The sequence below is a fragment of the Falco rusticolus genome, chromosome 7 (assembly GCF_015220075.1).
Source record: "Falco rusticolus isolate bFalRus1 chromosome 7, bFalRus1.pri, whole genome shotgun sequence".
NCBI classification, from domain to species: Eukaryota; Metazoa; Chordata; class Aves; order Falconiformes; family Falconidae; genus Falco; species Falco rusticolus.
The window spans coordinates 7,007,456-7,223,506 of record NC_051193.1 but is presented as its reverse complement, the minus strand read 5'-3'; the positions used below and the strand labels follow the sequence as shown (position 1 = coordinate 7,223,506).

At 42.4% G+C, this 216,051-nt stretch overlaps 1 protein-coding gene across 1 annotated transcript; it reads right to left on the bottom strand.

Moving 5' to 3' along the window:
* Positions 1 to 14,944: 14,944 nt before the first annotated feature.
* On the bottom strand, positions 14,945 to 206,414 carry ADAMTS17 (ADAM metallopeptidase with thrombospondin type 1 motif 17). Its single transcript, XM_037396065.1, has 23 exons — positions 206,277 to 206,414; positions 205,252 to 205,613; positions 194,963 to 195,128; positions 178,651 to 178,823; positions 167,283 to 167,366; positions 166,525 to 166,682; positions 160,246 to 160,289; positions 130,955 to 131,060; positions 110,212 to 110,352; positions 108,978 to 109,128; positions 94,543 to 94,644; positions 92,692 to 92,837; positions 87,465 to 87,631; positions 84,694 to 84,821; positions 74,175 to 74,295; positions 66,079 to 66,159; positions 60,210 to 60,367; positions 56,133 to 56,292; positions 53,989 to 54,124; positions 40,914 to 41,118; positions 37,162 to 37,314; positions 21,232 to 21,409; positions 14,945 to 18,033 (listed from the first exon to the last, which is right to left on the bottom strand). The coding sequence occupies exons 1-23, from the start codon at positions 206,344 to 206,346 to the stop codon at positions 17,882 to 17,884; spliced, it is 3,342 nt and encodes a 1,113-aa protein (XP_037251962.1). The 5' UTR covers positions 206,347 to 206,414; the 3' UTR covers positions 14,945 to 17,881.
* Positions 206,415 to 216,051: the final 9,637 nt, after the last annotated feature.

Sequence of the window (216,051 nt, the reverse complement as noted above, 5' to 3'; positions counted from 1 at the left end):
TAGCGTGTGCAGCCCCAACAAAGTACTGCTCAACAGACAAGGACAAAACCATGAGATCACTAATGAATGTGCAAAAAGTAAATTATAACTGTTGGGAAGAAGCAGATAGATAGCCAGTAACTACAGCCTGTTCTCCCTTCTGCTTGAGAGATGCCACTGATCCAAAGGGAATGCAACTCTTCCAAGAGGTTCAAAACTGGAACCTAACGAGGCCAAGAAGGATGGGAGCTGGAGGCTGAGACAGGTTGGAAAAGCACAGCTTCAATGTATTTGTGAGGAAGCTTTTGTCCTTGGCACTATGCGGAGCACAGTGTATTACACAAAGTGAGTCCTTGCTCAAGCTGGTGCTGATACTGGGGAAAGGCAGGCTGCTGAAAGCATCACTTGTCTTTCCAATGACCTTATCATGTGAGCTCAGCCTGCCAAGAGCTGTCTCTCGCTCTGTGCTCCTTGTGGTCTGAGCCAACAAGCCTGAACACGCTGTGCTGATATCTAATATGGTTCGGCATTGCATGGCAGTCTCCGAATGTAGCGTGTGCATCCTTTCAGAACAGGATGATGCCACCTCTGTGCTTGGCTGCCTATCGCATGCCTCCATGCTGTCTCCAGCTCGTCTTACTTCCAAACATGTCCAATCTGACTTTGCAATTTTTTCGAATATAAGGTGCCCATGGGAAGGCCCTGAGCTTGTAGGAGGAATGGAAGAGCCTTCCAAAGCAAAATCTTTCACCTCGGTGGCTGAGAGGCCGTGCTGTGCTTAGCCCGGCTCCCCTTCATGCTTGCCAATAGGGTTCCCACGTCTTTACTGGAGCATGGCAACAATAATGAGCAGTAACACATGGGGGCAGCAGCCGCCTCTGCTTTCTCGTCAGTCTGGGAGTCTGTGGTTGCAGCAGCCTTGCAAGGGCCTTGCAGAACTGAGGTGCTCCAAGATTTGAGGGTCACTGTGCTGGGCACAAGCCCAGAGTGACAGCTACAGCTGCTGAAGCTATGGGAAAAGCATGTCGTGGGACAGAGGGGCTTTGTGGCCTTATGGGACAGGATGTCAGCGCTGCAACCTGTGGGTTTGTCATTGTATCTGGTCCTTCTCCAGCTCCTGCAGTCCCAGCCTAAGCAGTTCTGCACTCACGTTACAAAGCGCATTAAACCGGTGGACAGTTACCACATTGCTGCATGGCAAATATGGCTGGAGTCAGAATCCCAGGTCTCAGTTCAGATGCCACTGCATCCCACTGGACAACCCTTGCTGAGATAGTTGCACTGCAGGCAGGATGGAGCCCAGCACGTTTCTTTCAGTGAGGCGAAAGGAAAAAAAGATGCTCTTGCCTGACTGCACCATGAAGAAAGATGCTGGGTTCATGCTATACCATTTATTCTCTCAGAGACTGAATGTTCAGGTAATGAGGAAAAGCCTTGATCTTGCCGGTGAAGGTCATAAAAGCCAAGTTCTCAGAGTAGGAGCATTTCAGTTCAGGCTCTGGGATTTTCTGGCAGGGCTATTTCCAGGGTTTCTTTTTTCCTGTTCTGAGTGAGCAGAACTTCAGGAGTTACTTGTGCACCTGATATTTGCCTGATTGCTTGTATCAGTGCTTCCCATCATGTGAGTAATGTGGTGTCTGAGTGGTATTGGCCCATGCTGATGCTGGAAATGGCAAGAAATAAAAAGCCAGCAAAAGCCAGCCCTGTCGCCAGAAGTGATAATGGATTAATTATAATAAGGGATGGGAAACAAAACATCCCTGTGCTCCATAAGTAATTAAAAAAAATAAATCAGATAAATTCCCAGATAGGAAAAGCATTTTCTGTAACTGAGGCTACTACTTTAATTGGAAAGTGCTGTTAACACAACTGTCTGACTGAGGTGAGTGCAATAGCACAGCAGGGCTGTTGCAGATCTGCAAGTAAACAGCTGAATCGCATCTCTCAGCTTCAATCTGCAAATTTCTGAAGCCAAAAGAACAGCTTTAAATTTAAAACTTCTGTTGGAGCACATGCTTCAATTGGGCTGAGTGCCAGGACATGCAAAGACTTAGGGCACTTAGAGTCTTATGTAGATGAAAAGACAGTGGGGAGTCATTTGAGTTGGCTAGTAATGTACTAAGCTATAGCAGGATCTGCCTTCATTCCCTTTAAACCAACTTGCAGGGAGGAAAATCGGGAAAACTGAGACTTTATCATTGTAATTGTTACAGCAAAAGCTAAGGCTAAGCATGGCCCTCACACAGCTCCTCCTGTCTTGCACATAGCCCAATAGAGGGGTCCCAGCCCCAAGCCAGCTCTGCCCTTTCAGTAACTGGGCTGTGAAGTAGCCCCTGAAAATGCCCAGCCCCCAAACTGACCACCATTAAGGACATATGAGCTGCTCTGTTGGCTGTTGTTTTCTATTCGTTTCAAACCATAATCTCAGCCAACCTTTAACCACAGTAACAGGAGAGGTTTGCACTTACCCTTCTTCTTCCCAGGAGCTCAAAGTGCTTTATAAAGCCGCAGCCAAGCAATGCTACAGTGGTCCCTCTGCTATTGCACAGTGGTTCCCTGAGTTACAGGGAAGTGAACTGATTCACCCAAGGCTGCACAACACGTTGGCATGTCAGCGCAGCCTAGATCCCAGCTCTCTGGGAAGCTGGGGCCAGCATGCATTAAGCAATGAGAAAACGTGTCTGGCTGTCCATAAAGACTTAGAAAAGCTGCAACTGCAAACTGTGAACAGTAGCAAAGTGACACAAACACTAGCAGCATGATCACCAGGTACCAAACAGAGCACAACTAGTCAAATCAGTTTCTTGCAAGGAAAAGGAAGAAGAGCAGAACAATGTCTTTTACTATGTGGGCTGTGACCCTGCTGGTTAATGCTGCAGCTCCCTGCACAGGCAGGCCTTAGGTGGACAGGCTAATTAAAATTACCAGGAGTCTATACAATCCTTTGCTGCAACTCTTCACTGCCAGAAGCTGCTTCATAATATTTCCAGCCATTTCCCTAAGTATCCAGCAGATTGGACAAAATTAAAGAAACCTGGGTCTTGGGCTTCAAGGCCACTGAGAAGTCACTAATCAGGCTCCCAGCTGAGCCGAATGCAAGGAAACATTGTTAGCAATAAACACAGACAAATCTTCTCTAACTGGAGCCATGGAATGAGTATATGTTTCTAGGGAAACCTTCACCTTGTCTCTGGACCACTTTCACCACAAGGAGAGTAGCCCCAATGGACAGTGCGGGCTTTTACTGTAGTGCCAGGGACCTTCTCAGATGATAAGAGAAAAAAAAGACACAACAAAAGCTTCACAAGCAGAAAAACCCACCCATAGCCCTTGTTCTGGCATAGCGTTCTCGTCCAAAGCGGGGGGGAAGGGGCAGTGTTTCCACTTGTTCTGAGGCTAGTTCTAGGAGTGTCTTACTAAAAGCCAAGGGTCAAATGCTGATCTTTCTCTTAAAGAAACAGTTCCAGGGAATGGGTCAAAGTCAAAGCAGTTGCCAGCTGCAAGCACAGCTCACATCCCACATATGACAGAAAGGCCCCGTCCTGCAGTACGTGCCTGTGTGTACCCCACTCTGCGCAAGCGAGCAGCCCTCTGCAGAGAGCTGAGCTGTGTGCTGTCCTGCAGCCAGCCTCCGGCCCAGGCACAATGCTCCGGCAGCCAGCAGGCTGGGACAAAGGGCTCGGGGACAGAGCTGACCCTTTGTGGCTGCAGGAGCCCTCGCCCTTTGCACGCCCACACAGGTGGTGGGCAGGCAGCCTGGGGAGCTGCCAGGGTGGGGGCCAGGGTCACGTCTCACCAGGCAGAGACCAGCCGTGCAGGCAAGACTTTGTAGGTCCAAGGCCTGGATGCCAGAAGGGAATTTCACCACGGCCCCCTCCATGAGGAGTTGGTTCCGGGGTCGTGCCCATGAGGAGACAGTCAGCGTGGCATGTGGGTGCATGGGAGCATGTTGCCCATGATGCTTGGCTTTAAATCTGCAGGGATCCTGGGGAAGCTGTGCCAGGACCCTTTGATGCCTCTTGGAGTGCTAAACTCAGAGCAACTACAAGAAGGAAAAAAGAAAGGGGAAGAGGAACTATTAGGAGAATCGAAGTGACAAATGAGCAGATGAAAGGTACAAAGTGTCATCTTTCTTTTGTGCTCCCAGGTAGGACTTTACCAACATCAGAATGAATACCACACAGAACCAGGCAACAGTGGATCAGGTAACACACCCCCAACCCCAACCCCTTCCTTAAAATTCAAAACACACAAATGCTGCGGTCTTGGTAAAAGCAAATCACTGACCCCTCATCTCATCATCATTACGTGTAACCCAAAGCCTGTGGATAGCAGCTACAGTAAATTAACATGTGCAAAAGTACCTGGATTTGATCTGCTAATGGAGAAAAAAATTTACAGGCATGTTGTTAAGAAAGAATGAGGACTAATTCTCTCCGTTATTCATTTTGTTTGATTGTGCTTGCCCTAGGAAACATGAGAGCTAGCAGGGATCATATTAGCAAGGAAAACAGAAGAGCAACAAGTTGATAGTTTAGAGTTCATGCAAACATTATGTCAGTCACTGAACCAGAAAAAATAGCTGGCTCAGAGGCAGTAACTACTATTGATAAGACAGTCTCAGGGAGCAATCTCAGAAAGATGTGAAAGATAGATGGGAAATTGTGCTGCAGAGCCAGGCTAAGCAATCAGGAGAGAACAGTGCATCATCTGGGTTTTTTTTCTTTGGTTTCCTCCCCATTCTCCCCATTTAATACTAGAAGAAAGATATTGTTGCCTGTAAAAATCGTTATGCCTGAAGAGGTAACACTGGGGTGCGCTCCTGCACCAGTGCTGAACTGCTGGGTAGCTTTGCTTCAACTTGCTGGAGAAAAGCATAGTAAAACTATTAGCTATGGATCGCTATATGATCACATTACCTCAGCTTTAAGTATGTACACTTACAAAATCCTTGCTTGTGGGGAAAAAATATACTGCAATGGTTTCAACTTACCAGAAAGCTGCTCCCACCAGTTACTCTTTGTGGAAATGTCAAAGGAATGACATCAAGTCCCAGGTGGCCAGAGCACACAAGCTATGGCTAGCCAGGAGGAGAAGATGCTGTCAAATGTGGCATCTGGAGAGGTGAGGAAAGCCAGGGCAGCTTCTTGGTCCAGAAGATAAACCTTCATGCCTTTTTTAATCGATATGATGCATTTACAGATGTTTCCAGAAAGGGGCGGTAGAGACCTAACTCATACAATGAACAGAAAGAGACGTCCTGATCAGGAAGAAATATAAAGAGCAAGAATTATTTGCAATGTTTCTTTTCCTTGGCATACAGAGGTTCCTCCATGTGTCCATGCAAATAAAAACAACGGGACCAAAGTGGGACTGCTTGGTATAACACAATAATTTCAGTCCACTCTGAGATCACTCTCTTCACCTGCTTTTCGGAGGATGGCACTAACTGCACAAAGGTGGATGCTGTGTGGGTTGCAAGAGCTGGCACAAGGGTGTGCAATGCATCGGGGAGCACTATACAATGCACTGCTTAACACATGTCACCACAGCAGCGTGGCAACCTCTGAGTTGGCTTACTAGCAGGGGAAACAATAACAATTCGGAAAGGTTTACTATCAGGCTTATGAGTATCATGGCTCGCCTCTAACACAATTTGGCTTCCACCTAACCTTGAAAGAGAGGAGATGAGAAAAAGGTGTGCTTATAATATCAAGATTCCCAACAATTCATGTTGGTGTGAAGGTGTGAAGCAGAGAAGCCCAATGATGAACCACCTTTACAATCTTCTTAGGCTCTCTTGAACCACTCAGAGTTAATTCCAGAGCCGATTCAAGCTGCTGCCTGAAGGAAATGGCACAGTTATTTTTACCTTGAGCAAATCCCACGTTTTCCTGTGTTTAAGCCACTTACCCCATCCCTATGCTATTGTTTTATGCCATTTGCTTGCACTGTCCGTAATCCACAATGGAGGGGGTAATTTTGTGGGTGGGGATGTCTCGGAGCTCCAGTCATGGAACAATGCAACAGGCATAAACCATGCAACCAGTCTCTTCCTCGAAGAGTTTCTGGCCGAAGTACAAGATTTGAAAACATGAAAGCGAGCAGGGGTCAATGTGAGGTGAGAAACCAGCTATCTGCAGCAGAGGCAGCAACAGCTTTATCAGGAAACCAAGAACCCTTCTGGGTCTTGCTCTCAGCATAGCTCAACACACCAGCAAACCTGGCTGCAGACTGAAATCTTGGCTTCCCCTGAAGCCAATGGCAAATATCCCACTGGCTTCAATGGGAGCAGGACTTCATGCCAGATCTCGTGCTTCCCATTCCTTTGCCGTAGCCATGAGAGCAAGCTTCCCTTCCAAGGCTGTGTCTGCAGCTAAGGCCTTCAGGAGCAGAAGAATGGCTTTCCTTGCAACCTGAGAAGTATCAATGGGAAATGAAAGACTTCTTTTTAACAGAAATGGTGATTGCCCTAGAGAACAACTTGCTTAGAGCTAAGGGGCACTCTGGAGCCCCCTTTCTTTCTCTCTGATTTTTTTCCCTTAGGCTTTAACTGCCCAAAGGGTGCACGGCAGCTCAAGCACACAGCTTTTGGCTGTGATGAAATCACTGGTGGGAGAATGAGCTGGGTCATGCAGCTAGAAACACTCACCTCTCCCAGTCCTAACATCCCTCATTCCATACCTGCTCACATAGCTGTACCTATATGTAGTGTGACTTACAGCAACACAGCAAACAGGCAGGAGAAGATTAAGTTGGTCCATTTCTGCTTTTATCACAACAGAGTTGATGCCTATTAGAGGTGGTAAAGAAAGGGATGCTGGATGAGCTGTGCGCTGTCCACACAGGACTCTATGTATGCTCTGGCACAAGCATCTCTCTGCTGAGATGAGCATCTTGAGAACTCCAAGCTATTTGTGAGGTGGCAAGGTCACGGCTCTCATTTCCTGCAAATCTTTGCTTTCCTTGGCAAAAATCAAGAATTTTGTTAGGGAAATCTTGGTGGGTGTTTTGTGATCAGTCAAGCACAGCAGATTACGTTACTGGAGGGTGTATACAGGACCTCCCATCTTCTAGGCATAGTAAAATGAGTCTGTCTGCTCCAGAAATTCTGGAGTCACCAGCATGGTGCTGACCACCTGTATTATTTCTTAGGTCATGCAGCATGTCTACTGGATAGATTGATGTCTGTACAGCTGACTGTTTGCATATCAGTTGTGGAGGCAAAGGAAATTCTTCAAATCCCAGAGCACAAATGTTCACTGCTAGAGAAAAGCAGGTGGAGATGTGCCAAGTTACAGCTTCTCAGTTGCTACCCCTGTAAAGAATGCCCTGCAAGGAAAACTAGAAAATATTTCATGAAAGAGCAAAGATAACACAAGACTATCTAGCAAAGGGCAGAATTTAATATTAATGGCTTTCCTTTAGTCGCTCTATTTCCTGTTCCTAACTTAACCCTCTAAAATCAGCAATGGTCAGAGAAGGGCTATAAACTTTTGCACATCTAAAAGGTCTTCCACTGAAAGACCTCAGAGCACTTTGCAAATATTAGGGACTCCCGAGGGATGGCTGTGCCCTGAGGAGGCTTGCCCTGAGGAGGCTGCTCATGTAGGCAATGGGCAGATACTGCTTTGGCTGCAGAGGCCAAACACTGAAATTTGACTTCTGGCCTGCTCTGCAACAACATCTTCCTTCTTTGTCTCCCAGTTCATAACAGGAACCCAGGAAATGAGAGGAGCTGGATTACCCTTGAATTCACGCTCCAGATTCAATGTGAAAACCCCCTCCTCACGGACAGATGGGTAATAGACATACAGCAGTGATGTGACTGGTGTCGTTTCAGCCCATCAGCCACTTTGGGATCTTGTCCCTGCAGGCCCTTGGGGTTACATGGTGTACTGTGCATGGCTCAGCTGCTGGTGTATCTAAACATTTCAGTTAACAGCACCACACCAAAGCTTGCCTTGAAAGTAAGCTGGAGTATCCCCATCTCCCCACCCTTCCCTGCCAACTGGTGCTTGCCTGGAGGGGTCCAACTATTTGTCAAGGCAGACAAGAGATGCACAACAGGGCTCCTCTGAGGAGTCCCATGGTCCTTTGGTCAGAGAAGATCCTTCTGTGCCACCCACATCTTCCTTTAACCTGGCAAAGTACCTGAATTACTAAGCTGGCTTGCCAAGAGAGGTTTAAGCTGGAGACACCTCTAGAAAGATGGCTCTCATTAGGGGCTGAGGCCTGCAAAAGAGCACAGTGCTGGCTGGGGCACGGAGCTAGGGAGAGAAGCATTAGTCATCGCCTGCCTCATGTTCGGACCTTCAGACAGTCTCCTCTCTTGGAGGATGCACTGTTTTGCCTGTATGACTGTTGGCAGAAGCTAATGAGCCGAGCTGGTTGAGAATTTTCCATCAAAACAATATTTCTGTTTTGCCAGAAGACAGTTTAAAAATTAAGTGGAAAAATTACAGAAAAGAGTCTGGGTTTTGGCTGACATTGTTGGTCAAAAAAATCCCAAACTTGAGATTTTTTAGCCAAAAAGAGAAGTATTTGGGGTAAGGCAGAGGAGGAAAGGGGAGGTGCCTGGCAAGTCTTAGCGATACTCTGAAAAACATCTAAGAAAATCTGAGAAAAATGAGGATGTTTTTGTCAATTTTTTTCCACAGTGAAAGCTACTTCTGCTTTCAGAACCATTCTATGGGGAGGCTGGAAAACAAACAAGCAAATATACTTTTTCTTTCTTACACATATGGCTATAAATACTCATAGCTTCTAGTATAAGCATAGGCAGCAATTGCTACAGAGAGATACGTAAGAAAGACGAGATCTCTCCTAAGAGCTGCCCAAGAGCCTGCTACTCAAAACCTGTAATTCTCAGAAAGGGACACACAGACAGAGCTGATTCTGCTGTGAGTTTGTACAGCTGATAGAAAGCCTTGATAACCTCACAGTTGCCTTGTGTACAAATAAATTGAGCCATGAGGACAGCTAAGGAAAAGGCATTGCTTGCGAAGGAAGGTAGTGTGCACACAGCTATTGCAAAACCATCCATACTTAATAGTCAGCCAGCCACAGGCAATGTTGTTGCTAATAACGTTCCAGAGAGAATGGCACATAAATACCTGGGAACCCGCAGAAAGCTGTTTTCCATCTTGCTTACACAATAATGTGGTTTTTCTTTTTCCCCTTTAAAATTATTTCTTCAGCAAAACATAGCTGGGAAAAAAACCCAGCAGGAATCTTCCTTACCCTCTGGGAAATGTGACTTGACAGCATTTCTTGTGCACAGTGTCACAGAAGCCACAAGGAAGAGCGGCTGGCAGCTCTGGGGGCCTGCCGATGCCTGAAGAGAGCAGCAGTCCGGTAGTTCAGCAGGGCCCTCCTTCCTTGGCACAAACCTGGGCATAAAGCAGAGGTGATGGTGCTGAAGCCAGCGCAGCACAAGTGGCACAGAAGGTGAATCAGCTCTGTGAGAAAACTGAGATATGACATGTTGTTATTAGGTAGTGGGGAATAGGGGAGGTTCAATTTATAGTGATTTCCTAAGGAATTAGACCATGATTCTGGACAGGATTTATATTTCAAACAACACTTAATTTTTTTTTAAGGACTAATTCAATGTAGATGTGGATTTCATACCTTTTCCTTAATGACAGCAGCACCGGGGGAAGCACGCTCAGAAGTACTGACGTGTCCTGGCAGGGGCTCCGACTGCTGCAACTCGCTTTGCTGACAGCCTGAGCTTGACTCTCGTCCCACGACAGCCCGGGGTTACAGTCCCGGCAACTTCCACCACAAGCAGCTCTGGCTCAGAGCCGCTGAAGTGATAAAAGACTTCTTGTGCGAACATCTCAGGAGGAAAGTTTGGTGCCAAACAAAGCTGCAGTCTGGTTGGGTCTTTTTGCCATTAGAGACAAAATCAAGGGGAAAAATACAGAGCTGGGGAAATAAATGGAAGCTGCAAAATGTTCAAATAACATCTTTTCCAAGAAAATGAAAAAAAACCCAAGAATGGCTTGTCTGGCTTTGCTGGCCAGGCTGTGGTTGCACTGATCTTGGTGCAACCTGAAGATCCTGTTAGAGGATATCCCTTTTTCACCAATTCATCGACAGTCTGAATAGTTTCACTGCCTGTCTCCAGGATGGCTGCACAATGATGTTGTAGTATGCAGTGACCTTACAGAAAACTGTCAGTGATCTTTCAACAGCTGATGCTTTTTGGGGTAGTGAAGCCAGCCATACAGCCTGGCGTGCTACCAGCACTCTCCTCCTGCTGAACAAATGAGCATTTCCCTCTCTGCCAGCCCACATTTTGAGCAGTATCCAGGCTTGGGGCTGGAACTTGCAGCCCAATTTCTCTAAGGGGCATCTCTGAAGAGATGTGAATCTTACCCTTCACTATTTCCAATACCAAAAAATGTGTCTGAGGGTACAAAACCGGTGGGGAATATCCCTTTCCCTCCCCTGCCAGTGTGGTAACCACAGTACAGGCTCCCTCACTTGAGTCAGAAGCTGCCTATGCTCATCTCGATGCCTTTTCAGGTTGTTGCTGCCAATAATCCCAGCTAGCTGCTTTCGGAATCTGCCTTTTCCCCAGGACCACCTGTGGTCTGCAAGCTCTTGAGAGAAGGACCTCTTCTTTGGGCATAGCCTTCCAGCATCCACATGTCTGGGTGTAGATTCTAAGTGCTGCTGCACAAAGAACATTGAATCATTATAAAACTCCTCAGAACAAAAGTCATCCAGAAAGCAACAGCAAGGGGAGTCATAAGGCTACTACAGGAGTACGATGAGAAAAACAGTTTTCTTCAAAGGACTGAGGGAGCAGATTAAATACACTTGGGCAGATGAGGGAAGGTGTTTGGTATAGATTGCAAAGCTGGCAAAGTTTCTGGTGGGTGCAAAGCAAGTTTGTGGGGGATAGAGCATTTGCTGGCAGAGCAGAAGGGGAAAGGGACAATGATCATGCAGGGAGGGCGAGGCCATGAAGTGTGCCTGGGAAACAGAGGAGGAAGGACAAGGCAAACACCTCTGGAGCTACACCGAGACTGCAGTGAGACCCTGAGGCTTAGGAGAGGCTGGAGACGCTGAGGATACAAGGGCTTACCTGGAGACTGAGTTGTGCCAGGAGGTGGCCCCACACGCTGATGTCCTGTGGGCTCCCCCGTGGTGAGCGTGCAGAGTCACTCTCCCCCGAGGTCGAGGAGGATGCCAAGGCCTGTGACATGACCCAGACAAGTCACACTGGAGGCTCCAGCTCCACCCAGGCCACAGAGGGATGAAAGGATGAAACACCCAAACAGGAGCCTTTCACAGCCAAACAAGAGGAGCCAAGGGAAACCACACCTTTCAAGAAAGCCCAGCTGCTTCTCCCCAGCAGCCGAGGCAGATACCTACCCCAGGCCATGTGGGCCCAGCCAGCATCTCGGCTGTGGTAACACACAGGGAACACATATGCAAGCCCCAGACATCAGCTGCAGGACTCTGCTAATTGCTAAAGTCTGTCTGAGTGTCTGGCCACCATTTGGCAGACACGGCAGCTCTGACAAAATAATAAATGTGGTACAGTGCAGCCTCCAGGCGTTCTTCGTGGGGTCTGTCACATGAAAGTGGCATGAAAGGAGACGAGGCAATGCAAGACACATGGAGGTCAGCTTTGGAGACTCTCAGATTACCTTCTGGGTAGTTACTGCTAAGGGGAGTTTGTAGTCCCTCTCTGCTTATATACTCTCTTGTTTACATTCTCCTTTTATAAAAAGACAGTTCTTCCCATCCAAAGTGAAGACGCCTCAGTTCTGCTTGTCCAAGACAGTCATGCTGTTGGAAAGTCCCTCTTGAGGAAGACCAGCCCATTTCTAGAGTGTGAAGAGAAGCCAGAGACATGATAAAAGGACCAAAAAAAACCCGCACACAGAAAATATAACTGGTCTTTGTGCACTAGCAGCGTTTGAGGAACTCCTGTCTTCCTCCTGACCTGCCTCCAAATCACGACGAACAGAAGGATGCTGAAGTGCAAGTGGTATGGAGAAGTATTATCAAACATGTTCAGCACAGGCCCAAGTACTCAAAGAAGAAATGCTGTTCAGGAGCAGGTCCCACAGCCTTCCTGTTTCTGGGTGTGCTATGTTCATACTGCAGCAGGACAAGTGAGGCAAGTAACTTGCCAGCAAGTAGGTTACCAGGGCTTCTTTTTTCACACCGTTGGAAGTGTGAGTGAATTGAATGTGAGTGCATCTGGCACAGTTCTTCTCTGCCTGGAACTCCACAGCACATTGGTGTTTGTGCTGACACTCTTCAAGAAGAAGAAAACACCTTTCCCAATGGACCATGTACTGCTGGGGAAAGCACAAAGGAACATGCAGTTTTCACTCTATGAACAGAGCAAGGTCCTCCAGCAGTAGTCCACTTGGTGATGCACGGGGATGATGTCAGGGTAAGGTGATCCATATTGAGCTTCTGGGAAAGAAATTTCCTTCCAGAGAAAGCAGGGTCCCACCAGCTTGCTGCAAGGGACCAAGAGACAGCTAAGGCTGCCGTGTACACTAGGATTTACAAGAGAGTGAAGGAAGCAGGTGGAGTTGGTGGAGGCAGAGCTGAGCTCCAAGCAGCTGAGGAGAGATTATACTTTTCTTCTGGTACTTTAATGCCAGAGTACCAGAGCCATCTGACCCCACCTGCCTTTAAATGATCTTGGCAGAGGCATCTTAAATAAAAAGACAACTGAGATCACAGGGAAGGACAATGGCTTCAAACCGTCTGGTTTCTTGGTTAGAAGATGGGGATTAGGAATAAGAGAAAAACAGCAAACTGCTACATGCAAAATAGGCAAACTAAGTATATAAGCCTACTGGATTTATAGAAGAGATATTGGCATGTACCAAGAAAATTTCAAGCCAAATGTATGACAGCATTCCTTACACCCCTCCCACCCATTGCCATATCCCAGCTTAATGTAAAGCCTTTTGGCTTCCAAAGGCTTATAGCTATGTTTTATTGTTTAAACAGGTCAACAATTGCAATCATATGTTGACTCCAGGCAACACACAAACACAATGATGTGTTAATATACAGCAACACTTGGATGGAGTTTCTACAGTTTTGCTGCTGTTAACAGTCATATGTATGATGGCAGCTGGGCTGGTATCTCCTAAGGCTACCTCTGAAAACTAGAAAGCCTGTCAGTGTTGTGCCATTACCAAGAAGCCAGCGTGAGATCAGTCAGTGAGCTCTATTTTTAATATCAGTATAAACTCCATTTCTGGAAATCATTTTGGGATACATCAACAGTACTTGGGTTTGTTTTTAAGGCTGCTTTAGAAAGGTGCTGCTGCCATATCCAAGACATGTCCTTTTAACAAGAGTTGAGCTGGAATGGGATACGGATGATAGCATCTTTGTAAGACAGGATGGGAGAGGATCCTACTGGCACATCTGTGTGCAGCTGTCTGCAAAAAACATCTTCACCATGCTGAGGAGGGAGTTAAATAGTACAGAGGTTCTGGCTAGTGCCTACAACAAAGACATCCAAAACACTTGGCACTGAAGTAATTCTGTTTATTTCACACCAGGGAAGTGTGCAGCTAGGTTATGTAGATACCTTTCCAATGGATGGGATAGTTTTGCTCCAATATAAATTTCCATATGCTCAGCAGTTTCATTATCAGGTTGCGTCTGTGGAGCAGCTACCATTAAACATTCAGCAAGCTGCCACTTCATCTCCACTCCAACATACATTGAAAGCAACCTTTCTCAAAAGCACTTGCAAAATGTCCCTCCCCCATGCATAAGCTGTAGCTTCCCCGCAGCCTGCTCAGGCATACACAGCGATACCCCAAACGGAGCCTGGCTCTCTTTTTCCAGACAGGCGTTTTCTACTGTTGTGTCACTGACCACAGACCTTGCAAGGCATTAATCAGGTATTAACATTCCCTGTGCTTTATTTTGCAACCTGACTGGGTCAAGACCCATTGTTTCTTGATTTGTTAGCACACTGAGAACTCTGAGATGCCAGAATTTTACTGACAAATGACCTTTTACACCTACCACAGCTATTAAAAAGTTGGCTTAGACTAAACCGAATCGCAGTCTCAGTCCAGTATTAGACACGATGCATAATGTACTACTTACAGCTTCACTTCTTTCTCTTGATTTTCATGCTAGCTGTTTGGTTTCCTTTGTACTTCTTTCAAGTTCAGAACCCTTATTAAAGTTGTTAGGGAAAAAATAAATTTATTATTCAACATACTCAATTTTTTCAAAATGGAATGATCCTCTCTTCTTTTTTCTTTTTTTTTTTTTTTTTTTTTTTTGGTTTTCATTTATAACTGGTTCCATTCAGTTTGACTGTTTTTATCTTTTCTATTTATAACCAGCACCAAAAAGAAAATTACCATGGATACAGTACATATGCAAATTAGCTAATGGAAAAATATATACATTTCACTCTGTAATGAAAAACTTAAATGATATTATTGCCATGGAGAATATATCCCTGTATTATAATAAAATATCAAGCAATAATCGACTGCTAAGATTCTTTTCCACCAACAAAAAATAGCACCATACATGAGATAGTGAGAATCTACACTCAATAACACAATTGTGCAACTAGAAATGTACAGTACTTTAGTAACAGTACAGAGTATTGTTTACAATATGGAAATACCACCACTGTAATCAAAAGAGCATCGATCTCTTATGAACAACTAAAAAAAGTATTGTCATAGATACACTGAAACAAACAGCTTTCTTTTTACCAGTATGTAGTAACTGAGGGCAGAGCATAGCTGTAAATTCATAGTAAAGCTCCTATAAAATGATACAAAACAGAAGTGCAGGAGTATTGAACAGAATTAAACTTTTTTATTATTATTTTTCTGGCTATTATAAAATGGGAAGGTTGTCACCATATGAAGTAAGAGAATGCAATAAAATGAAGCTGTGTTGTGCCATCAGTTTTTAATTAATGTTGGCTTCTGATTATAAAAAAAAAAGGTTGACGCACGCTAATCTGTGGGCTGTGAGAGCAAGTGAGGTGGTTTTTTCAGTGCTCAGACATTCGAAAGAATTCTTTGTAAATTCATGTTTCCTTAGGAAGGACTCAGAACTTGGACCCAAATGTCCTTTGAAGTCCAGGACCTAGCATACTGGGACAGGCCACAGGTCTAACTAGCCTAGTATCCTGTTCTGGACAGTGGCCAGCAGTGAATCATTAGGGGAAAAAACATAAGAATTAAAATCCTTCCTCTGCCATGCACCTTTCTAGGACCCCACCTTTTGCCTAGAGAGGGTGACAAATCAGCACCGAATGGAAAAATGACCCCTGCTATTTAAAAGCACCTTTGATTCTCATTAATAATAAATGCATACACTGTTCTTCCAAGATAACAGAGAAGCCCCATGACAAATCCTTCAGCAGCCCAACATGAGTGCCAAAAATGATCAGCAAGGGGGTGTTTATTGGGCCAGGTCACTTCATGGGCAAATGTTGCCCGTTAAAAGAAAAACGGCAAACTCCAAGCCAAGTGAAGGATGTAAGGGGCCCCATCTCAGCTCAGCTGCTGTGAGGTGGCTGTGGTGGCAGGGAGGCAGAAAAGGCAGTCACTGCCCGGCTGTACAGGCAGGGCTGTTACTGCAGACAAGGGAGAAAACTCCCGCTGGAATTGCTAATATAAATCAGGTCCTCTGGGCTCTGTCTGATCTCTTGGAACTTTCTCATTAGCAGTTCATCTACCTATTAATTTGCCTAAGTGAACATCACCGTGGTATTGCCTAAATCTTCTGTCACCCCTGCCAGCAACGTTTTCCATTGATGACTTGCTAAGTAGTTACAAAACCTCTGCCTTAGGGCTAGAGGGTGGGAATAACAGAAGGATGTCTGATTCTGACTATAGGATGCCTAAAGAACATCCAGTATAATGAAAAGCAAGTTGGAATCATTTCCCTGATAGAGAAAATCATCTGGGGAAAGCAGATCTGTTTGAGGCAGGCACTTGAGAAAAAAACTTGTGTGCAAATGTGCTTTTGTGCATACAGGCCAGCCCTTGTGTGCACACACGCTCATTTGCACTAATAAGCACAGATGAGAATGTAAAGCCCAGGTCTGTTGATGAACATCAGCTCCCTGTGCTTAAAAAACTTAGCCCTTAATAAAATGCTAATGAGTTATTCCAGTGAGGTCCTGGATATTGAAGGGGTTGCAATAAGGAAGAAAAAGTTGCTTTAAAGATTACTAAGAGTCTTTATTCCTCCTTGCATTGAAATAAAGAGACAACAGCAACAAAGACAACTTGAGGACAGGTGTGAGCTGCAATCCAGACTGGCCCAGGGACTCGGGGTAGTAGCTGGGCTTAGTTCTGCACTCATCTCTAAAGAATAAAACAGTGACACGCAGTTCTAGAGCGAGTACAAAGCTGCAATTCATCTAAACGGCTGTGTTCATGTCATGAAGAGTGGGCTGTAACTTAACCACTGCACAACTGCCTTTGGACCCTGGCTAGGGAAATGATACATGTTGGAGCAAGATATGGCAGGGAGACATTGGTCTATATGACTAACGGAGGGGACAAACTCTGCCCTGGGTAGAACTCCTGTTTCAAGTCTCACATCTCAGAGAGGAGTTTGGTTTAAAGTGCAGAGACATGGAAGAGAGTATCGTATATGCAGCACCTGCTAAGTGCTCCCGTAGCACCAATCTGATAGCACCAAACCTGATAGCACCACAAAAATAATACAGGAAGCATTAAAATACAGTGAGTAAAATCCTGACGCTTACTGAAGGCAATGGGAGTCCTAGCCTTACGGCTTCAACAAGCTCAAGATTACACTTTGGATGTCTTGTATCCCTGACTACTTTTGACTTTAAAGGCTACATCGTAACCTCAGATGTAGAGACAAGCCCAGATAGGAAACACCTGTTCTGCTCTCCGTCCTTCACACAACGGTTGTTCCAAATCCAGTTTCTGTACCAACCCTATCCAGTTTCACGGTCTTCTTAGAAAAAAACATTCAGTCTCATTATCTGATTGACTTCTAAAAAATGGGTAGAGATAAGGCCAAACAATCCCTCAGTGAGCTCTACTGGATGAAATGATTTCTGGCTTCTCCCATCTCATGTAAATGGTTCTTGATTAAAAATAACCATCTATGGCTGTTAATAGGCTTCATTAAGCTCAGCGAAAAATTAGTTTAATAAAATATAGTTTCATAAAAGAAACTATATTATTCTGAGGAAAAGAGAGAGGGGATTGTTTTTTAAAATTAGAAAGAAGAGCAGTCCCTATGACTGAATGCTGGCTATAATTGTACTGAGTTTTCTGCAGGAATTTCAGAGATGTCCATCCTCTGCTATCAGTTTTCACAAGCTTTTACAGCAAATCCTCTCTTTAAATTAAGCCTTTCATTTATGTGTGTCCCTCCAAGCCCACTCCACAGTGGGATGACTGTTGGGAATTGAAAACATCAGATGAAAGCTAAGATTAAAAGATTAAGTAATGTCTCTACCTTTGCTGAATTATTTTGCCAGAGGCCTTCCTCCATGGAGGTACTTATAACCTTAGTCAATGTGATCACTTTGCAACTCTTGTCCTTTTCTTTAATGGTAGCAAGCCATCCAGTGGCTGGTGATTTAATATATTAAAGTAAAAAGCATTAATGAAAAATGTAAGAATGTCAAAATACGATAAAAAGATTGGCTCCTTGAGATGACTTTTTCTGTTTGTTTGTTTTTCTTTAAGGTGGATGAGTGGATTACTTTGGTATCCAGTCTGTAGAATTAGTTTCAAGTCTTATTAGGTATGCTTTGGAATCCACCACATTGTAGCAACTCATGAAGTTCCAGTACTCAGACCTATTAGTCCGTGATTTACATACAAATAGCTGTAACACTCTAAGAAGTAGCACAGGTTCATTAACTCTTCTGCTGCATCTTGTTTGCATAAAAGTCTCTGCAAGTCTGGCAACAGCGCTGATACCACCGCATGTCTTGGCACAGATTCTTCTCCCGGATCACCCTGCAGTACACTGTCCACTGGTCGCCTGTGCACTTGTACGTGAGAGCAGCTTTGGACAAGAAAAGAAAGGAGAAACTAGAAGATTAGCCGGAGAACAGCATTGCAGGTGTGATCAAAATCACTGCACATGAGGGAAGAAAGGGCTAATCCTCCTGTCAGTACTGGAGATCAGATGATGGATGGTCTTCCTACTAAAACACCAGGCTCTTGGAAGTGTTCACTGCAAGGCTGTAGCTGGACATGACTGGGGAGTGCAAGCCTCCTCACGTTGTACCTATTTTATCTCAGTGACAAATCGGCCTGGATGAACAAAACATCTAAAGCCTTGGCCTAGGTTTAAGCTTACGAACACTGCACAGCCATCAATGGGAAGCTGTGTGCTCCCAGGGAGAGTGCTTTGCTAAGGCATGCTTTCAGGAGCGGCCATCATCCTCTCAGTGGAAAACATTTTTACAGAGAGCAAAATCAAATCCACTTTGATGGATGTATAGGTAAAATAATAGGAAGTAAAAATAATACTTCTTAGTGTAATAAAACCAGTAAGACAGCTATTGGGAGGGGGGAACGGAAAGCAGAAACTCTCTCAGACTGACAAAAGGTTTGTGCAGGGGGGAAAGCTGCACGAAGACACTGTTGCTGAATCTGTTGGCAATGTCATTAAAGGACCACATGTGGTAACGAAATTGTGCACTTGATAAAAATGCACAGATACAGTGAGTGCTTTTTATGGTATGTGGTTTATAAATTGCATGTTGTATTCTTACAAATTCTGTGATAATTGGAAAATCTTCTAAATGAATATTGTGGTGCTCTGCAGTTGTGAGAAAATGGTCTAATTAAAGAACGTCAAAAGGTGTTGAGCCAACAGCATCTTGAGTCCCTTGTTCCTCGTCTCTGCTGGATGAAACAAGGAAAGGCTCTTATCCCACATTCAGCTGTGAGTCTCAGTGCCAAGCACCAGCAAACAATGGCAGCAAAACTGGTAGGAATGTTTATCACTAAAGCTTCATTCAGTTGGACAAGAAGCAAAAGTCTGACAGAACTTGATGAAATGAAGTTGCACTGTCCCATAAAAAAAAAGGAACATTAAGCCAATTTAAAAAAACCTTATTGTGAGAAAAAAATCTGAGTGGGAGTGACCATCCCAAGCAGGAGGGTAGAGCCGTTTCTGAGTCTGCCAGCAGTGGAGGGGCCTTCTGGGGGGCTTGGATCTGCAGCGCTCCCCACTAGCTATGGTTCCAACCAGGCACAGAAAATGTGATGTAACTGAATAAATTACACATCTTGCAAGAACATCTGAGAGAGACCTTAGGAATCTGAGATGGGAGACTTTCTATAACAGTGAGACACTGAGCTACAAACAAGGCTAGGACTCTAATATTCTAGAGGTCCAAAGTCCCTCATAGGTTGTGAAGTATGACAGGAAGCAGGCTGAGGAAGCAACACAGGTCAGGTGCCTGAGGGACAGAACGAGCCCCCTCTGAAGGACACTGGACACAGATGTAAAAGTCAGGTGAGGTGATCTCCACACTTAGATACTTCTGAAAATGTTACCCGGAATGAAAAACATTCCGGCGTGGGGACAAGGCAGTATGGGTTTTGTAGACTACTGGAATTTTTTTCTGTATAATTTTTTTTTGTGAGGTTTCCATTGCAAAAAGCGGAAAATTTTGTTTAAAGATAACCCAATGAGAATTGTTTATAAGCAGGAAGAGCAAAACACTCAATGATATATCTTTCTGCTAATATCAAACATCATTGTTTCTGCCTCTGGTGATTCCAAGCCTGGTTTAGAAACAAAAGCATCCCAAATTACTTGCAGATTACTTTCAGCAGGGACCTGAGCCTCCTCAGTTTTCTTCTAAACAAGTGAGCTTTTTATTGCTTTGTCCTAAAATGTGAATTAGGATGGATTTCTTGTCTCATCAGTGTATCAAGGGCTTACTTCTTAAATGAAATGTTTTCCTTTCACTATGCTCTTAGTGCTAAAATATCTGGGAAGTACTCTCATATGTTCTTAAACAAAAGAGGTTAAAGCTCCTCAGCATGACTGCATTTGCAAGACTAAAATTTCCCTTATTCTTTTAAACATCTGTTAAACTTTTGGGAAACAAATTTCAGTTCAGAAGCTTCAAGTCCAGCCCTAGTTTAAGTGTTATTTAATACGGGACAGTGCTATTAGACAATGGTTCTCTATTACTTAGCAGCTCTGCCTTTACATGTGTTTTGGAGGCTTCTTAGGCTACAAGACTAGCTCTGCTGAGAGGGTGGAGGCTGCTCTTTCTGGTAAGATCTTAGCAGCATTGTTTACAACCCAGCCTCTTGTACTGAAAAGTTATGGGAGGCACCGATGAGGCTGTGTCAGTGTAGCTGATGGCTTAGTTTAGCTTCATCTTACTGGTGATGATGTGTGAAATGTAAAGAAACCAGCTTGGGTTTTGGAGCTGTGGCTGAACACACAGGGCTGAAGTTTGGAAAAATGTATTTTTATCCTCTTATAACGCAAGCAAATATGATGTGGGAAATCATGGGTTCCCACGATTTTGTCTTAACAGGGGCATTCTTAGAGACATTTCTTAAATACAGTGTTAAGGTGTTTCAGAAAACAGATGGCTTATCCCCATATTCTCATCTCAGCCAGGTACACAGGGGATGTGGGGAGGGTGAGGAGGACAGTGACAGAAAATCAAAAGGTTCACAAAAAGAGGCTGGATGTTCTCTTGCCTTCCTGGGCAAATTATCTCACCAAACCACATTCTTGTGGCAACAAATGAAAAGAAAAAAAACAAGCAATGCTTTACTTGTCAAGGTCATGTACTTTTCTTGGGGCACGGATGAATAAATTATCATACTTTACACTCACCGCAGCAAAAGCAAGGTATGAAGGTGTTTGTGATGGAGAAAGATATGCCTGACAGCTCCCTCACTTCTGTGATCAGTCAATCAATCACCCACCATTTGTGTGCTCCTGTTGGTTTCTCAGGTCTGTCCACTGCTGAATGTTCCACCTTGGGCAAAGTCTGAGGCAGAGATCGATGGATAGAGAGCACCTATCCACACTAGACTTTTAGTCTAGATTTTGACTGGGGGGCCCTTTCCTAATTTCTGGCCCTGGGCAATCCTCTGAAGCTCCACTTTTATCACATTGGTACACTGGGACCCTGGGGGTACCCTGGGTGGACCCTGGACACCTGGGACCTTTGGTCCTTTGCAAGGTGGCATCTTCCCCCCAACACCCCTCACTCACCAAGTCTGGGCGAGGTAATTGTGTTGACATTTATCTTCTCGTTGCAGACCTCCTGGTGGCACTGCCTATAGGCCGCTGGCTTGGACAGGACAGGGCACTCATTGCCATGGCGCCCGGTGACTTTGTGCATACACTGGACCACACGCGACTGGAGGCCTTTCCCGCAGGTTGAGGAGCACTGGAGGAGAGAAGGCACTGAGACATAGTCCAAGCAGAGCAGCTTCCAAATCACATACACACAAACACCAGAAAAATGACTGCCAGAGCTGAAGTGTGCAGCAGACTGGCAGCTTACTATAGCGTTGGGGACTCAACAACAGGGTCACCGTGTTAGCCAGGGACCCTTCATACAGCTGTTGCATTTGTCCATGATGCGCTCGCAGCTCCAGGGGGTACTGTAAGCAGAGGAACTGCCCTGGCACAGGGAAGGAAGCTGTTGTGTTTCTGTCTGGACTTGCTCTGAGTCCATCTCCACTGACTGTCCCTGTGGATGCCCATGAGGTTCAAGCAGACAAAGATGCAATTCCCTCCACTAGCCACCAAGAGGCAAAGCTGGAAAACACATATTGCTTAATTAAGGAGGAGCAGCTTCCACCTCCCTCTCCATGAGGGACCCTGTGGTACTGGTTTACAAGCCCTCTCCCAGACTTGGATGGTCTAACAAGGCTTCCTCCACAGACAAGATGACCACTGCCAGGCACTGATAGAAGATAAACCCAAGGATTACAGCAGAGGCAGGCAGCTCCTACTGCATGCCCAGACCTCTAGAGAAGCTCTGTTCCAGCATACAAGAGAACACATCAGGTATTCAAGTATTCATTCTCATTTATCCCTGCTAACTGTCTGGCACTTGTCTGTCCTCTTGGGAGCAATTGCAAATTGTACTCCACGAGTTTTGGCTCCTATTAGCCAGGAGGCCCAGCCTGTTTATATGCTGTCTTTGTTGTCATACAGTTGGAGTCCCTAGCTCTCCCTCCCTCTTCCTCTGGCCCAGTCACTTGTGATTTACAATGTCCTACTTGCACGCTGTTCAACTTTAATAAAGCAAACACAGTGAGCACAGTGAGGTGCACCAGCTGGAGTTAATAAAATAACCTTGTATTTAAAATAAAGAAACAATGGGTTGCAGGACTTTGGTAAGATTCCTATTTCTGCTAAAGCCACACACAAGCAACTGGTGGGGGAGAGGAGGAGGTGAGGGAAAACTCAGGAGGTATAATTAGGGTGATGTAAAAAAAAGATCATGTTCTTGTCCTTTGCTGTTTCTGAACAAAGTTAGGGCACTGGAGCTCTCTCCCTGAAAAACACTATCACCTCAGAGCGGTAATTCTTAAAACCAACATGTCAAACACTGGAGAGGCTCAAAAGATGGGCACCACTGAGGCTGGACTGATGTCTGGGTACGAAGGACGTGTGTGCAGTGTGGATGCTTCTAAGACTAGGACCCAGGGGCAAAAGAACACATGGATGCGCGTAGGCCTCCACCTTTCCCATCTGTGGGGGACAGTACCACAAAGCTGTGGTCATTTTGCTCTAGAAGTATCACAAGAAACCCCTGCTGCTTCTCAAAGACTGATACAAGAAGTGTAGCTTTGTTCTGGGTGGAGCACAGAGGGCTTTTCCTTCCTGTGTGGATCAGTGAAAGGCCTAGGAAAAAACAGCCTCAGATTAATAGGGCCATGTAAAATAGAGCTGATGGCGTCCTGTCCAACACCTAGTGCAGAAATACATTTACATGATGTGAACAATTTAGTTCTGGGCAGGAGGAGTTGTAGAATCAGTGAAGCCTGTTTTCAGAAATAACATAGATGCTTTATCTGATTTTCTTCTTTAGTCATGAATGACTAAATAATTTTTATTAATGACTGTTCATTAAACAGGTTTCTAGTATTTGGTGTACTCAATGAATTTGTATTTGCTTTTTACTTAATTTCCCCCATATATCCCACCTGCTCTTTATTCCTGTTCTTTCTCCCAGTGCCTTTCTCTAGGACTGAATTTCTCCATTCGAAACAACCTCTGGCTCAGATCTGTTCTGGACTTTGCCGTTAAGTCATCCTCATGTGCAGCTTAACCCCTGTGTCTCCAGCTATGCAACCCCCTCCAGGACCTGATTATTGTATTCTGAAGGCAGCAGTTGTGCTATATTAAAAGTTAACATGTATTTTGGAAAATAATAAAATAATAATTAAAAAAGGGTTTCTTCCTTTACATCTTTCTTATTTCAATTTAGGGTCAGCACACTCATTTACGACAGATTTTTTTTGCACTTAGATTTTCAGATGTTGAATTTACATCAGAATTCAGTCACTGTCTATTAATACCTTAATAATGGTTATGGTATTTAGGACTATGCTGAATGAGCCCTTCCCTTGCACGCCCTATAGTAAGCTATTCCAAAAACCAACTGTTAAATTCCCTGATTTAAGACCCATTTATAACGTGAGCTTCTGCAGTGAGATCTAGACATTTCATTACTCTTGGGTGACCCTCTCCTCCCCAGCACTGTGTGCCCTCAGTGACTTCTACCAGTCTGGAAGCCAGTCAGGCATAGCTATTACATTTGGATTTAAAGTTGACAATTTTTATCCCGATAAATGCAACTATTAGGCCCTTCCACTTCACTAGTCACATGCAACCTCTAATCCTCAGGATTTCAATGGCACTTTTAGTCTTCAGAGTGCTTTACTAATCTTAATCCTCACAAAACTCTTTGCAAAGGGAATGAATTGTACATCCATTTTACAAATAGAATAGCTGCTACCACAAAGGCATAAAATAACCTGTCTAGGGCATGGGTTCCCTTCACATGACTGTAATATAGTGAGTCTCAGACCTCTGACTCTGGCTTTTAGGCACTCCCTGTGCTTATGAGTGCTCTTAACAGAGGTGGGGAGGGGGAAAGAAAGAAGGAAAAAAAGAAAGAAAAAAGCATTTTTCTCATAAGGTGAGTAAGGTTTTCAGATACCAACGTACAAACACTCACCTACCTTTGTGTTCCTGTCTCTGCATTTGTTAACCAGCAAGGAGGGCAAGCAATGAAACTTTTTCCACAGACACTGCCAACTCCAATCCTTAGACAAATAACAGCAGAGTTTTTGCCCGAAGCAGTTTTATTCCTTCTCCTGGGAGACTGGGATCATCACCTATGCTATGCAATTAGTTTTTCACAGCCAGGAAGACAGATTTTAACATCTTTCTTGAACTCTTTTGGGCTTGGCAGCTAAAGGAAGGTTGGACATCTGGCTTATTTTAAGGCGAAATTTTCAACTCTGTACTTGGATAGTCTCTTTCCTAGGAATTTCAATAGGAAATAGGAATAGATACAAAATACATACAAAGGGGGAATTGTTACTTATGCTGCACTATGAAAAGAGGACATCATTAAAAGAGGCATAAAAATCACACTCCAACCGAACAGCAAATTCCCATAAATACCTTCTCTCCTACTCTGGACAGCTAAATGCATTGCTACAGTCCCTCTGTTCCCAAATATTTATGAAGCAAGTAAGCATATTCACAGAAAAATATTCAGGGCTAGATTCACTCTGTGCCCCTCTTGATACAGGATCCTCAGACTTGGATACAGGTTATGAGGAATTTGACTAAGGAAAGGTGCTGTGGCCTTCTGGCAAACAGAGAAACTTCCAGGCAGCCAACAGCTGCCCAGAAAGAGCATATTGCTTGTGGCAGAGTGTGGCCTGTGCTGCAGGGGCAAAAGCACCGTTACAGCCCAGCACCTGATCCAGCTCCCGTAGAGAGTTCCACTGTGCAGAGTGCAGGGAGGCTCCAGTGCTGCACAGCATAACGGCACTGATTGTAGTCAGAATGCTGTTGATGGACACTGGACTTTTTTGGCAAATACTGAGTTCTTACAGTGCTATTAAGAAACATACTCTGAAAATTGGAAAAGCCTTTATAAGCATTGATGTAACTCTCAAGAAACACACGTTTTGATGCCATGATGGAATAAAGCGATCTGTGCATGTGGAGGACTGGACTTGGAACCTGGTTCGAAGATGCATGGATCTCTGCCTGCACGTGAGCTGCTACGTAAGTACTGAGAGAAAACCCACAAGCAACTTGCCTACTCTTGGGAAGCTGGGGACTCGGACAAGTCGTTGAATAGAGACGCCATGTCAAACAAAGAAGTGTTTTTTCCCTTCCACCAGGCATTGCCAGTGATATCACTATCAGAAAAATGCATATGTAAAACTGCTGTAGGTTAACCATAATTCACTAAACTGACAATATAGCCATTGTAAATTGGAAATCCACCCACATGCAAAGATCAAAGGACTGTTCAGCACTGTAAAAAAGAGAGGGTTAATGAACAGTTACAAAAAGTGAACCTAATGAGAGCCCTTGTAACTCCCAGTTCAAACACTGCTTGAGAAGGCAAAAGGAATACAAAAATGCCTCCATTCACATTCTTTGGCAGTAACATGCAAGCCAGTGGGGATATCCAGAAGGAAATAAACTCACAAATTGTCAAGGCAGCAGCTGTATTCATCAGCTTAAAGAAGATTTACTCACTGAAAAACTCCAACCTTAAGACCAAGCTATGATTTTTCAACTGGAATGCTATTTCCACCTTAGGATACTGATATGAAAGCTTGAAATCACCAAAGGTGCAGACAGATGTCTAATTGCTTTGAAAGAAAATGCCTCAGGAGAATATCGGGTATTAAAATAGAATGAATTTACAGTAAGTGCTGAGATCTGTCAGGGGCTTCATCAACTCCGGATCTACAAAAGATAGCCAGAGAAAGAGAGAGGAGTAAGAATGAATGAAGCCAGGACAGAGCTGCTGCTGGGCAGCTGGAGGAATGCATAAGAGAGACCAGTCCAAAGAATCCCTGTGTTGAGGTTTAAGGGGAACAGAAAAAGGTACAGATTTACCACTACAGAGGACAGGCGGTGATCTGTTCAGGACTGACCAGGATAATGCAACCTCAGCTGAGGGCTGCTGGCTAGGCAGGGGCACATTCACGCCACACGCCACCTTTAAAAATGTCCCTTTCCTAACCTCTAAGAGATGTTAGCCTTTTTTGTAAAAGACTTGCTTTTTCCAGCAGAAGGTCATAGCACCCCTTCAGCCAATCCTGAACACACTCCAATATCTAGAAGGCTGATCTGTTGGAGGGAAATATAGTTCAAGAAGACTGTCATAACTGAGCTGAAGGCAAGATGGTTTTACTCTTTACTCATCAGTTTGCAGTCGTCTGATGTTTAAAGATATTGGTTTGTCCCCAGTTTTCTGAAAGTTGCTGAAGCCAAGGATAACACTATGGCTAAAGCTCCAATATTCAGAGATAGAGTCATGCTTTACTGACTTCAGAGTTCAAGTATTTCAAGGCACTAGGATAGGGTAGAGTGTTTTTCCCCCCAGGGGTCTTGTTTCTTGCCTCTATGAAAGTCAGAAAGAAAGCAAGACAAGTTCCTATTAATAACATTCTAACACGGCATCCGAGATGAATGACAAATGTCCTGTAATTGCCCCGTTCCTGAGACCTTAATAGTATACATGTGTGTGCTCTCGAAGTCAGTGGTCCGCACACCTTAACATCAGGCTTTTTACAAGTATCGCTAACTTAAACTCTATAGTTCTAGCTGAAAAGCAGCATGCAATATGCTTTCATAGATACCAGGTCAACTTTCACCACAGCACCATGCTAAAGAAAGAAATTTTTGTCTTTTCACTGATAAGATCTAACTAGCCCAAAGCAAACTGTAAGCTATTTTTCAAGCTTCCTTGTTCTTTTCTTTCTTTCCTTCTTTCTTTCTCTTTCTTTCTTTCTTTTCTTTCTTTTTTCTTCTTTTTGAACCCCAGCTCTGTAAAAAGAACATATCTGGTCTTGCTTACAACAATCTTTCATTTGGAAACTTTTGTGAAATGACTGATTTGTTTAATTTAGCCAAGAAAAAATGCATACCCTTCTGACTCAGTATGGGAAGAAACAATAAATTACAGCAGAAAATGCTCATGGCTGATCTGACAGTATCTTCGAAGGAAAAGAGAGAAGCAATCTTTGCAAACTGCCTACAGCTGTGTTTTCAAACTGCATGACCCTAAGGAACAAGACCTGACCAGTACATCCAGCATGTCTCACTGCGTAACTAAGCTTGACTTGGCTATTCTGAAAAGTTCCATTGTATACAGAGAGGTCAGAGATTAAGAGCTGAATGCATGAATATTCTGGGTAGTGACAGTGCCTCTAAATACTTGTGCGGTGCAGCCCAGGTGAATGCTAATGAGGAAATGTAATTTAATTCATTATACCAACCAGGACGAATTTACTCCTCACAAGTTTTCAAACTGGATTTAAAGAACAGGATCAAGCCATTGATGTGAAACAATATGGTATTGCCTATAGGGTACCATATTCTAGCATGCCACCTATACTGCGTGTTTAATGTTTTGATCTGTGACAAGTATAAAGTGGAAACACTCCATTGCTTATTCCACCTGAAAAAACTGCAAGGAAATTATGCTGAAAAACACCTTATGTAAAAGGTATAATCAAGCTAATCTTAAGTTAACTAGATAGTAATGGACAACTATATAACCATGGCATCACATAACTCAACTTGGGCTGACCTGCTTCTGCAGCAGTGGGTGCTGCTAATGCTGAGCAATGTTTTTATGGGCTATATGAGCTATAGTCCCACACTGACTCCTGTCACAGATGTTAGCCTGAAAGAATATCTTGGGAACTGAAGCTCCACTGAACACATATTTTAGTTTTTCATCAGTTAATGATCAGTGTTACTTAAATGCAATTTATTAAAAAAAAATAAAATAATTAAGGACTCCACTAGGATTATTTCAGCAAAAGGCTGCTCATCTCTGCCATCTCAGTCCTGCCAGAACATTCTCTAGACAGGAAGCTACTCAGCTTTGAAATGTATCATGCTGAATTAACGCTGCATTTCATCTCTTTGCACAGTCAAACAAAAGATCACCAGCAGGCTGATACTAATTGCTCTTTAAAGATGTTCTGGAAGTCTGGCATCTTAAAGCCTCAGTAGTCATTATAAATCTCAAAATACTGTTGGAAAGACTGCAAAATTATAGCAATCCCTGCCAGTGATACATATTGTGTGTCGTAAGGATTCAAGGGACAAAAGCCTCTTCAGATGAGTAGTATAAACTTTAAATGGTGAATTACCTACTGTTCATATTTTTAAAAATGTGGTGCTAGACATTGTAACATCTTAGAGTAACTCAGCGAAAATGAATAGCAATATTTGAACAGGCTTGTCTTTCATGCTTTCTTCTTTTTCACATTAAAAACAAGAAAGAGTATAATAGTTACGATGGAATTCCATTTCCAATCCACTGATCTTGGTGGGAGGCTTTAATTCTCCATCAAAAAAAAAATTGCACTTAATGATCTAGGCTTTTAAATAAAAAATATAAAAAAGGAAAAGTTATTCTTCCAATTAATAGGATCACTGGAGGCTATATTGGAACATGAGACAATAACATTGTGACAGAACATGCTCCACTTCAAACAAAACACTGATTAATATGGGCTTTTTGTAGCACATTCTCCTTTACTAAGGAACCATCTAAATAATTTGTATTATGGATGTTCCCAGAAACTCCAGCAGAGATGAGCTGTGCAAATGTTGTGCAAGCAAGGAGCAGTCATTGCCTCAAAGGCACGAACAGGACTTGGTTTCTGTAGCTGTTTCTGTAGCTTACATGGGAATGCGATGGCCAGCCAGCCCTGTAGTCGGCATCTCTTCACTTTCCATGCCTAGGTTTCCAACTACAGCTGCACTGACTGGTGCCAGCAATTAGCACAAGTATAGATAGTAAACCTTGTTTCACGGCCATTATACAATATTTACACCTCTGACCATAGCTAAAGACATTTCATAGATGTGGAGACACAGAATCAAAGAGCAAAAGGGGTGGGATTCATCCTACTGAACCAGTTCTGTTTAGGTTCTTTGCAGTCAGCAGAGAGATTACCTCTTCAAAAGGCAAGTCAGCAAAGGAGATAAAACTCCTACCTGGAACTGCCTGTCTTACAGTGACTGTAAATGGAGGCTAACCAACTACCCTAAACAAGGTAACTGACAGATGGCTAGGGGACTCAGTGAATTGAATTCACTTAAGTGATGGACCCATGATCAGACAAAAGTCTGCAGTTAATATGAGCTAAACTCATATGAACTTTCCTTTTTTTCCTAAAATGCATATTTCCAGTGGAGGCATGAAACATTTCTAAGTTTGTCCACAACAGAGCAATCAGTTCTACTTGGTGGTACACGGCAGTAGAAGGGCCTTAGGCTGGGCTTTAAGCAGCCCAAGGTGACAGATTTGTGAAATGGCAGCAGGAACGTGGAGATATCTCCCCGCCTGAAGCTTTTACTTCAGTGACCCAAGCCCTTTTCTCAGAACCCTTATTTTGGATTAAAGACGGTTCATTTCTCTTCTACCTAAATTTATGGAATAAAATAATAAAGGGAACAGAGGAAAGTCTAGCATGCCTTGCACTGACGGTGAAGACAACAAAAAACCCCAAAACAATAGCCTTGAGTTTTGTCATATGTAAAGTGCAAGCCACGTGCCAGAATTCTTAATTTTATGCTGAAATCCTTAACTCGTTGAAGTCATTGGGAGCTGGCCATTGATTTTGGTGGGTCAGTGACATGACCCATGGTATTAGAAACAAAACTGATTTCACTGCAGCAGAAGAGAGAAGTGGTTTCTGCTTTGTAAAACAAACACTAGCTTTCTCTCACATAGAGATCTTCTTTATTTTGTGCATTTCCTCAATGGAGGTTAAACTAAAGATGATGGGTGGGTTTAGCTCATCAAAACTCAGAAGGGTACCATTCTACTTCAGAAATGCAGAGCAACGGCTTTCCATATTCCTTTCTAAAGGCCTGCATGACATTTTTACTAGGATACTAGAAACAACTTTCCCAAATTGAGGAGTGTCCCTGGTATAACCACTTTTGGGCCATTTGTTCTCATCTTCTGTAGTAAGAGGTATTTTGAGATTACGCGTTGGCAAGAAAGGTTGTGGTTTGCACATCAGTGATCACACACCAGAGGAACGAACCATGAGGAGCCACAGCCAGCAGTACAACTAAGAGCAGTCCATATGGGCAGGAGTTAGGTTTAAGACATTCTGATGCTCTGGGTCCTAGTCATGCCTAAGACCAGAGAAGCAGAGGATTTAAATACTAAAGCTTGTTGGGTCCTCTCCTGTCATATCCAGCTCTATCACCTTCTGGAGAACAACTGATTTGCACCAGTGAGGCCTGTAGACACCCTTCCAACATCAGTTTCTAGCTATGGTGCTGAATGCGCACAAGCAGCCATAAATCATTAAGTTGTTTGCTGAGCCAAAGTAAGTGGCAGGAAAGGTTGTGCCAGCGGTGATGTGAAACTGCAGTTTTAAGCGATCATCCCTCCTGTGAAGTTTTCTCTCAATTCAACAAGAGAAGTTATTTTCTCCAAGGTAGAAGAAGCTGAACTTATTTATGACCTTTATGAAGAATTAACAAGTTGTCCATAGTTTATCATAAACAGATGGTGGGTCAAGCCATGAATTTGTAATGAATGTTAGAACAAAGGACCGTTTGCTTCTATATTTATAACACAGCTGTCCTTGATTTACTCTTCTTATCATGTAATGTGAATTAATCATTAAAAATGAGGCGTATAGAGGATTTTGTTCATGTTCCCAAACATTTGGAACTCAGAAAACATGCCTTCCTGGCACTGCAAGACTGTAGAGTGTTTTTTGGACACCACCCCCCTCCTTTCCCCAAAAAAACAAAACAACAACCCAAAATCAAAACCAACTCCAACATGTTTTATGGCGTACTGCAAGGCTAGAGGTTTTATCTCTTAGATATTTGGAAGCCTGCCAAAACAATTAATTTATAATTATAAAATCCTTGTTACCACCCATTGTGATGAATGACTGCCGATCTTCAGTATGAAACACCTTGATGTCTGGCACAAAACCGGTATTTTTCTCATAGGAAATTAGATTTTTTTCCTCCCTATTGTTAATATTCTCCTATAGCTAGCATTTCATAGGCTGAGCAAAATACTGTAAAAAAATTGGCAACTATTGATGTCCAGGGAAGGCAGACAGCTATAGGTAATTTTTCAGATGTGCTTTATCACTACTGACACTATTTGGCAACAAGAATATTGTTTAACATAACGCTTTGCCAAGCTGATCCTTTCCAGTTTCTGGAGTGTATAATCTTTCTGAATCCAGTGAAAGTTGTGCCAGGTGGTTATACAAGATGTAAAGTGGTAGAAAAAGATTTCTCCCCTACCTTCTCTCCTAGTTGAACCCCAGCTTGACATCATATATTTCTGTTTTCACCTGAGAGCATGCATCTGTGATGGTTCCTACACAAGACCCAAAGATCTTGTACAAGCCATCAGCTCAGATGCTGATCTGCATGGCATTGGCATAAGCTTACATTAACTTAAGTGGCTGAATTAATCTGGATTTACACTAATGTAAGAGAGACTGATATCTGACCCACTGTGCTGAGTGAGATCCTTGGCTTGCGGCCAGTGGGTTGTAGGGAAGAATGAAAGACAGTTACCCTGGCTTTACATTGGGTTATCTGAGACTAATATAGGCCTTGGTATTTACAGAGCACCTACTGTAACTGCAAAGAAAAAATATGGCAAACCCCATATATTACAAGGCTTCTATGTATCTTTCTTCTTCTAAAAATCTTTTTATTGGTCTATGTAATATAATAGGTTAATGAGCTAAATTGTTGCCTGAGGGACAGAAGTTGCATGTTTAAACTTCTATCCACAAAGCTGAAAATGCAGCCTTGTGAAAGTCAGCACTAACGATGGAGCAGCGTATCTTGCTTGCCATTCTACCTCCTTTGATATAATACCAGTTAAAAGGAGAACAGTAAAAAAAAAAAACCTGGGAACCCTGAAGCATTCTGTGCTATTGGCTCGAAATACAGTACTTCAGTCACAGGACAGAAATAGAGTATGTTGAGGCATATAAAATAGTGAAACAATTAAGTGAAACTGGAAATGAAGAAAAATCCATAAAAATCTTGTGGAGGATTGCTCCTGCTATATGATCTTGCTGTTTCAGTTATACCCTAGAAGAGTCTAGGAGCCAACTGGAGAAAAGGAACTCAAAAAATACAGCCTTGGCCTGTACATTTGCACCCAAGTGCTTTCCGTGCTACATTACTACTAGAGCAGAAGGGGTGAGAGCTGAGGGCACACGGGGAGCCTTGGGTAGCTAAAAAGCAGTCCCTAGTGCTGTTCACCTTCAAGCACAACTGACCTCTGTCACCACCATAGCCAGCCAATAAATGAAGCCTGCATCTCCCTGCAGCAGGCCAGCAGTGCACCCCCACATCATCTGGGACATGTTTTCAACTGTGTGAGTCAAGGCAGACTTCAGCGTGAAGTCCAAGTCCTGCAGCTGCTCCCTTCAAGTGCAGCCTAAAGCAGGAGGGTGGCACGGACTCAGGCTGTGCGCCCTGCTAAGCTTCCTGGACAGCCACATATGGAAAGACACGTTCAGTTCACGAGTTGCCTGCGTTCTTCACAGGAATGTAATCCTTGACATAAAGTTTGTCAGCAAAATACAATTCATCATGAAAGAACGAACTGCTGTCTTGCTAAAGCATCAAGAGGCACATTTTCAGCAGCCTAGGTGTCTGAGGCGAGTGTTGGGAAACTGAGCAACCTGTGTTTGTTCTTTTGACTAGCACAGCTACAACAAAAATGTAAAAATGCTTCCACCGCTAGAACATTTAACAGCTCAGATTTCAAACAAGGAGGAACTATCTCAAAGTAGAAAGCGTGTATGAGATGTTTGTTTCTTTAACTGAATGCAAACTGGATGTGGAATTTCCTTTTGGAAGAAACAATTGAATGGCTTGGATTCCCATTTGTATATTGCATCATATATAAAAAAGGATGATATAATGAATTGCAATTCTGAAGAATCTAGGCAAGAATAAAAAAATTAAAAAAATATTTGAGGTTAACACCTTCAATGGGTCTCTTACTGTGCAATCTATCTTTCTACTACGTTCAAAGACTCTCAGGTCAGGAACAGTTTAGTTACCTAACTCATAATACCAATGCTCCATTTGTGTTAAATGCTAAAAATAATTATATCCCTTTGAGATAAGGGGTTTAAAAGAGAAGTTGCAGTAGTGCAGGGAAGTTGCAAGTTTAATAGCACTGGTAATAGATGTTACACATGGTTACTAGTAACAGAAGAATACTCTGTCTTTAGAATTACAGGACTAAGAAATACTTTAGAATTACAGGACTAAGAAAGACATTTAAAACAACTTTGCAGACCTGGCCCTATGTGTTTGCAAAGCGAACTACATTTATCATTTCCTCATGCAACACTTGAAATACGCTGCAAATACACTAGGAATATACAAATATCACAGCCAAGACTGCTTGCTGGATCTGCTCAATTAGCTCCAAATGCTTTCCACAGCTATAATATGCAGTAAGGATCATCTGCTAATAAACCTGACAGAAAATGGAATAAAATTCCTCTTCTTCAGAACGTGGACAGGCATTGGCTGCAGAGCTGTTACTAAGGCCAGTGGATGAGGTGCAGGTTAAAGATCAGCATGGCCATGCCTCCAGCCCTCACCTCTTCTACACAGAAGTGGATCCAGGGTTTGAGAACATAAACCCACAACCTTCCTGGCATAGATTTGGAGATTTTACTGCTGCCCACTCTTGTGCTTTCTGAATGCAACAGGATCCAAGATCTTCTATAGCATAACCATACTCACTGCTGTCAGATGTGAGGCGAGTTAAACATATAGGGCTGGGAGTTCCTTAGGGAACTGACCTGTCTTCTCATGCACAGAGTCCACGTATTCTATAAATACTACTACTAATATAAAAATAACAGTCTGTCATTACCACCCAAGCAGATTGTTCTATTTACAAGTTTTATCTGGACTTGACTTTTTCAGTGAGGGTTTGCCTTTTTCTTGCATGACTTCCTAGTATCTTCAAAAGATTTTAGTTTGCGAAATTAAGGATTGGAGGCCAAGTCATCATGCAAGCTGTTTGCACATAAAGCATCAAAGCCCCTTATTTTAGTCTGTGATAATTACTACTGTTAGTTAAATCTTGCTTCCCTGATGATTCTTAACAATCAGTAACAAACTCACAATGCATTAATTGCAGAAAGTTGTTGCTTGTTCTGAGATCAATTTGTATTAATAGAAAAAGTTTCCATCTTAGTCAGCACAAAACTCTCTCAAAGCAATTTTTACAGCACTGGGAACAAATGTTTTACAATGGAATTTTGCGCTGGAAGTGTGAATTTTAGAGTTCACTATAATCTAACTGCTGCAGACTCTGTTTCTCCTTAAAGGAGGAAGTGTTTTAAGCCAGACACCACCAAAGAGGAGTCACTGATAGCTGTAAAGGCTCTCCCTCAAAGTCTAAGCCCTGCATTAAAGCTTCTGCATCCTCATGATGAAAATCCTTTGCTCAGGATTTGTGATGAATTGAATTCCATACCAAACATTTCAGCTATCTGAGTTGCTGGGACAATAAATTTTCTTCAGAGAACTGTATCTACCCATATCCTTTTCTAGCAATCCAGTGGTGCCTTCTGTTTACCCCTCTACTCAGAGAATAAGAATCTAATTGTGTGACCTAAGTGTCCAGTCAGAATTAACCAATATGTCTAGAATTTTAAACGCTCATTAGAAACCAAATCAAAGTCCAAGAACATCCTGCTGGACTCACATGGGGTGAAATTCCTGGGAAGCAGAGAGCTGGCACAAGCTCTCTGCAGACAGAAGCAGGCCACATACGCAGCACATAAGCTTTTGTGCCCTTTTACACAGGGAGGATTCTGATCCTGAGTTAAGAATTGCAAATAACAAGTGATTTTGCACTTATTCTGTCCTGCTCACATGCAGACACTAAATCCATCAACAACACTATTTACTGTGACCAATGTATGATTGCAGCCTTTCTAGCAGTGAGCCAACATCTTTATCAGATTGGAACCATTCATACAATACTGAACTTTCAATCCATGTAATCAGAAAATACACAATTATTTCATATTCCTCTCTATAAAGAGAATCCTGGTCAATTTGCATGCCAAAATGTTTTGTCAGCCCACAAATAAATAAATAAATAAATAATATTATTTCACCTGTTAACACACAGGAACTGTTTGTTTTGGCCAGCTTGCATAGACTCCATGTGCCAGGTTATGAATAAAATAATGTTCATTACTCTAAACGTTCTGTGATACAAATTCCTGGCTCAGCGTAAATGCAAACCTTTTGTATTTCTTAATACATTCTTAATGTATTGGTTCTTAATGCATTCTCCAGCACTGACACCATTAAGTTCATGTATCTATGACAGAGTAGATCTGAAAATATTTGTAATTCCTAATCACAATGTGAAAAAAAAAGCAATTGCAGATAAGCCAATTTGCCCATCATGGGCCTCTATTTCAGTGGATTTTGCTTGCTGGAGTTTGGGTTTTTGGAAAGCAAAATGCAACTACTGTATCCCAGTGGTTTCTGCACATGCCGTACATTCCAGAACACGAAGTAGGCTTTCTGTTTAAAGAACAGTACAGTTGCAAAGATAAGATAAAACCAAGCTGGAATATAATATTCCTGGGAAATTTTAGTTCTTTATGCAAACATGAAGTCAGTAATGTAAAGGATGCTTTATGAACAACACTGGCAAAAGCTGAGTTTCTCACATTGCCAGGCTCCTTCCCAAGCAAAACTACCTATTACTTTAAGATCAGAGCGCAAATACAGATCAGAGTCTGCTCTGGTTTAGGCCACTGCATTCCGGAATTAATTCCACTGATGTCACTGGAGAAACTAAATTCAGGCAGGCCTAAGTGAAGGTAAAATCCAGCCCTGAGGAAGGGACTGATGGTTTTGGCTCTGCCTTTAAAATCATGGCTTGCTTTCATTTCAGGTGGCTGGAGTAAGTCTAGGACTGGACTATGCTGTGTAGGTCCCAGACCAGCATGAAATTCAGCTGCGCAGCTCTAGTCTTGCATCTGTGGTAATAAAACAGTATACTGTCTGGCTCTGCATGCAGGACCTGCATGAGGCAGAGGAAGGGAACTCAGCTGTGAGTGCTCTGTTACCCTCTGTTTCTGTGTGTCTGTTAAGGCCTCCCTGTGCTTCCCCCCAGTAGTATTCAGCTTAACAACAATTCTCCCAAAACTTCAGATTTATGACTTGTGGGATGTGAAGACTAAGGTCCAGCTCTCTTCTCAACTCCATTATGATGCTTTAAGGGAGACAAAACTCTCACCACAGCTCCCTTGCGAGATTTCCCTTTTTCTCAGCGACTAGGTTCGTAACTCAAAGTACAAATTTTTAACATATATTTACACTCAAGGAAACCAACCTTCTATTTTCTTTTTAGCTTGCCCAGGCTGGGCATGGGACACCTCTTTAGTTTCCTACACTCCTGGAAGATAATGTTAATAAGCTCTTTTCTGTAGAATTCTACCAGAACTGTTAAGAGTTTGCTTCTTGAAATATGGAAAGCAGTTTGAGCATCATTTATGAAGTAGCTTTTTGACAAGAGAGTCCACCTGTGGTGGGAATCTTGTGTAGGTTTTGCCTTTGGATGTTTAAACTGTCATTAATACTCATTTCTGTCCTGCTTGGAATACACTTCTCTAAAACTTGCTGGGTCATATCCACAAGCCTGTGTTGCAAAGTTTGATTTATAAATGGCATAAGAGGAAAAGTTTAAAACCCAGCAAAACCTCCAATTAAAATCAGTTAAACCCTTCCTTTCCAAATATTTAAACTTCAAATTAATGCAGACAGCACACAGAAGCATAGCACAGAACATCTTTGCACTTACAAAGAATACCATGTAGTGTTCACTGTTACCTTAGACCAATCGCCTGTTTTCCATTCATAACAGCCTGTGTGATCTTCACACTCTTCCTCATCTCTTGGCCTTGTGGCTGCATCACATTTTCCTTGAGAATTTGTGCATGTCACTGTTCTTTTCTGAATACCCTTGCCACAGTCTGCCGAACACTGCAAAACAACAGGTATTTGTCTTCTGTTACATGATGCCTAGAAATGATAACTTTTTTTTTTTTCTGGGCCCTATGCAAGTAGCTTCCAAAGAGCAGGATATCTGGTCACCCATGTGTTATCTTTGCCAAGGGTTGGCTGGAAATGATGTTTTACTGGGGAATTGGTCTTGATTTCATTGACTGCTAGGTGGGTAAAGGACACTGGCATGAACTGACAAAGAATTTCTGTTTCAAAGAACCAGTTCAGTAACAGAGTAACAGATCTGCTGATGCTGTCACAGCCATCTAAATGCATGCCACTACAAACCAGCATAACTAGTCTCTCTGCTCTTCATGCCACTGCAGTGGTTAAGAGTGAGAAATTTTCTTGAAAACCCACTGGGGACAGATGGGTGGAAAAATGATATATGTACCAAGTGAGATAAAAACTAACCTCCTCTAGCATGTCAAGTTCTCCCCTTCAGGGGATCAGCATGGAAAAACCAGTTGATTTGACACTGAATAAATAGTGAAGATATGAGATATTCTGTGAGGTCTTTTGAACGTATTCCAAGAAGCTTCTCCATCCAGGGGGTCTATGCTGGAAACAAGCATCAGCTTGATATAAATTACATCAAATGGACAAATCTCAGCATGCCTGTCTAACCATCTTAAAAATACAATCCAGGCAGTTCTGACCTGCTGGCCTTGTTAAGGACATGAATGACAAGCGTTTATGAGCTGGCAAGCAAACAGACATGCCTTTAAATACATCGGAGCACTACAAAGTGACTTCTTGAAAATCTGGGAAACCTTCCACTTAATTTACTATGTGCTGCTCATGGCGTGACCTCCTTACGGATGTAACATCTTTGTAACAAGCACAATTGTATAGTTCTGCTAGATACAGGGATGAATTCTTTCAGGCTTTGCAGAATTCCAGAAATTGCTTTGCTGGACTTCTCAGAGCACAAGACTTGCCAGAGATCCCAAGCTGGATCTCCCTAAATGGTACCTTAAAGCCATGAATTTGCCCCAAGTTGTATAGACTTTCCCAAATTATATATCATTTTCCTCAGCCCTCAGGGTGGACTCCTCAGGGTTGCACTCGTTCATCTCAAACTACAAAGCACAATATATAAAATCTTTCAAATGGTGCAATTTACTCAAAGTAAATCAAACTGAAGTGGGAGTATTTTTCACAGTAGGAGAAATCTCTAGGTGGGTTTTACAAGCAAGTCTGGGAAAAACACCAACTGTTTGTTCTTCCCACAAGCTTTTAAGTAATTCACAGATTAATACTGCATATACTTTCCTAGACAAAACAGCATTTGCAAAAGGTTTCCAACAGATCTTTGGTGGTCACATATAAATCACCCTCTTTAAGAGTTTTTTTCTTTCCCCAAGTCCTCTGTTTTCATGAAGAATTGCTTAACATATAGATTTTACAGAGATTCCACAACAGAGCAGTCTACAAATTAATGAGCGCAGTCCCTGAGTGTCCTGCTGAGATCATTAGGTCTTATTTTATTAACAAATCACTTAGTCAAATCCCACAAGGTTTTGTGAAGGACCAACACAACTTTGCAGTTAAGACACAGCTCCTTTATTTGAAAGAAATCTATATTTTTTTCTACTCTAGTTCCCTAACAGTAGAAACATTCACGTTTTTCTGACAGTATTTTTGTCATTACAAACGGGTTCAGCAGTGTTTTGTCCAAAACAACCTCAAGTTTTTGGCAACAAAAGGGGAACTTAATTTTTTCCACAACAAAGATTGCATTGGAATTTGCTTTAAAAACACACATTTTTGGTTGGGGACCAGACATCAATGTGGTCAACTGTTTTTTGTTGTATAACCAAAAAGTTCAAAAACATACATGAGAAAATGATTTATAAAATGATACCACTACTGTGATATTTACTCCACAACATCAGATTAAAATGTTAAGGATTAAAGTGATTACCACTGAAGAAAGTCCTAGTTATGAGAAGTGTTCAAACTGGCAAAGCATCAGAAGTGTCCTGGAGTCAACTGTGCTACATAATAGCAGAAATGTGCCAGAACAAGAACCAATTTAAAATCAGGAGTGGGCTATTACAGGCACGACAAAGGGTAAATAAATTTATCAAATAAAAAGTAAGCCAGTTACTGAAAATATGATCTAAAAATATGATGTATTTGCAAACGTATTATGTGGTCAGAAATATGGAGGATTTCCACTCTGGAAAAAGTCTTGTAACTTGACTTACTCTGTTTCATAAAAAGGAGAGAGAAGTGGCCTGGGACTGTCAACAAAAGACCCAAGTAAAAAATCCCCATATAAACCAGGTAGGAACTGTAAGAATAGTCTCAGCTATAAACATTTCAGCTGGTCCAGCTATAAGAAATAAAGAGGGCACCATCTGAAAAGGGTTACTCCTATACAACGTACAAAAGACTTATCAGATAACATATTAAAACTTTGATGTGTTTCTCCACATCTTTTGAAATGAAAGAACTCAGAAAGAAAACAAATCTCATGCATTAGTGAACAGGTACCGTGTCCTACTGAAAGGAAACAGTACTCTCACTTAACTATCATCTCACTTGCCAAACAAAGATTTCCTGTTCAAAAGGTGGACAATGGAGCCATGTTGTGTTTGTTAAGAGACGCTGTTTCTCAGTGCAAGATCCTTTGTATCCTGAGCTTCTGCAACTTTTTAAGCACACTTCTAACAATAATATTTTGCAAAAGCTCTTTCACAATGCTTTAAACAGGAGCTCACTGTTTCAAAATAGAGGTAAGTAACAAGGAAAGATCCGTCCCACAGAAATGACTGTTGGTGGACAGTCCCATAACACAGTCAGTCTGGAATGAGACTGGTAGAGCTGTAAGTACTGCGCCAAGAGTATTATCTCATTGTTCAGATGAGCCTAACAGATACAATTACCAAAATTAACATGGACATCCCCTTAGGACTGCTACTCACAAAGTACAAAGTTGCTCTGTATTAGCTGAGTTCTAGTCATGAACTGTAGGCATACTCCCGGTTCACTCTGTTGCTAAACAAACACAGGATGCCTAGACCACACATCATTTGTATCTGAAATGCATTTATAATATCTGAGAATAATTTATTAATTCTGAAACTGTGTGGAGATGCATCTTTTATACAAAGTATAACCAGCTTTTCCATGTTCCTGGAATTACACAAAAGAAGTTGGATAACACCCAAAGATTGTACATTCTCTGTAACATGCAGATGGTTGATAAATCTGGTATTTGTTTCAGACCACATTTAAATGGAGCCAGAAGCCCTGGTGGGTTACTATACTTTTGGCCTCAGGTCAGTGAAATGTTTGTTCCTGCTGGTCAGAGTTTTCAGATAGAAAGATACAGTTACTATAGCATGATATCTAAAACCTGCCTTAATAACTCATCTGGTATGGAATACAAACCTCAGCACCAAACTGACCATCTCAACAAATGACAATCCTACCCAGTGCCCCAACACTATGAGGCACCGAGTATGCTGACTGTGAGAACGTGCTTAATTTTAAGCACTTCGCTGGATTACGGCCAGTGTATCCAGAGCTGTGTGGAGTCTGGCTCCTTTCTTGATTCAAGTTCCTACCTTTGACCACTCCGATGCTTCCCAGATAGAAAGGCAGTCCCGTCCTTCACAGCTTTGTACTGTTGTTGGTTTGTTGCCAAGGCAGTAGAGGTCTCTCGTGTTAACGTAGGTGCCATTTTGCAGCTGATAAACACAAGTTACTTCCCGGTGCTGGACACCTTTCTCACAAGTAGCAGAGCAGGGACTCCAATGGCCAGTCACCCAGCTGGGAAGAAGCCAGAGAAGAAATGTTTAAAAACTGGTGGGATAAAACATTAAGCTTCACTTAAAAGCAGTGACAAATGGACAACTCTTCCTAGATTTGTGGGTCCTTTGATGATGCTATATTGCTGTCGTGCTGAGATCATCTGATCACCTTTGGGAGATGAAGTGTGTGAAGCAGAAAATTGCTGGTATACAAGTGAATATCCACTCCTCTCTCCATGTTAGACAGAAACACAAACTCTTCATAGTTCCCTTTAACCCCCAGTCTCTACAATGTGGCTGCATTTTTCACCTCAATTAAAGACAGACTTGTCTGCAGATTACCCTATCCCACAAATATTGTAGCCTTTGAGAGATACCTGGAAAAATGGCTCGTACATCTCATGCACATCGCTGTGCAGTGGAGCTGTGCAGCGAACCTATACTTACCGCGTACAAACAGGGATGATGCTACAGCCAGACACCTAGCCCAGCCTGGTTCCTCCACTCCCTCTCTAGCCTGCCATTATATGAGCTCAAAGCATATATATCCTCTACATCCCAGACTATTGGGAGACAAAGACAGCTCCTGCCTCACTTTTAGTTCACCCTTTCACGGCCGCTGATGAAATTTCACTTTTCACAGTTGGGCCTTCCAGGATGTTTAATCGGAATCTCATCTGTTTGAAGTTCATGGCATTAGGGGCCTCAAAAATGGAGAATAACTGGCCACGTTCATTCTTAAAAAGCTTGAATTGAATTTAATTGCTAAGGCTCAAGAAGCACTCAAAAACCCAAGACTTTCCTTAGAGAAAGGATCCTACAATGTTGTTTCAGAGGTGCCGTAGCTCACAAGGATGTGCCATAACGCAGCCTGGATGGGAGCATTTCTCTGAGCCTTTGGGATTCATTTACTTTGTAAGCACACTTCAGTTGCCATTTCCTTCCCCTTTGATCAAAGGGTGCTGGGAACAAATACATGGCCTTTGTTGTTGTTGTTGTTTGCTTTGTTATGTCTTTAAAGGCTCTTTGGCAAACACCCAGCACAAGGTTGTGAGGTGTCGGGGTTCCTCCAAAGTAAGGAACGCATGGCTGCTATGAGCAGTCCCAGCTGTGGGCACGCAAGGGAAACGAGGCACTCGCACCCTGCTGCCTTCCAGCCCAGCATACGGCCAACCGAAAGGCTCCCACTGACTCCAGCGAGTGCTGTAAGCACCACTGTGGTTAGAGCTGGGCTAGGAGGAAGTGAATAAAATGTCTGCGAAGAATCTGAATTAGGAAGTATGTACGGAGGGACAATTCTTTTCCTAAAGACAAACAGCACCGATATTTATGCTTCCTGCAATCTGTCAATGAGGAACATGTTCTCTGTAATTACAGGCATTCCTGTATGAAGTGAAAGACTGGAACGATAACTGTGCAGGCACTGTGCACCGGAAGGCTATCATGCCTTTCTCACCAGGTAATTAACCTTCTGGTCTGTTATTTAGGACTGTCATCAAAATTAGTATCCTTACACCATGAATCTTTTACTTGTCACCCAGTCCTGGGTTGTCTATTATGATAAGTGGCTCAAATAAGACTTCTCAAAAACAAGTCTGCTCAGAAATACTATGTGATTTTGCTGAAGGGTCCCATATTTCAGGTAGAGCACCATATGTGCCAACTTATTAACCAAATTTCCTTTGAAATTGCTGTGTAAACTTCTCCTAAACAAATAAAACAACCATTTTCCATCTTCCCATTCCTGAACAGGGAAAAATCATTCAGCACACTTTGTAGAAACATCTTCACTTGGTGCAATTGTCAGGCATTCATTTGCCAAATGCTATGACTGATGACCTGGTGTGACAGCACTGACGACTGCATTGACAGTGAAGGCAGAAGCCATTTGGTTTGAGCAGGATGGGATCGGGCAGGCTGGCCATCTGTCTTTTGTGGAACAGGGCCCCGCTCAAATGTTCCTGTGCATTAAAGCAGTTGACACATCTGTGAATTTCTGTTGGCTAAAACAGCTGGCAAGACACCAAACGTGTTTCTCTAGACAGTAGTTTTGGTGCATCTCTGTGGCTGAGTGCTTAGTATTTTACTTACAGAATGGGAAAATGCCAGCTGAGTAATCGACTACTAGGGCTGAAAAGCTGACAAAAATAGCCTTGAAGTGCAGAAATTAGTGTTCATGAAAATTAATAGCCAGGCTCCCTTGATATCAGCTGGGCTCTGCCTTGTCAGAGCAAATGTGGAGGGAGTTATCTATCTGGGTGAAGGAACCGCTCAGCAAGGGCATGCATGGAGGGGGCAAGAGTGACTTTGCTTTATGAGCTGAACGTGAGTCACCGGGCCGGGAACGGTTTCTGTACAGGCTCTGCTGAACTAATATTCACTTCAGCACTGTACTCCCACTGTGATCTACAGCTACTGGCAAAAGAAAAAGGGACTGAAAGCAAAGCAGAAAGATAAAAATACATTCTTGGCAGAGGCCGTCTGTGAGCTTGCATTTAGGATGGGCAGCACGCAGCGTGCCAACTATTTCCAAGGTGCCTTAAGAAGTAAGGTTATGACTTTCCTTTCAGGAAAAAAAATGCCTTTTTCATATATATTTTTTTGGTTGTTGGATGGGAGAAATCACCTCGTTTCTACCGTGTTTGGTGTTCTCTAGTTAGTGTTGCTCTAGCACAGATATGACACGGTGTAACTGGGAAACTGGCACAGAAAACCCAAATATTATCATCATGAGAAGAATGATTGCACAGGGCATGAGCCAAACCCCAGGGAATCAATATAAAGCTGTGCCTGTGGTGAAAATGCAGTCTCCAGCTTTTTTGTCAGAGTGGCATCTGTATGGCCAGCTTCAGCTACCGATCGACTACATCCACCCCTGGTCCAAGCCCAGTGGTTACAACAAGGTGGGGCAATGATGTGAAGGATCACTGAAACCTCACAGCTCACTCTGTCTGACTGGTGACAATGGCTGCTTACATGGAATCAAAATACTTAGAAATTAAAGGCTGTTTGAAAGTGGTGGTTTTAGTTTCATACCCAAGAGACAAGTGGCAGATTAAATATTTGAAGAAGAATAATAATATCAGTAAAGTAGGCTATTTTCAAAGGCATCAAGGGGATGATCACTTTGACCACAAAACTTCAACCTCTCAGTAAAATCTCTGCTTGGTTCAATGGCTTGTAAAATGATCTGGCAAACAAGTAAATGCGAGTCGTATGTGCAGCACTGGCAGCATGCTGATGTTCCTCCACAGTTCTCCCAAAGCTCCCTTCATAAGCAGCTGAAAATATATTTTAGTGCCTCTGACACAGAATCACTGCAACTGTATTTCAACCACATCATTCACAACCAAAGTGGAAAGATAAGGGATGTATGGATAAAGTGGTTAAATATGAAAATTCCTGCCAGATCATATTTGGAAAAGGCATGTGCAGCAAGTTATTAGCATAATTACTATCTGCAAGTAATATACATACAGGGAAGAAAAATGTGATGTACAAGTAGTATCACATTATGGTTACTATTAAATTATACTACAGACAGATTTTCCTCTCTATCTGTCATTACACCTTTTGGACACACCTGGATATGTTTAAGAATAAGAGTTACTTTTCATTTTTTTAAAAAACAGTAAGTATTTTTTCTTATGAAAATGTAAAAATAATTCCATTGTTCTAACTCAAAACACCAAGCTAGCTCTGTACTATTAACTAAGCCAATTAACTGTTATACACTAAGCCCTGTGTATATCATACAGAGCATTTGGCTTCCAGTTACATTTTAAGCCTGTAAACTGATCTTAGGGATTGCTTGACACCACAGTTCTTTTCAGTTTGGTCTTTCCCTCCTAGGTTACAACCTATGTTCTGTTGGACCATGCGAGTGCTCTAGCTGGAGTCTCTGGAGAGCTTGTCTTTTTCCAACAAGCACTGATTTACGTGACAAACACACTCCTTTTTCTCACAACCACTGGGATGGCTTTATCCTTGGCATTATTTTTTGTAATCCTACCTCTATAGAAGACTCAAGAGCCAGATGATCCCTGCTGGTGGTTAGATTTAGGAAGAAAGTGACGAGCTTTTTAGCGCAGATTTTTCTACCCAGTCAGTGGCTGTCTTTCTAGCTAAAAAATGCCCACAAGGGTGTGTTTTTCTATAGCCTCAAAAAGCTGGGATGGGCAGGACATGCAATCTGAGAGGGCTGTTTTAAATCTGTCTTCTGAGTCTCACTCAACCTCTGACCTCTCAGTATCTCTGCTGAGGAATTGGGAGTTCTTCTTCTAATCTGCTTTGGCAACACTCATCTGGCAGGCCCCTGGAGCAAACTTGAAATATCTTTTGGAGGTTCAGTTCATCATTTGATCTTTCTATGGTCTGGATTAGTCATTAACCTTGAATTATCCACTCTACCTACTTGCCTAAGACTCCCACATTTTCTAGGAAAAAAATTGTCTACAGCACTATGCACATAAACCCAGGGGAGATGAATGTCTGCAAATGAAGACTTGTAGCTAAGGATTTGGGAAAAAGTGCCATGAAGATAAAATGAGTCAAGGCTGAAGGATGGAATGGAGGAGCGCAATTAAAAGACCTGAGGCCACTTTCAGAGATCTGTAGCCTTTTATAACATAAAGCCATTACATGTTCTAGGGTAAATATTGCAGCCCATTAAATTTCACCTAGTTATATCTGTCTTGAGCCCCACAGAAGACCGGTGCCTGCAAGCTGGTACTGTTCTGCTAACTAAACATCCATGACATATTCACACATGCACTCACTATCTACAGGGATTGCATTACTTTTGTTCCCTCCCCAATGCTACAGTGAAATTAATTTTCCTGCTTTCACAGTAATAGCTTGGATGTGATCAAAGGCACATTTGCAATAACACAAATGTTTCTGTTTTTATTAAACCTGGTTCTTTAGAACTGGCTCTTAACTACAACTAGTTATGAGCCTGTACTACTGCTGAACAAAGTAACAGAGGAATTTACTACCAAACAAGACATAGCTGGTCTGAATAAGCACTTGTGACAGAAACTAATCTAAAGCACTGTAACGTGAGGCTTCTATTTCTAATAGATTTTATTGCATACCTTTTGGTTTAACGTACACTGTTGCACTAATGTACATGTAAGGGTAACTCCATGTCTAGTTAGCACATGTCTAGTTTTGTCTTTAACACCAGTTTGTGATGCAAAATCGTGTTGAAGTTGCTCAGTTTTCTGAGGCACCTGGGTGAAATTGTGGCTCTACTGATGTTAGGCAAAACTCAGACCAGCTTGCAGTGGGGCCAGGATTTCACACTGGATAATTTTAACAAGGACAATTGGAAAAGATTTCTGAGAATCAGTCACGTGGAATTGACAGTCAGATATTTTTTGCTTACAGCTATCAAACTAAGTTCATGTTTGAATATGCAGAAGCAAGAAAACACTGTTTACAAATGGACTCATGATTTCCATGGAACACGCACACTCTACTATTGTATCTTTCTCTCCCTACACACTTCGAAAACTCTTCACTGTATCTCTGTTATACTGGGGTCAAAATAATCAGGTGAATCTTGATTTTGGGAACAGGTTGTGCCACACCCGGTCACTAGAAGTTGGGGTTTTTTTTTTGGAAAAAAGTACAAGGAATCTAGTAGAATAATACAGCTGCTGATGTCGAAAGTAGGACTCCAAGACTAACATTCCTGTCTGATTGCCTTTATAAACAGTGCTCAGTAATTTTCCAGTACAGTAGTCATTCTGCTAACGGACTTGCCAACTTTCACTCACACAGGTTTCTTTTTTTCTTTAGTGATTATCATTTTGACAGCTTTATTTTTTTTAATTTCTCACCAATTATAAGATCAGCCACAAGACAATGTTTTATAATTTACAAGCACCTTGGGAAGTTGTTTTTTTTTTTAAATGGAAGACATTGTATTCTCCCTCCTCCCTCCTCGAAAATGAGCAGATGGCTCAATTTTGGAGGACTCAGTGTGGTGTTGGTGTCCTTCTTGCTGGCAGCTGCCTGAGTACACTAAGGCACAGAATATCAGCACTCTCAGAGCCCTTTTGCTGCGAGTTACCCCTACCCTGATCCACAGCTGGTTTACCTTTGATAGCGCAACTGGTGTCCAGCTCCATTCCCTGCCTTTCAAGGTAGGCAGTGCCTTTTCCTCAGCTCACACCACAGGTTGCAGTGTGAAGAGCATTACAGCAGGCAGCAGTAGGAGTGAATTTCACAATTAAATATTTTGCTAGATTATCCTGCTAATCCTTCTTTGTGGGTAAAGAGTGTGCTTGGCCTGAAGAGCCTCAAACCAAAGAAACACAGATCATTTAACATTTTAAAACAGGGCAATGTTCAACTATAAGGTTGTTGAGTCAAACATTATAATGGGAAAAACTGTGATGTAAGCCAGCCTGGGTGTTTACACCAAAGCTAAGAAACCTGTCTCATGACTCCATGTGAAAACTAATGCCAAATTAACTTCTGCTCTAACAAGTCATCTTCAATTATTTGATGTAAATGCATTCAGCAGTAGCTAACAAGCTCTGCTCATTCTACTCTCTCCCTGTTCCCAAGCCTCCTCTCCTTTTCCAGAATTGCTCTGCTGAGTTGAGTTGCTGGATTGGCTTGAAAATATCTTTTTGTCCTTCAGTAGTTAATTAATTACCGATTGCCTGTTGCTGCCTACAACCGGAATAAGTGTGATTTTGTCTCCTTCTAGTGGATGGTGACAACCAGAAGCGCCCACAACAGGACATCAGCTCACAGTCACAAAGGTGCCTCCTAGAAGTGTCTCGGGCTTTCTGGTCTGCAGCATTTGGCTTCTACTCCTGCAAGACCTGCCGGAGACCTGCTGCAGCTGCCCAGGGCCGGCAGCCCGGGCTGGTGTCCCCGAAGAGCAGCCACCAGAGCGCAGCATTGCCCCCTCGCTCAGCCGCCTGCAGCCACCGCGTCTTGCACAGTGTCCAGCACAGTCCTGGCAAATTCATTAAGCTCAAACTGATTCTAGAGATCCCAACTCCAGTTTTGGGAAGTACTTCAAAATGAGCTCTTACGTGGTGCCTCCTTGGATCAGAGGGTGCTAACATTGCTATTTATGCCAGATTTCCAGGCTAAAATGATTTGAAACCCTCCTTATGGCTGTTCCTTCTTTTCTTTTTTTTCATGTAACCAAATTCAAAACACACCAAAGGAGATGTTTCTTACTACAAGGAACAGATAAGGTTTTGAACTTGTTGCCATTGACCCTTGTGGATGATAAACATCTGTACAGGTTCCAAAAGAGTCTGACTGCATTAATGACAGAACATAATCATTTGGAACCATTAAATGTCTAGCTCAGTCCCTTCAGTTAACAGACACTCCCAATATGTCCCTCCAATTTAGTATAATTTCCATACAGCCCTGCAAGTAATTTGCTAACATTCCCAAGGAGATTTCCATCATACTGTTACCCCCTAAATTCTACTATTTGCAAGACTTCTACCTCACAAAATAAATTCAAAACTGTTCTGCTCCCTATCTACCTGTGATGATAACACAAATAAACATGGTGCAAACAGGCCAGAATCAGGGAGACAAACTGATTTCTGTATTCTTGGACTGTTAAGCAGAGCATGGTCACAGGTGGAGTCTAAAGGGAGAGGTGGACTCTTAGGCAGCAAAGGTCATACAGATAAGCAGCATGAGCTTAAATCAGACCAGGAATCAAAGCAAAGGGCACTATCCACCATCGCACACTGAGGCACCATGCTTTGAGCAGTCACTAGCCTTTCAGGCAGGTTGGAGAGGTGCTGAGCCAGCTGGGGCCTTGGCTGAGTCTTATAACTGGCTTCATTTTTTCCCCAGCGGGCACCACTGTGGTGAGTGAGCCCTTGGAGAGCACAGTGTTGGATTCCAGTCCATGATGGAAAAGTGAAAGGAGGATAGAAGGAAGAAAGAAAGAAATGATCCCTGTAGAATTCAGCATTCTCAGCAGCACGCCAGTTTTTAGAGCAGACGAGGACGTAGTGGTAAATGGATGCAACATGGGTTTCCTCCAGGCAAGACTTACTGGTTCTCTCTGATTAAAATAACTGATTTTTCAGACAAAGGAAATGTGGTAGATTTAATCTATTTGATTATCAGTAAAGAAATCCTTTTGCTGAGCTGGAATGCTTACATACGTTGGATAAACCGGTGATATGCTGGGAAACATGGATATCAATGTGCAATTTGTATGGTAGGTGAGAGCTGGCCACAGTGTAGTGCTATAAAGGAATATCAGGCATGAAAGGAATTTAGGTTAGTTACCAGTGGACTTCCTGAAAGATCTGTCTTGCATTCAATCTAATTTAGTATGTTCATTCATGACCTTGGCACAAAAAGAAGAAAACTGCTGAAAAATGGGCAAAAATGCTGACAATACAAAGTCTAGAAGCATTGTCAATGCAACAGAGGATTAGGATGTCATACAGAAAACTGAATAACCTTGACTACCGCAATAACAGAGAGGATGCAAATTAATAGCATACAGTGCAAGGTTGTGTGCTTAGGGACTAAACCCAAGCATTTCTGTGTTAAAGTAAGATTCATATGTTGAAACAAATAAGGGGGAATATATCTAGCATGACTGTAAGCCACAACTATTATGCAGCCATGAAAAAAGCAAAGCATGTATCAGGAGAGTTACTGCCGATGAAGACAGGAGAATGTGAATGTGTAAGAGTTAGAATGGACTGAGACTGGAATTCTCCATACAATTCCTGTCACCTATGCACTCAAATTACGAATATAAATATTGTAAATTAGAGCACTAGTAAAGAAGGTGACCAAGGGAATGAAGAATTGATGCATGGTCTCTGACCCAATAGGAAGTTAAAGAAAAGTAATGGATTAGCTCAGCAAAATGATGGAAGGACGCGATAACGCTGATTTGCTGTATCATATGGCACTTAGCCCAAGGCAAAGAACTAGGGAGGGAAAACACTGTGTAAGCAAAGGAACAGAGCAGAGGCAAGAACAAATGACTGAAGAATGACAATGAATAATTAAGGCTGGAAGTAAAAGATCTTGACCCACATGAACAGCAAGGTCACAGGAGAGCCTTCCAGTGAGGGAAGGAGACTGTGGAGCTAAATCAGTTTACGGAAAGGAGTCTACGATATGCTGCTAGTAGTAGCAGAAAACTAAGCCTTGGACTCAGGAGATACTTTCAAGTCTTAAACAGTGAAAATAAGGGCTCAGGTCTCCTGTGGCTTTCTGTAGACGAAGGCAGGGATTTCTGGTTTTTATGCTGTTGTTAAGCATCTGTGTAGGAACACCACATATTTAGCAGGTCCCTGAAAGAACTCAACCTCTATTAATATCTATTACAGCAAAGAGGAGGAAAATTAACAGTGTTTGCATACAGGCCATTACAAGTCTAACAGTTGGGAAATTTCATGTGGTTTTGGTTCTTTTCCTGCATTAGAGGGGAGCAGTTTCATATTCATAGACCCAACCATGCATGCTGAAGTGTGTGGCCACTGGCCGACCTATGTTTTCAGTAATAACAGCTGATGTGATCTGTGATTTCTGAGTCCTGTGCCAACATGAGTGCTGGGTTTGCCTATATATTTGGGTTGGTGCTCAGTGTGCTGGAAACAACCCATACGCACCGCATGCAAGAATCCAGATTCCATCTGGTTACAGCAGGGTTTTGTAAAAAATATCTAAAGAGCTAGGCAAAGGATTAGAATAAAGAGGTGCTAATAGGGTGCAGTTGGGACAGGAAAGGAAGCTGTAAAGAATTTAATGGAAAAAGAGGGTCAAGGAACATAAAAAATAAAATAGGAAGAAAAAGAGGCATTTTTTTAAAAGGTGAAAGAGTAACAATAATAAAGAATGAAAGATTCTTTTACTTTTGCCAGTTTCAACAAAATCCTTAAGAAAATTCTCTTCTCTGACGTTTAATTTTAAAACATGTCAGTGTATCCAATCCTTTTTTCAATCATGCTTTGTTTTTTTCAGATGCTGGGTTGCAGAGTTCTAATCTTCTCCTTGGCCTCATGAAACTACTGTCCCCTGCCCCACGTTATCTGCCTCTCCCAAGAGGTGGCTGAAGTTCAAAGGGGTATCTAATTTGCAAAGCACTTCGGAATCGTGCTGGAAAAAAGGCACTGTTATTAGTATCATACCCTTTTCTCCTCCAGATCACTTTATATATATATATACATGTGGGTTATAATTGTTTTCTTTAATTTTTATTACAATCTCAACAGCAATAGCCTCATCCTCTTCCTCCATTTATACAACATGATTTCACCCCATCCCAAAGAGTTTGCAATCCAGATTATACGTGGGTTGAAAAAGGAAGTAAAGGAACAGTGTGGGATAGTGAATTAAAGTCACACAGCACATCCAAAAGAGAAACAGACCGAGTACCCTATGACCCAGTTTTGTGCTGGCCATAAGACCCTTCTCTAGAGAGGCGATTCTCTTAAATTTTGAGTAGAAGTGTAAATGTAGCTCAAAACGCACAAAACAGAGCAGGTTTGCTACAGAAAGGAAAGCATTGTTTCTTCTTCTGACCTCAGGTAAAGGGTTTAGGTCTGAGTGGAAACGGGAAAGGACCTTATTGTAACAAGATGCTACAATAATTTTACTTGAAACCCTAAAACAAATTCAAGACTCATAAAAAAAAGCATTGACATGGTGAAAGAGAATGGTTTCTTTAAGATGTTCTTGGTCAGAGAATATGCTAAGCATGCATTTCTAATATCTGGGTGGGCAAACGCAAGTGGAAATTTAAATTCTACAGAGGCACAGAGAATGTGCTTCTGAAAATGTTTCCAGTTAAAAGCATGTTAAGTGTGAAAGTGTAGTCTACATGGAGGGAGTGAGGCAGTGTGGTCTATCAGATCATCAGCAAGGATTTTGTGGCCTTTCCGGGTACTAAGCACATTTGGTGTTTGCTGTCATTGCTCTGAAAAAAATGGACCAATGAGGGTGTCACTGTACCAGTGCTAATTGCTCCTGCAGAGAACTGTGTTGAATTGTGGCTATAAATTGCCTGGTAACTCCACACAAAAGAAAGGATACCCTGGAATAACATTAAGGGTTGGACCTGAATCCCCAAAGGAACACAGTCCGGATACAGGAACAGAGTATTCCTTTCCCAGGAGGTTTTGTGTGATTTAACCTAACCCACAGGCAACCCTGGGCAGGCAGCAATGTCATGGAGACAGCGTGCAACAAGGAGGAGACTTCAACAAGGGCTCTGGGTCACGGAGAAACCCACTGAGAAACAGCACTGTGGGTCTTATGGCTCTAATAGACCTGATGGCCAAGACTGCCCTTTGTTGCTCTCAGCTAGTAGAGGCAGAAGCTGTCCACTTCTTCCACAGCTTCGTATGCTGATTTTCCTCACCTCTACCACCTGGAACACCTCCGTGTACCTGCCTGGGCTCACTCCAGTCTCCTCCCAATGGCTTCACAAAAGGTCTAGGGATGAAATATTTCATGCCAGGGTAGAAACACAAGCAGATGTTCCCTGTTTCTGTCTTTCTGAAAGAATGATATGACGGAAATCCCAGCATCACTGAATTTAGGGAACTTCCTCATGGAAATGACAGTTGCTTCTTTGAAGTCATTGGGAGTCTGGCTCTCCTTACACACCTAGAAGCACGTGGGGTATCTCGTTACACCTTTCAGTACCCCTGAAAGTTGTATGGCCACAATATTGTACAGCAGCAATAACAGGCAGTGCAGACAGAAAATGAAACAGACTAGCCTTATTGATGGATTACCTGACACTGGATTTCACTGCTTCAGGGCACTTTAATCAGAGTGCAGGTCTAATTAGAGGGAACCGTGCTGTTTCTCATTTTCTCTATTGTTTCTGCCAGCACGATTAGCTTTGTAGGTATGTTTCCCTGGCTTGTCTGATTATAAAAGATGCAACACCTAGCAGGTTGTTTTGAATACACTTTTTTAGATATTGTTGAGCTTTGTCCTAAATGGGTTTTATGTTCTATATACTATGAAAACTGGATAGTTTTGATAAACTTTACTGCAGACCAAGAGTGAACTTTTTTTTTAGTAAATAAATGGAACAAATTCATTTGCCTTCCTGTGTTTTGCCATTTTGGCCAGAAATATCTTTTTTTATACAATGCAGATCAAAACTGATTCAGCAAAAAGTGCTTGCCAAATTAAAAAGAGTGCTATTTATTACTTTTAGAACTTATTACTATTAGATCTCTGATTATTGCTACTGATGCAGAAAAGCTCCCTTACTGAGGAAAGCATCTGAAATGTGTTTCGTCATCATTTCTTGACTTCAGCAAGGTACAGCAAGATTCCAAACCTATGCAGCTGTTGCTAGACATGGCACAAACTTCACATGAGGAAGAGACACTCTTCACCTACAGACTCCCAGTCTGAACTATGCTAATACAGATCAGGCATGCAACACAGCAGGTCAGCTACAGTGCTTAAAGGCTGGGAGCTGCCTGTGAGGTTTTTTTGTAGCACTGTTTCACAGATCAGATCCTACTCTGTGCTGATTAAAAACACCAAAACCACGTTTGGATATGCAGTCACTGCACTCTTGTCTAACTTTATAGTGCATGTTGCTCTGTCACCCAGGAGGCAGCCAAGGGGAAAAGAAAACCATCCCCAAACAATGCATGAGGGTGGCTTGCATGGAATCTGGCCTTAATGGCCATACATTAAATGGACTCGAAGGTAATGAAAATCTGACCTGCTCAACAAAAGGAAATTAATATTACAGCTGGTTACTATGGTTAACAATGTTTCCCAATACTTTTAGACATTTTCACCAGGTTCACCAGATGGAGGCTTTGGAAATGGGCAATTTGTTAAGGAAAAGGATATTGGGTTTTATTATTTTTTAACTCCTTACCGTGACTGGCAGGGGTGTGTGTTACATTTCCTGACCTGGGGCTCGGGGCGATTCACTCGTTGGCAGTCACTGTCATTCACCAGTGTCATGGTCTTGTTAATAATTCGAGTACAAGACACAATGGTTTTCCGTTCACCTACAAGTCAAATAAAAAACAACTCTGAGTAAGGAAACCAGTGGCTAAGAACAAAACCATATCAACTCAACCAAAACTTAAAAGCTAGGAGCAACCTACTATCTCTACAAGATGTAATGTACACAGACCTACCACCTCTGCACGCAATCTTATTTCCCACTTCTGTTTTACCTTTGTAGTGTTCTGGTTTTTTTTCAGAACAGCTACAAATCTTTCCCCAATAATTGTGAAATTGGCTGCTATGCAGGAACAACACATTAGGCTTTCTCTTTCTAGTATTTAATGTGGAAACAATCTTGGAAACAATTTGCTTTCATTTCTGGTTCCTCTTCCACATGTAGCTGTGCCCTGTAATCACCTAGGACAGATGTGCCAACTATGTAAGCTGAAACTACACAACCATCCACCCCTCAGTGACTGTAATGACAGGACAGCTGCCTCTTGCTGCTCTCCATTCAGGAAGAGTCAGTTTGAAAAGGAGCGACCAGGGTTCAAGAGTGATAGACTGAGCTTGTTCATATTTCACAAAGCGGTGAAATTAAGCCACCAAAATAAGTTATTTCTCATCTCCTTGTTCTCCAGATGTACTACTTTAAAACCCCTGCCAGCAGGAGACATCTTAGGAGTAGTCAGCATTTCTCACACAAACTGTCTGTGCATCAGGAGATTCAGGAATGGCAGCAGCGTGGCCCTCAGGTTTCAGCCTTCTGCTGTGTGACATCAGAAAAGCTGTGCCTCAGGGGGGCATGACAGAGCATGACAATGACCAGTTGTGACAAGGAAAATGCCATTCCCCCACCGTGTACTTTTTGCCTTACCACTAATTATTTTGGTTTCTTAAGATCCTCTTTTAACCCTGAGTCTGCATCAAATTGAGTTTATTCATGATCTGCAGCAGATAATAAAAAACAACTCAAATCCTGTTAATGAATTATGAAAGTCTGTATGGAAGGAAGAAGGCCCTTTTCAGCTTGGATAAGTAGTAAAAGCATCTAACAAGCAAAATATAAGAGGTGAATTGACATCCAAGCTACTACTGGTGGGTGCCATGTTGCCAGGTACTGATTTAATTATGTGGCAGGCTAGAAACACAAATCCAAAGAGCCACAAACAAATTTCCTACTCACTCATGTGATGGTGTAATGGCTCTAAGAAATTACTGTTTAAACATATGAGTAAAAGTGTCCACTTTAAATGGAGTTCTATTTACAGGAAAAAAACAAATCCATGATTTCAGTACAGTGAGGGCAGTAAGCTTGACAACATGAAGATGAGCACTCTTTCCTTCTGTCACATCATATGATAAATAATTGGGTGGTTTTTTTAATTGCTGGTGAAGAAAGACTGGCCAGAATGCATGGAAATGATCTGTTTTCTCAGGGAAATCCGACTTCTTCCAGCACTGAAAATTCAATGGACAGTGGCTGACAAACCATTCTCTGGTTTCACAGGCATCATTTTCCCCCAGGGTTTCAGCAAATCTGTCCCAGCACATCCTAGGGATCATCTGAAAAGTGTGATTTGCCATGTGTACTCCCAGAAAGTCTACCCCACATTAAGAGCGTCTGATGCAATCTTCAGGAATTGTCACAGCACCACCCCCCCTGTTTCATCCCTGGGGAACCAAGTGTCTTTCAGTGAACATGCCTGAACACCTGTGAAAACTCTGCTCCAAGAATGTGACGGAGGCTTGAGATATGGGGCTGCACACGGCGCCTTGAGTCATCTGTGGAGCACTAATCCAGGTGCAGTCCCAGCCTACGGGTAACGAGCCGACAAAGCAGTGTCCCTGCCAAAACGCTGGGTGAAAATTAACTGTGGGGATGTGGATGATAGCTGGGAGAGCTGGTGAGAATGAGCTCTCCTTTGAGTTCATTATGGCAACATCCATTCCCATGGCCAGTTTTCTTCATGCTTTGGCAACACTGCCTTCTGCAGGCACCTCTCTAATGCCTGGTGTCTGCAAACACCAAACAGCAAGTCCCACCAAGCTTCCAAATAGCCTTACCCCCTCCACACTGCACGCTGCATCCTTCCCATCCGCTGTGCGTCCAGATGTACAAAGAATCCTGTTGCTTTTCTGGCTCGCTTCTGTTTTCAGCAGTATAGTTTACAGGAATGGTGTATTCATAATGAATTCCATAATTCTGGTCATGAAATAACAGCACCTGGTTCGGCAGGAAAAGAAAGCCTGTTACAACACACTGTGTACTGGGAAAGCCACAGACTGCAGAGACAGTAATGCTGGAAATGCTGTCTCTGGCCAAAATTTCTGAAATATAAGCACCTCGTGAAAGGCAACAAAATCTTTATCTAGAAACCTGAAATTACAGTGGTATTGGTAAAACAAGGCATCTGCGGGAGCAACAACTGCTTATGATTTGTGACTATTCAAAACAGTCATGGAGATGTTTAAACCTGAAATATGGTGCATAACTTTGTTTAAACCTTAAATGTGATCAGCAGGCCACTAGCTATCTAAAGAGAAATATAAGACAACAGGAAGCATTACACCAGCAGTTTTCATGTAACAACTATTTTAATGAGCATCTAGAGTCAAAAAGTCACTCATCGTGTCTGTTCTACCCTTCTTTTCTAGAAAGCAAGCTGTCGGCAAGCCTTATGCAGAGACTCAGGCTTATGGCTGGGGACCACTGTAGAGAATGGGGAGCTCTGGGTTAACGCTGTGCTGTTTATGGATCACGGTCCTGGACAGCCTGCTCTACGCTACCCTGCCTGAGCAGGGGGGGTGGATGAGACAACCTCCAGAGGTCCCTTTCAACTTCAACCATTCTGTGATTCTGTAAGCTACAGAATTTACGGAAAGAGGAATAGGGAAAACTGCTTATTTTTTCACCACAGGCAGACGACAGTTCTGGTACTGTTTTGATTTACGTGTTGGGTTTCATTTAGCTCTCACTTCCACTGGCTTGGTCAGAAGTGAGTAGAAGATACCCCATGAAGTATGAGGTCCATGGAATCTGAGTTACCACACTATTAACAAATATCATAGAAGTACTACTGTAATGCTGATAGTATGGCTTTAGACTTACTTATACTTATTAACCCATAATCTCAGCGGCGTTAGGAGAACTCTGCTGGCTCTTGTCACCTACTGAAATAGGAGCAGCACCTTATCAAATGAGATATTTTAAGCAGGGCTATCATAAGTGAAGCAAGCAGCTGCCCAATTAAAAAAAGCAAATTTGCAAATGCTATTTTCACAAAAAAATAATTTTCCCATTCAAATTTGCAGAAATCACTCGTACTTAACCAGTAATCTCACTAAAGCTGTCACAAGCTCATTTAACCAAAAAAATAACATGTGCTGAAAGAAAAGGTCAGCTTGTAGCCACTGACATCCTGGAGGTCTGTGCAATGAACACCGTAGGGCTACACAAACTCAGCACCTATGAGTTGCTCTGCACAGGGCATAATCCTGGGCAGAAAAGTGTCTTCCAGAAGATGTGGGGAACAAAGATATGATTTTGCTTCAGCTACAGAGGGAGCCTTACTACTGGAACTGAATACCAAGCTTGAAACTAGCCAGCCATCATTACAGTTTCAAAGATGATTATCTTTTTCTAAACACAAGTCAAAATACCAGGCAGTCAGGGGCAGAGAACTCAAGTTCTGCTCTGGCTTTCTTTTAAGTGCACAAGATACGAACAGCATGTTCTACAAAATTGATCAATCAGTCTTGTCTAAAGGATCTTTACACTCTGGGAGTGTTTGGTTGTCCTCCGCTGCTGAGAGGAGGTCTAGCACAGGCCTAGTTACACAAACATTAATTTCTCCAAGAAATACACTTACAGCAATTCACTTGAAGAAATGCCTCAAGTATTAAAAACCAGCTTCTAAAAAGAAATTCTTATTATCTCAATATGGGTGCAAGACTAGTGAATCTAAAGGCCCATATGAAACCAATTTCATGCAATTTCGTAGCCATATATAATTGGGTTGTGTGTGTATATGTGTGTATAATTGGTTTCAAATGCAGGTCACAATGGATTGACTGAAGCTTCTGGCTCTTTGTCAGTCCAGTGTATTCCACCACTGTTTGAACAACAGTTTTCTATTTAGAGGTTACTGGTAACCATCCTACATTTCTTGCGTTGAAAGAATGAAACCCACTACCCTGTATGAAGGAAAAGATTAATATCTGATTTGAAGAAAAGACTTCATGTCTGCTTTGTTTACGACTGGCAGTGATTTTAAGCCACATATTTTTTTAATGGTCTGGTAACTTTTAGTTTCCTCCTTTTTAATTATTTCTGGGAGGGAAGGTGAAGAAGGAAACCTCCTCTTCATTGCTTTCATTGCTTTTCATTGAGAGGAGGAAATTTCCTCCTCTTGTATCTGCTGAAAATGCCAGTCTGTAGCTGGAGAGGATACTCACAGAGACCTTCACAATCACTAGTTTTTTACGTTACCTACTGCTTAATGAGAGGGAAATGACAATTTCTTTAAAAACAAAGCTCTGCTGATGCTGAAGTTCACAAAATGCTTCTACTAGTTTTTACTGCAGTGCATCTCAACCAAATAGTCCTCTGGAAGTTTCCAAGAGCTGGCAAAGGAACCCTGCACAGCATCTTCACAAACGGTACCTGTGCAACTCCTTTTTCTTACATGAGGTTAGGAAGACCTTGGCAGTACAAGACACTTTGTCAGAGTCCTGGTTTCAGGAGGAAGACTTGTGTTAAGGCCAAAGTCAAGCAGAAGCTGATTTTTCTGATGATGAAGGCTCCCGTATACACCTGTTTTGTGTGGGCAGACCTTGAATTACGTGGCTGAGTCAGGAAGGTGCTAGTGTGCCCAAACCTGCACTACAATTCCAATAATAACCTCTTTGAATTCAGCTTTACACCAGTCAGTACGTGAACCTGGTAAACTCACTCATCTGCCTGAGAAAGCAAAGACAAAACACCTCATGTTCCTATGCAGCATATTTTGACACAGAGAAAGTACTGACAAAGTGGAGTAGTATTACAAATTTTTGTGTCTGTGTGAAAAGTTGAAGCAACATTTGAGCTTTTCAAACTGGGCCATGAAATGTTGCACAATGAGCAAAAATTCAGGTGATAAAAAGGAAAGACTTCTGATTTTTAGCAGTACTCGCAGATAGCCTTCAGTGAACAAACATGGCAAAAAGTCGCAAGGAAAAGAAATATCACACAAATATAACTGGATTAAAAAAGTTACAGGAAACAATGCATACATTAAAATACTCTACATTTCTATGCAAACCTTGCTATAGAAACTGTAAAGCTTTCTGCAGACTTTCAACTAGTAACACATATATGAGACAGGCATTATTACAGCTGTCTCACAGATAGAAACATTAAGGTTACCACCAACATTAAGGGACTGGCCCATGAGTCACCCCATCACCCATTAGTGACAGGACTGAGACTACAATCCTGTTCCTCTCACCCTTGTGGACTTCTCATTCATGTTCTCATACAGCAGCCATACGACTGTATATAAAATGACATGCTTGGTTAACAAAAGGATTATGCTGAACATTAGGAAAACTTTCAAGAACACTTTAAAATACATAAAATAGAAAAAACAACATAAAGAAACCAAGGTACATTTCTGTGTGTGACTAAGTCACTACAGAGGATAAAATTGACATCTATCATCTGTACATGCCAAAACTTCATCTCTTCTGTCAGAGAAATGGTGTATTTAAATACAGAATACATTCTGGCATAAACTGAGAAGATATTTTGGCAGATATCCTTTCATGTGTGTGAGTGGGTATGTCCATGAAATAAAGAAGGTGTCTGAAAACCTACATCCTCTAGAATAGACCTATCACATTGTCTGTGACACATTACAGCGGACTGACTTACTGGGACACTGCATGTTCTCCCAGAATAAGAGCATCATTTATTTTTAAGTAGGGAGCTGGGTTTTTTCAGCCCTTGCCATGCTGCAAAAGAATGTAAAGAGAAGCACTACAGCATACCTTTAAAAAACTCTGGTGAGGAAGCAAACAATCAAAATTTAACTTTCAGCTAGGATATAAGCCCTTTATGTTGCATCACTTAAGAAACACAAACAAAGGATATAAAGTTACCATCAAGTGCAGTGGTATTTTAGTTGGTCCTTTGGCAGAGATTTTCTCCCACAGACCCCTTCGCACGTACCGGACAGTAGTGCCTGCGATCTGAAACTCACCAGGAAGCTCAATTTTCCAGTCGCTGTTAATGGATCTCTTACTGGAATCTTTTAAAGCTGGAATGAATCAAACACCATGGAATGTAATGTAAGCAAATTTGTAATTACAATATAAACTATTAAGCTTCTTTCTCAGCCCACCTGAAGTACAAGATGCAGTAGCCTTGTAATGGACATGAGTTTAAAAGAAAAAAAGTATACTTCTAGCTGACTCATCATAATGCTTCTAACTTGGACATATTCTGTATTTCAGTTGATGAAGGCATTTCTAGTTATATTAGAATTGCTATTAAGTAACAGTAATGTCATATAAACTGGTCTTGCAAAAGTTTTACTACCTAAAATTGTTACGTTATGCTTTCCAAATAAGCAATGTTCTCCGTTTCAAAACTCTGAGGCATCCTCTGTGCCATTCCACTGCCAGAAAATTTAAAGGGAAGAAAAAAAGAGTGTGCAGAAGGAGTTACAAAGGAACTAAAAAGAAGGAAATATAACTACCCACTGTCCTTGAAAAAATTCTACTAATTTAGGACTAAATTGTAGAAATCTTCCACAGTTTGACCTGTTTCAGGAGCATGTCCAAAACCTACACATACTTATGGCATATTGTTGAATTCAGTTACATATACAGCCCTGCTTTTGCAAAGGAAATCTTGCACAACTGAAATGTTTTTCAGCGAAAAGAAATTTAACTTGGATTTGAAACTAATATTAAAATACTACAGCATTGTACTAATAAGAAAGAACCACAAAGCAGAAGTGACTGACTAGGAAAGTGCAAAACTTACTAGCCCATTTTCTTTAACCAAGCTAGGCAGAGTGCAGATTGTAAGCAGAGAGCATAATTAGAGAACAACCAGTTAGAGCCATAATTCTTCCTGGAATAATCTCAATATTATTTGTCAAAGGTTACATGAGAAACATGTAGGCATGCATGTAAAATGAACATGCCTGGAATATCTGGTACATTGAAAATTAACATGTAGATAACTTTAAAGATTTTTTTCAAATCGAACTATTTAGATTTTAATCTTAGAAAAATGGATGGTACCATAAATTTGGACAAATATACCAAATTGGCAGACATGATGTAAGAATCTAATACCACCGAATAGCTGCTTGGGTATAACCTGAAGATACTTCTGGTAAAACCCTTATATACTTGCAGTGTTATACTCTTACAGCTATTAAAACTGGTACTTGGGGTGAAACTATGAGAGCACCAGTGGCTGTAAACCGAAGCCTGGTTTGCAAGGCAAGATCTGTGTGCTGTTATGTAGACTGCCCAGCCTGAGACAGCTTAAAGTCTGGCAGCAGCTGGGTTCAGAGATTCTCATTCAGACAGTATATAAGGAAACCATTTCTAATCTTCTAGCATTAACATAAAATTTATAGATCATTTATCTCTAAACTCTCCTGCCAAATGCAGCAAGACAACTCTGCATAATCTTTTTTTAGTTTCCAAGCAGAACCAGCTTTAGAAACCATATTTTCCTAAGCCCTCCTTGAGAAAAATATCAATCAAATGTCTGTGTTGATACCCATATGAAGATTTTTCATTCAATTTACTGACTGAGCATCATTTGCAGCATCTAACCTCTGGGGAAGTCTGAGGCCAGGGAAGGTCACAATGTCCTCTGCAGCTGTGTGTGCCTTTCTGAGGATCTGCATCCCAGGGAGTTACTGGAGAAAGGTGAAATAACTTTCTGTCCTGGACACAACCTTTCTGACAGCTCTTATGGTCCCATTAGAGGCTCCAAAATCAGGGTGAAGGGAAACTGCCAAGTATGGTTTCCCCAGGAGGAGTGGGAGGTATGTGGGGGAATGTTTTTTTCTGAGGGAAGTCCTTTTTGGCACACAGACTAAAAGCATGATGATGTCCTGGTATTTGCATTCTACAGCAATACAACTCTGTTGGCAGCTTACTTTTCTTCCTGCTTTGTTCCTCAATCTACAAAGTACCTTCTGCAAACTTCAGACACAATTCTGCAGCAGGACTGCTTTCCTCTGCCAAAGCCTGGTGGCCTCCAGGCAGATCAAAGCAGCCATCACACCGGCCTCAAGGAACTGTGAACATGAATAATCAAAGCTGTGGATGAGATAAAACTATCTCCATGCAGTATGGCTGACTAGTAAAGATATCAGGGCATGTGCTCAAAACAGTGTATAAGAGCTTGAATGACTGTAACTGTGCTTCGGTTCCAGCTCATCATCAAAGAAAGATAGCTTGCTGATGAAAAACAAAATGTTTCATCTTTGTGGACCTCTTTTCTGGTTAAGGTTTGATTTTGATTGCTTCAGGCACTGCTCCCTTAGTGGCTGAGGAGAAAGTGTTTGGAAACAGCCCCGTTTCCAAAAATGCTCCTTGAGGATTGCAGGAATTGCAGTGGCGACTCAGCAGAGTATTTTGGCCAAAGTGTTTTTGTCGCTGGTTGTCTTCATTGCATGCAAGTGCCCTATCAGTAGGGATCAACACTGCAGCTATAAAACCTCCATGTCTCTTAGACACAGAGTACTGCTCTTTCCCCAATGGCTTTTGTCACACGCAATTATTGCAGGCCTGGCTCTGCCTAGCCCCAGAGACGACAGTACTAAATTCAGTGGGGTGAACGGGGCCCTTTGCCCTTACCGAATGCCAGCAGTCCTCACTGATTTAAGCTAGCACCCACAGGATTTATTCTGCCTTGGACAGCTGGCTGCAGCCCTCCTGGGATCCTATGCCTCAAATCGGGTAGTGAAGCACAGCTCTTTCTCTTTTCCACACTGTGGGTGCATTCAGGCAGTAGCAAGAATCCACTGTTACATCTCAAAGCTTTTCCTGGCTCAAAGTTGTACAGTAGAAGAGTGAAAGGAAAAGGAACCCCAGCAACAACGCGTAACTTCTTTTCTTGCTGGCTGGAAGACAGGAACTGACCAATCTATTTCTAAACCTGGCATCTAGTCAGATCTTTATTTCCACCTTGGGTCCCTCCAGCTTGCTTCCCAGCCTGTGGATACAAACTGCCGAGGCATTTCCTGTTCAAGGTGGTTTTTAAACATTACAGCCAGGCAAGGCAGCCAGCGTGGGTTGCCTGTAGGTGGAGGGAAATTCTTCAGGCACTGCTCCCAGCACATGGAATAATGATTCCAAATTATGCTGGGCTCATTTCCAAAGTGCTGTACCCGGTTCTGAGTAGAAATAGGACCTGATTGGACTCAACTTTGTCAGTGTAATTGAAATAGAAAATCCTTCCATACTCAGACCTGGCTTTACAATGCATTATGGGGCCTATCAGAGTGATTGGATTTTGTTTTCTTGGTCATCTTTTTTGTCCTATTGGAACACTCCTGCTGCTATTCTTCAGCTTAGGTTAGCAAGACATTGGGTACTTTTTCTTTGTGTCCAGTGTTCCTTGAAAGAGAAAACTCTGGAAATCTTAGAGAGGTTCTCCTGGCTCCTGACCATGAACCAAATAGCTAAAAGCACTTAGAAGCTTTAAAATAGCCAGATTTTTATCTATCTTTATGTGATGCACACAGGGCCAAGTCCTGCTCCCAAATATACACAATAGTAATCTTCACCACCCAGTGGGGAAATATCTGCTTTAGTCAAGGTTATGTAGTCATAATGAAGGGCAGTTGTTAGCTCCATGTAAGACTCGCAGTGCTGCAGCTATCTGCCAAAGCCTAAACCCCGGACAAATACCCTGTGCAAATCCCACCAAGACAAACAAAAAGGCTGGCTTCCAGAAGGCAGAGTATTTGCAAAACCCAAGGAAACACTGGCTTTCATTGTTCCACCAGTGCTTTGCTATGTCAAACATCTTACGTGTAGGCGTAATCCTCTCCCAGCAAGTTGGCTGCAGCATTAGTGGAAATACTAGCAGTAGTGATACATGCTTCCTACCAAGAAGTGGCACAAGTGCCAATGCTTTTGACCTAAGGGCAGCTGAACAACATGATTTGCCCTCTTTTTTCCCCCTGAACTTGGAATGAAAGTCAGAAAACAAAAGCGTCTTTCCTAGTGATACTGCTAACTTTGGTAGCACCTCAAGACAGAAAACCAATGGCGCTACACCTGAAATCCTAAGACACAATCACGATGTAAATGTTTTCAGCAGCATCCTATAACTTAGTACTGGCTATTAATGTCTCCTTTTGGCTGTGGAGATGGAGGATTATAAGCAGAGGACATGGAAATCAGAAACCAAGGGTCCTAGTCCGAGCTTTGCTACTGACTCCCCGCATAGCCATGAGCAAAGTGCAACACATCAGTTTCCCCTTCTGCCAAACAGACAGCAACAAACTTCATAATCATCTCAGAGTCCCTACCACAGGCTTTATCTATTTCTGGAAGCAATTCCATCTTTCAGAGTGCTTTTCTATCCTAAAATCTTGCAGTGTCTCCACTCTGAGAATGTCACTTTGAGAGAACCAGAACACGCACAAGTGATAACAGTACCTAATACTTCCCAGGCTAAAGGACAGGGAAGGACAGGCTAAGGAAGATGCATCTGTTCCAACCACTGCAATGAGAATATCAGCATGGAGAAGGGCTGAAACACTGATATGGAAGGACAGAAATCATGTGTTAATAAGCTTATCAACAGCAAGAAGAGTTTGGGTTTGACAGTGCAGGGACTTACAAGCTGCAACAGTTCACTGAACAAAGGAGGAAGTCTGGGATTTTCTCTTATCCTTTTGTTTTCCCACACAGCATAAAGAATTTAATTCACCCATTTATGCATGGTCATGCAGCTCTGAGCGTGCAAAGGATTTTTCAGTGTGCTAGGTGCTCTTTTGGGCCTTGGACGATTTTCCTTCAACTCCCTGCTTCCTGTGTGAATTCAGGACAATGAGGCATTAGCATTTCTGTGACTTGGAGTAGATGGGAGATAAAGCCCTTCATCTATTGCACAGTCATGACACAAAAAGAAACACCCCTAATGTTGGAGAGAAGAGCTAGAATACCAGACTGACAGAGGTATATCTGTCTGATATGGTTGCACTTTGCCAAAGTCCTTCCAAACTTCTATCTAAGTGATTAGTAACTGAACAACGCATTTGTTGACAGACTTGGCCCTACAACCTCACATACAAATTTGACCCATCACCCGCATCTAAAACTTTGTTTCCAACAGGGAAAAGAGGAGACAAAGCCTGTTTCCCTCAAAAGGAATGCAGAAGTACAAATAAGAAGAGGATTATACAAATTGTTTGGCCTGAGAAAATAGAGGTAAGTAGACTAGAGGCTGCAGCTAGCCCATGTCGGAGTGCAGGATTAGGTCTTGAGTACAGCATCAAGTGAAAACCTGCCACTGCAGGAAATGGCACAGGGAACCTCACGGTCAGTTTATTGAGGGATATCAGCCGCCCTGTCCTGCCCCTGCTTCACTCTGAGCTGCGTGCCCTCCTATCTGCATCTCTGTCATTCCTCTCTCTAAATGCACTGTTCTCTGTCCCACTCCTTCTCAAAGTGTTGTGTGCTCCTGGCAGCTATATTCAACCCAGTGCCAAATTCTGTTCAGGAACCCTTCTGTCCATACAAAAGTATTCTCTGGTTCTTTCAGCTTGCACAGGGCCTGTAAATGTCCCATAGTATCACATCAAGCAAACATCATGAAACCAAGCCCACAAGAGCAGAGAGAGACTGCAACAAGAATGAAATCAACAGCCACTTCCAGGCAACAACAAACTTATCATCTTACAGGTCATTTAGATGAGGGCCATTTTAACAGAAAACAGAGGTGAGTTTTGAATGAAAACATTTTTTTCTTTTGTCTTTTTACCCAGAAAACTGTGAGCAGGTTTATCCTCAACCACCCTGATCCGCCGGGCACCTGCAGGGATCACAGCTGCTTCGATGTAACCTATGGCAACAAAAGAGCAGATGGATGAGAGCATGCCACAGCCGGCCAGAGGCATCAATCATTCAGTATCTCACCATGAAAAAATCAACTCCTGCACAGGTTGCGGAATGGGTAGGAAACACTTCAAATGAGATCCCTGCATTGGCAGCCAAGTTTTGCTGCTGTGACATGCATGGTTATGACTAACATTATTTCAGCCTGAGAAGAGGGAGAGAAATCCACGTGTGCTGCTTAATTGTGACTTAAGGCTTATGCTTGGACCTAAATAGATTTGCTCCCTTGAACTCACCCTGGCTCTCCTGTGGTCCTGACAGGGATGCATGCAGACTGTTCCTGAGCTGATGCAAAGCCTCACTGTCAGGAGCAACATTGCACATAACAGCACAGACATCTGTGATTTGAAATGAAGTTTCCAATAGATGTTCCTGCTTCCCCCTCCAAAAAAACCCCTGCCTAAGGCTGTGATCAGTATCAGAAAGGACTCACTTCCACAGAACATTTTGACAATGTTAAAACTGAACAGCAGGAATTAGTGGGACAACTGGGGGGAAAAGAAATTGTTTTCACTTAAACTTCAGCTTTATACAAAAAACCTGGAGAATATAATTGTAATGGTCTCCTTGCACTGGGCTGCTGAACAGAATTCTACAGTTCAGATTTAATGCAACAACAGAGCTGAAAGTCACCACTAAAAACTGCCAACAGACGCACATGCCAAATTAGACCATCTGAGCATCTGACATGGTGGGAAATTCTCTTGGTTTCTATCTTTCTGAAACTCTCTTGGCCTTTTCATGTTTCCTTCAACAACTAGCAATGTGACACAATTACACCACTTTTGACTAACAGAATAACAGTAAGAATAGTCAGGAGCTACAAGGAAACGTAGCCTATTTTCCCCCACCATGGAGCCATGTGAAGCTACAGACTTGTTCCATGGGGTGGAAGTGGTGCCTTTAAACTATAAAGCTGAGGAACATTAGGGCCATGTCAAAGGTCTGGGAGCTAGGCAGAGTTTTTCCACTGGTTTTGTTGGGCTCTGAATCAAGCCCCTGTAAATGACACTAATCTCATCACAACCATGACTTGATCCCTTCTAATTGGCCACCTAGTTTACTTTGCAGTGTATAACTTGGCACCTCTTGTGGGTTATTGCTCTCCCCTTTCTTTCAGATGTTAAGCTGCTTATCCTGTCTGTTCCCTCATCCCCTCTTTTGTTTTAAAGGGCTGTGTGAAACTGTTCTGTGTCAGCCATGCCTTCATGGAAATTGTGGGACGTCTAGAGCAACGGGTTGGAGAAGTGTTGGCATACGGAACAGTGACTCCTCTGGCATTCAGTTCGGGAGATATTTTAGGGACTAGTGCAGCTGTATGGCCATGCTTCTGCTATGCTGACACTGGGGGCCTCAAAGGAGGATGCTGACGGCCTCATGCATCTGAGGACTAAGTGATTCTCTTACTACTATGACACAGAGCAAGACAGACAGGGATTTTGGGTCTCAGACTGTGGATTCATTTCTACCTGTCCCTTTGTTGCGCTATGAATAAAGCTTGAGCTCTTGAGTTTTGAGAGGTGCATTGGATGGGTAGCTGATCTAGGCCAGACACACTCCCTTTTTCCCTGATCACTGTATCTGAATGACACTCTCCCTGTGACCCTTCTGCTCAGTTCTTTTTGCACTTTTTCCTCCTTACTTCTCCCTTACTCAGGACACTCAGAAACAGTCAGTCATTCCTTGCAGGAAAAACAGAAAAAGGGACAGCCAAGCTGCAAACCATGTCTGTGTACAGAAGCCAGAGCAGTGGCTTTCCCATCTGCTATTACAGAGTGGGTTTCACTGGGAAAAATCATTACTTCCAGGGTCAATTTTTTTAAGGCAATACTGAAATCCATTATGAAATCAAAGCAAACAGATGCTGGATTTTATTCTAGACGTTACCAGGAGCTGTTTTTTCATCAGCTGAGATACCAAATTACAGTCAAACCAGAGTGTATCAGGAATCAAACATCCTCACTGCACCCCATGCATCTGCATATAAGCCCAATTGACAATTACCACCAAACACGAGCACACAGCAAAGGTGTGATTAATGACAGTCCGTCATGGGGAAACAGGCCCTATGACACACCTCAACAGCCCTGTTAGGAAGCCAGTTTGGAACATGCCCAAGTTTCAGGTAATTAATGTACCTACTGAGGGATTATTTACTTATTTATTTTTAAAATCACATGCCAGATACAATGCCCAGAGCTAAATCATGCAGGAGTGGGATACAAAGTTCCACCGAATTTAGTGGAAAGCCAGTCCCTAACCTCAGTGAAGTTTGGATCTGTCCCCTGACCTAGCAGCAGCCAGGAGTGTGTCACACTGCTTTAGAGGTGAGCGAGCTGTGGTGCTGTGCTTGAGGTTCAGCTAGTGCCATAAATACGCTCGCATTTCATCACTGTGCCATGAGAGAAACACCACGTGGAAAAATTGACTTTTATGTTACTTTTTACAATAGTAAATAGTGGAGTGTAAGCTATTAATAGCATATTAGTTCTGGAGACTGTTTAGTTTGGGTTTATACCAGATTTTTCTCCTCATGTAATTTCTAATCCTGATTGATGGCTTTAGGGGGTTGTATTCACAGCTCCCGAATAAGAAGAAACATATTGTGCTAACTCACTGAGATCATGTGGCACAAACCTGACTGCTGACCTTCACTTTTCTGTTAGTGAACTGCGAATCATTTTGTAGTTGTATGAATCGGACCTGTCCTCTCAGAGATGAAGCAGAATTCTTGGGCATGTCCCACTGGGAGTGTCTTGACACTCTCATTCATTATTTCCAGCCATATTGTGTGAGTTAGTGGTCAAATCCTACTGCAAACACACTATGTATCATCCATGCAAATTTGCCACAGGTACAAACTCAGATTGCTACCACCAGTCCAGTCTGGTCCTTAGAGCTAATGTGAGGCTTCTGGTCACAGACTATTCCTGATCTTTGCGATAAGTGCACCAGAAAACACCTCCTCTGTTTTCCAGGCACATTTTATTAAGCAAACTGTAACTGCAGATTGCCAGAAAGATTATCAAGTGTCAGCTAGTAAGATCAAAAAAAGTCTCAGAACTGGCCCCGAGTCAATGACTCTCAAAGATCTGTTAGGTCTTAGGATAATTGTCTGCAACACAGGGGTTTGCAAGGTTGGGCTTAAAGTTCTGCTTTAAATGAGGAACTGGTTAAAGACTGATGAGATTTGGCAACTATCAGGCAGTATTTCTAGTAATTTCACCCATAAATCAGCCTTTTAAGATGAAGCTTTGAAAGTACAACAGGAGAACTTCATTATTTGATAATTTATAGTGCTGGATGTAGTATACTCCACCTTGGGAACAGTTACTTTGGCACGCACCAATCTTTCTGGATAATCTGCATTACATCAGTGTCTCAGGAATGTAAGACTGTGATTGAAGCAAATCCTAGATACAAATTATATGGTGTAACTCGTATTAGGAGAGACACCAGAACAAAGAGGTGGCTTTGTCATCAAGGAGATTAATATGTGAACAGTGGCTACTGTATCTTCATTTAAATGCTGGAGAGATTTGCAAGAGGAAAGCAGCTCACACAGGAAAATCCATTGTTAGCCATTGTTATTACTACCAGAAAGAACAGAAAGTTTAGCATGAACTTCAGAATGTCACTGATCTACTATAAAACTATCCTTCTGGTTCACATTGCAATGAAAGACGGACTCCGAGGTAAAGCAAAAATTATCCCATGGCTGAAAGTACTGATCTCTGGGCACTGTACCTTCATATCTTAACCCTGTATACACATGAAAATTAGGTATGAGAAAGTCAACAGTGCTCATCACATTACCAAACTTTCCAAAAGTGCTTTGAACCAAGATCTCAGGGTGGAAGCCAAGGAAATCAGAGTGCCCTGCCTATCTGCTGGTCATGGTCAGCACAGATTCTGTAACATTTTGGGGTACCAGCTGGACATCTCAGTTTCCAAGACCCTTCCCCATTTTGCACCTTTTGCTGAGTGCTAGTTGCTGCAGTCGAGTGGAAATACATCCAGTCAGTGGTAACTATGTGTCCATTTTCTAAATAGCTATGATGATTCTCACATGCTATTAGCTCGAGAGTAATTCCTCCATCGGCACCTGTCCACTTCCAGCCATGGGATAGTTCATTTGGAAGAAAATCATTTCACTGGAGAGCCATGGATAGATTTCATAGCCTCCTACTATTGCTGTGAAGCTGGTTGCCGGGATATCTATCTTGCATGTTCTTCTTAAACCCTTACAAGAGATCCCAGTTAGCCCTAGGGTTCTGTCTTCTCATAATGTAGATGTACACTCCGCTGTCAAAAAAAAGAGTTTCTAGTGTTGGCTAAAGACACTCCTAGCCAGCACTACAGCACTACTGTTCAAATATCCGTTCTTTCTTTTAAATATATGCTGGACAAGTAGTGTACACAATAAAAAGCCTGCTTTTTCACTGTCTTAAAAAGAAAAAATTGCTAGCAAAAATACACTTTACATTTCCCAAAATGATAGTTACAACAGCTGGCATATCTCACCTTATTACATTCTGCCATTAAAAGAAATCCAAATAACTGTGGTGCTTCTTTAGGATAACAAGCAAAGGGGCAGCATTAAAAATCTTAATATGGCTGAGAGAAATCAAGAGTGATGGATGCAGGTCTCACTCTCAACACAAGTTTCAGCATTACAGGCACAGCCTTGGAGTCTGGGCAGAAGTCAGTGATAAATCAGCTACCCAACAGATACGAGTCAAAGAGCTGTCCTTATTTCTAGGACCCCTGTATAGCGGCAGGGAGACAGAGATCGACTTCAGAACAAGTCTGTGTTTGTTTATGGAAAATTATTTTGTAGAAATAGGTACAGGGCGTGCTGCCAATCAAAAGTAAACCTCAGTCTAAAAAGTGCATTCAGTTGGCCTACTGAAGACAGCCAGCTGCACACAAGTGTGCGTGGTGTTTAGCATCACAAATAAAGGCTTTCGACCTCCACAAAAGAGAAATGGAATCTATTTCCAGTTGGATCACCCTGGATAACAGGTGGCAAGATCTGAACTGCTGGACCTCCTATAACACACTTTGACTGTTCCACCATCGTGCCCCTCCAGAGTGGCAGAACCTTACCTGTGACATTAAGGTTGGGAAAAAAAAAAAAAAAAAAAGAAATAGGCCTGGTTCTTTTTACTTGGTTAATGAAATTTTGGCTTTCTTTCATGTAGATAGGTTTTCTGAAAGGAAAGGATCTCTACTTGATATCTTTGACAAACCAAGCTAAATAGTAAAAGGACTTGAAGTTTATCCATGGCGTTTGATACCAATCTCCCCATCTAATCCAACCAAAAGAAGACAAAGAACCAACACCAAAGGATGTCACCAACACCCCCTGACACTGCAAACAGCATTCAAGTATCTTACATGAGAAACACTTGGGAACAGCCTTTGCTTTTGCCATCACACATGTGGAAACCTTCTTACAATGACTATTGGTTACTAAGAAACAGAAAGGATTTGGCATGGATTTAATTCAGTTAACACAGGGCTTGACAACATAATTTGTAATCACAGGACATATAGGGACCAATCCTGCAGTCAAGGGAGTCCCATGTGCAGAGCAGCTGAGGATCTGGCCCAAACGTTGCAGCTGCAAATCCCAAAACAGATACCACTCCAAAACAATCAATGTCTTGATGTTTGAAGTCTATTCTCTTCTGATATAATAAATCAGCATACTTGAGTCAGTGCGTTGGCCTTGACTTGGATCGCAGCAAGTTCGTGGGGATTTGCCACTGACCTGTGCAATCATTTACATATCCAAACCCTGGTTCTGTTACTGTAGTCATATTGTGTACTCTCCTTTGCCCAAACTTTTGTCACATTTTTATACATATTTACTTAAATGTCAATTTAAAGAAAAAAGGCCGGTTTTTTTCTTGAGTAACGTCATGTTCAATTGTGATACCTCAGAACCATTCCTGGAGAGATTCAGTAAGTTAACCTGAGGACCTGATTCTTCAAAACAGCAGTATATGAATAGAAATTGATGGGAGTAACTCACAATGCAAAAAATGTTTGCAGAATTGAGGCTGGGAATCATAAGTGAAAACAACAAGTCTGTTTTCAGTGTCTAACATAAAAGAAATCCAAAAGCAGGAAAACATTAACAGTGAACAATTAAAAGACTGTAAATATTCTTTCCATTTCAGTAGGCTAGAATGCTCGTTAAAAGAGCATAATTTAAAAAAATGAAAAGCAAAGATTATTTTCAAACCAGAAGAAGACTGTCTGGCATACCGTGGATGTCACTTTTTAGAACTATTCCCACATAAAATGTATTTCCCTTTCAAATTAATAAATCAAAACTTATGATAAATGTTTATGAGATTATAATTGTAAAAACAAATTCTAGATTATGTGAGGTGGGTAAAGGTGGAAACAATGCACTGACAAAGCAATATTTTGACAAGTTTGCACTTCTGAGATGATCAGCAAAGAATAAGGATCAATAAATGCTTGAACACTGACCATGATTCAGTCAGCCATCTCCTCTTATTAGGTTACAGGGTGCTGGGGGTGAAAGCCTCCTATAGTGTCCTGGCAGCCAGACAACCAGTTAAGGCTGAAACTGTTCTGTTCCTACAGCCTTGTAAAGTTACCACCCTCAAGTAGTCTAGTTGGAAACGGGTGCAACCTCCTGGCAGTGACCCAGAAATTTCTTATTTATCTGCACAAGATGTTTTGGAGTCTCGTTGGAAAAGATAAAAGATAGTTACTCTTCAGGAGCAGTTAAGAAGTTCCTGCACAGCTATAAACTCTGCTGCAAGAATGGAGAACAGTTTTTTTCAATGGAAGTGAGAAACTTTTCCCACCATTTGCATCTAATGCAAACGCCTTGACACAAGTAGGTAGAAAATATCTGGAACAAAAGAGTCAAAGGCAGTAATGCAGGAAATCATTCAACAGGTTGGCCTGGCAATACAACAGCATAAGTGTGCTCCAGAAAGATGTGGGGCAGGTGGGAAATCCTACCTGCGTCTCAGAGGAGTTGACAGATCACAGCTGGTTCCGCAGAGGAAGGTGAGGAGGAGAAGGGTGCAGAGGAAGAGGTCCACATACAAAATCAGAGCCTCAAACTTCAGTGCTGAGACTTTGATTAAGGGTCTAAGCCCTGGTGCTGCTTTAGTTAGACAGAATTGAAATGTGTGCTTAAAAGGAATCTTTGTATGCTTTGCTGAACTCTGTCCTGGAGTAGCATGTGTTAAATGAGTTTCTCCTTACAGAAATGGCAATTCTGTATTCACTGAATGTAAAATAATTTTTTTCTGGACAATTCCTTCCTCTTGGAGCAGCTTGCAAGTCCTGATTTGGCTTTCCCTCTCTTTGCCTGATTAGGATGTGTGATAAGTTTCTCAGAATTGCAATACAGAAACTCTGGAACAAAGACTAATTCAGACACCAAGCTGCATATACATTAACGTTTAACAAGAGAGGGGAAAGTCTTAATTCTGACCAGAAGCTCTTGTATCCTATACTGGATACTATGGCTGGCAGGAAATCAGTAAAAATATTCAGAGGGGAGTGCTCTTTCATTTAGCTGAGATATCCTGATTCTAACATGAATCATCTGCAACACGCATCATTCTGAGTTCTCAAAAAGCTCAAAGATGCTGTTGAAATCAGACTTCCCTCCTGCTGGAAAACATACTGTGATTTTGTCTCTTATTTAAAATCAACAGCATTAAAAATGAGAAACATGACTTCATTCTGAACTTCAGACAGGCAATGGCTGCTATCTGGGCAACTAAGAAGTAGAGAGAATATCATATTGGAATTGACTTGGGTTTTGTTTTGTGTTTCTTATTGTTTACTAGAGTAGATGGGTCCAATGCTATCCAAGAAGAGCTATTGCTACCACTCTAACTCTCCTCAAGCAGTTAAGAGAACCTCCACTCCACTCAAATGCTACTGAGGGTTACTCACCCATCCCCTTGGTGTGGTTGAAGTCGCCTTTCACCACTTTACAGGTTTTGCCATCACCACTGCAGATTCCACAGCGATCCTCTTTGGCAGCTGAGCCAATGATTCCATCGCAGCCAATTTTCTAATGACAACAACCAAAGGTCCCCATTATTTTGTTTGCAAACTTAAAGTATCTCTAGACATTGAGGTCAAGACTAAGATGGTCATCTGACTGAAAACCTGAACGGGAAGAGAACACTGTGAATCAAGGGAGCTCTCATTTGGAATGGCATTGACTTGGTTATTCAGCAACTCCCTTCTCTAACACTAAGAGCATGACCTTTGATTCAGAAGATTTAACTGAAGAGAGTTTCAGAAACAATAGTTATTCCAGATATCATCATAGATTTTGTACCACTTTTAACCTCCTTCAAACACAACAGATTGAAACGTTTCATGTTTGTATAGCAACTTCCATCTGAGGACCTCAAGGACACCCCAGAGAAATGGACTGCTACTGTGATACTTAGTCTAGAGAGGAGAAAAATGCCATTTTCTTGAATGAAAATTAACCCATGTAACCAGAATCCTGGTCATAGCCCTTCACCACACAAAAACTCAAGAGTGCTGTCACAGGTTCCAGTGTGCTTCTCACTGAATGAGCTCTGCTTCAGATCAGGACCTTAACAGGGAACGTAACATTCAGTTCTGATTACACTTGTGCAATATCTGAAAAAAGACCTCATTAATCAGGTGGCTTAAATACCTGCAGTACAAAAGTAGTTCAGCGGAAGCAGGTCAGGTTCATATCTGGCCAATCTGTATGATAAGATTGTTTACACAACATGAAATTTTCCATAGGCTTGCACAGTATTAAGCTTAGACATTCAATTGTGAAAAAAAATAAAAATCCAATGCACTCCCAAAATATCAGTTTCTACCGAAATAAGAGTTGTCATTATACAAGTTATTAGTGGAGACTCTACTATTAAAAATTAGTTAAAGATTTATCCTCTGTAGGAAAACAGTTTCTTGGCAAATGAGTTAGCAGGCCTGCCACTAATAAGACTTATTTGAATAAAGCTGTTAGGTCTCTCCTTTCCTTGCCTTCTTAAATAAAGCCAGAGGAAAGTTGGAGAGATATCTTAGGGAACAATCAAAACAACAAACACTTTGGAAAACAGGGTAAGCAGGGAAATATTAATAGAACTTGGGCTGTTTATCTGAGACTGTCTGCGGGTAAGCAATGCAATTTGGACCTGAACTCCAACATTCCCCTTGTTTCAGAAGACACTGGCCACGGCCTAAGTCCAGATGTATTAGAGGGATCAAAGATTGCCAGCATTCAGACGTGTTCTGATGCAGTGTTTGTCTGGGTAAATCATTACAGACAGACACATGCTGAGAAAAAAATTATCATCCTGAACACATACAAGGGAAATGCTGCTCATTAACTAGAACAGCATGTAAGTTGGTGGACAAGAACTACAAGAAAAAAAAACGTATAAATGGGAGTTAAAGGAAGGTAGGAAGAGGACTCTGGAGTTTCTGGCAGTTGCAATTCTCAAGTTTAAACTTGACACCCATGCCCAACAAATAATTTTTGGATATTGAATGTGATTCTGCCCCCAAAACAGAAGGATGTCCCAGCAGTTCTCCTTCCAGGAAAATAAATATGATTTATTAATGGGGTTGCTGAAAGGCAGCTGGAAATATATGCCTGCCTGCCACCCTGCTGAGATACTGGAAAGGCTGCATTTAATTTAAGACTCTAGTGCTATCTTTTATTGTACTGCATTGTTATTAGCACTATGTGAGCACACAAATGAATAAAGGGAATATAATGAGTGTTGAACCACACTTATTCCCAATGCTACATGAGGAGTCTGTTGGGCTATAACGGAGGCAGGCAAAGAATGGGGAGTTAGCAATCACATGCTTTGCATTTATGCTGTAGTTTCCCAGATAATGTAAACCAGTGCAAGCCAGCAAAGCCTCTGAAAGAATAAGTTCCCCCCTTTTTCTGACGCTAGGTTTCAAGACAAGCCATTTCCTCCCACATCTACAAGGTCATTGACGTGCTTTGACTTGAGACCCTCTTTGAAGGCATGGAAAGAGCACCCACTGAATCCACAAATATACCTTCCAAAAATGTTGTGGTTTTTTACCTTTCATCTTCACCCTAACTTCCTGGGAGTGGAGGAACTGGGAATGGCCCTTGCAGCCTTCCCTTTAATGGCACTATCCCTCCCATCCACAGGGCAGACTTTCCCTTCAATCCAGGGTTTGAGGATTAAAGCCCTCATCAGATTTGGGCCAGAAAATGGCTTTTTACAAAGGGAAGTCTTTAAGAGAATAGAACAGTTTTCTTTCTTGGCTTCATCATGAAAATTGCTGCATTCTTGTTACTTTATGGGAGAAAAATACCTTGGAAGCACTTTACTCTTGTCTGCATAAACATTAGAGCCCATTTCCCCCTCTCCAATCCTTTCAATAATTTCCAAACTAAAAGTGTATTTAATAACAGTACATAATGAAGCAGCTTTTCTTAAGATTTGACAACAGATTCCAAAAGGTGCAAAGTAATTTAGAAATACATTACAGTGATTACCTCAGTCACTCAGATCCTTTGGAAACTCCCCACATTGAAAATATTGCCACTTTCAAAACAAGTGCAAAGGGGAAGAGACAGGGCTGGAAGGGTAAGGGGGCAAAACAGCGAGCATCACCCTTCCTGGGAGGAAAGTATCCACCAGCAGTCCTTGGACTGTTAATTGAGAGATATGTCCACCTTTCTCCAAGGTAAGAAAGTCCCTGAGATTCCAGCACTGGGGGCCAGAAGCTGATGCCTGAGCCCCATCAGACCAGGGGGAAGACCTATCGAGCCTGTACATCATCAGCTTCTCACTGACATTTTTCTGTATGCTTCAGATCAGGACCTTAACAGGGAATGTAACATGGATCTGAAGGAAACGTATGTATTATACTGTCAATTTTAAAATAGATATAGCTGTCCTCAACCTGCATAAAGCTTTCAAAAAAGTGAGGGCTTAATTTACTCTATGCAAAGAGAAAATGCAAGTTTAACTGCTCAAAAGTCAGGTTTTCATAATGCAGAAACAATCCCTTAAAACCCAAATAGTTCAAGGGAGTTATTTGATCTTTATCATCTCTAACTTGTTTTGTGCTGCTTCCTGTACAGGCCAGCATACCAACGAAGGTACAGTCTTTTTTTTTTTAATTAAGAAGCAGAAAGAGGAAGCTTTACATTTTGAAGAAAAGAAGACCTCATAAACACCATCTTGTATGTTTTCTGACCCAAGAGTTATCCTGCAGGTGAGCAGACTGAGTCCACGGACCAGCCTGTCCAGTGATAGCTGGATAGTTTCAGTTCCATCAGTCTTGAATGGACTAGTGAGAAGGGAAGGAGTTTTGTTTTCTTACCAAGATGATCCTTTAAAGAGTGAGCAGAGCACTTGGAGTTTATCTGTGTTCAGAAGGAAGAACAAAAACTAAGAAGCCAGCCTGGTGTAACCACCATGTTTAGTAGTCTGTGGGAGCATTTGCCACTGTCAGCCCTGTTCTTCTACTCTTAGAGGTTCCCTGTACCATCCAACATGGAATATCCATAACTTTGGCAAAGAGACTGATGTTGCCACCATCCAGGAATTCCACCTCCTGCATGTACTAGCTGTTGAAAACCTGCAGTGCTATTAACATCAATTGGACAAAAAGGAACCAATTTTAACCAAAGACAGTCCCTTGCCCATATTAAAACATCAGATTGCTGGCAAAAAACTTTAAAAGTCTTTTGGGGCTTCAAGTCCCCAGCACAGCCAGTCACAACTATACCCACAGATTTCTTAATGATCTTCAACCCAGGCACTCTCCTACTCCGACATTGTGTTTTGGAACTACCCATTGACGTTTAAATTGGCAGGTAACAGCACATTTGCTGAGCCAAAGGCCTGAAATTCACTATGTCTGAGCTGTTATCTCAGTCCACCCTTCCTTCTCACCCTCCTCCTTCTTCTCTTTTTATAATTAAACATCTGAAAATACTGCTTGCTGGGTGGTATTTCCAGCTTCAGTCATTGCTGACTCCAGCATAGGAAAACTCCTCTTTTCTTCTGAATACACGTAATTTGGATTCTTCTGTGTTAACTGTTTTCTATATTGCTTGGATATTTTTAAATTATATTTTTATTTGTATTTTCAATGGCTGTGCAAGAACTCAATTGATACAGCCTGTGTGAGTATGTTTTGCTACATAAACACAATTATTTTTGTTATATACACCCACCCTGTGTAAGAAATGACATTGTAGGCTCACAAAACTATAATGCTTCCCATATGCCAAACTAACTAGCTGTCTCAATGGATCAAATACAAATATTGATGCAACATGTACCATTTTACAAATTAATCATGTACAGAGCATGCTGGTTATGACAGATTCATCTACCCTGCCAATTTTTTGCCCATAATATCTAATGTCCGTTGATACCTCCAGGGATGGGCCACATGAAAAAGGAATGTACATATGTGAGCAACTGACATTTAGATCCGAGGGTAGGAGAATTCTTGTTTCTTTGTTTTAAACAGGACTGCTCTTGTGGAGGATTATGGGTCTCTGTCAGGGTTTGTACAAGAAGGTGAGCCTGCATCCCTAATCAAGCAGTTCATCTGTAAGTTACTTCTTTTTCTGTTCCACAACAAAATCTGTGTGATGAATAGAAGTCCACACAGAAGTTAGTTCAGCAAACATCCTCCTGTCATTTCCCAAGCCTTCAGATTTTATCTGAATCAGAACAGCTCTGCTGAAATAGGAGATATGCACTGCCTATTTAAAATTAGCGTTATCTTATCTGCATTAGATATACAATTACACTTGCCCATGGACTTTGTGCTTAGATCCCTCAGCAGTTAATGGGGATACTAGATACAATTATTCTTGATAACCATTGTTTTACATATGGAGCGTAAACGTTATGCGTCAAAATTCCTGTGTTCTGGCAGCAGAACAGGCTATATGAGCAAACATGCAAATAATACAAAGCCTTTTCCTGTCCAGGGAACTCCTTTGCTTCTGTTCTTTAGTTGCTTTCTGTAGCTAACCCTTTCTGATCCTTCCAAACCAGCTTCATCTGAATTGAGACCTCCGACCTGATTCTACCTTGTCTCTGCCCTCATTTGTACAAGTGCCAAGAGGCTGCAGATAACAGAGTATTTTCTATCAAGTGCCCATTCTTTAAAAGAGGCATCTATCATATCAGTTCTGGATTTGAAAATAAAATATATTTATCAGTATATGATATATCTGTAGCCTCTCTTCCAGTCAATTCTTGGCTGCTCAAGCCACAAGCAAAATCTAAAGCCTCCAAGGTAGATAACACAATTAATTGTCTATTAAATGCTTTCTGTGGGTTAATGTAGAAGAAAAATAGTGGGGAAAAGCATTTTTTTTCATATCTCACTGTAAAGTACACTATAAAGTATTAAGATATCAACAAACTTGGGTTTTGTCACTATGCCTTACTCACCGAAAGCTTTAATACTCTTTCTAGGACTCAGATTGCATTGCTACAGACACAGAAATTGAAAAAAAAAAAAAAAAAAAAAAGGCGGCAATTATACAACAGGTTTCTGTAGTTCAAACAATCCTGGATTTTGTGCACATACACTAAATAATTTATCAAAGTACAGTGCTAAGCCAAGTATAGAGACAAGCTACCCAGTCTGGAACATCTTGTACCACAGTTTGTAATGCAAGAATATGAATAATACATGGAAAATACTCAAGTGAGGAGGCAAAGCCAGAACTGCATGCATCAATCAAATGCAAAAAGTGGGTATTGAGTATGCAGAAGACTGTTTGCCAGCAACAGGTCCAGTAGACAACTGCAATTTATCCTCCGCCACCTGTGGCCCTCTCCTGACACTGCCTATCCAATCTGCAAGAGCTATTTTTGAAAATGTGTCCATTTTCAAATTTGTGCTCCCCTTTCATACTGTATAACAACTGCTTTGGGGAGAAAGTCATTATATAATCTTTCTGTTGTGCCAGGACAGCCTAATATGTGGCTTGCCATCATTGAATGTACTGTGGATTCACCAGCACATTAAAGGTAGATGTGACATGACAAAACGTTCATGAGAAAGCTGTAGATGGAGCCAAAATGTTTTCACCTCTTAAATTGTTAAATCACAGCAAAGATTGCCCTTGATCTCTAGCCCGGTTCCGCTACACAGGAGGTCTCTCTTTTCAAAGAGATCTTAGATTACATACTGAAGTACAATCTGTAGTCCCCACTGGAAAGTTCTCATGCTATCATGAGTCTCAGACAAATCCTCCTTTGAGAAAAGCCAGCACAAAGTCATGTGCGTCATAACAGTCAGCTGAGCAGCTTGTCTTCTCCCCACACCACTGCTGTGTGACATCTGACACCTTTTGTAGCTCTACTTCTGCCAGCAGTTTTATATTAACATCAGCAGCATGGAGTGAAGAACTGTAATTTAGTAAATGCACTGCTTCCACTCACGAAACATACACCGAACAGTCTTGAGGAAGAACAAAACCATCAGGGAAACCTCTCTCTGAAAGCCACTTGTCACTTGAATAGAAATATGAGATGATAAAAGCAATCTGAACTGCAGGTTGCACCATCCTATCTCATCTTCCCCACGACTGCAATTCCCATGCTACAGAAAGCAAACTGTGGAAGCAGTAAAGAGACAGAGCCTGCAAAGCCTTGATGAGCTCTCAACTTCCTTCTCCTCAGATCCATCAGACAGCTCTCCTTCTCAAGCCTGCTAACAGATTTTCTGCCTCTGAAAAGTCCAGGATATAAAGAATTCCTCTTGCTAGAAGACTGTGCACATTTCAAGGAGAAAAAGTCAAAAATCTGAATACATGTTGAACAAGGCATCTATTTTGCCCACAAGTTGGTAAGGATAAGCACATTTGTCATTACAATGTTTCTTTTAAAGGTGTAACTTTGTAACACTTCAATTTTTGAGATCAACCCTGAAGCTTTTACAAACCTTTTATTTTGTCCTCCTTCTGGAAAACTTCTATCACTATCAAGAACAAAATTTCCAGCCTCAAAACCCACTCCAATAAACAAGGACAGGACAAAATCGAATTAAGACCTTATGATTTCAAAGGACTTCCTGAATGTCTTTCTCAAAGACCAGGAGAAAGATTATAATAAGTCTAGGCGACTTAGGAACCCCTATGCTAAATTTAGTGTTGACTTTGCTGTCTGGTGCTTCTATGTATAACCAAAGTATTAAGCAAGTTTACTCACTCCAGCTGCTTTAAGATGTAAGTGATAAATACAGGGATACTGTTGCTTATGATGATTTTGCTTCAGGTATAGTGAAGCTGACACCAAAAGGCTTCATTCACACTGTATTGGAGCTCAGCTCGTGGCTTTAAAATGAAATTGTAGTAAGTTCACAAAGTACAACTGAAGGAAAACTCTCCTCCCTTAGTGTCTACAAGCAGTTAGGGTATTTTGAGGCTTCAAATAATCTGTTCCTGTTTCCCTTCTCAAAACTCCGCTTTCCTTGCAAAACCAGGTTTTTTTCTTTGCCGTGTTCATCTACATTCATTCATCATGCAACAACGATGCATGAGTTTCATTTAGGAGCATCTCCTGCTGAAGGGAAAAGAGCTATTACATTTCCTGTGCTAGATGTTCACAGGCAACGGTTACTGCTAATTTGTCTGTTATACTGGCAATGTGTCATTCTTGCCTTTGAGAGCCTTTAACTAGAAGGATTACACAAGAAAATAAATAACAGTAACACCACCCTCTGATTTCAGCACTTCTTCTCTTCTCCAAGTCCCCTGCAATGCTTGTTGCCAGGCTTTGTCTATGCTGGGTAAAGAAATAAGGAGAAGAGTAATTAAATAAAGATGCCGACTAAATTGGTTTAATAGGCAGCTAGTTAGACAAGTATCTGTGGCAAATGGGGTACGCAGTCACATATGGCAATTCTCAGCACTGCACTGCATTGCATATAAGGCAGAAGAGTATTATAAATGAGTTCACAAAGCTTTCAAATCTGCTCGGCTTGAATTGATCATTTTGCATTTTCTCTCAGCCAGATGCAAATGGACTGAATGTTCTGCAGCTGTCATCACCTCTCTGCACAGTTAAAGGCAGTTGCCCCTGACTTAGACTGCAATTTGATTTTGATGATGTACCTCCAAAGCTCTGTGCTCATAAAGGTTTTCATTTGGAGGGGAGCTGGCTACTGCTCCTCACTCAAAGAAGAAAATGTACATTGCCATAACGTCTGATTTACCATTTGTGGCTGATCTGAATGTTTGGAACAGTAAAGCTGGCCAGCCCAGCATAATGGTCAATGGCACACAGCTGGAGGTACACAGCTGGCCTTACTATAAAAGTCTATTAATGGGTTTTTTAGGTTTTTTTCAGATATAGCTGAAAACAGGGAAAAACTAAGTAACTTGGGATGCACCAGAACCTGGCTCTATTCAAAGAACTTTCTATTAAAGAGTATGTAAAGAATCAAACTCGTGCTGGCTCCCCAGCAACTTGCTATTCAGATTCTTCATCTGAATAAATTAGAATGACTGAATTATGCCTCTTCAGCAGCATTTGGCAGGACACAGTGGGAAGTGTCTCCTGCAGCAGTGCAAAATTCAACCCAGAAAAAGGTTTTTCACTTATATTGTTGCATTGCTATTAGTAAAGCTGCATTATGTCCCCATAGCCTCTGTTATACCCAGGTGAATATCATGCTCATTTATCTCCCTGCCTGGAAGGCTCAAAGCAATAAAAATTGGTAGTTCCTAATCACTGCTCATAGAAATCAGAAATAATGACAAATTTGATGCGCCTTGTGCCCCCCAGGGCAAGCCAGTATATCTCCAGTGAAGTTATTGGAAGTAAACAGTGTTGCTAGAAAGCTGTTCTGGTGGATACAACAGGCTGGTTAATACTGAAAAGAGGAACTCCAAGCACAGGATACAAATTTAGATGAGCATAAAACTTAGAGGAAGAACTGCCAGGGAGAATCCAGCACTGGCAAGGCTGCAGTAGCCAACTCAACTGTCTTTCACATCACTAACATGTGCAGCAAACTTTGAACACATGCTACATGATTAGGAGAGAGAAATACCATAAGCACCGGTCCTGTCATAATGTCTGTGACAAATGACTTGAATCCAACTGCAACCCATTGCTAGGAGCACCCATTCCAAATGACCTCCTGTAATTTATGATCTTTAAATAAACATTTTCTTTTCTCCCTTGTCCCAGCCTTAAATGTCCAGTTAATATGGGTCTACACAACTCCACTAAATTCTTAAGGAATCTGAAACACCAGCTTTAGGAGACAGCCTCCCTAAGCATTCTATGTACTGCACTACAAGCTGTCTCACTGCCCAGCAAACCACAAAGAGCTGTATATCAAAGATCTCCCACACCTAATTTTGATTCCATATGTAATTTGCCTAGAGAGAAATAATCATCATTCCAATGGTTATAAGCCATCACATCTTCACTCCAGGTAAAGGGAATTACATCTGAAGACTCTCAAACAGAGTCATCTTCATTTCCATTCTTGACTTGTCTGACCAGAGACATCAGGAAACAAGCAAGTTCAGGGTCTGGCTGGTCCATTCGGTGACAACCAAGGGGAAACTGATTATCCCACTGTGGTACAGCAGAAGGAATCCTATGCTACATTCTCTCTGGTTTGTTCTTTATGTAACCCAAGCAAGACAATGCAGATGAGAGGCAAAAGAAAACTGGCTTGGGCTGTGCTCTGGGCTGCAGGATCTGCTCCTTTAAACATATATTCTCTGTTGCATGGAACTTTAAAACCTAGTTTGTGGGAGGAAAGGAACCTTTTTCTTAATGTAGGGGAAACAGGCCTTTCAAACAGTTATGATGGGGACCAGCAGCAACTCACCTTGGCGACTATATAGTAATACCATCAACAAAAAGCACACGGGGAAGCTACTGGTTTGTGCAGCTGCACCAGCCAAGGAGCAACTAGTATTAAAACATTTCCTCAGTATTTCTAGGCAGGAACCAGGTAGACCTGAAAAGCATCATGGTGCTGGCAATGTAATATTTGTAAAAGGCTAGTGACAATTTGGGATCCAGTTTGCAGCACCAGTGTTTTTTCAGTGATTCCTCTAATAGCCAAAATGGAGCAGTTAAGCAAGCCAGATTTCCACTCCCATCTCCTCCCCTCACAGAAGTAAGTCCCTTCCCACCCAAGCCATTTGATGACTACACACAAGCAAATGTCATCATTGAATGTTCCCAGCTGTTCAGTAATAATCTCATACCTTGGGCATTTATTATAATTCTTAGATCAAGACACAGGGCTGGGGAGCACTTGCAATGGGGTTGGGTCTTATAAAATAGGGTTGCCCTTTCACCTCACAGACAGCCTCCCAGCCACCCACACAGACGCCTGTTCTTCTAGGACATACACTGCTGCCCCAGACTATACATGACACCAGAAATAAAACAAAAGAAAGTTACACCACCTGGCACTTGCCATGTACACAGAGGTCCGTCTCATAAGGCCCGCATGGAGTACCATCAAGGACCCTGTCTGTCACCAGCACAGGGGAATCCTTCCCCAGTGGAGAGCAGAAGAGCTCACATGGTTTGTCTGGAAAAAGAAATACAAAAGCAACTGCCTTTAGGAACAGCACAAACAAGTGTTTGAGGAAATAGTGGTGCAGTCTCTACATGAGTGGATCTGGAAAGGTATCTGTTGATATTCTTATCTTTGAAGGAACACAAGCCTTTCAATTTAGGCCTGTCATTTCCCCACTGTAAAATACCGATATTCAAAGGGTTACATTGATGAGATTGGGCTTTTAAGACACAGAAAGCCATTTAGTCAGTACACTTCCATGTATCTGTCTCTGAACGGAAGATGTTTGTTACAGGGAACATTCAGCAGCCTGATATGAGTGACCAACTCACTGTGTGAGCATCTCAGGCAAAATTCAGGCTACAGCCAGTGGTTTTAGAAGAACAAGTTCTCCAGTCCATTTCTACTCTGGACGAACTGACTTCTTGCATCAGTTTGCCAGTAAGAACACTTATATACATAAATTTAAAGCATTCTTGTATACCTATTACATACTGTTATCAGTTTAAACTTGTATTTGTGGTCCTACAAACACTTCTGTGAGCAAACTATGCTGCTAGAATATCTAGAGAAAGAACTCCCAAATTAATTTGAAAGATATCAGTAGAGAAAGACTGCATTTTTCACCCATGCGAAAGGTAATTTTTATAGTATATATTTAGACCTTACTTTGGAAAAGCTACTATTATGTTTAGCTAGAGAAGGAGTTAAGAAAAAAAGCTTTTTCAAAGATTTGTATTATTAAGTGGCAGCATACAGCAGATGCCAGCATTTGCTGACTGCATTTGCAATACGTTTTAGTAACAGATATTTAGGCAATATAATGGTTTTCCTTTGGAGCTGACTCTGCTACTCACGGACTTCATCCAAGGGAGAACCTATAGACATCCAAATCGAAACATGTTTTGTTCTGCATAGTCAAGTACGTCCACTCATCAGAAGAGAGAAGGCTTGCCAATACACTAAGCTAAGTGGCATAGGCCTTTCCTAAGTTTCCAGCGCGATCAACTCCCACCTCACTAACACATCTAAGTAGAGTTCAAGCACAGTGGAGATTAGCTCAAGGTTGGTTTGGATCTGTGTCTATTTAAATGCTTCTGATTGTGGTGCTTTGATATGCTGAAAAAAGGTACTGGAGAACTGCAGGGGTGCTCTAACATGCTTCGATAAACAGTGACATTGAGATGTGAAGCTCAGCTGCCCTCTATCCATCTGTCTTGCTTGACAGAGGAACTACAGGCATATCCTGTGGATGTTCAAACTCCCTGCCTTGTGCCGGATGCAAAGCAAGTTCACAGAGGCTGGATTTTGATTTCACTTGCAGACTGAACAGAGGAGCTGGGAAAGCTGTTGAAAGAACAGCTTGTGCAGAAAACCACTAGTCTGACTGCCTCTGCACAGACTCTCTTTCCGCAGCTGTGAGATCTGCAACAGGGCAGGAGAGGTTTCTAATTTGCATTCATGGAAACTGGGGCAAGATGGCTCAGGTGAGCCAGGCTTTGCTGTGTAGCAGGAACAATGTTGGCTATTATCTTTTAGCAATAGCTTGCTCAGTCTTCAAGTAGCCAAAAAATATCCTATTCCCATTCTGTGGCTGAATGAAGTTCCCACTGCAGTATGCTACTAATTCTGGCAGCACTGATCAGAGAATATCACTGAATCATCTAGGGTTTTTTTTATTTTCTCTCCTATTTACAGGACTCTCAGCAACCCATAGCTCCTGATTGAAAATGGAGAAAGGAGTGAAACAGCTCACCCCTGGAAAAAACTAGGAGAGTTTTCTGTGATTGAAATTAGTCAGGAAAGTAGCTCTGCATTGTTTATTCACCCAGCAACACTATTTGGGGAGAGGGGCAGATGGGAACAACAAGCAAACCCAGCCTGTCTCCTGGGGCATCTGAAGGAATTGTACTCTTGGAGGTTCTGCTACAGGAACTGAAATGCTGACTGTACATGTACTGTAAATGCTGGAGTCAGACCTAGTTTGTCACTGCTAGCACAGGAAAGGGCTTATCCAGTGTCTGGTCTTCTGGTATCAGTTCCAAAACCACCCTACTCTGTTCAAGCATGTCTTTAGGATGACCAAATGAAACTAGCCTTGTCTGTTTTCCAGCAGAGTGCAGTGAAAGATATTTGTTCCTGCAGAAAGGACATTACTACGATCCTTTTTCATATCCCCCCCAACATCTGGTTGAATAGTAGATGAACAATAAGATCCAGCAAAGGAAGCATTAAAGGAATGTAAGTAGGATAGGCAATCATGCTGAAATGCCCAGAATTGACACATATTAAAAATGTCCCAGGGAATCCTTATTTTCAGTTCAAAATTAATTTGAACTTTCTAATGTTTAAACTCCCATTCCCAAATAGCTGCCTGTTCAGACTGGGAATCAAGTAAAGGCACTTCTCTCCCAGCATTACAAAAAGATGAGCGAAGAACTGAGATCTCTGCATCTTCTGTCAAGGTGGCTAAAAGAACAGCAGGGCAGCACAAAGAACAACTAGTTGTAATTAGTCTTCCAGCTGTAGCTAAGGGGAACATACTGTAGCCTTCTCACCAACAAATGGGAGTCTTGCAGATGAAATCAAGATGGGTTGAGATAAGCTGCAGTGAAAGAACAGCAAAGAATTACAGAGAAAGATGAAAAAATTTACCGTCGACGATGACAGCTGTCAGGAGGCTTTTCTTCTTGTTGGTGTATCTGTCATGGGCCTGGCACTGTTGGTCCCTGAAGCTTGGCACACCTTTAGGGCAGGGTAAGTTCTCACACACAGTGTGTTCCACGCTGGCTCCTCGGCAGTTCTTCCCACCTGGCCCCGGGCTATCACGGGAAAGACAAACCAAGGTTAGCAGGAACAGCACAGCTTCTCACAGACACGCCTTTGCCTGACTTTCCCTGTCCAAGGCAACTCTTGAAATACCAGGAAGATTCAGGTGTTCCTTCCTCTCAGATGTCCCCTGCTAGAGGGCAAATCCTGCTTTCAGTGGCTCTGACAGAAAATTATTCAAGCTAAATTCTGGATCTATAATTGGCTTATCATAACAGATGCTTAGATACTGAAGTACTTCAGAAGCATGTTCTTTTGTAGTATCCCATACACAGATCAATAAATAGGAGCTGCCTACTCGTTGCATGCCTCAGATAAGAGGTAATCCAAAAGGCTATTATGCTATTCACCTCTGGGCACTAAGCAGCCTTCTTAGAAGATACAGTGTTCAACTGTTTGCATTCTGGTCACAAACCAAGGGATGTGACTAATTTTGCACTGCTGACCTAAATTTTTTCTTTGACTTCAACAGCAGCTCATTCCTGTCCTAACCTATTTTCAGATGGAGCAGGCAAATGACTGAGAAAGGTGGGACGGGGGGGAAGCACATAGTTTCAGTAAAGGCGCTTGTAACTGCTGGTGACCTGTGACAGTTAGGCTTTGGAAGGTACACTGAGTATGATACCTAAAGTCTAAGTATTATTTAAATTTGCACAGTCAGGCAGTTCAGAAGACAATTTGTGGTTCCATTACAAATACCAATGTTAAGTATTTATATTCTTAATGGGGAACCTACAGGCACCAAGGTGACATGACTGTGCCCAGGATCACACTAAATACCCAAGGCAAAGGCAAGCAACCTGGAATGTTTCAACTTTCTCTTCTCACCATTTGCTTTGCCTCCTACCTTAAACACTCCTAACTACTGAGACACTGCAAATGTCTCTTTAGCACATGTCCTCTAAGGTCCTGCCTTCAGCAGTTTGAAACAAAACCACCATAGAAGTAGCTATAACCTGTACCTTACACAGGGTGTCCAGAAACAAATCTGTGCAGCAGATCATCTCCATCCATGAAAAACATGCCATTTTACATATTTGTTTTTTAAACATGCAGGAAAGGCCACTAATCCAACATCAGGATTAAACACCTGCAAAATCTATTTATTGTATTTATGATTCCCCAGAGAAGAAGGAAAACTCAAACTCTCAACAATAACCCTCATTTTCTTTGCAAAAAACCCAAGTAAGCAAAAGACCTAGCCATCCTAACAGATAATTTCTTTAGCTACTTGCTGATACTCTCCTGAATTTGTTACATACCTATCTCCCCAGCTGTAATCAGCAAAGATGGATAAAGTAATGTTCTTGCTTTTCTTTAACAGATGGCTATAAAAAGTAACTCCAGCCAAATTCCAGTTTTTAGCAGTATGGCATTCATTCCAAAAGCCTCTTTCCCCCTCCCTCCCAGAAGAGCAATGAACATCAGCTTATATCAGTCAGCTAATTAGAAAGCAAGGCCCTTGTATATCAGTTATTTGTGTCAGTGGTCCTAGCAAGAGTTGCAAGTTACATGCTGGCTATAGGACAGGGCGTTTTATTTCCTAGCTGTGCTGGACTCAATGAATTCAGCATTTGATGCAACAGAAACATTCAACTCTGCATGGAAGAACTTTATGCCAAATTTCAGTCTAGATCAAATTTTTACAGTAGCTCCATTAATCCCAGAAAGAGTGTTTTGGGTTTTTTTTTAATGGAAATGATTATCTCCGATGACACGGTAACACCACAGAGTCACCAGAATAACAGCTTAAACAAACGTCTGTTTGTGCTGCCAACACCTCTTTTCTGCCACGGACACATGCAAGGCAGCAGATGCGCTGAGACTGATGCAGAAATCTGCTGGGAGGATTGTGTCTGCTGCCTTAGGCTGTATGAGACAGACACTCCATCCAGATGACTGCGAGCACGACACAGCCTTCCTCCCACATGAACCCTGCGCTCACATAAAGACATCAGACACATGAACTTTGGTTTCAGCACCACTTCTTTGGCTACAGCAAAAGAGATGTAGCCATTGAATGTAAGTGACTGCATGTTTGTGTGTACATGCACAGGAGAAAAAAATCAAATAAAGCAAGCAGTCAGAATATCCAAAGAGTAACAGAGCGCTCTCCCAAGAGCGGGGTGTCAATCTGATGGCCATGGAACAGAAGACACAGTAGGACTGTTATTTACTGTGCTCATCAGCAGCTGTTTTGGCTTTAATCTTAAGATGTCCTTAACTTGTGAGGGACTTTCTATTACTTTGCCAATGCAGACTGGAAGCAAGCAGCTCTCACTATTGGTAATAATGGTCATTGGCAATATTAAAGTAATAGCCAAATCCATTAGAAGACAGAGACTTCCTGAGCACCCATCACTCCCAGTCAGTGGGAGCTGCAGGAACATAGTGCCATTTGGCCTGTACTCTTCTGCTTGGCCCATCAGCATCCTGACCTGTCTTCCCCTTCTAATTAAGGAGTAAAATGAACTGCATCCTCCTGATGCAGTTTCTTCCAAAATTAAAGAGTTGGATGCACTCATCAGCCACAAAGTAACAGAGCATCCTACAGACATGGGGGACGTTTCTACTCCCAGTAATCCAACAAAAAATAATATACCCAAGAAGACCTTCCCACCTCAGCTCCCCTCTGCCCAACAGCATCATACTTTATTTGGCAGTGTGGTGCCGCTTTCTCCTAGACTAACTCCAGTAAAACACTCGTAAAATATACAGTGTCTGTTCAAGGGGTTCAAGAACAAGCAGATAAACAGGCATGGACAGGCAGTTAGAGAAATGGACAAGACAGCTCTGCCTGTTGGTTATGTTCTGCTCTGTTACTGTTTGGATAGGGAATGCAGAATTACTGACAGTAATCTTTAACTGACTTCTGTAATAGTATTTAAGTATTACAGGCCTCTTGGCAGGTTTAAACATGATACTGATGGTTTTCATCATGCAAGACGAAGAAAAATGACAGTCACTGCCTCTGGTCTCCCACAAATAGTTACCTAGGACTTATTCATATACCTTTCTTTCCCTGCTTCACTCCATTTTAGTGGCCTCATCCTTGTGTCCCTTCCACCTTTCCAAAGCTGAGGTCAAGAAATTTGGCATCACCTCTATCAGATTCTCTTCAAGAACCTGAAGGGAAAGACCCCTGTAATCTCGGTCCCAAGCCCTGTATAATATGGGCTCCAGCACTGTCCGGCATTTCCAACAAACAGTGTAATTCAAGCCCACCCTGACATATGTCTGAAACAGTGACTGTGTGAGACGTCCTGGTAGACAACTTCATGCCCATCTTCCACTGTATTTATGCTAAGAGAATCCATCCACTAATGGAACTGAAGCAATCAAAGCCCATTTATACTACTGTGACCCTTTTACAGGACAAGAGGGGACTGGAGAAGGGGTAGAGATCTCATTCTGATGTTCTGTTTAAGCCAGTGGTTTTCTCCTCAATCACACCGTACAACAACAATCCAAAGACTAGGTAAGAACACAAGGCAGTACAACTCAAAAGTCCTCATGTGCAAACTGGCTCACGCCACACTGCCTTGCAACCATTTGGAGGCAATGCATGCAAATACTCAGAGAAATTGCAGAGACGAAAAACCAAATCGAACAGTGAAGTAACTGATTTAAAAATACTGATAGTCCCACAGGCTCAAAAGTCAGCTGGCAGGAGTAGAGATTCCAGTTTAAAAAAAAAATCCCAAGACCAAATATATATAAAATAAAAGATAAATCCCCTAGCCAGTATTTTTGGACAGTGAATAAACCAGCTGCAGAAGTGGGCTGATGCCAGGAATTTGAAGCAAAAGAAGATCACGTGTGTATCCCCAGCCAAAAATGTATATAAGCAAGAGAATTTTAAAATCAGTGTGCAATCTTGGAGGGAGCATTTCCTGTAATTTAAAGAACAATGATGAATGGATTTAGGTTTGGTCAGCACTGTGGTTAAAAAGACTTTTTGTAGCTGACAGCAAAGAAACCAGCTCAGTCCCTTGTTCAGGAAAATGAGCTGGTAAAAATCAAGCCTGGACATTACAGAAATGCAATTGCAGTTCAGCGTTATTTAAGGAGAGGAATAAACAAAAATATCCCTTTCACATGAGTACAACTCAGCAGCAGCCAGTGTGTGCCTATCCATCATCTAGGCATGTCTTCAAAGTTACTGTATTGCTAGCCAGAATTTCAGTCCCTATTTAAAAAGAAAAGTTTCCTGTGCTTTGTCTGTGGAAAAAACCTTAAAATATGAATAGAGATGCACAACTTGGAGGGGTGCTCTCAAGACTGTAAGCATCCTCACTCATCTCAGAAGTTGTAATGCGCACAAACAGGGGTAGTCAGTTAAATGGCTACCATGGTAATCTGTTCAGGCCTCCCATAAGAAGAAAAAATTTCCAGATGTGCCTCAATTGACCTGAGGGATGAAGTATGGCACATGGGAGACAACAACACTTACATTTCTTCCTAAATTAGAAAAAAATCCAAGTCCAAGCAGAGAGCATAGGTCTATTTGTAGTCACTGCAGGAGCTAAACAGTACCCACTGCACTTTGTGTGTGCGAAAACCTTCCTTTTCATACGCAGCACATCCTGATGTACAGAATATCTCAAGGTGCTTTACCAACACAGTTACGTGACACTATGACCACTGTCAACACTCTTATCACTTCCCAAGACCAGAGCCAGCACTCCCTGCAAAACTGATCTCCAAGACATACTGGCTCAGTTTGGTCTGTAGATCCAGATCAGCCCCCCCTCATTCACTGCAGTGCTGGACAGGAAAAAACGGCATCTTTTTTTCTGCCAAACTGCACATTTTTAATTCAGTTGTATCTATGTTTGGATCATTGCAATGGGCTGCTTCCAATGGTAACCCTTCAAACCACTTCCACAGAACCTACTTCACTCCGAGTCATTCCAGGATATTGGCCTGCTCCTTGCCACTCATGAACAAGGAATCTTGTGGGCTCTGCTGCCCATTTCTTTCCTGTACTCTTGCAGTAAGGCTTGTCTAAGTGCTACATACAAAAAGAAATCAGGATGATGTAAAGACTTACGGGGGATTGTCACATTTCCGCTGTCTGAATCGCACTCCTGTGCCACATGTCCGGCTGCACATGCTCCACTGACTCCACATGCTCCAGTCTCCATCAACATGTTCAGGGATGGGAGTTTTACTGACACACTCTCCAGCACGGCACCACTGAAATGCAATTGCGTTAGCCCAGGCTGGAAAGAAGTCCTGATATTGCAAACATTCCTGCATGTGTGGACTTAAAAGGATGTCTGAGATTACAATAAGCCCATGTTTGAGTTTCTAGAGACTCAAGGCTTCAGTGAGATGGAGGTGGGAGGAGGGGAAAGAGAGGACATGAAACACAAATTTAAGTGTCACCCTCAATGAACCCCTGAAGGGATTTCTGTCATTAAAAGAAGCAATTACAGAATTGAGCCTCTTGCTTTATAAAGCAGACAACAATCTAAGTGCTAAGACTTAAAGCCACACTCTTCACAGAAACCGAGTCCAAGAAAGTACACCCCAAAGCAATGTCTTAATCAGCAGTATTCCCACTATGTACAAAATAATTGAGGTATTTTGCACCTAACTTGGCCAAAGCCCCAAACAACCTTTGATTCTAATAGGTTGTGCTGGCTCCTGACCAGGCAGCAAACTTGGCCTATTCTCCTGCTCTGTCCAGGATATGATAAATAAGCACTGCTAAGCAGTCTCATGAAAGTATCACCAGGACTCCTGTAGTTAGACAAACATATATCTCAAAATCTTTTGTCTCCATTTCCTTGTCGTGCTTTCCAGGACTCAGCTTTTCTTGTCATTGTTTACCTTTATTTGCAAGCAAAGAAAAGATCTCTGATCTTTCATTTTAGCAATAAACTTTTTATTTTTTCTTAATTAATCTTACCTCCCCAACCATACAACATACAAAAAATACTAAAATCCAAAATCAGTAAGTGAGGGGCTGGCTGTTACCAAAGCAGTCAAGTTCCTTTGTAGCCTAATATGTTATCAGCTGCACTGGGCTAATCAACCACATATGTTAATGAACCACATACCATTTACCACAGCCCATCTCAGAGGGTAAACGTTCACTTAAGTCAACTTCTGTTAGCACAGCAGGTCACAGCTGGGAGGCAGCAGCTGAGCCTCAGTAACTCTCACCCTTATGGTATTGAAGCCAGTTACTGGAATGGTGATTTTCACTGGAGGGAGATCCACTAATTTGAGAGTTTATTTTGTATTTCTTGTAACAGTTTTTTACATCAACCTGGATTCTGGAAACTCCATATATGCCTTAGTCATCTCAGTATATACATACAGTACAGGAAATTATACTTCAAAAATAACTGAATATAACTTAATTTGAGCTCAATGCATTTTGAGCTACTTGGAGAAACCATGAAGTTTTTAAGTAGCCTCTTTTTCTTTCCCCATCTTCCTCCACTCCCCAAATGTCAGCCTAAATGCTCTCCACACTTTCAAACTCCAATATAGCCAAGAACACTACTACCTTATCTTACACTGAAAAACATCTCACTCATGAAACACCACTGGCAGCAATGAACAGAAGTGACAGGAGTGAGCTACTACCCAACATGACTGCCAGGGTACTCAGCCTGTGCACTTAGCAGTGAAGCATGGGGGTTTCCTGCAGTGTTTGTAGAATGCCTAGACCACAAGAACTTTTCTACTGAGGTCTCCAAAGGCTACTGAAATACACGTAACATAAAATCAGAAAGACTTAACCCAATCCAGCTGTTAATTTGAGTGGTTTCTGTAACAGAATCAGTAGAAAATATGGGTTTATGGTAAATACTGAACATCTTGGAAGCATTATTTGACAGACAATGCTGGAAAAAACAAAGTGATTGCTACTGAGCATTTTGATTACCTTGTCTGCGCCGCATTCAGTGCCATCCAGAGGGGGGTCCAACTTTGTTTTACAGGATGTATCTCCTTCCACCAGGCACCAGAGCCCAGCACACATCAAATGCTGTAACCATAAAGCAAAGAGGTGCAGTTACTATTTTTGGAGATGCCAGCTGTCATTACAGGATACACTTCAAAGCTCAGGCAGTCTTCCTCAAGTGAATCCAAAGCCATCTAGTTGGTTTGGGAGCAATTATTTTTTAAGGATAGATTGGCATTAAGTGGCAGGGCTGGAAACATGAAACACATAGATGGATAAAACCCACCCAAAACAAGAAGTGCATTATTTAAACAGATTTCTTTTCACAATAATAAATCCGGTCCCTTAAAAAAGAATCATGTATGGGAGGCCAAGATGAGTGCTTCGGAACCATGCCACATGCTTAGATGTCCAAGCTGCTTAATTACTTGTATTTTTTAGAAAGATACTCAAGTAACACACAGTCAGCCCTGCTGCACCTGGTGGTAGCTGTCATCAGCTAGCAATGCCCGTTAGGAGAAGATGACCTTAAGGCAGAATGAGAAAGAGGAAAGGATTTCACGGTGTGCCATGCAGCGTAGGAGGAGCTTGGTGACCGGGAGGGGCAAAGTTAGTAAAAGTTTGGTGGTGGGAAGTAGCTGCTAGAAAGAGAGAGTCCAATGTGCTAAAGAAGGTGAAAAGTGAGGTTGGAAGGCAAGAGCAGGAAGAGGTACAGCACAACTCACTACCAGACTTGAAACATGTTCTGGCTATCGTTACTCAACATTGCTGCTCTGCTCAGCCAGTGTGTGTTGCAGGGATATTAATGCTGACCACACTTGCATGATCTGTCAGATTAATAAGTTTTCAGAATTTGAGCAAAAGGACCAGGAAAAGGGGCCTTTACATTGTTAACATTTTCCACAGCATTCACCGTGCTTTGCATTCCATGGAAGTGGATGATTTCAATACAAAGCTACAGAACCGAGTACCAAAAAAAGAAAAAGAAGAGTTACATTTCTTTCCACTATTGTTCACATTTCAATGTAATGGTAAAAAGATGAGAAGCCTGACTCTAGTGCCAGCTGGTCTTGTCAAGATTTATTGCACCTCATTAAATAGTTGAGTCAACATGCTTCAACCTTATGGTTCTTTCACGATGTAGTGTAAGAGACTGTGGGTGCATGTGTGTTTTGTGTACATGCATGTTGGTATGTCTATATAAAATAGATCTGTACAGCAGAGGGTGCAGATGAAATAAATCCCAATACCAAGAGTGATGATGTAGAACATACTGAAACAGAATAGTTATCGCAGCAGTATCTGCATCCTGTTTTATTTCCACATTTCTTTCTGGAAAGAGGATTTTGCACTATTTAAACCAAAAGAACATTCACAAAAACTAGAAGCAGACAGCAAAATCCAGCAACATCTGTATTAACCACAACACAGAAAATCATTGTCAAAAAACCAAACAACAGTAAATACACCAGGGAAGCCTAAATCAATTAATTTCCAAGACATTTCCCCCGAACTAATAGAGCATATGGGAAAATATCAGACTTCAGTAATTTTGACTAAATTACTGTGACTAATTAGTGGTTTACCCACAGCTCTGAAAGCACTTAAGCACCAATTAGCCATAAGGACATCACACAGTATTTTACAGATAGGTATACTGAGGCAGAAGAATTGACAAGCCAGAGATTTCAGAGCTTACTGAGAAATCAGTTGTTCCACACCGCAACTCCCAGATTCTCAAAACCCTGCCTTCCTCAGAGAGGATTAAAATAAAAAAGTGCATCAATTAACTGTCCACAAGTGTTACAGAAAGAACACCAGTCTAGGCAATAAACAGTTTAACCTGAAAAAGCTTTTCCCCAAAATGCCAAACTTGCTTGCCTTCCTAGTTGTAAAGCTACAGCATCCTTGCATCTGGTTTAACTCAGCAGGATCTAAAGGTGATGGGTTATTCTTTATACTAAACCTGTACACATATGAATGAATGATTTAATAGGCTTCCAAAACAGTTAAGATATGTTAAAAGCATAGAGTTATGTTAAGTTAGGTCAGAGACGTAAGTAGAAGCTATCATAGGAGGTTCTAGTCACAGTGGCAGGACGTGCTACATGTAGCTGCAGGACACAATTAAATGCATTGCATGAACATGTTAGACTGGCTAAACTGTAACAGCTTCTTTGCCATTAAAAGTAATTGTATTGGTGACCTATAAATGTTGTTACTGTTAAGCCGAGTTCAGAAATTCATTGACAATCTGGTCTCTCTCTTCTCCCCTGATGATTGTGGACAGTGATCTTGTGAAAGAACCACCAGCAATGTCTCCTTTCAAATTGTGGTTGGGGAATACTGACACGTAAAATGAAGGGAAGCTCCAGAGAGGAAGGGTGCAGATAGCAAAGCATTTCTACTTTTCCAGGCTTCAGCCCCTCTCTTACATATAACCACAAAGCTTCAGAGCAGAATGTGATGAGAAACCCTCCAGCCTGATCTCTTGAATGACCCAGATGGAAATTTTGCCCTGTGGTTCCGGAAGGAAACCCGCTGCTTCTGCTTTCTGTCAGAAAGCCATCCTGGCTGAAGATGTAACGGAATTCACTACAGCCCTAAAGAAGTTGTTCTAGACACATAGGAGCAGCATTGCTGAATATCTGTGCATTATGCAAGGCCAGTATTTTTTAAGCTTCAGCTTCAAGCCCCTGGATCATAAGCTGCATGTAAATTAGTCAGGGTTAAATTGTCCTCTTTGATGTAAAACTGGGAGGAGGAAGAGGGGGTTGGAAACAGGAAGTCATAAAAATGAAGCAGCTTTTTGTACAATTTTCGTTGCCAACCAGAATTCCTCCATAGCCCACAAGAACATGGAAGGTGATGAAGCCAGCTAACAGGCCCAGGTATGACGCATGGCCTGGGGAAGCAATGGACACAGATAACCTCAAACAGGTGTGTCTGCACCAGCAGAACTACAGAACTGAGCCCAGCCCATGGGTACAGTGGGTGCAAATATTCACATACATGTGTGTATGTGTGTATATATATGTATATGTTTGCATATATGTATGTATACACACACACACGTGCACACACATATATTTATAGGAAGATAAATAAAGAAAAAAACTCCTTTAGCAACACCAACCTTTCTGAAATTTCCCATCTTTGCAGTATGGAAAACATAGGATTTTTATAGTATCCCTGTGTTTGATTCAGAATACTAAATGCAAAGCATATTTCAGGAAACAGTTACAGAAAAATCTGGTAACTGCGCTTCAGAACTCTGTGTTCTAGTGCCATACCACTACAAAGCTGAAACACTCGTTAGTGCAGTCCCCTGTATTTAATACAGCATTCAGATACCCCAGCAAAGATTAAACCATCATCTTTGGTATTGTATGTTCCCAAGATGTTTTATCATGTTAATAGCTCATTCCAAAAGAGATCATATATCCTCCTCAGCTACAATAGAAACCCAAACAAAAAACCCCATTAAACAGTCCTATAGCTAACCAGTCACAGTGAGTGACTTTTTAATAGTTAAACAGCCAGCTTTGTGGGGAAATAACAAAGTGAGAAATGGCAGGACTTGAAAGGAAGTTGCTTGTATGTGAGTGGCAGTTCAGAGCTTACTCTGATACAGAAGAAGCCATCAAAAGAGCTGTGTTACTGCTAATTGTAAACTCAGCAACCAGCTTTTAGACAGCAGGTCTCTGCCTGCAAAATCTTCCCTTCAGCCTTCAAAAAGTAACAGGATTCTCCGATGATAGATATTTTTCACTAGGAAAATATTGATTTGTTGAAACTGTCTGTGGGGAAAGGTCATCTTTGGATCAGCTCGCAGTCTGAGATATTTCCAAGGGCAAAGCAAAATTACAAAAATTGAGATGTTTTGAAAAGTAATACTTCAATTAAAAAATAATTTTCCTTTTTTTTTTTTAATTGAAATGCTTGTTCAACTGAACCCTTAAAGAATTTATACAGAGAGAAAATAAAGTCAAAAATCAAAATAAAAATGGAATTTTTATAAAGGTGCACATTTTAGATTCCAAATAACTCCTGGAAGATAGGAAAAGCTGTCTGCACAGTTGTTAGAAACCTGTCCTGAGAGAGGTCGCAGCCCGGAAACTCCCAGGCTAGGAGATATCTGCTCAGCAGGTGAACGATGCTTCCAATTACAGGCATTATAATGGCATCTATCTGAGAAAGAGGCCTTACTGTGCCAGGTGTTTTCTCTTCCTCAAAGAACTTGCAATCTAAACAGACTCCTGGGAGCTTGGAGATAAAGGAAGCTTTATTGCTCTGTTATAGGTGGGAAGATGAGAAACAGAAAGGGATTAAGTGTATTGCTGAAAGCCTGCTGGGACACAAGTGAAAACGCTGCTCCGAGCTCTGCAGTCCTCTGCTCAGTGTCACAGCCCAGGCTCACACTGCCTGCCCTAGTTAAACTTCAGGGTAAACCCAGAAACAACTCCTGGGATACTCCCAGGGACACGTCTGGCTATGGGCCTTCCCACCTTTCACAGCTTTTCATACTTTTTCACAAGACATACTGTTTCTGAAGACAGTGTTTACCTTACTTGTAACTCCATCCCCCACGTGTGCCAGCACAGACTCACAGCGTGTGAAGCACTATGAGCACTCACACGCAGCTCTAGGGAAGTCATCTATTTTAGTTTCTTTAACTCAGTGCTGCAGCTGGAAATGAGGAGAAGCCAGAATTAATTCAGCCAGCTCTTTGCCCACAGGCAGTAAGTCTAGAGACTGCTAGTTTCTGGGTTAGCTATTGCATCACCACCGTTACTGAAATCAGCATGACTCTGCCCAGTGACCTCATATGGTCTCAGTGAGAAGGGCTCGCAATACCCCCCTGACTCAGAGCCTCATATTATTACCTACAAGGGGGAGCTTCCAAATCTCCAAAGCATAAAGGAAATCCAATTAATAAAGATGTCCTTCCCACTAGTGAACTACTCTACAGAAGCTAGTTCATTCCCTACACATTCACTCCCTCACCTTGGATTCATTCGAAAAAAGAAACACCACTTATTTTTCTTGAGAATGAACTTCTTCCTGCTGCCTATTGCCCACTGCAAAGAGTAACCTCTTATTTCTAGCAGCAGAATTAAATCACCATGAAACCAATTTTTCTGTCAAAATGAGGCGATTATGAAGGACTTAGAAAGAGTAAATATCCTTAAGGAAGAGGAGCAAGAGACCACATAACACACAGGCATGCTTATAAATATGCTGGCTTTCAATGAAGTATCAGATCTCTCTTATTTTGCCAAGGTTATGGCTTGGCATATAGCTAACTGTGAGAGAAAACACGCGTATAAACAGAATCCTAATTAACACCTATTAAGTACAATAAACACACAATTTACACTCATTTTCCTGTTCAAAATACTATGTATGTGTTCTTGAAGGCTCACAGCATGCTTCCGAGGAGGAATCCTTTACACAACAAGGTGAGAAAAAGAATGTCCCCAATTTCTACACTGCCGCTGTCTTTAATTCTGGGTGCATAAACAACTGACAATCTACAATGCATCACAAAGGAGGCAAACACTGTTGTTTGCCACTGCTATTGACGGAGCTTCTTGCTGCTGAAAACTAAATGAAAAGTGCCCAAAATCATAATCCTGTAAAACTGGAAGGCACTGCTGAGAAGGAGGCATATGCTGCCCCAGACAAGATAACTGTGAAGCTGGATATCAATGGCCAGATGCTGACCTTTCTCTAGAGCTGATACTCCAAAGAACAAGTGGCAGGTCCAATAGTAGAGGTATCTGTCTATCTGTCCAATGACAGACCAAAAAGTCTTCCAAAAAGTCAAGGGAAGGCTTGAGAAAGAATCACCAGGACTACCCTAGAATATTTGGGCAATGGTTCATATTCACTAATGTCGCATTTTAACAGAACTGGGCAACAGTCCTACAAATTCATATTGTGCAATTTTATTCATTTATGACAGAGAAGAATAGATCTCTTTACTGTTTGACAGAAAGTATCGCAGCCTGTATTATAAAAAAGTAACCATATATCTTCTTAGATGCAACTAGAAAAGGTTTCTTAAAAAATGTTTCCGTACTTTCACTACTTGGTGATCAACTTGTTTCTTCAGAACATACAGAAACACGTATGTATTATGTTTTTTAGATGAACAGGACCAATAACCTCCCTGCCTGGAGCCAACAAACAAATCTAGAGTTTATTCCCCTTTATATTAGTTTTTTCATCAATGTAATGGCATTAACTCAATGAACGACCTCTTCATCAATACTTGTGTGATTAGAAAGTCACCAGCATCAGATACAAGTGTATAAAACCAAAAAGATTGTTTTAACTTTGTGGAAATGGCCCCTGACACTTAAATAACTCTTAGGGAAATGGTCCTTGAGAGTTAGCTGCTTTCCAGTGCTACTCTTTTCCTAGTAGAACAGTACAAAAAATTCAGTATAGTCATTTCCGAGATTTGTTAATGTTCTGTATCAGAGAAAACAAAACAAACTGAACCCAGCAAACATAAAGTGTGTCACACTGGGTTTGGTTCTCTGAGCTAGGTGGCTTGACATGCATTACTCCAGCTACCAGCACATGGATCCCATATGAAACATACCCTTATATATATGGAGTGATATCAAGAGCTTTTCTAATCCACAATTAAAACATAAGAATTTTTCCTCTTCACGTTTCAGGGAGAAAGACAAAATATGTCAGCTTCCAAAACAGTAACTTACCATGACACACTGCTTGCCACAGATGGATTTGGATGTCTAAGGTCTGAATAAAATTAACTGGTTACAATCTTCAGTCAAACAGCCTTTCTAACAGCAGATGAAAGCCAAAGGATTAGAAAAATCCAGAGCTCTCATGTTTTGACAATGTCAGCAAAAGCAAAACCAGGCTATTCAAGAGCTGCCCAAAACGCACTTACAGACAGGAAGATGAGCCCTGACCTCTCTAGAGCAGATGCTGCAGGGATCTTTTGCCAAGTGTGCCATCATGTCTCCTAGTAAAACTGCTCCTAGGGCTCTATGAAAGGCTCTGTGGGATAGATGGTAGGCGACAGAGAAATGTAAAAATTCTTCTTCTGAGAGGGGTTTGGCTTACTGCAAGCTCTTCACCCTTTCCTGTGAGAAAGTTAAACTGGAATGAATTACTTTTATACTGGAAACGTGCAATGGAGTATCTGGAGATTATTCCAATCCGGGGAAGATATAAGAAACCAGTATTTTGAGAAGTGAAGAGTTGTTTGGGATGCCTGACTTGGAAATACTTCAAGGAGGGCAACCTTTCAAAGCTGGTAGAAGCTCAGGGCTTCTGGAAAACTATGCAGCTTTCCTGAGACTCAAAACCAGATGCTAAAAACCAGACACATTCAAACCTATTACTTCATTTGAAAATGTAGGGCATGATTGAACCTCCTGAACAAGCATCAGGATGAAATAAAAGCTGAGAAAAGCAGCAATGACATGGACACTGCACAGAAATGCAAATGTGAAGGGCCAGTAATGAAGCTGGGCACACGGAGTTCAAAAAACAAGAATGGATCCAGCCAGACAAGCAGTGGAAGACTCCAATACTGCCAGAGAAGACACAAGCGAGTAGAAAACAAAAGAAACACTTCTAATTTAATTGTACATTGGGAAGCAAACAATGAAACGGAAAAACATCGTCTCTAGTTCTAGCAGTTTCTGCTAGAGTGCTCTCAATACAAACTAAATGCCTTCTCCACTATCTTAAATATTTCTTTGCAAAGCACTAGTTCTATTTCATTTTTTCACATATCTGGAATTAAAGTAATAGTCAAAAGAAAGAGATTGGCAAGACAGCATTAATGAGACCACAAACTAACTTTATGACAAAGCAGCCTATGCTAAATACTAATCTTTTCAGTTTCTTCAAACCTGGAAGAAGAAAGAGACATGTGGTACAAGGCACTGGAACAGAGTTACGCCTTTGAATTGAACGTTAGAAATTTTGTACTTGGACTTATTACCAATTTGTACCTCAGAACGCTTAAAAGAGCTGTAGCTAATCAACTATGTCACAACCACGGCAGTTACATTAGCATCGTACTGTACGTGCCATGTGTTATATGGTTCTGCTCGGTGGTTCATACTAAACGTATCCCACCAAGAGAAGGTCTATGACTTCACAGTATCATGGTGTAATCTAGCTCAGGAGAAGATATCTGTCCACGATGTAGGTAGGGCAAGAGCTTCAGGCTAGTTTCATAATCAACCTGATCACTCCTATCTGATGTGTCTGCAACTCAGAGCCTAAAATTCTGACCTTGCACTTCCATCTCATATTGTCTTCACTGAGAGTAATGCTCACTCAGTAACTCCCAGTGAACAACTCAAGCCTTAACACCTGATTGTAGGATATGAAAAGTATTGATTTTTTTTTTTAAACACAGGCAGTGTTGTTCATTAAAAATATATATATATATATATATAAATAAGGGGAAATAAAAGCCTGAAATCACGGATAATGTTTCTTGGCCATGGGAAGAAAGAAGAAAGGGACAGTAAAATAAATAGAGATATGTACACACACTGTTCAGATGTGGTTGTGAAGATTATGGGAGTTTTCTCTTGAAGTGTTTTGCAGATGGGAAGTTCCCAGAAGGCCAACGGGAGAGGTCTGAATGCCCTTCAAACTTGTTATACACTATTTTCAGGCTGATACTCAATTGTATTTTGGCTAATTTCGTTAGTACAGACTTCAGCTGTAGATGCCACATCACAAGGCTACACTAATTCTTTCTCCCTCCCCTTGTGTCTTAATAAGAAACGTAGAATTGCCAAGCTCAAGTGCTTGATTCTTAATAGGCACTCTGTATTATTTTTAAGAGTTTATTATTTTTATATTCTTAAATTTCCACACTGTATTTTTATAATTTTATTTTGGTTCCCCTCTCTCTCTTTTTATTTTTCTTTAAACCACTGCACCAGAATGTGTTTTGACCATCTTCCAAACTGAAACACGTACAAAAATTTCTGAAGCATTCCAATAATTGTAAACTGGGCTGTGCTGCCCAGGCAGGAACTCTGCTTCTCTCTCATTCTTTCTCTCCCTTAAACAAAAAGTATTTCCACTGAAAATAAAGAGAAAAAGGTCTTTTTGCAACATACAGAAGCAGTGAAATAGGACACTTCAGTTTCATATGAAACAGGCAACATGAAATTAGTCTGAATCTTAACAACCTACATTAGGAAAACTATAAAATATAGCATGGCAATTAAGTAAATTGTTACCTTTACTTCTAAAAAAGAAAATCTTCTCATTTTATTTTAGAATTGCCAGGCTTCTACCCTGCAAGCCTCAAGAAAACCAGACCCATCCTCTTCCAGATTATTATTATCATTATGATGATGATTATTATTATAATATTTACATAAAAGCTAAAGTATATAAGGGAAAATTATGTAGACAAAGTCCCTGGTTGTATGGAAAATGACAATGCAACCTATTATTTCCAGGATAAACCACCTCACAATCTAATTAACATGTTCTTGTAAATATTCTATACATAACTAAATAATAGGGCTTACTATTATTGTCTGGATCTTGCAAATGACACTGCAAAGAAAAAACAGATCCATTGATTCCCATGCACAGAGTCCAAGAGTCCACTCTATCAGTGTCTTTGCAAGATCAAGACCACAGAGAGACCCACAGCTGCTTAATTATATTCACCACCATACCATCAAATATGAAAACCGAAGGGATGCACAAAATCCATTTGATTATTACAATTGTTGCTCTCCCTTTGCTTTTCGTTCCTCTCCTTTTCCATTTCAGCCCAGAAATAGAGCCAGTTTCCCTTGGCTTACAATCAGCTTTGCCCTCTTGTTCTGTGCTTCTACTCTGTAGCTTGTCGATCCCAGGAGATACCGATATTTGTTAAAAAACAACCTGAACTTAAGAAGAAAACAGTAGAGCCAATTCTAGCTGTTTTAATTTTTCTAAAACCAGTGTCATGTCAAAATACACATTGTTAGTTAGATCTGAGTTGACAGTGACCCTATTTCAGAAAAAATCTCTTTGTAGCAAGATGCTAATCTCTTTCCACGTGCCATTTTAGCCTAAGCACAGCTTTGACTCAATATAATTCTGAAAGATAATGGTTATGTAAAAACCCACAAAAATGTGTTAATAATAAATAAGCCAAAAGGCATGGAAAACAAAAAGCCAAACACTGGATACAAGCAACAGAATTCACATTTTTTCCATAAAGATAATTTCAGTGCAAAAGCCTCTGTTCATAGGCATGCCAGTCTGTAAAATAAACCCAGGGTTGTGATTAAACAAACCACTTCTTTTCACGTGAAGTTATGAACAATGCAATTTTACGTATTTCTGGTGGAGAAACACAATATCTGCTCTGTGAGATACTCAGCGTAAAATGTGCTATTCCTCTTACTGACTTTACTGCTAAATAAAGGGGACAGCAAAGAGTTAAAGTCTGCTCTCTGCAGAAGCCTTTGTTGCTTGAGTAGAGTGAAGCTTTTTGCGTCCTCTTGCATAGGGGTCAAACGAATCCACAATACTTGATTCATAGTGCAGCGTGGATCTGAAGAACAGAGGTCAGACAAGTTGAATTTCCTGCAATTTGCACAACCTAGCCTGTTAACCCTGGGCTCATACCAATATTTAGCAACCCAAATCCCAAAAGATCTCTGTGTTGGGGATACACTGATAATGCACTGTACCGTGTCAAAGATGCATTGCTGTTTAGTTTTTTCTGCAATTCGTATCATGATTTTGCTGAGCTTGAGGATGACACAGTCATCAATTCAATTTCTGTTATTTCTCCCTTAAAATAAAGATCACTGTGCACACTCTTAGGTGGGCCAGAAGCTCTTCTAGCACTGCAAGGGACATGACTGTATAGCCTTCCACCTAAAACCAGCACGTCTGGTATAGCAGAAGCACATTTGTATGTCCTACTAGATAAGCATTCTTACTGATCAGACATTTGCAATGGGAAAGATTAACAGAAAGCACCATGTGAAAGCACTTTTCATCCCTTTGCATATGACCAGAGAAAACTACTTAACTTAGATGTGAAGGGTGAACTACTGAAGGTTCTCGAGATATTAATTATCACAAGGACATCACCTCACTTGAGAACTGCCCAGCTTCTATTTTCTTATTCCGTTCCTCAGACCAAAACTAATTCTTCCACAGAGCCATGAAAACATTTACTTTCCTGGTGATGAGCAAGGATTCACCCATCTAATACTCAGGTTAAAGTTAGTCCAAAACCAGCCACCTGGATGTATCTCAAATCAATAAAAGTATAAGCAGAGCATGCACCAGAATGGATTTGCATTCCCTCAAGGGGCTGGCTGGTAATCTTGCCAGTTATTATTCATACAGTATCATAATAGAAACAGTGCTTTTCAAATAAATGGAAATTGATTGTTCCCTGCCTAACAAGCCTCCAGCCTAAAAGCACGATTCCACAGCTCCTTGAACGGGTGACATGCACTAGTGAATCTTACCTAACGTTGATGTTACAGAACCAGATCCTAAATTATACACCTTGGAGGTCATAGATTATAACAACAGACTATTATTAAGCTGGTTATCATATACTCATGCTGTTAACTAGTTCATTTTTTAAATTTTAGTATAGGAAAATGTAAACACAGTGTCCAAGCAAATTAAAAACTAACATCAAGATGTACAGTATATGTAAAACTGAGCCTACCTCACAGGTTTTCATTTTTATTCTACAAATCTGGGGAAGAGATGCAGGATACCTGGTTTGGCAAAGCTGTAATTCTGGGAGTTGCTACCTTGTACTAGGACAACTGAGTTATCATTAAAAAAAAACACGAAAAAAATTTGGAGATGCAATCTGAAATATCTAGATAAAGTTGAATATTCATGGACTAGATATCTAGTTGGAGCAGTGTCTGAGGTCCGGACACTGCCAAGCATTTAGGTACCTGATTTCTCTGTGAAGGCAAAGATTACATTCCTCTAAAAATTTGGGCTTTGATTCCTTTAAGGGAAAGAGCTTACTGCACAGAAAGTTTCTGCAGTTTCTCAAAAATTTTGAAATTTTGGATTCATCTAATCTCTGAAATTTGCTCTACAACTGAATTGCATGGCATTTTTAAATATAGTTCATCTAGTTTGCCTGATATAATTATGGAGCTCAACTATCTCCAGTGAAATGTTATAATGTAACTCTTTTATTCAATAAGAAAATAGACAGTAGACGCATGTAATCATAAAAAGATCGAGCAGGCTCATTTCCTGAAGTTTATTTCCTTTTTGTAACAAATATTTACTGTCAAATGTTTATTACTTTTACATTTGAATTTTTTTAATACTTTATTGAATTAAAAATACCACATTACTATTGGCTAAAAGAGGAGACAGCTGTATTTGCCAATAATTTCTACAGCTAATGCCAATGACTAGTGCCAATTTTTTTTTGTTCATATTTTTGTAGACAGCTTTGAGACTTACAATACAAGCATTCTGCAGCAGAGGCATGAGAAACACAAAGGTGAAAAAAACACAAACTTCGAAGGTTTAAAATTTAAAGCTGATCATTTCCTTTAAAGAATTTAATTTCATTGCCTTCAAATGCCACTTCACAGTAGCATAACAGGATGTAAATATTTACTTAAATTAATGGTGTGCGACATAATTGACCCAAAGCTTCACAGTGTGAACGCTAACTTTTGACACATATCTGTAACAGAAAAATAGTTCTAAGTAAGTAATTGCAAATTGCTTTTAATCTGCTGAAGTTCTACAAGGCTTTTCATTAGAAAGTACTAAAGTCCTCACAAAATACACTCTTCTTTGGGAGATGCTGAAGCAGTGATGGAGGAAAAGAGCACAGTTTTCACTGTGTTCTAAAGATGTCAAATAATAAGACTGGTGAAAAATCTTGGGAGACAAAAACACCTGCTCTCTGTATCTTACAGAGAAGAACAGTGCCTGTTGGCTTACTATTCTGGCAAGCAACTTGTCCCTGAAGCGATTCCAGACTGGACATGCAATTTCTGCATGAGAAATGCTGACCACCTACCACTAGGCTGACATTCTCATTAGGCACCGGACTATCCAGAATGTTTTTTATCACAACAAGGGAAATAGCAAATATCTATTCCAACAGCAGTCAAGCTGGGTGACACCCACACAAGTGGAAGAACTTGAATCATCCTGGGTAGATCTGGGGTTTTCTTTACAGACCTATATTCTAATACTTTGCTTCCAGTACAGTAGTCCTGGTGGTCTGCATTTTCTTGATGGAGCTGGAAAATACAGCCTACCCAGATTCTTTTCTTTTTGTTTTACATTAGCTAGTTTCCAAATCCAAAATAAATAAAACAGCAAATGTGAAACTAAGAGCATGTTCCCAGGACTTGCATGTGTTCAACAGTTTTATTAATTTGGCACTTAGAAACCTCAGTTATCATTGATTATTATTTTCTTTGTTAACACCGATTTAAGATTCCAAGATTGTTCAGAATGGGAACAAGTGACAATAAAAACACAAAGAGCTAGTTAATGACAGCAAGAAACCTGGCTGCTCCATGCCTGTCTATATAGGACAGAATGCTGCCAGCTGGTGCTGGTGACAGGACACAGTGCTTCATGACTTTCTTCTGGATATCTCCAAGGCCACACTAGAAGTAAGCATTTCTCCAGTCCCTATCTAAAGCGGGATGCAGGAAAGCTCTGGTCAGGATGAAGACATCTAATTATGAGCAAGACCTTAGGAAAAGTGTAGCTGTCTAAATTCCAGAGGACAGGTCAGCCAGCCTCATCTCAAATATGACCTACTTCTAGAGACACCAAAAATCAATGTTTTCACTTTGCCAACCAACCATGTGGCATAGGCCATTTTGCAGCCAAATCCTGACTATACATCATGTTGCTTAGCAAACACACAGTAAGTGGCCTAACTCTGCACAAATCTCTAAATTGGCTTCATCAAACAAGAAGTCATTAATATTTCCTTGGCAGAGTCAGCTCCTAAGAACACTGTAGCAGTCTGAAGGTGATGTCTACTGAAAGATCCAGACAGTCATCTAAGCTGACTGTGGAAGTAGGCAAGCACTCTTGTGAGAAGACTTTCACCTCAGCTGAACTTCCAGCAAAACAATCTCTACTGAGTACTTCAGCAAAACAGTGTCAAAAGGCAACAAAGTACCAACAAAAGTTTTTCTGGGCCTGTTCTAGGAGATTAACAAGACTCAGTGCAGGGGAAGGAGGACGACTGCATAAGAATGTGCTGTTGACACGAAGGTCAATGGGAGTTTGACTACTGATTTTATATCAGCTGTCCCATTAGGTACAGAGTCCTTTTCTTCCCCAGTGCCTGACAGCTTTATTTTCACTTCCCACCTTGGTTCCAGGTCCACCCCACAACCTCTTACCTCCATATTCTTACAGAATGTAGCATTGGTCCCAAAAAGTATCTGGCACTGTTCATCGGCACTGTAGTGCATTCCAGGTAGCTTGTGAGGGAGCCGCACCGCGTATTGGCTTCGCGGGTCTGTTACCAGCAAACAGGTGCTGACCTTGGACCTGGGGAGTATAAGAATTAAATATGCCTTTAAGGGAAAGCGCCTTTGACCTGGAGTGTTACATCACTGCTGTAGAGAAGCTGTTGTCCTCTCTTTAACAGGGAATCTGATGACCTCATGTGAAACAGCCTTCTACCATGTCTCACCTGAATCCCCTTAGCTGAATTTTAAGCCCTTGACTTCTTTTCTTATCCATCACAGACATAAAGGAAAGATATTTCCCTTTACCTTCACAACACTCTTTTATGAATCGGAATATCAATTTGTCATCTCTCCTCTATCAGGGACCAGAGTGAGTTCAGAGGCAACTTCTTTTTCAACTTCATGCCTTTAATGTAACAGTAGATATCCTGTTTTCTTTCAGTATTTTCCTTTCTCTCCCACCTCTAATCCCCAGAGTGGGCAATTTTCCATGCTGAATCCACTTCTAGCAACAAAAGCACTGGCCACTGTGTCAGACACTTTGTCACAGAGCTGCACTGTAGGTTTAAGACCACAATTACTGAGTTCAGACAATTCAGTGCTTGCTGTAGTACATGAAAGTTAACAAGCAGCAGGACAGAAATCCTTCCTGAACTGCTGAATGTGATGAACTGAAATACGGATGCAGTGGGAAAGAAGTTTATAGTAAAGTGTTTAAGACCAATACTAACTGAGGAGTTAGAAAACACACCAGAATCACCTCCAGGTAAAGTAAAGTTGCCACAAAATAAAAGCTATTTATTAACAAGAATGACAGTAAAAGCCACAGCACAAAGCTGGCAGCATCCTTCAGCACAGATTTTTTCAGGCCATCTGCACATAGATTTCTGTCATTGCAAACATGAAGGGTATTTTTTGTAAAATGAAGGTGATCTGGGATTGTTTTTAAGAAGCTATCAGTACATTGACAGCTGCACATAATTCTTCTGCCTCTCTGCAAACCTGTTCCAAAGTGGCTCCTGTAATGGAGACAGATTCAAAGTTTCACACGCTAATGACACATGCACACACTTTTTTAAGGAAAATTATTTAGACTTTCACTTTCATACAACACATTGGATTCTTGCCTGATAGGATTTTTGATAATCAGTACAATCCTTACTTTAGGAAGTTTTCAAGGTCATCGCGGCTGCATGAAGACCAGGAAAGGTCACTTGGGTTCCTGCCCTTCACCCATTCTCCAGACATAATATGAGACCTCCCTGCACAGGGTTGATGATCATCATCATGGCTCATTCCCATGCTGTTTGATTAAAACAAAACAAGACAAAAAAAGCTATCAAGTTATGATGTGGGTTTCTCATTTCCCATTGGACTTAGTAATGACACCCTTAGCAATTAAAAAGACAAAACCAGGCTGTACATATAACACAGAATCATTCACTTACTGTTCCGGGCAGTTTATTTTCAGGAACAAAATATAGGTTCCTTTCATTTATCCCACTGACTTAATTTCACAAATGTTTTAGCATTTGTGTTTGAAACATTTAAATGTGCTTCTTATGGAAGCTTTCCTACCAGGAAATATAACTGTTAAAGGGTTCATGAGAAGTGAACCTGGAGAAGTGATGTAGCACAGCCGAAGGATATCTGCTAGAATATGAAAGCTAATATTTATTGAAAATTTTGTACTGCTTTCCCAAATATGGTTATTTATATAAGGATATGGTCCTTATAATCATACTGAGAGAACAGTCACCAAATTGATAACAGAGATGGGCCGATTTTGTTGTGTCAGTGTGAATTTGGAACAACTCTACTGCTAGGAAAAACATTTCTCAAAATTTGTTGTATTGTACAATCTCTCTCTCATCTTAACTTTGAAGCTGATCCTACTCTCAGCAGTGGGTTGGATCAGGTGACCTCCGGTGGCCCTTCCAACCTAGACTAGTCTATGGCTCTGTAACAGCAATGCTGAGATAGGAGCCTGAGGCAGAATCAAGCCCTCATTTCTGCAAGCACTGTCCAAACAAGCACTGAGACTGTCCCATGCCACTCTCAGCAAGAACAGAATGTGACCTGCTCAGCAAAAAAACCCATCTAAACAAACAGCAGGTTGTGTAGTATAAACATACATGGAGGAATTCAAACACATTCAGTGAGGATTTCAAAAAACGTTCAGAAATAGAAAAGTATTACTTTAACCTCCATTCAACTTCCCACTCAGGACCTTCCTATCATTAGTGGAGTCTGCCATCGGGCTGCTACAGTAAATCACTATTCAGGATAAAACTCTGTTGCCACTATATGAAGGCAAGACTCCTCTGCTGGAGGTAAACCCTTGTGAACACCCTTCATGGTGGCAAAGAAGGGATAAATCATGTGACCAGGTTCACCTGCTACATCAGTGAAAAGTCAGAAGACCTTGACTGGCAGTCATACACATGGCCCCACCATACCATGCTGCCTGGCAGCAAAAGTGAGTTAAGGGTTTTCCATCCTACGTTGAAATTATCATTAAAACCATATTTAAAAATCATATGGAATAATAACATTTTGAAACATTAACATTCTTTCAATTCCAACATGAAAACGGAAAATGGCTTTCAGACAAAAGGTGCCTGGTATGGCCAGTGTCGCTTTCTAGCAAAATATCAGTCACCAGTTTTGGAGCTGAAAGCACAGATTAATAGGAATTAACTAGGTCTCCAGCTGGCTGGACTAAGCAAGCCAGGAGCAGTCCCTTTAAATATGGTGTTGGACTCTTTAATCCATGCTGTTTCTCTACAAATAAGAGGCTCCTGTTTGCTTTCTGACTATGCTCTTGGCTTTGCTTCTCTCCTGTTTCGGGACTCAACTGTTCAAAACCTAAACACGACATACATTTCTAGTTGCAATGAACCAAAACCAGCTTCAGCAGTTTGATAATTACGGCTTAGATTAAACCACCATCTATGCTATTTTTAGCTTAAAGTGAAGATTATATGGTGGAGTCTATTATTTTAGGTTTATCTCCAGGGACATTATTATTTCTAGCAAAACTACATTTAACGTAATTTTTAGACTCAGAAGTTCATAGTTATTCTTGTTTTTAAACCTTTGCGGGTTTTGAACACAGCAGAAACATTAACATCAAGCACATTTTGTTTGATGCACGCAGGAATAATTTAACAGTCTATTAGTAACTCTAACTTCAAAACAGTAAAGAGTGAAATTCCTGCTCCACTGAAGTGAATGGGAGTTTTGCCACTGACTTCAATGGAGCCTGGATTTCACTCCAAATATTTTACCCATGTTGTTTCTACACACAGAGAAAACTTCACATGCTAGGAAGAAAGTTCCAGCAGTATTCCTCCAATGCAAATAAGCCCATCTAAAGTTCTCATTCCTAAAAGTTAGGAAAGGAAGAGCTATGTACCATGAAGCAAGGTATGTAAGCTTGCTGGAAATCTTCCAGAGGAAAGTTTGCCCAGAAATGCCAGTTTAGAAGGCTTGTGGGCATGCAACAATCATGTTAACTTTTCTAATGGAAACAAGGCAGGTTTCCAAGGTTTCTTTCAGCTTGCCTGCCCTGTGACTGCCACAATGCTAAGAATCAAAGTTGGGTCCTTTGGGTTTCTGCTCTGTCAGGGCTTCTATGAGATGGGACTTGGCAGCCCTCCCATTCTGGCAGCTTCCTGAACAGCCTCCTGGTCGGCACTTCAGCTGTTCCACTTAAGAAGGGTGAAAACAAACCATCTTCCTGAGTTTCCAAGTGTTTTAGGCTCCCTGATTTTATCTCTTCCAGAAAAGGCTAGTGTTTGGTCCAGAGCTGTTCATTAAGAAATGCTTTAGCTTTCTGATTAATGTCATTTATTCTTTGTTAAATTTGTTGAAAGTGGGTTTTTTTGTTGGCAAACAAGGGCAATGTTACTAATTAGTACATTCCTGCCTTTACCTTTATTTTAAACCTGACCTAATGAAAGATATCTGCCTAGGAGAAATGCTGAGGCTAACATTCATTACTTAGCTTTGACTTTGCAGGGGTGTTTGAGGCATGTAGAATGTATTCTTTATAAAGACAGTCAGAACTCACATCTCAGAGTTATTTACAGGCTTCTTCCAAAATCCATTCAATTCTTACATGTGTGAAAACTGACACCTTTTGGAATCATTCCTGATTTCTTAGCAGAAATTCTTTTAAAAAGTTAAGCATAAAGGAATTGAGCCTGAGCTATTGGTATAAAGCAAAGGAGCTCTGCTAAGTCAAAAGAACTATACCGGTTTATATTAGCTTGGGATCTGGCCTCAAGGTACATAGGCAACCTCTACTGGCCTCTCTGTGATGAGTTTCTGGTAGAATGAAACCAGTAACACCTTTGGAGCCTGTTTTAATTGGCAGTGCAGAACTTTCCCCAGCATCTACTTTACCTTACAATGACTCACTTGAGGAAAGGATTAAATAACCTGCAGGACTAAGGCATACCCTAGCATGCTAACACAGTCTTTTCTGAAGTTCAAGGGTCTCCAGCTACATCAAAGGGATCAGTTTTTCCTAAACACATAGTAAATGTAATGCCATGCTGATTCTTTTCACTAATGAATAGTCCCCGTCCTTTTAACAGAAATAAATCGGATAGAGCATTATGTGTTTGTACTAAACAGCAGTGCAAGTGCTGATTCAGTATTTTTCATTTTCTTTGTGATCATCTAATCTTACCTGCTATTCAGGAGTTCACATGGAATTAGAAGCAGATAATCAGTCCCTTGAAATATTTTGCCTTAGGAAGGAGTTCTATTCTTACAAGAACAGATCTTGAAAAAAGAGCCCGTAAGAATGGCTTTTAGATTAGAAGTAGGAATGTCAAAATGGCACTATGTTACTGTAGGTAGTTAGGGCTTGGCAGCCGGAAGATGTCGCGCTGTACAGAAATATAGAGCCCCTCTCCAGATAGCCAATAGCGTTTAGCTTATGATGTAAGCAGACGGAAGTGACGTTGTAAACCCAAGCTATATAATGCCACGCCACTTATCAATAAACACCATTTGCCATCCGTCACGTTGGTGTCTGTGAGCTGATGGCCCGAGCGGCCTGGGGTTGGTCGCCGTGCCGTTCCTGAACCAGGTTGCCACGCCTCCGAAGGCAACACGTTACCCTGCAAATCCACTGCCCCCTGTGCTCTCCGAATCATAACTGTCCATTTTATTAGGAGCAACAAACACATGCTCCGTGTTACCCTTTACACTGCAAAGCCAGCAGAGCCATTACAGATGAGTAAGGCTCGATTTCCCTTTACGCTGTTACTACCACAGTCACTAGCTCCATTCTAAACAGGGTAAATTTCAGCCTTCAGTTCATCACATTCTCCTCCTGAAGACAGTGAGATTCCACAAAGGCAAGTAAGAACAGCTTAAGATTGTCAGCTCTTAAACTCCTTTCATTCTATGTTTATTCAGAGTAAGCACAATGGGACACTGGTTTCACACTCCAGCTTCTTTTCTAAAATAAATAATGCATTGGTTATCAGTCAAAGACACTAAGGCATCACCAAAAGAGTCCTGCAGCATATTCATTGTTGCTTATCATACATGAGTCCAGAAACAAGCTGCCTGACCAGTTTGATTTCTGACTGTTAACATAATCACAGCAAGACAAATTTTATGAGGATTCACAGGGAGGCAGCAACAACAGATCTCTTTGATGCTGTTTTTTGTAGAATGGAACTTTAAAGTAGCATTGATATGAATAAAAAGTAGTATGCAGTCTCTCAAAGCCCTGGCCTCTCTGAAGTCTGTGCTCCTTTCCAGGACACTATTCTCCGTCAGAGTCTATGCAGCAATCAGAACTGGGTAAGGATGCCAGAATTACACTCTGGGCCTGAGCTGGCCAGTTTCTTGTGTAACCCTTTTTAGCATTTTTTGCTAAATTATGCAATTAAGAGCAATTTGTTTTCCCAAGCAATGCTAAATAAATGCACTTGCTTTGTTTGTTTCAGTCATTAGTGGAGCTTCTCCCCTAGACAGTTAATGCAACTAAACTACTCTGTTTATCCTTGGTGCGTTTTCCAGTGTTTCCTGTTATTCTTTAAAAGCCCGAGCCAACGTGCACCAAAGCCTGTGGAAAGGCTCCTACTGCCTTCAGTGCACTGTGCATTGCACCTCCAAGTTCTCAAGGTCATGTACACAAATCTTCATAGAACCACTGATGATTCTCAACAGGTTTCCTATTAAAAGCCCCAAATCCAAGTTAAAGGATAGTGCCAAGGGCTGAGGGAAACTGATTTAGGAGATGCTTTAAATTTTTTCAATAGCTGCAACTTTGTGGCTGGTAATAGACCACTTGAGAAATCCTCAGAATTATTATCACCTACTCCCGCTCTGATGAGGAGAAATTATGAAGTAGGGGCAAGAGGCAAGTTTGATGGAAAATACCATCAGCAGTAAAAGAAGAGCTTTTCTTCAGAAAAAGGCAGAAAGAGGGTAGCAAGTGTAAGAAAGAATTATGAAGAAGGAAAGCCTGAAAAAAACACACCCAGAAGTGGAAACACCATGAGCTGCTACAATCCCTCCGTTTCAAATAAACCCTTCAGCCGGCTGTTATTAGGAGTTTCTCCGTAACATCCCTGTGAAAGCCAAACCATTCCATTTGTCTGCAAATAATTCAGGGTGAGTCAGATGCTGGTTTACTTTAGAAACAAGTGACAGTGAGGACTAGCAATGCTACCCAAGGCAACCTGGCTGTCACCCCAGCTGCCTATTAAACTTCTGCATGACACACAATTGATTGCTCTCCACACAACTGGCACTAACCTCAAAGACACCATTTCTCCAAAGGACAGTGAGGCTGTCCAGCTACCAAGAAGGAAATGATGACAGTGGTCTGTCTCTCACTTCTACAGAGAAGGACATCAAAGGGAGACCCTTTCTCTTCCTGAAGAACCAACCCACAAATGGCTGCAACTGTGGAAGCCCAGCAAGACTTTAAAAAGGATGAGCTCCTTTAGGGCCACTTGCCTGCAGAACAACGTGGACTCAAAGAACTGAGCAAAGGGCACTACAGTAATGTCACAAAAACAGAGGGGGACAGGAGAAGGTAGCAGTATCTCTTGCTCCAAGTGTAAAGCTCAGCGGGGCCACTAAGGTTTTTACATTCCTGACTGATCTTTGTTTGCTGGAAAACATGTTTTTTCTACCTGTGTTTGTAACAGATGCCTTAGCTTGCAGCTGTTCTCTAAAAGGCTTTGTTTCTGCAAGGCAACAGTGAATTGCTAAGAGCTATACACAGTACCAGGAATTGCATTTTCACAGTAGCATATGAAAACAGTCATTCCTTGTGACCTAGCTTGCCATGACTCACCCAGAGGTAATCTAGTATGAACTGCAAAGCCAGGATTTAGCACAAGATCTCTTTCTAAACCCCACTGGAGAAATATAAATGCAAAGAGATGGCGGACTGGGCAACATCCTTGCATAGAGTGAGAGGGAAGGAAGAAGGGGAGCTGTAATTTATCTGCTCTGGCACTTCAGTGTGGGCAGGATGACAGTACCCCATGGAAAGCCTGCTATTTAGACATGCTGTGGGCACAAACGTCATCTGTTTATCCATATGAAGGACATAACTGAAGGACAAAATTTCTCCCCCTTCCCACTTCCTATTGGGTCTCAATGAATGGTTGAGAAGGGAGTCCTGTCTCTATAGTTCATCCAATCTCAATCACAGAGGAAGATGCTGGTGTGGAAGGAGGTTATACAGGGTGCATGGCTGACAGCTGAGAACATTAAACATGGCCATTAAACTCAAATCACTATAGGTCACTAAGCAGAGAACATACATCAACAGTTCTCAGCAGCTACTGTCTTGGGCTGGATTTGAACCAGCAACTTAGAAGCGGGAGACAGTATATCACACAATCAAGCCTGTGAGCCGTCCAGTCCCAAATCGAGTTCAATGTTAGGAATTTTTATTAACATTTGAAATTGAAGCTGCATCACTGGAAAGATGCCTACTTCTGAACTGGTTCAACATGTTTAACATTTCAATATAAAATGCTGATATCTTGCAAGTTACGAGGTTTCCAACTAGTTGAGAATAAAGGCATAACGGAGGCAGAAGTTAAATGGGGTTGCTCATTAGAGCTGGAAATTTAATAGGAGCTGCAGTGCAAAATGAGGACAGTAAGTTTAAGAGTGATTTAGGAAGGTGATGCATTTGCAAAGCAACCGAAGAGAGGCAGAGACAGCCAGAAGGGTCGGAAGGCAGTCCAAGTGAGGCTTGGATGGAGGGCAAACTAACAAATGCTGAGGAAACACTGAGGTGAGCTGAGCTGGGGAGGAGGCAACGAAACAGCTTGCGTAACATTCTTACAAAAACAAGGGTCACTAAGACTGTTCGCTTAATGGAAAACAGGCTTTTTCACCTTGCGCTTTTCAAACATGTAAATGCAGTTGCTTAAATATAACTTGACTCTTTCAGAAGCTGTCAGGAGGTACTTTGGGAAGCTGTGATGAAGACAGGGAGAAGACCCTATTTAAAGCATTTGAAGAAAAAAAAGATGGTCATTGTGTACATAACATTATCCAGAACAGGGGTGTTCAGGATGGGTGCTGAAGTATTGTTGTTTTTTTTATCAGGAGAGATGACATTTAAAGGGAGCCATGACTACTGGACTCTTGTTTTCATAACCAAGTTTATGTCACTCTCCAATAATGAAGTAACCAGATATTTTATATGGTTATCTACTCATCAAACAGCCACGAAGTCAACAACAGCGAGTGAGAACACATGAACGCCTATGGTGAATAACAGTGTGGAAAGCTGTGGTTTATTCAGCTGCATGACAGATCCAGCTCTTTATGATATGGTTTTCATTTAAAAAGAATTAGTTCTTTTGCCATGGAATCTGGAAGGAAGCAAGTATGAGTTTGTGCCGCAAGGGACAGATAGCACACGTGAGAGACTGGCATGGCGAGAATAGGCAGTGTGGCCTTTTACTCACTCAAACATTTCGTCTAAAAGCTTGCTGCTCGCGTGATCCTAGATACCTGTAACAGAGCTGGCTAAACCCCACTGACATCACAGAATCATAGACTCTTTTAGGTTGGAAAAGACCTTTAAGATCATTGAGTCCAACTGTTTAACCCAGCACTGCCAAGTCCACCATTAAACCATGTCCTTAAACACCGCATCTACACATCTTTTAAATACCTCCAGGGACAGTGACTCAACTGCCTCCCTGAGCAGCCTGTTCCAATGCTTGACAACGCTTTCGGTGAAGAATTTTTTCCTAATATCCAATTTAAATCTCCCCTGGCGCAACTTGAAGTCATTTCCTCTTTTTTCTGTTACTTGGGAGAAGAGACCAACACTAACCTCACTACAACCTCCTTTCAGGTACTGTGACAGTCCTTTTATATGACTTGATCAAAGCTGGGCCAAGGCCATGAAGAGCAGGGTGAATCATCTTACGATCTTCTCCCCAGCAATAATATCCCATGCTCACACTATTGACTACTTTTTCCAGCAGACATTTCCTCATGTGATTCTCTTTCCCAAATCCTTGCCTCTTTTGCAGAGTGGCTGATTCACAGCAGAGCAGGCATTGCTTGACATACTGCAAGATATTTAGTAAGATGAAAGAAGCCAGGTGCGATGCAACCAAACATGATGGTCTGTCTCCACTGTATCTAATTTGTAGGATGTGGTCCCAGGATAGCAACCTTTTCTGGAAACAGCTTCAGTGTTTCTGGTAAGAATCAGCAGGTCCTGAGACTGCAAGGGGAGTGGTGTACCTTGTGGCAGAAAAAGGAGTGCTCCACCAAATACAAAGTCCTAGAAAAATCTAAACATGATCAATATATGTACAAATAAACTTTGCAGAAACTCTGCAATGAAGAGGTAGCATTACCTCAGGAAAACACCCTTCCTCCTTCTGACCTTAATGCTCACACCTTTCCAAGTCCCATGTAGTATCTAATGCAAATATTTAAACATGAGAGCTGTCAACCTCTAGCTCCAGCAATACACATTCAGATTCAGAAAGGACTGGGATTACACAGCATAGTGTAAACTATTCAGTACCAACTCAGCACCGGCGGGGTCCTGTCCTGTTTAGAATCCTAACTAAGTTACAACGCTCAGTTATCAGGGATGAGTGTGTAATGGCTGCAACAGCCCACCCCCCCACTGCACAAGGACTCAAAAGTGGCCACAGCAGTCCACTCATTGTGCTGATGCAGCAGGGGCTCACCTGAGCCTACACGGGCAATGGAGATTTGGGAAAGGCTCATGCAATGAATCCAGTTACATGACTACTGCCCAACATCACATGGGAATGACTGTCCAGGACTAAAAATGCTCTTTCTCTGCCCTCACACCCTCCCAAAGGATCAGGAGCTCAGCACAGTTATGCTTATGGTAACAATTTCACTATCTTTCGTGATCAGAGCACACAATGGCTTCCATTCCAGCCTTTGTTTTTTTGGCTCTGTGGGCCTCAACATCACACAAATGTAGATTCCTGGCCCCTTCGCATCCCTAGAGCACTACCCTATCTCCACATCATCCAACCAGATGCTCAGCACTTCTAAACCCTTTCACATGCTTTGATACATGCCAGCAACAACGCAGAGACAACAGGTTTCTGACACAGCAGTATTGGTAAGAGTGAAGGCTTGCTTTAACAGTCCAATCCCTGTGGAAAAGGTGAACACAGATATATCAAAAACCACTCATTGTAAAACATGCATCAGTGACCCTTTACAGGGAATCACTTCTCTCAAGCTATCAATGAAGAGACACTGGCTGCCTGTCATGGTCACAGCTGAGCTATGACCCTAAAGCAAGAATAAAGTTACCTGAGGGCCAAAGGGTAACGTCTCCACAAAAATGTATGCACTAAGCTGTCTCCTTGCCCTCCAGAAGATTTCATCCACTTCTTGGACATAAAAAATGCTCTCTCTTGCTTCAGTCTGGTTTCAGAAAACAGAGAATTGTTGCAGAAGGTGCACACTGACTATGAATGAAACAGTGGTGGGCAGAGAAAAGACTGCTCATTTCTTTTTTCTGGTGAGTAGAGGCTGCTGTGCTCCATCTGTAGCTCCTTGTATGCAGAAAGCACCCTGGTGCATCACAGAAGTAACACGCTGAAGGGTAACAAGCTGTTTGCTTTCAGCACTGCCTGAAGTGGATGGGAACAAGACCTCAGGAAATGTGACATGCATTTCCTCAGAAGATGAAAAGGGAATATAAATTGTAGGGTAGAAAAAAGACAAAACCCTGGGATAGCTGGGTGGGATTTCCCACCCACTAGGGAAGAGAGACAAAAGCTCAGTAAGAACGGCTGACAGGTCTGTCACTCAAAGCGTTAGCAACCTAAGGAGAAGCTCTTGCATGCAATCACTTGAGTGCACTTTTCCAAAACTCCTGTGAAACCAGTGAAAGCCTCCAGTCAACTACATTAATGACGGAGCATCAAACCTGAATGAAGAGATGCAAGACAAGACATCCTTAAAAGAAATGCAAGGAGAAGCGAGAAATGACGGAGCACATTTGCCAAATATGTGCAACCCAAGTAACCACAACTGTCCCACACTCTACCCCATCAGGAAGCCACCCACTTTCAAGCACTGGGGGAAGCAGGGCAGCCTGGGGAATGCACTGTAGGAGTCAGGAATGCTGGCTGCCTTCCCCAGGCTGGAAGATGAATTTTCCATTCCTGGAGGTGATAATGAGGAGATGACCAACATCAAAAGACAAAAAAGGTGTGAAGTAACTGTAATATATATAAATTCTTCCAGCATCAAGCCTTCTGACGTCCCCAGACAAGCCAGTGGATATACGCTTTATGGTTTCCAGAGGACCAGAAGTCCTTTTCACAGAAATATTTTTCAGCCTCTTTGATTCTTCTTTCATGGTCTATGTTGCCAACCACTGTGGGTTGCAGACACAGTGCAAGAAGAAATCCATCCTATGTGACCCTCTTACAATGATTGACGGGTGACTGTAGTGGACAGTAACAAACCTGCGTGGTCTCTTTTGCTTGGAAAAATAAAAAAACCCACAATCTGTCTAGAAAAAAGTTGCACAGGAGATGCATGATCCAGTTCTATTAGTTGCAGATATAATCTAGCAATGGATCAATCTGCAGTAGTTCAGCTGAAGACATGCTTCAGCTGAAGATGTTTGCTATAAGGACATGGCATTTTCAGTGGTATCCTTGTCACAGCCACTTCCATCACTCATGAGTGCTCTTCATCCTTAAGGAAACTTTGTTTCCCATAATGCTCCTCCTATATACCAGCTCCCTAAACTCTTGGGATTTTTTATAATGTTGCAGCTGGGAAAATAATTCATAATACCAGAACCATCTGGCCTTGGCTGTTCATAAATGATTTTAAAAGCTGAGCACACTATCTCACTTAGTCTCACTCATTTGATCAGCAGGGAGAGACTTGATACCAAACAGGAACGTTGCAAATTATGGCTTGGTATCAAAACAATTTGGAAATTATATGTTCAGACCAATACTGAAGTGAAATTCTTTGGGTAGTGGGTGTGCCTGGCTGCCTACAAACCTCAAGGCTAATGAAGCCAAGTTTGCTTTCATATTGTCTAAGAATGCCACATGAAGAAAGTAAAAAGCAACTTGAAAAGAGACTCTTTCTTTGAATAACTTTGGCTTGAAATGTTAATGTGAAGACAAATTACAGAGAAATTACAAAGAAAAGCAATCTGCAATTTTATCAAAATTTGTCCATTGATGACCATGGTGCCTCGTGATGAGTACTAGGGAAGAGTTATGCCCTCTTGGACTAAAACTATCCCATGTTACATTGCAAAAAGCTTTACTTGAGATAAAGGAGGCACTAGACAGGAAAGAATTCACCCATTGAAAGGTGCTAGCGGTTGTGTTTTCCAGAGGAAGAAAGGAAGCTGTGCTTTTGTTTTGAAGGAAAAATACTTTTCCTTAATATAAAGACTACCTAAACTAAGAAGCAAACTGTTTCTAGGGAGCATTTCTTTATCCTGTCTAGTTTTACGGTGTATAATTAAAAGTTATATTGAAAACACTAGATTAGAAACCTGCCACTTCATTAGCTATCTCCAGAGTGATGCCAGCAAACAGCAGGGTGGTAGGAAGGGAGCCCAGCTGGTGGCAGGTGGAAGAGACAGGCAGGCTTTGGACTCACTGGCACGTGACAGCAGCTGCCAGAGGGCAGACATCAGTAATTTCTGAAAGGTCAAACTGTCCTATATGAGGATAAGATCTGGTATACAAAATGAGTGTCTCAGTGCACTTATTTTTAAGGCTTAACACCCTAAGCTAATTAGAGCCCAGTAGAAAGGAAACTTTTCAAGCAAGTGAGAATATAGCATTATGATCAGACTCCTTTTGCTTTGATTTGTTTTACCTAAAGATGAACAAAAGCAGAAAACTAAGAATACTGTAGGATATTCTTCTCTTTTTTGGAAACTGGGGTTCAAGTAAAGACACAGATGACAAAACTCCCTGCTGGTTGGATCCCACCATGGAAAGAGGCCCAGCATCTGATGTAGGGAGGATTTTGCAAATGGGAAGGGATCTATAAGAACAAAGACCACCTGTTTATTTAGTTTGTCTAGTAAACTTTTTGCTGAATTTTATTCCCCACACACCTGCTGGCCAAAAGGCAGCCAACAACCTTGTTCCACTACAGTGCAGCCTTCCACTGACATAACAGTAAAGGGAACCACATTTCTAGAGGCAACAACTTTTCCACTGGCATTGCTGCTGCTGAGTTACTACCAAAAGCTTTTCCAAGTGACAGTCTGGGATTTATCACCTTCCCCAGCTCTGCAGTCATTTTCACCTGGAACCTGCTGAACTCAGCAGGCCAGGCAGACAGCATGGGTTACAGACTATTGGAACCCAACTGCTAATGGAAAAGTAAATATTTCGGCTAGATCACTGCCCTTGTATTAAAGCAAATGATTATTTGGTAAATGGCACTTGCAAACCTAATGTTTCCTGTGTTGGTGTGTACTGTAGAGGTTGCACAATGGGGACTTTTACTGTCCCTGTGTTTTGGGTCACTGGGTGCACAAGGCTATTGCCAGCAAAGCCAATGAAGTATGAAACCAGAACCCTTGTAGCAAGAAGCATACGCAAGATTTGCCAAATCATTATGGTTCAGCTATTTAACATGGCCTTGGCTTACTCAGCAGAATAAGTCTTCAAAAAGAAAGACATGGCTGGCAAAGCCACAAAGCTATTGATTAAACGAAAATTGTGTTGTCTGGGAGTTTCTAAATGATTGTCATTTGCCTGCTTGGTGCAGTTTTATTATGTTAACTAAAGCTGTACAAGATGGTCAAAAACAAAGAAATTAGAGAGACTGCAAGAGAATGTTGCTTCACTAGGGATTACACAGACATCCTTCACAAAGCATAGAGTAAAACCATAGAAACCCTTGCCCAGAACCACACTAATGCTTGCCACAATAGTCCAGAAAGCAATGGGAGGTAGACATTCCCACGCCCAGTTCCAATGTAGTCACACTCCAATACTGTAAATAAACTATCCAACTTGAAAGATACAAGGCTGAGAAAGAGGGAAAGTACCCCACCGCCACGCTACGATTAGCAGGTTCAGTAACTGTAACAGTAACCTGTAAATATCTTGCAGTTTTACATAAAACTAAAAGACCCATCTGAAAAAACAGGCCTATTATCCAAAGTCTGGCACATGATACTACTCGAACCTCTCCATTTTTCCTTCCCAATCTTCTTTACCTCTGTGTGATTTTCCCCTATGTGATATCCTACTGTCATTGCAAAACCAACTTGCCCAGACAAGATTAATACAACAGCAATGTTTTACTTCTGGGATTCGAATTAACTTACTCAGGTATCATGTACTGTATTATGTTGGGCAAACAAACCTTTTGTTCAGTGGTGCTCCATCACTACCTCTTCCTCAGGCCAAACCATCCATGCTTGCAGTCTACACTGATTTTTCTTATTTACATATGTTTAGATGTATATCTGCCTTTGATCTCTGCTTCCTTTTGACTAACTTAGGACAGTTTTCAGAAAGCTATTATCAAGCTAATAATATCAAGCTACTTAGGTACTTTTTCTTTTTTGGTCTAAAACAGATCCTTCAGTGTATTACCAAAAGTGGAAGAAGCATGTCCTGAAACTTTAGGCTATACCTAGTTCTCTCTCAAAACCAGAATATGATATTAAATAACTGCTTTGACTAGATCATACTGATTTTAATGTATATATGACATTGTTGCATTATGTCCTTTTGGAGTTGTACAGAGAAGGGCAACTTAACTGTGAAAATGTGCTTGCAATTATCGGTGGAAGAAGAATGAAACCTGGGAGGAGGGGAACAAGAAAAGGGAGCCTGGGAACAGAGAGAGACATTCCACAACAGATTTACAACACAAATGGCAGAAAATAAAATTAGCAACTCCAGGGTGGGTACGGACTGTTGCCAGCATTTTTGGCCAGCCTCAGGGTATGTCTACATGGCAGCCAGTCATTCCCAGTAACCCTGAGACTGCAATACACTGGAACAGTGACATGCTCCTGTGAGATTTAAAATGGACAGTGCTGGCACTAGTAGAATACAGCTGCGGCAGTAACTGCCTGTATCAAACTACCCAGCTACTCAGCAAGTCTTGCTGCAGCAACACAGTGACTAGTAGCTGAGCTTGCTAGAGTAAAGCTTGCATGGAATTGCCTCTGGCTCCAGTCCTCCTCGAGATCCAACTGACCTTGATTCTCAACCCCTCCAAATGCAGACATGGGAGTTCCAACACATTGTCTTTTGCAGCATGGTCAAAAAAGCCACACAGCATTTTGACAAAAGCATGGAGGGAACTGTGCCATAGCTCTCCACCACAAGATAGAATCTACATCCAAACTGCCAGCAGTGCCACTGGAGAGGTTTATCCAGTTACAAGACAGATCCTGTCAGTCACAGGCTGCACCCTGAGCCATCACATAGCTGGACACTACCCTACAGGCCCACAAGATGGGCACCTCTTTGCAAGGTCTCTCTCTAGTAAAACATCCATGCACAGGAGTGAATAAGATGTGTGTGAGCATGTGTTAAGTTAGGATCTTTAACTACATGATGAAATACTACCTTGTTTATAGAAGTTTAGCCTCATTTGAGGGACAGAGGGATTAGAGTTAAAATTGAAATTGAAGCTGTCCAGATAACCCTGAAACTTTGGTGCTTCTACATGTTTGATTCTGCAGCTTTAGTAAAGTTGGTTTTAATGCTTTTGGGAGGTAAGAAGTAATCTGGGAATTGCTTCCAGGCCATTAATTGGTGTACTTTTGCAATAGCAATGAAGAAAATGTTTCACAGAAATCAGATCCTGCCTGGTAAAGGTGGGACTAACTCTTGCCTCTGCTACACTTCAAACAGCAGTTGCAAGGTCTGCCTTCTTTTCTTGACCGATCTCGCTGTCAGCACCTTAACACTCACCTACTGGTTGCTTTGCTTACACTTCCGAAAACCAGCTCTTCACAAATGCTGTAAAGAAATCCTTGTATTTGCCATCACTAAAATGCAGATGGTCAAAAGAGCAACACTGAACAGAAGAAGCAGCACAGGTGGGAGCTTTTTTGAAAAATAGGGTTAATGTTTAAAGTCAGCCAGCATAGAAACTACACTCAGCTGCCTACATTAGTAGAGCCATGCATTCAAGGCTAGACTATGGTGAGCTGCTCTAAAAAAGAGAGGGTTGTTACTTTTTTTTTTTAAAAAAAACAGCTTCTTAGCTCCCACATCCTGCACCTAAATGTTATAATCCCAGGGTAAAACGAGAGAATTTGTAGCAAAGGTCCCTCCATTTTTATATCATTTCCAGAACCACTCCTCTTGCAGACCACTATGATTCCACTGGAATCACAAAACAGACTGCTTAAGAAAAAAAAGCAGTTTTACATTAGCACAGTGGGCACTCTGCAGCACTACCTGAATGCTCAGATCTGGGTCCCATTTACTACTGTGGTCCTCCGCTTCCATGTGAAACTTTTCATTTTTAAAATGCATTCTGACCAAATCTTTATACATTGCAGGGTGCAGGAGAAAGGGGACTGTTAATTTCCTGTTTGGTTCTTAGGAATTAAGCTTATATGCCTGCACCACACTGACCTACCTGGCATTGCCAGTGTAAGTTGTCACTTACTTCAGGGCATTATTCTGTACCTTTTGGATCTGCTCAAGACACTTTCCCCTCCAGCCTGCAATATTTTCATTTTGCCTTACAACTGTTTGCATGACAGACTCTCTCTGCTGGGTGCTGCACTAGACAGATCAGGGAGGTAAGTTTATTCACACATCTATTAGCATAAATATTAGGCCACAAAGGCAACATCTAGAGAGTGCTTTTCCTTTACCTGCAATACCACTATTGCTTGAGACACACCACAAAGGCCATATTTAATTATGCAGCAAATATTTATGTACTCTAAAGTAATTTTAAGAAGCTACATTTATCAATACTTAACATCTAAAGCAAATAATCATACTGGACAGAAACCTGCCAGTTTTAAACTCTTCTCTTGTCTGATTCCAAATCTAGAGCTGTTTGGTTTGTGCACTATAGGCTTTTTACCTTTGGACTCATTTTTGTCCTCATCTGTTTCAGCTTCAAGTTTGAGGCCTTGCGGTTTCAGACTGTTGGCAAGGGACTGCATTTTGCTTATTGTCGGTTGATTTTGATTCACTTTCTTAAGGGCATCTGACACAGCGTGGCTTCTAGCCATACCACCTCCGGCTATTCTCTCACCAACTAGGCAGTGCCAGGTTCCGCTAGCTCATGAATGGGAATCTTCCCTCCTCACCCAAGTCTGCCCCCCATTCCACAACAGGAAAGCCAAGGCTGTTGAAAGAAACAGGAATGGCAACAAAGCTGGCATTGTTGTCCTGAAAAACTACTGGCAACAGCCCACTCACTTCATTGAGGGGATAACGGATATAAGGATGAATCCCAGCTTTTGTTTAAAAAAATTATTTGCCTTTTTCTTTGGAGAATTACTTGAAAATTGTAACAATGTCACTGCTGTAGGCAAAAAGAGAACCAAGGGAGGGGGAAGTAGCACTATTTTTCTAGTAAGTTACAGTTGTTCAGGGTAGTCTTTGGGGTATGAATCTCAGCTCAAGTTCTCACTGGTGCAGTTCATGGAGGAGGAGGGAATCACCATTCAGGATCCCATTGACAACAGCAGGGCATTTTCAAGCTCTTACTGATGGAGTTGCCCTGCCAGTTGAGGAAACATGAGAGTAAGAAAGTGTTCAGCATATTAAGCTGTTTATAATATGAAGACCTTGGACTTATACTTTTTAAGACTTCGGGGACCGCTGTGATCTCTGTGTCTTTCCTTTTGTGTAGATCAGAACACAGTACTCCACCCAGCAATCCTTGGATGAAAACCAAATAACTGTGGTTACATTAAAGTGTGTTATTTTGAAAGACATCTACTATTGATCATGCTAAACGAAGGAACAAGACTTGCTGAGGGTCCTGTCGTGTGGTAAGAAGTTTATGATTTGCAGCCCCATCACACATTTAGTTGTCTCTACCCTGCCTGTTACTTTTTTGTAACAGCAAAATTCTTCTCTTGGACTCTCTGAAGGAAAAATTGTGTCTAAATACAAATGGATGCTCCCTTTGTGTCCATGGACCAAAATTATTGCTCCAGATTTGAAGATATAAATACAACAAACACTAAAAAGTTATATCACTCACCCCATCCTCAAGCAACAACGACTCTATAGGTGAACGCTGAAGATGAACTCTAACCTCACCCTATAAGGTGCGGTTAAGCCTCACCCTAACAGACCTATTTAATGATGTCTCCATGTTTTCACAGTGCAGCTGTTTGTAATAATGTTTTTTTGCAGTGAGTCCAAATGACATTAGTGGCAGATTAGGAATCTGACACATAAATTAGTAATCCATTCACTTTTTCCAAAGTCTACATCAGAAAGTATCTGTGAATGCCAAATTGGGCTTGTGATCTCCACTGACATTTGTTAGTCTTAGGGCAAAAGTAACAAATCTCAGCTTTTCTACACTCATAAAGGAAATCAGCCTTCAATAAAGCTCACAATTATGGCTCTCCAAAATTTATATTTTTGCCAATATGGATGTGAGATCTGATTGGATTTTTTTTTTTCCATTAAGAAACTTGCACTTAGTTTTCCTCGGTTCTCACTTTTGAACCTGAAGCTCATGTGAGCTTCTTTGTCTGTCTCTGCAATGCGTTTCCTTTTTCACTTAAAAACTATAGTTTGTAGGTAAAGTCTGCAAACAATCCTGTTTGCAGAAGACATGCTGAAACAGGACTGCTCAGAGCATCCTGTTGCAGTTCAAAAACAGGAGAATAAGGAGAGGCCTGATACCTATTAAGGTCAATGAAAAGACTCCTGTTGACTTCAAGGCCAGAAGGGCACCAGCAAATTGACCAGATTTTGAAATAAGTAACAAGACCACTGGTGGATGACAGTATAGGGGGATGTTTTTGATGCTCAGGTTGGGTGGTGACAGAGAGTTGGCATTTCCCCCCCTTTGTTTGTATTTGGCGTGCTAGGGTTTGATTATGCATGCTTATGGCTGGGCTTAAACAAGGGAAGAGGGGGCAGAAGGGCTGGAGGGCTTGCTCCAGTGTGTGATAGAGAATTGCAACTCATTGTCAAACAAGCTAACCTGGAACATGTCCCCAAAACACCTGTGGCAGCAGAATCGTGCCAACAGCTTCTCTAACTTAACCCAGCTGGCTGCTTCAGTTGGAGCCTTCCTGGTTCATCTGTCTTCTGAAAGCTACCTTCCCCGGACCCAGACACTTTAGGTCCCTAGGCTGGCTCTTACAGACCCTCCACACCTCTCCAGTACCCAAGTACTCTTCCCAGTCCCTTTTGCCTGAGCCTGTTCTAGTCTCTCTGCTCTCAGTAAAATGGCTCATGAGGCAGCTTCGTTAGAAAATGCAGTCTCCTTTGCCTTTTGTCCTCCTTCAACTGTAATTATCATTTAAGCTCTCCATCTCTCCCCACAACAGGATCTAAGACTCTCCTGAAGCAGAAGATTCCCTGCACAATAGCACACCCACTGTCCAAGTCCTCCAAGGTAATGAACCCAAGCCATGCTTTATTAACTCCTTTAGACATCTCATACCCAACTCTCAAAATAGGTTACCAAGATAGAGGCAAGGAAAGAAAACCAGAAAAGAAAGGACATTATGGTCTTACCACCAAAACTGCACTCCGAAAAGAAAATGGAGTTTGCTATTTTCGGCACAGATGGAGAGCTGTATCCCAAAGCATTACATCCCCTATTTATGTTGCAGATTTTTTGCAAGGCATTATTACAAGGAAGCTTGACAGCTCTGCTGAGAAACTTGGCAAACACAAAGGCAGACAAGTCTCACTCTTTTACACAGCTGGATTTTCTGTAGCTCAAGTATTTTTCCCTCTTGCTCTTGGCCCATCCAAAGATGAGTGCTGAATTCCCCTTAACATTACCCTCAGGTTAATTTGTTATTAAGTTTAGGCTCAGTTTAACATCTTGGCATGCAATTTAAATAAAACCAAAACCAAATGTCCTTCATTTCTGTTGAAACCACCCTCGGTTTGGCTCAGCTGCCTTTGGTGTCACTGGAGGGTGAACAGGAGATATATTTTCATCTTGTCATTTTTGGTAGCAATCTAAATATCCTCCATGCAACTTTGAAATATATTGCCATAAAATAATTATTTGTCATGGAATGAGATTGGCCAGAATCTGAACACAACATACTGGCTCTGACTTAACTGTCAAATACTTGTTACTGTAGGAAAGGAAGACACAGCAGACACATAAAGTGTAGGATTCCAGAGGGTGCAGACAAAACTTATGCACAACTTCTTACTAAAGGAACAATGGTGGGATTTCCCACCTTCCATCCAAGAGTCCAAAGGAAGGAGTACTGAAAATCCCATAGGTACAGCCCTTGCCCCTGTATATATTTGTCCCTGCTCTAGTTCTATACCTTACACAGTCTAACTGTGACGCAGTGCAACCAGAGTGATGTCAATGGAAAGGGAAAAAGCTCATAAACATTATGAGTAAGTGGATATTACGCTTAGCCTGGAAAGCAGTGGACCTGGATGCTGACCTTTGCATTAACTCATTAACTGCACTAAGGTGATGCAGGTGATTCCTCCAGTCAATTTTGTTTTCCTCAGTCCGCGGGATATTTACAGGGGGCTTTAAAAAAGTTTTCAAAGTCACCTGCAGAAAGTACTCTGTAATCTTATTCTGCAAATTTCTGTCTGACTAGGAATTATATTGTTCTTTGCTTTTTTCCCCGTAGTGTTCAAAGTGTGTTAGTTAGCTTGACTGAGCAGATCAATCAAGGTATATAATTTCTTTCTGTTCATCAAATACTGCTTAAGTGCATTTCCAAAACACTGATGCTTACAATTTCAGCCACAGTAGATTACTTCACATGCAGAGATGAAACCATTACCAAAGTATTTAACTATTAAAATCCTTGACATAGACATGTGAACTTCAGCGAGAATTTAGCAAGTGTAAAGATTTTGAAGCTGATGTCGTTTACGTGGACCTATTCTACAATATAAACAAAAGCAGAATTTGTCTCTTAACTACTTTCATCAATCGTTGAAGAGAATGAGGACTCTTTGTGCTACTCAAAATCAAAACATAGAGTGGAAAATAGGGGAAGATCAAATAGAAAGATTTATGTGTGCTGAAATAAGTGTTTACATAAGTCTCCTAAAAATTAAGTTTTTATCTATCTGCTAGATTTATGAAATCGTAACAAACATGCCACACTAGTAATTTCACTTGTATGGCTTTAAAGAAAAGTATGCTACAGTGGCATAAGTAAAGAAAGAAACAGAAGGACAAGTTCTTACTTGTGCCCAAGTTCATGTGCAATTGTAAATGCCAGATTGAGACCGTTGTCTTCAGCAAGAACGCACTTTCTCTTGGCACTGCAGACCCCTCCCAGGTAAGCAATTCCTGCAACAGAAACACAGAATGTTCCCATCAGAATCAGTGAAACAGCCCATTCATTCAAAATGTACCACAGTAACTCAACCAGAATGATAAAAAAATGCACCCCGTGTGAAAAATGTTAGAGCAGATAGCACACAAAATCACGTGAGTATTTTGTTCATTATCCTATTGAAAAATCAGTCTAGAATTTTGTCAGACAGGGAACAAGTTAAGCACACTCACCGTCACTGCTTTCATTAGAAAATATATTTCACTGACTCAAAAATTCATCTAAGCTTGTCTATTAATGCCCTTTACAACAATGTTGGAAGATGCAGTGAGGTAGCCTTAACAAGCATTTAAAAGCAGTTCTCCCAATTTTCAGTATAAAATTTTCTCTCCTTGGGGAGAAGGAATAAAACAGTAAAAGCAGAGACCTTCTTAAGGGATCTTATGTTTTCCCTTATTTTCATACTTAAAGAAAGCAAGAGTGGCAGAGTCAGAAAAGCTGGCAAAGGCAAACTCCTGATGGTGAGTCACAAAGCCGATGTAGGTAGCAGAACTCTTCTACGACTTAGTGGAATTTAGGATTTGATCCCATGGAAGATTACACAGTACTCTCTAGGCCTGTTTGTGTGGGCACCACAAATGATTGTAGGCTGAAGTAAAAAAGGAATTCAGAAGTTATGGCATGAAACTTCCGCTATGGAAAAACAATAGCCTTCATACGCCCTTCCTGTGTTCAGACTGTCCCCTGCAGAAAGTACCGCTGTACTTGGAAACATTGTGATGGCGTCACAGACCATGCACAGAACAATTCGCTGATGAGATTTTGTTTCATCTGCCATCTAGAAACCACAGTTAAGCCATTGGGAGTTATGCACAAAGGTTAAAGACAGAGCCTAAGGATGTCTCTATTTACACAAGTCCTTCACTGTCAAAAAGCACCTCTCAAAAGCCACACAAACAGTTCAAATGTGCATACAAAACAAGATTTCCAGATAGCATGCAGTAACCTAAATGCCAAGTTCATCCTGCCACTTCACACATCCTTCTGCCATGCTGGAAGAAGAGGAGGTATAAAGACCTTCCAGAAATGCCTTTCAACTTTTTCACAGCAGATATATTTGTTTATATTTAGCAGGAAACAAGAAATCTATTTCCTTGTTGCAATACTGGACTTGTAGAGGGGTAGCTAAGATCTAGCTATCTTTAATGAGCAGACCACAGTCATGCAATGGAGATACGATCTCCTGGGGCGGGTTTTTTTTCTGTCCCATCTGTCAAAGTTGACAAAGCTGTGTTTATAAGAGTGCAAATGTAAAACTTCAAATCTGGAAAAAGTCCAGTTCTGTTCTTATGGGTTTTGATAACAATTTGGATACGGATATTGTTGCCAGGAGATTCTGGATGGAATGAAGGGATGGGCAATAGCCTTCTAATTCAGCACTAGCAGTAGAATGAAGGCAGTGCAGAAATCAGACACTAACACTTGCTTACTTTGAAAGCGCTGACTGTGGAAGACCAGATTCACACCACATGCAAAGTACAAAATCAAGATTTAATCTTTTTAAATCAATGACCATAGGAGGCTGGATTTCAGCACTCTTCTTAAACTGACTTGTTTTTTACTTGCAGAATAGTCCTAAGGATGTCAAGGAACTGCTCAGGAAGCACTATGTTACTTCGAGAAAGATTTTTGAGATTGCAACCTCAGTCCACACACCTGATAGCCTAATACATGGGTCATGGGACATGGGACAAGAAGAAATGGCCTCAAGTTGCACCAGGGGAGGTTTAGATTGAGTATTAGGAAAAATCTCTTCAACAAAGGGGTCAAGAATTGGAACAGGCTGCCCAGGGAAGTGGCTGAGTCACCATCCCCGGAGGTATTTAAAAGATGCATAGATGTGGTACTTAGGGCCGTGGTTTAGTGGTGGACTTGGCAGCGCTAGGTTAAAAGGTTGGACTTGATGGTCTTACAGGTCTTTTCCAAGACTCTATTTCCAAGTGGTTCTATGATTCCACAGAACAGAATCTCAGCTATAGGCATCTGCAGTGTGTCTTGGGCTATGAATATGCCTTCTGTTTCTTTTAAAGACCACAAAACATTTCTGGTTGATTTCTGAAAGGGAAGTTGATATTTCTCCCGATTTATATCTGCTACTGTGCACCCTTATGGTGACTTGCAAATAATACCCTCACCAATAATAGTCTTTTGCTTCCAACCCTACTTGGCATCAGCAATTTCTGGGAATACTGTTGGCAGGAGGAAAAAACTGTTTAGGAAAATGTTAGTTTATTGTAAAACCAATAGCAGAAGGTCTGAGATTAAGAGGAAATTCCAGATTTTGGTTAAAGGGAAGCAAAAATTTAATATTTGAGTCACAGAAGCTGAAGATGAAAAGGAACAATTAAGGGACTTAGCCAACCCCCTGCTTCTTTAGATTTCTGCCTTTTTGACTTCTTAAATCCTCTCCCAGCATGCACACATGAAACAGGGTACTTGGGAGGAAGGATGTTTCATGCCAAATTGCTAATGCAGTCCATAGCTGCCTCTCAGCTGGAAGATACTGTGTTGTCACAGGAGACAAAGTTGTGATGCCCCATCCATCAACTGCTGGTAATCCTGATCGCCAGCTGTGAGAGAGGAAAACTAGTGAGGGTTGTCGCATTTACCTTCACTCCCTAGCATGCCCAGCCCAGGTTCTTCCCATAGTGGTGTCCTCTAAGTCACTCCTGGAGATCTTTCTGCCTTTTGGGGATGAGGAAAACATAGCTCTGTAACAAACTGACCCAACTCAGCTGAAATACACTTCTACAGGATACAGAGGGATATTCTGGTTACCTTTCAGCAGTTTTAGGTACAGCTAACTGCAATGACCAGAGCAGGATTCTTACTGAAAGTGTTTAATTCCTCTTACTAAACCTGATTATTCCTTCTTTATCTTCCATTTAATCAGTGCCAAGATGTATGTCAGTGTATCTGACACATGAGGTTTTAACTAAGAAGTAACAAAACAGTCGCTTGGTGGTCAATCAGGCAAACCAGTTTGGCTTGAAATGATTCATGCCAATATCCTTCCGATAAATTCATAAAATGAGTCCAAGTCAATGTTTGCTGTCAGCTGGAGATGGAAAGGAGCAATATTTCCATGTTTGGGTGATGTAGTGTAGCAAAATAGTCTAGTTCTGTCAATATATTAAGAGTGGTTAAATATCAATGTCAAATACATTACCTCAAAAGGTAATTGTTCTGAAGTCTTTGTTTAGTGGTTCTAAGCCCCACTGAAACTGACTGGCTCTGTCACTGTGCTCTGCTAAAAGCCTCATTATTCAAAGGTGAGAAACCAACGATTAAGGACTTGTATATCCACCCGTGGCTGAAAAAGAAGTGACTGTGGCTCAGTTACAGACTCTTAGTCACCATATTTTTATTAGTTATTTTCAATGCTTAATGTGAATCCTGTGTGGCCATTTTATATTTACAATGAACAATTTAAAAATGTAGACATCTAAAATTAGTATATTATTACAGTTATTGATTATCTGTTGCAGTGGAGCGCAGGGATCTGGCAACATAGGAACAGAAGTGGACAGGCAGGGAAACACAATCCTAGAAGAGCAGACAGCAGAAAACTTTGCAGTACATGAAATTAACTCAGTAAGAAGTTCAGCTCATGAACTGCTGAGTGCCTGTAAGTAAAAGTCATTCTAGAACAGCACGCCAGTTATAACAAATTGTTATAACATTTTAAGCCTGAAAAAGCTTTCTTCAGAAATGTTTTTGAAATATATATTTTCTATCAAACTATTTCCTAAGACTATAATTTTCTTTTGGACTAATACACCTTACTATTAATTCTTTCCTTAGAACATAAATAGCAAATACACTATTGCACTGCAAACATAACAGAGTTCTTTAGTAAATATATCTAAACCATTAAGATAAATGCAACTTTTCTGTAACCCAATACAATGATCCATATATTTGATATGCAGAGAAAAAATACGCCTTTAACCAACACTGATAGTAGAACAATGCCTTGGTAGCTGCATTAATATGATTTATTTTCATCATTGGGATGAATGGAAACTGCTGTTTGCCTCTTAAAATTCCAGATTTTTATCTGACCCTTTCAAGTCTGCAGAACTAGGACAGAAATTTCATTAATTCAGACATGATTGCGAAAATTCTGGCAGGTTGTGGTTCTACCAGGCGGGAATAACATAAGAGGAACTTCTCTTATTTGGTAATTTTGCTTCTGGCCCTGTCTGGGAGACAGGTGTGTGAAAATGAAAAATAGGGAAGAAAGCTGAACTGTTGGTTGGTTGGGTTTTTTTGTTTGAGGGGGGTGGTGAGTGGTTTTTTTCTAAAAAAACCAACTCACACTTCTCCTGTGTTCATGCAAATATACACAGACAGTGGCCTTCTTCAGGGAAAAAAAGACCGTATCTTTGCAGATGCAATACTGACAGCAATCAGCACAAATGAATTTTTAATATCAAAAAAATTCAAGCAGGAGTATCAGCAGTAGAGGGAAAGGAAAGCTAATTACTATTTTTACTATTACCAAGTGTGAGGGTTTTTTCCTTTCTCTCATGAGAAATTGCATAATTATGGTCCATAACTTCTGTGCTTGGGTTTGAATGTGCAGAGCTATCTGCACTTCCACAGCAAACCTTAGGACTCAGGCAACTGTGTAAACTCAGATTTATCCAAAATGTTGTCATACATAAACAGTTTGCAGCTGTTGGCCTTTCTGCCAGCTAATGAGCCCTCTACTAGCAGTATCTCTAAGGGGAATGATTACATTTATCCTACCAGCTCAGCTAGGCATTAGGATATTACATACTTGCCACAGTGATAGCCAAAGCTGGAAGAAGACAAGTTCTGGTGCCTGGGTTCACATTTCAGTCTATTAGAAACACCCAGGACCTCCTTCTGACAACTGCAGAATATTCACTCAGCAAGTGGTTTGCCCAGGTACTCCAGCTTTCAACTCTCTACTGTCTTGTTTTCATTGCACTCCTAATACTTTAATCTCTTCTTTTGCCAGCCACCTCTGGATAAAGAACTTCTACTTGATTAAAACTTGGCTAGCTTTCCTCTTCTCACTGTATTTGCTTTGGGAAGGGAGCCAAACTCAAAGTCCTGAAGTCTCCTTGGCACAAATGGAGACTCACTGCATACCCACATGCACAGAGCAAACCTCCCATTCCCCACCATTACTAGTTTGGTGTTGAGCTGATGTTCTTCTCATCCTCCCATGATTTTCAATTTGTGCAGCTCACACGTTGCCATCAATTACACTCCTGCAGCCTCTCTTAACATCCTACATAAGTAAACTCAGGAAACCCTAGAAGTGATTCATGCTCTGCCTTTCCATTCAACGGCAATGATATGTTTGACAGAGATGCCCTGCCTGTATTTACACATAAATCAGTCACCAAGGGAATCTTTCAGTGCTTATGATACTTAAAAAGGAAAAATACTTTTCCTTTCTATAAAGCCTACATATAAAAAGTTCCAAAATTTGAAAACATTAAAGAAGTACCCACTAAACTGCCTCCAAGATAGCTCATAACACAATCCCTGTTCTACAGCTGAATAAATAGAGGTCCCAAGAAGTCAGCAGTATCCAGGTGAAAAACAACAGTATCCACGGAAGAACCCTCTCCAACATGTACAACTCAGAGAGGCTAAGGTTGTTATCATCACTGTCCTACTCAGCCTCCAGTTCCAAGTTTGGTTTACTGGAATCATCCAGAAGAAGCTAACAGGGTGAGCTGTTCCTTCATTTTATGAGAATGTGCTATTTCAAAGCCAGACATGCAATTTTAGTGGCACAGATTAATTTGGCTTAATGCTGGATAGTCATCTAGATGCCAATTTCTGTTAATCTTGCAGTAACAACCTGGTTTCCATTAGAGTCTGATATTCCCGTACAGAAACTGTTTTTCTGAGCAATAATTCTCATTGTCACTGTATTTAATGAAAAACACGCTGGAAACAATACATTTATGAATCACAAGTACAGGGATTATATAGTACAACCTTCCAATGCACAACACACAGTTACAGTCAGATACGAAAACAAGTTAGCAATCATGCCAAGTGCTGTACCCAGTGTAAGTCATAATATTATGAAGTATTTATATATAGGGAACTCTGATGCCATGGAGCCTCTGATGGAACAGGCTCCCAGGCACTGCAAGAAGTCAGCCATAGCCTACTTCAAATAGGCCTCCCCATAAGTATTCCTTTACCCTTAAAGGGAATGTGAGACATGAAATAAACTCAATTTCTATGTGCCTGAGAAATAAATCTACACTGATAATGAGAACACCATTTTTCCTCTGTTTGTGCTTAATCAAAGGACAGAGGATATAACCCACTGTCTGTCTCATTCTCTTAGTGCCATATAAGAGACAAAAATGAGTTCAGGAAAGATATCAGTTCACAATTTACTTGACCTTGTTGAGTGGCAGAACATCAGCTCCCTGCCGAGGGCTTAAATTCCCTCAAGGTGGGCGCTGGTTGAACTGCATTGAGAAAACAAGGCAACATAGGACTGGTTCAAATACAACCCTCTACACAGGACTGGATAGGCACTCAGATAACACGGGAATAGTCAAAGTTCTCAAAAGAAGTTTGTAATTCTGCAGAATTTAAGCTAAAATACCACACAGGTAGGTGTATTGTGCATATACGACCCCTACTTTTAGCCGGTGGAGGAAAGTAGTGGAAGTAGTTTCCAGCACTGATTTTTTTTGAGCATTGGTAAGCCCATGCCATTTCTGCAGGCAGATGATGATCAGGATTCCTGGGAGTCCCAAAAAACCTCTAGCTAAGGGCACATGAGATTCACTCCTCTGACTCTACAGCACACATTTCATTTTATACAAGGTTTTCAAATTGGTATTGAAGTCCCAATATATCTTCCTCCCTGCCTCACTGAGAAACTGGGAAGTACTACACCAGCTTTACAGAAAAGCTAATTAAGACAAAACATTCAAATAACTGGTAAGATCACACACGAAGTCACCACTACTTCTGAGAGTACACAACAGACCCTGACATCCTGTACATAGCCAGCTTGTTACAAATGTGCCCATCATTGCAGAATCTTCTTCTCTGGAGAATCTACCTTATCCTAAAATTCAACATGACCTCTATAAAACCTGTTTCTTGCCTCCAATCCAGCATGACCTGCAGAGATGCAGCATGCTTTCCCAGAACTCAGTGTACTCTGTGGCTGGACACCTCCCCTGTGGGACTGATTGTTGTCCTGTAGTGCCCAATAAAATCTCTTCTTCCTTGTAACTCTGAAAACACTGCCACTTCCAGTATACACAACTGCTGTCAGAATCCCAAAAGCCCAGCAATAAAAATAAATAGCTGAAACACAAAGCATAGTTACTTTCTGAATCTCATTTTTCATTTCATTACACACACCCTGAAAGACTAACAAATACAATCTCTCCCTAATATTCACAATACTAGCTGTGATGTTTCTAGAGCTGATAGTGTAATAGTCCTCAGAACATGAGGTCCTAATAGCACAAGTGAATGAAATACACAGTATCTTTTCTAGGGGATACTTTTCTGACCACTGGGAACACTTATACTTGGTACTGAAATATTACTATGACACCCGAGGCTCTAGTAACTTGTCCTGTGTAATGTTTCACAAGACCAGGACTCTTAATTGTGAGAACCAGATTCAACCATATGCCTTAATCTTTGTGAACTGACTGGGATTCATGCAGATACACCAAAGTCTTAGACACCTCTGAAACTCGGCAGAACTTCTCAGTTGACTCTTTCAGCCCCCAGTGAACTCTGTGCAGGAATGCACTGCCCCCCTTTGCAAACAGATTAACTGACATCTAACCAGGGTTTGTCTATGCAAATTGCCCTACTCTATACCTTTCTGATAAAAAGTCCTTTGGGAGGCTAGACATTTTCATGTCTGTAAACCTACAAAGAAGGCAAGACTCTGCAAATCATTAGAGCTTTAAGAAGCACTTTTGCTATCTTCTTTTTCTCTTTGTTCAATTACCCTGCAGGACAGAAATTAACAGAACATGTGGAATCCCTTCCCTTCCCCAGTATGGCCAGTTCTCAGCTTTGGCTTTCAGTCTTTCTGTGGGGCTTTTATGTTTCCCTGGAACCCTCCTGTGTTTTTCTAAGTTTAATGGATGAATCATTCATCTGCTCCTTTACCAACCTGCCTACACACAGACATTCCCCAAGATGTCAAAGAACCTTATTCTAATGCTACTTGCATTGGATTTACACTGTGCTAACTCACTGATTTAAGCAGAGCCTCTCCCAACATACAAGCAGCTGCCCAGCCAGTTGAAAAGCCCTAGAGATTGAGTCCTCTCATGACTTTAGGGATAATTGTCCTCACCCAAGCTAGTAAAAGGTCACTTCAGATACCAAATGCATCGAGATGAAAAAAGCTTACAGATGTTCTGACACATTTTTGGTCTACAGAAGGCTTTAACCAAGGTCTATAAAAATATGCCAGACAGGCTATTAACACTGCATTATGCCAGCAAAGAGCAGATAACCTTTGGAACCCTCAGAGGTTTGGCATGGGCATCTTTGAAAACCACATTCCTTTCCAATGTTATTCAACAAGGATTTGTGATCACATGTATAAATATTCCCCCCATTGACCATACCTGTGAAGAGGTATGGCGTTCACAGTAATTCAAAGATAGCTGGAAACAAGTATGCTGGTTAGCCTCATAGAGCAGATACCCATCAAGAGTGACACTGGTACTGCTGATCTTGCCTTGGAGCAAGGCAATGCATTAAAAGGCCATCTGAAGTTCTTTCTAGCCCTAATTTTCTAAGTTTTTACAATAAAGCACTGGGATCTAAGAGTCATCAAAGGAGGAGATAAAAAGAAATACCCTGTTTATTTGACATCCGCTCTTTGTTCAGCATGACATCCTCTGTGCCATTAACATGGCCCCTCCCCTTCAGCAAACCACTGCTTCCCTAGATGACAGCAGATTAACAAAACCTCTCCATCTAATGTGACAGGAGGAGTGGCTTAATTAACTGGAGCAGAGGAGTTGGAGTATCATCTACATGTTTACTCTACTTTGATATGCTAACAGCCACATTCCTGAGAGCTTCTCCAGCCCACTCCCCAGCAACAGGAGGCTGGGCTGCTGCTGAATGCAGATTTCAAACGGGCAAAACCACAGTTCCTTTCTGCATTACAGTTTCTCTAGTTAAATATGAAGTTTTGGATATTTAGTCCAAATTAAACCACCATTCCCAAACATAGATTCCCAAACCCTGGCAGCTAATTCACCATCTATTTATAGACATCATTACACAGTGCTGAAAGTCTCCATGTGCACACATGGAAATACATGGGCTTAATGACTCAACGATGTATTAGAACAGCTGTACTCCTGTTAAGCGGAAAGGCAGGGGAAGAGCTAGCTAGGTGGATCTGAGAGAGGACTCCAGTTCGGTCGAAAGACTGATGGACTGGATGAGTCAACACAATGCCAGGAAGTATACAGAAGCCTGGCATAATTCAAAATTTAGCGAACAAGGAAGAAAGACAGCTGGGAAGAGATTAGGGAATGAGGAAAGACGGGAATAGAAATGTAGCAAATGGAGATGAGTTTTCCAGAAGTCTTGAAGAAACATGACTTTGATCTCAAAAGCAGCAGGGAGTCACTTCTGTGGGAGGCAGTGGTCAAGGAGGGCAGGCGATAAGATCAGAAGGGAAGCTGAGCTCTCTGAGAACTTCTGTGTGTACTTATTGCTGGAGAAAAATGGATCTACAGCCTTGTGTCATATGTCTCTGCCATCATGGGTTCACGTGAAGAAAGGTAGGAGCTTTCAGGCAGGGAGGCCCACCCCTTAGTGTTGGGAAAACACACACTTAGCATAAGGAAAGGACCGTTGCTGGAACTGGTACAGAAACAAGCAATGGAAATCAGTGGGATATAAGCTATTGAAAGAAAAGAGACAGGCATAGGGGACAAGGTTGGTCAAGGGTATCTCATACCAAAAAGGAATCAGAACCAGCAGAAGTCAGGAGAGATCTGATGCTTTTGAAAGACGACAGAAACATGTGACTATGAAATCAAAGAAAACATCACCAGTAACTGTGAAACAAACTGTAAATCAGGATTTGGATTCTGGCTCTTGAAAGTCACCTCTGCCTGGGGCTCAAAGGCGTTTGGATTTTAATCTCTTGGACTAGTTTTTTTATGTGGATGTAGACGGCACTGCAGAGATGAACCTGCTGGTCTTTTCTACAAACTGTTGTAGAATTAAGTAGGATTTCCCTTCTCACATGAATAGAAATATTGGCATGATAATATGCAAAAGACAGGCAACATACCAAGGGAACAGCACCGGATTCAGGATTTGTGGAGCTGTGTGAATAACTGTCTTTCACTTCAATGGCTACAGCTGAGACACACAAGATAGAAATGAATCCACATCTCTCACCAGCTGAGTGGCTTGACAAGAGGATGCTCCACCTGTTCCTTCTCTAAACAGCCTTCATGAATCTCACCCTTCACTTTCTCAGATGTTATTAAAAATCAAAATTATTTCAACATTTCAGTATTTTCACTTTGACCTCTTCAATTTGGTGGAATAGGCCTGAACTCAAGAATTCCTTCAGTGTCCCCTAAGCTGCATCTTTCAGCAAACAGATAACTGACCATAAGAAAAAAAAACAAACCCCAAACAACTCTGCCATCAGAAAGGAAAGTGCTTGAGGGCTACCATGTCACATGCTCACCTCTCTGCCACATGCCTCTATTAGTCTGCTAACACCTATGCTGTTCTCAGGATGTGTTCCCATCTGAAGGTTATAGTCTTCCAAGAAATGGAAAAATATCGCTGGCATTGCCTGCAATAACTGCAGCTTTACAAACTGTGTAGGGTTCCAAAACCAGCTTTGAGGCTATTTTCATCTTGCTTTTTCAGATGAGTTCTGTGACTTGCAGTTTTGAATCTGTCAGTTTGTCCCTGCAACTCATCTGAGCCATGTGCTTCAACAGAGGGCCTGAGTTCAGAGGGAATAAAGGGGAATGAAGAAAAAGATCAAATCAGAACTTTTAATGAGATTGCTAAACAAAGAGGAACATGGAATTCAGCAGCAGGGATCCTGGAGCCTTCAAATTCCTCAGTATCTCCCTTCCAGAATGAAGAGACAAGGTCAGACTTGGCAATAAATCAGAAAAAATATTTGGAGTCTCTGTACCAAACAGCATATGCTTTAAGAGCTAACAGTCAGGGTCCAGCATTCAGTTCCAGTTTTTTTTTTCGTAATTGCAAACACTAAGAAACTCATGAAGCTATTCAAATAAATTAAAAGATTCTTTTAACAGTTTCAAGAGCTTTACTGAGGCATACCTATCTCAGCCTGCCGTGATGTTGGTTGGGGGTGTGTTCATGAGCAAGGATCAGTCCTGCAACCATTAAAGAGCATTCAGCAATGTATAACGAACAATGTTGCAGTGTCTGGAGAGTTTCAGCACAGTCTGCTGAACGGGACAGTTTTGGAGACGGCTGAACACCTGTGCTGCTGATGAATGGCATTCTTCCACAGCTCTCAATTAAACTCTTTCCATGTTCTTGAAGAATGACTAAGCAATTGTTACTCTCAAAAACTGAATGAATCTATACTTCTGAAACATGTTAATATTTAAAGTGTATTTTATTTTTAGGCACTGTATGCGTGTCAAGCTGTTCTCTTGGCAAAATAAGAGCAGCTTAGGCGACTAGCAGAGCAGGCCAACAGAACGGGATGATTCACAGTAATCAAACTTTGAACAGATGCTTTTCCAAATTGCTTCTGTGATACTTCTCGATTACAGCTCCTACATCCTGACTTACAGGGCTGTCTAAGCTCCTGGCTTCACTTTGTCAAGCTGCCAGCCAACACACGCACTGATAAACTTATTTAGCAATTCTTAGTTCAGCCCTTCTGTTTTAATTCTTTGCTGAGTGCTGATTTAACCTCACAGCCTGCCTGACTTGACAAAACCGACAAACCTGGGGTTTGTGCCTGATAACGTTAACAGGGTTGAGCTACTCTGTTGGAGTCAGAACTTGGGTTGCAGAGCTTGTGTCACCCAGGAGAATGAAACCTGTCCCCAGTACCTCAGCACTGGCTACTACATCTGCTGCCAGGAGCAGGGAGTGAAAATGGTCCTTCCACATCGGTGGGCAGGAAGAGGAGGCCAAGGCGGCCCCATAGGCTTGCTTCTCTCCTCAGCCAGTACCACAGTCAGCACTTTTATTCTGGCAGAGCATGGTAGTATGGTGGAAGTTCATTACAATGAAGAAAAAGACAAAAAACTAAACTTACTGCAAAATTAATGAGCTGATTTCCTACGCGTTGCACTGCCACTTGGGGTTTCTGATGTAAATGTGAGTGAGGCAATCTTTCCCTCAGTGGTAGCATCAAAGGGAGAAGGCTTTCTCCTCTACTCAGTTTCCTAGTTTTCAGAAAATTTCCAAAAGCCTGATATTTCTCTGCGATCCATATTCTCAAATTTGACTCAAATTTACCAATGGGTTAAAAAGCTGTTAGGGAAAGACTGTCATTGGGGCAGACAGACATAAGCACAAAGCACACACATTGCATATACACACTCACCAAATCAGGTTAAAATGACTGCTAACCTAACAGGCCCTCCTCTGGGTTCCCAAACAGAGCTGTCTGTTTCAACTTCCACCCCACAGGAGGGGAAGAAACTGCATGGTACTTTGTGCAGCCAGAAACACGTCACAGCACCCGTCTGACAGAAGAGAAGTAATGGCTCATTTCAGAGGTAACGTACCTGGAGGTATTTTTAATATGTTATGAATCTACTTTCTTTACTACCTCTTTCTCTAAATTACTCAAAAATAAATTGCCACCTTTAAAGTAACACAAGCTAAAGAGAAATTTTCACTAAGAAAGAGACCAGCATGAGCTTTCCTCACACTTAATAAAAAGAAATCTCTCGTGTTCAAACTCGAGCTCCTGTGAAAGAAAACACAAATTTGGATTAATACCACTGAGCTCCTTGCGATGATTGACAGCAGCCAGAAGAGTCCATGGTGCCTCACAGACACAAGTCAAGGCACAGTCCCAGTCCTGAGGCCTTTATAGTCTGAATTCAGAAATGACAGCACGTGAGGCTCGGAGGGGGACTGCACCTGCAGGCAGCACTAATGAAACTTACTGTCATAGTATCCTGCAGAAGCCAGCGGGACTTTTCATGCACATGTGTCCACGTTATTGCTCTAGGTCTTTGTGATAAAAGTATCAGGACCAACAACAGGAAAACTGACTCTTCTAGTCTCACGTGCTTCTGAGTAAAACACCCCTGGGAAGTACAGAAGCACCTATATATTTGTATCCTGACTGGATGACATTTCCATTTCTGAAACAAATCTCTGTGTCCCTGACTGAAAACTACATGTTGAGTCTGCACCACGGTTTGTAGGGGTTTTCTCAGCTGTCACGCCCCGCTCAGTAAGTGGCTCATGGAGAGAATTTGCAACGGTAGCAGCTGTACTTTCCAGTTACTTAGATCGGGTATTTTTGCACAAGCCTGCTTTGGTGCCCAGTGGTGGTGGCCTCCTGTCAGCTGCCATGTAATGAGATGCATTTCCCAACAAAGCCACCTGATTAATGATAGCATAAACAGCTTCACAGCATTCACAGCAAAGAAGCTGAATATGTATTACATCCGATCTAATTGCACTAGCTATTGTAATCACCACAGGCTTGACCAAAATCTTACTGAAACCAACAGAGGTATTACCACTGGCTTTGGAGAAGGTGGATTAAGCCACTTCCTGGCTTCTTTTACTTAGTTCCCGTACCCAGAAGACTGGCCTTTGTCTTTTTTACTTCCGTGTAAAGCCAAAAAGATTTATTTACTTCAGTGTTTAGACCATGTTGCGGCTCAGGAACACTGGTGCATGAGTGGGTATTCTGTATCTCTGTAAACATGCCAGTTCATTGAACAAATATGACTACAGTTTTCCTATGTTTGAAAATGCAACAAGAGACACAGATAAAGATAAAAATAGATAAGAGGGATTGTTCAGAGATACTCAGTCAAAAGTTACCACTTTTAAATCTTGTCATTCAGATGAGAAAATCCCAAGGATCTAACTACCACAGCAAACACACCTCTGCATTGCAACAAAAACTGCAGCAGTCAGGAGTTGGGGCAATTAAATACTTTCAGAATCCAGGACCCTTTCTCTCAGCCGAGAGCATCGCACCCTTCCCCACTCCTCTGTTTCAGAGAGACATCACAGAGAATGCAAACATGCAAGAGGGTTGTGCCAAGAATCTCTTATCCTCACTTTGCCCCACAGAGGGAGAAGGGAAATGGGAAGATCCAAGTGAGACATAAACACATAGAAAGAAATCTGGGGCAAATCAGAGAACATTATGGAAGAAGGAAATGAGCCACAGGGAGGAAGAGACATGAAACTGAAACATAATTAAGCTATCAGACTCTCATGAGGCAACTGACATCTCTGAAAGAAAACTACAAAGCTTAGGACTTCAATAGGCCTAAGCAATATATTTGCATGCAGGATCTGAGGCTCAGGTTCAGGAAGGCATCTCTACTTCAGATGCTGCTTAAGTATGTATCCAGATACAGGTCAGGCAGGAACCACAGGGAAAACCATCTGGAAGGACAGAGCAACTCCAGCGAGCAGTGCTGCTTTTCTGAAGTCCAAGTCAACAGAAACTTGTAAGAGGTCGTCAAAGGGATTCGAAGGAGCACCAGTACTTCCCCAGAACTGATCAGGAGTCAAGACATAGGGTGACAGAGGTGTAGACAGGAATTTCATCCATACTTGGACCCAGACAAGACCAAGGTGGAGGTACTACTTTCTCTCTGACCAACAGACATAGCTAGAAAACCAGACAAACCTAGTACCTAGAAGACAGGAAACATGAATCTATAGATTTCTTAAACAGAGATATAAAATATAAATTCTAAATGGAAATCTAACTTCAATCTTTTACTTCTTATTTCAACAAAGTATGAGTAGACTGATGGACTCATTTTAGAGCACCAGTTTAAGTTTTCAATAAATAAAAACATCCAGACATGGTTCCCTCACTTAATAGCCAGTTTTCGTATAAATAACTGCAGTGTTTACCCTGTTTTCTACTACAGCACAAATATTGTTGTACTTGCTAGAGCTTGATGGATGACAATATTAAACCAACAAGGAGATCCTCAGCAGAACATTAACGTGTACCCAGCAGTCTAATTATGGTCAGGCAGAGCCTTAATGCAAACAGATCAAGCAAAATGACTACACAAAAATGTATGACACAACTACACAAAACCAACAAATATCTTCAACCTGCTGACTGCTCACGATTACTAAAGTAGAAATACAAGGCTAATTCCAAGCTAAGCAAACACAGAAATCCTTAACATTCTACAAATCATGCTGAAAGAGTACAGAAGGAAAAAGATACTTGACGAGTTGAGTTTAGGATGGTTTGTTTGTGTTTTTTTAATTTTAATAAGTTCAACATATTTCTATCAGCTGATCTAAAAGGTAAAAAGACTTGTCAAACTAATTCAGACAAACACATTGCAGATTATAGGATTCTGAACCTGAAATTTAAAAATGTATATAGCAGAACCCCTGCGTCCAAACAAAATTCCAAGGTTTCAAAGGATAGTCTATATATAGAGAGATATAATATATGTTACCTATATATACACACAACTCAGCGAGAATTAAGCTAAAATTTCACCATCCTCTACAGTCACCTTCCTATCTAAATTGGCAAGAACATGATAAGAAGACCCCACTATTTTCTACATCTGGTCAAATTCAGGTATGTAACATTCAAAGTACTCTGCCATGCATTCAGACACAGTATTTTTTTTTTTCCCAGAATGGGCATTATCAAAAGAGAAATACATTCAAATAAATGGATATAGAAATGCAAACACATGCACACATAGATATATTCACATATTTTTGCACTGATCTAACGAGGAAGCAAAAATAAAGAAATAGCAGCACTTTCTCTCTAGTCTATCCCAACTCAGAGAATCATTACACCCCTTCAAAACAAATAATTGCTCAGACGAAAGAGAACACTAAAAGTTAAGCCTTTCAGAGCCACTGATCACAAACGCCACATTGTATTCACTCAGGGTTAATGAAGATTGGTGTAATTTCCCATCTAGAAACCCATGCAATCTGCAAGAAAGTTGAAAAGCCAAGAGATGCTACAAAATCTAAATCTTTCACTGTATACCAGTGCTGTTGATTATTAATGTGTTCTCCATACCTAGGATGTGCAAAAAATGCAAAATCTAATTTTTGACCTCATCAGCATATTCATTTCTCAAACGACACAAAACTCAAGGCAATCTTTGTTCCCTGCAGTATCTGACAAAAAATTGTGAATTGGCAGAAAAATAATCGACCTTCCACCAATACTTTTTCCTCCTTACACTTTAGGAAGCTGAAACCAATTATTTCTTATGCTCCATGACCACAAATGTCAGGCATTAACTACTGCAATGAAACTCCATCATAAGCTTTCAGAAAAGGCTAGGAATGTGAGGCCCATTGCATCTCCCCCTTCTCCTTATCTGTTCTGGAGGAAGAGTCTTCAAAAATTCCAACAAGTCACTGAGCCATGATCTTTCTTCCTGTCCTAGAAACCATGCTGGCTTTCTTTTATCTCTTTTTATCTGTTAGGCCTATTTGCTCACCTCTAGCCATTTAAAATTTCCCAAGAAATGAGGTTAAAAGTATTATTCTGGATTTTCTGGACACTGAACAGAGAAATGTGAATTTGCTGATTCAGCAGACCAGTCCTTAGCTGAGCCTTATCTCCATGCCAGATGTTCTAAGGTGAGGCCAAAAGATGACTAAAATTATCCCGAAGACATCAATTCTGAGCAAATTATGAAGTTACCATCTTACCTTTGGACACAGTCTCCTGTGGAGTAAAAGAATCAGCTGGGATGGCTGACATGATTACTGCCTGTTTCCTGCATCGTGCCTCTCTGGAGTTTGCTCTCGGAGCAGCTAAGCCAGGTGCTGTTCCAAAAGGGAAGGGGAGCTGAAGGTGGGCATGATAAGGCAGGTAGAGGCAGCGGCCCCACTGACAAAGCTGCAGTCCCACTGCACCCAAGCGAGGTGAGCAGAGAGGTTCTTAGCAGAGCTTTCTTGAAATGCTGTCCTCAAAGCTAGATACCTGAACCATAGCCTAAGCTGGCCCAGGCAGCCAAATTCCCAGGAGGGCTGGGGCAGCACTGAGGGCCCTGACATTTGCCATTCCTGCAATGCAAATGCATCCTGTATCCCCCTGGACTGCCACAGTTCACAATCCTACATGTTAATGCAAAGTTATATAGTAAATCATCTTAGTCTTCTGTAACTGCTTCATCCTCTTTCTCAACTTCCTAGATGCTTCTTTAAATGTCTTCTCCAATTCTAAAGCAACAGCTACTGAAGGAAGTTTAGCTCCTTGATCACTCACTTTTTATGATCTACCATTTAATAAGCTGCAAGACTCTGTGTTGACATACAGAATCCTTATCCAATGGTCAAATATAAAGGATTAAAATGACAGCCTGCTGAAATATGTTGGATTTTTATTTACATGGCATGATTTCCAAGGTGTAGGGTATCCAGATAAATTTGCATTTAAAGTTTAAATTCACTTCCACTATGGGCAACAGAGCATTTATAACACTTCTAATGGCCCAGTTAAGACCTCCAAGTAGGCTGAATTTACTCACTTTTTCATTTACAACGACAGCGCAAAACAGTCTCAGCTGATCAGCTCCGAGTCAGGAAACAATTAAATACAATTATTTTGATGCCCTGTAACCATTACTCAAGTATGGGACAGAACCTCTAAAAATAAGACTGTATTTTTAGAACCTGAAATACAGCTGTGACCACAGATCATGAAGCAGTCATTTTCTTTAGCCTTTCAATTTTGCTGAACTGTGAATTCAGCACGAATCTAACTATGAAGTAGAATGTCGCTGTAGAACACCGATTTTGTCAGCAAAGGGGAGGTGCTTCTCTCTGTGATGGCAAACCATGGTCTGCGCATTCTTGGGTCAGCACAAAATTTCATTACCTTTCCCACAGCACCTGCCATTAACATGTAAGCCATGAAGTCAGCTTGTACTGGATCATAGCTGGAGCACACTTCCTACTGTATTTTCAGCCTGCTGGTAAACACATGCTGGCGTAGCAAAATCCTTCCCCTGCAAAATAGGCTAGGTATCATACTAGGTCATGTTACCACATGGTTAACCACAGCTGAAAAAAAACACCCACAAATGAAAATCAGTGCAGGTCAAGCTTCCTTCTTGGGGACCAGGGCAGGGGAAGTTTTATACACACTTCCCAGTGCTGTTTTCTTGGTTATCACTAGTAAAATCTCATCTCTATGTTATTTAAAATTTGTTCTCAAATTGCATTTAGTCTTGGCAGCTGCAAGACCAAAGAAATGTAAAAGTACAGTAGGCAACTGTCCTTCATTTCCTTCCTTTACTCTTACATATCCTGTGTGCAATTGGAATGCTTCTATTTGATTATCCAGTGGAGCAAATGCTACAATGAATGCAATCATGCCTTATTACTCTACACGTCTGTAGCCTATTGCACAGCTATGTACAGATGTTTTTACACAGCTTGGTTTTTTAGCTACAGGGTCTATAAAACAATAGAAACTATCTGAAATGTTTTCAAGCCAGCAAAGGATAAAGGCACCATAAAGCAGTCAACTGGATAAAAGCCATCTATGTCTGACAGGAGGGGAAGAAAAATCTCAGTGTTTTCTCAATTATAAACGTGTCAGCTTTCTTAAACAATATGTGGCTGCAGTCTGCAGCAAAGTGACTAGGCTGCAATGTGTAAACAGGTAAAAATAAAGACCCAAGCCATGGAAGGAAGAAACACAAACCTTTGGCCTGTTGAAGGTTTGAATCATTGTTTTACTGACCTGAAGAACTGGCTGCTGCCCAAAGAAGATGAGCTTCCACTGGGAAGTCCTAAGAAGAGGTAGCATTACCTCCAGCTGAGGGGCCTGGACTGAGATTCAAGAGCTGTGGCTTTGCCCCCAGCCAGCTCTGTCCTTTGGCATGTCCCTTCACATCTTTAGGCTTCATTTCCTCACTCAGTACAATGGGGATAACAACAGTTCTGATCTCTTTGGTAAAAAGCTTTTAACATTACTGACGAAAAGCCCTATTTACAAATTAATTTCCTTCTCCTCTTAAGAAATTATTTTTTACAAATAAAAAAAAAAATGTAAAAACCCCTCAATGTACTGTTTAATAGCACAGGTCTATCAGGGAGACACCATGAATTAACGGGTAAGGCACTGGACTGGAAGTCAGGATATGCAGAATTTGTTCCCTGCTCTTTGATAAGAAACAATGAGCAAATGCTTTTGACTCCCATGCTTTCCCTGTCCACCTGGTCTGAAGCATGTCATAGCAGAAAATCCTGCTTTCTGCTGCAGAGAGTCTTGGACTGGCATTTCTAGCACAGATGACAATAGCAAGCGATGGGTTATTTACAGCGTACTGACAGCAGGTTTGACACTGTAGAAACCAAACATTATTCTTTTTCTACAGCCTTATGTTATAAAAGAGAAATGAGGAAGCAGGATGCGCTACGAAAGCAGAAGAGATGATTTTATTTGTTTTATGTTCATTCTTGCAAGAATCCCCCAGAGAAACAAATCCTCAGCAAGGGAAGTGATGGAGCTGGTGTGTGAAGCTTGTGAAGCAGCGCAGAAAACATGTAAAATCTGCAAGTCTCCATTTACATGGATGAGGCAAGAGACAACAGCAGAAATACCCCAAAATGATCTGTCAGAAGAAATGGTCTGTCCACAGACCTAATACAATGGGATTGTTCTGTGCATGCCTGCCTCAAAGGCTTCTCAGCTTCACACACACAGTAGCAAGGAGCAGTTCCAGAGCTTTTCTTGACAGTTGTTTGGCAGGGTGTGCTTAGCTGGACATCAATTAGGCTTCTGCTTTCAGCTTGTCTGTTTGCAAACACAATGACCACATTCAGAGATAAACACCAGAGATTTCTTTAAATCATGATTAGATGGTATTTAGCCATAAGCAAAGCCTTGGTTCTTAGGCAGTGTCCCACAAATCATCTCTAATTTAGAAAACAATCAAGGCAGAAAACTGCCTAGGAGATAAACCTGTAATTCAGATGTTCTAGCATAGTATATTCAGGCGAAACAAAACTGTAAGACCTGTCTGTTGCATGAGAGAAAAAGAACCATTAACAAATCACATTTCTGATTGGTTTTTACTCCACGCTAGCAGGCAAATTTACTGATTTGCATCCGACAGACACTATCATGTAAATTCATTAGAAACTGTTCATTAATCAGTAATAACAAGTCCCTTTCCCAACAATGATTGCACGTCAAAGCCCGAGACATAGGAAGGGGGTGAGGGGTAAAAAAATGGGGAAGAGAACATCTTGTGCAGGTATCTGCCCTTTAAGCTAGGAGACTGAAATTCCCAGGTGCTTTGTGTACATGTCTATATAATTTCACAGAGACATAAATGGCCCTGGAGTGGAATGCAGTACATGTTTGCACTCGTACCAGTCAAACTGCACAATAATTTAGCACATAAAGTGAGTTATGACATGGAACTGAAATGAAAGGAAAAAGTCAGAGTATCAGAATAACTATCAACAAAGTCATGGCAAATATATTCCCTCATGACATACTCCTTTTAATAAAGGCAACAGAAAGGAGCTTAGTTACACACCGACCTGACATTAGACTAGGATTTGGTTCGGAGTCCTAAATGCCCGATGGGAAAGTACCATAACACAATTCTTGTAGCCAGTGAGTTTTCTGAAGATATCTTTCATTCAAATAGTAATCAGCACCCACCTTGTACAACAACAAGATGTGATGGCCTGAAGGATATCTACTCAGAAATATATTGCCTGGTAAAGGAACACCATGGTTCATTTCCACAGTATTTTAGACAGTTGTTCTCTTGTATTTACCAAAACACATTACCATGAACCATGGGAGAAGGTAAAGTTTGCAAGCCAAGCTTAAATGTCCTGCACCAACTTTGGGGTAAGCCATAATAAGGAAGACAAAAGCTCTATCGTAAAGTCTGACTGGAGGGTTTGAGTGAGCAAGAGGAAAAGCAAGATTTAAGATCAGCAAAGATACGCTAACAAACAAAAGCAGGGTGGTAAGTTGGTGAGAAGATTTTGGGCACGCTGTCTTACAGCTGACAGACTATGTACATATTTCAGCAAGCTAGCTTAAATATCTATGAGCATTAACTACCAACAGCAGTTTGATGGTGGAGGAAATGCAGGCCCAGGTACAGAGCAGGAAGTGTGCCATCCCTCCCTGCTGACAGTGTTTAGCTCCAGATTACTGAGAATAAGTTGGCTTCATACAACAAACATACAACAGCTAGCAAATAGACACCACCATTGTGAAGCCTATTGTTTTACCTCATGGAATGGGTGCTTACTAAGAAGACAGACAGATAAATAATTGGAAAATAAAAGTGCTTGAAACACATTTCAGGGCTACAAAAGGAGAATGATGTATGGAGGAGAACTAATAAAGAACTGCTGGAGGTTTGCAAAGAACAAAGTGTAGTAAACGTAGCGAAATTCCATGACCTCAGTGGGCAAGCCATGCGGTTAGCATGACAGAAGACAGACCATCCAGGCCTCTCTGGGGAGAGCAGCCTCTTGGTGTCCAGGCCCAGCTGAACAAAGAGAAGATGAAGGAACAAAATTGAGCAAGAGCTTTTAAGAGCTCTGAACTACCACCAAAGAGAAATAGACCCTTGGCAAAAAGGCAAGGGAAAGGGGTTAATCATGAGAGCAAATGAGGGTCTGTGATACTTCAGAGCTGGGGACTGGAAACACACGGAAGAGGGAACAAAGACAAACATACAGAAAATCTGTCGCTAACCCTCCCTCCACTAAACGCTTTCATTTTCATTCTTGCCCAAGACACAAAACAGCTGAGAAGATGAAGAAAAAAGTGGAGATAACTAGAAATTCAGTTGACAGCACTCACAAACTAATAAATTTCAAGAACAGAAGCGACTGATCAATCACCTCTTTTCTACAAAAAGACCTTGCAATGGGACTATATAAACTCCAAACTAAGGACAGTATCTTGTGTTTGGCTACTGCATCTTTTCCAGACAGACAGTAATTTCTCAGCTACGGAGACCAAGAATCCACCACTGCCCTTAGTATATGGAATGAATAAAGACAAACCTAAACATGACTACTGAGCTGCAAAACAAACCCAAAGGCAAATGAAATGCAAATACTTTACTTACTGTAACAATTGAAACAGAAAATAAGCCTCTACACTGCAGACATTTTAAGTTTTCATCTAAATCAATGAGAAAGTTGATGTATTTAATAATAAATAAGTAGTCTGTTAAAACTGGCGTGCCTAGCTTTTTTTTTTTTTTACAGACTGGACAGAGGGAATAGATTGTGTATATATGGCCTTTGCATTTTGTTTTACTTGCCTTTCCAAAAGCAGACTGGTCAGCTTCACTGATTTCTACTGGGTTTCATTTTCTGGCTCTCACAAACTATTGTTTCTCTGCAAGACTTTTAAATATGTCAGCGATTTTGAATGCTCAAATAGACATCTTAATAGATATGTCAACTGATTTTTAGAAGGTACAAAGGACCATCTTCAGGATATCAGGCTTTCCAAAGGTGTTTCGAGCACCCCAAACCAAGTTGTCTCTCTAGAAAAAGCCTCAGCCAGTTTTTTGACAGAGGTTCAAAGGAGGGTTGCATGTCTCAGACAACATGTAAGAACATGACTAGGATCCTGACTCTAAGGAAATCACTAACACAACTCTCACTGACTCCAGTGTAAGAAGGATTTTCCTCTAGTTTTTAGCTGTGAGCCTGCAAACAGCTGTGCACATGTGAAGCAGCCGGTCTGAAGCCATGTCCCTGAAACAAGAAAGAAGGAAAAGCCCACACAGGACACCGAAGTGAGGAAGAGCAAGGGTTACAGCAGCAGCAATTCCTGATTACTTGAGTGGCTGTGCTCATCCCAGTGCTTCTATTAAAATTTATGCAATCTTATATTACACTCACTTGGCACACAAATTTTTAGTGGGAATTTGGAAAAGGAGAGATTGCTAGCTGGTGAAAAGAAATTGGAAGGCCGTTGTGGGTAGGGTGGGGCCTGAGAGATGGTAGTGATGAATATGCCCAATAGCACAGTTCTGCACTGTCTGGGTTGTGCAGCCAAGCATTTATTCCCTAGCAACCAAAAGGCAAGGGAAAAAGTCTTCCACTGCACTGTACCACAGCTCCTGATGGTTTCATAAAGCCAGCAGCCTCACTCTCCATTGCCTACACAGCCACAAGTGACATAAGCATTTGCAGTGCTGAGAGCTCCCCTTCTTTCACAAACACCAAATCAACTTGATAGTGTTTCTTTAAGGGACGTTTTAACCTACAGTATGTTCATTTTTATGCCTTAAAGTGTGTTCAGTTTTGGTCCAAAGGACAGTCCCAGCAAGGCTTTTGCTAACGCCAGGCACTGCTTCTCTAATGAATTGTTTTAAGCAGCAGGTATTTCTATTTATTCTGGCATCAAATAAAAACCCGCCCTGGAATATACAGAAACATTCAACACGAACCACTATGGAAAATGTTTTTAATGTGAGAATTCCTTTTCTTTTCCACTCACAGCAAACCAGCTAGTCTTTTCCCTTTCCTTGGGGATTAATTCTCTGTTGTGACACTGCTATGAGACTGGAACCATTATTGCAATGGAAGAAGATTTAAATGAACAGTACAGGGAGGACTGACCTGTTACTTGCTGTGGACAGAAGGCCACCTGATTGTGCAAGCAAATGGCCAAGGAAAAGGTAAAAATGTGCAATCCTTTATTCAGGTGTTTTACATGGAATAAAAAACTGCTGAAAACTACTTGGCAACACAGACCAAATGTCTTGTTTGCAAAACCTGTGCATATTTTGAAACACTTTACTGTAATAAATTCATAAGAAGAAAGCAGCGTACCTTCAAAGGGAGGGAAACTGGCTAACAGCACCATAATAAGAAGCTCTCTTAGGATAGCACTTTTCACCCATAGCTCTCTACACACTTTTGAAAGAAAGAAAGGACTAAGATATGAATGCACTGGTACAGCAGAAGGCTGGCATCTGTGCAGTCACCCAGCAGTGCAGTGGCAAAACCAAAACCCAGTTTCCCCAGCCACATATCAGTGTTTGGAAGACTCAAGAAAAAGATTACAGATTATGGAAGGATTTATAATCTTCAGGACTCTCAGTAAGTTATCTTTAAGGCCTTTAATTAAAGCCAGCCAGGAGATGGGAATGTTTTTCACAAAACATTGATTCACTTGTGGAAACAGTCTGGAAAAGTATGTTTCTCAATCATCTCCGCTCTGATATTCAGTTTTCTCCAGGCAGCTATTCCTTCAACTAAACCTGCCCATCTGCAGTATATACACTTCACTCTGCTTTCTTTTCCCCGACATCAAGCCACAGAAAAGCACATGTGACTGCAGCAGAGGTAAAGACATTTTTAACCAGGGCAATTTAAGGATATTTAAGACACATTCTCATTTTCCATTTCCCAATTCCACACTGCCCCCACTTTTATTATTAGCTGAATACAGGGAAGCTTCAGCTTGGATCTGGGGTAACATGTACACTGAGAAATCAAGGCCAAGCTTTGCCTTGAAATATGCAGGATCATTCCTAACTAACCGTAAAGCTGCTTATTTGGCACTAGCAGTGGAAATATTGAACGAAAGGGGCATTCTCAATCTGCTTATGTCACAGAAAGGTTGGATTCTGACAACGTGCAAGGCTCCAAGCTGCAGCCTGATATTAATAGCTAGACATTAAACTCTCAATTTGGCTGGCTTAGAGGCAGTTCAATTGGAACAAAGATTTTTCTGCAGGAAACGGCAGATCTAGTTAGAGTCACATCACGAGAGATGAGTCTGAAGCAGCAGCAGACTGCAAACTTTTTGACGGGTGTGTGACAAGGCTGTGTGGCACAAAGCAAACCTTCCCTGCTCAAATTACAGTTTTATCAGAGGTCCTGCACCTGGGGCAGTTGAAACACAATTGTTGCAAATGCACACAGGCATGTTGTTTTCCTTCTGTCCGCCTCCTTTTGAATTCATTCATTCTTAGGGCTAACTTACACAAGCAAGTCAGGCAATGAGCATTAGCAATCTATTTCTTAAACAAATGTGGTTCTGTTTCTTGACACAGCCAGTGGGGTATCACCCCACAAAGACATACCTACATATTTTCACCATTTTTTAGCTTGTTTCAGCCATTATGTAACCTTCCACACTATCTTGGCAGCTGGGCCAAGAAAATTTGAACGAAGTCCCCAGAGCAACTGGTTTCAGTGAGGGGCCCCTGCCAGAATACAAATACAAACCTCCTGCTGCTGTTTTCTCTCTGTGTCTGCATGGCAGGCAAAGATTCCAGACAGGTTTTTCAATATGAATCTTTTTGAGCACAAATGATCACCTCTTATAAGCCATTTAAACTTCATAATCCCACTTCCGAACAACAGCTGGGCCTCAGTACTTCCACTAGTGAAAGTTTTACTTCCATATTTCTCACAATTTAAAGAAAATCAAGGCACTGTTACTAAAAAACCCATTACTTACAGCGCTCTGAGTCCTATTATTCCAATACGCATAATCTAATAGATTCTTTATAGTCTCTTAAACGTGACTAAGCAACATTTGATTCTGGACTGGTATTGCATCATATACTCAAGGACATCACGCTGCGTTATACGAGAACTTCTTAAGCCATGCAATCTCCTGTAGCTTTGCACTCAAAATCCTCATTTCATAGAGGTAGACAGAAGCATTCAGAATGTGACTTGCCAAATGTCACACAATGAGTCAATGCCAGAGCTGGGAATAGAAATCAGGAGTCTAGAGTCCAGATTCTCTGCCTTATAAGAGCAGTAGCCTCAGCCTCCTAGTTTAGGAGAGTGCCTGCTCAACAGAAAGATGTTTCTTCCTTTACAGGATGGCAGTGCACCACATTGCAATGGCCAGCTTCATCCATAAGCAGGTATAAAAACACATGCCTCTGCTGAGGCCATGTTCTTCATATACAATAGCAAAGCATAAGACAAGAAATGAGAGCAAGTTGCTGTTCTAGAGAACTTGGGGGAGTGCTATAACCTCAGCACCACCGTCAAGACCAAATGCGATGTCACTCTTTGGAACAGCTTCTTCCTTTTGTGAACGATCTTACTGATTTGGAGTGGGCTCTCTGGGAGCTGGAGTGAGGAACAGGAATCTGGCAACAACAGAGAGGGCCGAATCATCAACATAATTCAAAAGCCAGCATGGTATACCAGTGGGCATCAGCCTACTTTGAATGTTGCACTCATATTAAACCCAAGTAAATACCGTGCTACATTGCTACTTATATAACCCATGTATATATACAGGGCACAGAATGGTGGCTGTTAAAAAACCTACTTCTTTACAACTGACACTTATTTTTCCCTATTCTGACGAAGAAGGAAGGCTGGAAAATCTTTCACACAGCTAAAATTTAGTACTACCAACACCAACCATTTTCTCAAACCAGTTGTACGCCACGGCAGTACATTCCTTAATTTATTCTTCCTCTGCTGTGACACATACGCAAATGACACAACAAGGCCAAATTCCCTTCTGGTCTAACATCTGTAATATGAATGGATTACATATGGGCTAATTTTTATCACTAAAGAAAAATCACATAGTTATATCAGCAATACAATACCTTTGGCAGAGAAAGGGGAATGAAGCTAATACAGTGCTATATTCATCCACTAAAGGAGAGACGATGATCACTATATAAATCACAAGTATATGATATATTCCGGGTGTCAGACACATTGTCCCTAATTATCAGATACTATCCTGTGGGCTTAGAACACACATAAGGACTCAGAAACATGAAATATCTGTTTTATGGATAGGTATCCATCAAAAGCCAGTGTTTGGACTTCATATTGCACCATTGCATTACTCCTTAACAAGCTGATGACCAGAGGAATCAGTTATCTTCTTCAGGCTCTACCTCCAGCCACTAAGCATAAGAAGTATTTCTCAAGACGGGGACAGATGAGATATCAGAGTGCAGTATAACTTGGGCAGACTTCATTCACATTGCAACCCTACCAGAATCGTTCCTCGGTTTATGGTTTTGAAGAAAACTTTCAAAATATGCTGCCAGTATACACAACACAAAGACAAGGGCCTAAATTGTAGATGATCTGAAACGACTGCAGTAACTCACCAATTTGGGTACAGGCAACAATGCTTGAAAACTGATGTTATCAAAATATTTGCTTATTTCAACAGTATTTAAGAAAAGATCATATCATATGATGGAGGATTTCATCTGTACTCAAGGATAAGGCACACTGCCTCCGAATTCAGACAACAGGAACAGTGGGGCATAGAAAATGTGTAAGCGAAGATGCTAGTGCTTTGCTGCCACATAATGAAACTGTCAGTGGAGAAGGAAGGAAAAGTAGGATTGAAGAAAGCATAGTGGCCAGACTGGTTTTGTCCCAGGAACACACACCTTCTAAATGTCTTGGAAAAACTATGCTGGAAAGAGTAACAAATTATTTTAGTCTTTATTGCTCTGATCTTCCACTTTCTCCAGTGCAGCCACTGCCAGCAGCAAGTCACAGTACAAGCACAAGAAAGTACTTGGGTATTGTAAGAACAGAAAAGAAGTCATTAAAATATTTCCTTAGTCATGCTGTCTATCGTAATATAATTCCCTGAATAGATATATTCAGCAATACTATCTTTAAAAATGAAAAGAGATCTGACCTTAGTCAGCATGTGTCTTCCATCAGCTTCTCTTTTTGTTCAGTTTTGGTTTTGGATTTTTGTTTGTTTTACTTCTTTATTGTATCTTACCACAGCCATCTCCAGATGCAGATACACAGTATAAAAACCTTCATGTGTGGAAGCATGTTTTCCATTGGACACAGAATAAATGCATTGTGAGGGATTTCAAGTGGAAAGAAAACTTGGATGTAGAGGCCAGTTCTTGCTCATGCTTGAAAAGAAAATGTGTGTATTTTTCAGCTGTGTATGTCCTCCTTTCACCTGGTCAGTCTTCACAACACAGAGAGGGAAGAGCCTGCATTCTGACATGAGACTTCTGTAGATAGTTTCAGAGCTCCTGCTGAAGGCACTTTTCCCTATGCTTTTCATCACCTGCTATTGCCAGCACAGCAACCCCTAGGTCTGCAAGCGTCTCTCTGATACTGCAGTGAACACTGGAGTGTAAGATCAGCAGAAAATCAAGATCCATTCCAAGTTTACATAGAATGTAGGGTAAGGGGCCACTTGAAATTGAGGCAAGTCTAAAAAAATCATGCAATCATCATAGAGCTTGCCTCCAAATGTTGAGCTATGCCTCCAAACACTGCTGCTGCTGCGGTGATTAAAAAAAAATAATACCAGGAGAACAGATACAGTGAAAGTTACTGCTACCTCAGTTAAATAAATAAATAAACAAACAAAGTATTTAATGTGTGGGATGTAAGGACCCTGTGTATCCAGGGTTTGGATAAGATTAAAGGTGGTTAGGAAGTAGGAGGAGTAGGAGGTAGAAAAGAAGATTTAACTTGGCTTTCCTACAATGAGGTATTCTTCTCTGGTGTCTGAGTGCCAGTTTGATCTAGGAGCGTTACACAGATTCTTACAATGGGAAATACATTCATTACTTAGCAAATTCTTTTTTTTAGGTGAGAGAGCACTGAAAATAGCATTACACAGACCCACCAAAAGAGTTTCTTAACCTCCATTTGTCTAATTCTACATCCGATCCAAAGCACTAGAAATACTTAAGATTACTTCCTGAACTCAGAGACCTCCAGTGCCTAGAAGGGGTTAATATTTAATGGCTTATTTGTAGTTCATACCCTCCTCAACTAAACCATATTTGCATTACAGAGTTATACAGAATAGTAAAAGCAACATTACAGCAAACCAGAGTATGAAAGATTGCCCAGAAAGCTCCTCTTAGCATAGAGCTGGCTATCAAAATACTCTCTCCTACTTCTTTGACTTACCCACAGTGTCACAAGGCTCGTCTTTGTGTACGCAGAAATCTGTCCTAGAAAGAAAAACAGAAGAGAAGTGAAACGTATCCTGTGCCTCGAGACTTTAGGCTGGGAAAAAGCAGTGATGAATGACTCACCTATCATGGGTGTTGAGGTTTGGTTGGTTTTTTTTTAAAAAAACTGCTGTGCAGTCTACATGATGACAACACAGATAGCAGCATTGATTACTACTGCAAGATTACAAGCAATTATGTGAATCAGCTCTATATACTACGGTCCAATTTAATAGACCTAAGATTTAGCACATAAAATAGTACTGCCTCACTCTATGGTGTCAGACTTCAGCAACTGGATTAAAACTGAACCTCTTATTTTCACAAGAGACTAACAAAAAGGAGCAGACACCCTGTGATGCATCAGCACCATCAAAAGTGGTAGGAGGAGATATATGGGGACACTGCCTGGAGACACAGAACTGATCATGTACACCCAGAAAGTCTCAGTTCTTCAGTTTTTTTTCTAGAATAGAAAAGGACAAAAAAGAAGCAGGACTAAACAGAGATAGATGTTGACAAGGAAGAAGAGAGAATTTCAGGACCTGCCAGGTTAACAGCTAGGTGAATTTGCTTCATCTAAACTTATTACAGTCAGATTTGCCATTTTATAATTTGAATCTAACACAGAGAGGTTAAAGAGACTTAATTGGGTCTCTGTTACTCCCCCACATCTCATTCAGCCTCCCAAAATCTCATCAAGACTGGAGAAGATACTACATATGCCACTGGCACCCACAAATCAACTAGGGATTCATGGAGCTGTACTAAACAGAAACCATCTAAGGGATGACATTTCATGCAAGAAGATTTTGTAAATGAGATTCCTCATGACAGAAAAACAAGCGTGGGAGGAAAAATAATGGTTTGAATACATTTCAGTAAGCACTTAGACCTAAACTTTTAGGAGATATCTTCACCAGACCTCTATCCAATGCAATCCGCTATGAAGAGGAGCTGGAGAAAAGCATCACACGTGCTAAAACATTTCAGAAGTTCCTTAACACAAGGGAAGCTGAGCAACCATAATCTCTATCATTATGGTTTTCCTCACCCTGTGGGGAGGCTAGTGAGAGAATCTTAAGAGTACATTTGGAGTGTATCATTTGAAATGCCTGAGTCCCCAGTAGGATTTTGAGTTTAAGAGTTTGGCAGGGGGAAGATTAAAAATACTTAGAGAAAGATAAACAGAAAAAGAAAATATTAGAGAAAGATTTAAAATACTTTTTTCTTGAAGAAAAATACAAAGCTAGGGTTTATAGGAAATGGGATTTAAGGCCCAGGACTGTGGCTGATGAACCCAAATCCTTCACACCAAACTCCTTTGAAAGACACAAATGAAGCTGTCAAGGGCTTGGAAGGAGAGAAACAAGAGCTATTACCAGCTCTTGTTAAACAGACGTTGAAAACTAACCATGCTTCAGTGCAGAAAAAACGTAACAACCATCAAAGTGTTAAAAAATCAGACAGGAACAAAACAAAGTCGGAAGCTACGACCACACACACCAGCCCCAGCTTTCATTTTTCACTGCAGCCTTACTGTGTCTCGACACCTTGGCATTCCAGCCTTTCCAAAGAAGACTAATGGCAGTCTCCTGATGGAGCTGGCACAAGCGTGCTTGCTTGAGTTCCCAGAGCCAACTTGATGGAGGTTTATTTAAGGACTTATTATGTTATATAAACTGGTAAATCACACAGATGCTTTTCTTGTGACAACAGATAGCTGAACTATTAGTAGATGGCAGGAGGCCACTGTTAGAAAAGCATCTTTCTTCAGGGGCTGGCCAGCTCTGCAAACAAAGCAAAGCAATTTTGCTCCTTGCACTGTTCTACACTGAAAGGTGTCTGGCACTTTCAGGCAGCTCCCTGGAGAAATTACCACCACGGCATGAAATAAATGGTCTTGTAAATGATCCAACACAACTTTCAGACTCTCCTACAGAGGTAGAACAATCCTTGTCTGTAAAGAGTGCTGTGACGCTGTCTGGTCAGGGAAGGACTTGAAACAGGTCAGCAAGAACTGAACATAGCTGCCCAATTCACCGCATGTGGGTCTGCAAGCATGAAACCTCCTCAGCCCATCTTTTAAATTGTCATAAACAAAGAAATACCATCCTTCTACTCAGAGATCTTGTACCAAAATGCTAGGCTTTAAGTCATCTGTACCTACTGTAAACATTCTACCTCAAAAATCTGTGGCCAAACAGAAAAGCACATCAAAACCTTTAGTCACAAATGAGCTTGGTGGGACTCAGTCTTCTTCCTAAGGCAAACAGCCACCCCATCACAAACCCTGTACACTGAAACTTCTGCAGTCCTTTCCTGGCAATCAGAGGAGAGCCAAAGACTGAAAAGCCATTTAGAAAGATCTGTCTCAGCTGTGCATCAGTCACACCAGTGAGGTAAGATGGCCCCATCATGGCTCTGAAACTGATCTGCTTTTAAAAAGGTTTCAATCACAAGTCTCTCTGGTGCATTTTTGAGCTTGACTGCATCTATGTTTTGAAGTTGACATGAATGATTCTATAATGATATTCCAAGGATATAAAAAAAGGTATCTTCATATTCATTGCATGTGCAGAGGTCTCTTATCACAGAGACACAGTTTTGTTAGCAGAATCTTTTATAGAGCTATGTTGGAATAAAGCTTACTCCAGGAGGAGCAGTTCAAATCCAAGATCTGACCTTATCACATGAAGTCTTGGATAATATATTGAAATCACACCCTGTAGCTGTGAAGTAATTTTACTCTTCAAATCTAGCCCTTGCCTGAATCAAGCAGGACATGTGTTCTCATCTTCTAGGGAACTGTGAAATTCACAATCGTTATCACTTGCGGTACTGTGTAGAGTGTCTCCATTAGCAGACTTAAACAATTCTTCTAAAAAAAATGACAACAAGTCAGTTGTTTTGTTCAATAAAAATAGCCAGAAAAGAAGAGCTCAGAACTCCTCCTACAGTCACTCTTCCATCTGGCTCACACGAACTGGAAAAAAATACCTAACTGTGCTAAGCTACATTCTGCAATTCAAGTCCTTCCTGTAAGAAAGGAGGACAGTAGTTGAACTGTGCAACATGAATAAGAAGTATGCTGTTTAATGGCCACTTCCCAGCATCCTTCAAATGACATCTTCTGACCAGTTTAACCCTGCAGAGTCATAAAGCTAAAGGACAGAGGAAACTGGTACATTCAAAAACCTGCCAAAAAAAACTTTCCATATCCATACATACATTTAGTAGCACTATGCGCCCAGTTTCCTTGAGGCACATTGCATTGCTTCATTTGCCCATTTAATGGGGATGCTGAAGAAATATGGGCGGGAGGAGCCAGCTGCAAATGGAATTACTACACCAGTAAGTCGGGGAAAAAAAGAAGTCTTTGCTTAATGACAGCTCTGAATTCTGTTCCTATCAGTGTTGTGTCATTCTTCGCTCTGCTAACACATCACCTGGTATGGTAAATGACCCAAACACCTACAGCCAGGAGATGGGGAGAACATCAGTATGCCTGAAGATTTCCTCCGACATGCAAAAGACAGAAGAACAAGACGGGGAATGTGTTTCAAATGAGACATGCTTCTAAGATCACTAAGATACAGATTCTGCAGACAGAAGTTATTCTGGTCAGCTGCCCGTGAAAATATGAAGTACGTTATCCATACATGCCAGAGATCTGAATTTCTGCAAGTTCAAAACCAGAATGTGAACAACAGAAGTCTGATGATTATAGAGACCACAAAACTATACTCAGACCTTCAGGCCTACATCAGATTATTCCTACCGTCTCATTTATTTACAGAGCTGGACAATGGTACATCTGATTTCACAGATATAGTATGCCTCTTACCTGGAACTCAATCAGGTAGATAATACTAAAATCCCCCCACAGGAGGGATATTTGCCACCTAGGTAATCTACTTTTGCATACAAATGAGTATTATGAGGAATATCAGTTAGAGGTGAAGTTTCAAAAGGCAAGTGTGCCCTGGTGTTTCAAATGAACACAGCCAGATTGGAACCAGAGGGATTTCTTCAGAGGCTGACCCCAAAGAATCTGTTTCTAGTCCTAAAACATCTGCAGCTGCTGAAAATTCAGCTTCTGCTTTTTCTGGCGCTATTGCTTGTGCTGGACATGCTGTTGCTCCCATATCCTCTACCACTGGTCCATCTGTACAGTCTGGGGAGGGTCCAGGGACACACACACACACACTTCCAAAGCCAAGAGTAGAAAACCTCATTTCCCTGACGCAGGAATCAGGCTGCTGGGCCAGAAGTCTTCCAAGCAAAGCAGCATCCTCTATGCAGCAGAAGCAGGATGGGTTAAGGCTGCAAGACACAGCAAGAAGGAAGGAAAAAAGACTACAACTGCACACTGCTGGCCTTTCAGACAGGAAAAATACTGCTCTTATGTACAGCAGTGTGCTCTCTGGACTGAACTTTCTCACAAAATCTGAATCTGGTTTCTAACCCAACCAAACCTGTACTTCTCCAGCTATTCCGACTGCAAAACCCTGCGAATCTATTGAACAATCCTTCCTCCAAATTCTTTCTCCAGTTCTTCTTCAGATGTCCTAGTTCAACACATTTAGCCTGACATTACACATTCAATTTTATAAGCTGTAGAGAGACTGCACAGATGAAATGCTCTGCTCATTCCTTCTGCCCCATGCTTAGAGCACATCAGAAGAGATTCTGTATGCCTCACTTGTCATGCAGGACAACTGGATGCCCAGATGAGTTTAACAAATATGTTAGTTATTTATTTAGGCCCTCATCCAATGAAGCACATGCTTAACTATAACCAGGATGTGCGGCCCGTTGACTTCAAAGGAACTATTCACCCTGTCTAAAATGTTAAGTATCTGCTCAAGTGCTTGGTTGGACTACACTGAATACAGAGGAGAGAGAAGGATTTAGGAGAACTGCATGCATGTCTGTGAAGGTGCATTCTTAGGAACTTTGTTGGCCCCACGCCCTGCTCACCAGCTATTTTACTGAACACTCACCAAAATCCCATGGATAGTTTGCAATGTGACTGTTAATAGATTATTAGAATCAGAATGGCAGCTTATGCAAAAACATGTATTTCTACTTACATTGTTGGCAGAGAAAAAAGGGTGAAAGAGGTGAGTAATACTGAACAGCAGTACAGACATTTCCTCCCTCAAACTGGGGAAGAAGTGGGTAGGAAGCAGTGTTTTTCTAGCACATACAGCATCTATCTTGCACTATATTTTTGTGCTCACTTTAATTATTCAGAGATCATTTCTATAACGATATATTCTTCATTTACATCTTAAAGTATGCAAACAACTTAAAAGACCATAGATTTGCTACTCAAAATTTATGGTAACTGAATTTAATTTATGGTAACGGAACGTGGGACTGGCATTGTATTGTTGAGCTCAGGTAGTGAAGTTAGAGGATAAAAGAATATAGGTTACTAGGGACAACACCCTTTTTGCTTACTTTATTTGGGCCATACCCTGATGTGATTGATACACCAATAGGTACAGAGCTGCAGGCTGCAAGGAATTTTCCTTAGGTATTCATACACAGATTGTTTCATGCCTGAAATAAATGCAGCAGTTTTCAAACATACAAACAACTTCACAATTACACCCCTCATCTATCTCAGTTGTGATAGAGGAAGAGTGTTGAAGTTGTTATTTCCTAGGGGAAAGAGAGAGAGAATTAATTCAGTTTATGGTATTCATCTCTCACTTTATTTAGGAGGCAACTTCCTTATCACCTCCACACTACCAACACACTCCAGGCTCCTCTCAGACTGTTCAGTTGACTCATACCTAATTACGCACAGAGCACTTGTTCTCAGCTGTGTTCTCAATTCCACAGCTTCTTTCTTCCAGGAAGAAGGGCTTATGATCCAAAATCTCATCTCTTTTTTCCACTTATACCAGCTGGTGTGAGAAAATATCACCTGTGCTATGGCCATGTCTTGACTGTATCCCAACTACAATGTGCTATAGTTACCACGACTACAACAATGCTCTGGTTCAAGAGGAGAGAGGTTTTTGCACAACCTTGTTAAGTATACACAGAAACAAGACAAATCACTTGCATCTGAGGCATCTGAACCATCTGAACAGCATGTAGGTAGCAAATGTATCATCATCATCACTTTTTCTTAGATTACTGCCAGACCAGAAAACCCCATCATTGTCTATGGGCCATTATTGGTTGAAGTAAACTGATAAACCAGACCTTACTATACCTGGTTACAAAAACAGCAGCATCCACAGGTGGGGTGTCATCCCTTGCGCCAGGAACCTGGTTGTTACCAAGGTATTTTGCCCCACCATACTCTTCATTTTGCCATTGACAAAAGCTCTCCAGAGACCTCTCCCCATGATGCCCAATAGACAACTTCGCCTTTTTTTGGGGAAAAAAAAAAAAAAAGATAGATATAAAAGAAGAAAAATCAGTCCCAGCCTTTAAACAAAGCATTAGACCTCTGATGAAAATCAGAGGCTCAAAGATACAGATGTGATAAAACAAGAAGTGTGAAACCAGCTTCATCTGAGCAGGTGAACTAGGGACCCTGAATTCCACACTGATTTCTGCCATTTGATCTACAGAACAAACTTCATCAGCTGGCAGCAGTCACAAGCTTCTGAAACAGCACTACATTCTAAAAGTCTCATAAGTCTGGAAGTTACATATTTCATACCAGAGCCATGTAATTTTTAATCTTTGTAACTGTTAACTCCTGAGACTGGCTCACAACTATGAGCAGACAAAGATTTACTAGGAAGGATAAAAGTACTGTAGCTCCTTTCAGTCCCACAGCCCTCTGTACTTCCCACCTTTAATACTGCCTGGTGAAGTGTGGCAGGTACTACTTAAAATCTGTGATCATATGGCCAGACATACCCCATTTCCCCATCCTACTATAGCACAGGGATCCTGCTCTGCCTGTGAGACTACCACAGTAGAATTATAGCAGCAGTGTAAAAATGAGTTAGAACTCACAGGACGGTTGCGAAGCAGGACTAGTTTGGTCACTCGTATGCTGACTTTAATTCCAAGACTTTGATGTTGGAACATGTTGTACACCTGTCAAAATGCAAAGAAAACATCCACAATGTATCAGTAAAAATATCAAGACCTAGTAACAGTTGAAGGAGATAACTGATTAGACATTTGTCCTTCAAAAAACTAACCCAAACCAAACCCAAATGGGTTGTGCCACTACACTCAATAAAATAAAGCATTTTTAAGAGTTACTCTCTAGAGCTACCACTCTAACAGTTCCACATACTACAGTGTAGCTAAACACTTGCAAAACCAGTGTAGGTTTGCCTCTACCCTACTGCACTGGGCTTCATCATCTGACCAATTTGTCACAGATGAATCTGAGCAGAATTCAGTATTCCGAGACAACACACTTAAAAAAAAAAAACCAAACAAAACAAAAAATACACAAACTAATTACAGAAAGAAAAATACCTTTAGCTGGAATAAACAAGAGAAATAACAAAGGAGCAACAAAGGGAAAGAAAGAAATATTCCAAAGAAACTCTAAACATAAACCGAAGTCTCAAGAACATGGACATACGTTATGAAGGATCCAACTAATATGGATCTTCAGCTTTTAAATATCAGAGATATCTGAATGCAAGATGAAATAATGGTGTGTTTTAGACTTCAGGAAATAGAATGGAAAAGCAATTTCCCTCTGTTATTTTCATATCTTATATAAGAGAATAGTAATAAGGGAGCACATAATGACACAAGCCTCAGGAAATACAAAAATAGCACCGGAAACTACCTTACTACTTTCTCCAGATTTTGCATTCCAGCTCAGATACTTCACCTCACTTTTATAGGTTAGAACATAAGATCTTAATTGATGCCACAATTTTATTCCACCCATTTCTCAGTGTACACACACTTTAACTAGACTACAGCAAAAAAAATTAAGAGAGGGGTTTATTTTAAAAAGATGTAAAACATTGAATAACCACCTTTGGATGAATATTGTCTTCCCTACTCAGTCAAAAAAATAGAATCAAGACCACTGAAGAGACACTCTTGACTAACGGGAGGCAGGATTTGGCCCCAGGTAAGCTATATTCCTTACTCACAGCTCGTTTGGCTAGAAATATCACACAGGCTCAGCTAACTTCTTACAACAAACCCAAGACATGAACACATTTTGATTATTATGTTTTCAACGCTTGGTATTTTTCCTATTTGTGCAAATACTCAGGAATGTGCTCAGTGTAAGAGTGTTCTTAAGCTCTTTAGTGTTTGGGGTTGTATTTAAGCACACACGTAAATGTTTCCTATAATTTAGGCACAGACTGCAAGACAGACGCTACTCAGTATTTGACCCACTGAACTTCAGTATGAGCACAATAAGCCATTTATCTTCCCTGCGGCTGGTATACAAATGCATACAAGTGCTGGTACTATTTGCTTAGCTCGGGGGTATGTTGTTAGAGTAGCTAAGGCCTCTTACTACAGTCCTGGAAGGATAAACTTGACATTTGCAGAGAAGGGCTCTGACAGTTGACCTATGTGAAAATGGAGACTGGACTGAGAGGGTCAATGGGGCATCATGCTGATCAAGTCAATATCTCATGTACCACTACAGAGGCTAACAAACATTTGTCTGTGATGGATGCCTTTGATTTGCCTATCTCACTGCTAGCTCTGACCATCCCATGAAGTTTCTACACATAAAATGAGAGTACAGCAAACAGGTTCTTATCATTAAGCCTAATGGATGATGGTGCTTGCCTTTCCGTCGCAGCTGATGAGCTGTCTGCCTCCAGACCCAGCACAGAGAGATCCAGACACCACTGACTTCAAAAGGCAGTATTCACTGGCAAAACTTGCATGGCAAGAATGAGCTGCTGGGGAATTTAGCATGTCATTTTGAAGGCTGTTAGCCTTTCTTCCTTTTCTTTTATGCTCTCTTGTCTTAAGGATAACTGACTACATTTGAATTTGCATTCATCAGTGATCTCAGAAGAGTTCAACCTAGCTAGCAGCAGCAGCAACTGGATACTAAACCAGAAAGACAATAGGCATGGAAGAGGCTTTACTTTGCTTGTTTATTCAAGCTTTGTTTGCTTATTTTCTTAAATGGAGCCCAAAGAAGCCCCAGACTGATGGTAGTTTTTGTTGCCTAGTAGGAACAATAACCTTTCCCTCTGCTAAATAAGCCTGACTGGTACAAGTGGCTGTTCTACTTCAGCACAACTAAAGCATCAAATACAACCCACCTAGAGAAGAGACAGGCCTCTTCTCATCAAAGATCTGCTCCAGCTAGCTGTGCTTCCATCCCCCACCCCGACTGCCTCAGAGGCTGAATGACACTTTTCAGTCCATGAGATGTGACCGGATTAAAAGGGAGATGCTTGCTTCAACGCAGTCCGACTGGTTCCTTCGCACTGCAATCAGTACTTTAATGTGTGTACAGGTAAAACATACTGTAACCTGCCTGACACCACAGCGCTGTCCTACCAGACTCTGATAATGACAGGTTACTGATTATTGCTGCTATGGCACAAATCCAGGTGTATTAGCAAGAAGTGTTTCTCTTGATGTTTTAGGATAGACACCGTGCTGAATTTTGAAAATGTGGTGCAAGAAAAAACAGCAGTGCATATTCTGGTTATGCTTATGAGTTGTTTCAACTACAAGAGTGGATCTCTAGGTAGACAATTTGTTAATGGCAAAAGGCAAGAAAGTATGATAGCTAACAATACCCACATGTTTGGGTAATTTCCTAAAGAAGTTTCAAATATTTTTCTCAGAGATGGATAGACAGTTGCCAGAGGAACAGTAATTTTTTTTGTTTGTTTCATATAACTCTGCACTGTTTCTCAGGATTTAAAGTGTGATCAGAAGTTCAGCTGAAGAAGACATTAGCACTGTGATTTAAGATGGCCCAGCACTGGAACTGCAGACACTGTCAAAATATCACAGGCACCATTTCTAATCTTCCTTCACGAATCATGCTGAAGAGTGGAGACACATGTTCAGCTTCATCTGCCTTCACTGATTTTTCTGTTTCTTTTCCTGTTAGCAAAAAGCCCTCTGTAAAGTTTTATACAGAAACATCTACATAGATGTTAGCTGGGAACTGTTCACAACCCACCCACAAATAAACTTGTCTTTCAAAATAAGCTAACATCTGCAGGCAATTTAGCAAGAAAACAGACCTACAAGTGTGCCTGCAAATTGGTCCGCACAAGCAAATATCACCACCCAAACAGTTCTTATTCATTAACTGACTGAGTACAGGATGTATACTCTCATCACTATACTGAGAAGACCTTCTCAGTTAAAAGAGTGCAAGACAGCTCTGCACAAGTGACTTGCCCTTGCATTTAGCCCAGGCATAGGGCTGTGAAATGGAGACACAGAGTCTGAGCTTGAGAGGCAACCAGCCACACCGCACTGGAGCTCCTCTGACTAGATGCCTGGCAGACCCCACCCAGCTGCTCTCTCACAACCCTTCCTCAACAGGACAGGGGGACAAAAGAAGGGGAAAAAGCTCGTGGGACAAGATAAAAAAAAAAAGAGGGAGATCACTTACCAAGTACCATCACGGGCAAAACACGCTTGACTTAGGGAAAATCTGAGGAAAATCTGATTTATTGCCAATTAAAATAATAGGCATAGAGAGAAACAATGACAAATTAAAACAACGCCTTCCCTTCACCTCATTTCACCACTTTTTCCTAGGCTCAACTTCAGTCCTCTACTCCTGACTCCTCTAGCTCCTTCCCCCTTAGCCTGAGCCATGCAGGGTGATGGGGAATGGGGGCTGTGGTGAGTCCGTAACAGCTCCTCTCTGCTGCTCCTTCCTCCTCACACTTTCCCCCTGCTGCAGCACTGGTCCTCTCCATGGGCCGCAGCTCCTGTCAGGGAGAACCTGCTCCAGTGCAGGCTCCTCTCCACAGGCCGCAATGTTCTTCAGGGAACAGCCACCTGCCCCACCACGGTCTCTCCACGAGCATCTCTTCCTGCTCTGACCTGGGTGCTGGCATTGATTTTTCCTCCCACAATTTTCCTCACTGCCTGTGCAGCCTTTTGCCCTTTCTTGAATATGTTTTCACAGAGGCGCCCACAGCCTTCCTGACAGGCTGCGCTGTGTGCTGTGGTGGCGCCACCACAGAACCGGCTGGAACCGGCTGTGTCCGACAGGGCAGCTGCGCAGGTCTCCTCAGAGAGGCCCCCGCAGCCCCCCACTGCCACTGCGCTCTCCTGTTAAATGAAACCCCAAACTGCCTCAAATCACAGTCTTTAAGGCTAGAAGGAACCCCAGTGAGAAGACAACCAGACCTTAAATGACTTGATGGAAAAATGTGAGACCGAGTTACAGGTTATCCACAGCCATTTTGGCAGCACACAGCCAGTGTTAAACCAGCCTGTGCATGGCAGGCTGTGCCCAAAGGAAGCATTATCACGGAATCCAGGTATCTTTATAATAAAAGAATTCAAATCCACAGGTCTTTCCTGCTAGGAATCCGATTCCATTAGAGCAGCAACCACTTCTGCCCTTCTCACCCAGCCTACAAGCAAACCACCACCCTCAGGCTTGGCGTGTCAAAGCTGTCAGATACCATGTCCGACTGGCTATCGCTGCCACGTGAGCTAACAGTGCTGCATGAGGTGCCCGAAATAAATGGTACCGGGGAGGAGGAACGGGACTTCCTAGCGCAGATGTTCTCAAGATTTCCCGCAGCACGGACAGCATGTGTTAATAGAAAGACTGACTCACAGACACCTCCCCTCCCACTCGCAATACCATGGGCCACCCTCCCTCAAGTCTGCAATCACATCACACCCTTGAGGGTGCTGTGACCACTTCCAACAGGGGAAAAGCAAAAATCTTTGGGGTATTTCAGAACCTTTTTAATAAAATAAGGCAGCTGGACACAAGCATCAGCTGCATGAAACCCACTAACACACTGTCGTGGAACAAAATGCAAAGGTTACTGTTTTAGGACATCCGCAGCGTCAGAAAGCAGCTTAGCTGGAAGAGCAATGGAGGTTCTTGGTCTCTAGGCTGAAGGGGAGGAAAAAGGCTGAGGGATGTGAAAAGTTGTCAGAAGTTGTCAATGTGGCTGACGGTCATGATAATTGGTTGCCCTTTTGCAGGTCAACTACACTGTATTGACTTCCATTCTGTGAGAAGTCATCAAAAGTAGAGAGTGTGAGCTCTGGAAGCAGAAATAGGTATGGTAAAGTCATACACAACAGACAGAAAAATGAAAGGGGAAGCACAGAGGAACAAGAAAAAGAATAAAGCCTATCTCTGACATCTCCCTCCTTCACCTGCATTTCCCTGACAGAGCTTTACTGCACGCACAGAATGCCCTAGAGAAAACAGAAAAGCTTGGAGCCTGAACCATCCTTCTCCTCCTCCTCTGTTTGCATTCCTCCTGCCTTTCTTTCTCCTTATAGCTTTGACATGGAAGGGACAGAATAAATGCAGCTTTAGCATGAGCTGTCCAGGCCTGCCCCAGCATGCATAAAGCACAACCTAGACATGGAATCAGGCTAAGAGAGGAACTAAACTACATCAGTTTAATTTTTTTCAATTCTCAAGAGTTTCCTCTGCAGGTGGACAGTGGGAGGGAGACGTGTGCATTTCAGATGTTTTGGAGTTCAGAACAGCAGCCCTGAGGGTAAATTGACTTTTTTCTTTCCTAACACTGCACTCAAGCAAGAGCTTCCCCATTGGCTTGGCTGCTGGATGACATTTGGGCAGCAGAAGCATTAGTCAGGTTACTGAGGTTGTCTTTCACTTGTTTTGAAAAGTGCTATAGGATTTCTAACACCTATCTAAAGCCAAGCTTTCAAATTACCACATTAAACATTATGAAAAAGAACATATTCATGGCTTTTTACAAGATACAGTTGACATAACTCTTTCTTCTGGGGCTGCTAGAACAAAAAAAGAAATCTGTAGACAGTGATCAAATACTTATATCCTTTTCCCTTACATCCCTGTTCCCACCATGAAAATTCCGAATTAGGGTAAGGGAGCCGATTATCAGTGGCAGCTCCGGAGCCTTTCTGTGCCAGCCCCCAAGAGCACAGAGACATAAATCCATCAATGCATGCATGATAAAATGATTTAATCTACTACTTTAACATCTAAAAAACTCTCAAAGGGGAAATCCAAAATGCAAAACAATCTGCAGGGTGTAAAGTAAGGCTTCAGAGAGTAAACCAGTAATTTTCCTAAAGAACAGCATAAAAATTTTCCCTCTTGATGACATCCAAAAGATCACTAACATCAAGTTACTGCTTGCTCCTGCAAAGAGCTTCTGCACTAATCGCGTGGCTTAGCAACAGCTGCAGAAGAACTAACACATAGTACAGTAACTTACCCCTGCATGCATTCTCTCATAAAAAGGCAACATCAAAATCAAGCCACAATACCAAGACTCCCAAAACCGCACATAGGGGAGGAAAAAAACCCAAGTCTTTTTTAAGGTTTTCAAACCCACAGAAAGCAGCTTTTAAATTCCTCTGTTGTGGTCTTTGAAATTCAGTTATCTCTGTCGTAAATGCTCAGAGCGTCAGTCTGAGTGGGACTTGGTTTGCAAATAAGCTCTGCACAACTGCAAGGAGCCAACATTCGCAACATGCTGTTTAGGTACTAACTGAAACCAATCACTCCTCATCATTAAAAACACTATGTACATGGACAGAACTTCCCAAAGGGTCTCACACTTCATTTATCATATGCTTCAGAATCATTTGAATCCATTTTCTCCAGGAAGCTGAAAGCATAAGTCATGAAGACAAGCTACAGTAGAGGCCAGTGCAGTTTGCCTGTCTAAAAGGACAGAGATTCTCCTTTTTGTCTTACTGGCCATTTCTCTTGACGAAAACAAAACACAAGAGGAAACAAAAGTATAAAACTCCTTCAAGAGCGCAGTGTATGCCTTATGCTTCAGAACCTGCTCCTGAACCAAGCCCAAAATGGCAGCTCTTGTAAGCAGATACACAAAAACACAGGGGATAGGAAAAGAGAAAGCCAGTGCTTCGATCTTCTAGCTGCTGGCTGAGAAACCTGAAGTTCAGTTTAGATGAAGCCATGAAGTGTCGCAAGAGCAACACAGGACTTCATAAGAAACAGAACATTCATCCAAACAGCCCCCACATGGGTGAAACGCAATGAGAAATTATAGTTGCCAGATGCAGACTAAGAATGAGTGAGCAAAATAAGCATGTTTTCCCACAAAGGCACTTTGTTTTGGAATTTAGAGGAAGTTCTAAAGACTGGCAGCTACCGAAGAAGGGCATGGATGCAAGATGCACTCAAGCCAAAAGATGCAAAGAAGAGACAAGAACTGAAATGCAAATGCTGCAACACCCTATAAAAGCTCAGTAAGAAGGGAGTTTAACTTAGAAAAACAAATCAGCACCTATATTTAAGTAGCTGGGTTTGCATTTCTATAATTCCGCTGGTATCTCTCCCTGTCCATGTCCTTACATCCAGCATGCCTACAAACTCACTGCCTCACTAAGGCTGCAGAAGTACATGGTGACAACTTCTTTATCGGCTTATTTTTTTAACATTATCACAAAACCATCAGGAATATCATACTGAATCAAGTCCCTTGTCAGAAAACAAGAAAAGATTTTATTTTAGAGGTGGTGACTTAAAATTAAGTCAACTCAAAGCCCTGAAGCCATGCTTGTTCCTACTCATACATTACAGAGTACCTTAGAGGGAAATTATTTCATGATCTTGGAAAAATCTGTCTTACAACTTCAAATATTACTTTAGTAAACAGAAGAGTTTGCACGTCTATTTGACATTCAGAAAAAACAAGTACTTTTAACGTGAATCTATTCTCTGATCAGGATGGTCAGAACTACAGAATACCGAATTAAGAACACAGCATTTGCTATATGAAGAACTACCTATTATTCCTGAGTTTCAAAAGGGGTTTGCCGTGTTTCTTAGCTGTTATTCTAGAGCAGGGTGGTGGGTTTTTTTCCCCCTAAGATTCTCATTTACCAAAGGAGCAATAAAACAGTATTTTGTAATGCTGACTTTTTTCCCTTCAAAAATTCTTGTAACATAAATAGATATTAAATACTTTAAGGCAGATCACTTTATTTAAAATGTCTATAAATATAAAATGCATTAATAAGACCTCTTAATGCTTGTTTTGTGGTTTGACAGTAAACGTAATGGCTTACAGAGAGGAGTTAAGTTAATATACCCCTGACTAGTAATATTCTATTTGCTTAAATGCAAGCATCCAAGCCAAAATTAACATTCTGGTTTCTTTTAAAGGCAGCCTGCCATGCTGCAGTATAGCTGAATAAGCATTGGCTAATATCACAGGGCAAATCCTGTCCCCCAATTAACAGTCACAGAAGGCTGACAGAAGTTGTATCGAGGCAGGCAGGAAAGAAAGACTCCAAGCAGCCAGGAGGCCTTCATTTGCTTGGCTACATAGAGCACAACATATCCTGCACCAGAGAAGGATGTAAAGGACTTAGGGCTGTGCTATTCCTCACACCATGGTTTTACAGATGAGAAACTACCATGCAAAGATTCACCATGGCTGGTTCAGGCACTACCAAAGAGTGGCTGAGTGAAGAGTTCAGCTAAGGCCTACCTAAACCCCATGACCATCCTATCTCTCTTCCTGAAATACTTTTTCTGAATCATTCTTCAGCCTCTTTTGCTGGGATGAAAATCAGCTTTCATTATGGCAAATGGAATGTTAAAATACCCTTTAATTTCCTTGAATCTCACCTGTTTTATAGCCTCAGAATAAAAGATTTATGAAATGATGCCATCTATATGTTTGCCTATTATTATTCCTTGGTATCTTCTGATCTTGCCAGCCACTCACAACCAGTTTCCTCAGGAAGGTAGAGGCCTGAAAGATATTATGTTCCTGCAAGTGTGGAAATGTAGGTGGCCAGACAAAGGAGAGAGACTCTGTCAGTGCTCCTCTGAAGGTTGAAAAGCTGAAACATAAATTCAAATCCTATCAGACATCAGAAAAACCACATGGGTGAGCCCCTAGGAGCAATGACTTAACAGTGGGAAACATTTCAGCTGGACTTTGCACCTTAGGAGATGTCAGATAAATGTGTTCCTCAGCCAAAGTCCTCTTTCCATGTGCACTCTCTAGTGTCTAATAAAGGGGTGAGCTCACACTACAGCATCAGAACCTAGCTTAAAAGTCCATCAGCCAAATCCATTGGAAACTAAGCTTCAATATTTGTTCAGTAAATGGGTTTAGAGAACCCAACCCATCTATCGGCACCTCTCCACACACATATATTCACACCTGGCAAGATATTGCTGGCAAGATATTGCTGAGATATCCTTGCAGTACTCCTCAGCCTGGACAGAGAACAGTATTCATAGCCATCATTTGTTTAGGATTTGGTCTATCAGCGTACTCAATCCTAATAATCTTCACAGGCTGATAAAGCTACACAACACAGAGAAGCACTAATGACTACACTGAAATAATTAACCTTTTGCCATGAGGATCATCAAGGCACATGTTTTAAAAGCTCTCACAGCCATAATGCCCTGTCCCAGCCCTAGCAGAACTATGGGGTACAATGGCACAATTTTTATTATCTCACTGATAAGTCAGTGCGGAACAGATTTTAGGAGGACCCCTGGGCTGCCACTGCAAACAAAAAGCATCCATCACCCCTCTCAAGGTCCAAAGTATCTGACATAAGGAAGAAACTCAGCCTTGACACATACATTACATCTGAATATGCATTTCTGTTAATTCAAAAAGTGACTTGAGAAGCAAATTTGTTCAGAGCTCAACTTATGTTCTGGCTGCTCACTGCAAAACTGGTACGTGAATTTAAAGTTGGATCATGGCTATGAGAAGAATAAGGCTCTTGTGCCCCCAGTAAACACATCCTTAAATGCAAGAAAGCCAGTAAGTAGACCCTGAAGTTATGGTGACATAAATGGATTTTGTTGCAAGAAGACATTTCCTACAAACCAATCCAAATAGATGTAGAGACACAATGAAGCCTTATTAAGTGACTACTGTCACAGCATGCTAGAAGGCAAAATAAAAGGTAGAGGAAGGGACATAGAAAAGACTAATTAAACAAACTCCCTGCTTAATCAGCAAAGCATTGCACTACAGTAGAGCTCCCTCATACCAGTGCTTGATAAAGGAATACCAGGCCTTTTAAAAAGCTGTTGCCCCATAGCCGGATTACACATTGAGAATCCATCTCTTGGCTCTTCACTGGGAAGCATGACCAGTTAATTACTGTTTAGAACTGCTATTTTTTTCCAAGCCAATTTGCTGCTCACGAACAACAGAGCAGTAGTCAGGAAAACAAACTGTTCCTGGATGTTATAGTAGTATGGGCAGAGGAACACAATCTTCCTCTAAGGCTTCCTTGTGCTTCTGGAAGGAATCGTGCCATCTCTGAGCAGAGTTTTCAGTGTCTGCATCCAATTCAGCCATTATCTCTTAATTGTCACTGCCAACAAGTGAGCAAGCATTCATTGTGAGAGGCTTTGTGTTCCCTTATCAACTGAGACAGAAGGCTTAAATACTAGGACAGCTAACAAATTAACACCCACACTTCATATGATCTTGCAATTTCAAATGGCTCTCCTCACTCCTGGCAGATTCTCTGCAGAACTCTAGAATGCTTCTAAAGCCCAATTCCATCAACTGTTCAGAGGTATGATCAGCGCCACTTCATGTAGCACAAGAGGTCCCGGGGTAAAGAGAAGGGGATTAGCAGGCAGTTTGATGGTATTTGCCATGTTTTCTATAGCAAGGGAGGAAGCCATGTTCATTATGTAAAAACCAGAGATAAAAGGTGTTTCTAACTGACTTAAAGCCAGGTTTTCTGCTGGAAATCAATATGACTGCTGTCTTCAATAACACTTTGACTGCCCACTATGACAATGACCCACAGAGAAATACCTCTTATGAAACAGGTGTGCCATGGAAATCTTTAGAAACCCAAGAAAAATCATGTCAGAGAAGACCATCTATCTACTCTGGGATACTCTTTTCCAAGATAAACCATAGCAGTACAAAAAATGTGGTAGAAAACACCACTCCTGAAAAATTATGGAATATTTCTTAACTGAAAACTTGTCATTTCAATTTCAATTTTTTTTTATTTATTGTGATGTTCTTAGGCAAATACAGGGAATTGCACAGATGGAGGAGAAGAGGCACGTAACACAAGTAAACCAAAACCTTTCCTCATACCTCAAGGTCAAAACAGTTACCCATTTCTGCTGTCAAGGAAGTCAGCTTTAACCTACCCTGGATATGATCTGTTTGCTCCTGCTTCTTCTTTTGAGAGTAAAGTGCCTACTTACCATGTTCATAACTGTGAGGATGAACCTTTGGGCAGCCTCTGCACCGTGGTATTGGACCATATCAGCATCTGCCACCACCAGGGTTTCTACTGTGTACTCGTTGGTAAGCCGAATGGCATTTCTTCTCTCCCTCCAGTCACTGGTTGATTTCATTTTCTTTTGTCTCTTCTTTTCTAAAAATCAAAATGCTTATTAAGGCTGATAGATCATAATAAAGCATTCATACTCTTTTCAACACACTCTTGTGCACTTTCAAATTGCAATGACCTTTAATTAAAGTGTTCTTTGCTGATAAAAAGCAGCAACCAAGAGGGGTTCCTTCACAAGTATATCTGTACCTCAGTGTGCAGATCTGTATGAGACCACCAGATTACATGCAAATAAGAAAGGATGGGAAAAGAAAAGTCCAGAAAAGAAAAAGATTAACTGTAATTCAAACCAAGAAGTCACGCTTTTGCAAAAATTTCAGAAACTGGAAATCTTGCTTGTGAAAGGGGTAACATTCCACTATAATGGAACAAGTGCTAATTAAGGAAAAAATCTGTTGAAGAGAACTTTAGCATACAAGATCGTGCATTGGGATGCAGTGTACACTCTAGACTCTCCAAGTTCTCATTAGCCAGGGAAGTTGTAAGATATTCCTGGACTCAATATTTCCGTCAGTTGCATTTTTGCTTGCTACCAGCACTACTAGAGCAATGTAACAGAACACAAGACAGAGTCTCAAAATTTTTAAATTAAGTCAGATTGTTTTGGAACATGCATCATTAGCCAACTGCAGAAGTCTCTGGATGAAACCCAGAAGTGCAGAAGGTCAGGCTAGATAAGACCTTCTCAAGCTTTCTTTGCTCATTTATTGCTATTGGCATGAGCACCAGCACCAGCAGCTGCAGTCACTGACCACCTATGTACAGAGCTCACATGCCTCTTTATTGTGGTACATGTACCAAAAGCAGGGGACTCCTTAGACCAACTGATCACTCATGAAATTAAGTTACAAGAACCCATGAAAATGACCCATTCTAAGCACTAGAAAGTGAAGCGGTGGTCAGCTACCATTAACACAAAAATTAAAACACAGAACATAAAAATTAAAACCTTCTTTCCTCCAAACTAAGGAACTAATGTATTAGGAATTTGTCTTCTTCTGAACTGAAAGGTAAAACGTGTTTCACAGCTCAAAGGCAGATGTGCATAGCAGCTGAGGCGTGAACAAGAGAGATTAAGTTCAGATCTGAAATTGAATCTACTCACTTCATTGCAGTCACAAAAAACGTATTCATGTTTTCAATTGTAAAATGAAAGAAAAGCAAATGAAGTCATTAAAGTCAAATTTATTTTGCAATAAGAAACAAACTGCCAAGACTCACTGAAATTACATCTGCTTAGTGCTTACCCTGCAATATGCTATGGATATTAACATTGGTATTAATGCTGATTTCTTCCAATGAAAAAGGGAGCAGAACACACAAGTCCTGAAACAGCATAAACGTAACATTCAATACAAAAGTGACACAGGATAGACCGTAACAGATGATCAGACAAATACCTCGTGTCAAACTACACATTTTCCAGAGCAGAGAATCACTTCTTAATTTTCTGTAGATCTAACTTGAGACCCTCTCTTAGCACAGCACCATTCTGCAGCAGGCAGATCTGAGTCAGTGTTCACCGAGTCTGTTCTTCCACAGCCTGTTTACCAGCTCCCTTACATAATTCAGCTTGAATTTCCCCTCTTTCCCAGCCTGGTAAATGCACTCACACCCAGATCATCAGTTTCCTTTGATTGACCCTCTTGTATTGAGGGTAATAAATTCCATCAGCTGTAAGACCCTCAAAGTCCACCTGAAATGTATTCCCTGCCTTCTGCTCATTCATACATTTTCTGTCTTGTCAATATGCACATTTACACATGTCCATCCCATACCCCTATTCTGAGTGGTCTAGCAGTCATCCAGTAGAGCTCTACACATGCTTTTCTGCCCAAGGCATCAACTGTCAACACTTGGTATGTATTTTAAATTGAGAAAACAACCATGAAACTTGATTTGAATCTTTTTTTAAAAGGGTTTGGAAATACCCCCCGGGTCTAAAAAGATAGACAGGAGCCCATAGACAAGCAAAAAATGAAAACTTGGGGTGCTCATAAATAATGGAAGCTACGTGCCAGTAGCAAAGATGAAAACAGCCAAGTTTCAAGGCTTGTTTTCACATGGACTGCAGGACAGCTACAGAAGAGTATGCAATCATGACAAAGCTGCCACAGAAACACAGAGACCCCCTGCTCTAAGTACTTTAGAAAGGCAATAAAACAAAATGGAGTGGCTATACCACAGAGATGGAAAGATGAATGCACCTTCAATTTGCCAACTATGAAATGAAGATGACTTCACCAAATATCTGTGAAAAAGCTCCCATGTTTGTTTGTTTGTTCATTTCATTCCATTCATCTACCCATCCCTCCTTCTGCATAGCCATGCATCTATAGCTGCAGTACTTACAAGGTTATCATTTAAATACCAGAGATGAAAGCAGAGAAAAAGGAAAAGGCGGCAAATTATTCCAGCAAGAGCACTGACCTTTTGGGTCTTGCTGCTTGCAAACAGAACCTTCCCGGAAATAACAGCACTTCCCCAGCAAATTCTTATTTTGATAATTCCCTAATACATAGGAAGTTTTCAGCTGGGGTAAATCTACCTCTAAAGAAGTTGCTCTTTAGGGGGGGCTAAGCCTAGACTCAAATAAGCCCAGGCCTGGCATTGAATGAGCTGTCTAGAAAGGCTTAAGTGGAAGAAAATAAATTCAGAGTACTCGGTTTTCACTTCAAAAATCTCCTTTTTGGTGGAAAAGCCGCCACTTGTGTCAGAGGAGGAACCCACTAAGCTACACTGTAGCTTGCACTCCAGGGAGAAGAGGTCATGCCATGGTCATTTGCCATGGGATTGCCTGGCGTGCTCCCTCCTCCAGAGGCAGATGAAGGAATTGGCGGGGCTTCGCCAATTCCATTCAGCACCTCTTTGCAGAAAGCAGCTGTACAGAACTCTGAAAGGTGTGATTTCTGGAGAGCAGCAGTGTAAAGGGACTCCTGGCAAATTGCTGGGTAGTCTTTGGTTCACAAAAAGCCTCTGGCCTCTGTTCCTCCATGAGTTCTACTTGAAACTGTGGATTGGCTGCTTTCCACTGGGTGGTAGGGATTAGAGGTTGTGTGTGGAAAACTACCACCCCACAGGCTTGCCTAGAAACACAGCCAAAATGACCTGACGTAGAGAATCTGGGCTCTTACTCTTATCCTCTCCCTCACATTGTCCAAGCACTTAAAACAGGTAACACGTAATGGACTCAAGGGATCCTACAAAGAGCTCAGGTGGCCACCGATGATACACTACAGAAGGCGTAAGGCAAAGCAGTACAAGCTACTTGAACAGAAGAACGAGTGTGTGTGCCCCCTTTTTTTACTCCTTTTCTTCCCCTTTTTAAGTTTGTAGCTCCTTTACAGGATAACTTTTCTTTATCCTTTCTGTCCTTTTTGTCCTTGCAAAGGACTAAGTTCATTGGTCTCTATTTGCATCTTTCTGCCTACCAGACACGCAAGCAATTTTCCAGCATGATCAAGCACATGGAGAAAACAACTATCATTTGCACGGATGAACCATCACAAACAGAACAAAGAAATACACACATCCCATATCACAGACACTTGATGAAGAGGAGGAGGAAAAGATCCAAAGCCAATAGTAAAAATCCTCACTAAATGCATCTGCAACTCATACCTGAGGTGAGTCAACTTTATGGAGGTACCAAAAAGCCCGATGTCTAGAGCCTCACTTTCAGAAACAAGCCAGCATGGAGAAGTCTCACTCCTGCCCCGCATGATTTATGGACTACGGGCAGAGAATCCCTCCACAAGTACACGAAACCCCAAACTAAAATAAACATCAGCCATTAAAACAAGGATTAAATGCTTGGAGGATTCTTTATTTGAACAAACTGATGTTACAAATTTTGTGGTGCAGATGTTAAGTGTTAGCGTGAAAGCATAAGAGGCCATAAAACACGGGCAGGAGCCTGCCAGAGGAGTTTACATTGTGGGGAGCACACATAACCAAGCTGCACACTAATTTAGGAGTCAGGTGTTCCCCGCTTAAGAGGTCAGAGAATTTCATGTGAAATATGAGCTGAAACAGTCAATCTACAACACAGCACATATATGCTATGGGTGACTAGGCACAAGGGACATTATTCTTTTGCCAGTCACTTTGACAGTGTGTTACATAGTCTATCTGGGCAAAAGTACCACAAAATTCAGGACTGTTAGGTAATAGGAGAAGAGCGATACACTCCCAGATCCTCAGTGTAAAACGGATGTAACATTTCACAAGCTCATTAGCTGTTTTTTATCTACAGGGTCTTACCTTTCCTTGGCTGCAAAACAACATGATCATATCACATTCTGCAGTCCAGTAGTCTTTGAAATCTTCCTCAGAATGGCAAAAACCCATAGTCCCTACTGTGATCAGAAGCATAACAGAGCTCTTCTGAAGCCTCAGTAGAAAACTCCTTATGTTCAGTGCTTTTTATGGCAACCCAGCAGATGTACAATTCCAAAGCAACCGCCCCAAATGACCTTTTCCTATTACACACCAAAAGCCCTGTCTAGCACTGTCTGGGTTTTGGCACATTCTTGCTGTAACTGCAGAGTCCTTTCCTGCTCCTCCTACCTCTCTTCCAACACTATTTCCCAGACTCATCTGAAAAGCAACTTCTCCTATAGCCTTCAACCTTTTTTTTCTCCCTAATCTTTCCCTTTGTAATTTTAGCTACCTCATTCTAGTTAAATCTACTGAAAGTTTCTGGATGCAGTTCAACAAAAGCCACAAATGAAAGTAAAATAGCAGAGTCCTTTCTGCAAGGCCAGATTTCTCCCTAGTTTTTTTCCTATTGTTGCCTTAAAAATCCTCTCCAGTTCTTCCCTAGGAAGCCTGCTGCTAACTCCCCTCCACCCACGACCCCTTTAACATCCCTATATACCCTCACATGGAGACGTGGAGAGCTAGCTCTGTTTTCCTTTATGCTGTTACTTCAGCAGCACAAAAAGGAGGAGAGAGTATGCAAGTGGAGCAAACAACTAACATTAGCTCTCCCTATGGCCCAGGAGCTTCTAGAGAATCTTTCACTGATACTCACATTAGGCAGGTTTTATTAGTTTCACTTAGAAGTAAAAATCATCACTTTCACAAATCAAAATAGAGAGAAAGCAAAAGGAGATCCTGCACACAAACCAAGCCTAGAAATTAAAGAAAGGAAGTACTTGGGGTATATGCTTGCTAGTTAACCTAAAACCACGTCAGTCCAAGGAAGGGCAAGTTTGCTGAATTATCAGAGGGACAGGATGCCACAAAGTTTCTCTGGTACTGGTAGCAGGATACAAACACCTCTCAAAAGTCTATCAATCCCATGTTTAAAAGATCATGACACTGCATCTATGTCTCTTGAGCATCACTATTTAATCTAGACACTGCACTAATTTCAAATACATTTTTAAATCTAGCATAATGACTTGATTTCATTTTGAATCAAGAAGGCAAGGTGTATGGTGGAGCCAGGAAGGAAGGGAAACAGAAAGTGGAAGTCAGCAGCAGCATTTACATCCCAGAACCAGAGCAAAAGCAAAACCTAAACAGAGTACAGGCAGACTTCCTTTTAAGATCAAGGGGTGGTAGGCTGAAACACAGGGAAGTTTATTATTTAAAAACACACCTAGAAAAATACTCTACAGTTAAATCAATCTACTCCTCATGTTTAGATCTGACAGCAGGGCTGCTTCCAAACCATTTATTGAACAGTTTGTTCAAAAGACTGACTGCACAGCATCAGCACAGTGGATGCCCTTGTACAAGTCAGCAACCTTGTCTGCTTGGCCTCGGGATCAAGTTGCTCCTGTTTAGAAGCAAGACAAACTTGAACAGGCTTAGAGATCTGAGACTTCCAGGATGACAACACGTTTGCTGCAGAAGTCATCCCACTGAAGAATATGTGCTAACATGCCTGAGCTAAAAGAGCAACCATAGATCTTGGGACAGCTCAGAGCTGTGAGATCACCACAGGCACATAAAGGGGGCCAGTTCAAAATTCATGGACACCACCAGAAACATCCCTTCACTGCCTCCTTTGGGCTTTACACCCAAAGTTCTGTGTATTGGTTACCTTGCAGCTGCAGTTTCCATCCATACAACAACAGAGGTTCTTTTCAAAACACTGATCTCCTAAAGGAGGAAAAAAAAAAAATACAACAACAAAAAAAACACACAACCCCACACTTCACCTCCAGGGCCCTTGCTCCACACAGTTGCTTCCTTGACACCTTTCCTATGGCATCTCAGAATAGACACAAGCAAGGATTGAAGAAGGAAACAAAGAAAAGCAGACACTATTGGAGTTGCTGCCACAGCCAGCACCCCCCAATCTATTTCCAGCCATGAGAACATAGAGCCCCCCTTCACCTCTGTCAGGACACAGCATAATATTGTACCTGTTCACTGGTCTTTTATACCTCCATTAAAAGCTTGGAATTTCAGATTTACCACAGCTAGCTGATGCCAGTGGGTAGTCTGAAGTTCAGGAATTAAAATGCTTGCTCATTCAAATCCCAGCTGATTACAGACCTAAAGCTGTCCTCTCATTCTTAATGCCTTGTTCTACAAAAGGGTTATGAGCCTCCTCTTTCTGACTAGCATGGCAGACTAGTTTTTTCAACTGGTAGGAAAAAAATCATTTCATAGCAGAATGGTCCAAAATTCCCTAATCCATCTCCCAAAGGTGTTGGGGGTTTTTGTTTTGGTTTGGTTTTGTGTTTGTTTTTTTGGTTTTTTTTGTTTTTTTTTTTAACATGGTCACTTTCATAACAAATCACAAGTTCATGACTATTTGTCTGGCACAGCAGCAAACAAGAATTTGAGACAGAAGTCATGAACTCTGGGCTGGATCTTAAAACACCACAGAAATTTTATTGCAAGGATTTTTATCCAAGTTAGTCTGTAGCTTGGACACATCAGTTAAAACCTTATTCTGCAAAACATACTCAGTCATCAACATAACACATCAAGACTTTGTCTTTAATGGCAGGCTTGTAAGACAGCACAAGATAAGCATTATGATCTCTGTCCACTCACTGGTTCAATTTGTCAGCAGGATTTCAAAGATTGCCACCTCCTGAACTATGTGTGCTCATCTCCTTTTAAAAGGACACCTTTACTGTAGGCTTTCCATCCAGCTAGAAACAAGGACCCACTCATGCAAGACAGTCAGGTAAGACAATTTAATGGTACAGAAAGCAGGCACAGTAAACATGACTTAATGGTAAGACTATTAAAGTGGGAATGGCAATACCTGCTCTGTCACTCCCTCTTAGCTTCTGTACCTCGGTTTCTCATCCTGTATTTGATTTTCCCTGTTACTAGCTGTAAATTCTCTGAAGCTGAATTGATTTCCTTTGTTTGTGACAGATGCACAAAGGTCCCAACTTGCTTGGGGCCATGGGGGAAGATCCTGTAACACAAATATAATTAGGTCCTAGTGATAAGGCATCATGTACGTAAGACTTTGAACTCTGGCTCCTCAGTTTTGATCACAAACTCAGCAGATCTAAGATCAATCACAAATCAGGGCTTTGGAGAGTACAAAATGCCTGGCTGAAGTTATACCGTGAAAAATGGCATCACTGGCCTCCAGGTTTATTTGATTTTAATAAGTCTGCCGTGAACGTGCTTAATTTCCAAAGAATGTTTTTACAACTGCCAGCCTTACCAACCTGTCCTGAGCTTTGGCACCTCAACTCCAGTCACTTCTGAGGTTGGAAGAGCTCAGGGACTCTCCAAACCAGGGGCTCCCCACCTATGGTCTGGCCTCATCATTACACCTATACCTTGAGAGAGGTGGCACAGACCTCCTCGAAAGCTGAGGAATTTACTTCTGGCGATTTGCAAAAACCAGTAAAGAATACAGGTTCATCTTCCTTAACAGTGTTGGCTCAGCAAGTCAAAGTGAAGTAAAAAGTAGTGTAACAGTTACTTTCAATGCCTAATGTATACAAATATGTCAAACTACTCAGGGAACAGATGAGCTGAGAAAGAAACTGTCAGTTTATACAACAACTTTCAGATCTAAAGGCTCTCGATACCATCCCCAGCTCAGAGTTAGTAGCCCTAATCTGTAAATAAAGAAACTGCTTGAGAGTTAGAGGTTATAGTCTAAATGACCTCTAATTTTCTGTGCCCTCAGTCTTGGGTTCACAGTTTGGGACATCTATCACTTAGGAAACTTAGAGCTTTTGAACAGAGGCAAAACCTGCCCCAAAATTTTCCCATCTTGGCCACACAAACATGTAGGTGGCCCAACACTTGGTAACTTCTACAGGTAAGATCCCAAGGGATCTACATTAGGAACTGAGACCAGAGTCCCAATTCCCAACTCTTGGCTCCAACCCTCATCTATGATTTATGATAATACAGAGAACACAAAGACAGTTACAAGGTAAGCAATGTACCTTAGTTTCCTTGGAGCCACCTGTCTGCCTTTCTAGTCAGAACAACCACCAGAATTCCTGTGAACATCCTGAGACAAGGACAGTGTACACTAGGCAGCCTAGCTCATTACCACCTGCCAGTTTAGACTTCAATATGTTCCAGTGGAAACTAGCATTAAGTTTTACAAGGAACCAAGTGAAGAAGCAGTACAGCTCTACTGCGTGCAGCTGCTCTGAAAGGGGAAGAAATCTATACACTATGCGTATCTGCCATGTCCTCTTCATGTCTCTTTTGCACCTTGACAGTAGAGGAAGAAGAAACTGGAGTCCTTCCTGCTCCACATTATCCATGCTGACCTCATGCTGATGGCTCCATCCAGAACAGACTGGCAATAAAACTCCACTTGCCACATGTGATGGAAAAGGACACTTCTGAATGGTAGACTGCTCCAATAGGCTGCTGTTTATCAGACATAAGGAAACAATCACACACTTACAGGGGAAATCCAGACTCCCCGTTTGGAAGACCAGGGACCTGGAAAAACCAAGGGATTTATCCACACAAGTGAGACACACTCCCATGGGTGAAGTGCTGAATTTCTGATACGGGGAATACTTCAATGCTTGCAAACACTTAATCACATTACATCTTCTGCATAGCCCATTGCTGAAATCCTTGCTTTAATTCTTCAACAGATGCTTCCTAATATGGACTAATACAGGTTGCAGTACATCTCTCTATTTTTAGTGCACATTTTTTGGCCTTAACAACTGCTATTTCAGGCCAAGTCAAACCTGCAGAGAAAACACAGCTAAGAGACAATGATTAAAGATGGGGAAATGCAACATAGCAGTAACATGTGTTTAGGATTTATACCTGTTAAGGGAAGTGTTCCCTACATTTGATACCTGCATACTAGCACTTGTTTAAATTATTACCAGCTTAGATCAATTGTTAAAACAGAGAAGCAATGCATTTTTTGTGGATTAAAATGTTGATCTTCCTGTTTTTTCACCATATGCTTCACTCCATGCAGCACATTAGCATTAAACGAAAACTGGTTCATTTAAACTGACAAAAGGGTTTAGAGCAAACCCACATTTAAGAGTAATTTATGAGGTCTATATCATAAACATGAAATAACAACCTTCCCTCCAAAGACAAGCTGCTCTCTCTCATGCTCCTGGACTGTATTTTATATCAAATCCCTTCTATGTAAGGGGACTTTAATACATCACTGGAGACCTTTGGAAAAGTTATAACAGAACTTACTTTTCCCAAAGAAATAGAAAGTTTTATGACATGGTTAGAGGAGATTCCTATGCTTTCGTATCATTGTTTGATTCTGGTTTTAACACTGATAGTTTCATCAAGAAAACCTGATTTTTTTTTCCCATCTATAGACTTTGATGGCATAGGAACCATAAAAAATATGTGACCAGATCTCAGCAAATTATGTTCCATGATAGTTAACATAACTATATCCATTTACTGCAGCTGAGTGTGTGGATATTGTCAGGTGGAAACAGCTTTGTTGTATATATTACAGGGTCACAGAGAGACAGGGAAATGAAAGAAGCCCCATCTCAGGTATTTTTTTACTCCCATTCTTAGCTACAGGGAGTTATAAAGGAGAAGGTAGAGTTCCCCCATAGTCCCCTCTGGTCTGCCTATTTCGTCTCTGCCATAAGCTCTTCCTCTGTGGTCAGAGATTGGTGGGAACCACAGATAACTGCCGAAACACAGATTAGCCCTGTAGCTACCTCCTGTCCCCACAAACAAATTAGAGAGTCTATTCATGGAGGTCTAGGCCAAATCTGAGAGCACTGCAAAAATTATGTATGATACATTAAAAGAGATCTCTCTCTCACCCCATCTGGCTTATCTGTACAGAAATTCTGACTGATATGTATTAAAACCTACAAACAAAACTCCCTATGACTCCATTCTCTCTCCAGAAAGTCCAGAAAGAAAGTCTAGGACCTTTGACAACAAAGTCAAACTTGTTTTTTAAAATCAGAACAGTGTATATGATAGCAGGTTTGTACCCCAGATGTAGCCCAGTGTCTAGAGATGAAAACCAAAGAAGTGTTTCACATCACTGGTGTGAAGCTATTTCCCGTGTTCCTAATGACGGCATGCTTCAGAGAAAATGAAACCCAACCTTTCCTCCCTTCACCCTCACAGCATATGCACCTGGAAACCTTTTAATAGGTTTTCTGTTTGCCTCACAGGGGCTCATGTTCATGCCTGAGCAGAAACGTGCATTGTGACTTGAACTCTTTCTCCTGCTGGATGACAGGTGATAAAAATAATACGTATACACATATCATATGACTAACAATAGCACCTGGCCTAAGGTGATGGGATCCATCCTTTGCTGCTGGAGCACTTCAGAATTTAAACAAAGGAATTAAAACATCAGCCTTGAATCCACAGATCCGGGATTTTTTTTTTAACCCATTAGTAGGCACTTTCAAATTCAAATCTCAAAGATCCAGTCATGCAAGACCCTAAGTAATTTCCCATTCCTGACTACGGCCAGATTAATCCTCTTATACAGATTATTCCAGGAGAAATTTGGCTCCCACAAAGTTCTCCTGCAGCTCTAAAAATAATTTTGCATGCTGTAGGACAAATTATACCACTTAAAGGAGTTGTTTTAGAGGTTTTAACAACTTCTTATCAAACCAGACTGCTAGCATTACACCTAGCTTCAAGGAACCATTCAGCTCAGTTGCCCTCTCCCATGGCTGGGGTTTGCGAGTAAAATACCACACTTCTGGGTGGAACACAAGAGGAATGCCCTTGGAAAGCTATGCTCTCTGTCCCCTTGGTAGCACTGACACATGCCACTTTCTGATTAAGTTCATTTTGCTTTCCTAAAATGCTTTCCTCCTCCCCCTACAAATACACACACAAGTCATTACATCACTGTGTATCTTTTTTTACAATCAATTAAGTTCATATGTCACAGGTCCATTGATGCCTATATAAATTTACCATTGAACAATTTAGCCCCGTTTAAATTCTTATGACATGATCATTAACTAACATTAAAAATTCAGCATCTGATGCTTCGTGCTTTATTTGAATCCCAAGTAAACCCAGATCATGCCAGGTACCACTAAATTATGAAATTTTAAGGAGAAGGCATCTTTAGAGGTGATTCTTGTCAGTTCAGAACATACAAGAACAGCAAAGGACTGGAAAATGCTCAAGCATGGCAATGCTGTGGCTTTGAAAAATACTCTTTTTATATTGTATTTACACAGACATGTATTTCTCTGTCTATGTTGTTCCACAATACAGGATGTGTATCTAAAATGTCTAGCATGTGAATATTTCCCCCGTATTTACAACCTCCATTCTTTCCTGCCAAGTTTTAGCCGGGGTGAGCCAAATTACAAGCAAGTGAAAAACAGCCTCTAGTACAAATCTGATCAGTCCCTCAGTCCGCTGACACTGGTGAGTACCATAGTAAAGAGACCTTTTCCCAGGAGAAACTCTGGAAGCGTGCCCCTAGATCATCATTTCCACACAATTTCATTAGGAATGGACCTTTTGTGTGTCAGAGAGGATTAATTATTTTGTTTCTAAACTCTTTGTGCACAAAAGTTAATCCAAACCAGACAGGAGTCAATTAGGTCGTTAACGTGCTAAGCCTATTAACAGCCATGACTTACATTTCTTTCCCGCAACAATGAAAAACATTCAGGAGTCTGCCTTTAAGTGGCAAAACCCATGAGCCATTTCATTATTTTACGACACGGCTACTTGAAGCAGTGACTGTTTGCACGAGCAAGTAGCACTCTCCGCTGTGCAGCAGTCCGGTGCTTTGCTCCCTTTTCAGCATAGCCAGCCTGCGGTCAACACAAAAAATCAGCACCCGAGGGATACAAAAATCTGTTCCCCGCTGTTTCACAAATTCCTGTGTGATCCCAGGGCAGGGCAGGGAATCACAGAGTCCCCGAATTTCCTCATCTACGTGCTGGGGGTATCCTGGTCGCATGCAACAGCCCATGCTCTCCCCACATCCAGCCCATGCTTAGCCCCTCAATTAGCATCAGGCAGGCAAAAAAACCCCAGTCACAGAACAAGATCCATAGCCTTAAATAAATTTTTTATCAGACTGTCAATCCCCTCTGCCTCAGAACTCAGACACACGCTCAGCCCATGTGGCCTGGCCACCACCTTTGCACAAGCTGAGCTATGGTAGTAGTGTGTGCATATATGTGTATGTGTGAACATGTGTGCTCTTAGCTCAACAAATACAAAGAACTTCAATGACTTTGCTTGCAGTAGGAAACTCTAGCTCCTCAGACTGTCTGTGGATCAGAAATCTAACAGATACGTAATTAATCTTGCTGACACATAGAGTTAAGTTCAATCACATCACATCAGACCAAGGGTCCACCTAGCCCATGCCATGAGGTCCCCCAAGCTCAGGACCTGCCTGTCAGTCACCTCTGGGGCAACCTGAGGAAGACAGAGCTTGCAGGGAGGATCCCAGCAACCATGGGGACTATCCATATTCCCTTTTGGACAAAGAGAGGAGCAGCATATAGTGGGACCCCAGAAAACTGCAAGAAGTCGTAGCTGCTACTAGAAACTTTTTTTCAGTATTGCCTTTTACTGTCATATTTTCACAGTTCTGATGCCATGGTACTCACCCATCTCCTCTTCCCGTTTGTGATCCCATATAATTACTCAGTATCTCCCCAATTTCATTTCCCTTAGCCCTTCCTCTCAGGGAGGGAATTTCAGTTCTGCCAAGGACAGGCAGCACCCTGCCCCTAGACAGAAGGTCAAAAGGTTCAGCGGCAAAAGGATGAGGCAGATTTCCTGGACTGATTTGGGTTCAATCCAGCTTGTAACTAATGGCTGTCTTACTTTACAGCGTAAGAATTTTGTAATGCATTTTCTATGAACCCAGTGCTGCAGCACCTACAGTACTTGGCTAGGAAATCAGAGCGGTGCTGAATTCTGATGTTTCCTCTAAAAGGAGATGTAGGGGATCTGTAACGCTAACCAGAACCAAGATTCCATACTCAGAGAATCAAAAGAAGATTGGCTTACACTGAACCCATGAGAATGATAAACCTGCTGAACTACTAAGAGCTCAACTCACACAAGAGAAAATAAAGGTCTGGCTACAAGATTTACCAACGAGCAGTGCCAGCTAGGAGGCAACCTTATGAACAAGCACACGTCATCTCTGCTGGTACACAGGCTTGGTTAAATAAAAAAAAAAAAAAAAAAGAGAGAGAAACAAAACCTGAGAGATGCAGGCAAACTTTAAGTTCATGGCTGCCTATTCCAGTCAGTCCATTCAGACATCTGCTCCCAGTGCTGTTCCCAACAAGGAAGCCTTTTGTGCCTCCTGCTGCGGCCCTGTCCCTTTATATCCAACAACAGCACTTGCTCCTGACCACTCAACTGTTCCCATACCAAAGAGGCTTACTCATGTACCCATTAAACCTGCCAGTCCTGCTTGCCATTTTGTCCCTTTGGCACCCCAGAAGAAGACAGCACAGATGCCTTGACCCACTGCCTCCGCTTGGTATGCAGTCCATCTAGTAGAAGGCAGAAGCTCCTGGAATATTGGTGGGGTAATGGGGCAGAAGAGGAATAAAAGGAACAGAATATACAGGCACACTGAAACCTAAAGAAGAGGTTTTGCAGAGTTCATAAAAAATACCCTCTATGCAACCCGCCCAGAGAGACTTCCAGAAAGGATAAAATTCAATTGCTCCAAAGAAGCCAAAAACTAGACCAGTTTATACTAGCTGACAATCTGTGTGTTTGGCTTTAAAAATCAGAGAAGACAGGATATGTTCAGTGAACAGTTAGCCATTTTCCCTTGAAAAATAGTAGGAAATAATATCAGCAGCTGTTTTTTTATTCACACCAAACAACAAAAAAATCCACCCAAATGAAAAGGGTGTGAGACAGCTGCATCTTTTCAGGGTTTCAGCTGCTAAGCATTAGAACACCAGCAAGGTTTGCAACAGCTCACAGGCACACACACTTAAGTGCAAAAATGTAGTAAAGCTACTGACCTTCTGTGATGCCTTGACTGGAGAAAGGTGAAAGACAAGAGAAAAATATTGGCAGGAGGACCATCACCAAAGAACTGGATCTCCTTACTATTAGTCTCCCATTCCAATGGAAACTCTTGGGCTTAAATCAGATCCACAACCATCACTTTTTTTTTTTAATTTAAAAAACAACTTTAACATTGTCACACTGAGTCGCAACTGAAGACTGGTAATTTGGAACATGCCACCAGCACCTCATACCACCTGTGGAGACCCATAGGATTTAAGCCCAGGATCCCAACACTGGCAAGGTGTGTCAGCATGACACTGGAAACTGAATCCAGAGCATTAGAGAATGTCTACTATTAACTGCCAGACACACAATTAAAAACTAAATCACTGCCATTTCACGGGAAGCTGGTTCACCTCCCAACTCTTGTTATACTACAGAAACCCCACTGAAACAATATACTACATATTGCTGAACTATTTAAGCAGAAAAGCACTAGGAATTGCTAGTGAGGTTGTTGTTTGGTCTAGAATAGCTTCACACACACAGGCACGTCTGCATTTCAGCTGCTACTGTACCCACAGCCAGCGTAACAGGATGGCAGACAAAAACTGCTCAAGCACTCCACCACCTAACTCACACAAGATCCCTTCTGTCACAGTTGTAGCTCCTTCAGTATCCAGTCTAGCCTAGATGTCTGTATGAGCTGCTATCACATTTTGGACTCCCAGACCTTAAGTCTGGGTTCACAGATCTCCAAGGAAAGCCAAAGACCCTAAAAGTTTCTTTGCAATCTTTATGAGCTCATTCCCTCTAACACAAGGCAAGAGGAAATAAAAGTTTAATTAATCTCACAAAGCCTTAAGCAAACAACTTAAAAGTTGCAACTCAAAAAAACAAAAAGCCCTATAGCATGATAGCTAGAGCTTAAGCCTGACAAGTCAAATAGCAGAAAGAAAAAGCAAAATCCAGTTCCTAGTTAAAAAAATTACCTTGCTGAGCTACGTCTGGCAGTTTCAAATGCACATAATCCCATACAAAAGCAATAAAAAAAAATAATACAAAGTCTGCCCATTTGACCACGTACCCTGATATACTCTTATTATGGATTGTGTGCTCTGCTAGACAGAAGTAAAAATGACGACATGTGAGAAGATGAAAAACAAAATAAGTTGTTTTACAAGAGAAACTGTGCATTTCTTCCCCACTCCAGGTACCTTTTCATCCTGTTATGAGCTGGGTCCTTGGAGCTGGACTCCACAGATGACACTTCTGATTAAATTATACAAAAGTATCTGAAGGGACACTTTCAGTGTTCTAAAATGCAAGGATCACCATTCTATCCATGCCTACTTGGCACAACTCTAGCTGAAAAGTGAGGTGAAAGAGCACCAGTCACCACTGACTTCAGTTTCAAAATCTGGGCCTTGGCTAAAAACATTGTGAATACCTTCCTGACCAGTGGCCATATCACATGGTTAAGGCAGAAGTTTACTCTGACCCATTTAAAAGTTTATCCTCTCACAAATTGAATGTTACAGCACATGTCTTAACAATTTTTACATTTGTGATGTGGACTCCTGCTTCAGGTAGCAAAAGGATTGATTAAAGTAAGCCATTTTTCACTATCTCCAGCTGCCGAATATTTGCATTACAAAATACAGACATATCTGGCAGAACAACGGTTAAAAATATAATTGCATACTCATGGCTGTTCTCTTGAGCCACTTCAAGCTCACCTGCTACAACCTTGCAGTGCTCATCAGGAATGTGCGACTTCATGGGGTAGCTTGATTTTGTGGATCGTCTACGCCTGATGAAGTGTTCTTTTCCACTAAATGAGGTCTCTGATGTATTCACTGGTTGTATTAGCATGTGCTCTGATCCAATTTGGATATAGCCAGCCTGTTCACAAAAGAGAAGAAAATAACCCCATCAGTTTGGTATCCTAACCTTGTCTATCAACCCAGTCTGAACCTAGATCATTTCACTGCAATCATTATTTACAGGGTGAGGAAATGAAAAGTGATCATGATAGCGTTCAGCCCGCATAATACTGACTAAAGAACTTCATCTGCTTCTCATACTTATCACTGAGCACTATTAAGAAACATTGTGCGCTGTACATGTACAAAGAAAAGGTAGGGGTTCTTGTCAACACCTTTCCTTTCCTTTCTTTCTCTCCCTCCAGCTAGAGCACCACTCTAGCTGGAAGCATAGATACATGTGTCTTATGAGACACTCAGCTCACTTGAGGACAAATAAATCCTATTAACAGAAATTCTTTCATAATCACCTTCCTAATTGCCAGCTAGAATTGCATTGTTATTAAAAGGCATTTACTATCTCAGCAGAGCAAAAAGGTGAGATTGCCTGCAAACAGGAGATTGCCTATGTGTATCACCCTTGCAGACAACACTGAGTGAACTGGAGTTGCAGAGCCACCCATGGTTTTTTGTACAGGGACTGAATACCTCTTCTTGACTACAATAGAGGCCACACAGTAAGCACTGTTCTCCCTGAAAGCCATGGGTTGAGTTTCAGAGGTCGAGCTGGGAACGGGCTATTGTACCTTCCCCGTCACGAGCTTTTCCACCATCCCTGGAATAAGTAATATAAGGAAGGCAAAGACCCTGTCTAAATAACAGTAGACTCCATAGGCTGCAGGTCAGAGCACTAAACCCCTGCCTTTCTTGCACCAAGTCCAGACCTTACACCAGGGCTGGCAAGAACATCTTTGGAAGGCAGCTTCTGCCCCGGGAGAGCCCTCCTCTGCTTGCAACCCAGAGTTTTTATTTCCGTTATGCTTTTTCCACTCCATCTCTGGCATAAGAAGAAGAGAGTGAAAGTAAAGGTATCACCTTAAAACTTAACAAAGCCTCCAGGTTTAATCAACACTGAGATTATAATCATGGGAGAAAGTGAATATGTACCATGAGGGTTTCTTACTTTTCATTATATTAATCCAATGATTATTTCTATTGCAATTAGAAGTCTCGAAATGCAGCTTTTTGCCATATACCCCCCTGTCCTGAGGGAACCCTCTAGGTCTGATCCAACTTCTCCTGCTAGAAACAAAAGGCCTCATCTCATCTGGCCTGCCAGGAGGCATCAGATTGTGCCTATGGTACACTTCATAGGTAAAGTAGCAGACAAAGGGGTCCTCCTGCTAGGTTGCATGTCTGTAACACCCATCCTATATACATATATAAAGGGAGACCAGACATTTTTTTGCTTCCCCCCCTCCTATTCTGTGCCAGCCAGGCAACCATCCAAACAAATGCTCTGCACGTACATGCAAATACTATATATTCAACAGCTGACTGTACTAATATGATTTATAATATACATTACATACATACTGTATATTGTACGTTTCCACACCTCCCTGCCAAACTCAGTCCTCACGTACACCCAGGAAATCCCTCTGGCCTAGTACTTCCAGCAAGAAGAATTTCTGCTAACAGAAATGAGAGCTCTCCTTTTGACAGCCGTACTAACTAAAGAACATTCAGGGGAAACCAGGATCTCTAAGAAAGGGTCACTAATTTCAAAAGTGCACTTGGGGGGAAAAAAAGAAAAAAAGAAAAAAAAAGAAAAAAAATAATCAGTGTTTCTATTTGCCATGGCTGCAAAGCACAGTGGTAACAATTAGTCCCCTGTCTCTAAACAGACAAGAGACGCCTCTTTTGAGGTTTTTCAAAAGAGACCATGCCCTTGGGGCTAGGTCACTGATTAAGTATAAAATGCCTTGACACCTCACAGAAGGGCTCCCATTTATGAAGAAAAATTGACATTATTTCTTGGCCCTACAGAATGCATACCAATTTACAAGACCCACTCTGCCCAGGAGTTTCCAAAAGGGCTGCCTCGTCATTTAAATTACAAGTTGGGCTTTGTCAGAATTGTTTCAGAGACAGCAAAAGCTCTAGTGACTTATTCTTCCAGCCTCCTTTACGATGTTCTCCACTACTTCCCCTCCTTGTTCCAATCTTCCAGCTGGGAGGTAGCCCCAGCCCCCTTTTTTAATATAGGTTTTAATTATTTAGAAGAAGGGTTGTAAATCTGGTGCCATGGTACTAAAAGCCACACCAGAGCTCCTGAAAGACTGCCAACCATTTTTGTTGGTGCCAAAAATATGTAAGAAGAAGTCAGTTTCATCACCACCCGACATTATCCCAACTTTCTGGCATCAAGTGTGAAAATAATTTAAACCATTGGAAAGGACTTATGTTTCACATTTGCTTTGGAATTGTGAAACCTACAGAGGGAAAGAGGCGTGCGTCTTCACCCTGGAATAGGTTAAGACGCCATCTCAAGTTTAATCTGACAAGGCAAGCAGAGTTTCAAGCAGGAAGGATTTGCAGGATTGGGCCTGTAAAGTATTCCTAGGGAGTTAAAATTTTCCCCAAACTTGCCAGTTGGGTTCTAAAGAGTCCTCAAACCTGTGTTCCCGCATGAGATCTTTTGGACCTGGTAACTTGAATACTCTGGTCCTTATTTTGCTTTTTCCACAAGAAATGCATTCCTCATGTTGCCTCCCTCAAATCCTCCAACTACCAGATACTATACTGTTCTAATCTCAGCATGAGATATCAGACATCAGTACTAGACAAACACTCTGTGCTTTTCTTCTCTAGTCCCTATAATGTTCAGGGCCTGCAGAAAGCTGGATTTTGAAGATAAAGAAGTAAAACAGAAGACCACGTAACTGTCAGAGCTGTTTTCCCCACATCTCTGGAAATCATTCCAATTAAATAAAATGCTTTGGATCTGCCAATTCATGTTTGCCTGGGGAGATGCATATCAAAAGCTGGGATACTCCCTCTCATCCTTCTTCCACTGGGAGAGCCTGTACAAACAGGACCTGCCATTGTGCCAGACCCCAGTATTGCTTAGTGTCCAGGAAAGCAGCCGCTGCCCAGCCTCACCATCCCAGAACACCCGAGACACAGGAATCACCAGGAGCCCAAAAATTCAGAAGGGCGTAGAAGTTGATCGTCATCTACATTGCTAATCCAGCCTGGATTTTATAGTTAGTATGACTGAACCGTATAGCTGACAGAATCACACAGCTCAGCTAACAGGAAAGGCAGGCAACCCAACTGACAAGTTGATTAAACCAAACAATAATCCACACTTCCCACTACAGCCCCACTCACCACTGTGCTTAACAGTGGCTATATCTTTCATATTAAGGATATGAAATATCCTTAATTTAGAAGTCAGCTCAACATTGCTCCCTAGCAAAAAAAGGCCCTGTTATCCAAACCACCAAAATATTCTCACATGCTCTTACTCTTAGTTTTATACATACATTTGTCACTCAAGCAATCTGCTCACCCTCTAATCTACTCTTGCACTACCAGTAGTTCACTCTTCTTCTACACACTATATTCCTTCCCACTAGGGCTTTTCTCAGGCTAAATGATAGCAGGGAAAGGAGGAAAGTCCTCATACTATATCACTGAAATTACAATGGTAGTAATGAGACTGTTAATGCTGGCACTTAAACAGCGTTTGTAATCATATCGTCCTGCTTCACTGTTCTGCCTCTGTCCCCTGGCAGTACTGGTGGAGCTACAGCAGCTCGAGGGCTAACTCAGGACAGAAATCCAAATCTTCAATGTTCTCTGCTCGTGGTGCTGGACCTTCCCACGCGTTAATACTCTCCAATAGTTACACTGTTTTTCCAGCCCTTTTTATTTTCACAACATCTTTGAATGAGACCTGTGAAATGCTGAATCTTTAACAGATTTTTCTTTTGCTCCTATGTGTTCATTAGTTACATACATATGAACACGCACAAAAGAGAACAGTTTTAAACATCTGACAAATTCCAACCGCTTCTCAGTTTCTCAATTGTTATGCTGTAAATCTTAGTTTAACTATTTCCTTAAAGTTAAAAGTTAATATTTAAAGTGAAGAACAACAAACACCACAAACACAATTTAGTAAACTTCACATGGCTTTTAGTCCTGTCCTTATTAACCATGCTTCGGCTTTCAGTTAGTTATTTCTTACCAGTGCAATTCAATCAATTTTAAAACAAAAGCTTTAAATTAGGTCTTGCTCCAGCGTCATTTCAGGTTTACACTCAGTTATGAGAACAGATCATAACCAGGAATGTCTGACTGCACCTCTGTTCCAGCCTGCTCTAGCCTCCGAGTCTGCTAAACAAGTAAACCACAACGTGCTCTCCCTTTTGTCCACTGTGGAAGGGGAAAGAAAAACCCAGCACAGAGAAACCCAGCATGGTTATTCTAAGAGGTTTTACTTTTCAGCCCGTGGACCAGCTATGGACACACGCCAGACAGCTCCTCTCCCAGACAAGAGAATTCAGCAGAGCTGAAGGTTTCCTCAGGGGAAATCGTATCATCTTACAATCTTAGCATGCCTGCACTGCACTGGTTCCCGTAACAGCAGAGGCTCTTCAGTCACCTGAAGGGCAGCACCATGCCACTGTACACAGAAAACACTCACTACCACTGGACAGGGATTGAGCTCACCGAGCTTTAGACCAAGCATCTAGACCGAGCTCTAAACCAAGCATCATCTCCCTCTACAGCCAATGAAGAAAAGCAAACACCTCCTAGGTGAAAATTCACCAATCTAAAGTACCTAAGAAACAGGACAAACCACCAGTGGAAGCGCTCATCTTTATCACTCACTCTCCACTTGATAAGCAGCCAGGCTTAAAACCAACAGGCCGTGGCATCTTCTATATTCTTCTTCCTTTTCCCCCCAAGAGCAGAGCAGATTTGCAGTTTCACTAGGAGTCCTGTGAGTTATTGCTTGTTCCCTGGGGGCTGCAGTCCAACCTACTCACTTCTCTTTGCCCTGACTGGCCTTCTATATTGGATCCAAACCCACAGCGAGACATCCAGTTTCTGTGTAGGCACTTACTCCCGCTGGGAAATCAGTGGGCATTCAGAGTCCCTAGAAGGAGCAATGCATCCAAACAGTGCTTTCATCTGGTCCTACAACATCGCTGGTGAACAGCAACGTGGGCAATAGCAGGGGCACAATTTCCCAGGTATTGCAGTTAACTGGGAAATACATTTCTGGCATTTAACCCTGTTTAGTACTCAAATGCACAGTCATGACTTCATAATAATCAGCATTTTCCCTTATCACCTCCAGCAGACTTAGAGCATCTCTGCCCAGCCTTCCAGAGAAAAGGAAACACCTGGCTGACATGAACTCCAGATCGATGCTCTACCATCTCTCCTTGCCTGTATTTGCCAAAGCTTGTCTACATCTATGCTCTCACAAAGTTTGTGGATGGTACCAAGTGAAGGTGACACACCAGACTGAAGAGCCACCATTCAGAAATATTTTAACAAGCTGGAAGATTTGCCTACCAGGAGTTGCATGAGACTTAACAAACATGAGGCAAACATACATGAAGTCTGGAAGAAAAGAAGCCTTCTTCTTCTCTACGTAGATTGTATGAGACAATACTGCAAAATATTTAAGGTTTCCCAAATTCCAGTGTGCGTTTCTCAAGGTGTAGCTTCAGCTACTCTATCCTATAAAGAGAAAAATCACTGTTCTTATTCCATGAGCCCTTGTAATGTGCATCATCCACTTCCACCAATCTGGTCTGCATAAGGAAGCCTTGCTGAGTTCAAAGATGACAAAAATGTAGTGTGAAAGAGTTATATGAACAAGCTGAACAGGAGGGAGCCACAACCTCTTTTCTTATCTGAACTGAGAGTGACAATCCACTTTCAAGTAGAGACAGGCCAAAGAGCAGTCCTGAACCCAGAATCAGATTCTAGATTTCAAAATGGAAGAGAAGTTACTTAGAATTAAACCTCTGCCTCTAAATGCATCCCAGTGATTTTCAGCTTTCCAATGTGGTTTCAGACAGGAGTTTTCAAGCTCATTTTTAAGTCAAAACCTAACGTTCATTTTAACGTGAACCTGTGACCTTCTTAAAACTGTAACTGTTTCAGAAATTCAGGTACAAGAAATATGAAAAGCCTTCATCAGTTGTAAGGTACTGACGTGGCAGTCCAACCAACTGCAAAGCAGTCCAGCACTTCAGCATGTAAAAAAAAATTAAAAAAAAAAAATGGTAAAACATTAGTACATCAAATTAAGTCTTTGGGAACCCCACATTTTGCACATAGCTTGAGGCAGCATTCTGCAACGTACAGCTGGGGAAGAAGTCTTCCCAAAGGGCACAGGACCCTGCCTAGCTCTCTTATCTTGTCTGCAGGACTGATAAGCCCTGCTAGGACTCAGAAAAAGCATCATTGTAATCACCACAAATACATGGTGCTTTCCAGGCTTCAATTGAAAAAGCTCTACAGAAGGTAACACTGCTCTGCTAGAGAGGGTGAGGACAGCACACTGAGAGCAACAGTCAAAACCTGACTGTGAAATCACACCTGAATGCAATGGATGAGTAGTTCTGAGATATATCAAGCAAACACAAGTTTCCTTGCTGGAGACCTAACACATGTCATCTAGGAATTGATCTCAAACTTTGAAGCAGAGGCCTTAGTGCACTACACAACTAAAGGTAACACACGCTGTGGCCTTACAAAGCTGGAACTTTCCAAAAAAAGAGGCAAATTCCTATATTGCCTACTGTCTTCTAGTGCTGGTCAAATGAGTTGCAGAACTTTGCTCCTGCCTGTGTCTCCCCAGCACCAGGAAAGGACAGTTCAGTCCTGCAGCGTGGTCAGAATCCAAGTGTTTACACAACTGCATTCCCTAGACAGGATACAGTCCTGCCAAGCTGAAAACGGTAGCGCTTTTCAGGAACATATTACCTCTTGTCTACACTGCAATTCCCAGGCTGTCAAGAGGAACAGGAGGGTTGGAGTACCCTCACATGCAGTACTTTAACTGTGCAGATAAGACCTTAGGTACACCAGACGTAAATGTGCTATGGGCTGATGTAGCTACGAGAGCACAACCACCCTTCTCGATGCAATTGCAAGCTGTAGCAGGAAACTACAGCAGACCACATGCTGGTTAACAGCAGCATCTGCGAGCAGAGTTTAAAAAACAAAACACAACCTTTAGACGCTGCACTGGGAACCTGATATCATTACCAGGAAGCAATTGCTCAGTCTGGTTGTAGCTCAGTTTTCATGCCACTGTGTCAGAGATTTTGTTTTATTAGAACTCCATTTGCCCTGATCATTTTATATCACTTTTTGTGTGATTTATGGCATGGTTGAGGAATATGATTGCAACAAAGTTTGTGCCAGCTGGAGATCTGTATACAGTATTACTACCTACTCTACTTTTTAGCAAGCAGCTTTTCTGAATGAGATGTCTTGATCATCCAGCTCAAGTCCAACAAGTGCTCCCACACTGGATATTTCAGGAAATCTCCCACTGCAGCACTAGCACTGCTCAAGAGACAAATGCCAGGATAAACAGACTGCAAGGTTTCCGCTACCAAGGTCTTTCTTCTAGCCCGACACGCAGGCCCTGTCCATATCCCCACCTGTGAGGCTGTGCTGCTGATGAGGACAAAGCCTTATTCTTTCTGCTGCAAACGGGGCTTAAGGAAGCAATGGGAAAATTCAACACCCACTGTAGTGATAGTCTTAGTATTTTAAATTGCCAGACTCGGAGGCAAAAAATTTGGCCTCTAGTCACCTGACCTCAGTTCTGCTCATGGCAGATTCAAGACTTCCTAGGTAATTTGAGGCAAATTCTTAATTCCTCTGAGCCCAGAAAACTTCTTACTGCTAAATTGCATAGCTTTCACTACAGGTATGCTGATTTAGTGTGGCCACTGCAAAAGGCTGCGTAAACACTGAAGGCAGCCTAAAATCTGTTACGTTTCACGTTTAAGAACAGAGTTAAGAAGTCAAAAGGTCCATTTAGCTAGACTAAGAAGGTCTATCTACATGGTGATGTAGATCAATTTAATGAAACCATTTCAAAAGTTACCGAGTTTCATCTTAAGTTTAGGTTCATCTTAAAGACACTTAAGTTTTCTGTTCTTTAGTTTTCAGACCACAAGGGTATTATAAACCTTAACTCATTTGTATGCACCTGTTTTTAGCCCTTTTTCCACTCCTGGTGACTATTTGAATGAAGAGTAAATGAATGGATTCCTCTAATAGGAGAGGAGTATTCCAACATGCAGAAACATATCTCCCAACACATCTGCCCACACCACTCTCAGCACTCCCAGGACTAGATCCACAGGCAAAGGCAGAGCTTTACCAACACTGCCACTTAACACGCGGCAGCATGGGCTTTGGTCCTCAAAAGGTGCCACAAACGAGCAGCTTTGACATTGACCACTTTTTGATCCCAAGTGCATCTAGCTCCATTATGTCAATGTAGTTGTTGCTTAGAATTCATATGATACAAACAGATACTGCTACATTGCAGCTCGTATTTGCAGAGTAATGAACAAAGACTAACTAGTCTTGCTTCTTTTCCAACTTTTCTACTGGGAATATCGCCAATCTTTTTCATTCCCCCTCCTCCATTCCCTGATCTCAGGCAGTTAATATTGTGCCTGTAACTACATTCCTCTTTTTAAAAAGGTTTCTTCTCTGCCTTTTTGTTCTTTTCAGATGTGCTGGAGTAGGTAGCTTTGGAAGCCCAGCACTTCATGAACGGGATTAACAAAACGTGCCTGGTGACAAAAGCACAGAGCCGGTAGTGATTTAAAGGTCGAACTAGAGATAACAGTTTTAAACTCTGAGAAAGCCCTCAGTGGTATACAGCTCAATTTACAGCGCCACTCAAGCACTCAGCACCTCAGAGCCTTTTTTTTTTTTTTTTTTTTTTTTTTTTTTTTTTTTTTTTTTTTTAAACACGAGGCACAGCGCCCTCATATGGCCCGGGAATGATGAAGGGCCAAGCCCCAAGTGCAAAGCACATGACAGGCTTCTTACTACATAGTTTAAGACTAAATGTCCATCAACAGGTCCGTACCGAGAATTTAAGCACGCATCCCAGGGCCCTGTACTGGGAAGCTATGCTCAACGCCCCAGTAACTTTCTTAAGAACTTTCAAACTATAGGCAAGATTTACAATGCAGCCATCACCTTAAGCATCTCAGTCTTCACCACTGAGAAATAGCAAGGCTGTCCCACACCTCGCCGCTTCTTACCCAGACACCTAGCAGAGAACACAGGCCCTGCGGAGCCACCTGCAAACGCTACAGCCTCAGGCAGAGAAACCTGCACACCTGAGGTGGGAAAAGCATCCCCAAGCGGGACAGTTCCTCCACCCATGCGGGTGCCAGACATCCCTGCACCACAGACACCTTCACACGCCAACACTGATCGCTTGAGCTGGGTGGAAAGGGCCGGTGGAGGAGCCCGCTGTGCTGAGGCCAGGGACAGCGGCTGGATGGGCGAGCTGGGCAGGCAGACGACCAAACTCCCCACAGCCGGACCCACCAGCCAGCACAGAGGAAGGAAGTAGTGACAAGACAGGGGTCTGTCAGCTGGGACGCCCCTCTGCAGCACCTGCCAGCCCGGCTGCCCACCCAGAGCTGAAATGCTGTGCCTCAGGCCCTCGGCCCCTCCAGCCTGGCTGAGGCCCGGGCAGCTCCCACAGCGGGCAGCCGGGGCTGACAGAAAACCCACCGCGGCCCAGCGGCACTGCTCGCCGGGGCCGGGGGGCGAGGGGCCGGGCAGGACCACGGAGGAGCAGGCGCGGGCGGGAGCTGCACCGCGGCCAGGTGAGGCGCCGCTCTACGGCCGCTTCCCGGCCCCGCGGGGCAGGGCGGCTGGGGCAGCTCCCAGCGCCGGGGCTGGCAGGAAGGTCCTCCCGGGGACAGCAGGCACGCTCGCCAGGGCACGGGGAGGCGAGGGGACGGCCGTGACAACGGGCGGCGGGGCGCCCAGGGGAGGGGAGGGGCGGGCACGGCCCGACGGCCGCTTCCCGCCTTGGCGGGGCAGGGGCCGGGCAGCGGCCGGGGCTGGCAGAAAAAGCCTCGGGGGCTGCGGAAGGGCTGGCCGCGGCCCGGGGCGGGGAGGCTGGGGGTCGGCTGCCCGCGCTGAGGGGAGGCGGGGCGGGGGGGCAGTACCAGCCCGGCGCAGGTGCTGAGGGAGGCGAAGGAGTCGCTGCGGTTCAGCACGTGTCCCGTGTAGAAGCAGAGCCGCTCCGCCGGGGGCCGCCGGGGGCCGGGCGCCCGCCGCGCCTCCCCGCGCCGCTGCTCCACCACGAAGCCCCGGGCGAGGAAGCGCAGGTCGCGACGGAGGTGCAGGTAGAGCTCGGCGCCGGCGGTGGGCAGGCGGAGCAGCAGGGCCTCCGCCGCCGTCCGCTGCCGCGGCAGCGCCCGCCGGCGCCGGGGGCCGCCGCGATCCCCTCGCACGGCGGGCGGCAGCAGGTGGATCTTCTCCAGCGCCACTCGCTCCGGGATCACCACTTCCAGCTCCGCTCCGCCAGCTGCAGGCGAGAAGGAGAGAGGCTCAGGCGCTCGCACCCGCGGCCCGACGGGGCGGCCGGGGGCTTTGTGCCCCGCCGGCACCCCCCTCCCCGCGGGGACGCCCCGTCCCGCCGGGGCGCGGACAGCCCGGCGCTCGCGTTTCAGCGCAGAAACTGAACAGGATACGGAGACAATGGAGCCGGCGGAGGAAAGGGGTTTATTTCTCTCCCTCCATATATATACACGTACACATAGAGGCAAAAATGTGCAGGGAAGAGAGGAATCACGCGAACGCTAGAGCTACTTGTATCATTAAAAAAAAATATATAGCTCAGACACAAGCATCGCATTTCACCAACCCCAATAAAATTCTGCAGGGAGAAGGGGAAAAGCAGAGCAAGCCGAAGCCGCAGCCAAGGACAGTCAGCAGCTTTCCACATGAAACGTTACAGCAGCAGCAGCGAGAGGACAGGAAAAGAAAATACAAAAGCCTGAAGCAATTCATCCTGCAGACTGGGACTGCGGCCACGCAGGGGATCCGGTGCATGCCCTGCGGTCTGCGCCTGCACGCTGCCGCCCGCGGCCGGCGCCCACCGCCCGCCCCGCCGGACCCGCGGCCAGGGCTGTCAGCGCCGCCGGGGAAGGGGACGCCGGCGCGGGGAGCCCGGGGAGGGAAGCGCTACCTGTGCCGGCGTCCAGTCCCCAAAGCAGCAGGCAGGGAAACACGAGAGGCAGGAGCCAACCGTCAAACATTTTATGGCAGCGGCGGGGGCCCAGCGCGAAGCGGAGGCGGCGGCGGCGGCGGGAGCCCGGGCCGGACTGAGCCCTCCCCGCCCTCGGAAAAAGTAATCAGCGCCGCCGACAGACCCGGCGTGGTGGGCGCCCGGCCACGCCCCTCCCCGCGGCCCCGCGCTCCCATTGGCGCGGGCACCCCGCGGGCCGCGCCCCGCGCTCCCCTATTGGCTGCCAGCTGGACGCGCTGGGCGGAGGGCCGGGCTGCGCGGGGAGGGCTACACGTGGGAGGGGGCGGCCGGCAGGGGGCGCCCTCTCCTGCCCCGCGCGCCGCCGCCGCCCGTTCTCCCCGCCCGGCAGCACGGGTGGACGACCCCGGAGCCGGGAGCGATGGCCCAGCGAGGGGCACGGAAGCTCTGACAAAAAGCAGCCGCCTGGCCATCCCCTCCGCCATGCTTGCTGCGTATCCTTTGCTTCACCGCTTCAACAATTTGGACGCAGCTACAGCAAAAGCCACCCAGTCCTTCATCTCCCGCGGCCTTTCCCACCACCATCTGAAGTACTGATCCCAGGACCGGGAAGACCAGGAAAAAAATGAAGTGGGCAATGTATGAGTGCACCAAGATTCAGGCAGTGAGCTTATGTACTCCTGGAAGCGCTCATCACATGGATGGAAACAAGTGCATAAAGCTCAGGAGATATAAAAATTGATTTTTACAGCAGTGGACAAGAGGGGGGGCAAGCACTAATCTGAAGCAGGGAGGACGGGCTGTTCAAGCCAGTTAAGGGGGCTGTTTGGGAGAGGAAGAGGAGGAAGAAGCTCCCCGCCAGCTCCCTTTCCCACTCCATGTACGGAGGACACTCTCATCCTGACCCAGGTGCAACCAATTCCCCTTTGCGCTGAGATCCTGCAGCCACAAGCGCTGCCTCCCCCCCAGTAGCTGGACCACGTCCTGTGTGTCCTCGGCTGCCCAGGGGTCAGGAGAAGTCAGGCTTGTCCAGGGGCTGTTGGAAGCAGAAGGGCAATTTCCAAGAGTAGAAAGATTTCCGCTGCATTCGGTGGGCTTTGGATCGGATCCTGTGCTCCTGGCATGGCTGCGTGGTGGAAAGCAGTAAAGACCCAACATGTTAGCAGCTTTGGACTGCTGTGGCCCAGCAGAGCAGTGTCCTAGAGTTTAACCTTCTGCAAAAATCTGCAACTTTGTTCCTGAAATTGTAGAAGAATTCAAAGGAAGACCCATAAAAGAGTGCAAATGACTCTGGCAGATCTCAGCGCAGCACTTACACAAGAATTGTCCGTAGCTGTACTGACAGTGGTAACAGCTCTGAGCCACGAGCAAGGGGAATTAGATTTGGATGCTCACTCCTGCGAGGCCAGGCAACAGGGGTAGAGCTAAGAAAAGGGCTGGTAAGGGAGATGAGTGGATTAACACCGTTTTCTTTCTTTCAGGCGTTAGACAGGTGACAAGAACCATGTTTGCTTTGAGGTCTGCTCCTGTCACAAGTAGAGAGGCTGTTTGAGAGCCAGAATCTTAGAGCTGCCTCCAGCTCTTCACCTCGCTGGCTGTGCTTTTCCCAGGCATCAGGGGGTACCCTGCAGCACACAGCGGGCTGGTGTAGCACCTCCGAAAGACCTGCCCTGCGCAGGGCATCTGGAGCACCAGACGGGCATGAGTGCACACAGATGTCCTGTCTCCTACTGTGGTCTCAGGGAAGTTCCTCATCTCTCCAGTGCAGTGGCACTTGGAGGATGTTACCAGCGGTCAGCAGCAAGAGCGAAACCGAGGACCTACAACCAGCTCCCAGCAGACGAAATCTGAGTGAAGCCAAGACCCATGGCTCAAATTCACTTTCTTAACATGAGATCAGGTGAGATTTAATAGCTCAGTGTTTTCCTGTCTCTTTCAAGGTTCAGTCTGCTCTCTAGCAAGAAGTAAGTTACCAAAACAAAAGTACCGACCCAGAACCCATTCAAGTAAGATGAAAACTCAGTTTAGGACTGCTTTGCTGTATGTCAATAGTGTAACATAACACGGTTGAAACAAAACCTCAGAGCCTGAATTTCTCTCCTGACCTGCTATGAACCAACAAGTCGAGTGCCTCCCTCCAAGGCCAGGGCCCCGGCTGGCACAGCAGCTCTGGGCAGCAGTTCCCCCACAGCTCTTCCATCCGTGGCAATCCTCCACTCCCGAGAACCAAGAGGCAATTTGATTTGTGAGCTGTCAAATCTGGCCTGAGCCTTGAACAGCCGTGTTTAAACCCAGACCACCAGCCGTCTTCATTGCTAAGGGACCAAAGCTGGTGCCTCATCTCTTCCTTCAAACGGGTTTAACAGGGGGGCTTGATTTGCTTAACTTTTTAGTAGAACCTTTCTCCCACCTTCCAAAGTCCTTTGCCCCCAAAAAAATATTAAATAATAATAATAATTTAAAAAAAAAAACAGAGAAAGAATATATTTAATAGTGTGGGGGAAGAGGGGCACTAATAAAGAGTCTGTAACTTACTGCATGGAAGGACTCGCTCAATGCCTGGACTGGCCAGCACAGACTGCATTGGGGTAGGACTAGTCCCTGCTGAGCATCGCAGACTGCAGAGCACCTGGGCAGGGGCCCAAGAGGCTGCAACACCCCATGACAGGGGCAACGTCACAGACAGGCCTTGGTGTTGGCCAGGACTGGAGCCAGAGCAAGGGACAAGCCGCTGCAGAGGTACCCACACAATAAAAGAGGAAACCGTCTTAGGAGCAGCAGTGTTTTTATTGAATCCAAATCCCAAAGCTCCAGTGAGACACAGACTTTCTTTATTAATTTAACAACATGGGCTTTTCAGAAATGCCTTGAAATTGTTACTGATAAGGATAAGGCATGGGGCAGGAGGGGGCTGTGGTCCTGTTGTGGTGATTGCATTTCTCCCCTGCCCCCAGCCCATGCGTGCAGGGGGTGTTTCTCCTCCTCTCACCATCACAGAGAGTGGATATGGCCCTGCAGTTTCTAGGAGACAAGCCTTCTCCCCCTCTGAAACTCATGTTTTATTTTTTTGCAATTTTAAGTGTACATCGAGGAAGCCAAGTTTCATGGCCATTATTGCACAGTTAATAACCCTTTGGAGACTGCAGACATGTGTTATATACATCTTCCCAAGCAGTCATTTGGCTCGCCGCCTGGAAAATGCCAGCATGTGAAGGGTTAACTTGGCCATTACTCAGCCTTCTCCCTTCTCTCCAGCCACCCTTCTCCAAACCCTTCCTGTCCTGGTCCTAAGCAGACAATCCAGACCTCATGGGTGATGCTCTCCTGCCCGGGACACTCCGATGCCTTCCCCACAGCTCCTCGCCTGGCTGTGGTCTTTGGGCAGCCGGGATTTCCTTCCCTGCTGCAGGCTGCGCCTGCCCTAATGCTGCAGGGTTTGGTCAGGCTGGTTGGGCACAGACCCGGTGGATGCTGCTGTTACCCATGCAAATGCCCCTGCAAAGAAGCCAGAGAGGGTTTAACGATAAGTAGGGACCAAGAAAAGCTCTTTTGTAATTTAAAACAATCAACCAAATAAATACAAGTAGTTTTATAGGTGCCAGCAGTGGGTTTCCTACAGATCAGTTCTTCACAGTGAGCCAGAGGTTCAATTAAAGCTTATTCCCTGGATAAAGCGTGTTTAAGGCTGCACTGCTCCGTGTTGGATTCACTTCTTACGGTTGGCCTCGATCTTCCAACCTAACTGATTCTGTGATTCCATGTGGAGTCTCCAGTGTCTAGTACTGTGGAGGCAGGCCCCAGCAGAGGCACTCCTGAGGTTTACCCTTCCAGCACTCTGAATTCTCCCGAGCCTGTGAGAGAAAAACTCCCTCTGGGACATCTCTGTCAGGTCTGGTTGAAAACGGACAGTGTGTTCATGAGTTCCTGGGGATCAGGAGCAGAAAAAAAACCCAACTGTGACACTGGAAGTGTCCAGGGACAGAGCCAAGCCACTGACACCTGTGTCCTCAAGGGAGCATGCAGCCTGCTTCAGTTAAGGTAAGTGGAGACCTATCATGGTCACCTCCTCATAGCAGGAGACCTATCCCTTTCTTCCAGCAGGAAGCTTTATTCACGAGCGGACAAGGATTCCCTTTTGTCAGAGGGAGTTTGCTTTCTTTGAGATGGGTCTGTTTCACACAGTGAGTGCATCGCGTGAGATGTTCCCTAGACATCTCCCCCCACAAACACTTCCCCTCTGCCTGCCTGCAGGGGCCTCACAGCTTCACCCGGCTGCAATGGGGAAAAACATCCTATTCCCATGGAATACAGAGAAAAGAGAAGGAAAATACTCCTGTAGGATAGGAGCTGAGGAATGGACTCCTGAAATCCCAGGTCGCTTCACATCTGCCCCTGTGACAGCGGAGTTCTGGCTACATTCCCACACCGATGCAACTACATTCTGTACAAACCTCCCAGGGTATCTTGCTGCCTTGGCACAGATGTTTGGAGGGATCACGGTGCAATGCTGTCAGGAGCAGAAAATGACGTTGCACACATGCCACTGTGGGTGAGAAAAGCCAGGAACACAAAAGAACATGCTTCCAATTGAGTAACACAGCTTCAGGGTGCCGGGAGAGTCCACTCCCTCCAGTGCAGGCAGCACTTCGTGTAGAGAGATCAGAAATGTTAAGTGTACCACCAACTCCATCCAGACCTTGCTGGGATTTTTAAACACAGACAAGGCTAGTCCAGGGTCTGTTTGGTATCTGGGAGCTGTGCATAGATAGCCATCACCCAGGCAATAATAATCAGCCACACGTCACTCCCCAGGCATGCAGGAACAAATGGACAAAGGAAAGAGCTGTCGTTGTTTGAGGCTGACCCTAAAGTTCAGTGAGGCTTTTTATGAAGTCCAGTGTTGCCACCTCTGATGATGTTATCAGGAACCTGGGAATAGCTGGCACTTTCTTTTGTTCTGTTTTATGGTTTGTTTGGGTTTTTTCTTTCCAGGCCTTGGCTCTTGCAATCACAAGACTGATTTCTCATTTAACCCTATCGCTCTGTGTTTGACCCCATGACAGGCTGGGAAATGTGAGCTTCAAGAAGCCTAGAGGCTTATTGCCCGGAAGCAAATAAAGTAGTTCCCATAGAATTGTTTAAAATAATCCTTTCTCCAAAAAAAATGGTGCCATTGATTTCTTTTTTGGTGTGGAGGCAGATGTTCTGAATGCTTGGAGCTGACAATAGCAAAGGCCTTCATGCAGGCACCACCTCCCTCTGTCTCTGACACTACCCTTCAGCTGGTCATACCCCACATCTGGTGTTCCCCATCTCCTCTCGAGCATCTCCCTCTGTATCCAACACCTGCCTTGGATGAGGATTTCCCCTGTGCCAAAACCAAGTATTTCACATAAGGCTTCTCCTTTTCTGCATATTACTTGCAGAAGGGCGCAAGAAGTCCAGGGAGGGGATTTACAAGCCAAGAAGGTGGTGTGGGGCTTGGAAGAGAGACAGAGGTGATGCCGAGGGGATGCACAAGACAGCACAGCCGTCTGCATGGGTGTCTACAGGAGCCTGGACATGGTGGCCCACTGCAACTACACAGATTTAAAGTGGCTTCTTTCCATCATGAAAGTACTAATAAGGGAAACTGCCGACTTAAAACACTCTTAATAATGTTTTCCTATTTCTTTAACACCTCTCCCTTGAGCACTCTCTCCTCCCTTCACAGCGTCTTGGCCAATTGCACTTGCAAAGCAAACAGAAAACTCAATATCCCCAGGAGCAGGGATTGCCGGGGGTCAGGGGCCCTCACCAGGCGCTGTGGCGGGGGCTCTGAGGTGGGCCATGGCACAGGAGCCTGCTCTCCTCCAGCCAGCAAGGCCCTCTACCATTCCCGGTGAGGGGGCCCCCAGCCAGGCGCTGCAGGGCTGCCGTGCCCCTCCTTACGGCCCACCAGAGCTGCAGGGCCATGAGCTGGGGGGGACGCGCCGAGGTGGGAAGGGCTATCCTCCAGCACGAGCACCACTGGATGGTGGCACAAAGCTGAGGAAGGACTGTGCCCCCCGGCCAAGCCTCGCTGGCCCCCCAGCTTGGGTCTGTAAAGCAGACCTTTAAAAAGACCTTTTTTTTGCTCTTCTGGAAGTGAAACAGGCCCAAGCCCATGTGCTCAGGTAATCGTTGCTCTGGACTTCTGTTGTCTAACCCTTCTTCATTTGTCTCAGATTCAAGCTGCTCCCAAGCTGCCCTCCAAGCTTTGTCAAACCGTTTGAACTACTAGACAAGTTCATCGATCAAAACCCTCCACCTTTTATCCATCAGCAGCAATAGGACCAACAATGCAACAGCATTCAGAGTTACTTTTCCCCACAGGACCAATCCTTCACTCAAGTTTGCGCAGATTTTCCTGGTTGCTCCCATTTTAGATGCAGAGCTGTGCAGAAGCGTTACTGTAACGCTGCTGTCAGAAGCAGGGCAGAGTTCACAGCCCAGACCCCCTGACTGCCTGGAGCTTTTAAAAATTAACAAAGCAGTTTTGCTAGCCTTCTCCCCAGTTCTGGCTGCTTTGCAGTTACCCGCTCTGGACCACTCAGTCTTTATGCTCCCTCCCCATCACCCCCAGTTGAGTCAGCAAATTCCCCAGTGCTGTCCCAGGATGACAAACACCCTCAGCGGGGAGGAAGCTGGGAGCAATGAGCCTCCAGCCCATGCTGTCCCACAGCCTTTTAGTATGAACTCCACAGCCTGGAGATGCAAACCTGGGACATGCGGTCAACTGATGTTGCCTGTCTATGTTAGTTGTCTAACCTCGGAGTCACTTGGAGCACCTACCTGGGGAAAGAGTCCTGCATTTTAGATGCCCAAGCTGACCTGAAGCAGCAAAAGTGTCGTTGTTCTCAGGGGACAAAGGAGCAGGGCAGGCAGCATGTGCTGTGACTGTTGCACGGCCACATCTGTAATGCTGTGCACTTTAATGACAGGTTGCGCAAGTCACGCTTTTCTAAGTGACAGCAAGGGCTGCCTTTTCCTCCACAGCCAGCAAGGAAACCCAGCTGCCCACGTCAGCAAAGTCTGCTCAGAGTCACAAGGTAAGAACTGGCCAGATGGAGGGCCAGCGCGAGGTCTGGAGGGAGCAACCCTTCTGGAGTCTGAAACACATCCTGCTCTTTAATCAACAACAGCCACCAATACCTCATCCCAGTCCATTTGGGGCCAATATTGTCATTATTTGCAAGGTCGTACAGTGAACCAAGAACAGAATCGGGATCCTCCTCTGATGCTAGATCCTTTCTCCCAACAGAGCTGGCAATTGACTTTGGCTTGGTTGCAAGTATTTGTTCATAAAAGCAAAATATTAGCGTCACTCTAGGACTCATAACTGCCTGCTTTCAGGCTTTCTGGGCTGGACACCCACAAGGAGCGAGAGGAGATGCGTTTCAGTTAACCTGCTGGCAGTAAGGAGTCCCACCGGCACCATCTGTGAGCTGTGATGCAGGAAACTGTGCCAACAGCTGGGTACCAGCCCGTGGCGAACCCCATGCGCCGCGAGTGCCAACAGGCAACCTTGAAGCTTTCATCTCTGCTGGGACAGTCAAGTCAAATCCAGCTGCCTCCTGGCTCTGAAAGAGAAACCTGGGGAAGAGCGGGGGTCAGATGGGAACCGCAGGGGCTGCCACCCAGTCTGCAGCTTCCGAGCGCCTCCTGTTCATCTACAGCCATGCATGGAGCTCAAGGAAACACTTCATCCCACTATCAAAGCAAATCAGTTCCGAGCTCTCTACACAGTTATAGCTGAGCGCAGCCTGACCATGAGGGTTGTGCCAAATGGGATTAAAGGAGCTTGTTTAGCCCAACAGATCCCTTTTTCCTGCTGACGCTCGAGGAGAGTGTGGGAGTGCGCAGGCTGTTTGCTTGGCTCACTGGGCCATTTCAGCCAGGGTTTACATAGCTATGGAGCCACTGGGTTCCTTGGCGTACTTTTCATGGAGCCCAAGCCCAAAATTTCCTCCCAGCAGGAACCAGCCACAGCAGCAGTAACGAGGAGGAGGTATGCACTGCCCACCACCCCCAGACCCTGCGATGTCCTTTGGGGGAAAACCCCTAGAACTGTTAGATTTTGGTCTTAATTGTCTCTGTGCTCTGCATTTATAAAAAGCTCAGTTTGTCCAGCATTTAGAGCTGCTTAGTAAGTGCTTCAACCTGGGGCTGCAGTGACCGCTACTCATTTGCATTACAGAAGTCTGAGAGCAGCTTTCCATAGGGAGCGCTTTTCAGTGGTGCCTCCTGCCAGAGCACTGTGGTGGCTTTGGAGGTGTTTCAGGGCAAGGTTCTTGGAGTGCAAAACCCCCAAAGCTCAGTCTGTTGCCCTGAACTTTGTACCGCCAGGGTGATGTAGCCCCCGTTCACTGAGCAGTTTGCCTCGTACCTCTCTTTTCCAGCACACAGCCAGCACCCAATTAATTCATCCTCCTGCCCTTGCAGTCGTTGGAGGGTTGGAAGTTGCCAGGTGATGCAAGGTGGGCTGCTCAGCCCTCAGCCCACTAGCACAGGCATTCCTCCTCTCTCTGGTGGACCTACTCAGCAGCACGGTGATGGACTGTGTTCTGGGGACAAGCTGTCATCAGGGAGCCCCCCATCCTCCCTTGATAACAGCACCAGGCAGGCAGGCTGAACATAGCTAGGGTTAGCACGTGGCATAGGGTGTCCTCCCAGCGCATGCTCACAGGGCTTTTTTCTTACACAAATCCATTTCTTGGCATTCCCAAATCCTTGGGTTGCTTTGGCCATGATGCTCAGCCCCTGTTGGATTTAAAGAGTTCGAGATGCAACTGCTCCTCAGTTTCCTTCTCCTTTTGTGTTTGGGAGGTGATGTCCCACCACTCCCACCCTTGCACATGCACACACTGAGCCTGGCCCAAACCCTTCTACCCTTAGAGCTTTGCTTTACCGTTGGCAATGTGCAAAACACAGGGCACCTCATACGCTTGGGGTGGAGATAAGGTGGGATGGCAGCGTAACCCTCCTTATTCCGAGAGTTTTATCATCCCTATTTGCATTATGGGCATTGAAGATCTAGGTGAGAACGGGGCTTCACTTACTAGCAGTGGCAGACCCTGTGGCTTGACAAATACGTATCTTAAATAGACAATACAAAAAAAGTAAAAGCAGTAAAGCAGAGTCAGAGCAGATTTAACATCTGTTCTTACCCACCCCTTGCCCCAGATTCCCCCGGCACAGCTCTGGTGCCAGGGGAGTCACCAGGAGAGCGCAGCACCTCCGGGAAAGGGGTCACTGGTGACACCCAGGTAGATGCGAGCCCTGGTCCTCTGCACCGGTACCGAACACCCGCTCCCAGGAACACATGTAGTGCTTCTTCACCGGCGACACACCAGGCGCTTGTTTCACGGATAGAGACCCACCAAGTGGAAATTACCAGTTGCAAGAAACACTTCTGCACCCCAGTCTTCAACACTCTCTTTGTTTTGAAGGGCAGAAAGACGGACAGGAACGCTCCACGGAGCCGTGCCCGAGCAGGCAGCCGTGTCCTGCTACTGCCGCCTGGCGGCCCCTTGCCGCCATAGCCAGGGGACCGGTACCCGCGGGCCGCTCCCTGGCGGAGGCGCTGGAGGTTTCCCGGTGCTGCGGGGGCTTCCCGCAGGGCCCCGCCGGGCCGGGCCCGGGCACACGTGCTGCCCCAGGCCGGGCATCGCCCCGGGCCCGCGGACCGGCACCGCTGCCTGCTGCGCCTCTCACCCTGGCAGCGCAGCGGCACAGA

Excerpts from the sequence above, each read along its gene's own strand:
- ADAMTS17 (XM_037396065.1), bottom strand. The coding sequence starts at position 206,346 with ATGTTTGACGGTTGGCTCCTGCCTCTCGTGTTTCCCTGCCTGCTGCTT. Across the intron at positions 167,367-178,650 it reads TCCTCACAGTTATGAACATG|GTGTACAACATGTTCCAACA; the intron begins GTAAGTAGGCAC and ends GCATTTTGACAG. Across the intron at positions 41,119-53,988 it reads ACACACCCCTGCCAGTCACG|CTGGGTGACTGGCCATTGGA; the intron begins GTAAGGAGTTAA and ends GCTTCTTCCCAG.